General features: G+C 36.8%; 2 protein-coding genes across 2 annotated transcripts; both read right to left on the reverse strand.

The window, feature by feature from the left end:
* Nucleotides 1–5,601: 5,601 nt before the first annotated feature.
* ADAMTS19 (ADAM metallopeptidase with thrombospondin type 1 motif 19) lies at nt 5,602–130,504 on the reverse strand. The gene is made up of 23 exons (XM_041401130.1): nt 130,398–130,504; nt 128,813–129,426; nt 105,461–105,626; nt 98,627–98,799; nt 97,606–97,689; nt 96,612–96,769; nt 86,420–86,463; nt 65,438–65,543; nt 53,398–53,538; nt 52,658–52,808; nt 45,712–45,813; nt 42,827–42,957; nt 41,123–41,292; nt 38,009–38,136; nt 37,179–37,299; nt 35,064–35,144; nt 32,116–32,273; nt 31,246–31,399; nt 28,369–28,504; nt 25,888–26,092; nt 23,831–23,983; nt 8,235–8,412; nt 5,602–5,753 (listed from the first exon to the last, which is right to left on the reverse strand). Exons 1-23 carry the CDS (start codon nt 130,480–130,482, stop codon nt 5,602–5,604), a joined length of 3,591 nt encoding a protein of 1,196 aa, XP_041257064.1. The 5' UTR covers nt 130,483–130,504.
* A 112,664-nt stretch (nt 130,505–243,168) lies between these two features.
* On the reverse strand, nt 243,169–259,375 carry ISOC1 (isochorismatase domain containing 1). The gene is made up of 5 exons (XM_041401134.1): nt 258,946–259,375; nt 249,395–249,514; nt 249,011–249,214; nt 248,513–248,629; nt 243,169–244,645 (listed from the first exon to the last, which is right to left on the reverse strand). Exons 1-5 carry the CDS (start codon nt 259,243–259,245, stop codon nt 244,499–244,501), a joined length of 888 nt encoding a protein of 295 aa, XP_041257068.1. The 5' UTR covers nt 259,246–259,375; the 3' UTR covers nt 243,169–244,498.
* Between the last annotated feature and the right edge of the window lie 18,350 nt (nt 259,376–277,725).

Below are 277,725 nucleotides of genomic sequence, written 5' to 3' on the forward strand. Positions count from 1 at the left end.
CATGTAATTATTGGAGATTATTTTAAACCATATCTGTTTAAAATTATTAATACGCCACATTTCAAGTAGATGCTCAAAAAAGTATCTGTGAGCAGCCACAAAGACAGTAGTGACTGTGCTTCTGAGCAAATGTGCATGCTTCTGGGGAACCTGGTGCTACATTTACAACTATGTCTCCCCAGTTTAATGAGGCCCTGAAACACTAATACACCTTTCCAGTGTACCCTAGGGATTACCATGAAGCTGCTGGTTTGGATTTACCATGACATATAGTTCTCACTTTTTCCCTGTGCAGTAATAACTCAGAGAGTAATAATTGTGTTCTGAAATGCATGGGTATATGAAACCATGACTTCTAAAACATAGGCTTTCCAGTATCTCTAGAAACACAGGGCTTTTCTGTGCTACTGTAGCATAAGATGTTGTGTGTGCCTGTGTGAGTTTACATACCAACATTACTCCATTGGATATAAGAACATAAAAGGTATCTTATTAAGTCAGACGTCTCCCAATCCCAGGATCTATCACTTTGTTTGAAAAGGACAGGAACGAGATGCTGTTTAGTGTACACCCTGCTACTTTCTGCAGTTCATTCTTCTACTCTTTCAGAAGCCACAAAACTTTTTCTTTTTGTGCTGACGTATCTCTTTTACAGGCCTTTTATTATCTATTTATAAATTGTCAATAAAGTTGTCTAACTGCTTTTCAATTCTTCTGATAGTACCTCCTCCAGAAGCAAGATTCAGAACCTCATGACCATCTGGATAAACTGGACATAAAATTATTTTTATGTCTTTTAAATTAATTTCCGTATTAACCATAACAAAGATACCGTCTTTGTAGTACTGCAGGGTTTTAAGTAGAGCTCCCCATGCAGCTTATCCAACACCTTCAGGATTTTTTAAACTATAGTTAATTCAGTCTCTTTCTTTTCAATCTGAATTATCAACATTTTAAATCTCATCTTGTAAGCCACCTAGTCTATCTCCTTGCTAATTTATTTTCCATTTTCAATGTGTTGCACTGTAATTCCACTACATTGTTCATAAGAATACAGCAACCATAAATGAATACAATGCTCATGTTGTGGTTACACCAGTTCCAAAAATGGGAAAAAATATATCTTTCCTTCTGAAAACATCCATCAGTTTTTGGTGCATTTTTCTCTGCTATTCCCTGCTATGAAGCAGTAGTGACTCTCACAGGGCTAGTAACTTCACTTCTGTGACTGCCAGTTGCAAATTCAGTGTCTCATAGGAATGGTTCAGGCTGTTTTTATAGCTATAATACTTGACATATACCTACATCGAAGTTTTTGTTAATGTCTTGTCTAATCTCTAATGTCTGTCTAACTCAGTTTTGTGTTTCTTGCCAACTGAGGCAAGAGTTAACCAGAAGACCTTTACGGCACCTGCGTAGATGGTGAACTCAGTTTTTGCTCTTCCTCATGCCACGGTTGAAAATACCAAAAAACCTAACTCCTTAGGGAACCATACTGCTGACTTCTCTCCATCCTGAAAGATGACCATTTTGCTTCCAATACTTCAATCACCTTACAAGATTGTTCCTTACAAGACTGTTCCTGTAGTCCTGTGTGAATGCAGTTTCTTGAATATCCTGTAGAACTGAACTTTGTCAGAGATTTGTGTGTCCAGCAGATCCTCTTTGCTCCATTCACAACTGAAGCCATGCTGACTCTCACCCAAGAGCACATGCTTATCCAGGTGCTCAGGGATCTTACTTTTTTTTATTGGCTATTACGGCAATCTGTAGCTCATGGGGTTGCCTTTTCCACAGGCAGGAATTATACTGCAGTCTGCCAGTCTGGCAGACTGACTCTGCAACGACAGCTTAGGTCCATGGCAAGAGGCTCTGATACCACTTTCCCAGTTGTGTTCTTCCAATATTCTCAGGTGGCTGCAACCCTAGATACTATTTGCGTTGAACACACTTATTTGGTCTTACTTTCCTGTACATGTCCTTCACCTTGATCCAACTTCTATGACATCTCTGCTATAAGGAACCCTGCAACATTTCATCTGGAAAAGCCAACACAAGTAATTCACTGAACTTCACTTAACTTTCACTGCTTTACCACTCCTGAGTGTCCCTTTCACACTTGTGCTATCAGACGGCCCCACTGTCTCCCCTTTCGGCTTCCTGGTTTGGATGTATTTCAAGTTCCCTTTCTATTAGTTTGCACATCTTTTTTTTCAGACGTCTTTAAATTGTTTCTGAGTACTTATAATTTTCTTTTTATAATTTATCTGTTAGGTTTTAGGGCCTCCATTGGTCTCTTGTCGGCCAGCATTCTATTTTTAGTGTATTTTTTGAATATGCAAATGTCACTGAAGAAGATAATGAAAACTGAATGGAAAAAGCCTGAAACAACCCAAAATGTAACCCACTTCCTCTAGAACTAAGCAGCAATTTCCCTTCAGAATAAATGACAATGCTATTAAAATTCAGGTATTTCTTTAACAGAGTTATGAGAAGTGGTAGCTGTTGTAACTTTTGATCACTACTCTAGTTGGCCAGCACATATGCAGGAGGAGGAAGTAAACCTGCTGTGCACCAGCCTAGCACAATCCCTGTGTACCACTTAAATCCCACTTAATCCAACAAAATAGGGTCTAAGTGGTATTTAATTAGCAGAAAGGCCTACTCTAGCCCTTAGGAGTCAAGAATGAATTTCACCTTTACATGCCAGCTGAACTTGATTGATTTGACACTCATTTGTTGAAAAAAAAAAGAAAAGTAAAACTCTGGACTGTTTATGCCTGCATAAGGCTGTGGCTTGCCTGAGCTGGAAAGGGCTGCCTGCTGCCACCCAGGTCTATGGAAAACTCTGCAGGGCTGGCACATGCCTGCCTTCCCTGCAGCATGCTGTGGCTCAAGCCATAGTGTGGGCACATTTTCAGAATGTTCTTATAATCTTCTGACCAAAAGGGTATTTCAGTCTGTACTGCTCCTCTGAATGATGACAGGATATACTGAAGCAGTAAAATGAACTTGCTTTCAAATTCAGAGGTATATTTGCTATTTAGACACAAAACTGCTTCAAAATGATTCACACACATTTAACTAGTACTTTTGTACTACAGATGCTAAAGAAATCAGAACCAGACTTATCAGCACTGTAACATCCTGATTTCACTATAACGTCCTGATCAGACTGTAACATCCTGATTTCACTCATTACATTTAAAAAAAAAAAGTCATTTTAGACCACAATTTTCCATCACTGTCTCCCAATAAAAAGTACTTCCTTTTTATGATCTGATAGAGGTGATGGGAGGATGATTTCAGCAGCAGTCACTGATTTGTTTTTGACAGATATAGCCAGAGTTAAAACACACTTCTTAAATTTTGTGATTAAGATGACATTCTTGTTAGTAAATATTCAAAATCAGCAGAGCATAAACATTTAGAACTGTGAGGATGATATCACTGGCTGATAAAAATTTTCCTCTGGCCCCTGGCCTGGAGCCATCTTTTCTTTTGCTTGATTTTCAATTGTGATTCAAGTGAGTGCAGGAGTATTACCAAGATCTGGTGGTAAGTATGAAGAAAATTTAAAATAATACTTGCTTCTTTTGCCTGCCAAGTACAGTAATTCTATTAGACTTTCAAATGTGCTTCTGTGACTTTAAGGAATTATGCCCCAAGGCAACTGAATTTTCTATGCACTGAAACTTTTTAATTATACAAAACATAACATTCTATGATGTCAACATTATTTTTCTTTTTTTTTACTTTTCAAAACCAGAAGTTATTTTATTTAAAAACATACACAAGCACCTCATTAAAGTTGCAGTTTTCAAATGCAGAGCAGTAAGATGCCAAACTGAAGATTTTGATAGTACAGCTATTTGAAACACAGATGTTGATTTCAATGGTAGTTAAGACTGCATCTAAGTATTCTTCCTGGACAGAATCACAGTCCTGACTGGGGGCCACAGTTTATTGTCTGTGGGTATCTGTGGTTATCTGTCTGTGGAAAGTGTGTATTACATCTATACACTAGACTCTTTGAAGAGAAGGAAAAGCAAGAATCACTTAAATAAAGCTGCATTCGCTTTCTGTTTTGAGTAGAAAATATGCCTTTCTGGTTTATTTCTCCAGCTGTCTTGCCTTCAGGATTTGCTCTCCCACATATTTTAAGAACATACTTAAAGACTTGCATCACAAAATGAGAGCAGAAGACCCGCTGCTATCCAATTGCCAAGTTCAGCAGTTACAGGACTCACCTGAGATAAATTCTCCACAGAATGTTACCTTGCTATTCTCAACTTTCCATATATATATATATATATATATACACATATATATATATATATATATATATACACACATCTCAAGGCTCACAGAGTGACATGTCTGTCTGCAGCTGCAGAATGGTGCCTAAGTCAAGAGGCAGAACGCACTCATACTGTAGCTGTACCTGCTGCAATGCAGGGCTCGATGGATTAATCCACCAGACCCAGACACACAAAAAAAAAGAAAAATTCAAACAGCAAAACGAGCTTTACTTTTTATTGAAAACGTAAAAATCATGTGAATCATGTACAGTATTTTCTCATAAGGAAAATCTTAGCTGTTTCACAATGTTTCACAAAACTGTAAAACATTTAATTTTTATAAAGACTTTTTCATTAGTTAAAGATAAAACTAAAGTAGTATTACAAAGCTATTTTCTAAATTAGTAACAGAGAACTGAGAATGTTTAACAGATTAATCCATACAAGTGGCAGGAGAAAGGACTCTTCCATTTGTAAATCTGCAAAAGGACACACAAAGGTATAGAGGGGCATGGGTTTTTTGTTTCAAAACTTTAAAAAATTAAGTGACATGTTAAAACACTACAGACGTGGATTCATAGGATGGTACAAGTTCTAGGACTGCATTTCTCTACACTACCTCAAACAGTGCAACAGTGATTCAGTGTAAATCTCTACAGTGTTTCATTGATTTAATACTTGTGTTCAAGTATGTGTCCATGAGAATGATCAAAATCTCTACTTAGCTATTTTAATTTTCTTGTTTATAATATAAGTTACAGTAGAATATCCCCTTCAGTATGTTTCTAAATCAAATGAACTAATTTCACAATACATTCTGTAATAACCTGTTTAATAATGTTAGCTTGTTCACTTTGACATCGGTTGCAAAAAACACAAGCTCATTCTGACTCCAAATGCCAAAAATATAATAAAATTAAAAAGAACTTTATTTCCATATACAACAAAACTATTCAGCTAAATTAAAATAAATTCAAGATAACATGACTTTTTTTTTTTTGCAACAGATGATGTTACTGAAAATAAACATGTAAAATACTAGTTACTATTTTTTTAAAAATTCTGATAAATGTATCCAAAATTGTTCATATAAAAATTAATTATGAAAATGTCAGAAGATAAAACATATTGGCTGTTTAACCAAAACCATTAAGGATGTCTGGCAGGCAAAAATAAATTAATTTGTTTAAATTATATGTCATCTGATAATATTTGGTCTGAAAAAGCCTGTGTGGGTGTGTGTGTGTGTTTATAAATAATAAGATTGCAAAGAACTGAGAGCCAGCCAGCCTGACAGAGGTCAGCTCTTTTGTTGCATTTTTTGCGCATAAAAGTCCCTGCACGTCTCACAGCATCGCTGATACCACCTCATGTCTTGACAGAGGTTCTTCTCCCTTATAACTCTGCAGTACACAGGCCACTGGTCTCCTAGGCACTTGAATGTCAAAGCAGCTGTGAAACAACAACAGAAAAATCAAATATACATTACTGTTGCCTTTACTAGTGAAGAATCATGTACCAAAAGAGACAAGGACATAAGAAGTGTATCTGGGGAAGAGAAAGGGTTATAGATGTAGATATTTAACAAAAGAATGAATTCCCCTTGTCCTCCTGTTGTCAATATATTCAACATAAAAAATTTTAAGGCCAGCTTTATTTACAAATTGGGTTAAGTTGCATCAAACTTAATTAGTTTAATGTCATGTGACTGTCTTCTCATGAGTAAGTGGAGCTCACAGCTTATCACAGAAGGATTGTGTCACTGAAGTTGGAACTCTTCACGTTTAGTTATACGTATCAAGTATAACTAAGTACTGGCATATGTAGTACATACATGGAATTAAAATGGGAACCCAGTGAAAAACAGGACACAGGAACAAGATATTGTCCAAAACCCATCACAAACACTGAAAAATAAGTCAATCTCAGACTTGAATTAATCTCCTATGGTAACAGAAGAGAAATTTGTAAAAGAGCTGGTGGCACAATCCCCATCAGCTTTCAGTAGCCCTATCCCCAATTCAAAAAATCTCTACTGCAAGATATGAATGGAACTGGAGGCCAAAATTATTAGTATATTGAAGAGAAGCATTCCATTATGTATTTCAGAGATTTTACGGTTTCTACTGGATTGGATTCTGACTCCATGCTGGATGACATTGATTTGTAGATTACTAATATCAGTCCTAAACAATCCATGCCATGAGGACAGTGTGGCCAGCAGGCCCAGGGAGGTCATCCTTCCCCTGTGCTCGGCACTGGTGAGGTCACACCTTGAGAGCTGTGTCCAGTTCTGAGCCCTCACTTTGGGAAGGACATTGAGACGCTTGAGCGTGTCTGGAAGAGGCAACGAGGCTGGTGAGGGGCTTGGAACACAAGGCCTGTGAGGAAAAACTGAGAGAGCTGGGGGTGTTTAGCCTGGAGGAAAGGAGACACAGAGGTGACCTTATCGCTCTGTACAACTTACTGAAGGGTGGTTGTAGTCAGGTGGGGTTGGTCTCTTTCTCCAGGCAACAAATGTCAGAATGAGAGAAAACAGTCTTAAGCTGTGACATGGGAAATACAGGTTGGATATTAGAAAGAAGTTTTTCACAGAAAGAGTGATAAAATGTTGGAATGGGGTGCCTGGGAAGGTGGTGGAATCACCATCCCTGGATGCGTTTAAAAAAAGACTGGGTATGGCACTCGGTGCCACGGTTCTAGTTAAGGTGTTTAGGGAATGGGTTGGACTTGATGATCTTGAAGGTCTCTTCCAACCTAGTTATTCTGTGATTCTGTGTGACAATATACCCCCGTCTTTTTTTTTTTTTGCACTTCACATTAAGTCAAATTTTTATTGACACTGTATTTTTTGTGTGACTTTCTGATTCACTTGACTCTGTGACGCAAAGCTGCTTATATAACCTCACCAGAGGAAAATCATCAATGATGGGGAGATAGCATCTTGCTTCTGAGAGGCCAGCTGAACAATGAAAGATAAAGTACAAAGGGGAGGAACATTCAAGCAGTGAAATGCAAGGAGAGGACCATAAGCAACAGCAAATTGCAACAATGACTACTGTGCAGAAATGTTCAAAGGTTAAAAACCTCAAAGAGAAATAAGCTTCACTGTCTTAAAAGAACTATTGCACACAGTCTGAAATGCCTGTGTTGTTTTCCACATGGGAGTAATCTATTGGACAGAAGGATTTATCTTAACAAGGGCTCTGGAAAATCAGCCAGAGCAGGTGTGCTGTCTTAGAAGAAGCCTTTGAATACTCTTGTCATGCTCAAGATGCAGATGAATTATTAGGGGAACTAATGGTAATCATCATGAACAAGGCACTAGGAAACAAAAACTACCAGAATTAACAGTTCTGTAGTTATATAATGACATAATTTCTTTAAGAATAGAATAGACCTGAATTCTGGCAGGTACAGCAAATCTCTTCATTCAAAGTAATTTTCTTTCACACATCCTAATACATCAGGCACAGATGTAGATTTGAACTAAAGACGTGGAAAAAGCTGTTTGTTTTTAAAGAACAAATAAGGGCCTCCTTGATCTCACAAATATCAAGAGAACACAGTTTGCAACATTTTTGAACAGAAAAGAAGGTATTTTCTTACTTTAGAAAGATTTGATAAAATTGGGTGAATACATACAAAAGCATATATGTTTATAGTGTCTCTAATATAAATACATTTTCATACGGGACATTTTGTTCCCTTAATATCATACAGTCTTTTAATAAGGTCCTTCCTTGGATAACAAAACCCTTCACCACTCTTAGTTACAGTCTCTGATTACAGTACATACTGAGGCAGGAAGATCAGTCTCTGCACAGAATTTAAATCTCCTGAATACCTCCTGACTTCTGTTTCTAAACTGGGATCATCATTGCTGTATGGAGAGAAAGCTCTGAAAAGAGATTTTCATCTTTGACTGCTTACCTAACCTGGGTGATGTTATTGTATTAACATTAATTTTCTCATTGCAGGGATGGAGATGACAGGGTCTGTAGGCTGCAGGCTTTTCTGAAGAAAAGCATTCATTGCCATGCCTTCCCGTGATCTTGTGCATGCACTGGATGACTCGAGACTGCATTCCTTTGCCACAGGTGACAGAGCACTGGAACACACAGTAGAACATTCATTGTAAAGGTATTTTTGCCGGTAATCATGAACATGAATTACCAGTCCACGTGAAGTGAGTGGCTGCTTCTTCAGATGCCAGCATTCCAATATTTTTGAATTATATTCCATTAGTTAAATGAAAATCAATTTTAAAAGCACAAATTAATTAACAGTACTAATTGAAGGACTCACACATTCACACAGTAGAACATTCATTGTAAAGGTATTTTTGCCGGTAATCATGAACATGAATTACCAGTCCACGTGAAGTGAGTGGCTGCTTCTTCAGATGCCAGCATTCCAATATTTTTGAATTATATTCCATTAGTTAAATGAAAATCAATTTTAAAAGCACAAATTAATTAACAGTACTAATTGAAGGACTCACTCCAGCATCCTATTGCTATCCAAGTCCATTTTGCAGAGCCTGTGATGAAACTCAAATACAGCAATGTGAAGCAAACATTACTCTCTCATATCTATATACAAATTTACTCTTATTAGAGGTTACAGTGATGGTAAAAACAGTCACAGATAGTGCAGAGAGAAGAATTTTTAATAAAGTCATTAGTTAACCACAGCAAAAGTGCTCTTTCTGCTGAGCATAATTAATGCCTCCTGTCTTTGCATCACATCTTCATGTTTTCACATGTGTCTCACAAATAAAACAGAGTGCGAGACATGATGCCTGGCCTTTAATCAATCTTGACATCTTGTTGCCACAGAGAATGAGGTAAGAAAATAAAACAACTGAGCACTGTAACAATGGTAACATTTTACTTCTATCACAGTAACACAATATATTAGAGTGAAAACTTGGACAGTGATACAAAACCTATTCCAAACAAACAAAACAAAAACCAAACCAAAATATGCTTTTGCCTTTTCTGACTTTTTGTGAACAAAATTTCATAGGACATGAATTACTTTCCTGTCCATTTGACTCACATGCTATTGCTTTAACTACAAATCTATCGACAATTACATATTAGAATTTTATCGCAGCCTCTAGTGATTTTGACTCAAGTACCCAGAAATTTCACCTATTTTTACAGAAATTTTCTGTATAGAACATCTTCAAATACTAATCAGTTTCTTGTAATGAATAATTTAAGACCTCAGGCTGCAATCCCAAAAATGTTTTTCTAAATATTTTTTATTACATAAATATTCAGAATATATTTTCTTGAGAGGCTTCAAGAAGCAGCTGAAAAAAAAACTGAAACAAGAAAGATAAGGAGAAGGTGGTATAACAAAAAATGTTTCCCAGCCATCCTGTCTCAAGATGGAGAAGTATAGTTTTCTTCAAAGGAAGATGGAGAAGTATAGTTTTCTTTAATAAACTTTGACTATGTGGAACGCTAAACAAGTCCTTATCCTTTGGTTTGGTTATCTATGTGCATTTAAGTGACATTTTAAACACTTATGTGGAAGAAAGATTTACACATGCTTTAAGATTTAAACGGGAAATAGAGGACTTGTGCCCCAATATGTGCATCAAGAGAAGGGAGACTCCTGTCTTTTGGACTATAAGACTCCAAGAGATTACAAAAGACTAGGATATACATTTGGATGTTTTCACAAAGGACTGAACTTGTAACCACATGAAATCAAACACTGACATTTTATAGAGGCAGCAAGTGGACTTGATTTTGCTCCTGTTCTCAGTGAGCCAATACAGAACTGTATCTTGCCGAGTTAATCAGATACAGCCTCCATAAGCCAAGGCATGTAAAGATATTAAATTATGAATACACAGTTGTCTATTCAGTATCAACCGCAGTTTAACACATGAACAAATATACGCTTTACAAGAGGGAAATCAGTTAGTACTGAATTATTTTCAAAGTATGCTATCAAATCTAGTATACTGCTGTAAAATTGCATGAGAAAAGTCTCTCAACAGAACTCCCCTTCTTGAATTCTCTGCCTTTTCTCTTTGCAGCTAAAAATAATCTGAGTTGCTATAACAGACAACATTATGCACACGGTCAACATGTAAAATCACACATATATCGACACAAATTTTGTTCCCAATAGCAGATGGAATATAGATTTTAATCTTGCTGAAATTCTGACCACTCCTTAAATTCCTCTCATCCTAGTTTCAGAGATATTTATTTTTGGAATATTTTAATGAAGGTAAAATTGAGACAATGGAAAAGCAAAATTAAAAAAAAAGGTGAAAAAAAAGACAAAACTAAAACTACAACATAAAGAGAAAACAAATGTGAGAGTAAAAGGAAAATGAAGGTGATATGATGAAGCTAATATGTTGAAAATCTCTACTAATGAAAGATAATCTTTAAATGTTATCACAGTGATCTTAATTTAGAGTAATATTGCACGCAGTATTACAATTTTTTTCCTTCAAAGATTTGTATGTTTATCAACCAAAGTCAGACTATGTGCAAGTGTGTGGTACTCCTTTAGTCCACTGCAGAGAAGGAGGATATGGGCAGGTGGACCCGGTACATAAGATCTCAAAAAATAATTTCTTTGTCCTTAGGTCATCCTAAAGTAAGTAGGTGCAATCCAGCCACCGGGAATACTGGAGGGGAAAATGGGATTTGAAAAAGACTAGTCTTTTGCTAACAAAATGGGTTCCAATGGTTTATCTGCTAATTGGTAATGCCAAAAAATTCATGTAGGCAGGTGCCTTTGTGAAGAGCACTCTGGCAGCAGTCACATCTTCTCTACATCAAATGACCTCTGGCTTGAAAGTTTGTTGTGACTGCAACTGACACAACAAGCAACAAACAGACAAATTTCTCAGCTAATCAGTGTTTAGGTATGAATTTCCATTCAGAATCTGGCAAGAATTTGACATTAAAATCTTAACTGGTGAATTAATATCTTTTAAATAACTGAGCCTGCGCTGGCCTTGGTGAGATATTCCAGTTGTTATGAAGCATTACAACGTAGTTTTCCATCCCAACATGTAGAGATCAAGACAATTTGTCTTGCTTGACCTGCCTATTAATATCACAATTTCAGAAACTGACATCAAAAGATGATTAAAGGAAATATGTGGCAAAGCAGGAAATAGAGAAATTTGTGCTCTATGTTCTTTTATTTTCACAGAAATGTACTAATTTTAACAGTGCATGTATTTTTATTAAAAAAAAAAATGGGAACTTACTAGGCCTTGTAAGATGCTTGTGGAACATCAAGAAGAAGCAGGGTTACCCCAGTGATTTGCAATCCAAAACTTTTAAACCCAGCCAAGTCAACATGCAAGTAAAGCAAGATTTCTCCAAACACCTAGGGTTTTAAAATCAATGAGGGATCTGATAAGCATGCTGTGCTCTTCTATGTTCACACAGCAGCAGCAGCACCAGCAGTAGTGTCTGACTTTGAAATTAAGAATTCTACTGACTGGAAGCCAGGAAAAAAAAAAATTAACACAAAAGCTCATATTAGCTATTAGCTATAGCCTATTAGCTATTAGCCTATATTTAAAATAGTACGAAATAGGGAAAGCATCAGGCATTTAGCAGTGCACATGCTAGCTACACAGACAAATAGTGAAGTTTCTGTGTCCATGATGTCCATATCTTAAATGTGAGTTTGTCTTGCAAACACATCAGCCAACTGCTGCTGTAATTTTCTGTGAATTTTGAAGAATAAAAGTAACTTGTATTTTTCTTCTTTATCCTGAAAAGATATGGGCTTGTTCTGGCTTTACTAGGAGATACCTCAACTTCTGCAGACCAGTCAGATGAACCTTCTAAGCAACAGCTCCAACCCTCATTTTGACACTCATTTTACTGTACATGTATGTGTACATTGAAGCTGAAGCACTCTTCCAAAACTGCCTCCCAAACTTAACTTTGGATTTCTCTCACTGCAAATATTCAATCTGATGTAAATACCTTTGACTGGATATGCAGCTGTCACATTTTAGGTAGCGCTCATGGTATGTAGCTGAAGTCATATAGGTTCTGTATACTTCTGGTCTTCACATGTTTAAAACTCTAACAAAGCTTTCAAATTCAAAGAAATAGAAATATTTCCACTTTTACAAATTAATCAGTGAATTCAATCAGAAATAAATTTAACTGTCAAAATTGCTTGTAGTTTTTTTGTGCATATATATACATATATACACACACATATATATCTATATATATATGTGATTTACATATATATATATGTAAAAAAAATAAATATATATATATATGATTTACAGAAAATGCCCACTCCCAACCAATATGTAGCATTTTCATTAATTCAGCAGGTTTCAGGTTAATTCAAACCCACAGCTTTTATTATTAGTGAATGAAAAATACATTTTTATAGTTCTTCTTCCCACCCACTCTATCTCCCCACATGTCAGTCTTGCACATGCAATACTTTATTTTTGTGAAGGTTAATTACATTTTACTTCTCACTATTCAGATGACCTACACTTTAAGGCCATGTAGCTGATTAGCAAAAAATTCCTGTAGGACAACCATATTTGTAGGTTTAGACTAAATGTTCTAGTACACAGCCAGAGGGCTTTTTTATGTGGCTGTTAATCTGTGCATCTTGGACACAGTCCTAAAGGTACTGTAAAACCATTCAAGCAGCAAGACATGTAAAACATTCTTGTTAAAGTTTACAAAAAATTCCTGTGTACAGATAGTTAACAGCTATTTTTTAAAAAAATCTTTTTTTCTTAAAAAAAATATCTTACCAGCCTATTTGAATGTTGTCCAACTTTTGAACTTCTTTTAGATATAATTTCGAGGACAGAAACCTAGGTGTTAAATATAACAATTCTTACACTTGGCATGCACACCCACTACCCAAGATTCCTTCTTTCTGTTCCCTGCCAAAGATATATATTCTGGAGAGAATACATATTCCCAACGCCAACAGCTGAGGAAGTTGCTGTAATGTGTTAGCTGCTTCCAGCTGGCCTTCATGAGAAGTAGGAATTCCTAAATTAAGGGAAAAATTGTCACTGGCAGACAGTAACAGTCAAAATGTGTCTTTCTGCCAAGACAACAGGCAACCACTGAAGAGGCTGATACAATCCACAATGAAAAAGCCAATCTGTGACAGTATTAACAGAATTGACTTGGACAATTTATTTTTGAGAATAAGTGGACTGCTCAATAAAAGGTTTTACAAGTCTAAGTAGCATTCAAAGCAGGCTGGCGTGCCTCTAAGGACACTCAGTGATGAGTTTTACTGGAAATTATTAGCAGAGCATTCCTAATCATTTATGTATAGGTTCATCAGTTCCAGCTTTTAAGCGGTTTCAACCTTTTCATGAAGTGAGTGTGAAACAAGAATAGCAAGCAATCAGACTTTAGCAGCAGGATTCATATTTGCTTACACACTTGCAAAATCTTCTTCTGTTTTGTCTTTTATGAAGCTCGCATTTGAAGGCAGGTAGTAGATAATGTGGTGCATTTTTTTTTTCAGCAAAGGTTTTGTACTGAGTTTGGCAATATTCTTAAAGATTATCTAAATCAAGCAAATAATTTGCAGTTTATAGAAGTTGTGGGTTTTTTTTTTTTTGTTTTTTTGTTTTTTTTTTTTTGTTATAAAGGCATTTTTTAATAGTGTAGCAAAAAGCGGGACTGACAGATACAAGCATAAGATGGAGTCTGAGTTCTCACATGCATCATTTCCAGGAAGGTCTTTCTGCCTCCCTCATTTCTGAGGGAAACACCTCGGTATGCCAAATTTAAAATTCAGAACTAGTGCTAAGTTTAGCTAAAAAAGTATCTGCTGTTGGTTTCTTCTAAGTTTAGCAAGTTTGAGTTGTGCCTATTTATTTTTTCTTATAGTCTTCATTTTTTCCTTATTCTGCCTACTGCCCCTCCATTTTTTTCTTTATAGCTCTTTTTCCCAGGGTAAGAAGATATAAGATTCCAAAAGAGATAAGATTTTAAATTAAGACAGACAGAGCTCCAGTTCCCTTGATAAACTAGAGATAGGGTTCCCATGGAGGAAATCCTCATCACCTTATCTCAAGAATTTGAACCTTTATTTTCTCTCTCTCTCTTTTTCCATCCCCCCCCCCGCATCCTTTTTAAGGCCCCATGCAAAACAATTTGGTTGTTTGGCAGAGGAGGCAAAACTGCCTTTGGTATCAAGACAAGAAGCAATTGAAAGTTTATGAGCTGATTACAAAAGGAAATTTATTTTTTCAAGGTCAGTATATATGTACCTATTCTTCAGAATATCATTGCCTATCTACTCTGAATCAATAGTGGGGTTGGATAGGCTTGAATCTGAATGGGCTCTCTGGACTCAGTTTGAAAGTGGAGAATTCTTTGTCTCCATATGAAACCCAGGTTCCATTGCCCAATTTCTTTCTTGGGTCAATTAATGAAACACAACCATCCACTTAACGGTTTAAAAACTGGGATTATTCCAATGACACAAGTTTGTTCTGTTAGAGACAACCTGGAGTCCAAATCCATAAAAAACCTGAAACTGTAATACAGCCTGCCATTTCCCCCTGATATCAGGGAAGGTATCAACATTTTTCTCTCATCATTAATGACCTATATCAAAGCACGGACAATCCTATAATACCATAACAGAAAGCCAAGTTCCTCTATGTGCTCCACATGTATGTACACACCATTTTAAATTTTGTAGTTATACTTTCTATAAATCTATATTGAATACAAAAACACATTCAAGTTTTAAGGCAATTTAAGTACACCTGAAATAGTTATTTATTATTATTCTGGACTTTAGACACACTGCTAAATAGTATTTGACATCATAACACTGGTGGATTTTAGATTTTAGCCTTGTTTGTGCACCTTTGCCTGGGCACTGCTGCAGGGATCCTCTGTTAGCAAGGAAACAGAAATAAATTTTAGCTGTGGACTTGTGGTTGTCCCAGATGCCTGCCTGTGCTGACTCACATATGGATATATTACTGCCACTAGTGCTTAGCAATGAACAAGACATTATTACATTTCAAACTTTCATATCTGAGATATCATTGCATGCTATTTTGGCAGGAGACAACCATCTGTTTATTAGGACTATCACACATCCAAACAAGAATCTGCAAACAGATTTCATTACATAATTACCTTTATCTTTCTGATTAAATTAGTTGAGTATGCTATTCTAGAATGATGAAAACAAATTCTTAAAATTAATTTGAAATATTAGCCTTTGACTATATAATTATATTACCATACACGACAACGCTAGCCTGATGCTCAGTAGAAAAGCTGGCATGGAAAATCACGGCTCAACAGCACAAAGAAGTAATTAAAGGATTACAGTATTTTAATGAAAAGACAGGTCACAGAACCCACTAAGGACACAAAGGAAATTTCAAATGAGGGAAAATGAAACCTCCAAGAAAACCCTTTTTTTTTTAAATTTCTATTTTATCTATTTACTTTTCAGAAATCAAAGAAACATATGTCAAAAAGCTCTTCTGTTCAACATAGAATGAAGCACTGTCCTTTAAATATCATCACTTTATGTAGCACTTTCAAGTTTTTCCAGTAGGTTGAATAATGAAAGAGTTCTTTTCTGATAATGACTTTACTTCCAATCACTCTATCTACCAAATTTTAAATAATGAAGATCTGAAATAGCAGGTGACTCACCTAAATGGCTATGAAAGATATTAAAAAAACAAAACATAAAAATTTACAAGGAAACTGAACTCATTATTTAGCTGAAATACAAGAATAAAATAATAGAATCAGTTAACCTGGAAAAGACCTTTAAGATTATTGACAAGCCACTAACTCAGCACTGCCAAGTCCATTATTAAACCATGTCCCTAAGTAACTCAACTACATGGCAACTCCACTATTTGCCTGGGCAGTCTGTTCTAATGCTTGATAACCCTTTTGGTGAGGATCTTTTCCCTAATATTCAATCTGAGCCTCTGCTGGCTCATCTTGAGGCCATTTCCTCTCGTTCCCTTGTTAGCCGGGAGAGGAGACCAAACCCACCTCACTACAAACTCGGAGTGAGTTGTACAGAGAGAGAAAAGGTCTACCCTGTGCCTCCTTTCCTCCAGGCTAAACAGCCCCAGCTCCCTCAGCCACCCTTCACAGGACTTCTACTCCAAACTTTTCACCTCTGTTGCCCTTCTCTAGACACGCTCCAACACTTCAATATCTTTTTTACAGCGAAGGGCTCAAACCCCAACAGCCTCACCAGTGCCAAGCACAGGAGGATGATCCCTGCCCTGGCCCTGCTGGCCACACTATTGCTGCCACAGACCAGGAAGCCATCGGCCTTCTTGGCCTTCTTGGCCACCTGGGCACAGCTGGCTCATGTCCAGTCACTGTTGACCAGCACCCCCAGGTCCTTTTCGGCCAGACAGCTTTCCTGACACTCCGCCCCAGCCTGGAGCACTGCCTGGGGTTGCTGTGATCTAAGTACACAATCCACCACTTGGCCTTGTGGAAGCTCATACCACTGGCCTCAGCCCACAAATTCAGCATGTCTGATCCCTTTGCACAGCTTTTCTACCTTCAGCAAGTCAACATTCCCATGCAAACTGGTGTTGTCTGTGAACTTACTGAGGGTACACTTGATCCCCCTGTCCAGATCATCGGTAAAGACGTCAAATAGGACTGGCCCTACACTGAGCTCCAGGGAGCACCTCTTACTCCTCTCTGGGTCCAGCCACACAGATAGCTCTTAACTCCGCAAAGAGAGCATCTGTCCAAGCCATGGGCTGCCAGCTTTTCCAGGAGAATGCTATGGGAGACAGTGTCAAAGGCTTAGGTCCAGGTAAACAACATCCACAGCTTTTTTTTCATCCACTAGGGGGATAACCCTGTCTAGAAGGAGATCAGGTTAGTCAAAAACTGCCTTTAATAAACCCATACACTGAGTGGGCCTGATCATGCAGATTCAGCACATGCTATATGATGTCACTCAGGATGATCATCTCCTGACCTTCCCCAGCACTGAGGTAAAGCTGACAGGCCTGTAGCTCCCTGGATCCTTCTTCCAGCTTCCTCACTATCTTCATGTGGATCCCTCACAGAGTTGTCTAAGTGATGGAGCAGGTCACTGACTATTTATCCTTTCCATTATAAGGGTTTGGTTCTATTTCCCATCCCTGTCTTTCAGCTCAGGGGGCTGGGCACCTGCAGAACAACTGGTCTTAATACTAAAGACTGAGGTAAAGAACATAAAAAACACCTCAACCTTTTATTCATCCTTTGTCACTATGTTTTCCTTTGCATCCAATGAAGGATGGAGATTCTCCTTAGCCCTCCTTTTTTATCAGACATACATTTATAGATGCATTTTTTGTTGTCTTTTATGGCAGTAGGATGATTAAACTCTAGGTGGGCCTTGACCCTTCTAATTTTCTTCCTGCATAATCTCACAGCATCCTTGTAGAGCTTCTGAATATACCTGCCCCTTCTTCCAAAGGTCATAAACTCTTTTTTCCACCCAAGTTACAGTCAAAGCTCTCTGTTCAAACAAGGCAGTCAGCTCATCTTTCAGCACAAGGGGACAGACAACTCTTGCACCTTTAAGATTTCTTTCTTGAAGAATGACTAGCCTTCCTGGATTCCTGTGCCATTCAGGATTGCATCTGAAGGGACTCAGTCAATCAGTCTTCTAAACAAGCCAAAATCTGCCCTCTGGAAGTACAAGGTGGCAGTTCTGTTGTCCCCTCTCCTTACTGCTTTGAAGACTGAAAATTCTATTGTTTCATGGTTGCTCTGCTCAAGACAGCCTCTGAAACAACTATTTCAAAATAATTTTTCAAGATTCAGTTATTTCTTACATTTTTAAAGTATTTTCATCTTTTGCCTTGTCATAAATGATCAGAAAACAGCAAAAAGTGACAAACCCATAGATTAAAACAAAATAATGAAAACCAAACAATAAATATTTTGAAATAAAACAAGAATTTCATAGAATATCAAGTTTACCCACAAAAATGAGGCAGTATGTTCTTTAGCTGCATGAAATACAGGATAACAGAAACATGAAATAATAATAATAAAAAAAAAAACAACAAAAATCAGCTAGGTCCCACAAGAAAAAATGGATTACATAAATTTTAACAGAACCCAAGTTAATCAGCTGTAAGAGTTATGCATTGGAAGATGACAGAGTCAGAGATACTGAGGAAAATTTAGAAAAAGCGAGATGACCTTAGATATGGAGATACACCAGGGAAAAGAATGCCTAATTCACCAAGTCTGAGCACCAGACCATTTATCTAACTGCTGAAAATACACATCAGCCTTCCAGAAGATCGACTGTTCAAAGACCCCAGTGTCCTCAACAAAAACTGGCAGGCACTTCTGGGAAAGCACATAGCATATAAAGGACATTACTTCTCTTCAGCAATTCCCAAGAATGGCTTCCTTCACTTATTATCTATTTTATATGTATATGTGTGCATATGTAAATGCACTGCCCTGCAGCAGTAATGCACGGCCTAGCACTGCAAAACCCCAAAGCAGAAAAGTTTGGAAATTTGCATCTTCTGGGGTATACACTATAACACAACAACTTGGAAGATATTAGCATCACCTCCTTGGTGACGGAAAGCTGCAAATGCTACTCTCTGTAACTTCATCATTAGTGGAATATGACATGTGGTGCATGACACAGAATTTCTCCTTCATCTGGCCTTCCCAGGGATCACTACACCCAGTCAATCATTCTTATCAATTTCAAAGAGTGCCAACATCTGGTACAAGAAATAGCAGCTCCACTGCTTTGTTTACAGCAAAGGTTTCAGTCTGTTGGTAAAACCACGGAATATTTGGTGGGAATCAGCATGCAGAAAGTTTATAGAGCTGCCTAAAGATTCAAAGTCAATGGCTGCATTCTAATAGCAACAATGTTTCATTCTGAAATATTGCTGGGAAATTAAAAATTAAAATAAAACAAATCTTATTTATAATGTTATCAATAATCTATTTTAGCAGTATTTTTATCATTTTATTTCTGCTACCAGGGAGTAAAAAACCCTAGCTTGTTCAAGGATATTTCAGATCTCATTTCTTTTGCAATTCCTAGACTTCCTCTAACTGCTTAGGTTTATGAAGGTGATTTAGAAGTCAATCTTTTCACTACAGATTTGTATCTCTACAGAAGACATCTCAACCTGCTTTCCTGGAAACCACTTGTTAAAATCATCAGAGTCCAAAACAATTTCATTCAATTGCTGAATAATGCATCAGCGCTACCCTTTTCTTTCTCCGTCAGTGTCAGAGACACAGGAGTGGTTGTGTAAGTGAACCTCCTTCTTCCCCACACTGCTCCTTCAGGTGGCACTGTGCAGCACGCTGTACATTGTGTGGCACATGCTGCCACCTTCCAGGCTATGAGGGTTGGTTTTCTGCACATGCACCCTTCTTTCTGCACTATACCATCTCGTACTCATTGTTAAGGTCATTTTGCGAACTAACTTGTCCACTCTTGATGGAAACATAAAAGATAATGTAAAATGGTGGTAACTTCTGCTTAAGACCCTCTCCTAGGACACAGAGGGAAAATCAGAGTATGTATTATGAGGTGGATTTAAATTTTTTTCTTTTTCTTTTCATTATTTATTTGATGATATAGTTCTCCCACTACCATGGGAGAACTATTGACTTGATTATATTATTATTTTAACTTCTATTATTTCACATTGCATAATTGCTTTGTCCATACATCTACTGATAGTGTTATATTTTGACCCATGGCCAGCACTATTCCATTCCAAGAATCTAAAAGAGATTAATAAGTTTGGATGGGGATCCAAGAAAAAAAAACAAGGCTAATTCCCTTGTCGGTAAAATCGTAACATTAATATAATACTTTTTTTTTTTTTTTAATTGGAGGAGATCAGTTGAATTTGTTTGCTGTGGAAATTTAGAATCTGTTTAAATATTTAAGCACACAAAATGAAGGTTGAACGTCCCGTGCTCTTGAATAGTTAGTAAAAAAAGTTTGTGGGCATTTACCTCTCTCCATTTACACATGATCTTTGACTGGGGCAGAAGGCACAAAATCCTTATCACTGAGATCTGCATTGTGTACCCCTCAGTAGATCTCTCTGTGAATCTGTCTCCTCCTACCAGCTGGAGCCTTGACTTCCTCCAACTACACACACACACACACCTTCTAGGGAGCACTGCATGTACTGTCTGAAATAAATAATTTGAAATATGCCATGAATCCCAGCCCATTCTGGGATTCATTGGTGCAAAAACTAAGCAGTTGCCTCACATGGAAAAAAAAAGGAGATTAACTTTTGCGTCATGTTTTTGCTTCTTCAGGCTATAGACAATGTGAACTGTATGCCAACCATTGGGACCACTATCCCAGATGTCATATTTGACTCCTCAGGATCTCTGGTATAACACATAAATACTATTCTGAAATTCTGCTGCTACTCCATCTTTAGTTTCTTTTTCCAATCTTTATTACAACTTACACCACATTATCTTCTCCAATCCCCTGTAGACACATACTGTGTATCTCTTCATCTTACAAATTGCTGCTTCTAGCTTGTTGTCTGGACTTTTGATCCTATTTTTCCTTGCTGAATGATATAATATTATATCAAAGTTTCAAATTACCATTTTCAATGCCCACTTTCCAAATTATTCTGCTCCAAAATTCATCCTGCTTCTCATGCTTCATTTATTCTGAAAATGGTCTGAAAAGTGTGATAGTAGCAGAAAAAAATTAAACACGTTTTCCTACATAAAGTACTGTAGACACGCCCTCTGAGCACCCTATGCTGCTGAAATTTAAGCGTTTTTTTTGAGAATGACTTCTACAATGATGTGTTCTTTTGTAAGCTGTGCAGACGTGTAAACATGCAGTTCACATTAATTTAATTTCACCTCTCCTCAGCCTATCTGTTTATACTCAGGCGATGAATGCCTCTGAGCATGATCCTGTCCTTGTATGGCTTTGAAATGGGTAGCCAGTGGGCAGCTTAGCAAGGGACACTGTTGCTAACAACACCTTGCCCTAGCTGGTGCTAGAACAGCTGTGGTCTGTAAGCATTCCTCATTTGAAGGTACCTCACACATTGTTAATTAGGATATGCCATGGATGGCATTTGCTGGGAAAATATAATGTCATTGGTAAAGTTGCTAGGTACTGCCTCCAGAAGCTCAGTTTGAGCTTTTATTCTTTCCTTTCTCATCATACCTATACTCCTCACAAAGGCAGGCACAGAACCTGAGTAATGTTACAAACAACAATTTTTAGCATATTGACCCAGTGTACTGACTTAAACACCATTACAGAGTTAAATGTTGCACACAGGCCAAGTTGTACTGACTTCTTTTAGACTGAGTTTTAGAAGGATTACTAGCTCCACAATTGATCTGTTGGATCTTGGAATTTTGGTCACATTTTCTTTGATCTCGGTATTGTTAAAACATAGAGCTCAAAAACTGTTTTATTTGATTTTTATGTGACTATAGCAATAAAACAAATTAACTTTATTACAGCACTCCATAATTATTAATCATGTTGTCTTTTCAGTAATAGTGCAATGTAAGCTTAGTTTAAAATTATGTCTTAGGAGTTCAAAGGAAACAGAGAAGGGAGTAAAGATATTAGGCCTCTTGTTTCAATGTGTGAGATGTGAGAAGTGTCATCTAAATTTTTCAAGTTAAGTCTTGGCATTAGCTAGAGAGAATTTGGCTCGGCTCAAAGGAACAGACTTCTGTCAATGTCAAGAACAAGCCTAAAGAGTAAAAACTGCAAACACAGAAGGCTGCATTGCAAACACAGAAGGCTGCATTGAACCTCTGGGTTAGAAACAACAGAGCAAAGATTAACATTTATCTGAGTTTTTCATTTGTTTTCACCATTGTAGACATATTAACATGTATGCCATGACCTCATATTGCTATGTACTGCTTCAATGGAACAGAAGAGTAACAGAGAAAAGAAATCAACATCCAAATATATTTTAAATTGAATTTGCATCTCTGTAGAGGAATCACGGTATCTATTTTTTAGTATAAATCTTGGAAAATCTCTGCTGCACAAGTCACAGTCAGAGTATATGTTAACTGTTCAAAAGATTTTGCCAATTCCATAATTCCTTGTATCCTAATTTTTGAAGTTCAAAGTGCAGTTTAGGTGACAGTGTTACAGCTTTGACTCTGTAGGAGGAGAGCAGGAAATACAAAATTGCCAGTAAATTTCAAACAAGAAGATATAAGTTTTTGTACACTCATCTATGACATGGTTGTTTGTGAAAAGTACTGAGAGGATGAAGTTCTTCACTCCAGAGGGCACTGGGAACACAGTGTAACTGTCTCAGCATACCCACACAGCCTCAGCAACCCTAATTTGAATGACTGCTTCAATTAAGAAAGCAGATGGTCATTTCTCCATGGTTTACTTCCTACTGGTGCTAATGCTAAATGAGGCAGGTTTTAACCGTAGTTATGTGGTAGAGAAATGGAAATACTAAACGTTATTGCCAAACATATCTTCTTGTAAAAGTAATATGGCTACTGAAAGTTAGTTGCTTCTGTTGTTTAAAAAAATTAATGGTTATACTATGTGCTTTTGAAGTAGCTAGTTACTCACAGAGTACTTGCAGCTAATTCTTGGAAGGCTGGCTAGCCATACACTGCTGGCTTTAGTCCTTGTTTCCAGCTCCTACATCACATGAAAGACAACTAAAAATACATTAAATACTTCTCCATACAAGCAAGTTAAAAAAATGCTGCAATAATGTTAGGTGCTGAAAGTAAAAGTGTTGTGTGCAAAGTTATGAAGAGAAACAAAGGAAATAAAAAAATATTACAATCTTTCTGCTAAAGCGTGGCCTGTGATACAGCAAGAGAAAACCTTGACAAGGTTCAGAATTTTAGCATGTTTTGGGTTTTACAAAACTCTATCGGACATTGAAGGCCAATCACAGATCTAACCAATATTGTTTGTTACTGTTTGGCCTATGCTTATCCACCTCTCAGAACACATATGCCAAGGAAATAATGTAATGACAGTTATGTTGTGTCCATAATAATAAAAAAATAATAAAAGAAAACAGTAATAGATGCTTCCCAGATGCTAAAATGTTTATGTGGAAATTTAAGAGGCTAAAGGTGCTACTGTATAAGGCTGGAGGGTGTACTTTACTGGAACCACAAATAAAGTGTGCAAACACAAAGGCACGAAATATGTGAATGGTAAGTTTGGAGCTGGCTGCAGTTTATGAAGCTGCTTGCCTGCCTACTGACACAGTAAGATAATACAAATTTGGATTATACTGAAGATTTATCTCACATTTACTTCATATTCCTGATTTTTATTTATACTGTAGGCCCACTGTGACTACCAGTTTAGGGTTTGTTTTTTTTTTTTATAGCCTTCTTGTTCCCTCAGCTGGGACATCTGTGCATTTTTGATAAGAACTCAACTTGCAAAATGTGTGATGCTGGGAGCCACTAGTATCAAGGATTACTCACCTTAGACCAGTCTCCCATTCTCCAGACATAGCATTTGGAATAGTCCTCACAGTCCTCTGCTTCTTTAGGTCTTGTGGACAAAACACATTTCTTGCGTGGATTGGTGCACCTCACAGTCCGATGCCGTACTCCCTTACCACACTTTACAGAGCACTGTTGGAAAAATGTTTTTTCAGATTTCTACAAAATTCACTTACCCCATTTCATCCCCTTCTATACGACTTCTGCCAGGTCAGCATAAATATTTCACAGCTTCAGTGATCTCTTAACTTCCAGCCTTCAATAGCATCAAAACTAGATTTATTAAAAAATAAAAACTGAACAAAAATTCCTCAGGGGACAGAATGATAATTGATTTTACAAAAATTAGATAAAAAATTACTTCCTTAAGGACAGAACAGGCTTTTGAATAAGAAAACATGCAAGAAGTTATGATTAAGTGAATGCAAAATGTTACACCAAAAATATTAGGCAATCTTTCTTCTTCCAATGAAAGGAAACACAGTGAAAGAAAATCAAAATAATGTTCATAGGAATAAGATATGAAGCAATTAAGAAAAGCTCTGTTAGTGTCCAACAGCTTTTTTTGGGAGGAGGAAAAAAATGTACAATGGAAAAGTAAATACTGTAAAACTATGCAAGAATCCAGACTGAACTTCAAAATTCAAAGTCACTATATTGTCAGCATGTGAAAGCTCTTTTCAAGTTGCTCAGAAGGTTCTAATCTATGGGGTTTTTTTACCATTCCCACTTACAGAGCCAAAAATGATGCCATTTCCTTCTCAAAACATTATCACTGCTTTTGATCATCCCACTGCTTGAAGTTCAAAACTCTCCTCTGCCAAGCTGATTATAACCACAGGAAGCAGTAATGGTCACTTCCTACATAACGGTGATAGTAGGAATGGCCACGGGAAATAACTCGCTCTTCAAAAAATATTTATTACTTCCAACAACAACATGCTCTCTCTTTTCTCATCTCTGAAGTAAAATAAACTGACAAAACAATCTGTGTACTTCTTTACTCATCTCTGTAAATGGATGCCTTTCTTCTCACAACCAGCTTTCGCATCATAAACTGTGCACCATGCCAGAAACTGCTGGTATTTACATCTCCTATCTCTACCTTAGCATGTGCTTTTCATATTTGAAAACATTCCCTATTTGTTAGCTCTTTCTTGCTTGGGGATCAAAGAGTTCTGCTGAGTAGAGCAATTCAAAGAACGGACTGCACCCACATTCAGAAGCTGCTATCTGTATTTTGATCACAGAGGAATCCATAGCACAGCTTCTAGTATGGGAAGCAATCAGAATTGCCTTTACTCTTTCAATAAAATGAGAAGTTCCAAATCAAGCCTTTCGTCTTGTCCAGATGGCAGTGAGAACAATACTTTTCTTCCTCCATGGTCAGTCAATTTCAGAAAAAATCAAAGATGAAGAACGCCAATTGGATGAGCACATTTAAAGACCTTAAATTAATAAAGCTTTTTGAACAATGATTACATTTTGTAGCAATACTTCAGGATGCAACACATGTGAAATTGTGTTACTTACAAGCCCATTTGCCTATTGCTGTTTCTTTGGAAAAAGATCAGAGAAGAAAGAAGAAGGGAAGAAGATGTCTTTTTTTTGCCAAAGGCTCCCCTCAAAGCCTCTCTGAAGCAGGATGGCATCATCCATCTGCTGATCAATATCCCTTGGTACAAAAGCACATCCCAGATGTTTCCACTCTGAACCCAAGGTCTTGTAGCTGGTAAGTGGTGCTTTAATTCCATTTCCCCCTAGTTATCCAGTACTACAGACAGGACATACTTGATTATACGTGCTTTTGAACTGGCCAGAAGAGACTGTTGCACAACATTAACTAGATAAAATGTAGTAGCTCTACACAGCAGGTTTTCCTAGCCCCTGAACCCTTTGCCAAAACATTGCATGAGGACCATGAAAATCATTAGGCTAAACTGTGCCACTTGATGGTGAAAAAAACCTTATTTCCAAAAAATACTAAGGCACAAACAATGACAACGGAGTATTTGGAGTATAAACAAATGCAGCACCTCAGACCAGACTCCGGCCTCCCACACAGTCATGCAGTCCTGGCCTTCACAGCGCTGTGCAGATGCAGGCTTTGGTCCCAGACAATCCCTCTCCCTAGCTCTGATCAGGGTCCCATTTCTGAGCTGCTGTGTGCAGGCTACTTGTCTGTTCTGGGTTCCTTTTCCACATGTCCTTGAACATGGTGTCCATTCTGTCATCATCCATCTGCAAAGAAACACAGGCAATGTAGTAATACAAAATCAGGAGGGGAAAAATACCGTCACATCTTATTCACTTATTCTAAGTGTATACACCCAAGATACACTTGCATATTTTCAGCCTCCTTTTACTGTCATTTTGCTAATGGAGTATTTATGAATCTAACATATATTACATTTCATATGATATTAATGTACATATAAATTCCTCCCCCAGTCCACTAACCATATGTTTTCAAACTACTTTCCTCTAATTATAATCCCAATTAGAAAATTTCCAAAATGCATGTATAAAGATGACAGGTCCCTGATCAGCCTGCCTGTTATTCTCTGCGTGTCTATCAATGTCAAGTGTATGTCAAGCATATACAGTCCAGCATTCCTTGAAAATATTGTGTTGCAAGAAAGAATCACTCAAGTGTGAAAGACTCATTGCCCTGGAAAAGCACAAAAGCCCAAAATTCTTCACGTCCTTCAGAGTAAGGCCTAACAGGGTGCATGGCTTAAATCACAAGCAAGGAAGGCTGATGCAGCTTGGCACAGACCACATACCTAGAGAACAATCGTTCTAGAACATAATTTTCCCCAGGTGTTCTATAAATCCAGATTATGGCCATGTGCCCTTAAAAAATCAAACAGTTCTGCCCCTGATGTTCTGTCTCCTGAAAACACAACAGTTTTCAAGGAGGACTTAGTTTGCAAGGAGAGTTTTTAGGAAACTGAGATTTATTAAAATTTTTTCAACCTTCTGTCATGCATTTGCAGCAAAAAAAAATAAAACCCTTAACTAAGGATTTTTTTGTTATCTGTCCAGATATTTAATTTACAAATCATGACCTGTTAAGACAATGAAATAGACTTTAAGATATTTCTTCATAGGCCAATAGCAAGCAAGTACTTATGCAAGTGCATGCTTTAGTAACATTTCTGTTGAAAGCTAGTAATATTTTGTAATCATCACTTTCAGTGCTTAAAAATTGGATCATTAAATCTTTCTACATTTCTCAGCACAGCATCTCTGAGTATCAATTAGCAAAGTTTTAAAAATTTCACTTAATAAGCTGGAAAAAACACAGAATACTGAAAATTTATGGTAGACAATGCCTCAGAAAAAGATCAGGTTATTCCATTTCTATTCATTAAGTAAAGAGTGGTGCTAATAAAACAAAATAAAGGTCTTCTCAAATATGGATATAATGAAGTTTAAATAATCCGTCCAAAGGGTAATGCCCTCTTTTGGGAAGACCAAATGTCAGTAGTTTTGTCTTAAAATGTATCATACTTCACATTTTATCAATTTCAGTATTCATCCTTTACAAGAAAGCTATGTTTTTTCATTCTTTCTTCAACAGTATTTGCATTTAATTTATTTTGCATTATTTTGTTTAAAAATGCCATCTACCTGTCTTCCAGATGACTGCAGCAGACTGATCCTAGTGCTCACTCCCGGGGATGATAGCCAGCTCTTGCTAGCTGCTTTGCCCTCCCTTGAAAGGTGTGGACTTGCTCTAACTTGCTTTCAAAAAGTAAATGCAATTCTTGAGGACCTCCTTAACACATAATTTTTAGCTGCCAAGTGGCATGACTCTGAAATGGGCCACCGTGCTGACCTGGTCAGCCAGTGCAAGGAGCAGGCTGCCAGTTCAGCTGCAGGAACACCAGTGGATGTTGGGTGGGCTTTGCTTGGTACAGGCTGCACATGGACCTCCTCCTGCATGCTGCAATATTCAACCACTAGAGACTAGCTCAGCTTATTTGTTGAGCCACATACAAGGACTTTACTCTCATGGGGTGAGAGGAAAGAGCGGAGCGAGGGGCTGGCTTGCTATACTTCAAGTTGCATTAACGTAAAAAGAATGATTAACAGGGATTGATTTATTTACTATTTAGGGTACCCAGAGTTTATCAAGAGCTTTAAAGACACGAAGCCTTGCTTCAAAAAAAACACCACTAAAACATAATTAATTAAGAATATGGAATTAAATCCCATCTATGTCTTTATATAAACAGCATTTGAATTTCACTTTTGTGGCACAGATCAATCTGTAAGAATACTTCCTGAGGAAATGAAAGAACTGTTTTACTGGATAAGAATTTATTCAGGCATGGTGCTTACGGACTCTCTTTCATTAAAACTGGAGAAATAATTTCCAGCATTTCTGTTTTCCCTTCATTTTGCATTATAATGTTTTGAATGGCCATTCATTGTGAGAAGCAGTCCACTGCTTTTACATGGCTTTTACATCTAGATATTATAGTTTAATTTAACCAAATCATTGTTACCTTGTCTGGCAGGGCTGTTCGTTGCACTTGCGGATCTGTGGTTCAGGTTTTGTTAAATATTTGCACTTCTTGTTGTCCACAAGACTGATATTCTTGTTCATAATCTTCGTGCAAGAGACTGTTGTCTTTCTTTCACCTAAAAAAAAAAAAAAAAGAAGCAGGTTTGTGAGGAAACCAAGAATATGCAAATTATTAAGGACACAGATACAGCTATTTCATACACAGTTTGGCTAAAAGAACTGAAAGAAATTCAAAGCTAGCAGAGAGTCTGAAAGAAATCCTACAATTTGTAGGGAACTTTGTGAGTTTCTTACCTAGTCTTTGCACACCACTATCAAGAGTTTTTCTCTTACTCCTGCAACTAGTTATAGGCCAAACCCACACTCTCACTGGAATAATTTTCTTTCTCAACAACTGCAACTCCATCACTGAGGAATGCTTGCAGAAAATTACAAATATGGTTGTTAATTACTACATAAAATGAGGAAAGAAATGACAAACTGTGGCTGGCATTCAGATAAAGGGAATCAGCACACGTATCCTTCAACAGAGAGCCTGCACTATTTCCCACGAACTAAAGAGGCCAGATGACCTGATCTGCAAGGTCAGAAAACCATTTAGGAAGCTGGGTACTGCTGCAGAGATCAAGTGCATGCTCTGCACAGAGCCTTCTCCTGATGGTGGCCTGGAGCCTGATGTCTCTTAAACATGGAAGCATTAGAAATTAGAATTTCATGTAATACTGACCACAAGCAGTAACTTGCAATTAGCCTGGAGCCTTAATTTTAGAAAACTAGCAATCCTTGAATTCTGGATTTCAGTTTGAACTATTTGTTCTTAGAGCTACTTTTACTCTGCCTGAAAGTTTACTGGCAAAGGGGCTGTGTGCAGGCGCAGAGCAGGCTTAAGCACGAACATTCACCAGAGGTGAAAAATGAGCCTGTGGATGGAGCAGTTATGTTATAAATGCGTATTATGTGCATGACCACTGCTGACATTTTTACACAGCTTGTGTACGTGAGAGCACATGCAACTAATCTATTATATCACAGCATTTGAAATGTTTGACAATTCTTTCTGCACTTATATATACATCTATGTATTCATATTCTCTCCCATGCAAAGAAAGCTTTTCTGCAACACAGGAGGTCACAGACCAGTTACATATACAAACATGCATAAAAACACATGACTTCATCGATAGTTTTGTCCTGACACATGCTTTGTGCATTTAAGCAAAACTATTGATAACTGTACTATTATTTATTGAGATTAATCAAAATATTGATGTTAAATTTTAATCATAAATAGTTGGACAGGGTAAAAGCTGCAGTATTTTGATTTCATTACTGCTTGATACTTAAGCCAGAAAGTAAAAGAAAAGTAAAAATAGTTTTGTCTAAAGTAAGAAAAATCTTTCAGTAGTATTTCAAAATATTTACCTTCTAGGGAACTTTGTAATAACTCAGCTATTTTAGACAATAACATAAAACGAAGACCAGTTACAACAGGAAAAAAAAATGATAAGCATTAGAGTAAAACATTTAAATATTTATTTAAGCATTAATATAGAATAAATTACTGACATACTGCATTTCAAGATTTCTGCAGATGATAGAAATATTTAGAAATATCTGGGACAGTAATGACAGATTGTAATAGCATTAAAATTATTCTAAAAATACATCAGGAAACTGTAAAAAGTGTGAATTCACAAGTAAACTGGGATGCACTATTCAGAATCAGAGGATGCTACTTGCACCATGAACAAAATACCTTCTAGGGAAGAAGCTTTCCTACCAAACCACAAAAAGCATGTTTATGGAAACTACAGCAATCTTTCATGACACCAAGATTGTTCACACAGTCAGAGGAGCTAGAACACTGTGTTCTTTATGCTGATGTTACAAGAAGGAAAAGCATTTCCAGGCTTTCCTATTCAATCACAAGGTGCACGGCAGTTTTCAGAACTGTTGATCAGAGCAACCATGACTGTCAAGGTTGTCAGCATGAAAGACAGGTATCAAAAGTCAATACATTGTTCACACACTGACTAACTGCACAAAGTATGAACACATTACTGTACACAGCATTTCTTTTTAAAAAAATCCCTATCTGAAGTGTTTTTTAAGTGTAAATATAATTTTAAATAACATTGTCTAGAAAACAGTTTGAAAGACTTTTGTTACATCAATACTGTTCATATTCCAATATTTGTTTTCAGAATCATATTTTGTTCTTCCAAAATCACTTTTTTATGCTTAATAGACTCAGGAAAAATATCACATCAGCATACTAATATCTGCTGTTGTAATATTTGTTCCATATGTTTCTGGATCATCCTCAACTCATGTTACTAACTGTACTTATTTGATCTGAGACTGGGATTCAGCTTTTCTGTGGTTTGAAATGTCTCTTACAGATCATTTATCTTCAGTAGATCCAAATGCAGAGTGGAATGCACTTTCTATTCTTGTTCTAGCTCTTGTACTTGTATTTCTTCTTGGAAAATGTGTCCTGAATTTCATTGTTAGTCTAGATTTTGTTCCTTCATTACTATCTTTTGCTACTTTTTATATTTAGTTTGAATCTTTTTCTAGAGCTATCACAGTGTTTTTAATGCAATCAGAAAGCATAAGACTGACTTACATCTACATTGTATGGAAACATACAAACCACAATGAGGATGTTAGTATTAAATATAGAACACTGACCATCAGAATCGTAATTATATGTAAACACACAGTCTTTATACATATAAGTGCATATTGCATACACACATTTGCACTGCGTATGTACATGCATATTGTATACACATATTAATTTTTCTTATATGTGTGTGTGTGTGTGTGTTTGAACATTTTTATTTTATTTTACCTCCTCCACATACAGCATCACAGTCTTCCCAGGTAGAATGTGTCCACATGAAAAGTGGCTCTGGTACTTTAGAGCTCTGATTTTCAGGGAGAGGATCCAATGGGATTGTGTATTCATAGTGTAAACCATAGCTCTGGTCATGGAAGAGGAGCACCTGCAAGATAAAAAGAAGAAAAACCTTCCTACATACACAGACACTATGGAAGAAAACTCCAAGCTTCAAGGAGATCATCTTGAAAAGCACAACAGCTCTACTGATGCTGTATTGCGTTTCAGCCATCCTAATGGATTTGCTAGAAGAAATTAATTAGAGTATCCAAATCAAGCCAATGGAAGAAAATACTTTGCTTTATTAAGAAAATTCCTTTCATTTAAAGCATTTGAATTGTGAAATCCTTTGCCATCATCTCTCCCTTTTTCTTTATGGTGGCTATTAACTTTTCCTCTGAAACAGTTCAAATTGAAATGCATCAAAATTTGACATTTTCACAGAGAACTTGGTGACTGGAATTCTGAAATGGTGATGCTGTGCTATAGTCAGCCAGAAATTTCAGAAAACCACCTGAAATTAATTTGAATTTCTCTCCTTAGTTGGCACATTGGCTTTTTATGACATTTGTAGGAATGCTGAGACCTTCAATCTAGCCCCAACAACATGAAGACTGCTCTTGGATTTAAATGCATTTTTTTTTACAAGCAGGCTGACAGACCTCTCCTCACCCCCTCCTTCCCACTTTTGTAGATATATATGTAAACAAAAAACCAGGTATATCTTACATATAGATCTCACTCTCTTGAAGAGTCTGGAAAAAATATTAGTTACTATGCTATATCATAGAAATCAAGTAAAAAAAACCTGAATTGTCATACCAGTAAATGTAAGGGTGATGTTGTGGGACCTTTGGCTGATATTTTCTCCCAGAGACCTCTCCGAACATAATGGACTGTGGTCCCGGCAATATTGAATGTTCCAGAATGTTCTATCTTCCAATCACTATTGATTGACTGTTTTCCAGCATCCCTAAGAGCTGCAAAATACATGAAAAAAGCCCAATATAAAAGGTGCCTGTTCAGTAGTGATTTTCTCCTCTCACTTCCTGGTCCGATAATTTAAAAAGTAGGTGAAATTCCCCTAACTCTGATTGCAAAGATATTTATGGACCCTACTTTACATAAACTTCAGTTGGTATGTGCTTCAGAAACACCTTCTGGAGGGAATGCCTGGCAAAATCATATGTATTTAACATTACTTGAAGTTAATATAAGCATTTTAATGCCTGAGAAGACTGACAGACTCTAGCATAACTCATAACCCGAAAACTGAATTACTTTAAGGCAAAGGGAACTATATTCTCTGTTCCCAGGGTGGCCATTTCTATAATCCATAAAAGCATGGGAAACACAATTTTCACAAGGGACTCTTCAAGATTTGTGAAACTAAGCGAAAACTTTTCTGAAAAAAAAAATCTAGTTCAAAATTATTTCTTCTCTAATAATTACACTTGCCTTTTCTGCACCTTAGAATTTGATAAGACTTTATACAATTTCACCACATAATTGCACACTTCTAATAAATAGGAAAAGCTTGTTCTTTTTGGCTGAATTATTTCTCATGCTGATCAAATTTATATTTAAAAATATAATCAAGTCAGGTAAGATATAGTCCATACACTAAGAACAAAGAATTCTACATTAGCAAAATTTACATTTTCTATAGTAAATGGAATGGATTCTTCAGTAAATGATTTGTTATTTTATTTTGTTCCAATTTGTTTTGAATAATCATGTGAAGAAGACTTGAAGACACCTTCTGTACAAGAAGTTTTACACGTTTGACTTCACTGAAATTGCATGTTTGGCATCAGCTTGTTGTAAGAGAACCTCCACATGTTCCAAGATTTCCCTTTTTAAAGTTGTAAGTTAATGTGAGTCACTCCTGTAATCATGTCCTGTCTATTCATATTTATACTGTTATGTTTTGTTTCTATGGGAAACAATGGCAACAGGCCTATGGACTGGCAGGAATCCAATTGAAAAAGACATCACTGATGTGTACAACTGCAGCACTGTGTAATAGATGTTAAGACTATAAAATCCATTAACACTGTATAACAGTCTTGTACTAAAAAGAGCCAGTCATTCTACAAGATTTAAAAACCGGCATTTTAAGTTTAAGCATTCAATTGTTAATGGTATTTAAGTTCTATTTAGTGTCAAAACTGTTGGGGCTAATCCTCTTCTCAGTGGAGAAATTAAAAAAAATACACTCGAACATGCCAAGCAAGGTCCAGCCGGGTCATGCTGCTCAGATGGAGCAGCACCCTCTCCCCAGAGAGGAACAGAAATCATTCTGTCTGGTCTTTAAAATGAATGCGTGTGCCACAGCATGCAGACATGTGCAGGAAACTGGAATCCCAGCTCAGAATACAGAAATATGTCAGATCTTGCATTTTCTGCTTTCAGATTCCTCATATGAGTCACCGGTCTTAGACCACTGTGTCCTCAAGCCTTAAGTGTGGACTTGGATTCAGGCAGTGCAGCTTCTGTTCTCGACTCTGTCACACCCCATTTTGTAAGCAAGTCCACTGAGTTTTATTCCATACTGCACATATATTCCTATTCTTCTTAACTTTTGACAGAGGAGTTTCCTCTGTACAAGGTAACCAAAAACAGGAAGAACATTCAGGTAATTCAAGCAACACCTACACCTGAAAAGACAACCAAAGAAAACTTGGGCTGGGAAAGCCTACCACAACTGAAAGCACAACCACAGTTTCAGTGCTAAACCAAGGGGACTAATTACAACTGTATCACTGTAGAGCAAAAAACAGCCATCATAACAATGGCATTTAAGTAACGGCGATGAGTGTAATGTATTTTTTCATTACTGTGCAAGCACTATACACCCGTTTAATTTTAATGAGGTGTGAGAGGCTACACAGCCAGACAGATACAACAAATCACAATTCAGCTATTGAATCTCCCATTTCTCAGTGGGGAGCAGCAGTGCCCTGGTTCTGGTCCTCCACTTGGTAAATCAGTACCTACTAATTGTTTTTTTTTTAATACGGACAAATCACTCTACTGTATTAACTTCAGGAATTTTGTTTTCTCCTTTGTCCAAAATACAGTCATATTTCCAGAAAAGTATCAAAGTAATGTTATTTTGACTACCCTTACTTTTTTTCAGAAAATGTAAAAGACATCTGAAATTCAATTCTAAATGAAAGTACATTCACTGATATATTTTGTCAAGGAAGTAATTTCTTCACTTCCATTCAGGTAGTCAGGTGTCCCTTCAATCCATATTAAGAACACTAAGACTTGAAATTTAAGTAATTTTAGAAAACAGTAGGGCTAAGACTGACTGAATGCTAGTTGCCAATGTCTTCTTTATTATTTTATCCTCTTCAAAAATGGTGCAATAGTCCTTGTTCTTCAGTCACTAGGCACTTCAGCTGGCTGCCATGATTTTTCAAATATACTTGAAAGTGGCTTGATAACTAGCAATTAGCAATTTCAATAGTTTTAATGCACTTTCCATATGAAAAACTGAACATTTGCAAGTATACACAGACTTTTTTTATATCATCTAAATACAGTGTTGGTAATATTCTGTAAAAAAGATGAGACAAAAGCCCAAAAGAAAATCTATATGAAAAATGGTTCTGTAATAATTTGTTCAGCTCCTTTGACAAGTTCCTCACAAATCTATTTTTCTACTCAGAGCTTTGTTCAATGACAAAGGCATGTTTAGCTTGCACTTTTCAGTGTTGAGCAAAACAGGACACTAACATTAGAACACATATAATATTTACCTAAATAACTGTGAGCTGGTTTTTCTTCCACAACTTTGATTCTTCTTGCTCCTGCAGGTATCACCAAAGCTTCCACATAACCTAAACATGAGACCAGATGTCCCAAGTTAAGCAGAAAAACAGAAAAGCATAGAAAAGTACATCTTGTATGCTTTCTCATTTCTTCTCCCTTATTTCACTTTTTAAGTGTAGAAAGATATAATTTATACAGCAATATTTTGAAGATTCTTGCAAAATTGAAGAAAAGCTATGAAACTGTGTATTACATGTAATATATATACAATGCTACATAATTAAAAGAGTATGGCACAGTAAAACATAACAAGAACTAGTTAGGCTTGGAGACTGGGGATGGAGCAGGTGAAGTTATTTCCAGCTTCAGTTCAGTGTCATCATGACCACCAGATGACTGTAAAATATGTAAAGAAAACTGCTAAAGACACTAAAATCAAAGCATCCTCCCGCTGCTTGGTTTTTAGTTTGTTTTGTGTATCTTTTGCTCCTCTCTTTCTTGATTGAATATATTAAAACCCTGTTATGATAGGCTTTGGTTTTGAAATCTACTTATTTGCTTTAAATTGAGATTGTCTCTTGCTAGTGTGGGACTAAGAAAAGGACATTTTCCTTTGAACAATTGAACGCTGAACAATTTGCTTTAAGTAAAACGTAGTGAAAAGGCAACAAAGGTGGAAACCACTGTACAGGCAGGAATACCATTAATAAAAAAATCCCATATTTTAGATTATCCAGGTAAACTTCACAAAGGGAAAAAAATATACCCGTCTTTGATTATGTGTAGCTATGTGATATTCTACAACAAAATACTTAGCACTTACAATACTTTTTCAATAATCCTGAAACATGAAAATTAAAGCAGCATCTTTCATTTCTGTAAGAGTTAATAACACTTCCTAAAAATTGCTTACAGCTTCTTGAGAAGCTTGCTTGAGAAGTACCACAATTCTCAATATTGTGGTACTGCCATCTTAACACACAAATGTAAGATGGCAGTACCACAATATTGAGGATTGAAACAGGCCCCCAAAAACCTTGGAAGTGTGTGGATATTCACACAAGGAATTGAAGAGAACTGACATCATGTGATTTTATTAGCAGGAACTGTCTTTGCTGGTTTTTATATCTTGTAGTCCTCCATACTCATCAGGGTTTTGGGATCCTTGATTTGCCTTACACTCTGCTTGAGAGGGCCAGACATAAACATTTGAAGACTATGCCTAACTTTCCCCTCTTGCCTAAAGTACTATACTTCAGTCTAAAATCCACTGAAGTCCTTTATTTTCCAATGATATGCTGCTTGCTTATAATTACACTATTTTTGATGTGATTTACTTTCCACCTCTAAATTCTACACATTTTCTACTCAGAAAACTGGAAGTGTAATGGTAAATAAATGGTAATAGCTGGTCAAATGCTGTTTCAAAGAAAAAACTTGTATACATGGTGCAAGATGCACATTATTAGTATTTCAATTCTCTATTCTGTCAACATTATTGTTCTGGAGCCAGTAAGCTATTTCCATTTGCAGGACAGATCACAGCAGCATATGGATAGCATATGGATGTTCATTTTCCATTAAAAAATGTATTGGCATGTTAGGATATATTATTATTAGAATAAAATAATGAGTAATGAAGAGGTATTAGAACGCTTCATTCTTTTGGCCTTATGATTTTGCACCGCCTGGCTTAGTTTGGTAACATTGCTCTAGATAAGAAATCATAATTTGGATTTTTATTTTGAGGAACACTAAATGAAGCTAAACACTAAAATAATTTACAATCTATTTGCTAAAAATATAAACCTAATTTCTCATACCCCTTAAAAATCAGTCTCTTCTATGAAATAGAGTGTATCTTATTGTAAGATATTTCCTTCATTTTGCCATTGAAATAATGTGAAATAACTTTGTAACAAATTTGAAAATACGTATGCATTCTTATCCTCAATGTCTTATCATCTTTAAAAGCTAGATCTAAAGTCCTTATAAAGATCGGCATAATTTTAAGAAATATAGCTTTAATAATTTCCCAATGCTCCAAGCAATCAAAAAGCCACTTTTTTCTTTATTATTTGAAACAAGCAAACAGACATTACCTGCTCCTCTGGTATGGTTAAAATCACCTTTAATAACTTTGCATGACTTTCCATTACCATTGCATATACCACAATGATCTTCACGAGCCAGAGATCCTAATATACCATCACAGCCAAATTTCTGTGGGAGAAGAAAATAAAAGCTATTGCGACACAGGCCACGTTTTTCATAAAGTTGCTTTTAGTATGAGGTACCTCAACCTTCTTCAAGACGCCTAGCCAGCATGACCCAACCCTGCTGAGAATGAGGGTTGCACTAGCTCACGGCAGAGATCCGTCCCGTAGAAAACTCCCCCGTGACTTTATGTAGAGTGCTGCATTCACTCTTCCTATGTTGTTGGCTAACTCTACCAGCTGCTCTCCAAGAGAAACACAACTGCAGTCTTATCTCCTGGTGGGGACCTGTGGCACATCAGACCCACTGTGTAACACACACCCACAGGGCCTTCCCACTAAGAGAACACAATGTGCCTCTCCTGCTTTCTACTCAAAATACGGATGGCTCTTTGCTATGCTTTAATGGTAAAGTGCCATTAATGTCAGCTTAAGGACTTATTCTGAATAGGCATAAGCAGGTCTAGAACATGTAAATATAAATTATACCCATGTTTTGCTAAAAAGCATTCAGTTTAACACAACTTAAGTTTACTTGAGCATCTCCACATTACTGCTAGACACATTTCTATGAATTAATATCAGAGGTAGCTTGACAACAGCAACAAAGTTAATATATCTGGGCCTGATATGAAATAAAAATGTTCTAAAGTCTGAACATATATGTATGCTTGGTGGGTGACTGTATATCCAGGTTCAAAACAAGTAACTCATACCTGGCATCTACCATCTGCACAGACATCTAGCCCATGCTGGCCACAGGACGTCCCATCCATCACCTTTTCTGTTAGAAGAACAGGTTGATCCTTTCCAGCCGGTGAACAGAATAAAGCACACGGCTTTTCTGTAGCACATGGACAGAAAACCATGCATTATTAGAAAAAGGGAACTTTAGAAACAAAGAATTATCATCAACACTCTTGTTAAAACTTATATTTGCTTATGCATGGTATGCAGCTATATTAGCATAAGAAGTTATCTTAGACACAGGGAAAACAAGAAAGATTTTGATCCATTTCTTAGCTGTTTGAAAAACTTGAGGTTTTTTCTTCCTAGAGCATGCTGTAGCTATAAACTTGGTCTACACAGTACTCATGTCATGCTCATTGTTGCAATTAAGAATATACACATTACAGCTGTTGGAATATTTTGGTTGTAATCTATACTTTCATTCTCCTATATTTTTTGCAGATCATAAATATTGGTTAAAAAAAGAAAGGTAACACTTTCCAGACTTCCTAACTGTGCAGGTCAAGGAGTAAAAAAATGAAATAACTGACACACCCTGGGAAGAAAAATATATGAATTTACAAAATTCACATTAAAAAAAACAATGAAAAAAACCTCACAAAACCCCTGGAAACATCATCCCTAACATTTTTACCAAGTAGTTTTCTAATAAATGTATAAAACATTCTGCAAATAATTTCTAATTATGAAAGTGCATCAAAATGTAGTGCTATCCTATGTATCCATGTATTCCTAATGGCCACATCATAAACAATGAAGTTTGTTTCACCACTGTTAAAGTAACAGTGAATAAAAGAAACTAAGTGTCTTCTCAGTGGTCAACTGAGTACAAAATGACAGGATTTTTTCATATCTTTGTTAGCAAATGTACTTATTCAGAACTTCTACCTAAATCTGTTGCAGATTTTTAAAAAGACAAAAGTCAATCCTGAACCTGAAACTGATTTTACTTGGACACAATCTATGCCACTCTGTCTTCATACTGACTTCTAGATTCCTGGAGTATATTTTTATTAGTAAATTAAACAGTTCCAGGAAACATTCAGGGGCACTGGAATTCTACTGTCTATACAGCTGAACTGTAAAACAGTCTATGCCACATTTTTTCACATGTGCTAATTAGCACCAGCTCAGTCTAGACTGGAAATTGCCATCTGCAAAGGACTGTTTTCAAAAAAGTAGTTTTAGCATGCAAAGGAGCAGAAAAGTACAGACAGGAGTTTTGTGCCAGCTGACTTACACAACACAGAGTGGTCTGGGCACATTTAAATTACTAAAATTGACAGAGCCTCAGGGTATCACTAGAGAACCGGTACAAACAGATGTGATCTCTTCTGCCAACATGTGAAGCTGGTCAGACAAAAGCCATCTCCAGCTAAAAAGCACCTTGTGTTTGTGCCCTCTGCATTCCTATTATTTTCCTTAAAGTAACCTCAAAGTTCCCAAGGGGCTTTAAGCAGGTATCAGCATTTTTTAAAGGAATACAAGATTGATGACCTAAACATTATTTTGAAGACACTGGACTCAAAGACACAGCAACTAAACAACACCAGACAACTTCAACAGACTACAGGAGATCACATACAGCAACTATTTTGGACATGCTGCACAGTTCCAGTTAACTAAGAGAGCAAACAATTAAGGATTTGGGAATAATGTATACTGTGATACAGGCATTCTCTGTCTGGTCCACTTTTGTTTCTCCTAAGGGCACCTCAAGATACAGGATCACTCAGAAAACAATTAGATGTGTACTCATTAAAATGGCACACAACAGTGTCAAGATTTTTTCATTTGAATGAAATCGTATTATTCAAAACCAGATAAACATTTAAATCCTTTAGGATATAAATCATGTGCTCCTGTGCTAAAATGAAATTTAGTAAAACAAACCAAAACTAATTGACTTGAAAAGCACCTTTGTGACAGCTGGAGAGAGTTTGTTTTACAATTAAATGAGCTAACATACAAGCCTAATGAAAGTAGTATCAAAGTTTTCCTTTGGCACCTTGAGCAAAGGCTTAGAAGAAAAGAAAACCACTTCCTGAGACATTCTTAGTCATATATTATAATATGTGGATAGCAAAAATAGTCTTCGATGCTTTCTAATGTTTTCTGATAAATTGTTTCAAGAGTAAAAACAATTTACAGTAATGAACTCCTTAAAATTTGGTAGCACACGCTTACTCCTGTGTCATTCTCGGGCTTTCTTTATTACAGCTTGCAATGACTTCGTGAAGTTCTCAAGTCAACTGTTTTCACAACTGATGTGTTTTTATTGTGCTTTTTTCTTTGTTTGCTTCTAATTTCAATAAATTAAAACACAAGGATTTACAGAAAATTCAATGGGGTGGAAATTACTGTTCACTTTTCTAGCAAGAAGGAATTTGTTTTCTTAGTAACTGATGTTTTACACCACCATTATTGTTGTAGATAATGTAAGTCTGATCTTACTATACTCCCACACCAACATTTTCCTAAGTATGCAAGCAAGTTTGTTGCATGGAAGCATGAATACAGTATGCCAGGACTTCATATGCAATAGGTATTAGGATTTATAGAAATCTTACAGAAGTTTATAGCATACATTATCTACACACTGCTGCTAAATGAAACACTGATATGTGAAATACTCCCAATTTTAAGCGAGAAGTTTACTGCTTCCTCAAAAACAAAGTCTCACAACAACTGCATTGTCTCTTTGGCTTTGTAGGTAAAAAATATAACTGATATAGGTATGTTTAATGATGGAGCATTACTCCAGAAAGCAGTATTTCTGAATCACTTCATACTACAATTCTGATTAAAAAGGAAAAAGCTGACTGGAGTCAGCTTTTAATAAATGTAGTTATTACCTATTAAGATGGACAAATTCCACAGGAATAAAAGACAAAATATTCTAGAGCATATAAAAATACCGCTAGATCTTGTCTATGAAATCAAAATAACTCACCAAAAATACTGGGTTTGAGGTTTGTTTGTTTTAGTTCTAACTACATCTTTCTACATTAACAACAATATCCACAAGAAATAAGCTATAGAAATAGATTATAAGAACAAGGGAGATGGTTTATACTTACCATCATCAATGACAGCTTGCCACTGGTGCACATGTTTCTGATATGAAGATCTGACACTGAAAGCTTGGCACTGCCAGTCCCTAAAGGCAGGCACACCAGCAGGACAGGAAGGATTTTCACATACCCTATACTGCATTGTGGGCCCATGACATTGTCCTTCAAGGCCTGATCTAGAAAAGATGGCATAAATACAACCCTTTACTGTTGGCAATATTTTGTCAAACTTACAGTATAGTTTACTTATGCTAGACACAAATTAAAAATAGCAGGTTTTTTTGTTGACACTTAGCATTCAGAAGTCACCCATGAAAAACTGGCCACAGAACAAAACATATTTGCCTTGTCTTTGTACTGGTTACATTATACATAAGGAGTGATGGGTGCTAAGCCATAATTTACACTTAGACCCAAGAAAGTACCAGGACTAGCAGGAGTTCAGTCAGGGGAGCCTCAGGAGCAGTTTTGATAAAATTGAGATTTTTCTCTTTCTGGACTCAGCCAAAGGGCCTACTGAAAGGAAGCAACACCTGCAGACTTGCTACCTCTCCTTTTTCTAGAAGTGTGGTGTTACAAGGTTCAGACAAATGCTTTGTTTCTCTTTGGTCAGTCCAGTTGTGCTTGCAGGTGCTAATGAACAAATGCAAAAGAAGACAGAACTGCAGAAACTGGAGCTCATTATTTGGAACGTTGCCTGGAAAAATGAATTAATGAGCATGAAATTAAGACATACATAAGTTCTAGAAATAGCTTTAAGGTATACAGCTGAAAGTGGTGTTTAGATGGCATGAACTACGAAAGAGTTCTGCATATCAAAATTTCTGCTAAATCCCAATGTTTTTGTATAGCCATATACAAAAATTTCCTCAAAAATTTTTATGCAAATGTATCTTTTTTAAACCCCCTATGTATTTTACACCAAAATCTGCTATATAGTCTTCCATAATTCATCATTTCCCCCCTTGTATTATTATTTTTTTAAAACCACTGACTCTAGTCTTGTCCACTCTGGATTAGTTTTCCCTATACTTGCCTTCATTACTCCACTCTTTTCCCACTCCTATGCCTGTATTTTTTTTTATTTTTCACTTGGTGTATAAATGACAGAAAAAAATCAAATTGGTATTGAGTAATTAAAATGAAAACACTTTTTAGCTGGTCACTGAGATATAGTGAAACAAATTTCATTCAAGTGAAAAGTAAAAGCCTTTATCTCCAAAGGCAGAAGGTTTTCATTTTCACAAGATAGGGAATCTAAATTCTGTTTCCAGATAGTCTGTCTAAATGTCTGAGAAACTGGTAGGAAAATCTCTTTGTCAAACTTTCAGTTCCTTGATTGTCTAGAAGAGAAGCAGAAGTCAATCTCCTCTAGTTGAAAAATTTAAAGACTAGAACTACACACTATCAATCTGCAAGTCAGAAATTTTAAAGTTAAGTTTATGTTGTTTCTTCAGGTGAAGCTTAAGAAGAAAGTTTTATTCTTCTATTAATATTATCTAGGGTCTTGACAGAAGCAGAAAAGATGAAAAATAGTGCTGCCATGCAATAAAATACCTGAAATACCTATTCTTCTAAGAGTTTTTCAGTATTCATGAAGTATTAATTGCTTAGATAAAGGCCAACTGTATCCTCATGTGGTCCTGTGCTGATGTAAATTTTGTTCAGAAATTGTGACAAACAGCAATGGAAACCTGAACTCGTTTTTACCCAGGGCATTTGCGTTGTCGACTGCTGATTCCGGTGTTGCAAGTACGGCTACAAGTGCTCCATGCGCTCCACTCCCCCTCCATATGCTCCGTGAAAGAGGTCCGATTGATACAGTCTCCAGCCTTACACCACTAGGTAAAAATTCAGCTCTTAGGCAAATAAATCAAGGCATACGCAAAACAATTCACTTCTCCACAAGCACACAGGAAGCACAACATAAACATTTGGTTCATTACATTGTTTTCTTATCAGTCAGATATATTTTTGCCTAGCACTCTTCAAAGCTTTTTATCTGTCCTAGTAAATGCAACAGCCAGAGACCTTTCTCTGTACAGCGGCCAAGGAGCAGGTTCACTTCTTGTCCACACCCTCAAAAGTAAGTCCATTTCCAATGGAGGTATCCATACTATGCTGTCTCCCTTCATTTTAGATCGGGCATTGCCTAAGAAAGCATTTTAAGGTCCAGCCCAAACCTTCTGCAGGGATCATTGTCCAGCTGAACCGTGCAGATGATCACAGCACAGTGTCCAGGGCTGTTCTCAGGACTTGCCTGGCTCAGCATGACAGTTCCCACCAGCAGGAACTTCATTGTCCCTCATTATCCAGAGACAATTTCGATAGAAAGATATATTACAAGTAATAGAGAAAATGAGATTTCATTCACCGCTTGTATTCGAAGATAAAATGGGAGCTTCAAAAAGCTGTTGTTGAGAAAGTCCAGAGAATTTCTGGCATTTATTAAAATAGTAATAATAAATTCAATGATCTTGTATGAATATATCATTTACCAGGAAAACTGAATTTCTCACTCAAAAATTATCCAATCACTACTGTTATGCTTTGTAACCTATGTCCATATCTCGTACAAATCATCATAAACTCTGAAGAAATTAATGCTTTATCAAATTATACCAATTTAATATCTGTCCCATGTATTACGAATTTTCCTAATATATAGTTATTTTCCAGCCTTAGAAATTTCATTATTCATTGATTCAGGAGTTACAAAGCAGACAATGATCAATCACTTAATGCCATTAACATCAGTAATTAAACTCATTTCTTTTTACCTTCTGAACTGTTGGTGAATCACTGAATCACTGTTACCAATGGATAACAGACTTTGCAAACAAATCTTGTAATTATAGCAAAAGAAAAGCTGTCACTAATGCAGTCAGTAGAGACTTCTGGTTTTTTTAGAACACACTTCTGTAACTTTTAATGTCTGTGCTGAATCCTTATCTGGCAACCTTTTCACCTACAGTTTGAAACTGGTCTTTACTGATTAGCTAATGTTAATTTTCTCTCTTTAATCATCACATTACAATGAAGGCATTATTATTCCACTTCTTAAAAGTCATCATGTAGAGTGTCTCCATCTTTATATTAGACTTACCATAAAATATAAACCATAAAATATCAATTTTGTAATGCACTTGGATGTTTCAAACCAGAAATGCTCATATACATATAAAGTTATTGCTTCAGATAAATATGGATTTTTCTACTGAGATAGCATCTACTCTCCACACAGCCTAAGGGATTTTCTAAAATTCTTGACTTAAACCCCAAGCAAGAAGGACAAGGTATGCAAATGACATTTCCATCACTTCCCAAGATCCTAAGAGGAGCACAAGACAAAAATACTTAACTCCACAATACCAATAAAAAACCCCCAAAGCCAGTGATTTGTGTAACCTAAACCTCATCCTGGACAGATAATAAAGCAAACAAGAACAATAATTCTTTTTTATCCCCTGTGATGTTTTGGTGATGTATGCTTAGTTTTCTACTGCTATACATAAATAAGTTATCTCTGTAGCCGGGCTCAATCAGCCATTTTAATTACAATCAGTAATTGTGTGTAATTGTCATAAGAGGTTCTGCTTTCTTATTCCATAGCATGGACAGTCTCAATGTAAAAATTGTGGTATCAAACAAAACTCATGTCTCTTACTTTCCAAATATTGACTTCAGACAGTATCAACTATGAACTTTATCAGAATTAAAACAGTGAAGCAGTTGTCATTATTTTAAAGATAAGAACAGAAATAAAACCTGGTTTTCCTTTAGCATGTTATTAGCGTATTATCTGAACATTTTATATTAACTGATTGATTTGATTTTAGGAGAATGATGAGAATCCTGGTGAACGTAATATAACTCTAAGAGTAAATCACTCCTGTGGGAGATGGCTGTCAGCACAGTATCTTGAAAATCCCAAGACATATGTATGCTCTTCCTCTGTTTTCTGTTTGAGGTTATTTGTATTCATTTACAGATAAATACAAAGATTACAAATAATTTTAACTGGAAAGCTCTTGAAGGACAATTTATCTAAGTCTGATTAGGTGATCATTTAATGTGTTTGTGATGACATGCTTTTAATGGCATTTGTCACTCTTTTACATGCATGGGATTAAACTCTTTTACACCATATTTCTTGATAAAACTTATCCTGAAAGGTTTTAACAACAATCTCTATCAATTCCTTCAAAGAGACTATTTCTAAATCTTAAATCATAGCTGAAAACCCTGTACCTTTGAAAGCTTAAGTTTCTATTTACTGTTTGAAGAGCAACAATTGCATTCTGTTCATAAATATGACAAAAAAATGTGAAAGAATTTGAAATAAAACAGTATAAATATTAAAACATGTCTCTTTGGTTAACCTTTTTTTAATTCACTGGTTTTAGGGAAATGTTCTTTTTTCATATCTATATTATAAAATATATCAAATATAATACATCCAACTTTACATAGCTTATTTTTATGACAATTGAGGAAAGTAGGAACTTTACAGAACAGCAAAGACCTATTCAGCTTGTTTCCTTAAATGTTAGATGTCCGATATAATTGACATTGCTTTTCCACCAGAGGCATACCTTTCCAGTGTCACAGTCTGTTCCATCCATTGGTGGATCCAGTTTAGTTTTGCATTCCTTCTCACTTTCCACCTTACACCACAACCCAGTGCAAATGACATGCTGAAAACCAAACAAACAGTAAGCACAAAATCTATCCTATGCAAAATTACTTTCTGCATGCAGTCCACTAATGTTGTCTAAATTTACTAGTTTGATGGTACTGAAATACACTTAAAGACATATTAAACATTTTTAAAAACCCACATGTGCTTTGACTTTTGTTAATTGTGCTTCTCTAGGACTTCCCTCTTGTTTGTGCTACCCCAATGACTGCTACTGTCATACTCTTCAATAATTTGTAATTCATCTAGAATTCACTTATTACTCTAGAAAAAAAATTCCAAAAGCTATCAAACCTGATCTCCACAAAGAAGACACAAAATTACCTGACAAATGAAATATTTTTGCTGGAAAGAAGAGAAGGGAGATGACAGGATGCAAGTCAGCAATGAATTTTAGAGATGGAAAGAAAAGCCCTCCGAAGTATCAGGACAAAAGAGTTTTTACTTTACTCAAAAGAAAGCCAAGCCTTGCAGGATGCTGGCTCACATTTCCCCAATTTCCCTGGCAGCTTTGCCTATTTTTTCTCTGAAAAGTCCTCCTTCTCCCATGGTTTTCAGTCAGGACTGCATTCTCCCTGCTGTCTGTTCCCCCTTAACAATAAACCATGTGGAAGTGAAGAGAGGCCACGTGGGGGTGAACTGTGGCCTGAGTATTACTGCATATGCACAGTGATCCTCCACAGTGTATACTGCCCAAAGACGGGCAAGAAGGATCAGGAGAGGGGGAGGTGATGCAAGCAGGATAAAAGATAAAGAACAGCTGGGTTTTTTAAACCAGGGCTGCGAGAAGACCTACTTTTTCTGAGCAAAATGATTTGTTATATTGGTACACCCAGTAAGAGTCTCTGTGCCTCTTACACTATGTATGAAAAACTTGTCATAAATCTTATGCTACCTTGAAAAAAGACTAAAAGCAGACAAAGCACAATTCAACAAAAGATTGTGTTTGAACCAAGGAACAGGGCAGTTCCATTGGGAGTCTTATATGTAAAAATGTCTGTAACAACAGTTATCAAGAAAAGAAAAAAAGTCAAAGATTGTAGAGGTCTGAAGCACTGTACAGAAACAAGAGACGGCAGCAGTGAGACTCTTGATTCATCCTGTAACAGCTTTTTGCTGAAACTGAGCTAACAACACAACAGCTAGCTTATGTATGTCTCAAAAAAACAGCTACAGAAGTTCTATCCTGTTCCTGGGTAATTTTAGCAAGCATTTTTCAAGTAACAAACTCTCATTTCTGTTCTTCTTCGTTTTTTAAACAACGTAGATGATGACAATAGTAGATGAGATAGAGTATCAGATGTTCATGACAAAGTAGGAAATGAAAGTCATACTGTTGGTAGCACTCCACAAAAATATATGTTAATTTATTTGTCCTAAATAATTTTTTTTCATATCCTTAAATCCTCATTTATGAGTAAATACAACGGTTTTTCTACCATCCAGATTTATCCAAGCTTTCAAAAAATACAGGCAAATTTTCTCTTGTGACATGACATTTTTAAGTATATTACGCTTATTTTTTCTCCCTAAACACTTTGAGCCTACATTTAATTTCACTTGTATATGATTGCAGAATGGCTTACAACAAACAGTTCTTTACAAATCTAGAAACAATTCTTCTAAATATAGAGAGGCATTAAGTCAGATTTACTGGGTTTTGGGTATTTTGGGTACCTAAACACAGAGACATACTTGAACCAGGTAAACTAAATTTTAAAAATCAAATCAACACCCTTTGCTTGCTAATGTAAGCAAGATGTATTTTATACATCTCCATATTTCTACAATACTTGTATACCACCTGCCTTCGAACCATGATCCGACTTCAAAAATAGAAACTACTTTGGGCTTTAAGTGAACTGTATTCTAAAAACACTCACTTCACTAACTGCTAAAATAAGCACTCAATATTAAACTTGATTATTCCCCAAACCCAAGAAAAAGGGAGGTATGGAATTACTAAAATTGGTGGTTTACTTGTAAGTTTGTTTTTTTCCTGGGCTTTTCATTTCAGTCAAATCACAAACAGACTCTTTAGATATTGTTCAGACTCTATTTCTGTTGCAGAGGTATGAGGTAAGGCGATTACTGTCAGCATCTATATTTTGACATTTAATGATTTCTCTAAAAGACCAGGGAAAGACCACAACATACAATATGGGTTTTTCATTAGCAACCTGCAATGAAGCAGATCCAGACTGATTTGAGAGCAAACAGAAATCTGGAGAAGAGTGTGAATTTTACAGTTACTTCAAAATCAGGGCACAGACTTCTATGCCAGGATTTTACCCCTCTTAAAAGAACCTTTCTTCAGTCAAAATATGGATAGCTAAGCTAATATTCACAAAGGTTTAACAGTTGTCTATGATAAGTATAGTTCAACAGTCATCACAGCTTTCTAGATGAGAAAAGGGAAGAAATAGACATTGGAGAATAAAAATTTATAATTGTAACATTAGCCTATTCACAATCGGTAAAATATTTCTTAGTGTGTACATTGGAAAACAAAATATTGCCAAGCACACACAAAGGACTTTTTTTTGAAAGAATGTGCTAGTCATGAGTTTTTAACAGTGAAAGTTTGTAAAACAGAACACGGAAGCCACAATGCATTACAGAGGTCACTTCAGCATTGGAGTTTTGTGGGGGTTTTATGTCTGTTTCTGTCTATTTAATTAAATTAGGAGACAGGTCTATGTGAATCAGAAGAATACATTTCCAAGCATGTAAGCATACAGAAAGAAAGTTCGGTTGAAAGGAATGACCAGAGACAAAAAGGGAATTTTGGAACAGTATTTGTGCAAAGTCAAGATTGTTTAAAATGTGGTGGTTGAGATGAGGACAGATATTTCTCCCTGACTATAGTATTTCCATTACTTTTCTCCTTTTAATTGTGATCTTTCCCTGAAATACCTTAAAAATCACCATGACATATAACCAGTCTCCTACTTTGCAAAGATCACAGCTGTGTTATGACAAGAACTGTTTTAGTGGAACTGACCAGATAGCATTCACATCCTGGACTTTAATCTTAAAAGCCAGTATTTAATAGTTCAACAATTGCATTAAATTGTCAAGTTTTACAATCCTGTTTAATCACCAATAACTACTTCTGGGCCATGATCTCACTATCTGTTTCGTGAAATAATGTTAGGATCTAATTGATTCTTGCATGAGACATCATGGGTATAAAAGCAAACTTGGCTCCCTTACAAGGTAAGCATGGAGACACAGTATAAATCTTGGACCTGGAGATCCACTCATTCTTTTGTAGGGTCTAGAAATTTTACCTAGGATATGAAAAAAAATGTCTTTGAAATGAAGATGAAAAAGAAAAAATAAAAATAAAGTCACCATCTGTGAAAGGGGAGTAGGAGAACCTCACTTAGGAAAATATAGGAGTAGGACCGCAGTAGCTCCTTCAGTTCTTTGCTTCATTCATTAAATTCAATCATAAAGAGGGATTCTTGATAGCAAGGGAACATAATTTGCATCAGTAGCATTTCTCAGAGGTTGTCATGTAATGCAACTGTGAAGTGCAGTCCTAAAGTCCTCCTTTGCAATAACAATTGTAGAAAATTGTATCTCAGTAAAAATGCACTATTGATTGTACCACTGATATTTGTAGAATTAAGATGATTTTTCATCATTACTCAATTGTTTTTTTTAGTTAAATAGCTGTTATATATGAAACACAGTTCCTTAATGTATAAGAATGTATAGAACTCTATTCATTAAATAATCTTCCAGTCTCAAAAAACATAAGATTGTTATATAGTTCATAATTTATCTTTTACACAGTTTTAATAAAGTGCATGAACTGTTCAGCAAGTAGAACATGCCCAAAAAATCCTGGGCTATAAATTTTTGGATTTACTGACATTTAAATGAACCTTCAAGGAGTGTGTTTCTCTCATTTCCTGGCTTGCAGACAACAATTATAACCATAATAAACTTCCAGTTACTGGCAGAGTAGGACAGACTATACAGAGATTAAAGGAAGTAGTCTGGATATCATGGAATATTCCATGATTACCCATGCATAATTAAATAATTATTGTAATAAATTAATACAGTAACTATGTAATATGTAATAAAATACTGCATTCAACTTAGAAAGGTATTCTAAATATTGATTTCTCCAGTGGCAGCCACAATAATTTGTAGAATCAACACAGCGAAATTTGAGTCATCTTCGTGTTAAATAAAATGCAATTATTTGCAAGGTTAGATTCAACATATTTGTTACTTGTATCTAACATGTTTTTATTTCTGAAGAAGATGATAAAATTAGCTACTGAGTAACTGTGCTTTACCAATAGATGATGTTGGTGTTGCACAGTCCATGTGCTAGAACTCATGAAAGATTTCTGGAAAGTTTAAATGGTTTGTTTCTACCTGAATTGCAATGGTAACTTCTTTTTTTCCTTTCTTTTCATACATACCAAAAAAACTTGTAAAAGGACAACTTACTTATCCTCTGGGCTGCACTCTGCCCATTGCTTTGAGTTTCCCCTTCACCATAGAAATGCTATTTCTATTATTTAGAAATTCTATATCTAACTGGACTTGCAGTAAACTTCCCTAACAGAAGAGATAAATTCAAGATCCACAACAGGGACCAAAAGAAGATTTGAATATAGTGCCTAAGCTTTGTGTAAGTAGCTCTTCATGTCTAGAAACTCAGGATTAAGTTTCTTGGATTTTTTTTTTCTTTGCTGGTAGGAAGTTAAGAGTGTAAATTTTGCTTCCAGACAGAAGAACACAGAGAAAAACCAACAAGGTGACTTTACTGAGGTCAGGAAGGAAGCTTTGGAAAAATCTTCTACTCTCACCATGTTTTCTCAAATTTGTTCTTAGTGTCATTCACTCATTTCTAATAGATCCAAGGTTCTTAAAAATTTGTTACAGTAATTTCTTGGTTCAATATTTCATTATACAATTTTCAGGTTAGGGTTACCAGTTTTGCAGAGGCTTTTGGGAAAACTGCAGAAGGTTCTTCCCATTGCTGTCTTCTCAGCAATTGTTACTGGGCTGTCTTTTTCTAACTGTTAGACATAAGGTCATCAGGTAACTCATTTGGTTTTATGATGAGAGCTAAAATTAAATTGCAGTTTATCAGGAAAAAAGCATAGTTGAAAATATATAGGCCTTTTGTATTGTCTTACATCATTACTATATTCTTTCTTCACAGCAAACTTGGATTATACTTGTATTTAAATTACAATGTTTCATTTAATACTAATATTTAATAATATGTAATGGTATATTAATACTAATATTTAATATTACAGTAAAATAGCCAGAAACTTCTGTTGATTTTACTGTTAATATAAATATTTAATATAAATATAAAGCAATGATCCCATAGGTAGGAAAAAGCAGACATATTTATTTAGCTGAAAATAATTGGTTTAGATGAAAGGTGTCTTACATGCAGAATGTCAGAAGAGGGGAATACGATTGAAGATGACTAGAAATGGACAATTAGCTATGAGCACCTAGAACCTAAATAATCTCTGTGCAAACAGTTGAACACTACCCTGGTAATATTCACTGAATTTAATTTCCTAATATTTCTAAAATAATGTAAATCAAAAGAGTTAGGATCGTGAAGGAGAATATTTACTGAATCTATGACAAACACAACAGGCATAGGACAACTTGACTATCTGAATTTAAATATACGAATAAGAACAAAACACAAAGGTAAAAGGAAGGGAATTTATCCAGACAAATGAAAAGCATATAAAGATATTATGCAACAGAAAATCTTGATGTTTCTCTCTTTCTTCAATTACTTTTGAGAATCTTTAATCCTTTCTTCCCTTTTCTCTTCAACTATACCACTCTCAGCATGCCTTAGTAGCACATGTACTGCAATGTTTCCTTTGAGAATCTTTTTGAGAATCTTTAGTTTAAGTGAAACTCTCTGAAGAAATAGTACTATGTCCAAATGAAAACAGGAAGAGAACTGAAGAATTAAAGGAGAAAGGAATTATGTTTTCCTGTTTAGTACTCCTAACCTTTTCAGGCTATCTGCCCACTGACTCTGATGAAATTTTATTTCACAGTTCCTCTAGTGCCTGCTCTGTCAATCCATGCTCCATGCTCTTTACATATATGCATACTGTCATCCCATCTTTACCTTCCTTAGTGTCTTAAGGGCATCAAATATGTTTAGTCTCTCGTGCTCAAGCTAAAAAAGTTTGACTGTTCTCTGCAAAAATAATTTTTAAACTGCTTTTTCAATCAGATGTCTACTAGCATTAGCTCATAAAATTATGAAGGCCTGTTCATAATTTTTTTAAGGCTCATATAGTGACACTGCTTCACACTGGCACAAAGCAAAGTCAGCAAACTGACTTAAGTACTGGAACTCCTCTTGTCGTGGCACTGTACAGCTCTGTGTGGGCTCAGAGGTGCCGAGAGCCCAGTTAACAGCACTATTACTCCTCTCAATTTGCACAGACACAGCATAATCTTCTGAAGGCCAGAAATGGATGTTCAAGCCATAATAAAATGGAACCTAAATAATAAATTGCAAATATTCCACTTGCTGCAACAAGGTGTCTCAACACTATGACATCATAAGCTTCTAAAGTACAAAGGAACTATCAATAAAACACGCTTCAAGATATTCAGAAACCTAAAGCAAGACTTACAAGATAAACCAATGAATATGTGCATAATGAATATGTGCAATTTTTCGAAAGCAAGTGTAAAATTCTTACTTCAAAGATACTATATTCTCTTTCTATCAAACATATGTACAAAAGCTACTTTCACACAAAAATTAGATGGTAGATGCATTTTCTGAAGTACAGACATAGCCTTACCTGCATTTCTTGGCAAAAGGAAGCAGTTGGTCCAAAAAGAATCTGACACTGCTCATCTGCAGTGTACGTCATTCCTGGGAGCTTGGAGGGAATAATCACAGAATTGAGGCTCTGAGGATTCGTCTGTACCAGACAGTTACTGGCCTTTGACCTGGTGATATGCAGAGATTCGTTCATACTGAGAAATCCAAGGGTCCGATCGCTATGCCAACTTAAACTTGCACACAACATTCAAAGTACATGGACAATTACAATTTGCTTATTCATCAGCATTGGGCTACTGCTCATGTTTAAAATCATATGGCCTGCTTGCTATAAGTTAATGTGCTCTGTTATTGTACATTTGCAGAAAGACTATATAATTGATCAGCATTTCAGAAATGTGCTGGACAACACTTTGGAATAAAACTTATTTAATGGATAAAGGTTTTGGTGGCCAAATATTTCAGTACACAGAGCATTAATATACAGTAAATATAGCGACATATACAAAATTTCCATATAAGTATATAAAAGTATAATCATATTGATTAAGACATGAAAATATAAAAATCCATGCAATTGCCGAAAACATTTTAATAAATCTTAGATTGTGATGACTTAAAATATTTCAATGGATTTTGCAAAAAAAAAAATCTCCAACTGGAGTAAAAAAAAGTTAAAAACTTATTATTTCAGTATATTAATTGGATCTATTTCTAAATGACATACAGTAAGATTTCTTTTCTTGAATTATATACCTGAGAAATCTTTCCAGATCTTCTCTGCTGCACTGAGACCATGAAACATCCCCAAGATTCTGTCCTTTAATCCATTCCCCAGACATGATGTGGACACCATCTGCACAGGATGGGTGGTCATTGTCGTGGTTTATCCCCATACTGAATTTTGAAGTTATTAAAAATAAAACAAAGTGAAACAAAGTAACAGGTTGTTTTCAGAATTTTTGTAAGTTAAAACTCTTGCAAAGGGCTGAAAATAGCTCATATATATTGCATGTAGGAAACCTCTTTTGATTATTTTTTCCATGGTATCTTTCACATGGTACCAATGTATGGACAACAACTTTATAATTTAAGATGGATGTGGAGCTGCATTTATTTGATGAGAAATATTGCATTCCAATCAGCTCAATACATATTTTGGACAACTTTCTGAATTTCCAAAACTGCACAATTGTAAGTTTAATGAATACTATTTCTCTTGTAAATGGGCAACACACTCTTTATTTTTTAAGATCAGTGAATATTTTGGCAGTGATTCCATCTTCATTCTACATGGAATTGACAGGTTGAAATTTTATAGAATACTAAAATAATCACTATTTTGATGGGCAATTATTCTGTCTAAAGAAAAACAACACCTAAATGAGTTTTCAATCTCTTGTAAAAAATAACACTGATGAAGAAATTAAATTGATTTTGATTATAAAGACTTGGCATCCTTATGCATCCCAGTAAGTTCTCACATTCAGTCACTGCCATGAAAAATTCTACTGAATATCTGCTTGAAGCTGCTGTTTAACTGAAGACTCACTCTCACTCTCATTCAGAATTAGCAAACAGAGAGGAAGAAGAAGCACCTAAATAAAACCAAGATTTTCAGAATTAGCTAAGTAGATCATGCTTGACTGATATTACAAGAAATAAATATGCTCAGCTGTCTTTGGAGATTTACAAATGGGTGTGAGTCTACTTTCCAGAGCATTGGATTTAAAGTAGAGTTGGAAATTTGCAGCATTACTCTGCCCTGCAGAAAAGCAAAACTTCAGGTTTAATAAAACTCTATTCCTTGTATTGATTCTTTCACTTACAGACTGCAAAGACAGAGTAAGTTTGCTGTGTCTACAAAAACTGGAGTACATTGTGGTTCTCCTTATTTCACCACTCCACAGTGGCAAATGGCAAAAAGGCCTGTCTCCCAACACTTTTGCTCTCCACTCTATCCCAGAATCCATTCATGACTCAAATTATACATAAATTTGCAATCTGCTTTACCTTGCATTTACCAATGAAATTAATGGAAATATCAGGCAGGGCTTTACCTTGCCTATAGTAGTGCTCTGTCTCTTACACTGATGTGTACACCTCACGCTCTGGAGCCCTGGAACAGTGCCTTCTGCATAAACTGGATAATTTTGCTATCTGTAAACCATATAACTGAGGCAAGCAAATGCGTTTGACTCTGATCTTAGCCTCTGTCTTTTCCTGACCTGCCTGAATGGCATGAAACAGCTACACAGAAGTGCCTCTGCACTTGCCTTACATGCAGAATTCGAGACGTCTCTATCTCCAGAGTTATTTATACCCATAGGAACTGTGGAGGAAGACACAGGAAAGCTGTGGATATTTAACCTAATGGACTACATAAGAAAAAATTCTGCTCATAGGTCTTTGAGTTAAATGCTTCCTTAGTGCAAAAGTAGTAATTTAAAAATACTCATTTGTCAGTATCATATAGACTGTAGGATTTTAACTAAAACATTTACAACCCAAAAATCTTGACAAAATTTATTATATAATTCATGTCTTACATTTATGCAGAGTGGAATTAACACATTTATATGTTATTTTAAATAGTTAATAAATTTTAATAAATTTTAAGACAAAAATTTAAAACCCCCTGTAATTTCTAATTATGATTATTTCCCTTCACTCTGAAAAACAATTCCTGAAGCTAGACTTTGCCACAAAATATTCTTTAAAGTCAGTCAGCGAAATGTGTGCTTAGCTAAACCATGATCTTGACTGTTTCAAAAAACACTAGCCACCACTGCATATATATCAGTGTACCCCCCCTTTTTCCAATCTATTACCACGGAAGCATTTTATAATGTTTATTAGCACACAAATTCTGAGGAAAACATTGTCTTTTAAAGCATGAAGTCGTTAAAACTGTTGTAATTATAACAGCTGTGGAAATTAAGTACATTAAGCACTAATAAAAAACCTAATTCCAATAATCTTCCAGTACTTTATCTGTCCATACTTTTGTAACACTTCTTCTATCCTGTTTTGACATTCAACAGTAGTTCAAAATATCTGTACTAATCCAATGGAATTCATTCCTCAATTCTCTTCCACCTCCAAATTAAGTACATGTTAAAAAATCCAGGAAACAGTAAATGCAAATATTGATCCTTTGCCTACCTGAATGAATAGGCATTCAAAAATGCCTACTCAAAAGGCAAATACACATTGTAAGTTAACAACAATTAACTAAATTTCAGGATAATATCTGAGAAGCAAGCTAAAGAAGCAACAGAACCTGCTCTTAAACATTCTCAGGAATGTTTTCTTCAGTGAGTGTTTTTGATTTCTTCTGTAATGCATATTTTTATCTGACCTAGTATCAATTACAAGACCACATAAAAGTCAGTGTGCAGCAGAACTGACTTCTGATTTCATTCCTCACATCACATTGTGTGTGGTGAGAAAAAGAAGCTGAACAGTCATTGCTACCTTCTTATTCAGCACAAGACTAACTAGTGTAAGCATGTATACCTACTTCTCCATTAACAATCAAGGATGTAACATTACTCAGTGCTTGCAGTGGTGGTCATGGTATTTTCAGCCCTCTCTTGCTGCACGTGAAAGACATAACCATATCCTTTCACTGATACAAAGGTACCACAGAAACTGTGCCTGTGTAAGGTGCTGTTCTGTCTCTTCCTACAGAATGAAAGTATTATGACAGCACTCAGCACAGTGCTCCCTCTCCCCTCTACCATAGCTGTGATCATTCAACCTCACACAAGAGTAAAGCAACACCATGTGCATGTGGGAGGAAGACAAAGAAGTTTGGGATTATAAGATAACTTTGTAATAGCCTGAAAAAACAGAATTAACAAAGAAAGTGCTGTACTTTAACGAGTAGTACTTCATGTCTATATATAGAAATAAATTGTATTTTTAAGAAAAGAAATGGTATTTCTTCAGTGTTGCATAAAAATGCTCTACCCATTCTGGTTAAAGGCTATATAGAGCAGACAAAATATGCAAGTAGGAAGTATTCTATAGAATGCTTTCCCTAAATAAAATATTAGCAACATTTAAGTTCACTCTATGCAATTAAATAATTATATATTTAATAAAATATATAGATATGTTATTAATCTCAGTTTTAAAATATTTTGTCAGACTTGGTCCAATAAGCTCCACTAACAATATAAATCAAGTCCACTGAAAAAAAATGTTTTTATCTAAAAACCCTCTAAAACTTTTTTAAAGGATTTTTATGTTATACCATGTATAAAACCAGAAAAATTTCTGCTAAATCTTTAATATGCAAGTAGAAATAATACAAAGAAACAACATCATTAAATTCTCTGCATTTGGAATTAATAATTCGGGCCACTGAAAGTAGAAGAAAAATATTCGTTCAATATGTCAGTTAAAATGCAATTATTTTACAATTAACTACTGCTGCATTATGTGTGTACAGCTGGAATCAAAAAGGCAATAACACCTCTCCTGTCACTTATGAAAACAGCTTATATTCTTGCATTCAAAATGCATTCCAGTGTCAAAATACTGAACTAGTACCAAGTACTACAATTTAACTTGATCTAATTATAGTGGAGTATTACAAAACAAAGCTCTTTTAAGCCTCAAAAGAGGATCCTCAGTCATTATTCTATATTTAAATAAGCTAAAAAAGGTTCTGCACACACCTTCTTCAAACAATTAGGTCTGCATTGCTATTTTACATTTCTTCTTACCATAGGATATCAAAATTCTTTGACATGTGCTACTTTCATGACAATATGCATTTGCTCAGTGACCCCACATGCTTCCAGGCAAAAGCTTTTCATTATTTATTCGTTATTTTGTTTGTGCTTTGCAAATGGGAGATGATGGTTATCACCATCCTATAACACTTAAAATGCAAATAGTGCACCTGAACAAGAATGATGTTGTTAAACCAGAAACAAGCAAAGAAGGGACAAAGATTAAATAGTATCAAAAGCCTATTATATGAGCAATTGATCAGGTTAGTTCAGATAGATGTGGAGAATTACTTTAGGCTTATCTGTAAACAAAACCGGAAAGAATCAAAAACATTAAAGAGAACAACTAAAACTCAGATTTTGATAGTCACAGTGAGACAGATTGGGAATAAGAGGGAGATCAAAGAAAAGTGGAAGAGCAAGTGCTGCGTTAAGGAACCAGCAGTGCTCAGTATAATAAATAAAATGTTCAGTATAATAAATAGATTCCCAAATACTAAAGGATCTATTTATTCCAAGTCATATATAGAACAAGAGAATGATGAGTGTGAACTGCAGACTATTAGTGTGAGCTCAGGAAAGACTGAAAATTACTAGAGAACTTTACCCTTGAGAAGGAAAAAGTAAACCTCTGAATGCACTTGCCAGTTTATACCGATGATGTGTGATGGGATCACATTCCATTTGATTTGTTAAAAATTCATATTGGTATAAGTGATTACTACACAGTATTTGTACATTCTCTGCAACCATTATCCTAGATACTTTTCCACTTTTGAAAGAAATCACTAACATAATAAATTCTATTACCTTAAAAATAAAACTAACTTTAAAAAGTATTATTAATAATGAAGTGTTATCTTCCTTATTATTTCCAGTGCTTTTTTTTTTTTTTATAATTTTGTGCAATAGTACAAAATGACAGAATGATCAAAACTTTTTAAACTAAAATTACAAGGTTTAAAAGCTTATATGCAGTTTTATAGTACAATGATTTTCACATCAGTTTGTCTGGTCTGTAATTCTGCAGTATCATGAGGATGTATTTGGTAAGTGAAAATAACACCCCTTATGTGATTATCACAGACAGAGAGACAGAAGCTACACTATTTTCTTAGTACTTTTATTGCACTTTTTCAACAAAATGTTTTACCACACTGCTATCTTTAGAGACAAAAATATATAAAAAGACCAGACTAGTAGAAGGATTTTATAAGCTGCTATATTTTGACTTGTTGTTTTTTTTAAAATTCTGGTTAGTGGAGTATTAAGTGTTGTATGATTTTTATACGTCCTTTCAACCATATGAGGGCTTCACAGATGATTGAATAAATGGGATAAGACACATTTCAACTGGTAAATTAATTATTTAGCTAAAAGTGAAAGGCAATTGACCAGCTACAGAAAAATTATGATGGTAAAAGGTAAAACATGATTTCTTTTGGAAAGAATTTATCTTCAAAGGAAAATCTACCAAACATGGAAATCTCAATCTTCTTGTTAAAAATTATAAGATCAGAAAAAGTAAAAATAAATAACTTTATGCAACTGTTATTTCCCTTTGTGAATCATTGCTCATTCTCCACAATGCTAGAAATTCAGATTACATTTTCAGTCTTAAAACAACTGGGTAAAAGTACAACATGCATATTAGTACAGGGATATTAACATACGCTGGACACTGCTGTCCAGCTGACTTAGCAGCTTTTGCAGAACAGCTTTCTTCTCTGTAACTCCAATAGTTCTACCACCATGCTTCATGGTGCTGGATCTAGACAAACTACTGAGCCACAGCCCTTTGACTGAAGTATATAAATAATTCAAAGATTTGCAGTGACAGGTATATTTAGCATCATAACATGAAAATATACACTGCCACTTCCTGAAGGTTTTTTACAGAGATTATATAATACAGAAGAAGTATTGGCTTCTGGAAAATATAACACCCATGCAACGTCATTGAGCTATCATAAACTCAGTGAAGAGCTATAAATTACCAGCTTTTGTATTAACAAAAACATTGACATTGTTACAACCTTTTGCCAATTTTTTCACAGATATTTTAAATGTATCAGACTATCAATTAATCTTTTGCATCTTGTAGGATGTCTTTCAGTTACTAATTGTTTAGTTTACAAATGTTATCCTAAGAAAAATTTAACATAAACCCATCTTGGAACTGTATAGGCTGGCAGAAACGCAACCCTTAATACCTTGCCAGAGAAAGAGTTGACTAATCTAAATTTCATTTAAAAAAAAAAAAAAAAACATATCTTTTTACATTACTAAAATGCTGATGCAGTGCTTCTTCCCTATCTCAGTGTTTCACTTCTTCCTGAGCTGTTTCTTCAGCTGTCTTGCTACCAGCAAAAGGTTGGTGATGCTTTATTTCTGCCTGGCATTGCAGTGATGTGATGCACAAATGTGATTAGAACTGGACCAACAAAACTAATTTTTTTTTCATGGTTTTTAACACCAGAAACATTTTGAGTATGAGCAAACATAAATGTGAAGTATGTTAACAGACTTCATTATTTTCTGTCATCTGTAATCTTAAATGTATTTTGTTGTACAATTTTCAGGCCACTGAAGTTTGGAAATATACACCCATGTGCCCAGTAAGATCCTAAACTGATTTAAGTCAGCATAAGTATGTTACTGTGGAACAAAGACATCTACTTTGATATAGATGCAGGCAAAAAAGAGACTACCAATTTTTAAAGAACTTACCCACTAAAGCATGAAAATGAATGTAAGGTAATCTCAAGGACTTGCATGGTTGAGCATCTAATATACATACTTTTGAACTTCATTAAAGTAGTTTAAAAAAATAAATTAAGAAATTCTTTCAAGACCACTCAGCGCACTGTCAGTTTAACTGCAAGAGTTTTAACTGCAACAGTTACCTTATGGATACTTTTCCTGACCTATCAGAAAAAAAAAGATAGTGATGAAACTACGAGGGTGATTTTGTACAAATCATGTTTGAAATAGAGAATAGGTAATGCTGAAATGCAATACAAAGCTAAAGCTTCCTATTAATTTTTGTCAAATAAATAAGCATCAAGGAAAAGGGAAAGCACATTACCTTCCTTCTTAAGAGTATTTTTTTTAAAAATTAGCTTCTTATTAAAGTGCTATGCTTTATAGATAAATATCCCTGTAAAGTTTCTATTTTTTAAACAAGGAGGATAGAAAATGTCACAGACAGTAAAACAATACAAAAATAATACAAAAATAAGAGAACCACAGAATCATAGAATGATTTGGGTTGGAAGGGACATTTAAGATCATCTAGTTCCAAACCCACTGCCAGACAGGGAAACTTCCACTAGACCAGGTTGTGGTCAAAATTCTACCCTACCTGGTCTTGATCAGCTCAACACGGGGAGTGCACAACCACTATGGACAACCTGTTCAATGCCTCACTACCCTCACAGTAAAAAATCCTAATATCTAATCTAAACCTACTCTCATCCAATTTAAAGCCATTCCCCCTTGTCCTGCCACTATGTGCCCTTGTAAAAGGCCCCTCTCCAGGCTCTACTATAGGTCTCCTTTAGGTCTGAAAAGTGACATAGGCTTCCCCCAGAGCCTTCTCTTCTCCAGGCATGTTCACCTTGTATGCAGCTATGCACAAAAAGCAGGGAATTACAACCTTTTCTGTGTAAATCTGTAATGACACAAATATGTGTATGGGAAAGATGATTGCCTATATCTGCTGTGCATGCATTTTAAAAATCACTACAAAGCTCAGTTTTTCAAACAGTAGCTGTACTTTTCAAATGGTTTTACTGGAAGTTAGGCTTCTGTCTCTACACTTCAGTTGACTTTGATTTGAACGGAAAATTCAGTGGTGATGAAAACCAGCCAAAACAGTCAAAGTTCAACATCTCTGAGAGTACCTACAGATAGATTAATATCTGTATCTCTGCATCTTGGACTGAGAAACCCAGCCTTAAACCATTAGCCAAAAGAACAGAAAAAATTAAGAAAGAAACAATTGGAGGGAAATGAGAGACTCTGCAGCTGGAATAAAGCCACAATTACAAGAATTTTCCCTGCACCTTCTACAACTTTTTAATATCTTCATAAAGAATATACGCTTTTTGCTTATTAACTACTAAATAGGTGATTCAGAAGTTCCACAGACTCCCTGTTCATCACTACAAAATATGTGTCAGAACATCCTGAATTTTAGTAACAGTTACCTCTCATATTTAAAAAAATGCTCGTCAGAAAAAGAATGCAGATGTGTATAAAATTAATTCTGAAGAATTACACCAGTTTCTCATTTAAGTGGCTAAGACAACTTCTAAACTACTTTTAGAGCACTTAATAATTGTAAATTAATGCATTTAGAGAGGCATAAACTTACATATGTTCTTTATTTCTCCATCCTTCAAAAGGAATCATAGCCCATAGAGGGCTATCATTTAAGTAAAATCACATGTAGCTCGTTAACCTCAATATCAGCAATTGTCACTCTTAGCTCTTTTCTCCACAGAGACAATGTCTTATGATTAACTATGTAATGTGACCTCATTATGTAATTACCTTATTGCTTAGTAAATTAATTTTAATACTTAGAATATGTTTAATAAAATCCAAATCCATTAATGTGATACAATTTTTAATGACTGATTACACAGATAGAGTTCAAAAATCAACTGTTGACTTTCATTAATTCTCAATGTCATTAAAATATCATCTACATTCAGATACACAAGGCTAGAACAAAGATGTTTCACATTGCAAAGTGAGGTTTAGTCTGTCATTGTATTTCATTGAGAATATTTCTCTTTCAATTGGAAAAACAAAAATAAACCAACAACACAACACTTAATAAACATCCATGTATCAGAATGCATTCAATATAAGGGAATCTTCTTCCAGGCAAGTGGCAACAGGACAAGAGGACATCACCTCAAGCTGTGCCAGGGGAGGTTCGGGTTGGATACTAGGAAAAATTTCTTTAGTGAAAGGAATGCATCAGAGCTTTATATTCATTAATACAATGACAACTGGTAATGTCTTTGTTTGTCTTTTTCATGCTCTCAGAAAATGAAAATTAACAGCGTCTACATTACATAACTTTTGAATCTATTTGTGCAGCAACTTATGGGCAAGAATATCTGTTGTACAGAAGGGAAAAAAAATGTTTGTTCTTTATCCTTCAAGAAGCAAAGTCTTTGAGAAAGCTTTTGGTTCTATGCTGCTGAACTAGACTCTTCACAAGAGCAACTAGAATGGCTAAAGATATTACATACAAAAAAACCAAGGTAGTGGTTAGATGACCTCAAGATTCAAAAGAAGTTAGTGAAAATTTTCTAGAAAAGATGATGTATTGAAAGCACTGTTTATGACTGGTCTGTATGGTGAGCATTTAATCTCTGCTTCTGAGGCAGTTAAGAATGAGCAAGACAAATCTCTGTAAGAGATACTCTAGATATATTTGCTCAAGTCCTTTCCAACAGGATCTACATTCAAATGTTTGTCTTCAACATTTTTATATTGTCTCTTCACAAAGGTTCAACTACTTCTAGCATCTTCTTTGCAATTGTCAGGGCCTGACTGGCAAACAGAGACACTCATGCAGAAAAAAACAAATATCTCTAAAATGTCACCCCTACGCTCCTTGGTGCAAGACCACTCTATTTCAGATTGTGACAGCTAAGGACTCTGACTCCATTGTGAAGCAGGGATCTCTGCCTCTATACCTCTGCGTCTTTTGCACTGGAGGGTGCTCTTTTTTTTTTTTTTTTCCCCTATACACTATGTGGTCTATTACAAGCCTTATTACAAGCCTTCATTCGTTTGGATTTCTTGAAGAAATGACTGGTTCAATCAACATTCTGTCTTTTACACTGACACAAGATTTTATTTATTCTTTATTTCCACTTTTTAAAAATGTCTATTATATTACCCACAGAGAATTGTGAGGATGTCTCTAATGACATCCAAATGCCATTACTTCCATCATCAGTGAGAATATGATGGCTGGGATACCATCATAATTTGTTTTTCCAAGTTTATTTGAATTAGTATTAAAGGATTTGAAAGCTCTGAAATTTCATATGTAGCCTTGCAACATTTGTTTGCCCCAGGATTTATATATCAGCAATATAAGTTTTATGTTCCTGTAGGAAAATCATGCAGATTCCTTCTCTTTCACAGTCCAACTGCAATGCTGCCATGAAGATATTCCAAGTTCACAAACAAATGTAACACAGGTTAGAGCCTGACCTGTGCTGCAGTCTTGGAAGAACTGCTAGCAGCAACAGTGAGCTTCTCTGTCTACCTTGTTTCATGTACTGCTTGTCATCTTAGAAGACCTCAGGAAGCCAAAGATAGTCTTCTGCAAGATAAATACCTTACCACTATGTAACCACATAAACTTTTTAAGATCAGTATCCCACATTCGCGAATTGGCTATTGCACAACCAACACACCACCCATAACTTTGCAAGAACATTACGTATCACCATTTTTCAGTGAGCATAAGATGTTGTATTTCTTGTTGATTGAGATGTCTCTTTTTTCAAATACAGTAATTTTGCAGCAAAGGCTTCTATACTGTAGAAACACTGTTACTGTTCTGCTCATACAGCAGTATATATGTTATTATCATACTTGCATCAAACAATTTTCTAATTTACTCTACCAGTGAATCCATCTGCAGGTCATAATCAGGGATTGTTTAATTCCCCTTATTCTTGGTTTGCTGTCACAGGAATAAGTTTACAGAAAATAATTCTTCTTCTACCCATTCCCTCTTCCAATACCAGCAAACACTACAGCAAAAAATAGAAGTAGAATGATGTGTAGCTACAAAACACAAATAAGTATTTCTTTTTAGGTCTTTCCTTTATCACAACTATCATGCAAGCAGGCTGGCTTACATTAACCAGGAGTTTTTTTCTGCAGTTATGAAAATGAAAAAAAAAAAAAAAACAAAAAAAAAAACCCAAAACAAACCAAAAAAAAAAACCCAACAAACCATAAAATATCAATTTAAAGCAGCAACTTATACTTGTGTCAATCTTTAAATAATTGCTCTGTATTTGCTTATTTTGCATCTAGAAAGAAAATCAATACAAATATTTTAATTTCCGGTTTTTCTTATAATTAATTTCATTTTTCAATATTTCATGCTAGGATCTCCAGTCTCAGGAAGTTTTGACCAAATTTAAACCAAGTCACTTTCAACTCAAAGTATTTGTCCTAAGATACCTAACCACACATTTAGCAAAACATCCCTGTCTGTTGTCCCTCTGAAACTGACATTATAATACAAATACATAAATACCTGGCACAGACACTGCAGAAAAAAATGATAAGAGTAATACATATCTCCTTTTTATTTCAGTTAAAAATAAGACATTTTCTATTTATTTTTTTTACAAGTAGTGAGGGAGGGAATGAAGCTGAAATATTATTAACAGATTTTATTATTGAAAAATATTAATTTTTCACCTTGGGCTAAAATATTCAACACTGAATGAGTAAAAACATCCAGCCCAACTGTGAAGGACAGTTAACTTCACCTTCATTTTGCCATCTTTTTCTTCTTCTAAGATGAAAAACATTAATGTTGCAATAAGCAATTACTATTCTACATTATAATGGGATCTATCCTAAGAAAGCCAAATTAAATAAGGGCTCTTCCAACTTATGATCTCACTAAAATGTTTGTTGGCAATAATTGTTAGAGTTGGATCTGTTACACAATACCATAGTCAGCATAGAACAAACATCTTGGGGCACCTGATTTTCCCCAGACAATGGGGAACAGTCTTTCCAGTTAATTTATTTATTTTGTAGCTATAAAGATTTTTGTATTACTAAACATTACATAAACCTTTTCTTAAGCTACATACTATGTATTGATACATATTATTATTATTAACAGATACACTATTTTCTGAATTTTTCATTTAAATCCCCTCCTTATAGAAAGAAAGGAGAAACTGAAGTACACAATCAAATTAGTCAAATCACAGTAGTATTCAATGCAAATGAATAAAAGGCTTTAATATTCACATACTTACTTGTGACCCATTTCATGGGCAATTGTAAAAGCCAGATTCAGACCATTGTCCTCTGCAATTATACATTTTCGTTTTTCACTGCACATTCCACTCAGGTATGCTATACCTACGAAACACAACCACCACATTCAATTATTTTTTGTTATTACTAACTTTATACATTACAGCATAATTAGACGCAAACAAGACTGAAACCTTGTTGTGGTCAGAACTATCCAAGTATATAAACAGATATCTGACAAAGGTTTACTTACTCAATTTCCAGCCAGTGGTAATATTACCTCACAGTAATGATTACATGGACTGCAATGTACAGAAAATGCATTCTTTAAAAGCATTCCTAGGTACCTCAATGAGATGTGATAGAACACAATTATGAATGTCAGTACTGCTGTAAAGGAAAATAAATGTCTACAACAATAGGACTCAAGTTTGAACAGGTATTTCCTGTGACAGAAGAACAGAGTGCAAAGCACAGAGCTGTGCCCCTACATTTATTCATAAAGCATTCAGCATGTTAGTGGTTTTAAAAATGTTTAGAAAAGTCAGATGTCCCAGAAGAGCTCACAGGAGACTGCAGCCTGTCAAACATATTTAGTGTAGAAGCTATAATGCCTTTACTACATAATACCTTAGTTTTCAAAAAACCCAATGAAGCCTTAATGGTAGGGTTTTGAGTTCAAGCTCAGCTTCTTAAAAGTAGAGTGTCTGTAACTGCAAAAGCTTGAGGAACATGAAGCTTAATTTGGGTAATGGTAAATTTTTCAGACCACAAACAAATTTAGCAAGGACGATTGTCGTCGTTCCTCATTTGAAAATCTGGAGTAAGCAATCAAAACACTGTTTCAAGTGTTTGGCCTTCTTCCCAGGAACTTCCTTTCAATGGAATGGTGCCCTCCGGATCAGTGTGTTTGCTGGATTATCTGCATGTAAAGGTCAAGTTTGAAATGTTTGACAACATTTGAAATTTAGTCATAATTATCATTCCAATTTAATAAGATAAGCCATTCTTCTTACAGTCCAAATATCTGTCAGTCTGTGAGCACAACACTTCACCCACAAGCAGTAGTAAGCCCATCACTATTCTGCCAACTTTTGAGTATTGCCCTCAAAAGAACTGGCTAAAAGCTTTTGGACACAGAACCTTTGACAAAAAATGCTGTCCAGGGCTGAACAAAACAATGACAAATTAAATTTGAATAAGACAGAGTATTTCAACTTTTACTATTTGTTTCCAAAATAGGGAATAGCCATCTAGGATATGAAAGAAAAAGCAAAACCTGGTCAAGGAAAAAAAAAAAAATACAGTCCTTCGAATGAGACCTCATGCTAAATACAGGTACCACTTATACTAACTTGAATAAAAAACAGAGAAGAAATGATCTGAAATGTAATGTTTTATTTCAGTAATGTTATGTTGCAATGACTGAACTATAACCAAGAATATTTCTAAATTAATTAGAAATATTTTTGTGCCTTATAGTTCCATAATTATATGCACCCTCTTTTATGATCTGATAAAGATAGAAAGACTTTTAATGCTAGAGCTTGAAGTAGTACAACTGGTAACAATATCAGAAGAAGTGAACAGCAGGGTCCTGACTTCAGCCATCATCAGTGAACTTAAAAATTGGTACAATAAAATAGAAAAATCACTCAATAGAAAAATTTTGCCATAGACAAAACCCAGTATGGCATTTTGAAGCAATGGGAGCGATCCTTTATTATAATACAAAACATTCAGAAATACTTTTCTTGCTGTGCTGGTTTTGGCTGTGATAGAGTTAACTACATAGTTAACTACATGCTGGTGTACACTCCAGTGGCTGGTAAGGAATTATTTTTGGGTTTGTGTGAGAACAGAGAGGGTAACACAGGGAGGCGCTACTTGCTGCTGAGGAGTGGCTACACAGATTCAAGGCCTCTCCTCCTCCTCGCACCATCTCACCACCAAGAGAGCTGGGGCTGGGCAAGACACGGGCAGAGGGCACAGGCAGCACAGATGACCCCAGCTTAGCAGGGTATCCCACACCCTGTAGCGCTGTGCTCTGCAAAAAGAGCAGGCAGGAGGCTGCCAAGGTGGTGATGCTCAGGGACACGCCAGCCTTTGGTTGGTTGGTTGGTGGTAAGCAATTGTTTTCAGCAGCATCATTTCTCCTGCTTGGCATTTACTCATGGAGTAAGGAGCCGCTCTGCTCTCTGGGTAACGGGTAATTCCAGCAGAGGAAGATTGCAACCAGACTCAAGAAACTCACCCACTCAAAGGAATAGAAAGACTGAGCGTGGAACTAATTGGCATGAGAAGTGAGAGGATCATTCAACCAGTAGAAGGTAGATTACTAATTAATAAGAAAACCAGATAACTTTGTAGCTAATGAACCATGATTTCTTTTTTTTTGCTAGAATGTATGGAGCACAAATTAGCATGCTAGCTTTGCAGATTTAGCACCTAGTACCCATCTTTGAACAAATACAAAATAAACAAATACCTGGGCTCTGCATGCAAGACTGGCTGTTATTTTCCTTCTCATTATTGCTATCATTATTACAGTTATTTTTATTTCACTTAGGAAATTTTTTTTATCTGAACCCATTGCTTTTTTCACTCTTACCCTTGCAATTCTCTCCTCCCATTTCACTGTGTGGGGAGAGAGCAAGCAGCTGTGTGGTGTTTAGTTGCCATCTGGAGCTCAGTTATGACAGTGTTGATGGCTGTTCTCAGTTGGATAAAACTTACTTGCTGGGATCTACAGAAAGAGAACTCCCAAACCTCCCTCTTCATGCTGATGCTCAGTATTAACAGAAAACTATATGATAATCTCTAGCTTTCTCAAGGGAAAAGGAATCCCCTTTTCTTCTTCTAATCTCTAAAATGGCAGGTTTTCCATACAACAACATGAGTACTGCCAGTTCCTGTCCACTATTCTGACTGCCCCCACTGTTTACTCCCAAAGAATTATTAATGTTTCAATTTCATACCTATTCTGCAAAAGAAGCAGTCAGCATTATTAGCAATTTTCACTAATACTCATATATTGATCATATAATTCTCATACAATACTCAAGTAATGCTCATATATATCCTCACATATCACCAAAAATGTTTTCATACTTGGAATTCTTTCAAGAAAATTGATTATGTTTGAACTTTATAAGTTTGGCAGACAAAACGTAGGATTTAAATTTCATTGAGACTAAATTAGATTGCCGATTCTAGAAATGTCTGAAAGCATCAAAAGCAATTAATGCTTTATGACTTCTCCCCTATTAACCAAATTCAACCTCCTATGTCCCAGCCACATTCAACAGCAACTACTAGTGTAAATCAGCCAACTACTAGCTGCGAAGTAGTCTCATGTCTTGTTTTTGATTATGAATTTCACATGTAGTGAAAAAGAAACTGACTTCAGTAAGCAGCTGCTCTTGCTTAGTTGTCTGTACATTAGGTAAGAGACAGAATTTCTTCTCTAAATGTATTTATGTTCACTGAAGCTTCCTGTGGTTTATTAACACAGCTGGAACTGCTCCAAGGTTAAATCCCCATTAAAAAAAAAAAAAAAACAAAACAAAAAAAAAAAAAAAAAAACAAAAAAAAAACAAAAAAAAAAAAAAAAAAAAACAACAAAAAAAAAAAAACACAACCCCAAAACAAACAAAAAAATCTATGAACAATTGCTGCATTGTTACGATTAAGATATTCCTAGTGAACCCCATAGCCTGAACACACTGTATCAAATTAAAACACTTAGTATCTGAAAAGTATTAGCTAGAAATCAGTAACCTTATCTCACTGACAATATAAGGAAGAATCTGATTATTTATCTATAAAAAGCTATGGTTTGAAAAGAAAAAAAGAGCTTGATTGAATACATGTCAAATGTAATATATTCAAATTACTTCCTTCTGTGGATAATTTTTCTCAAGCTAATTCAGAAGAAAATACATGCCACATCAATTAGAAGAGTAAAGCTGTAGCTTTGTGCCTGAGAAGAAGCACATAAGGGACTACATTTTTTTTATCAAACATGTACATACACAAATGAAATAACTGCTGCTTCAAAGAAGTGGAACTTTTCCCCCAGTCATAGCAGTAGTTTATAACTCCTGCTATTAGAGCTAGCCTTAGACATGGGTGTTTCATTCTACAAACTATAACAAATTTTCTTGTTTGTTAATGAACATCTTCATTGATCACCAACCTACTTATTCTTTCAAATTAGGTGTGCATCTACACCATTTCTGTTGCAAACTGCTAGTTCATCTGACAGGGATGTTACATTTAACACACCACCAGCTAAAGTATCTGAACAGGTCTGTTAGCTCTACCTACTCTCTCATGGCCAGCTCCCTGTAAGATAAATCCTCTACTGACGTTAAAAGGCAATTGTCAGCATTGCCCCCAGGAACAGAAACTCCACAGTAAATAAACCCCCAACAGAATCACAGTAAGAGACATGCAGTCAAGCTTACTAACATTGGTCTTCCTTACAGTGACCACAAAACACCTAGGTACGACTGTAATACTGCATTCTAAAAGGCTAGAAAATGGTTCTTTTCCTTTTACAGTGAGCACTGTAAAAATAGAGTTAGTATTCTGGAACTCTAACCACCCAAATTACTTACTGATCCCACTTACATTTCTTTTCCTCTGAACTTCCTTGGTTTCACCAGACATTAACAATTTTTTGTCATGGTATTAGCCATGCATTTATTCAGGACTTCCAATAGCATGATTTAATTTGAGTTATCAGTGGTGCACAAAACTCACAACCCACTACAACAGAAGCATAACTTAAAGACCAAGTACATCTGGCTTTTGATTTCACTATAGTACAAAGTATTTTAAAAGTATTTTAAATGAACTGGCAAATCAGTGGGTTTTTCAGCATAAAAACCATTATTTAACTGCACTTGATTACTAATCTAACAAATTATTTTTTTAGCAGACCAGATGCTTTTTTAAAAAGCAGGAGAAAAAAAGTTTTCCACCAGGCGGACACTTCAAAGTCTAATTAGCACAAGCTGTTCTGAATAGAGTCACAGATGACTTCCAGGAAAAGCAAGTAGTCTGTGAATCAGCAGCTCTTAACCACGGCAGTAATCAAAACAAGACAGTTAACAAACAGAAATCTCAAATACAAAATGCAAAGCCCAGGAATATTTATTTTTCTCTTTTTAAGTGAAAGATATAACAGTGAGGGCAAATATGCCTATACATGTGTGTGTCATCACAAACACACACCATTGCAAGACATCAGAAAAAATAACAGGATACAATCAAATCAGCTTCTGTTGCATTATTCCCAAATGTAACTTAAATTTTATTCGTGTCTTTTGTTATTTTATGATTTATCATTAAAAATCTTAGAAAATCCATGGTTTCAGCAGAACATCAATAACTACACTAATGTACTAGTAAGTGTGTGATTCTATGTTTCCGAACAAACTATGAAGCTTACTCTTACACCTTGAAACAAATTGCTGTACTTTAATCCTTAGAGCAGGGAAAAAGACTAAAAACGGAGAGCATATATGCATGCCATAATTGCAAAAATAAATTCTGAATGTGTGTTTACACAGTTCTAGGTTTTTAGTTCTTGCAACATCTGAAGGGTCTACAGGCCTCTAAGATACTGTTAGAGGGATGGGATGGCAAAAGTGCTGGAAGATACTAATTTTCTTCTAAAATGCTGCCCACATGGAAAACATTTTTTCCAAGATGAACACACAGAGGAGACAACAAGTAAATTTGCCCATTCCTGGCCTTTGATGACAAGGGATGTAGGGATGCCCTGAGCTAAAGGCTGGCTGCATCAGCACAGTCAACTTTAACAGCCAGCACAGTACTTATTCTCTGAATTTGGGTATTCCTTCTTACCTGCATCTACCTACGTTCATAACATGTCATGGCAATAACTCCAGAGTGTAGTTGCCTACAACAGTACATATTTCTCCTTTTATGAAGACTGCAGAGAGGGTGTTCTAACTCAAATACAAAGTCCATTCATCTATTCAAAGTCATTTACACCCTCCTAGACCTCTGTCAGCAATTGCAATGATCAACTGAGAAGATCTAGTGAATTTAGCTACCCCTCTGGCAGAGGCCATTTACATGTGTTTGACATCTTATGTCCCACTGTATACCTTATTTACTACAGTCTTTCAGACAAAAGTGGTTATAGTCAAAATTACTATTGTACCATGGGTTAATAGAAGACTAAAATAATGATTTATCTGTGGTTTTCTATTCTTTCCTGCTCGGTCCTAACATTCAGTTTACTCAGCTGTTCATGAGGACCAATAGTATCCTGGGAACATTGGGAAGAGCATTGCCAGCAAGCTGAGTGAGGCAATCCTGCCCCTCTATTCAGCCCTAGTGAGCCACATCTGAGCGCCATGTCCTGCTCTAGGCCCAAGAAAGACAAGGAGCTGCTGCAGAGGGTCCAGCAGAGGCCACAGAGATGATTTGTGATCGGGAGCATTTCTCTTATGAGGAGAGATTGTAGGAGCTGGGCCTGTTTAGTCCAAAGAGAAAACTGAGAGGGGATCTCATTAGTGAATATAAATATCTCAAACGCAGGGGCCAAGAGGATGGTGCCAGACTCTTTTCCATGGTGCCCAGTGACAGGACAAGGAGCAATGGCCATAACCAAAACACAAGAAATGTTTTTCCTCAACATGAGAAAAAACTTTACACAGAGGATGTGAGAGCATGGGAACAGGCTGCCCAGGGAGGTCATGGAGTCTGTCTCTCAGAAGACATTCAAAACCACCTGGATGTTTATTTTTTCACCAGCTCTAGGCGAACCTGCTTTTGAAGGGGGATTGGACTAGATGATCTCCAGAAGTCCCTTCCAACCCTAAAAATTCTGGGATTTTCAGAGAACTGGGCCTTACCATTCTCTGATCCCTTTCCTCAGTGGCAGCAAAGCCCACAACTTCACATATATAGGCTGAAGACTAGTATTTTTCTTAATATACATTACCTTTTCACTTCCTTTTCAGTACCTTGATATCTGTGAACAATTCTTTTTGCCAGTTTTTTTACTAAACTATCCACAATGATTCAAATCATAAGAAAGCATATGCAGGTTACCACTATTCCAAATAGTTTATGAAGCAGGGCAGCTCTGAACTCAAGGATACTTTCTTCTAGTGTAAAAACTGACAAATAATTCCCATGTCTTCTTTTTTTAACTTATAAGCCACACATAAAAATTTCTTTAAAATGTAAAGGAAAATATTTAACACCATAACACACTGTAACATGGTCACTGAGTACAGTCAGTATACTTTTAAAATCTTTTAATTGCCCCCCTTTTTTTTTTAAGGCAACATCATCAAGTGGAAAACTTGTCCATAAAAATATGCATGAACAGGAAAAGACACAGACAGAAAAGAAAACTGCATAGTGTTAAATGAAAAGCAGAAAGTCATAAATTTGAGAAAGTCACAACTTCCTTTTCTCCTCATTTAACCTTCTTTCTGTAATCTAGAAAGAGGAAAAAAAACAACTTGAACAGTATATATAATTAGTGTTAAAGAAGTCCTAAACTATTCTACTCAGCAGAAAACATGAAAAATTGGATATGAAATTTTATGCAATAAAAATTGTGCTTCATATTTTGTCATACTACAAACATGAAAGAAAAACCAAATGTAACCTTTCTAAGAAGTAACTCAATCTTCTAAGAAATTGAAACAGTTTACTTTAACTTCCTCATGGCATAATTTTCATGAGCAATTTTCCTAGATGTTTGTTTTACATGGCATAGAAAATTAATAAGAATCTTGATCTAAATTTATAAATTAAACATTTGGACAGAAGTAGCAATGTCTATTTTTAGGACTTACACAAGAAAGACTTTCAGTTCATCTAGTACCTGGGTAAATTATAAGACTGCCTTATGAAACCTTCATGGAACTGCCGTATACAATCAAATAAGATGTGACTTTGAAGACACCTCACCTAATTTGGCAACAAAACTGAATGAGGCTCACCTAGTAAAGGGAAAGTTTGTTACTTAAAGAGATAGCAACAGGTTTTAAGCTTAGCATGAGAACAGCTCTTACCAAATACATGCATAAATAAGTTAATCTGGAGGATATGCTTTTCACTGATGCATTGGATAGACGGGACAGACAGGCAGCTTCCTTTGAATGATTATCACATGCCCCAGATAATGAGTTTGGGCCGCTTCCTACCATAAAACTGTTTATGTACACCAACAAAAGCCTTTGCTACTCTACGAAATGGTGAGATGGATGACAGTGAGCACCGCAGTACACCACAGGAAGCAATTTTAACAATTCAAACTTGCTTTCTTGCTTTACAATTACATCTTCTTTACAGGTGGGCAATGTGACAATGTTGCTTGGCAGTCTTTCAGGCTTTCCCACACAGACCCTAAGGAAAGACTGCTATGAATGGATCGCCACAATGACTGGGAAATACATAAACCAAAGAATACACTTCCCTTTTACTTCTTTACCTTTGTGACTGCATGCACCACTACTCCAGACTGACACCTACACTTGTGTAGTGCTGCAAAGTGTACATGCTATGAAGGCTATATCTTATTCATTTGACTGTCTCTACACTTCTGAGTACATACATATATTCACTTTTCTTTTTCTTCTCTTTTGGTCTTTATTTAGTTCATCTTCTATTTTTCTTTTTGAAACTCACTTTTCATAAATAAATCTGGTTATTAAAAAAAAAAAATTACCTTTTGATTTCTGGTCAAGAAACCTCTAAAAGAGGTGTGGTAGGCAAGGGTGATGTACCTTTGAAACTGAGCAAAGAATGTAGGGAATGACTAACCACAGCTGCTGCAAAGAAGACTGAAAAGAGGGACTACTGGAAAGCTAGTTTTAGATAAATGCCAATATCAGTTCAGTGGATTAACTGCTTGTGGAAATGTTTATGCCTGAGTTAATCAAAAGAGTGTGAACAGCTGCTTGAGTTAGCCAGTCCAGCAAGGCATAAGTGCATATGTAGCTCAGCTCAAAAGAGAGTACAAAAACAGAATAACTGACAAAATGAACTTTGAATAGAGCAATAGGCTTAAGCAGGCTTTAAGACACATACTCCTTCCCAGCACCGGGGGATGCTCAGCATCATGACAGCGAGCATATGAGGGCCAATAGTGAGAATGAGATTTGAACTGTGATCACACAGAATATTGCAATGGCTGCACAATGGTCTGCACTGATTTCAGTGCCACATCATTCTGCTAAATCAAAATCCCACATAATATCAAATGTCTTCAGGTAAGTACATTTTGTTTTAAACATAAGTGTGGGATGATTTTTATCTGTTATTTGTCCATTCAAAAATCTGTAAGAAACAGAAGGCACAGATTTACTAGGACAAGTATTTAAAAAGAGTTAACTTAAACAAAAAGAGAGAACAAGTTCATTTTCTAGCCCAGTATAACTGTACAAAATGTTTTGGAGGCTTGTAAACTGAAGTTTCTCCTAGGGTATGACTGTAAAAGGAAAGTAGGAACAAAAGTTTCTAGTCTGAATTCAAAGGGACATACCTTTGCCAAAAAGGCAAGTGAAATTTTAGTTTGCCAAGAATATCACAGTATAAGAACTCACAGTATGAATACCTGCTACTACTAAGAAAGAGAAACTGACCTCATTTGATGAAGACAACTCTTTCTAATAATTTGTTATAGATTTTCTTCAGATGCTTTCTTGCTGCTGCCAGTTTTTAAATTACCTTTTTTTTTTTTCAAAATTCAATCACTATGTAAACAACTTTTTATAAAAATAACATACAGAAAGACTTGGTCAATTAAAAAATATATTAAATGTCTGGAATACATGAAAACACCCCAACATTTTCTTTTAAAATATTGTTTTAAAAGTCTTATCATTTGACGTCATGGGTTGTGGCTTAAGGAAATAGGAAGCACAGTGCACAGAAACAGCATGCTGATTAAATGCTGACGTAAGTGTAAGTTTTAGACTTCCAGGGAACTATGCAGGGGCTTTAAAAGTTACCCTAGTTTCCAAGATCAATTCTGAGGCAGCCTTTATTTCCCAGATGGACATTTGACACCATTTCTGTAACCTTAAAAAAATTGTGCTGACCTTAAAACTTGAGTGCCTATGTCATGTCAAGATTTAATGTACTTTGTTATTTGTAAATAGAAAAAACCAAAAAAGCAGAAAATACTTATTGCACTCCTATTTTAGTGAAAATGCTGTATGTTTACAACTCTCTCTTGTCTCTGATTCTGCCTCTGAAAAAATTTGACTCTCCCCGTAAAAAACATGATGACTAAATATAGTCCTGGAACACAAGATGGTACAATTACTTTTCAGAACTGCTTCCACTGCTGTGCAGTGTGAGTTCACTTAATATATTTTAGACTACTACGAGCCTACAACTCTGCACACTTGTGTCAAAATATATCAGCACCACAGAGTAAAATACATACTGGAATTAATTAAGAATTATGTTACTCCATCTAACTAGTGAAAATATTCACCCAGGTGATTATCTCTCTTCTTGCCTTCCTGATACCCGGATTTCAGTTCTGACATTCATAAAGTGTGCAGCTGCTACAGCTGTCTCCATGTTCTGTACATCTACACACATTGCAATGCCTTTGAATTCACCTCCTGTCTCATTCCATCAAATAACTTTTTTTCCTGAATATGTTCCCCAGGCTTGTGTAACATCAATTCCCCATACCAGCTTGATCTACTCATAATATATCACTGATGTTTTTCCTGGTCTTAAAAGAATTACAGCCTTGATACCCTATATTAAGCTGATTCTCCTGTAACTTATTTTCTGATGCCTTCTTCCTAGAAGCTGACTGGTACCATCCCATATGCAACAAACCACTGTGAAATTGCTCAGATAATTTTCACCCTATATTATTTAGACTTATTATTGTTCCTGCAACAAACTATGAGGAAAATAAGACTGTCTTTCTTTCTTTCACAACTTATTTTATAATACCAATGTTATGGAAATGACCTCTGTTAAAGAAATACAAAATTGCTGCTTGACACAGAGGGCTTCAGCACAGTAAAATATTTCCTCATCTTCTGAAACCAGAGTGATTCCTGTAAAACACTTCTCATGTTTTCATGATACACTCAAAAGTGATACAAAAGTGATTATTTTACTGTTGCTGAGATCCCTCTTAAAGAAAATATTCAAGATTTTTGTTCCTTTTTTTAATGGGGTGCTCTCTTTTATGAGAGACAAGGAGCAGCTAATGGGATTGAAAGAGGTATTAGTCTGGTTTTTCTTTGACTTTTAGCATAATGTACTATTCTATGGCAAAAGCTTTTGCAGTTTGTGCTATTTAAGATTTTTACATGAAACTGTATTTTGTTTCACTGAGAGATGCACTATAATAAATTGACTGCTCTAGGGGCTGTTTTTAGCATAAAGTACTAGCACATCTTTTAGGAAATGTGAATTGAATAGCCAATTGTTCCTTTATAAAGAAAACAAGGACCAGATATGGATGCATAGCTTAGCTAGTATCTTTGATAAGTGAAAACAAAGGAAAAAGTTACCTTGAGAAGGGTCTTCCACCAGACCTCTTTTTAGCTAAAATAATTTGACTTAAAATTACTATTGTTATCTGCAGATATTCATCCAGTATTTTGTCTACACTGGTATAACTAAAGTTATGTTGTTTCATGCTGTATTATCACATGTGATGAAAGCATTTATGCTGCCCCAGTAAGAGTCAGTATAACTGACTGACAGCACGATCTGATGGGTTTCTTCAAGTCCATATCTCAAGGGTCTTGCAAACTGTTTTCAGTTCATAAATTCCTGGAGTTTGTTGGGATAATTCTCAGGAAGTTTGATTTCAATGAAAGCAAGCTGAATAGACTGAGAGTATCAGGTCTTTCTTCTTCCAGGGTACCCATTATAACCCAAAATAACCTTTGTTCAGTGTGCAAGATGCAAGATAACCGAGAACTAGAATGCAGCACTAGCCCCTGCTTGAGCAATCAGAGTAAAAGGAAGACTTAATGGCTTACTCAGTGTAGGGTATTACCATCCTGAGAATGTAAAAACTTCAGTATAGGCTCAAACCAAAGTACAAAAAACCCACCCTTGTAGCCATTTAAATGCCATAAATAGGAGTTATGAAACAGATTCAAACTGAAAGTCTTCTCAAAGGCATTCAAATGAAGAGTGAGACTTGGCCCTATCCCTCTGTTCTATTCTGCTGACATTTGTGGAGCACTTTTCCTTGTGGTTTGGCAGGTTAGATGCAGATGAATAGATCATCTGCAGTGCTCTCCACAAATATGGAGCTCTTTTTGTCTCCTCCTCAGTTAAAGGATTCATGTGCCACTGACTTCCAATCCCACTCTTCAAATAAATGTGGTTTTTACAATCTAATTCCATTACACTGCTTTTCCCCCCACCATTATATAGTTACATGATGCAGAAACTGATGCAGTAGTTGCAAGGAGCTACCTGCCTCTCTGAAAACACTGTTCTGAAAACATTTCCACTAAAAACCACCAGGATTCCCTAGTGCACAACACAATATCAAGCTGACTACTCATGCATAACTTTGCAAATGTTTCTTTTAAGGGAACAAAGATACTATACACAAGCATAGCTATGAAGAGCTGAACACAAGCCTAATATTAGCAAAATGGGTGCTAGCTAGAAAACAAGTATTTTACAGCCATATATTTTGAATGCTTTTAATTTGTAATGTGTGACAGCACATTTCATTTTTTATTTTTTAAATTTAATTGCATGCATGATACGTTACATTAATAACTATTCTTTATACAACAAATCCAGAGTATATACTGGTATTATAGCATATAGAGTAACTTATTATAGATGCATGATTGTTTACAGCTCCAACACACATGATTTTATATTTTTCATATTAAAAAAGAAAACCATAAAAGATGAGTAGTGAAGTTGTAAAATCCAGGAGACAATGAAAGATATTTTTAAGTGCTCGCAGCTGCTTGGACCTGATTCAGTTTTTCAACAATTTCAATGATCAGAGTGACACAAAACATAATTCACTGTTTAATGCATTGAGAGGGTATCTAAACCACTCATATTTCTATCTTTTGCAATATGATTAGCAAAAATGGTACATTTTCTCCTGGTGAAAAAATTTTGCGTAATCCTAAGTAAACCATGCCCACTTCTGTCCTCTACTTTGTGTCTCACTGCCCTGGGCCATCCTTGGCATGAGCATCTCTTGGGTACCATGGCAGTACTGCCAGAGGCTTCACTCATTTTTCACTTCTGCATCTGGCATGCTTAAGTGAAGGATCCCCACAGGAAATTACAAAGTACACACTATTCACAAGACAGACACAAATTACTGTGGTAATTACCTTGCAATTTCCTTTTTTTTTCCTTTAACACGTAGTAAATATGCACCACATAATACATGGGATTCCTTTGTCCTTACTTTGGAGTGCCTTTTTCTGATGGACATGGGAATTTTGTCTATGGACAAAATTCTGAACTGAAGTTCCAGGTTGAAACATAAATATTTTAAATGCTATTCAATGTAATGTCAAAATTCTTACATATAGTGTAAGAATTTCAAATTCTCTATATTTCAAATTCCTTTAAAAAAGGATTTTAAATACCTCAGATAAGTTGAAACTAAACTCAGAAAACAAAATAAAATTAAAGACATACCTACAGATGAGCCAGCATAATCTGTAGAGAATGAAAAAGTTTTACTGCATTTTCACAGAAAGAATATGAAATTACGAGAGCCAGCGGATAGTACTGAGGCATATCACACCACCCCTTACTCAAGTCAAGAGCCAAATTCAGAGCTTGATCTTGTAGCTGAATCCACTCAGATTTAAACATATGCTAAGAACAATGATCCCATGTTAACTAAATAGGAAAGAGCACAACTAAATCTGAACTGGAATGTGCAACAGGAGTTAGATATAGGTCTAACCTAATAATTATTATTTCAATATAGGAAAAAATCATGTCTAACCTCAGAGATATTTCAAGACAGACACTATCTGAAAAAGTTTATTTCTTTAAAAACTGAGGAATGATTGCACCTTTAATACTATCTTAACAATAGTGCATTTATTTTTTATTTAGAACTATTACAGGAATAAACAGCTATTATACAAATAAATAGTACCAAAGACAACTATCCATACCAACATTATCAACAAATGCACAAAATTATCCTATACATCAAATGAGCAACATGTTTCAGCCTCAAATATACCATTAAATAGAACATCCAGAGGCTAATGGAAGTTTAATACAGAATGTCATAGATTTTCTCAGCTTTATCTAACATTTACATAGACTTCATTGCAAAGATCTGAAACTATATGTAGACATGAAAATTAACCTTCCCATCCTCCTAAACACACTCAAAGGCCCTACTGCTTCCTAAGACAGACTGTTAACACACACTTAGCAAGAAAACAGTGACCTCTGTATTATAATCTGAAAAACAAAACAGAAAATACCTTTTTTCCATTATTTTCAGCTCTCTAAATACATTGGTTAACTACTTCGAAGTAAAATAACATAAAATAAAGAAAACAAAGGAGTTGCCTGCATCAAGGCCTTGATCAATCATTTAATGAAGAAAAGACTTGTTTTTTAAGTATGGAAAGGGCCACTAATTAAAACCTCAGTGATTATGAAATTGCCATCAAGAGTCCATTCAGACAGATTCATTCTCTGTCACCCTTCTGCTGTTGAGATTAATTAAGCTTTAAACATTCTAAACAAAGCACTGGAAAATTAAACAATCTGATGTGTTGTAACCCAGTTATTTTGTGTCTGAAGTTACAACATCGTTTGAAAACAAAGGTTGGCATATCTTGATGTAAATACTTATCTCTCCAGTCTCACTGGAGTCTTGTCATATTCCAACTCAGTAAGACAAGAGACAAGGTAAGACAGGACTGCATCTTAAGAGTTTTGCTGGAAACATGAAGCTTAATAATTTTTAGAACTGAATTGAATATAAAAAGAATAAAGTTGAGGAAGTAACTGCAAAGTCTGGATGTAATGACTGAGCACATGTAGTCAGCATTCTGCATTGCCAAGAAAATGCACCAAACATGCATAATTCATTTGATGTTTTATGACATATGAGGTAAATTCTATTTACTTATTTTGCTTTGGTTTTTCACATTTATTGGAATTCATAATTAATTAGGATCTGTTTTGCTGTACTTACAGACATGTAACTCACTGACAAAGCTGGATTTTATTCTGTAGGCTGTAGAAGTCAAAATTTTCCAATTGTTTTTTTAAAATCTTGTGTATTACAGGTACCTGCATACTAGATACACTGGACCATCTTATGGATATCCCTTCCTAGGGAACTTTTGTATTTCTACAGAAGAAAATCAATGTTCAGAAGTCACATGTGAATAATGGAGGTACTGAGGCATTTGCAGGTATTGGATACACATCTGACTTATAGTGCTTTTGTTTTACAAAAAACAAAAATCCAGGAATTAAAATTGAGTGAGATCTCTTTGGCTAGCTTTTCCATAAAAGCACTTAAAAGACGGTCCTGCTCTCACTGTATGAGGTGCTCCCCTCTGTATAGGTCTGTGAGCTGTTATTATCATGACTTTGCTGGAAAAGAGAAAGTTGCATGAATGCAAAATTGTATGCATTGTAAAGGTTATGTGAATGATTTAAGATTAGATTAGGCATTGGAAATCTTCTGCAGTTTAAATTGTGAGCCCAGTTCTCTCAATGTCAGCTGTCTTACAGAAGAAAAAAAAAATCTTTCCTTTACATAGGATACATTCTTAGAGTATCTCTTGTTCAGTGGGACAAATCAATTCAAACAGCAAAACTCAGAGCTTAAAATGCTTTTGCTGGTTTTGCAAATTTTGTCTAGCATCAAGCTTGGAGATACGTCAGAGAACATTTAAGACCTAGGAAATTTAACAGACTGTAGTTATGCCTTTGCTGGGAGAAACTTGCTGTAATTGTTTCTCATCATCCAATCTGTCATTCAACTGCCCTCCTCCCAATCTGAATTCCCCATGGCACCAAGAACAGTAGCATTCACCACAAAACCAAGCAAATTAATTACACTAGTGATGCATATCTGAAAAATGTGCTAGTGTACATCTCTATGTACAGGTAACCTTAGTCAACAGAGACTTAAATGATACATACTCACATAATATTCAGTTACTTAAAACGTAACACTTTTCACCAATATCCAACTAGACTGTGAGCAATGCTGAAATGTTAAAAAACCTAGATGTTACAAAAATATTACAAGACTCGTTTTTCTAACCTTAACTGATTTCATCCTCTAAGCATTCTTCCTGCACTTCTATCTGCAAGACTGACTTTACTCTGCTATGTACAGAGCAGTACCTATGCATAGTTTCCATGTTCCATCCTACATGGTAGTAATCCTGGCCCACACCCCAGTCTCAGCTTTACCTGTCTTGTGGAAACACCTGTTTCCAAAAATGCACATCAACATTAGGACATACCATAAATGACAGGCTCTGGGATTTTTGGATTCCTGTTTGCCTTGACTGTTCAGAAACCTTCCTATACCCTGCAAGTGACAAGCATCATTTTAGAATATTTCCATGCCTGTAACACTGCACTCTAAGAACTCTCTAGTACAGTGCTTCCACAGAAGACACTAGCTAGCAGCAAAAAACAAATCTAATCTAAAAGAAATACGCCTTAGAGTCTCACAATCTTCATTGCTGAAGTGGAAACGTAGACAAGAGGAAGGGAAATTAAAATGTGCATACACTTGCTTCAAGAAATAGTCTTTCTGTGTTTACTTGTAAGCCTACTTGTTGAGAAAATATCTGTTGATTTCAGCAAGAAAATATCTGTTTATTTTCCCCTCTTTAAGGTTTTTGCAATATCCCAATAACAGTTTTCCCTATAAATCATTGCTCATCTCAGTTACTTCAATATGATAATACCAGAAGAGTTACACACAAGAACATGCATGTATAGCATGTGCAATCTCCAGCTTGCATTTTGTGCTGATTCTATTGCAATGGACTTCTCTGGAAACCAACAATTGAAGTACTTCTTAATTTTTTTTAGAAACTCACTGGGATGTCTACACTCATAATTTCACCAGTCATCAGCCCAAGAAAAAGAACAACAATCCAAATCGCCAAAAATTCAAAAGGCAGCTTCCTCCAACTAAGTTAACAAAACTTGCTTGTGGGAGAAAAATGCTATGATCCCAAAACCCAACTGTCTTCTGGGGTAAAGGAACCTTGGACAATTACATATTGAATATAATCTTTTCATTATATAAATTGAATTTAATTTTTATAAAAACATCTTGATATTTTTCTACCCTCAGAGAAATCCTCTGTTGTAATCGTAGGATGTCCCTGATGATCATACTGAAAAATAAGGTCTGAAACCTCTCTTTAAACTATAGACAAACTGAGAGAATCAAGGGAGCAGTATGATATGAGCACTTCTGTGCAGGAATAAGGGAGAGAAAGCATACAAATGAGCAGAACAGGAGGGGCAAAAAGAATAAAGAATGCTGCAGCCAACCAACCAACCAAGCAGAGGAAACCCAAGAACACTTGGATCTGGTCAATTTTCAGCCTAAAACAATTGCTTTGTAGATCTCCACCCAGAATGAATTTGACAGTGGCTGCAACCACTGAAAATGCTGAAATCAGAATAGCTTTGCAGAAATCAATTGACCTGGGCTGACTGATACCACACAAGAGTCTAGCTTAATGTTACACAGAAACATGGGATTAGATAAGGAAGGCAATTATCTGAGTTACTCTGGATTTACACTATGAAATAAGAAAGTAGACCGTCATCTTCCTGGGTACAGCAAAGATTTCCAAACATTTCTAGCAATAGAGAAATACTTAATATTGAAAGGCATAAAATAAATACATTCTACTTCCTAAATTTCAAGACACTTTGGGGAAATCAAATAAAATGCCTGAAATCATTCCTCTGTTTCTGTCTACTTTGCAAAATTATAAAATATGAAGTATTAATATGAAGTACTGAGATAGTTGGATGGGATCTTAAAGATCATCAAGTTCCACCCCCCCTGCTGTGAGCAGGGACATCTTTCACTAGATCAAGTTGCTCAGGGGCCCATCCTACCTGGCCTTGAGCTCCCACAACTTCTCTGGGTAACCAGTTCCAGCGCTTCACCACCCTCTGAGTAAAGAATGTCTTACCTACACCTAATCTACACCTGACCTCTTTCAGTTTAAAAACATTTCCCCTTGTGCTGACAGTATCTGGCTCCATAAAAAAACCCTTCTTCCTTCTTTTTGCAAGTCCCCTTCAGGTACTGGAGGGCCACAATGAGGTCTCCCCAAAGCCTTCTCTTCTCCATGATGCTTGGTCTACAAGATAGACATTTTTTTTTCCCTAAGAATGAAACTTTTTGACAACCAATGCAAATAATGTTTTTTATCACTATAGAAAAAAAATCTTGCATTTTTCCACCTCAATTGCGTTTATCAAGGAATATTTAGAAGATTATCAACACATATTTTGTTCAAAATCATTAATGAAATATATTTCAGTGCATTTCTAGGGAGTTTTGTCATATGGCTTTGATTTTGAGTAAACATTTTTTTCTGTTTAACAGAGCTCTTGATTAATTATACCAATGGTTAGTTTAAACCATTAAATCTTCATATAAATCACTGCTATTTTAAGAGACAATGAAAAAGAACTTTTTGAAGAGTACATAAATTCTTTACTTTCTGTAGAACAAGACTGGAAGTACAGAAAAGAGTGTTATTGCCACGTAAATACATGAGAACTTTTTCTACATAACTGAATACTGGTGCTTTCTCTCTCTGGCTTGATAGCATACTCATGTCCAGTCCAAAAACTGAGAGTCTTGGCATGTAATGACTAAACAATAAATCCAGTATTTGTCTGCTTAGTATCCATCACTGCAAAGAACTATTATTCAACATGACAACCCTTTCCAATAATGAAGTCTGTCCTATACATGCTCCCTTCTCATAACTTTCATTTCTGGATTGCCCAGGTGCTACAAAGATCACCTTGACTGCCTCACATTCCTACACAGTTATATTAATATTTCAGAGAGAATTGCTTTATTCCTCTCTTTATGGAAGAGAAAAGTCTGTACTGTGCATTCTTCTGGACTTTTTGAGAGGGGGGAAGGTGAAGCAAGGTCTGGACACTGTATACGACATTAGCGTTTCTCATTTACCATCTTTAGCAAATTCTGTCATTTACAGCATGTGATACATCCCTGGAATGTACTGTCTCTTTTTGCCTATAAATTTGTTGCATGAATATAGGAAGATCAAACTGCCCTTCAATTCCTTTCAACAAACTTTTACTCATGATCTAATCTAAAATCTTTTGGTTTTCCTAGGGTGAAAAACAAAGTCAGAGTACATACCAAAATGAAACAACTTTCTACGTGTACTTTCAAAAATTTGGCATTATAGACCTGTTAGCCTTAAAATAATTGACATAATATATCCCTGACAGTAAGGTAACTTTAAAAATTCTCTTCAAGAGCAATGTGCAATGTTTTTCAACACTTCCTTAGATGAGTTCCAGAATGATGGTAGACAAGACCCTCAAAAAATTATCTTCTAAACAGTGAGCATGAACCCACAGTAGTCTAACTATTTATGGAAGAAATGATGCCCTACATTTATGGAAAGGCACTATATTCACCTGGGGAAATAATGACTGACATTTAAAAATAAATGATGAAACACAGGGAAAACAATGACTTTTGCTTTTGCTGCACCTATATGGAAAGAACTGTACATACAAACTGTGGCTCAGTTCCTCCAAACAATAATGGGAAATTCCACAACACCCAATCCACAACATACCAGATCATTCAGTCAAGGTCTCTACTTAATGTTGCCTATAATATTAAGACAATTTTAAGTTAAAATTCTTTACTTCCTGTGCTCTTGACAATTAATAGACTGCCACATTTTCGAGCTTCATCCTAGCTTGTTCACCACAGAACTATTACTGATACTTGAGTAAGTTTAATCTTATTCAATTCAAAATTCTGTGGATGAATTCAGAGACAAATAGCTCTCCTACTACCTACAAGCTTTGGCAAAAGAAAAAACATTGTTCAGGAAAAATCCTTTAATATATTCACTTCAATTATGAAATTCAGGAAGAAGCCCATCCTGATTTAGATACATTGGAAGTACTCCAGATTTAAATTTCAGTTTAGGTCAACATAAAATGATGAATAAAATGTGACTTCTTGTCACATTGCTTCCTCTTTCAGCTGTAAGTAAACATTTTTGCACCTGTAAGTCAAAAATAAATGCCTCCAAACAAGTAACACTCATACAGAATTCACCTAAGACCAATATATCAATTAGTGAAAGAACACTATGAACTCTTAATTATTTACTGCTGTGAAACACATTACATTCTTATTTATAAGGTTTTTCTATTGGTAGCCATCCCACAGATAAACTCACATACACTTGGGATACATCAGTAAAAGAAAAAAGAATAGCAAGTGGTGAGATAATACATTTTACATTAGAATTCTCCTCAAACCTTTGCAACTGAAAGGAAAAAAAATCATAAATACAAAAAAAAAAATTATACATATATTCACACCAAAGATAAATCCATTCCATAAAAAAAGAATCATAAACACAATTTCTTACCTTCATCTTCAAAATTAAAAATAGTAAAATAATTTTCTATTAGTCAGTGAGACTAAAAAGAAGTTTTAAAGTTTGATTATCAAAGAGATAGAAATATTGTACTAAAACACAGTATTTTACTAGGAGCACCAATCTAACAGCATTATTAGCATTTAATATATATTTTGAATTTTAGCTAGTTACTTATTTCCATCGCTGATTTTGCTGTCATCTTTTAGCTTCACATTTCTATTACACAAAACTAATTTTATTATGTAGTTTATACACAGTCTCTTATGTTTATTTACTTACCAACAGTATCACATGGTTCATCCTTATGTACACAGAAATCCTTCCTAGAATCGGGGGTGAAAGAAAAAATGTTAAGCAAGTCAAGCTGTTAGTCGTTAACAACTGTGTAACCTATTTAGAAACAATTTTTACGGCTCAGTGAATAAATACAGAACACCATTATCTCAACAAAGAGCAAGAGGAAGCAAAGGCAGGGATTACACAGATCACTTAAACTCCTGCTTATTCTCAGAGCAAATTTAAGAGAAGTCAGGTGACAAAACAGGTACAGTATATACAAATTGCATTGCACCTCATTTCCAAGTTCTTTTGGGTTTGTGGGGTTTTTTTTCCTTTTTCTGTAAGTATCTTGAAAAGTAACAAGTCTAAATCTAGCCTTCCTACCATTCAAAATGAAGACGTTTCAGTGATTTACATAAGATTCAAACGCAGAGTTTAGATCAGTAATAGAATCAGAAAGCTTTTATTCTAGCAAATCAATGGTTAAAATCACTAATAGGAATATTACAAGAAGAATTTCTGCTAGGGCATCCCCTTATAGTAGTGGAAGACTTATAAAAATTAACTACCTTATCTCCAACACCCATTTTAGTCCAGTCATAGGTCTCCAAATGAGACTCCTCTATTGCATAAAGGAGTTAAATATTTCAACTGTGTCTCAAACATCTGCTTGGGATTCATTTTGATTTCACACATATTTTACTTCTTCTCAGTGATACAGTACAAGTTATTAAAAGAGCAAAAGGAAAACTGCTTTTTACTGGAGTATTTATAAGTAATGTTAATTTGTTATTTTACTATTTTAAAAAAAACCTGCTGAGGTATGCATGAATTGGGGAGGTTGGGAGGGAACCAATGGGGAAAAAAACAACAAAAGAACCTCAGATATAGCAATCCCACAAACAAAGAAGTTCTGGTTTTCTGCTGTGCCACAGCATAAGGGTCTCTGTTTTTAGGGAGAGACCATATGAATCAGAGAAATTTAGCTCTTACATTCTGCCTATGATGGTTCACATATAAGACACATAGATTGATAATGATAAAGATATACATACAGAGAAACACCCATTTTCCAGGAACAAAATGGGAATTGTTTGGTGCTTGAAATGAAACATACTGACACTTATTTTTTTACAAAGTGTATCTACTCCAAGAGCTGTTTCTTTGTTTCGCACAGAGTATTTCTACATAGGGATTTAGACCCAAAAGCAATTTCTAGAGTTTGGCAAATTTCTGACAGTTGTTAAGGGCCACACAGATAGATAAATAGGGGTTAAATAGCTTTTAATTAACCAGTCACCACTACCAGATAATTCCATAGAAGAGAAGAAGAAAGTCTGGGAACACACTCAAAAGGGCCCTGGAAACTGAGCAAAAGGTGATGACCAAGAAACTATAATCAGACACAGAAGAAAGTTATTTTATTTTTTCAAACCTGCAAGAAACTGCATTAATGCACTGGGATGTAACACAGTTCTTTGTTTTGTGCTATGTGACACAAGGGACTTATTGTCTTATTGTCTGTTAAGCAACATGACAGAATGATTAGAAATATGGGATTTGAGGTGAAGCAAGAGAACATGCGTAAAGACAATCTAAGGACATTGATTGCCTTCCACACACACCCACCCAACCACCATAAAATTGATTTATGTAATAATAAGTGTAAAAAAAAATTAAAACAAAGAAAAGAGAAAATAAATAGGTCATACTTTCAACAGTAAAAGAATGCCACGTTACATTTTAAAACTGCCAATATCCAAGAGATTTCTGCTCATGTAATAGCTTTCTTCTCATATACTTACTGAGCTGTTTTTCTTTTGTTTTCATTTCTTGGCTGAATCTGACTATGATTATGTTGTGCATTCAGGGTTTCATTATGGGACTTGGGGGAAATGGTACTGCTATGATTTGGCAAGAGGGAAATACAGTAAACCATTCCTAGTTCCCGACTTACATTGAAGGAATGTAATGCCTCCTTTAATTTCCAGGAATACGAATGCATTACATACATAGGTTCCTTAGTAAAGATTTACAGTTCTAGCTAAACCCGCCAGTGACTCTCACAAAAATAAAGCACACCACTAAGCCCTCAGACAGATTATTTGCCTTCCTCCTTCTCATCTTTTCTCTCAGAACCAAGATATTAAAATTACTGCTGCAGCATATAGAAGCTGTCATGGCACCAGCTGGTAACTGAGTCTATCAATGAAAGCAATAAGTGGTTAAAGCCCACCTACTCCAAGCAGTAAGCAGCACATAATGTCCATTACTCTAAATGGTTACTTTCATACACATGGAAGAGAAAACAGGTCCTTACTCAAGCGAAGGAAAGGAGGAGCTTTCACACTATTTATGCCGAATTCTGCACTTGAATGAATTGGCTAACTCCAGAAAAGGATTCTAAGCAAGGACAGATAACCGCTACTGCATTGTTTCAGAAAATGTTTAGTTAGTAGATTTTAGTTCATTACATATAGCATTAGGAAAGACCTTCACAGCATACAAAGGCAACTTAATTTCTAAATACAAAGTATCTCAGTACATTGTCTTCATTAAAATAAATCCTGATGTGTAGGTGGTAAGCACAACATAAGACAAAAGAACAATAAAGGAAGACTAAATTAAAATCCAGACTTATTTTTTGTGAATTATTTCCAGTAATTTATCATTTTAGAAAAATTTAATACTTGTTTTTGGCAAGCCAAAATATTCAAAAGATCTATTTTTTACTCAGGTTGGTGTATCATTTCTTTCTATGTGCTAGATTGGAGAAAAGAAGAAAAAGGAGAGGTAACAGATTATACCAGTCTACCAGATCTTCATTCTGGTTTCACTCTACTCCAATTTCTCTAATGTTTGTATTTCTGAAACATGTAGGTAGCTTGAATGACAGCAGAAGTTAGACTGCCGTTTCAAGCAGTCTAACTTCTGCTGTTATTGATTCCAGGGTTTACAACATTTTTGAAGCTTATTGTTTAAGTAGTAAGTTTCATCAAATCATAAGATTTTCATATGGAATAGTTGCAATTAATGGTACTTGTGGCAAGTGGCATTATCATCAAATTGCAAATGCCTTCACCTCCATTGTGCAAAGTGAATAACTACAACGATGAAGATGTTCTTGTCTCTTCACGTAAAAGGACATTCTGAAATAATTCTCACATATAAACCAAGCACACATGTACTAATTAATAAATGTACTTTTAAGGACAGTAATTAAATTTAAAATTATTTTATGTTATTGAACCACAAGAAAAATTACTTATTTACTATTAATTTGGGAATTTAAATAAATGGAAAATGGTACTAGTGTAAATGGTATTTCAGAAACTGTTTATTATTTTGAGCACAAATCTGAAAGGCACCAATATGTACTGGTCAGTGTATTTTAGGAAAAACAGGAAATAATATATTTAATTATTTCAAATGGTTAACACATCACTTAGGCTCTGTAAAGCTGAATTGAGATAAAAAGGGTGATATAAATAATCATATTATTATTATTGTATTATAAAGCTCACATTTCAGCCAGACTGAAAATGAACAGTTTGGAAGTGTGATAAGTAAACAAAGAGCTGAATTGAATGTATCATTAACATATTGAAAAAGAGACAGTGTAGTTAGGAACCCAAGGAAGGTGCTTTTGAGGGGAGTCTAACGAGACTTAGCATTAGCATTAAACAACAATGCAGAAGAAAACACAAAAGCATTCCGGGTAAAGTTTAAAAATTAAATGAGTTCTGATAGATACACATAGGAATCAAGACAGATCAAATTTTATAGACAACTCATTTGAGTAAATTTTCTTCTAGTGTAGCCTTAAGTGGCCTCCCAACCTGATCACATGAAACAACAAAAATGAGTATTTGGAAACAAGCAGTAGAAAGAAACAGCATCCCTGGATAAAGATATAGGAAAATATCAAAATGACACCACTACCTCTGTTCACACAATATAGTGGTCAGTTTTGGTGCTTATGCTTGAAAAAAAGTGGGAAAGGTCTGGAAAGAAATGAGAGAACAATTACATAGAGTAACCTCTGTAAATTACTCTGAGACAAAGAGCTGTGACTTCAGCAGAGCCTACCAGTGTTTTCATAGGGAGGAGTTTTCCAACAGATTTCAGCAACAAAGGGTAGAAAGTGTATGGTTGAAAGCTGAAGTATGAAAAATTAGAAATAAGTCCAACTGTCCATTCAGTAAGTAAATAACTGTGCCAATAATCAACTGCTAAACAGTTAATCTTCCTTTCTTTCAAATTTTGTCTAAGACTTGCCTACCTTTCTTAATCACCAGGAAATTAAAATGTAAAAATAACTGTCTAAATTTTATGCTTGGGCCTTGCACTAGATATTCGGAGATTTAAAATTCAGTTTAAGTCCATGCATTCCTACGGAACAGACCCGTACTAGTGAATGGAACATACGTAGCCTAATTATTAGAGCTTGAAAGAGTAAACCTGCAGCAAAAGGTAAATTCATGCATATTTTTCCCACACCCATTATTACAAGCATTATCACTTCACAGACACAAACATCTTAAAAATGAAAAAACCAAAAGTGCATAAGATGACAAAATCAGTGGGATTTTTCAAAATACACAAAGTAAAAATACAGGACTTCAATTTTACAGGAGATTCTGGCTCAAAAAAAAAAAAAAGTACAAAACTTTTTAGTTAAATATGCTCTTTTCAGGTTTCCCTACTTTCTTCTGCATCTGCAATCCTATTACTAAATAATTAGCAGAAGGGCCACATGAGATTCTCATGAACTTCCTTGATGCCTGCTGGTAGTGTCAAATAAACCAAATTAGCAAGAGAGTTGATAAATTGAGTACCAAATGATAAAGAGAGTTGGCAGTCACAGTGATGAAGACAAAATTAAGAATAATCTTGTCTCTCACCGTGCATTTGCAAGAATTCACTTTTCTAAAGCTGAAATCCACTAGGAGTTTAAGGACAGCAGTAGCAGTTTAATAACCCAATCTCTATCTTTATATGCTTCAGCAATTTTGACTGCCAAACACACCAGGCTTTTGGGGTGACCCTGTAATATCACTTTCATTTATGCAGGGATCTTTCACAGTCCTCCTCCTCTGACTTTCTTGAGGATTTATTTTTGGTTCAGAAAGGTAATAAAAATCAAAGTCAGAAAAATAACTGCATTTCTTCTGTTCATTGGAAGGTAATAGGAGCATTTTAAAAAATCATGTCCAAGCTTTGGAAAGAGTTCTGGATGGTTGAAACTATTGGAAGTGAAACAATATTTACGAAATCTAAGTGCTGTTTATGCCATTAGATACTTTTTAGAACAAGGCACTTTCTTACAGTGAAAGTCCCTAACAGCACTGTTTCAATTATGAAACACCCAGGTCAAGGAGATCTCAGATACTGAAGATCAGTAGGAATAAATGGCTGATGCACACTATCAACATGGAGTATCACTACCTGATGAACATGAGGAATCAGAGGTCTACTTTCTGTCATAAAGACACGAGAAAACATCAGTTCTGAGAAGGAGAATAAAGAACTTGGTATTTTTCTGTATTATTTTTCCCACACTTTTTCTACAAACCACTGTGACACAACAGATTGACCAATGCACTGGAAAAGCAGCAAAATACATAATTTTGTGAAGTGAAGGTAAATTCTGCCTCATTCTTGTAACCACACGTTTGTACACTTCAAGGCTTTCATTACCTAATTTGTAATAGAGTCTATATAAGAGCTTAAGCTCCATCACAGAACAACTGGGAATTCCACAGGCCTTTTCCTGCATTATTTTCAGTTACCTCATTCAGGTCAAGCAACCTGTGCAGATAGGAATTGGTAATGTCATCTCAGGGGCCACCAAAATCAGGGCTTGTCTCTGCACATTCAGACCCTGTAACTTAAAAGGCAAGGAGGATGTTGATGCAACATGCTGCACTTTTTCCTCAGAGAAAAGTCCTGATACTATCTAAAAAGTAACTGTGCCAATTTATAACTGTGAATACAGTAAAACTTACCTGATAAAACAGGTAGTTTTATCAAGACAGTCCTTAAAATACTTTTTACCTTATCACATATATCCAACCTCCATAGAAATCTTTTCTAAATAGATTACAAACTCTTTCTCCCTTTCTTCTACTTCATGGCAGCATACTTTAAACAGGATTTCATTTCATCAAAATAAGCCAATTTAAAGAGAAACTAAACAAAAACTGAGATCATTAAATAGGGCCAAAGTAAATTGAAATGAATTGGTAGCAGATACGCATCATTACAGTCTAGCTGGGCAGCAGAGAAACTGTGGGGAGAAGCTGGTTTTGCTTTCCTCTTTACAGTACAAATGCAAAAATAAGTTTTGAAAAAGTATTTTTTTTCCTGAAAAGTCTATGATGGCCCTTTGGCTGCTGAACACCAATCTCTACAACATCCACACTGCACTCTTTGTACTTAGGCATTAAAAATTAGCTCTGCAGAACACTCAATACTTCATTTCTAACTCTTTTGGTTACTACACAAAACTGGCATGTGAAAGCACACAGGAAACCTTTTACAAAGAACTCTTGCTGTTCTATTATCATGTGAGACAAAAGAGGAGATGTGGCAACTTTTAGGAGGGTGGCCACAGAATGTGTTGGATACCCAAAACTTTACACATTTACTCAAAAAATACCAAGCAGTTGCTGTTCATCTGTATAAACAAAATAATTTCTCTCAATAAGCAGACCTGCTGTCCAAATGGAAGTTGTGACAAAGGAGCTTGTTCCCTGTTTGCAAAACAGAATGAAACTCTGAATTAACAAAACACATGTGTAGAGCCACACATGGTGTTAGCTATACCATAAACCTGATGATGTGTAGAGGTAGCCTGGATTAGCAAAACATTCCCAGTCAGAAAATTGCCCTGGTATGATTTATTAGCAGCTAAAGCAACTCTCAGGTGGAAGGCAGTACAGTCTAGAGAATAATACCACTGAAAAATAAAAACGTCAGAAGAAGAGATCTTTCATTTCTGGCTCCAGCCATAACCTACTATCTGACATCTAACCAAACACTCTCTACTTCAAATTCCTTAAAATTGATCACAGACTTAAGCAAAAAAATTGTATTTAAACTGACAGATAAAAAATGGTAGACAATTCTGGAGCAAATCCAAACAAGAAACATGAAAACAATCAGAAGGTTGGAGCATCTCTCTTATGAAGACATGCTAAGACAGTTTGGGTTGATCAGCCTGGAAAAGAGTGGAGCTCTTTTTACAGCCTTCCAGCACCTAAAGCAGACCTACAAGAAGACTGGAGAGGAACTTTTTACAGGTGCACGTAGTGACAGGACAAAAGGAATGGCATTAAACTGAAATTGGCAAGATTTATATCAGATGCAGGCAAGAAATTCTTTACTGTAAAGGTGTGAGACGCTGGCCCAGGTTACCCAGAGAAGCTATGAATGCCCCATTCCCGGAAATTCTAAAGGCCAGATTGGATGGGGCTTTGATCAATCTGCTCTAATACAAAATATCCCTGCCCATGTGGTAGGGGGTTTGGAACTAGATCATCTTTAAGGTCCATTCCAACCCAAACAATTCTACAAATCTATGAAAACAGAATATCATCATTGCAAAGCAGAAAAGCATCCTAACATATGATCAGACCTTTACAAAGCTTTTTTACCATTAGAATCAGAGAATCCCAGAATTTTTAGGGTTGGAAGGGCCTTCTGGAGATCATCCAGTCCAATCCTCCTGTCAAGGCACCTGGAGCAAGTGACACAGGAACATTTCCCAGTGGGGTGTAAATGTCTCCAGAGAGGAAGATTCCATGACCTCCCTGTGCAGCCTGTTCCCATGCTCTGAACAAAGAAGTTTTTCCTCATGTTGAGGCGGAATTTCTTGTGTCTTGGTTATGGCCATTGCTCCTTGAACTGTCGCTGGGCACCACTGAAGAGTGTGGCACCATTCTCTTGGCCCCTGCCTTTGAGATATTTATATTCACTAATGAGATCCCCTCTAAGTCTTCTTTGGACTAAACAGGCCCAGCTCCTGCAGTCTCTCCTCATAAGAGAGATGCTTCAGATCACAAATCACCTCTGTGGCCTCTGCTGGACCCCCTGCAGTAGCTCCTTGTCTTTCTTATACTGAGGAGCCCAGAACTGAACACAATAGCACAGATGTGGACAAAGAGAGGGGCAGGATCACCTTCCCCAACCTGCTGGCCAGATTCTTCCCAATGCACCCCAGAATCCCATTGGTCCTCCTGGCCACAATGGTACACTACCAGCTCACGGTCAATTTGTCATGAACCAAGACTTCCAGAAACGCTGCATTAAATCCAAAAAGCTGTGTGGCCAAAAGCACTGACAGTTGAAGACATTTCCAGACCACTGACTCTCGTCAACTTAACTAATGCCTCGCTTGCATCAGTTCATAATGCCTCTGCCTCTTCCTATAAGGGCTCATTAAGCTGAAGATGAAACAATAACAGGAAAAAGGTGACACACGCTTTATTTATTTTATAGCAATTTACTACTCATGAGATGCACCTTATAATCTAAAGAATGCAGCCCTATGTTCACTGTCTTGACCCACACAGGCTTGAAGCATTTGATACTTGCTCTAACTCTTGCTGCTATTGTAGGCACTGCTGGCTGCCTCACCTGTCTCAAAATAAGAGAGCCCAAGGTTTCTAGCAAACAAGCAGAATGCTGTTGCTCATTATCCTTGAACAGTCACAAGGAACATCTAGGTGTAAGGAAGTCTATTCCCCTTTAGCCATCCTGATAAACCCAATGCCTTCTATGATACTCAGGCATCCTTTATGCCTTGGCCCAATTTTACTCTTTCCTACTGCTTGCTTCTTTTCTTCCCCCTTCCTTCTTTCCAGACCTTCTCCCCCACCCCCACCCCCGTACTCTGCCCCAGCCTCACAATGCACTCATTAGTATGAAAATCAGTTTGGGGTCTAAATCTACAAAATTTACTTCTAGTCTATCACTCAAACTATGTTTCCTGATGAGCTCATGAGAAGTTGCTGCAGAGAACGTTATTTCTTTTGTCTTCCACCAGACTTGAAAGGAACTTGTGAGAAGAACTACAGCTTAACAGTCATGCATAAATGTGTAACAAAGAGTATACTGCCCCCTCAAAGCCCCAACAATCCATAAAACCAATATACACATCAAATAGAGGAGGACGACACAGAGTAAGAAGTGTGGGCTTTTCTCAGAAAAGAAAAGGGATTGAACAGCAAAGTAGCAACAAAGCTCTCACCACAGACAGTTTGGACTTCTAAATTTCCTGCTTCCTGTAAGTGACTGGCTCTCCAGAACAGAAAAATTTAAGGAAGCATTTTTCTGCTTCAAAAGATTGAAATACACTACAGATATTGGAGTAATCAGAATGAAACTAATTTCAAGAAGAATGCATTATTTTTATTTTATATAGGTTCCCAGTGAGAGTGCTGTGAATAAATGGCAAAAGATGGCATGTAGATCCAATCCTAGGCTGGCTGAATCATCATTCTGTCCTTTCCTCTGGATCATGCCTGTGTGCTGGCTGAACACCAACCAGCATCCCCCCCTGCACCACTTACAGAAAAAACCATGACAAAACCATGTACCTGCTTGGAAGGGAAGAGGTGAACTGGAGGCCTATTTCCTTCTCAATGTGTGAAATGCCTGACACTTAAGAGCTACAAGGAACTGCAGATCTGGAATCACAACCTTGTGGCTGCAGGACACATACTGAAGATGAACATGATGTACCTCACACATGTCATACCAGTTCTAGATCAGTTAAGGGGGAAGCATAACTCAGTAATGTGCCTAATGCTGGTCTAGCTTTAAACGGTTTAAATATGCTTTTGTGTTTTGACTGAAAGTATCCACAGGCCTGTGGTGCTGCCTCTTTTAAATGAAGGCACATGGATGAAGGATTCCAACCTTTGCTATAAAGATAAGGCCTTAGATATATAGACAAAGATGAAACAAAAGAGTAACCTGTTCATCCCTTAAAATATTTACCATCTGGGAAATACTGCTTTCTGCACCACCTCTACCAACACTTTACCACCAACTTCGAGATCCAGATGTCTCAAAATGCTCCCTTCCTCACTGCAAACTAAATTCTTACTATGCTGGCCATCTACTTTGATCCATGCTCACACTAGCCTTCTACCTATTTTTTAATGCTCATCTTTCACTACTTTACCTTGTTATCAGTATGGCTGCATCAACTGAAGTCATGTCTTCTCCCCAGCTTGTCGACATTTCTAAATGTATATCATTCTTCTTGCCAAATTCTTCATGTTGCCATTTACAAAAGCTTTCCAGCATTTTTTCACCATGATGTCCAATATACATATCTGCCTGGGAATGAAAAACAATTAATGTTATTAAAATTAGAATTCTATACATAGAATTTGGACCCTTTTTTGACTGAGCTAGCAAAAATATTCTGCTTTTTATGGCATAATATGTTCATGGCAGAACAACTCAAACTTCAGGTGCCAAGACCACCTTCCTTACATGTTAAAGATACAAATGAAGACAGTGCATTGAGAGTGTAAATGTACATGTATACTAGAGTTCACCCAAACTCTGGTCTTATTTATTTCCTGATTTCTCATTATCCATGGTGAGGAAAAGCATAATAATGTTAAGATGCAGAATGTGAGCAGGAAATGAGATTACTCCAACTGCTGAGAGGAGGCTGGAGAAAGAAATTACTTATTCACTGGAAAATTATAACATTTTAGATTAGACCTATTGGTGAGGGAATCCCACTTCCTTATGAACTAAGTGCTATATCAGCTTTTGTTTGTCTAGGGATTAGACAACAAAGAACATCAGTCCCCCTTCTGCAATCCAATGGAGTTAAAGGAGATTATTTTTCCATTGAGATATATGAATGCACAAAAAGCAGAGCAGAAGCAGATTTTGCTAAGATCTACCTGATTTCCACATGGAAACTTTGACTGACTTTTAATTGCAAGAACAGATAAGTCCCAATACATACAGCACACAAATTAGAAGATTAATCTTTACTGGGGCTGCTTGTCAGTGGAACTCACTACACAATATACGAAAGCTAACCAAGGAAATTTTTTAGCTATTAAAGTCCATAAATATTGTAAGCTTTTGCAGAGCAACAAGCTAAGTAGCATTACCCTCTACAGGCTAAGACAAATGTCATAAATACCTACAGGAGTCTCATGAAGAAGGACAAGCTTAGTCACCCGAAGATTTACTTGTAATCCTAGACTCTTGTGTTGGAAAAGATTAAAAACCTAAGAGAGAAAAAAAATTCAGCAAATAAGAATATGAATTTGTATTGCACGTACACTAAAAACAACAGAACCCCAAAAAAACCTCAAAAGCTCTCATATTCTACTGTGACTTCTTTTACTTTCTGTAATCTGAACGGAATATTAAGATAATGTACTGTGTTGGTCTTCTGAAGTGAAAACAGCACTCAGGCAATATTCATTCTGGGAACATAAAAAAAGACCTTTTCCTCTCAATGGCCACAATCACTTTATAAACTGTGGCCTTTTTCTCCAAATATTTGCACACACATTTAATACTGTTCACATGAAAATTTCTATTCATTTAAATCCATGATCTTGGACCAAGTGGTCTCAGCCAACATCTAACTCTCTAATTCTTCCTGTCATTCACAATAGTTAAAGCTTATATTAATTTTTCAGCTTATGCTCCTTCTTTACAACAATCTTTCCTTGTATATTACACATGCTATTTTTCACTGCTTTATGCATCAAATGAGTACACTACAGTTCCAGAAAGAACTGGAAGGGACTGTAATTGTCCAAATTCATTATTCTTTCTTTTTTTTTCCACTACCACTGACCACACAATGCCTTCCCATAACAATGTCATGCCTTCATATCAAGCACAGGTCACCAGAAACTATCCCATATCCCAACCTTTCCAACAACAGCATGGGCTTCTAACCACAAAGTCATCTTGTTCTCTCATTTCCAGGCTTCCCTGAGATGTATGACCAGAGAGTACAGACAAGCCTGCAGCACTACAGTTTTCTGCTGCAAAACATATGGACTAAGTCTTTACAGCCTGCTGCTGATGGTCCTGTTTTTTGACTGTGCCTTACAGGTGTTTAGTCAGAATCACTAGAAGGAGCAATGAAATCGGCCTGCGGTGCATGCATGGCTGGCAAGAGATCAAAATTAGTTTTAAATTTCCTACCATGTTTAAGATGGTTAGAATAAATCTTCTGGCAGCATCTGTTCCATGATACGAAACCATAGCTGGATCTGCCACCACAACAGTTTCTATGTTGTACTCTTGAGGCAACTTGTAAGAGTATCGCTTTCCTCTTCCACTTTCAGACACTTTTTGAGTCTTGGATTTTCCTTTATCTGTAAACCAAAACAGTGCTTGAGAAACTCATCCTTCAAATTACCCCTGCAGTACTTTTCAGGATTTGTTACCCTTGGTTATATTTTAACTCTCATGATGTGGAAACTAATAGCTACGGACTTTAATACATTATGCTTATTTGCTACTGCCAATGCTAAGACTGATACTGAAGGTCTCTACTATGTATAAATATTAGCTCATACCAAGAAAACAGAAATTTTAACCATCTTTTCAAATAAAGTCAGAAAGATTATTTGCAGCCTTTCAACTAACATATTTTAAAAAGAATATGTGTCTCTTACTTTGGCTTGTGGGAGAAAACCCAACTCATGCTGGGTCTGAAGGAAAAACAGTCTCACTGACATTGCATAATTTTTGTCTGACCATCTTCATAAATCACAGAGAAAATATCTGGCTGTCTCGATATCTCAGCATACAAGACAACAAATACAGATTCGCCACAAAATCATGTATTCTGTAAATACATGCAACAATTCAGTGATTTGTGAAGAGGAAATAATATTTCAGATGAATGACAGAGAATGACATCAGTTTGTCAGAAATAAAAGAAAGAATTTTTACTGACATGACTTCAAAACCTGTACTCCCGTCATTATAAGCAGCTGAAGAAAAGTAACAAAACTAAACCCTGGAAACAGGCCTCCAAATCTACAGAAAGCTACAAATTGAAAACATGTTATGTTTATTGTAAGGTTGAGGTTATTAATGGCATTATTTTTCAGTTTCCCCTCCAAAAACCCAACAAAATCCCCCTTACTACTACAATACATATGAAACCCCCTTGCCTAATTACACAGAAACAGTTCAAGCCAGAAGATGGTCAGATTTACACACAGGAGTTAGCAATGCCATTTTAAACAATCTAATTTAAAACAAAATGAAAAATTAAACTCCTTGTTGCAATAGCCAAATTTTGTTAGATCCTCTTGAGAGGAAGTAAAATTTCTGGGACTGATCTCATTGAAATCAAGTGGAGTTTCTTGCAGCATCTACAATGGAATATCAGACTCTCTGTGATGAAAAAATGTGATGTTTGAGATGACAATTGTGTTCTGGAAAAAATAAAATATTCAAAAATTTTGAGACAATCAATCTCATCTCTAATAGGAAAGTTCCTGCAGTGTATTTTATAATACATGACCACTCTCCAAAAAATAAGTCACTCTTCAGGACAGTGCTACAAATGAACTCACAAAGTCAATTAACTCACAAATTAAATTTAAAATACAAAATACCAGTGGAAGAGGGGTCTGCGATTTCAATATACATGCAATAAAGATTTTATGTAAATATAATGTAGATATATATTTTTCAATGTAACATGTATAAATTATGTACACTTTTAAAAAGTTTTCTATCCTTTTCTGAATCATTCATAAAAGATTACTCATTTGAATGATTTAGTCCATCCCACTGCATCTGAGAAGGTCTTACTGATCCCTCTACAAATGGTGGCAGTGTAAGACTTACTAACACATTTAATAAAAGAAATAACTACGTATTCTCCAGAAATAAATGTTTGGTGTTTGATGACCTAGAAGTAGAAGCAGCTTATAAATTCTGGCTATCTAAAATGAAAGTATCTTTATTTTGATCATTCAGGCACTTGCTTAGCCTTATAACTTCTGCTACATTCTAGCCTAACTCATGTTTGCTAACTGTGGATCTACAGCCTAGTTAATAAAATATTATGTGTGTTTTCATTGCTCTTTTGAGAATAATTTCTAATGAAACCTCAGTGTTAATATTTGTGCCAAAAAAAGCTCCTCCTATAAGCCATGCAACTACGGCTTAACATAGAAACATCTAATGCTGCAAAGGTAAGCTATAGGTATAAGTTTAAAAAGTAAACTCATGTGGGTTAAAAAACATCTCTTATGACCCACCTGGTCAACTTGCCTTCCTCTTAGGCACAGTGCAGTTTCCAGCAACAGTTTATTCACTATTCATTCATTTCTTTGTAAAAGACAGCAGCTAGTGATTGAAAACTTTAAATTGAATCTTAGCATGTACAGAGAATTCTCTTAGCACATCTCTCTAAAAGTTATAGCTAGTAGTGCATTTCTATTGAGAACTGACAGTCCACAATAATACATCATTGTGCTAAACACTAAGAACACTGTGGTCCCATAAGCTGTTGAAACCTCTGTCTTTTGGGATTGTAATGAATGAGAAGACTACACAGGCTACACAGCTCTCTAGACAAGCTGTCTGCTCATCATTTGTCTGCCTTAGATATCTCTCCCATTAACAAACCAATGGACAATCTGTTCTTGGCCAGCCAACCTTTTCCAAATTGCTGGCAGAAATTCCTATCACGAGATCTCATTTATCTGGAAATTGTAGCCCTTTACTAAGAACTTTAAATAAATTGAATTAGTAATTTTGGTACTACTGGTATTCAAATAACTGCCACAACTGCTGCCAGACAACAAGCAAAACAGACTTAGAGCGAAAACTCCTGTTTCTTTACATATTCATAAATCAGTAAAAATTACAGAGAACTGGTCATTATTGAAGGCAAAGTATGTAGAGATAACTGCTGCAAAAAACCCAGCTACATCAATAATTCATTTACTAACAAGATAAAAGACAGATGAAAGATGAATTAATTCATCTTAAAAATTTAATTACATTGCCAAAATAAAATATAAATTCTACAGAAGAGTTCTGTGCAATAAGACTTCTGTTTGTGCAACTATGTAGAATAAGAAGGTTCCATATGCATACACTACTTAAACTCAGTTGACTGAAAGGAAAGCTAGGAACACTGCATTACTTCAGCAAGAAGGCTAAAAATATTGCAGCAAATAAATTTGACATAAAATAGGCAATTAAGAGAAAACAAGCAGAGATGTTACTAAAACAAGAACCCTATCCTAAAAAAAATTAGAGCCATCTACTATAATCACAGGTTACATAAAGTATCTAAGCCAACATTAAGAAGCGGCTGTGACTACAGGACTCCTGGACACCTTCAAGTCCTCAGGCACAAAAACATTTCCTGAGTATATGCACATGCAGCCCAGACTACAGAGGAATCACCATCACTCCCCAGGGGGTAATGTAGTCACACGGAAATTGCAGTATTCTGCCTACACAGGGAATATTCTGGAGCTTAAGAAGCCATGAGCTATACCTCTACTATAATTTGAATAGGGATTTAAATACTTTCCTACAGAGTGACAACTTTTTTCTGACCCAAGGAGTAGAAATTAATATCTCAAGTACCATCAGTCTCCATCTTATGCAATCTCACAGATCCATGACCAAGATTGTTTGCACATTTTATTGTATATTTTACCATGCATAAACAGGTTGTAGAGCAGGAACCAACACAGCTCTCTCAGCTGACTGCCCCATCTACATGCCATCAAGTAGGACTTCTGCTTTTGATTCAGTAAACTTAGCAGGCTTTTCCTGAAATGTTCCATCATTCTAAGAGGAAAAGCACACTGGTATCTCAGGACAGTATATTGCTTATTGCCAGAACTAAGAAGTAGAAGAGGAGTCTTCCAAATTCAGAAGGGATTCAAAATTCGTATTTACTGTATCCTGGGTAAGAGATTTCTTTTTTTTCCAACATGCCCCATGCCTTCACCATGAGTTCAGTTTTCTATACAAACAACTTCAGTTTGGAACAAGTGCTTCAGAGCAGGTAGAAAAAAAAAAAAAACACCTTAGCTTCCCAATGTGGACCTTTGCCCTAATTACAGCTGTTTCTCTCACATTTTTTCTGTAACACAGTCCTGTACTGGTTTCTTTTAAAGATTTCATGGGCCATGTGCTAAAGAAAGGTGTGGAGTGTGAGATCTGTGTATGTGGAACTGGCTCACATATGTAAATAAATCATACGCACTTTCAACAAAAGGATATATGTGCACACTGTCAACAATCAAGAAAGCAACTGCTTCTGTCAGTATGATTCTCTCCCTTGCCTAATTAATAAGAAAACCACCCTATTCACAAAAACAAGCTCTTTGTTCTCTCCAAACAAGTTTGGCTGTGTAGCAACTTTCAGTCCAGCCCTCAATGGTAACGGACAACAAACAATACCTTCTTTGATTGCCTCTGCTAGTTCTCCATGAAAAGCTATTATTCCCAATAGTAATCCTTCAACACCTCCAGCACAGACATTCATTCCTTCCGATAATTACAATTCATCACTGGCTGAATTTCACGATAGGCTGGCTACCTATCAAGCAATACACATTTGCTTGATAGGAAGCCAGCCTTTGAGATCAATTTGGATCAAATCCAGCAACAGAATACCTGCTTCTATCCTAACACACAAGCACTGTAGAAGCAAGAGATAAGGTTGTAAGATAAGACCATATTGCTGAGAAGCTGCTGCGTTACCAAGGTTGTGGCTGCTCTATGTCACAAAGTTTCACCTCTACCATAAAGGCAGATGAAAATAACTGTCTCAGAGCCCCACATACTCTCTTGTGCTTTATTTTTGTTTAATTGGTTTACTTAGCTAATTATTTGACTTAGAATTCTGAAATACTTATGTAAAGGCTTATTTTTGATGGTTTTATTCACCTTTAAGGCTGTACCATATGTGCAAACATGCATGTGTCTGTAGCATGAGTATTTTGGTGATATCAACTAAATTCATGTCACACCAACAAATTGCTCTCAGCATAGACAGAGTTTTTAAGCATATAACTTACTGCAGTCACTTTTAGTAAAATAACCTGTGGCAGTGGAATGAGGGACCGGTCTTGCTAGAATAACAGCATTGGTTAGAAAGTTCAGCTATTTATACTCGCTTGCAATAACGCTGTGTCAGAATATGCTACTCACTTATGCACAGCTTGCACTGTTTTGAAATTTTAAACCTGGTGGTCAATATAATGAAACTTCCTTCAAGCAGATATTTGATTCTCTGTTGACATATTATTTAGAACAAATCAGAGCTTGGAGTGTAAAATTATTACAAAAGAATAATCCCATTTTAGAGTGTAAGAGAAAGTGAAAGGATATTTGATAATAAACATCACAAAAGAATTATGTCCTCATGGAGAAGTTTGCATCTTTACTCATTTTCATACCCATCATGGTTTGCTACTGTCAGATACTCCTCCCCGCTTTTTGCAGTGCATACACCATGCATACTTCTCATTTTTTATTTCTCATTCCCATACACATGCAGGCGGGCATACTCTAACTCACTTTTCTCTAATAGGGAGGAATAAACAGCTTTACTTAATATGAAAAACTTGTGATAATACAGAAAGTTTAACTTTCAGATAAGCAGTGTCAATGTAATACAAAGCTTAGAATAGTAATACAGAGCCAACTGGAGGAAGTTAAATGTTATTTATCTGATCCCACTGCAAAAAGAGCCTTACTTTGCTAATTTATCTTTGATTTGAAACTCTGGATGGATGCCTAACTATAAAAACAATACTTCCAAAATGGAAAAAAAAAAACCAAAACACAATAAAAACTGCCACATTTATTCTGTAACTATATAAAATGGACAGAGCAGTACAAATGTCCAGAAAAGATCAGACAGCCATGGAAAAGTTTAGGCTGAAAATTATCTCCAGAGGGCAGCTAGTCCAACCTCCTGCTCAAGTCAGGCCACGTGTCAGAGTATGATCAGCTCTATTAGAGCCACTTTTAGACATGCTTTATAAATACCTGAGGATGTGGACTTCACAGCCTCTCTAGGCAACCTGTTCCAGTGCTAAGCATTCTTGTAGGGATTTTATTTTCCTTATGGAAATTGAAATTTCCTTGAACACAAGTTACAACTGTTGTCTGTCACAGCATTCCTCTAAGGAATGTCTGGCTTCATCTTCTCTCTGCAGACCCTTAGGCAACAGATAACTGCAGCTGCATCCTTCCTTTATTTTTCCTTACCTGCTTGAAATAACTTAGTTCCTTCCGCCTCATCCCAAATGTCATATAATCCAGCCTCTAAACCATTTCAGTGCACTTCTGCCATTTTCTTTGCATTTTGCCAGGATTTCACTTACACATGAAAAACAAGCCTAAAAATGTGCACTCATTCTGGTTTATTTCCTAGGAGAAAAATAACTTCTCACAACATTAGAAACACCCTCAGCTCATGTTGAGGTCAAAGGACTGAGATGTCCTCCATCCTTTGAAGAATGACAGCTGATGATGAAGTAGAAAAAACAAAACACCATCTTTCACAAAAGCCATTTTTCCCTTGAACCCTTCTACTTCAACAACTTGTTCTACCTGTCATTGAGTAAGATGCATTAGGATTGTTTCATACACATCTGAGTGTCATTCTTAGAATAAGAACACTCATAAAAATCACAGAAAACAGAAAATTAAGTACAATCATTGCACATGGTGAGTGATTAAGCAGCTCTGATGACAGAGAGACAAGAAATAGATTTTAATGATTAAGCTGAAATTTAAAAATGCCCTGAAGATTCCTACTTTCAAATACAAATGCATATTAAGAAGCAGAGTCTATTCCTAATGGACAACTCCCTCCCCCAATGAGTGACATGCCATCTCAGAGTCCACTGTAGGGTACTGCTACATGAATAATCAGTTCTGCTTCTGTCAAGGTTCTGTTGAAACTACTATCTACTTTTCTTGAAAATACATTTGCTACATTACAGCTTTGCAGTGCGATTTTTATATTACCTGTAACAACACCACAGTAATGATTCTGAGAAGGTGGCTTTTCAGAAATTTTCTCCTCTATGGACCTTTTCCGTCTGTACACCCTGTGTGCATGTCCTGTCACAGCCAAAGTGCGATTGAGTGGCTCAATAAATATGAAGTCCTCATTAATCTGTATAAACCCCATCTGCAAAGGAAAACAAAAGGAACATGTAAGGTAAGAATTTATTAAGTTGTGCACAGTCCTGCAGGCGAAAAAAACCCCACAACACTCCATTTAAGGAAACACTTTGTTTTAGTAACCTTCTGAGCAAAGTGAGTACCTTTGTATTTTACAAGATTTCTACTTAAATGAACTAGAATAAATTTCATTTATTTCAGCTAAATCTGGGTGGGTGGGTGGCTACATGCCAGTAGCATAAGCACAGTAAAAGATACGGAATGTTAAAAGTTTACTTTAGGAGACCCAGGAGGTCATTTATGTATGTACAGTATGTACAGAAAAGTCTATGCACTGGTTTTATTTTTTATTATTGTCACATTTTTAGATAACTATATTTAGTGAAATAACAGGAACAATGTAAGGCATATGAATACACCCTGAACAAATGTGGCACTCTTTTTTCTCTTTTTCAAACTAAAAGAACCCAAAACTATTTTTAAAAAGCAGAAAACCCTTCTTGGTTTCCAGCAGTTACACCAGAAAAATATTTGAATACAGCCATTTAGTTGGTTAACTCTTCCTCTGTCCCAATATATTTATACACACAAACACACATGAAAAGTTAATACACCAGATGCACATCTAATATTACAAGGGCATAGCCAAAGCTGAAAAAAAATACTATAAAACATACTGATATAAATACCACACAAATAAAACTCAGCACAAACTGTTAAGCTGCCAATACACACAAGTTCGTATCAAAAGTAAAGCTGGAGACAGCAAGGTTTGTGGGGTTTTTCCCCCCACATCAGCAAGACTCACAGTTAATTTCCTCATTCTCTAAACTCAAAAGATGTATGATACTGTTTTGCTACAGAAACAAAACAAATAGATATATCTGGCTAAGAGAAGCAGAGAGCTCTTCTGTATATTTTTATGTAGCACCAATGGGGAGAAAGAGAAAACAATTTTGTTTCTTTAGGAATCATGCAGGTGCCATTATCACATTGGCTATCCTGTCTGACAGCTGAATAAACCACCCAAAAATATTCTGACCCAAGGAAGAACAGAAAATAAAAATTTTTGAGTTTGAATTTAATTCAAACACAACACCTCAAAAAGAAAAAAATCCAACAATCTTTCTGCACAATCATATGAAATAAATGTGAATATACACACTAAATTTTTCAATCAGTTACAATAGCTAAGGAATGCTGAACAGACGTAAAAAGGTCATCATTAACATTGCACTCAAACACAAATGTATTTGTGGGGTTGGCTGTTCCTTTTCCTTTTTTCACTTACTTTTTAGGTTCAGCTCAGCAGGAGCTTTAAATGTCACATACTAGAAGTTAGCTACATACTTTCTGTACACCTACAAGATAACACTTCTTGAAAAGTGCATCTTTAAAATGCTACTTTTACACAACAATTAGATTGCGTTACAAAAACTTCAAATTACATGAAAGGAATTATTTAAAAGCATAGTTCTCAAATACTAGTAAAATGCATAAATTACTTTTCATTTTATTTTTATGTCGAATGTTGAACTTCATTCAGGCATACATTATTTTACTTTTTTAAAGACTTATTTAGTATAATGAAGATGTTGATAAACTGAATATAGAACATGAATAGCAGCCCACTACTGGTGCTGTAAGTATCCCCTGTCCACCAACAAAAAGCAAGGCCTTAGTCCCTCCTGAACAGAGTCAATCATAGAACATTTGTCACATTTCTTCCATCTCCATTCTCTTTGCTGCAAAATGAAACCAGGGCTTTAAGATGATGCTCTTCAGATTGCTACCATTTATCAGAAATTCTGAAAAGTTGTGCTAGGACCGACATTTAATGTTTTCTTCCAGCTCCTTAGAGAAACTGAAGTTTAATTCATTGGTAGAGAAATTGGTAGAAAATTTATTCCCTATTTCCTGGGTAAGAAGTTAAAGAACTGAACAGTGATGTAAAGTTATAGATATGCAAATGGTTGATTCTCAGACAAATCTGGATAGCCAAATTATCTTTGATGCCATTTTGACTGCTTTTGGGGGGAAAAAAACCAAACCCAAACATTATTTCTCCAACTTTTGGATAATTTCACAGATAGAAAGTGGTAGGTGAAACTGTAGCTTTGTCAACCATGCTCTTATATTTTCATAATCATTACAAATGGAGTTAAGAAGACCTTTTCATGAAGTAAACACAGAAAGCAGAGAAGTCAAAGCATGCATTAAAGCGTTTCAGTTTTAACACATTTTCAGATATTGAATGCCAGAGCCAATTACAACCTTCAGACAGTTCAAATGGCAAAACTTCCATGTTATGAAAATGCACAGCAAAACAAAGATTAAGAAGACAGAAAAGCAAAACCCTAATATCCATCTGGGATAGAACTGTGAGCTCTGACTAACTGAGACATCTTCCACCAATTCTGGTGAGAAAAAAATACTACTGCTCACAGCTGCAATTGAAAAGCCTACCAGGATGCTGGACATATCTCATGCAAAGGTAACATAGCATGCCATTCTTTCCCCACTTTATCAAGTTTCTTACATAAAAAAAAAAAAAAAAAAAAAAAAAAAAAACCAAGAAAAACTTAAATGTAGCACACATATCTCAGTAGATCTCAAGCCCAGCCCAATCTCATTTGGCAAAAAAATCCTCAAATTTTGAAACTATTGATGAACTCAGTACTGGCTCTGTATTTTATTTTTTATGAAGTAAAGAGAAACCTTAAGTATAGGACAAATTTCAGCTGATGGGCAAATAAAAAACTTTACTTACAGAAAATTAACTTTTTGCCTAATTTGGCTAGTGGGAAACCAAGACAAATGAAAACAACACCATTCTCCAGCACCTTGAGTGGCACAAATCAGGTGGAGAACAGCCATTGTGGTCATCATGTTACAGTTTCTCCCTGCTGCAGCCAACTCTCCACTGTCTTGTGAAGCAAATGCACACAGCGAGTAAGGACAGGCTCTACAAGACTCTACTTCTTCCTGCTCCCAACATACTGCCCAAGGCAAGTATCAATGGGAAAAATGCACTCCTATCAGTTGCAGAAAATGCGTATGCTACTTACAACACGTCATGTCCATCAGCACCACAATATTAATGTCACATTTGCAGTATAAAAATGAAGGGTTCCCTTCACTGTACCATGCAAAAAAACAAGTCATCTTTATAAGTTCATTATTTACTTGTTTTGAAACATAATTTCATAACTGGCTTTGTGCTATTTGTCAAATGTCCCAAAACAGAGCATTAATTTCTAAGTAAACAGGCAAAATCTTTTATTTGTATATCAGTATCCCACTCAGTCAATCCTTCTTCATGATTTTAACAATCCAGATTTAATTTAGTGTCTTGATTCTAACAATTCTATGAGAACCTGACCTGAGCTGAAATACAACAAAAAGTCTCCAGCTCTTACTAATGCAAATAATAAACCAAGCTCAAGTATCTTTTCAAACTGTGTAAACAACAGTGTAAGAACTTTGTAAAAGCTGTTATTCAAACACACTACCACTTTCCATCTACAAGAACCTTCATTGCTGAAGGCTGAAGAAACATAAAAGTGCCAGCAACTTCTGCCTTCAATTAACTGTGTTTCATGGCCATGCACATCATACACATGGGCCATTTCTTGGAGGTTTTCTCTACCTGTCTGCTCACTCCACTCTGCTGCACAGAGTTAGGAGACATCACAGAGCGAAGAGTCAGTATTATCACTGTGGACTGGCTTTCAGCTGCTGACGTAGTGAACAAACCAATCCCTTCTAGGATCTTTTTTAATCACAGGGCTGTGCCTTCCTCAAGTACACAAACATGCACAATGCTATATCTTACAGCCCCAACAGTGGAAAAAACATTTAGACTGTTACACAGAGCTCACTAAGTTCAAAGCATGTATTCAGGTACTAGTCCCCAAATTTGAGGTCTGTGGAAACAATTTTTGCATGGCTTTTAAATCCTTCCAAATCCCCTATACTCCTATACAGTCTGGTTTAAGATACACACTGCTCTGAATTCTTAAGAAAATCATTCTCTATAGGATGCTGCTCTCATGTTTAAGACTATGACTACTTTTTTCAAAACAACCTCATGTTGCACAAAGATGCAGGAAAATATTTATGTTACCACTCTACAGCACTCCCTATGCTACTAAAAATTAAACAGGTATTCACAACATTAAGCCATAAGCTGGAGTTGATGATATCAAAAGTCTTTTCCAACATAATTGATTCTATGATAGGCACAAAATGTAACTGCAAACAAAACACATAAAATTTATCAATTCTAAATGCTCTAATTTTTTAAAGTGTCTTTTCTAGTAAAAGCACAAATGTGCTTCCTAAACTCATGATGGTGTTTTAAAGTCAGATATTCAGTCCCTGGTATCAGCAGTGAAACTCATGAACCAGACAGGAGTCCCTCCAAGTGCCAGAACTATCTGCGCAATGCAACCAGCTGGTCATCATGTTCAAGGGACCACTACACCTCCATGCCAGCTTCTCTCCGTTCTTCTTGTTACAACTGCCAGCCTCCTGAAAACTGTAGACTCCTGGAACTTACACTGTCACAAAGTTCGCTGGTTCAGCTTGTATCACTATTTTCAGAAATGTCAGCCCAGTCTGAACTACTGCATACTTACTTGCTTTTGACCAGCAGAAGAATTTAGTAGAGCCAGCAAACCAATCATAAAACGCTAAAATTATGTGCTCCATCCCCCTATCTCTTCCCTTGCCCAGGAAGCTCTTGCCCACCTTCTGGTTGACTAATCTGCAGCTTAAAAAGATCAAAAACACCTGAACTTAAGAAACACCTGTGACGAAGGAAGGCAGAGCCCAACACATTAAAAGACTGAAAGACCTATGGAAAGAATAAAAACCTAGCAGAAGAGACCACTTGCTACCAGTCATCTGGAGTTCTCCAATACTGATTGCAGCACCCAGTATTAACACAGCCCATGCATATTATTCAGAAAAAAGGACACTGTCTTGAAGAAGCACCAGCTGAGAGACCAATTGGCTGATTCCTCCAGCAACTTACCTAGCACAATGGAATTTCAGCTTTCCCTCAAAGTCATAAAAAACCATATAATCTTCTTATTCTAGCCAGAAAATCAAACACATTAAAATATATTTATACATCATTCATGAGTTGCAGGTTTGCTTATAGATTTCACTTTTGACTATTGAAACAAACTCAGCTACATTTAACACACTAAGTCAAACCAAATTTTCTTTTTACATCATACACATCATGCATTATTTCAGTATTTTCATTATACAACCTTAACTGTCACTGCTTAGGTCCTGTAGTACTGGAAAAATAATGAAAATTACCTCTGTATTATAATGTCTTAGATCCACACATTAAGTCCAGTCTTCTATGCATTTGAGATTTTGTAAAATAGAGACTATCTTACAGTTATAACACAAATCCTTTGTCAGACTACAGTTCTTTTAACATTTCCTTGCTGCTACTGTTAAACAAAATAGTTTCAATAGAACTGCTGCTCTATTATTTCACTACCCTTATTTGAAGTGTTTCATATTTTTGTCTCTTAACATTTGGAAATCTTTCCAGTATTACAGCTTACAATCTTTCCAATATTACAACGGATTCATGGCCATGATTTTAGATCCATCTGATCCAGGGTTGACATTGCTTTCCTTCTGGGCCAGCTCTCCAGGCTGGCTTTCCAAGGTCGCTTGATACTCACTCCGAAGTTTATATAAAAGGTAATCAAAGTGTATTGCAGTTTCTACTGTGTGATGACAAATAGACCAGCCTTTGACTATTGCTTGATGAAAGAGGCTTACTATAACTCTGAGATTAGCTTTGTGGGTTCAATCCCTGTATGAAGAGGGATTAAGTTCAACACTTAGGAGTTGAACTTGATCCTTGTGGGTCCTTTCCAACTTGGAATACTCTGATTATGTCGCTATCCTTGTAATCACAAATTAACCTCTCTCTGAACATTAGCAAACAGAACTACAAGTCAACTGCAGCCACGTTTCAGCTATCATTACACTGCAAATTTGTGAAATGAGAATAAAGTTTCTATATCTTCACTTAATGTCCTCCACCCATTTCACACACTTGATGGCTCATAACAATCCTGTGATCAGCAAATACACATATCTTTTTTCCTCCTGTCACTGTCAGCTAATTCACTATGCTACAAAGTAAACCTATAAATGTATAAACTAGTAAGTCACAAATAGAAGCAACTTACCTTTGCTCTGTTCAATTCTTCTGTGCCTCCCAGCTCTGACTGTGCTATTAACAGAGAGCCAAGTCCCCAGGGAATGTTACTGACCTCACCTCCAGATCATATAAAGCATCCAAACAAGGTTTTTCATGACTACATCTCAAAGGGACCAACCCTTTCAGCCATAGAGGGGTTTACTTCCTTTGAAAATACTTCATCATCTAAAACACTGCCTTCTGTCCACATTAATGCGAACAAAAGTCACACTGAAAACAAAGCAAAGTTTACTGGAATGCTTTCTCTCACTCTGCCAGTTAAACTTGTGAGAGTTGCACTTCAGAGCAATCATAGGAAGTTACACCAGAGGTACCTCTTCCACGGAAAGCCGGGCACCTTCACGTGAAGAATGAAGTCTTTAAGAAGTGGGAAAGCACATAACAACAGACAAAAATAGAATAGGATGACTACAGGTAACACAACTCCTACACTTTCCTATTCCCAATTTATTATTTATTGTTATGGTTACACCTGACATTCAGTTTCTATAAAAATACCTTTTTGCATCTCAATTTTCTAGCTCTACCTAGTTTTATCTGTTAGTCTTTGGAGCTACTTACTTTTCCTAAGGCATAAGGCGAGTAACATGATACAGTTGTGAAAATTGTTTCACCTAAATAACGTGCCCACAAGTTCATTATAACATCATGTATGCTTTCACAGGTTTTCCTTAACAGAAAAAAGGGCAAATTTTAAGAAGCTTACTGAAACTAAGCATATGTTGCTGTTTTCACAGATTTATTGCCTCAATAGCACACTGTAAATGAACTCCACTGTACACTATTATTTTGGCAGCAGTTATCCTGAAGTGTAGTTTAGCTAGTTTGTTTCAGTCAAATTTATTGTGTAAAAACATTGGAATGGCCTCAATGTTTTAAAACGCAGAACTCATCTCAAACCCTTTAGAATCTTGCAATGAGAAGGCACAGAATAGCTTAAACATACATAAAAATTTTCAAAATCACTAAGGCACCATAACTCAAATTTCACAAAACTAAATGAAGATAAATAGACACTGATGTTGAGTGAAACCCTATAGTCCTTATGCTGACTCCTTTTGGAACAACTATAGAAATCTTATAAACAATTACTACCCTACACAGAGTGTCCCATGAACTGTATTTGAGTGTGCTGTTCTTTCACTCCTTAGATACAAGACTAATCTTTTCCAGTTTGAGGTAACTGAAATATCTTTAGTAACACTTCACTGAAAACTACTTCCACAAGGCAATTCTATTTTCAAATGCTTAAAACAGAAGAGTAACAAATATGCAACACAAAGTCCTAAAGCTAAATATACTATTCTGTTCTAAAAAAATGCATGGCAACCAAACCAACTGCATCTAGCTGCAGGTAACTTTATCACAAGGTGTCACAGGAATATAATACTGTTATGCATGATAGGCACATACATGACATGTAATAGTAACCTCCATAAAATTTAAATTTTGGGGCTTGAACAGGTATGACCAGACAAAGAAACCTATGAGCCAGGTAAAAGCACAGAGAACAGCAAAAGCCAGCAAGAATCCCAGTATCTTCATTAAAGCTATAGAATGACAGAAATGTGGGTCTCACAGAGATACCAATAACTCATGTAACCTCACTTTAGTGCCACCAAAAAAAATATATATATATATGTATAAGTATGTATATATGGAGAGTTATCAGAAGGAACATCATGAAATTCATCTAGGATGAATGCCAAGCCTAGCTCCAGTCCCTGGGACAGATCCACACCTGGCACTAGCACGGACTTTACATTACATGGGTGGCTGGATAGTGAGAAGACATTCTAAAATGGTGCTGGTGGTCCTTGAGGGCAATAGACATACAACATGGAATCATACTTGTCTGTGATATTTTACTCAGCTGTTGATCAGTTGTCCTGATCTCTAAATTCCAGTCCAATTCTATTATTTAGATTCTTTCTGTCTTTGCTTTAAGTTTGAATTCTCATCCTGTTCTATCATTGACTTGCAATCTAAATTTTGCCAAGACACTTATGTATTCTTAACTAGCATTCAGTTTGGGGATTATATATGTATATGCTGTATACTGAAAATCTGAGACATTCAGAACCAGTGGCTGTATTTTAAAAATTTGAGATAAATCACCTTTTAAAGCTTACTTTTCAATTGTAACATCTACAAAACAAAAGAACTGCAGTCACATGGTAACATGCAAAAATATTTGAAAAATATTTGACAGAAGCACTCTGAATGCATTTTTCCTGTTACCATGTTCCACATCTAAAATTACTGTGTAAACAAATATATTTTTTTACCAAGTTGCAGATATCAAGATTCTCGATACACAGCTATAGAATAGCTTTACATCTACCCATCTACCAGGTGTTTACGTTCTACAGCCTTTCAAAGAGGAGGAAAAAGGAAAGGGGAGAGAGACTACAGAATATAGAGATGGTCTGGAAATTTGAGTTTGCAGTACATGAACTTCCATTCTCCTTCACCTACACAGTCTCACATTCACTCAAGAAAAGTATTCCACAATTACACCTTTAAAATCACAAATCCAAAATGATTAATATCTGAAGATTTACACTTTGCAACTACAAACTAGGAAGTGCTGTTGTTATTTCTTGGCATGTTGTTATTTCTTGGTTTTTTTACACAGCGTTCTGGAAGTTTATGAGGTAGAGAAAGCCTTCTACTCCCGGCACAGGTAACTTAGAAAGAATAGCACACACAAAAATTTTAAAACCAAATTAGCATTTTTGATCCAAGTGCTACAAGGTATCATTTAAATGAAATTCAATCAATGTGACAGTCAATTTAAAAACTGTTTTCAAGACACTTAGGATTAATGACACACTGAAAATACCCTTGATTTTTAAACTAACTTAAATTGAAAAACTCATTCATTTGCTACAGGCAACCATACAAGGATTGACTAATACCATTAAGAAAAGAGACAGCTATTGGCAAGTCAGACTTCCTCAGCAGTGCAGCTATTTAATGTTAAGAATATCCATACTTGCACACAAGGCACACTGTAATCCTTAAGAAAATAAATACAATACTTTCATCCTTAGATACCTAAAACAATGTAGATTTTATGGCAACCATGACTTTTGTCACAAAAGACAACAATATGTAACGTGCCAGCCCCCTATATTATAAATTAATGGTCTCTTTCTGATCATTTCTCCCTTCACTCAGTAGCTTCTATTCTTCATCTTAGCAGGCTGAACTGATCTGTAAAATTAACTAGATCTTGGAATTATTCCTGTCTCTCATGTAGTTTTGGTTTCTATTACAGAAGAAGCAGAAACTACAAATAAGGGCTAGAAAGCCTTAAAGGTGGACTTAGTTCAGTAACATAAGATGAATTATTAAAATCGTTGAATGATTTGGGTTGGGAAGAACCTTAAAGACCATCTCATTCCAACCCCCATGTCATGGGCAGCGACACCTTGCACTAGACTAGATTGCTCAAAGCCCACCCCAACCGGCCTTGAACATTGCCAGGTATGGGGCATCCACAGCTTCTCTGAGAAATCTGTTTCAGCACCTTCCCAGGAAAGAATTTAGTTGCAATCTAATCTAAACACTTAATCAGTTTTTAAGGCACTTCCCCTACCCTATCACCCCAAGACCTTGCAAGAAGTCCCTCTCCAGCTCTCTTCTAGGCCTACAATCAGATCTGAAGAGACTTTCTCAATTATAGAAAGTTAAAAGGCAAGACAAATTAGGCTGTTGTTCTGGGCATGATGATAACTCTCAATTAGCTCTGGGCAATATATGCTTAATAAAACAAGATACAGTATTCCATCCTAGCTGTCTAAACACTAAGATTTAGATCTGATTTCATACTTATTTAGATCAATGGTAGTATTTTGATGAGAAAGTTATTTTACATAATTAAGATTCTGATTTTATACTATGTAGCAAAATCCATTTCCCATAGCTTTATGTTAATTTATTTAAAAATAATATTTAATGCATGGAGCTAGAGCTACTACAGAGAAGACAACTAGAAGGCAATGTCTGTGCAAAAATAAAAAAAATTGGCCACCTTATTCCTCTTCACTTGCATTAAAAAATCAATATTACTGACTTAGAAATAATTAAAATTCTATTAAAAGAACATAGAAAATTTCTATACTCACAGCTCTAAATGATGATCTATGGACAGAAACTTTTTTATTTTTTTAAGCAAGTTCTTTCAGTGGTCTCCTGGCATCTTGGTTTTCAGGTTTAAAATTCTGATCCGTCCTTATGAGGGCTACAGAATTAGTTTTTCATTTTTCTTAGTTCTCATTTTCATGTAGGCATATGTTCCAAGAAGCTGGAAGTAATAAAAGGGCCATGTCTTCAGTTTGGTTCATTAAAAACACAATGATCAGAGCTGACTGTGGTTCAAGTACAGTTTCCACATGAATAAAAAAAACCTAACCACCATCACAAAAGGAAGCATTAACCAAGTACCAAGGCTGCTAAACCTAAAGGGAAAAAAAAAATTAAATGCTTGCACACTAAGGACAAAGATATTCATTCTTCCCTCCATACAATCCTGTATTAAATATACATTTTATGTGGTTGCATGACTTCAGCTCCGTTGTTGGTGCATGCATCAACTGACAAATGAATAAAAATGCTTCCGATCTGTTGCCTGAAATGTTCCGAAAAGCCTTACTTTATTTTGCTTCAGGAAGTATGCTGGGGCATTATGTTCAACCAACCACAGATGACTAATATAGGCCAATAAAATAGACTACAATCAAAATGAAAAGCAAAGTACTATTATATTTGAACAAGCCTGACACAGCCCTTTACTTGCAGAATTTAAAGAAGAACTAACATAAAAATCCATTTTTAAACCAGCCACCTAACCTGTAAATTGTGTCTATCATGTTGTCCTAAGACATGACATTAGCAATCAATTGGTTTTGTTCACCAAGTATATGCTATATAAAATGGAACACAACCACTCACTTACTGTTAAAAAAATAAAACTCAGAAACCCAGCCATAATTCCTTTCCAGAATAAATACAAGAATTTCTATAAAGCGAGTCAAGACTTTTAAAAAAATTAGTCCATAAAACTTAAGCTAAAAACTCTTTACAATGGGCTGGTTTAGTGATATTTAAGATCACTTATTTCACAACAACGTTTGAGTAGTTATTAATACTGTCCAAGAAAGACTGTTTGCACAGCTAAACATGACTAGTTATAAAAAAAGCAACACCTACAGAAACATATCACCTAAGGAAAAAATCCTTGCAATTAAAGACTCAGTGCTCATAAAGATGTTCCTTTAGAACATTTTGGTGTAATATGAGTAACTTCAGCAATTCTTGTGGTAAGACTAAAAACCACTCTTTTGGAGTATGAATCAAAGTGCTGTACCTTTAGCTAATGAAACAGTATTAAATCCATTTCTTTAGAGCAAGCCTGGATTTTATTCCGTCAGAATCTGAAATGGTATTTTATGGAGGAAAAATATAATACACAAAGGATGAGCACTAAGCATTCTACACCTAGTCCCATGCAGGAGGCTAAAAAGGAAATGCCAACAACTGTAATGTGCACCAGATAAAACACCTGGACTAGTACCAAGATGACCAACACAAGAGATCCAAGTTGAAATTGATTCATCCATGTAAAACACTTAAATAGTGCATACCAATGAGCTGCCATTGCTCAAACCCATGTGCTTTCATGGTAGCCACAGAAGGATGTGGCACAGTTCCAAAACCCACCCATGATTGTCCACAGAGAAATTTAATCTCTGCTAATCCTTACTAAAATATCCATCCACAACTCCATTATCTTGGGTTTTTTTCTGACAGAGAGGCTGAACTGCTCCTATTATTCCTATTATTAAACATTATTTAATTCAAGGCAACACTCCAAGAAACTCAGTTTCGTTCAAATCTGCAATTTGCCAAAATTACTAACTGTGGAAAACAGTAATTCAAGAAAGGAAAATGAAATATATTTATAGGTATAGAACTACAATTCAACAAATAAAGTTAGTCCTTCTATAAAATAAAGTTATGCTTAGGGGTTTTATATCTCTATCTAGAATTACATTAATCCAAACCAGACAGCTTTAAGAGAAATAAACAAGACTCCCACAACATTGTTTCAAAAAGTTGAAAATATACAGAAGTAATATTCTTCTATGACTCTTAACTGAAATTGTTTGGGTTTTTTTTTTTTTCTAAACTATGCAGTTTCTTGCTTTTAACTTCTAAACCCAGACCCTACTTTCCCTTTTTAAGGGGAAAAAAAATCCATTTACCTTTTCTTGCGCTAAGAAACTAAAACTGTGCTACCCTTAGGGAAGAAGGTACAGTATCTAATTATTCTTCAATAATTATTATTTAAACTAAAAGAAGAAATATAAATTTGGATTAAGGTTTTTCTTTTCTTTTAAATTAAAGAACTTAATTTTATGTGCGTAAGAACACAAATGGTGATCAGAATGGAGTTTTGATATTAGCATCTTGAAGTACCATCAGTGGGACTGGTCACTTCCAAACAAAGTTGCTTACATGAAAAAAGCAAGTTATTTATTACTCAACACAAAATACAAAGGAAAAGAATTACTTCCTTCCATTATTTCTCATGCAAATGATTTAGTATGGGAAGGAAAACAAAAAAAAAAAACCACCAAAAAAACAAAAACAAAACCAAAAAAACCCCAAAAACGAACAAAACAAACAAAAAAAAAAAAGCCGAAAAAAAAAAAACACCCAAACCAACCAACCAAACAAAAAAACCAACCAACCAAAACCACAAAAAAACCCAGAAAACAAACCTAAAGAGACATCCAAGAAATGTGTTGTTATTATTATGCTTCCTTAGATAGCTTACTACAGAAGAAACAGGTAATCAGAAAGAAAAAGGTAAACATGCTAGGACTATCAGCCAGAAACTGGAAAACAAAGCTTTTATATGCCCAATTGCATCCATTTTACCCAATAAATCCTCTTCTACTTTAAACTTCCTACTCTCATGTATTTCTAAATAAATACCTGAGGTGAGGTCCATTGAGGTCACAAAGAGACAAGCAATCTCTTATTTAGATACAAAATCACCTAAGCAACTTCCTGTCTCCTAACTTACAAGATTGTAAATTCTCAGATTTCAAAAGTTGTGCAAATTAGAAGAGTTTCACATACAGCTTACAACAGAAACACATACAGACAGCTTCATGTTTAAGCGTATTTTTCAAAAGAAAATTAAGTAAGACCACAATTATATATTAAGATAATATGAGTCTCTCATGATGTCCCTTTTATCTCCTGTGTTCCAGTTCCAGAAGAAAACCAAAGTACATCATACATGCCTTGAATCAGAGTTACATCTGAGTTTTCAGGGTTATAATCCAAATGTCAGGCTAATCAGACAAAAACAAAAAACCAACCAACCAACCAACAACAACAACAACAAAAAAAACCAAAAAAACAAAAAAAAAAAAAAAAAAAACCCAAACAAAGAAAAAAAAAAAAAAAAAAAGAAAGAGCACTCCAAATTGTAAGCATATCTGAAGCACAGTTTAACATTTTATATAAAAGATGGCATAAATAAAATGGCTGTAGCTATCACTTTGGCACTTCTTCCATCCAGCATCCCCCGAAGCCCAGAGGGACAGAGCAGAGCATTTACTTTGCACTGAAGCTTAGAAAGTAGTCCCCAAATGAATTAACATCATGTGCAGGAATATCTTTATTTTCCTTAACTTGCTGCTGTCTAAATAAGCTTGCCCTGACTTGACCCAGTTAAACTTCTGACATCTAATGAGAACTTAAAGTAGCACAGCTGAGATCATAAAACAAGCATATGCAATTGTTGGAAGATAATCACACAGAAACTAAATCACTTCACAAATCAGTTTTGGGCACATTTCTACATTTTTGGATGCAAAACTCATTCAGAAAATAATTCTGACTGAAGTACTGGTAGACCCAAGAAAAACATTCAACAGCACAGGCTTCCAAAAAAATTTTACTTCTATTCACTTACATGCAGATGTATGTACTATTAGCAGCTAATGTTAGGCGATTGATTTCTCATTCTAAATCAACTGCTCTAAAATTAACACTAGTAATATTCTTTATTCTTTCACTTCCAAATAATACTCATTGCTCACTTATGATGGCATATGAGAAGCAATTTAAAAAAAAAAAAAAAAAAAAAAAGCAAGACGACCAGATTGTCCAGGCAATGACATGTGTAATAACAAAAGGTTAACTGAACTGCTAATGCACTGCAGATGCACATCTGATCTTAAAACTAATATAGGTGTTTTGGGCTATTGGTTTATAAAACTTTGACCATCTACTGTCTGGATCTGCAATATAAGACAGATGCTCATGCTTGGTGTATTTCACGCTATCTCCACAACTTCTCTGCATGGAGAAACCAACCAGCCCTCCTGCTATATCCCTGAGTCAGAGATCTGAGTAAACAGTAAAGACACACACTCCACAGAAAAACGTCTGCAAACATCCCATTCTGCCACAAATCCAAATCGCTGTGACTCACTGCTTTCCACTGAGGTAGTTCTCCTCATCACATAGCAAAAATTGTTCACCATTTGAATACTACTTCTACATGACCATTGGTTTTCACAAGACTCCTCCTGAATATTCTCACCTTTTATCAATCCCAAAGCTCACACACCTGATGCTTTCTCTTTTTTCTTTTTTTTTTTTTTTTTTTTTCCCAATTTACCAGCTCCCCCTATTTTTATCTTATTTAGCATGGAGATCACGAATGCTGCTCTTTTTCCCAGTGTCACAACCCATCATTAACAACCAAAATAATCTCCACTCCTGCAAGAAAACATTTTGAAAAGAAAGACAAAGAACAGTCCTTTTAACAGAGTATTACAAGGGTTGCAACAGGGAGAACATTTGGTTCTTTTAAAAATCCTGGTTCATTTGCTAGCAAAGAAACAATTGGCAGATACGTGAGATATATAAGCCAGGGATACATGTCCTGAAAAAAATGTTGGTTTCACTAACGTTAGCATTTGTAGCTGGAAGACACTCAGTGCTCTGCCTTTTCTTTTTAAAGCAGTTAACATCAAATTAGGAGGCCAAAATGTCACTAATTTACTAATTTAATTAATGGAATTACCCAGAGTTTCTGTTTTACCATCACACTTCCCTACCTTGAAAAATAACCTTGATAATTTTATACATTAATTACAATAGGTAGAGATCTCAGGTGATGCACAGCAACTTCGTTTGGTTTTTTTTTTCCTTAAATGAAGCCACTCTGGAGATCGTGTATTTCTAATTTCTAATTATCACTCAGAAATATGTTGTGAAGGAAGTATTTGTACTGAAACTAGGCACTTTAGGTAGAAAGCAGGCTGTTATACGCAGGATTGGAATCACAAATCAAACCCGTCTAAGGACAGACCACCTGCATCATTGCAGGATAGCTCTTAGAAGCAAGGAATCATTACCACAGGGTCTGAGGCATGGTGGCCCAAAATCTCACATACCATGTGACAGTGTTTAATATTAAAGAACAGAGATTGTTACAGTTAAGAGGTAGTCTTGGCCTAAGTCAAACCTGATTTTCTAAATCTTTCAGCTTTACATTAACAATACTGTTCCTATGTTTAGAAGACTTATCCTTCTTATGAATTAGGATGAGTCTCAGATACACAAAACAAAAATCTAACCAAAAGATGTTTCATCCAGAAAGATAAAGAATAGCAACAGTCTGCAGCATCAGAACCCAGGAGGAAAAAACAGAAACAAAGAGGGCTTATTCCTTTATCTTTAAGCAGATCTTTGTTGGTTTATGGCACTTAATGACAGTAATAAAATTTTAAAGGGATACTATCTATCTCCAGTATTCTTTTCAAAAGAAAGAAAGAAAGTAAGAAAGCAAGAAAGAAAGAAAGAAAGAAAGAAAGAAAGAAAGAAAGAAAGAAAGAAAGAAAGAAAGAAAAGAAAACAAACTCCCTCACACAACCTAGATTTAATAGTTCTATTTGTAATTAACTTCCTGTTCAGCAAGTTTGTTAATAGTGGTAATAGTGTTTTTCTTGTGCATATATGTGAGCTATTTCAGCTGGCCACAATCACTTACTCCATTTTAATTTTCTTCGGCTTCTCTACTGTGTGCCGAGCTCTGCTTCATTAGATTTTCAAGGTGATATTTTAATAAAGGGATTTAAACAGAGAGATTAGAAACACAGCAGCTAAACTTTAGCTGGAGGCAATAATGAGGCAGATGTGCCTCTGCCTAACCATGCCCTGGTAACCTCATGTAAACAACTTGTTTTGTCCTGTTGGAAACCAGACTTCCTACAGGGCTGGCTGCCCTCCTCTTTCACACCTTCCACTGTCATGTAAATCCAGGAGGAGCAACCCAGATGAGTTTCAGCCCAGACACTGAAAGGCTTCATTCATCCAGGAGCACTACCACATCTCACTGGTTCTCCAACCTCATGCAGAGGTAGAAAGCACTAATTTTTTGTACAATGCTTGATTTTCCCAGGGATATTTGTTTTGGGTTTTTTTTGTTCTGAGGGAAAAAAAGACTCAAAACACCTTCATAACAGAGCAAAGCTGCTTTCAGTTCTAACATTTCCACTCATGCCCTACCTTGCTCACCAATTTATAGCGATCACAAATTTTATATTGCCCATTTGAGCAGGTTCAAAACACAAATAAGGCATATTTTAAAGTCAACAAAGTAAATCTTGTTGAAGCTGTGAATTCTCAGTATGGGATACTCATAGAGTACCCTCATTCACGTATGTATTTCTGTCCTTCTCAGTAAAATTTCCTTTCTCTAACAAACTCATAATGACACAGTAGGCAGACTGCTTCTGTTTGTTCTCCCTTCATTTAAGGATCCCAGCAAGCTGGATGAATAGGAAAGCGTTTGTACTTCATTTCATCCTGGCAGCCTGTAAGGATAATCCTATTGAATTTTATAATCCTCCTCCTGCAATGTCAAACTTTAGTATGTATGTATCATATGGACCAAAAAGACTGCTGACATTCTCTTTTCTTTACCCTTTTATGAAAAATTGTTGGTGATCTCTGTTTTCTAATGCTTACCACCAGCATAAAAGAAGCTGCAATTGTCTCAAATTTATTTTGGAAAGCATCTGGTGTGGAAGTTACTCAATACGGATGTGTAACTGCAAGGGTCACTGAGGTGGGGAGGAAGGGGCACTACATATGGTTGACAAAAGGCTGGGTATTTAACCCATTTCAGCTTCCATGTGGGTACTGTATGATTCAGGATGTGCAATGGGGTAGTTGCATTCCAGCCTGATCGAAGCAAGAGGTCTGTTTAGGTCTCAAAGCCTTAGAGCTCACATCCTGTAATAGCACAGCTTCCCAGGGCAATGTATGAAGCCCAAATGTATGAGTTGTCCTCACCACCTGCTCCCAGAGGTGGACAAAAGCAGGGATACTTCAAGCAAGACTTTAGCTTGTATGTCCACCACACAGCAAACAGACTCATTACTCACACCATTTGCAAACAGCCTATTCATCCTCAACCCATCAGGTCCTACGCCAAGAAAGGAGTTCCAGCAGGTTAAATCTTGCACTGCCACTGAAAGCTGTGCAACCAAAAGGAAGAAGTACAGTACAGCTTTCCAAAACTGTTTGAACTGTCCAAATATTCAAGAATATTTGCCGTATCAGGCACTACTCTCATTGCAGGAATCATAAGGAAGTGCAAGAATATATTCACTGGGATTTTTCCCATATAAAAATGTTGAAACACTATGGTTAAAATCCCTGTCTAGGAAGAAAGATGTCAAAACACAGATTCAGCCTTTTCTTAGGCTGAATCCTATCCCCAAAAGTGATTGTGTGCAGAATTGTAGGAAAACATAAACTTCTTACTGGATTTTATTACTATTGTTCATTCCAATTTCATTCTGCTTCTTCTGAGACCAGCTACAAAGTTAGACTGTCTTCAGTGGAGAGGTACAAAATAATAATTCCAAGTCTTCTAGAAGCTCTAATGTCCTGAATGTAAGAGACATGTGGAATTAAAATATCCTAAGAAGTCTAAATATTTTTAATCCATCAAGTGTCATTCAATTACTAGTAGATAATAAAACTAATCTTCAAAACTAATCGTCACAAACTTTGTGTCAGAAGTAAAAAAAGACATGCATTTCCTGTAGAGCTGCTTCAGGTTTTTTTCAAATCTTACTGAAGCACTACACAACCCTTCCATTGGCCAGTAAAGGCACATACATTTTTCACATCCTTATTTACTTCTTTTATTGTAAAAGTAGAACATTACAATTAGAAATATTCATTGAAGTGCTGTCCTCCAATGATACTTGGCACATTTCTGCATGGCACAGAACAACTGTCATCCATTCTTTTGATGATGCTGGCAGGGTTGCTTTGGATAGGGCTATTTAAGTGAAGTACTTGTCTATAAACTATCGATCAGACATTTAAAATCCTGCTTGTCACTGGCAATGAGGCCTAGTAAAAGCACCACACACTTCTGTAGAGAGCTCTTCCCTGGACTGGAGATATGCTAAGACTTGTTCCAACTTAAGTCGCTGTAAAACTGCACATTCCTTTTAATTGTAAATTGTATTTTACACAGATTCATCAGAACTATAAATATGCTATTGCCTGATTCACTTTCTTATGATCCATTGAAAGTCAGATGAACTTCAAAATTTCTCTCCAGTAAATTAACCCAAATGTCAATGTTGTCTTCTTAGGCAGAGCTCCAGAGATGTTCTGTTAGACAACGCGCAAGAAGCTGAGATGAACAGCACAGCAGCAAGAAGCTGCATTGTTCTGTCCGTTCTCTGTGTCTACATTTGCTCCTGTTTGCCCTTCCTTAAAGTCTAAATATGCTCCATTGCTTTAGAAATAAAAAGCCATTCAGATCCTTTCTTGGCCTAAACAGAAATAGCTGTTCTCTATTTATTGCAGACTGCTTCAGTCAAAAAAAGAAGAAACTTTGGTGAAATCCCTGACTGTCAGTACACAGCCATAGAATACTACCTAAGGAATTAATTACTGAGAAAAATTGTAGTCATACCTCTCTTTTTGAAATGAAAGGAATAGGGGATAAAGCACATATTTGCCACGTTTACAGCACTCTGTGGTAAAAGCAGTGAGACTACTTCAATTTTCATTCTAGCAGTAGATAAAGAACCAGCAGTCTGATTTCTTAATTCTAGGTTCACTGTAAATTTCTCCTACAGCATGCTATATAAAATTACCATATATATATATATATATATGTATACCAATAACCTTTGACGCAATTTTTTTCTTATTTCAAATATTATGTCAGAACACAAGCAAACAAAAGAAACAACCATTTAAATAATTAATGGTCCAGCTGTTCAAGTCATTGCTTTCAGAAGAACAGTCTCAGCGGCATCAGCAGGAATGTTTACATCCTGGTATTTGGCTAGCCATGAACAAGAACTAGGCAGTCAGCATGCAGATGGAAGAATCCTCAGAAACTTCTCCTTATTCATCTTCCCAGAGCACCAGTGCAGAATCCCAAAATGTACCCAGAGTAAATCCCACTGAGCTTCAAAGAGATGTAAGCATCCTCAAGTGTTTTACAAAGGAGTTGGAGAGGACTGTCACCATTGATCATGTGAGTTGTGAGATCGCACCAAGGTCACCACGATGAAGTTTCTAGATAGTATCTAGATGAGTAGATAGTTTCTAGATGACTATCTCCAATCTTCAGATTCATTAGAAAATAACCACTGAGTTATGTTTTGTTTGTCAAGATTAAGTGGCTGAATTGAGACACTTCTGAATGCTTGCAGTCAGAATTTGCTTATTAATTATCTAGGAGTACAGCTTTCATTTCTCACTTGTATTTTGGCATGACTTTCATGATGCATTAGGAGCCCCATTATTATTACCCCTCCATACTGGCTCTTGATGAACAGCTTAAGAAAAAAACCACTACTGAAGCTCTCAAGAACTGTGAAATAATATAGGAAAGCTTTAATGTTGTCCTCTATGTTACATGCTTTACATAAATGCAACCAGTGAAATATTTAAAAAGCATCTAAATTTCAGCTTCAGAGGGTAACGTCCTTGCCATCTGCAGCAATATTCTTCTTTCTGTGTACGTAAGTGGATTACTACACAGGCCTTTTTTTCCCCCTATTTCCTGAATATCACTGGCGTGTGAGGTCTCTGTGCCTTGAGAAACTGGAACTGATAACAGCATCCTATGTGGATAGTACAACAATTTCACCTAAGGCCTCTTTTAAATTTATTGAAGATGCAGTATCTTTGGACAAAACTAGTCCTGCAGGAACAGCTGTACATCTGTACTGCCAGGTATGACCTTTCCCTACATATGATGGCCAAACCACACACTCCTTCACCCTTTCTCCTGCACGGCATAATCACTGTTGTCTGTCAGACTACAGCTGATTTCTTTGGTCAGTAAAAAGACTCACTAAAAGGCTATTTCTGAAGAGCAGAATGCTGTAATCTAAGCTGCATATTAGCCCACATTTGACTTTACAAAGTGCGTGCAGCCTGCTAAACCTAACGCAAGGTCTGCAAGGCTTTGAAATGAGAGTGTATGTAAGACATTTGTATTTTCTCTGAAATTTCTTTATATTTAAAATGAAAATAAAAACTCTATTTCCAGTAACTACAATAAAATATTTCTGGGGACAAGTTTCTATGTTATTTTACATGTTAAAAAAAATGTAGTTTGAAATATGGCTTGGCTCTATTTGCTAGGCCTAGATGAAACATGGCGGAATATCCAACACAAGCTAGGATGTTTTTTCAATACTCTTGGAAACTCAGCAACTTACATATGTAGTAGAGCCCAAGCAATGACTGAATAAAGAATGACAAATAGCTTAGGATTTGTTATGACAACTTTGACATAATAGAACTGTGCAATTTTTTTTAACTATGCCTGACACAGCAACACTCTCAGGAAGAACAGCTGCTTAACTATTTCACCACAAACAGGACAGTGCAGTTGAGGATCATGACAACACCAATCAACATCAACAACAGTTGACAATTTTATTTGAGATACATGCAATACTTTATGTTTCAGCTGCAGTTTTCTAGATAGAAAACATGATCTAGGCACATGCACGCTTAGATGGCTAAAGGCTTTGGAGTAAGCTGGTTCCTAGTAAAGTCTAACAGAATCAAAAATTACAATGAGGCTCTCTAGAAACTGGGATCTATCCAAAAAGTGAATCAATTTATATAATAAATCAGAGGTGTTACAGACATGCAATGATGTACATGGCTTTTGAGTAGACATAATAAAAAGGTGATAATTATTTCCATCAATTTCTTTACAAAGATTTTCTAATCTACTTTTACTCAAACACAATGTAGAAGGAAGAAAAAGTCTCAAAATAAGAAGGAGCACAGAAGTCAAATGCTTTTCATGAACATAAAACTCTTTTACCCAATTGTTTTCAAACCACCATCGACTGACTTTCAATATTTTTCTCCACAATTAATTCTACTACCTTGCTTCGGAAAATCTGACAAAATATCAGTAATTAAATGCCAGCCACTTAGAGTTGTGTGAAACTTGGCGGTTTCACTTTGCAGGAGTGCAGGCAAATATTTTATTTGGTGTCAATCCACCATTTTCAGTTTGTGTTGATTTTTGAATAAATTCAAACAGACAAATGAATAAGCAGTCAAAATTTCCACATTTTACCTGGTTTCACTTCATGGCAGTCAAAATTTCCACATTTTACCTGGTTTCACTTCATGGCCATACAAATAAAAAGGCATACCTTCATGAATCAGCAATGGAGTCAGATGTTCAAATTCAGAAAGAAATACAAGAAAAAAAAATCTATCACGCAGTTATGGTGATTCAGACCCAAACCCCAGGATTACAGAGGATATTAACCATCTCCAGAGCACCATTACTCTTTCTAGTCTAAATTCTGTTAAGTGCTGCAAGAACATAAAGGCTCCAAATGAGAATAATAGTAGCAATAATTTGGGTTTTTTAAGATCCTGTCAGCATTCTATATCATCACAGGTAAACTTTTTTCCTTTCTACACTTTCCACCTACCTGCAAGTGCCTTAGGATTGCAGCTCTTTGGATCATCGCTGCTGTTGTCAGTGTACCCAATTCTGCTCTTTATCTAGCAAAAATCATGATTGATGCAACAGAAATAATAGCAGGGGGAGCTTGTTTTAAATTAGAGAAGTATGCCACAGAAGTAATAACAATTGAAAAGGTATTAAGGTTTCTGCTGGGAACACACTCACTGCATTCTTCTATGGAGGAGTTAAAAGGAAAGAAGTCCCAAATTCAAGTAACTACAGGTACCACACGTGAGAAGCTGTGAGGTAGAGAAAAAAGGCCAAAGAGGTGAAAGCAAAGGAATAACTAAAAGGAGACATTGGTAAAATACTGCTAGAAATAGAAAAGACAGAGCAGTTTGAAAACTGAACAGCAGAAGGAAGATAATTCAAATGAGGGAAATAACTTTAGAATACAGGACAAAAATGAAGAACAAATGGATTACAGATGGACTGCAGGAGAGATGATGAGACAGAGAAAATAAAGGAGAGAGAGCATGGAAGTATCTAATTACAAAACTCATTGAAGGCAAGATAAAATTACAGACAGAGATGGGAAAAGTTTAAGAAAGGATGGTGTAAGAACTGGAAATCCACAACCAGAAAGGTATGTATCTGGAAACAGGCTAAATAATATCACCATTGTACAGGCTAAAGGTAGAATCAGCATTTGAGAAAAGTTATGAGAAGAGTACAAATAGGAAAATTGTTAAAAAATGAGGTTAGGTACAGAGGTAGGACCCAAGATGCCATCAAGAAAGAAATAAGACCTTAGGAAAGGAATGGGAATGAAAAGCAATAGATGAAGACTTCGATGGAGACCTGGGTGCTAGGCCAGGTGCATGCAAGGTCATCTTACCAGTCCACCACAGGTACTGAAGGAGGCAAAGGAGCCCGGGTAGCGGAGGACAGCACCACTGTAGTAACAAGCTCTCTCAGGTTGCGACTGTGTAGCACTGGGTGGACTTTTGCCTTCACCCCCAAGCCGCTCTTCCACAGCAAAGCCAGGAGCCAGGAAGCGGCTGTCCCTCTTGAGCAGCAGGTAGAGTTCCCGAGCAAAAGCTGGGATCCTCAGCAGCACTTCATCTCCATCCTCTGCTGGAGGTGGTGGCGGTGGGGATGGTGGTGTTGGCAACTGAGAGGCAGCACCAGTTCCCTGGGGTAGGGGGGACCAGTGGTAAAACTCCTGAGACTCATACTCATCCTCAGTGTCCTCTTCCTCTGTTGCCTCCCCTACAGCCTGTGCCTGCCCATCCACCGAGGAGGAGACTGAACGCACCTCTCGGGAGCTGCCAGCCACTGGGCTAGGTGTGACTGGGGCACTGAAAGTGCTGCTTCGGTTCCCACTACTGGGGTCAACGTTGCAACCCCCACCACCACCACCACTGCCACCCGCTGGCTCCTGCTGGCCCGGGCTCCACAGTGCAGGGAAGACAATCTCCCACTCCTCAGTCTCTTCTGAAGCATGGAGACCTGTGGGAAATGCAGAAGATACTTTAAATGAGTGGAGCACCAAACAGCATCCAGTGCCTGCTAAAAACCTTCCCCTTTGCCCACCACAAGATGGTCCTTCTGACTCCTAGACCAACAAGCATGCCACACAAAATACAGTGGGGTTCATTTGTCCCTTTCATCTTGTCCTTACGCAGAGCAGGGGGGTCAGCTGCTAGATGGGTTTGTTCTGTTGATGCGTCTGGAACATACCAAGGTTCTGCAGAACGCAGAGAAAGCTGGACCCCAAGCTGGGCAGAAACTGTGTTTGTACCAGTTGCTGGGAATGTCCTTCCTTTTGATCACCACCTCCATGCAAAGGAAGTTGCATAAACTTTCATTCATTTAGACAAAGCAACTACTTTTTCATATAGCTTAAAAAAAATTGCTGGGGAAAACCTGAACAAATTTGAAAATTTCACCCTTCTTCTCAGCATGCTGGGCAAGACCCATTATGCCTCACAAAGTCTGGCCAAATATACACACACACACACCATGGCTGCACATACAAGTAGCAGTTGCATGCACATGCTGTATCATGATCATTCTTATAATGAAACTGAATTAGAATCACTAGCTACTGATGTCTGCATATCCCACACACTCTACATCAAAATACAACCAAAGTCCGTCATGTCGGCATTATGTTTACAAGAATCTGAGTACACACAACCTACACTAGCCTGAGACAGGAAATAGTTTTATTTACACATTCATCGCACACTCTAGGAACAGCACAGCCAGGAGAGATGACAGGGCTGCTTGTGGAAATCAGGTCTCGTACAGAGCAGCGCTGCGCAGTGCACTCTCACAGCCAAGGCGCGCATTATCTGATCACCCATCGCTTACGGGGGGCGGGCGCGGTTAACAATGGCCAGGTACCGCCACCGGCAGCCGGCGGGGAGCGGAGGCCGCCCCGGGCTCGGCCCATCCCGAGAAAGGCGCGCACTTACCTGCGCCGAGCCCGCTTGACAGCACGCACAGCTGGTAGAAGACGCAGCAGACGCGGCTCAGGCGCATCCTTCCTCCCAGCGCCATCGGCTCCGCGCCCGCGGGACGCCGGCTGACAAGACACGCAGGGCCGTGCCAAGTCGTGCCGGGCCGAGCGGGGAGTGCCGTGGGGCGCAGCCACCTGGGCGCCCGCGGAGAAACTCGGGAGAGCGCGGGTAGCGCGTCCCGGCGGGAAGGGCAGGCAGCACCGGCGGCGCGGGATGCGCAGCGCACGGCGGCCGGGCGTGTGTGTGTGTGCGTGCGTGTCTCTGTCTGTCTGTCCGTCTGTCTGTGCGTGTCCGTGTGTGTGCGTGTGTCTGTGTGCGCGTGGGCGCGGGCAGGCAGGAGCGCGGCCCGTGCGCGCACACAGCGCCCGGCGGCGGGCGGGCAGCTGCGCCCCGGCGGCAGCGCGGCCCCCCTTCCTTCGGCCCGCCACAACCCCGCCGCCGGGCCACGGGCAGGCGCCCGGGCGGGTCCACGAGCGGCCGAACCCCGGCCGCGGTCCCGGGAGACGGCGCTTCGCACCCCGCCCGGCCCTGCCGCCCGTGAGGGGCGCGCACCGCGTGCGCCCCGGCTGCGGGAAGGGTTCCCCCGTCCCGATCGCCAGCAAGGCGCTCAGCGGAGCCTTTGCCGAAATTCAGGGAGCAGCAGACACTGACTGCTTTTGCCTAGTTTTGTGTAATTTGATTCTAAACTCCTTTTGCCCCACCACGCAGCTCTCCATGGAAACCCATCACTTTCCACCCTGGCCCTTGTCAGCAGAGGAACGAGTAAATGAGGAGCTGAGCAAAAAGCTTTAGCTGCGCATCTAGCATCAGCATGAACTGCAAAAGCAACAGGTAAACACGTCCCTCTAAAAGTCGGATTTTGCCGTAACTTCTGCTGCTTTACCTACTGTTGTTGGTGTCAAAGGTGATTGCTGTGCCTTAGGGCAAGGCAGAGCAATCCAGTGCGGTGAGGAAAGCCATCTGTGCCGTTAATGGGAAGCTAAGAGGTTGCAAGAATTCTTTCTAGAAGTTAGTTGTGTAAAATGAAAAGCAAAACATACAAACAAACAAAAATCACGTGTTACAGCTCCAAATAAAAAACACGTTTAGACTCCACAGAAGCCAAATGCAGCTGGTTATTGGTCTCTGCTCTGCTCGATAGCTGCTTGAAACGTATGCTGCATGGATAGGTATTCTCAGCTGACTCCAAATAGTATTTTTTATTAGTAGTTTCATTTTATAGAGGAAAAAGGTTATCATACGGGGGTCTTTTTTTTTTTTTTTTTTTTTTTTGGCATTTGAGCCAACTAACACTAGGCAAAATCAGAGGGACTCAGTGAAAACAAGATTAATTGATTAGGAAGAGGGGAGTTTTTCAGGGCTGCAAACTGATATTTGTCTGATAATTAGGTGACCTTAAAATGCATTTCAAGGAAAGCTTTGTTTTCCAAATAAATAAAACATATGTACTAATTTACAGTGGAATTAGTTAATAGGCCAAATCCTGCAGCCTTTTCATAACTACAACTATCCTTACAAGTGTTCAGGAAGTGCTGCAAAATGTGGTTTATAAGCTCCTGTGAAAATACTGGATACAAATTCTGGTTTTATTTTTGTTCTAACAAATAAGAATATATAGGCAAGATGCAAAAATGCACAGAGAGGACCTTTACTCTGCATACAGTTACATCACAAAAAATACATTAATGGATAACAAGGGGGAATAAGGTAAAAAAAGATATGGCATGTGAATGTGCTTACTTTAAAACTGTGAATTGCTGTGACTGTTTCCAATCTGCTGAAGTTGTTGGTCCCTTTGGACAAGACTGCTTCTCTTGTTCACATGTATAATCTTACTAAAAAGACACAACACTGATTTTGACAGTAAGATAAGGAGAATTTGGCCTTTTCAACACCAACTGCAAATGATAAAGACATTTTTAAAAATGCCAATTGAGAAAGACTGTAATATGTTTGACTGCATAACCAGCCAAAGAAAAAAGAACATTTCTAATAATTCTCCACATATGAATACAGGGCAAGCTAAAATCAACATGGAGCTGCAACAAATTTCTTTAGTTCATTTTATGTTTTGTTTTTATCATTTCAATAGTTAAAGTAAAAAGATACAGGGAAGTTCTCTATGTTTAAGTTTGGCAAAAGTGCACTACAAAATAGAGCCCCTACTGGTGTTCATTAGCTTTAACAGAGAGTCTGGTCATAGGTTAATGCTGGTAAATGAAATTGTAGCCCACCACATGCTAACTGTAGTCACTGTGAGACCAGTGCACAGAAACCTATGTCTAAGAGAATAAGAATTAAAGGGACAAAACAATTATTTCATACCACAGTTAGTTTGCAGAGAGAATAATATTGTATCCGTGTGTACTCTACAAAATACTATTTTCTTAGTCACAAAGCCATTCCAACTCTGCAAAATAGTTTTTACTTTACCAAAGATGTGGTACAGGAGGCGTTATTAACTATGCATTTGTAAAATTGGAAGAAATAGTATCTTCAAACTTCATACAAAGAAAAATTGTTTGATCCAGTAAATTCCTAAAACTGCATCACCCATCTGAAAGGTTGAAGCCTTTTGGCATTTCATAGGATTTGTGCAGAATCACAAATGTAAAGCATGTGTTAATTTTTAAAATACAGCAATGATTCAGACCATCTCACTGACATGAGAAAAAAAATCACAGAAAATGTCCTTGTCAGTCCTTCCTGACTGGGATAAATCAACTCGATTTTTCTGAAATCAATTTCAATTTGGCAATTTCCTTTTGTTTAGTCCTCCCTGGTGTTAAATTTACAAAGCTGTGCCATCACTCCCTTAAGGACTGTCAGGGCAAGGATTCTCCCAGTCACCACCACAGGCTGACTTCCCATTTCTTCAGTAGGCCAAGGTCATTCATGATCACTGATAACAAAACATAGATATCTCAAGCCATCTTTTGAAGGCTTCAGTATGATTCTTTAACTTTCACTCCACTCCTCCCATGGTTTTATCTAAATCTGTGCTGCCGTTGCTGTCTTACCTTACAAAAGCAAGGGCCGAATCCCTGTTTCCCCCAGACCCTCATTTCATTTACTGTCTGTTAGGAGTGATTTATTTCTGAGCATTAAGGTAAGTGGGGACAGATCATTCTATAGAATTCAAAATATCAGCTTCTAGCAATATAAACACTGCCATCAGTCAGAGACTTTCCTTGGTTTGTTTTTTCTCCTTACTTAATCATTTAACTGTTAAAGCTCATACAATTTTATGCATTAAAAAGGGGCTTAAGATTACCTCAGCTTTGCATTACATACAAGATTTCCTCCAGTAATTGTTACCAAAAAAACCACAAACCTTTAATCCTCTTCACAAGGATATAGTTATTAATTATTTTTGCATATGCTTTATATCTAACTATTGAACTATGATACAATTGATTTTTTAAAAATCCTTAAGTATATTTTTTCAGATTTTTACAACTTAAGAAAATATTCTGGATGGATGGAAGAAATCAATTCTCTTTTGAATGGTGCTTACTACATTAAGGCCACATATCATATGTCCACTGAGATTAGAAACAGAAACTCACATCTTCCTGTTTCTGGGGTGCTTTGTAAATGTTATCTCAGTCTAAATAAACTTGTTTCAAAGAAGACTGAACAAAATGTCTTCTGATTTGAAAGATACATGTGAACCAATGCTGCAAATTTTCTCCACCTAAGCATGAATGAAAAGAAGTTTTTTCCCTTTTATAAAATGTTATATTCCCTATCTCTTCAACTGAACATTGACTTTCCACTGTCCGCTAGCTCACAAACTCTGAACATTTAGTCTGTAATTCTATACTGTTTACAAGCTCAACATGAAGTTTTATTTAAAAGGTATGTATTTAAGATCACTTAAAAAAAACCTTGTCTTTTGCAGCTCTTACTGCGGAGCAAATCTTACGTTTACATCTGAACTCAGTAGTACAATCAAATGACCTGCTGAGCAAGATATGTGTCAAACTGTTGTGAGTGTAATACCTCTACTTGCTTAAAGTGCATCGATTTGAAAGGGCAAAGTAAACCCACAGCAGCTCAATATCATTATGCCACACCACTACTTCATATGATTCAGCTGAATTTAGTAAATTCAATTGAAGAAAAGTTTACTCCCAAGTTGGTGCCTTGTGAGTTACTTCTCAAAGTCATATGGATCAATTTGTGGATAGCATTAGCTAAAAATATGCTGTCAACACTTACCCTATTTATTTAGAATGCTTCACCAAGTCACCACTTAATTAGAATAGGCTTTCACAGCTCTTTTATTATAGCCTTTTAATTTAGTTATTTCTTTAAAAAAAAAAAAAAAAAAAAAAAAAAGCTTGGCAATTGTTTACATTTTTATAGAAAAATCAGCCTGTACAATGGAAGGTAGTAAAGTACTCAAGCTGAAACCACTTTAAAGACAGCAAGGCACTCTGTGAACCTGAGTTCCACACAACTTCCCAAGCTAAAGTTTTCCCTCAAAGTGGAGGTTCTTCAGATTTCTTAACTGAATCATCTAACAAGCAAATATGTCACCTGATCACTTATGGCAAACAGGGTACTTCAGAATGATCAACAACTAGTTCCCATTTTTGGAACATCTTAAAGGGGCAAGGCTTCAAATTTGAAAACTGCAAGTCATCTCTTGAAGAAAAAATATCATTAATTTCTAAGAATCACAGAATCATTTAGGTTGAAAAAGACCTCTGAGATCATCAAACCTTTGCCTTTGGAGATAATAGAAAAGATGCTATAACAGAGGCTACTTATGGAGAATAATTCACATTGTTGATTAACATTGTATGGTTCTTCATGACAATTACATTTTAAAATAATACAATAATCCTGTTTTAGAATGCATCTATGAAATAAAAATAGTTTAGAACTGTAGCATAATTTATAAATGTATATGAGCACATGGAAAAATTAACTACTGAAAAAAAAGTAATTATTGAAAATGCCCTTAAAAAGGGCTTAATGGACACAAATTTTTAGAGTGGAGGGAAGTCTTTCCCCAAAATAAAGATAATAAAACTTAAACTCCTCTTCCAAACTGTCAGAATAGGTTAGAAGAGAAAAGAAATTTTTCATCACCAAAAATGGTGAAAATGCTTCCTGTAGGAAAATTATCTCATTTGTACCATTGTTATTAAAATAAAAAATTTCTTAAAATTTAAAAAAAAAATTAAAAGAACACCAAAACCACATAAAACCTCTTCTCATTCATATCAGAAACAAAATCAGGAAATTTGACAAGGTGACTTCATTATCTCTTTGCCCACACATCCCCCTACATTTAAAGGAGGTGGGGACAGCAGGCAGAAATACAAACCTTATAAGTAAAGAAAATTTTTGGTAGGAACTGCAAACCTCTGGGACTGAGTACAAAACTGAGCATTTATAATAAAACCAGAATTATTTGCAACTACATTAATTTATTAAGGAGTGTTAGGTCTGCTATGTTTAAGTTAGTAAGTTTAAAATATTCAATAAGCCAGTTATCCCAACCCTACTAATCAGCCAGTCTGTTTCAGAATTTATTCAGGTTTTATGCAGAAAAGTGGACCAATCATTTCAAGTGAATTAAAAATACTTTCCATTGCTTCCATAAACAGTTTAGATGCTAAGTGGTATTACCATCATAATCTATTTATTTTCTCTTCTGAAATGAAAGAACAAACACCCTACTTTTTCAGTCAAGGAATCAGTATAACACAGAAGCCTATAAACTTGAAAAATGAATGAAGAATATAGGACTGGGAATGATAATATAAAGGGCAATGCAGGCAAATATGGTATCACATGAAATGTGACTCCAAAAGATGCTTAAAAAACTGAGTAATTTCTAGAGTTTCAGACAGTTAAACTGCAGTTTATCAGTATAGATACATTATAATTTTTATTATGTAACAATATCTTTATTATGCTACTAACTCACACTGAGAAAAAGAAGACATCAGGGAGGAGAATGGATCCAGGATCAGGAGAAGCAGGTGTAGAGGTGATTGAAAACTGATTAAGGAAATGAAATCAAGTAAAACAAGAGAGAATACAGAGAAGATCATGGGATTCCACTTCAAAAGCTGTAAGTAATCAAAGGAAGCAGTCCATGCAGCAAGGTAATTTCCTTGCTGTTTTGTAAGGTGAGGCATACAAATAGTCTTGCTTTCTGAAGCACATCTTTCTTTCTGTGTAGGTTTAAAGAAAGCGTTCAATAACAGCTAAACAAAGAGAGTCACTGATTTCTAGGTATCAGCCTTCAGCTTCTTACCTATCTGCAAGCACTGAAGATGTCATAAAACCTTATAAATGAAGTTAACTAGTCTTCCAGTCATTATTCATTTAGATGACAGTGTGAATATCCTATTTGCACTTTCCCTTGCCACAGAAGAGAAAGACTTCATTATAGCTACCAGATAAAAAGCAAACATTGTAGAACTGATTTATTTTCTCCTATCTAAAGGATTTATTCATAAGAACTGCTGTGTGGTAGCCTGCAGAACAGGCTGCCTTGCTCTTTTAGCCTCTGTAACTGGGAAACCCATTAAGACCACATGAGTTGTCAAAGTATACGGTATGTTACATACCGTATGAGTACTGTCCACAGGCACTCGCTTTGAAGGCAGGCCAATGGCAAACAGTGGCACCAGGAGACCAGCTAAAATACAGAGAAATGACGGTGACAGCACATAAAACACAAGTTGTGCAAGACCTCTGTTAAACAGGCAAAAAGCCAAGAACACACGGCTAAAGGGTTTCCAAGCTACTCTCTAGAAGTCTTTTGCTTGAACAGAGGTGGAAAAAATAATACTGGCATCATATGAGATGTTCTAAGTCTTGCTTAATAATTCTTAATCTCTGCTTCACTCTCTCTCTCCCATTAGCTGAGACAGATAATAATCAAAGTGCAAAAATTGGTGTATTTAAGCAAGGTCAGGCAGTAGAAATAAACAAATTGACAAGCCACACAATGGTGATCGTGCCCCTAGCCAAAAGCAGTAAGTGTCAGTCAACAGAGAGCTCAAAAATCTCCATTGTAGAAGAGACATCAGTTTCTGTTTCCAGAGCTCCCTGAAGATTAAATGTGCTATATATCACTACTATCTAAAAATTTCAATTATCCAGTAAAATGCTATGTAGTGTCAGAAGACTTTGGGGTTACTTATAAATACTTTCTCTGAAACAGCTGATGTAAATCTGGCCCATGATTGCTCCTGAATTTTCTTCCAGTGTAAAAGCTTGTAGACCAAGGATTTTACCTCCATGTCTAAACAGCCATGTAAACCTAACTCATGTCCAATATGAAGGAAACAATTTTCCACGTATTCAAACTAAATACTACTGTATGACACCTGAGACTGGTACTAGATCACTGAAAAAACCAGAAGGAATGGTTATCCTGCCAAAAAAGACTAACAGGTGTTCTGATAATAAGAAATACATGAAATAGTTTTCTTATGTGTAGAAATATTTCTGATAGAACATCGAAGTAGTTGTTTATTGCTAATCCACTTATGTTGCACATCACTCTACTTTTAAAGGTCCTACTATCATAGCCTTTTACAGTTTTAATGTACTTACGTGACTGAAAGATAAAAAAGCATATTTTCATGTTAATATTTGGTAAAAGAAGCACATAGACACAAGCTAGTGATCTGTTGAGAGTTATGTAAGTTGAGTTTAAAATTACATTCATGATTCTATGATCTCTCACATCCAAGCTAATGGATAGCAGAAGCAGTTAATTTAATATTTATGCTGGGTAAGATAATATCAACCCAAGATATTATAAATTCAGTAATTTCATAAACAAGTAAGGTCATCTGCACTTTTCCCCTCCCATTTCTTACCTTAATTTTTCATGTGAAGGAAAGGAGAGGAGCAGGCTCTAGAAGCTTATTATTAGGGATGGCTGATTTAACAAGATCAGTGTCAGTGTGACAGTTTTTCAGAGAAAATGAAACTGGCTTAATTTTTTGCACAAGCTTTTTGTACAAATTTTTCATAAATACACTCTCAGAAGATGGGCTTAAAGGGAAAACAGCATATTTTAAACAAAGCTTATTTGGCTTTTGCTGCCAAAAGAAAAAAAAAATATAATTTAACACATAGCAGTTACCCAGAAAAGGTAAATGCTTGCAGAATACAGATCAGAGAATGTTGATGGGTTGTTTTTTGCTTCAGGAAATCTGTGTTTGGTATTTGCACATTGGTGCCAAAGCAGCACCTCCTGTTTCATTCTAAATGTAGCAGGATTTCTTTGTACTTTACTTATCCCCTCATTCATCAGTCTGCACATATTAGAAGAAAGTCTTCCTTTGATCTTTGGAAATAAAGACATCTCTTCTGGAAAACTATTTCAAATGCCAAAAGGAGCCAAAGAAGTAATTTTTGCAAAGCAGGGAAGAAACCTGGATGTGGGCAGAGAGATGGAGGCTTTAAAATAAAATCTGCGAGGTGCCAGAATCAAAGAGTGGGGTCCCTTGCCTGGTTACATAGCTACCTGCTTTGTAACTAGGTGCTCTAGCACAGAAGGCCTCTTGCTAATTCAGGCTGGGGGCTGTGAAGGTCAAAACTTACACAGGTAAAACTCTTCCCATTGAAATTAAAATCCTAAATTTAGCTTTAAACCATTGGTTGCTCAGAGGAAAACTGAGCATTCAGATTTAGCTTAGTTCTGACAAGGAAGATAAATATAGTTGTTTATACTGCATTTACCCCCTGATAGCTACTGCTTGTGTTTCACAGTCTATATAAAAGCATCGTTATTGGCTATTTTCCAGTTGATACTTATAAAAAGGTAGATCCATTTTGATTTCTTTGTGACTTGAGGTGATGAAGGTTAGAGTGCCTTAAGGACTCATATGTAGTTTCACAAGCTAGGAGGACCATATAACCTATATTCTCTTTTAATATGACTTCTAGAGAACAAGAGATGAAGGCACAGCAAAACCAAATAAGGATATAGTTTGATTGGAAGAAATTACGTGGAGATTGGCCAAATAACAAGCTCTGCCTGTAACTGTCCCTCCTGACCTATGAAATGGCTATCCACTATCAGTAGTGGAAATGCCCTAAATGAACAAGTTGCTCCCCCTCTTCTCCATTTTGGCCAAAAAACTAGTGAAAAGGTCCACTGCTTCATTCAGAAAAGGGAATTACTTAGAGGCCAAAATCTTCCCCTACTTTTAGGTACTGCAGAATTGCACTAAACTGTTAAGTACTTAGTCCACAGAGGGTCAACTGCACTTGTTGAACAAGCAAAGCACAAATTTGCAGTTCAGATGTGGCTGGCAGTGGAGTGTCATCTTGCACATCAATTTTTCCCAGCTTACTGTTCTTCTTTTTTAAAATACTTTCCACTATACAAAATCAAGTGGCTATGCTGATAAGAAGTGGGACTCACAAATACAAGCAAAAGTGATAAATTAACAAGGAGACAAAATAAAAGGAAAGGGGGAAAAAATTAAGGAAAAAAAGGAAAAAAGTGAGTCACATAATTTTCCCTTTAATAATTATGAATACTGCAAGGTTTCTGTGTATGACTGTCTAGCATACCAGTTTTCAGCTTGAGGGCTGCTGAAGTTTTGCTCCTGCTTTAGTAAACTACAGAGCTTTGCAAAAGGCATACTATTTTAAGGCATTGTGGACATTATGTCAAATTTCTGCAGGTTCTTTTCTGAAGTAAAGTTTCTCTTTAGAGAAATTATTCTCAATTCCAACTTTCAAATTATTAATTTAAAATTCCTAGCATAAATCAGTAGGTTGCATTGTTTATATTCCTAATAGCCATTAGTAGTCTGTCTAATTTAAGAATAATAATTGCTGTCATTATTTCTAGGCAAATACATATGCCTATCATAGAAGATCAGCAGTAGATAATAAAGTTCTAGATGTCTTGGGGCTTGACCTTGAAAAAAATTATATCCTTTTGTGTTACTGAGTTTTCAGATATAAGTTGTGTGTTTTAATAGGTCAGTGGAGACAGTCATATATTAAAAAGATTGCTCATTTTCTGTTCCTCAAAGCTTCAGGGTGACATTTGTTGAAAGTCATCTTGATATCTTTTATTATCCTGTTAATTTTTTCTTGATCTTTTCTATGTCTTCAAGAAAAGATTTCATTAGATATTTATGTAATTTTTTTGATTAAGAAAAATAAGTAAAGTAGCAAGCAAATGGTGATTGTAAGAAAATATGCTGCATCATATAAAATGTATGTTAATCAACAAAAATCATGAAGGGGATATGTATAATGAAGATTAAATAAAAACCCCCTTTAAGAAAGCAAATGCCATCAGTTAAGGAGTGTTACAGTCAAGTTTCCCAGTGAAATAAATACATTTTCAATTTAGTAAAAAGAGAAAGTTCAATTAAGTCTATTTTGTATAAAAATAACTTTGATAGAAATACTGCACTCAGTTATCTTTAGTTGAGATACCTTATGCCAATTTATCAATTACAAAATTCTTAAGAAGCATTTCCGATTTTATATACAGTGAAAAAGAATGATCTGTCTTTTTTGGTGTAACATAGTTATCTCTTTTAAGCACACCTGACATGTTTATAGAAGGGTACAAGTAACTTTATATTTCAAAGTTCTTTTCAGGTATCTTTTCAAGATAAGAGTGTTTTTTCTTAACCTTTTTGTCTGGAAGGAAAATAATGTTCCTGTATTGTATAAATCTCTTTCAAAATATTTCCAGACTTCTGAAAAAACATGTATGTGAAGCAATGTGTTTTAAGAAAACAGGGAGAAAAGCACTCACAGAACCACTTCAGAGGACAAGCTGGATAAAATGACTGAGAATAACTGAACTCTGCTAGAGGGAGCTCTGCAGCTACATATTTACTCAAGTGAACTTTAAAAGAATTTGCAGTCTACCTGCTGTTGTAGACAAAGTTAGTCGGAACTTGGAGCTAGCAGCTTAAACAGTAGTAATAGCTAGAGCAGACAGAGCCTGTAGAATGTGGCATACGATCACAGGAACCAGATTTCAACATGCCAAACAGATAACCACAGGAGCAGCCGAAGCTGACTTTACAGGAGGTGGTATCTTATAAGAAGGTGACCACTTAACAACCTCTTAGTAAAAAAATCCAAACAACAACACAACAACAACAACAGAACAATAATAACAAATCAAACCAGTAGAAAACCAACGAAATCCTAATATTACTATGGGTCCAACCTGTCCCTTGAGGATGGGACAGGGAGCTTGGATGCTAAGAGCATAATTGCCCAGCAATTTCTTTGTTTGAAGCCTGTCATCAGAAGCACCCAGGTCGAGCTTCAACAACTCAACTTATTAATAAAAACAACTTTCAGCTTATTGATTCAGTGAAAACCTGATGTTGAACCTTGTTATGGTAGCTGGCATGTGTAATTCCTATACCACTACACAGAATTATGATAAGTTAACTTGAACTTGAAATACCATCATATGTTGCGTGTTGTCCTGACCACAATGTCAAGGTTGTTAATGATCTGTAAAACATTAGGTTTTGCTTTGAAAATTATTTTTTCAATCAAACTAGAGTCTGCTCTTAACAGTTGTATCTTAAAATGGTAGTTCTGTTACAGACTCAAGAACACAGATAATGTTTTATAAGAAGATACAAACTTTCTTTTGTATTTTCAAGCCTACATGATGGAGAAGGAAGACTTGCACACCAGATGATGAACAACAAGCCTCAAAAGTTTATTGGATAGGCACACACATTTATAGCAGTGTTAATAAGGCTAATGCATATTGCAAAAATTGAGCTCATCATTGGTTAGTCATTTATCAGTCAACTACGTCTACGTTTACATTCTTGTGTTCACCTTGTTATGGTTTCTACTATCGTTCCTTCATTCTTGCTAGCTAACGAGCTTCTCCCACAACCTCAAGTTTCGGCAAGGGCACAGTGACCTTGCCGCTTTTATCCTCGTCTCCTTCTTGCTTCCAGCATGATCTTTGTTAGCTAGCTAACTATCTACAAAATCCTCTACATTTCTCCTGTTTGTATCTCAGGCAGATTAATCTGGCCGTGGCCTTTATCCAGGAGCCAGCTTGTTACAAAGCTCTCAACACCTACATATAAACAGAGAACATGTTTTTGCATCAGAAATGCAGTGAAAAGCCTGATATTGTGTCAGGCAAAACAGTCATTGCTTTTAGGGTAGAACCAGACAAAGTATATGACCTCTGATAAAGTTACGATTTTTACTCATGTGCTTTAAGCTCATCAAGAATTCAACTCCTTCTCTCATTTAGGCCCACAGAGTCAAACTGTCTTGGTGCATTTCTTCTGTTCATTCCTTGGAAAGTCTACTTCTAATCCACTGTGCAGTTTGCTGCCTCCATACATCTGTACTGCCACAACTTCTCAGCGTCTGCTTTGCATTAGCAGACCCTGGCTTTGCTAGCAGTCAAGGCAGCATTAAATTCTCTTGTGTGAAGCAGCCTCACTGCAAAACCTGTGTGAGGCAAGAAAATGTTCTGACATTTTACCATGCTGCATGTTCTAGCCACTAAACTGTCCTGCTAGCAGAGCCAGATAGGTTGTTTCAGGGGACTGTGTGCTGCACTGCAGTGCTATGCACAGGTGTGGCTCCTAAATGAAAGAATGTAAAAACTAAATAAGTGTCTTCTCACAGACGGGAAAAAAAGTTTTCTTGTTAGTGCTTTTGCTTTTAGTTTATCTCATTACTGACTACTGCCTGAATCTCCCTCCCATATACATACTACTGAGCAGAAGATAGAACTAAGTGTTAAAAATCAGAGGAAAAAACCTGACTATTACAATATATTAGTGATAGGCTTCAACTTCCTACACTGTACTTACAAGTAAACTTTACTGTAAAACTTCACTGAATACAACATATCAAATGGTTCCAGGAAGAGCTTATTCCAATGAATAAGAGCGCATATAAGCAGTTAAAGGTAAATTAAAGGATAGCATGATCGAATTTTTCCACCCTTGAAAATGGGAAAATACAGACATTCTAATTTAGAAATTATTTAAATAGAGTATTTTTGCAAAGAATTTGTTGTTAAAAATATCACAGAAAAAGATCAAAATAACCAGCTGAAACAATGGCCTCTTGAGTCTAAGCGTCTTAACAGATGGTTTCTATTAAACTTCTATTGCTTCTTCAAGAAGAACGGCTTTAATGTCTACTACAGTTTTATTATTATTATTATTATTTTGAGAACATACCTACAGTATTTTAGACATATAATATAAGGGCAAAACTATGCCAAAAATCTGACAGAAGCATTTCTTACAGCCTTAAAGTCTACGCTTTTTTGTGCTTCTGATTTAGGTCACGTTTTCATTTACTTTCTACTACTATTGGACTTGATGAACAATTTTGTTAAACAGGAGTTGAACAACCACAGTTCAGTTTCTTGTCAGTGTTTTCTCATGCTTTTCTTCAACAGCACATTCGAAGGAAAATTGTTCTAAAATATTTTGTTTCCTTGGATTTTAAAAAGCACAAGTATTTAGGATGTACAAGAAGGCATCCAGCAACCCTTATGGAAACTTGTTGACGTAGAGTTTGGTCCTGATCCCAGACAAGAAACTCTCATGACTTTAAATCCTTTGTAAGCATAAGAAATAGCTATGTAATGTACTTATCTTGTATTATTTCATAGGAAATGTGTTCCAAAATGACTAAGTGATGTAAGTCAGTATTGGTACATTGTATTCCAGGACAATATACCATTTCTTCTTCTAGAATAAACACTATACAAAAGCAAAGATACACAGAAATATGGTAGATTTTAATATGTTCAAAAGACCAGTGGAAACAAGGCAGTGAGGAGAAGAAATGTAGCACACAGAGAGCTCTTTGATTTCCCCTATTTTGCTACTGCAGTCAAATCAAGAACCATAATTAGGGCTTTGTAGTGTCTCTGAGTAATTCTAGTATTAGCTGGAATTAATTGTACATAAACTTCCATAATTTGTATTTGAGAGTGTTCTCTGCCTCCTGTGGTTTTCAGGTTCAGCATTAGGAAACATTATGGTGAATCTTCTCAGCAGATTCTGTAGCCATAAGCTAGAGTGATGGCTATCCACATGGGCCTTCTATTAACCTGTGACATCATGAAGCCCTGATTGTTCCAAAGGGCCTTCAGTTTCAGTTGCTCACAGAAATGGTAGGTACTATATCTTTAGTAAATCTCTCTCTGTTTAATAGGCAACAAATAAACAGAATTAATTTCAAGGAAGATGAGACTATACACTAAAACTTTTAAATAAAAATAGTGTAATAGTTCCACAGAGATAACACAAAATTTAATACCAAAAAAATTATTCACCTGTTTCTCTAATGATTTCACCTTATCTAGTCTAACTGCAGGCAAGTGTAATGATCTCACCAAATATCCACCTGCAAAAATATCATAGTTGCTACTAGCATTACATTTTTAGCAATAGTTAATGACACTTGTGTGAAGGAACTCAAACTGAATTTCATTGGCATCTATTATTCTGGTTTTCCAAGCCTCAGGATTATGCAATCAAGAATAGAAAATAAATGTAGCAGCAGAGTGCCGGCATATTTTCATGAGCCACAGTCTGGAGTGAAGTGAAATATTTGCTGGAGAGTTCAGGTTCTCAGGGTCTCTAGGGGTGGTTATAAAACTTATCATCATCACCATCCTTTTGTTCTCTTACACATTTATATTTTCCTCTATGTCCTTCTAACTTACTGTCTCTTCCCCTCATGGTGAAAGGAACTGGTCTCAGCCATGGCTTAGTTAGGCAACTGAGCAGTTTAATTTCTCCTTTGCACTTCTCAGAAAAACCTTCATGCTCTCCATTGCAGCATCCATCACCAAAGGGATTAAAGTAAGCATTTAAGACAGAATTAGGTATTGCTGTCCTTTAATCTCTTTGGTTCATGGGTAGAGCTACAGCCTCCACAACACAGGGATACATTGTGGGTGTGTATTCTATAGCAAAAATAAATTGTGGAGTTTCAAACTTACAGCTGTATATGAAAGTAAAAGTGTGGGAGCAGGTGACAAAAACAACTCACTGTTTTTATTGTAGATCTATTTCTGAATTAATTGAATGGGAACATGGCATCAAATGATAACAGAGTAAGATCACAGTAACTCTCTCTTACGCTCCAAAATATGGACAAGTACAATAGCCTGCATGAAAGAAAAAATACAAGAGAAAGAATAAATATAATAATAAAAGAAAAAATACAGAAAACGCCACAATATGATATCAAAACTACTAATTAGAGTCACTCAGCTCCACATGGGAGTTTCTTAAAAACACGGAGAGAGAATGCATAAGGTTAAGCATAGAAACAAAATAGCCTAAGGGTACTTTAAGAAACTATGGAAAATCAATGTATCAGAAAAAACAATAGAATATTAGTTCTTTTGGGGACAATGCAACTTATGGAAATTTTGGAAGCTGTCAAGTCTAGTGGAATTTGTAAAGATTAAACCACAGCAAAAAGAGGAAGGCAAAACCAAACTCAAAACAAATTTAAGAGTCTGGAAGCCATAGAACTAAAATAGAAAATTAGATTCTTAGTAATAGCTAGAAATAAAATAGCAGGTAGAATGAAAACTGTTGCTAGCCCTCTAGTATTAAAGACTACTTATTAGCCGTGCAAATGGTAGACTTTTTCATTAGCTTCAGTAGCTGTGGAGCTGTGGGATCAAGCACTGATTTTCACTATCCAAAAGCCCAGGCAATTCATGGGACAAAAATTAGGAAAGTGGTTCTGAATGAAGGAGCGGGGGGAAAAAGTTTGATTAAACAATCAAAAAACCAAAGAGGTCTGAGACTGAGTCTCTGAACAAGACTGGTTTTGTGCCCATATTGCAGTTCCAAACTTTTATGTACTTGGACATCTAGGAAGACTACTGCTGTCTTCTGAGTGATTTATTAATTTATTTGCTTTTCTATATACAGCGGGTCAACAATCGTCTAACCTGGTCTAGTCCCTTTCTGTTGTGGCAGGCAGTGTTCAGAGTGCCACATCCTCCCTGAAGAAGCATCTTGAAAAAGACACCTCGGGGTGCAGGCACCGGTGATTCCAGCTCTTCTGTGAGCCAGGCGATGCAGAAGGAGAGACAGGGTCTTCCTGTGGGGTTCCACGGAGAGCTTTATTGAGCTCCTTCCTCAAAGCAGTCCAGACCAAAGAGCCCCTCAGGCAAGGAAAGCAGGAATTTATATCTGGATTTTGAGGGGTGGGGCAGAACACCTGGGCCAGTGGGATGAGGGCACAGGGGTGGAGCAAGGGGGAAGGGCCAATGGGATACATTAAATCTGCATGCCACAGCAAGGCATGCTGGGAGAAGCCTTTTTCCTTACCCTAAGGAGGTGCTTATCCCATAAGAAGTTTTCCAAATTCCAGGTTGTGAATTCTTCCCCTGTTGACCCACCAACATCCACACCTTTCCATGGCAGGGAGTTGAAAATAGATGATTGAAAGGTCCCTTCCAACCCATCCCATTCTGTGGTTTTATGACCATGATTCTATGTCACTATGATTTATGAAACAGACTTTATATGTTGTCTTAGTGACCAATTAATTCATTCTTTTCATTCACTGCTATCATCTGGAAACTAATATTGCATCATATTTCCCAACAGTTTCCTGAAGTTAAAAGTTTAGTTGTCACAATAACAAGTGACAAGAATGGCTTGCGCCTAGATCAGCCATTTTCATTTACCAATATGTACCATATACCTGAATTCTGTGACTTGTTGGTATCTTTACAAAACTGATTCATGTAGGAGAAAGTTGGATTTGAAATTATTTTTTCTTGAGATCTATAATCTTTATTTTCCATACCAAAGTTGTTTTGCTTCATGACATGGTTTTGCTTTCTGTTTGATGACATTGAAAACTTATGTTTTTCAACCTCAGGTGACAAGAAGGTGTGTTTAGAAAGATTGAGTTTTCATCCAATCAACAATACCGAATCTGTAGTAAGTATAATGTGTTTGTTATTAGTCTGAGAGGAGGAGTACAAAAACCTTTGGTTTTTTCTCAGCACAAACAGAGGTTTCCAGCTCTGAGGTCCCAGGAACAATCTAGAGGCATGGCTTAATTGCACAGAAAGATAATTGCCTGGATTGCCATTTTTTCCTTTCAATCATAACAAGTTGAATTTGGTCACAAAAGACTACACAATAGCCCCATCTGGGATCTTAAACTTTGGAGAACCTTTCATTAAAAAGGGCTTTGGTTCCCATTTCTCATTAATAAACAGTCAATTCTAACTGGAATGCTGAAGATACTCTTACCTACCATGGTAGATCTCTTCACAGGGTAACTGTCTCTGAGCCACATGGGACCCAATGCAGTTAAGGAGACAAAACCAAAATAACAAAATTAAAATGGAAACAGAACCTTTGTATTACATAGGGAAGTTAAATGAAAGCTGAACATCACAGATGTTCCTTTCTGAGAAACTTTTCCTAAAAATCCATATAATCCTCTCAGTTGAAAGCTCTGGGTTAGAATCCCCAGTTACAACTCCTTAACAGAATAGAAGATAGGACAAAGCCATAAGCTCTTCTGATGAGTTTTGCAAGGATAATTATTCTTATTTTTATTCCCACAAACTTGTTTGCAGACATGCCCTTACCAAAAGAGACAAGCTGACTATTTTTGTCATACCTAGTCAATTACAATATAAAGCTGAGTAATAGATACAGACACCACTATTTTATTGCCATCACAGACTGTCTTGAAAACAGAACCCAGGAGATTGTCCGTGGTCTGTAAATAATTAAAATAAATTAGTCCAAGTTAGATTTATCTTTGCCTGTTAAACTATGATCATAATCCCTTTTGTTCAATTAGAATCAATGGCTAGAGTTTGCATTCTATTCCCATTGATTGCAAGGTAGCAGGAAATCATTGGCATAGGCACAGTATTTTGCCACAAAGCATTAAATAGGAGAAAAAAAATTCTACTTTTTTTTCTGTTCTGAGTTTTGTTCTATATATTGTCATAGAATGTTTGATAGCAAGTTGGTAAATAAAAAAATTGTCAGTGCATACAGAATTGAGAACAAATGAAGTGATATCTTGCTTTCTCCCTGTAATCTCATTGATCAAAAGCAACTTGTGTCTTTGGCTTATTTATCAGTTGAAACTCCCCTAGTGCTTCTAGAGTCTCACCAAGGGATACTGTTGACCAAAACTCAAGCCAAAAAAGCATTTGTCCTTTCTGAAGCCAGCTTTTAGTTCGCAAGCCAAAAGTCAGTTCTGAGTTTTAGTGTGTTTATCCAAGTATAACAAAAACCCCTCATCATGAAACACTCAAACAGCCTCAAGAGTAGACAATTACTTGGAACTAGTCAGTGACTGAGATGTTACAGATGTCATGGAAAAGAAAACTAATATAAATGAGCAGTCATGGCATTGGGCAGTCTTTACTAGCATCTTTGTCACTGACACTAGTTATCTCTTGTGATACTTCAGGACATTGCTATGGCTATGCTAAGTCTTGGAAAGAATTATTAGGTAGTATTGCACCTACAACTGTGATAACAGTGGCTTATTAGTCTCTTAATAAGCAGCAAAATAATTTTTTTTTCAGAGCTTTTTATAGGCAGTCTGGATCAGGAAGTGTTCCAGACAATAATGAGAAAATTCTTAATCATTATGTATTTTGGTGATTTCTAGTTGGAGTTTATATATAATATGGATTCTATATACTACACTGTTGTTATCTCCAGTCGTGTATGAAAAACAAGATCCAGAAAAGGGCATGATAAAAAGCATGGTCCATAACAACCATAATTATTACCTTCATTGCTACTTACAGAAAATACTATATTTTTAAGCTGCTCAGAAGATTTGGTGTTCATATAGGTGCTACAATTTCCCAGGGCAATAAGTTTATTCACATTTGATCTGTTCAAGTGGAAGCATTTTACCCAAGTGAATGAAATTATTTAGGTATTTAATTTAAAATGAAATTTGGATATTTGGTTAAGTTGAAATGCAAAAGTTCTAAAATAAATATGTCCAGTAACTTGCTGGAGTGAGGGAAGTCCATCTGTCATTTCATTTCACTGGGATTCCACCCATGGTATATACTGTGCGTGGAGGTAAATTGAATCATAAATCAACAGCAGAATGCTATAAAGATCCTCAGAAAGGCAGAGGATATCTAATGGTTAATAATTTAGTTAAGGTCTCTAATTCACTAGTGAGGTTAGTGCACTTATAATGTACCACTTGTTAACAAGCAGTGTCTGTGTCTAATATTAAAGTAAATGTTAATGGTCGTAAGTGTACCAGAAAATATATTACATTACACCACAACTTCCAGCTAATCCAACACCCTGATGGCCAATAAGTTTGTGCAGAGTGAAACCGGATTTAATAGATGCTGTTGGGCCTAGCAGTTCAGGCTTGGCACCAGAAATGCCAGAAGCCCAGCAGATAGAGAAGCCACAGAAGCAGCAGCTGCTGAAAAGGTGGTAGAGATTGTAATGCAACCTATGTTTAATAAAACCTGATGCAGCCTGATAAGCAGGAGAAGGTGACCCAGCTGGACATTAATGAGTTCTAATTTTAATTTTGTTTTTTGTAAGAGTACAACTGAGGTACATCTGGCATGTCTAGGCAAAAAATATGCCTAGACATAACCTCGTTTTTTCTGGGGTAGAGTTAATTTTCTTCATGGTGTCTGGTATGGAGCTTGTTTTGGATTTGTGTGAGCACAGGGTTGATAATGGAGAGATGTTTTTGTAACTGCTGAGCGGGGTTTACACAGAGCCAAAGCCTTTTCTGCTTTTTGCACTGCCACGATGGCAAGGACATTGGGGGTGTGTGGAAGGTTGTGAGGAGCTAGGACAGGTGATCCCCAAGTGACCAAAGGGATATTCCAGACCGTATGGCATCATGCTCTGTTATAAAATGGGGAGAAAGGAGAAAGTGGGGGGGGTCGTTTGGAGTGATGGTGTTTGTCTTTCCAAGTTACTTGCATGTGATGGGGCCCTGCTCTCCTGGGGAAGGCTGAACACCTGTCTGCCCATGGGAAGGGGTGAGTAATTCCTTGTTTTGCTTTGTTTTTGTGCATGGCTTTTGCTTTCCTTATTAAACTGTCTTTATCTCAACCCACGGGCTTTCTTCTTTTTACCCTTCCAATTCTATCCCTGATCCCGCTTGTGGGGGAGTGGGCAAGTGGCTGTGAGAATCTTGCTTGATGGATGAGGATAAACAGTGACAATGTCATAGTGCAATAATCACAGGACCTACAGAATACCTACAGAATGTACAACCTTCTCTTGGATTTTGTTGTCAAGCTTACATAAACTAAATGAAATTACACAAGAAATTGCATTGCATATAGAAGGTGAGAATTTCTTACCATGCTGTAAACATTGATTAGGCTTGCATATAAATAATTCACTCATGGATTATAAAAGTACTTTAGACTTCAAGAGAAATTGCTTGTGGGTTCTGCCTGCAGGGTTGGAGTCTCAGAATTTCACAGACAAATGCTGATGCATCTGCTGTTTTTATTTAGTTTGATGGTTTTTAAAGCTGGAAAACATCCCAAAATATGTTTCAATACAGAAAATGTCATCACCTATATTAACTTACGCTTTTATCATTATGTCTTAAAAGAAAATTATTTTTCATTAAAACTGCAAGTTTGAGAGAATCTGTGAATAGACTCAGCTGGCTGAGGCTATAGTGGAGTTAATTTTCTTTATACAGTTTGTTTGGTGCTGTTTTGGATTTGTGATGAAAACAGCATTGATAATACTCAGATTCTTTAGTTATTGCTGAACAGTGCCCATTCAGTGTAAAGGTAATTTTTGCCCCTCATACTGCCCTTCCAGCAAGTAGGCTGGGGTACACAAGAGTTTTGAGGGGTACTCAATTGGGAAAACTGACTCCAAATGATCAAAGGGGTGTCCTCTGCTGCCAATAGGTTAAACCACAACACAGGACCAGGAAAGATGCAAGCACCTGAAGATGTCCCTAAATATTCAGTTTTTAGGGATATGCTAGTACAAGTGCCCTGTTCAAGATTGCTGTGCCTCCAGGAAAAAATATCAGCACCAGAAAAAAATATAGTTCAAACATGGTAGGTAGTTCCTCCTTCATGTTTTTTCTCTACCGTTGATGAAAGCATTCCTTTTGTGTCCACTACTGACATCCATTAAATAACAACCAATTACGTTAGGCATCACATTAAAAAAAAAAAAAAAAAAAAAAAAAAAAAAAAAAAAAAAAAAAAAAACAAAAAAAAAAAAAAAAAAAACACCAAAAAAACCCACAGTTGAAAACATAATGCCAGTTACAAGTCATTTCACAGTGAGAATGAGACTTTTTGTAAGAAACATCCAATGCTTGTGCTAGGAGAATGGCTGGACATGAAATTCACACAGTCATGAATAGTTGTTGAAGTGAAAGACCATATTATCTTCAGTAACTGAAGTTTAATAACAGTTATTTTGTAGCAGGCACTCAAGTGTAAGACAGCCACAAAACAAAAGACGTAGAGATGATAGTGATGGAAATCTAAATGCTGAGTTTTCTGTGGCTTCGTTCTTGAGGCAGTAATAGTCATGCTTCCTATGGGCATCTCATATCTCAAGAATACCTGATGCTATATCCACTGATCAGTTCTAACAATATACAAAAAAATCCTCTAAAAAATTGAAGAGCTTACATGACTTGTTATTAATATCTTGGTACTCTTCTCTTACATCAAATAAATACTTCGTGTGAACTGTGAACAACTAGAGCATTGTAATTACTGCTTAGCCTACATTTTAACAGTTGAAGTTACATTGAAATACATTTTCAATCACTTCTGATATATTTTTAAATCTATTTGAAAATATTATATATAGATTTAGCAGAACAAATACATTTATTTATTCAATTTTACAAATTTATTCATTAATTCCTCCCTAGAGATCTGAAAACCATAACTAATTTGCCAGTTTTTCCAAGTTCTCATGTGTGCATTTCGTATGAAAATTATTTAATTTAATTGTAACAACTTGATTGTGTTTAACCCTCAGTATAAAGCAATTACTTTAAGATGGTATGGAACAAGTAAAATTGATCCCAAATAAAAAATAATTCTAGCACCCTTTTTTATGTACTCTTTAGTCACAGATTCCTTTTCCACTTTATAATTTTTTTTTTTTTTGTGAAGTACCTATGATTGAAACTGATTCTTCATAATTCCCTCTAGAGACTCAGCCTGGAGATAAGACCACCAGTAGGATGAAAGTGCCTTCTGGGTAAACAAAACCAGTAGACAATCTGGTACTTTCTTGAACAGTCATCCTTTCAATGTTGATAGCAATTTAAATCAAGTAAGAATCATAGCATTTGGCCCAGTAGATCTTGCTAGTTTCCTATATGTATGTTTTTAATAGAAACAGAGAGTGAGAGTGGTAGCTGGGGATTCACACATGCTGCATACACTGCACTTTTATACAGGTATAGGATTTTGAAGGAGTATTGATGGGTTCTGTACACTGTCCAGCAAAGATCATACTCCCTTGGCCAACGTTGAAGAAAAGGTAAGTATTCAAACATTAGGGAAAAGCTGGCAATAGGATGATTTAATAGAAGAGTTCATCGGGGTAGCTCACGCAGTTGTTTTCTCAACCAACACCCTTTTTCAGCTTGGACACAAGCAGTAATGGATATCTGCTAAGTTAACAGTGAGCATCTAAAGCTGTGTGGACTAAAGTACAGCTTACAAGGTTTGTCAAAGCCATGGTCAGCAGATGCTCCCAAAAAAACTAAATGGAGTTTTGCGTTTGGTTCCCAATGAATTTACACGGTTAGAAAGGGAGTTTTGTAATGCCCTTTTTTTCCCCCTTAGAAGCTAATGAACTCTTCAAAGACAAAAAATCTGTTTATTCCCATTGGCAACCAATAACCCAAATGAAACAGATACGTGTGTTCCACTGGGATTTATACCATTTGCTCTAGCATTTCTATTACTGGCTTGTACAAAAGAAAGAAATAGTAGTTTGAGCTCATAATATGTTGGGCAAAATATCAAGAAGATTAGGCCACATGGTAGAGCAAACCTGATGAAAAACATACATTTACTGCAAAGAAATTTTTGTGCCAAAATCTAAGAAATCCTACTGCAAAACCGTGTCTGCCTTGTATCATAGTCTTTTACCCCCTCTCTCTCCATAACATTTTCTTAGGAAGAAACTGGACCTTAGCAAAAAGGATCCAAGTAGCAGATTATTTCAAAAAGATTAGGAGAATTAATGCAGGCATAGAGAAAAGAAAAGATAGAAACTGAGAAAATCTAGACCTTTTTTTATTAGCAAAAATATTAATCTTTTCCTATTCCACAAAGTGATGGCTGCCACAAATGCTACAGATGTTGAAACTACAGATGTTGAAGACCATCAAATGCACTTTGAGATGTTTATGTTATTTATTATATGACCTCATTTGAGATTCATTCTAATATTAATTATGCACTGCAGGTGGTAGTCCACCATTTCCCTGGGGAATAAGGAAAATGCTTCCAGTGCATCACATCCATGAAAAACAAGCTACATGTTAGAAACTGTTCCTTCACACATTTCAAGGCTGCAGCCTTTCTCTCCACTGCTCAGAAAGGAGTTATAATCCAAAACACAGCTGCTCTCTACAAAAATGAACAGCCCCTTATCTGGCTCCTTCTGACTAGCCAGAACAATGTTGATGGCACCCCTTTTTCACAGGTGTCACCCCAGGCAGCACACTGCCAAGAAGGCTGAATAGATGTCAGGGCACAGCCTTTACTTTCAAACATTTCTAAGCTGAGCTCAGTACTTCTGTGCTGCAGAACTCACCCTCACCAGAGCTGCTTTATCCAATGCACTCTTTTCTTCTCAAATACATTTTGGCACACTGAGTAATATTCTGTTTCCTACTGACACAGAAGAAGCACACTGGGGACAGTTAATTCTGGCAAATCTATGTGACTTGAACATTCACTTTGATTCTTACTAGTTCAAATCCTTCAACTGTAATAGTAGCATTAGGTTGATTCTTTTACTCACTTGCTTTCCATTTTTGTTCCAAGATATAGACAGAAGTACCAGCACTATATTGATGGTACAACTTTTTTCACAGTTGGTTGCATCTCATAAGAGAGCCACACAGAGGGGAAAAAACTGTTAAGAGGGAAGTAAAATAAGTTTTCCTAATAACGTAGTTCACATTCCAGGAATAGCCATGTCTCATGAGGAAAAAACATAAGGACATTTCCCCAGCTGTCAGGGAAGATGAACACAGAACCAGAACAAACTATTTCAGTCTAGCTATCACAAGAAAGAGCATATCAAACCCCTGTTGCAGCACAATGGGATTTTCAAAATCATATTTTTATGAGGCACAACACTGCTGTTGTGGGAAAGCTACAAGGGAGAAACTGCATTTGCCTGCAGTTTATGAGGATTATTATGGACACAGCTCTGTTGGTGATACTGCATTACTGTGCTGCATTAGTAGAGTTTTAGGCTCTGCTAAGCACTAATAATATGACATATTAGGTGTAGTTAAGGCAAGTACTCTGTGTGAAATCTGAGTGCTCCATAAAATGTACCAGATACTTTTGACGTATATGTAATGTCCCAGTGAACTGGATCTATGTATTCCCCCTCAGGCACAGACATCACTTTTGCTAAAGATGTTTATAAGATATCTGCTTTGATAGGGGCGCTAGTTCTAATGTTATCACTTTAGGCATTCTTGTACAAATTGGCAGGTTCATATCACCCCTTCTCTTCATTTTTGCAGGACGCTAGGATGAAACTTGGAAGAAGGAATTGGGTCTTTCTGTCCAGTTCCAAACTTCCCTCTGTTTGTGTCCACCAAATTTTCAGGACTGCAATATAAGATGTTACTGTTGTTTTCCTCTGCTAGATATATACTATATTTTTTCTGAATGGGAAAACACTTCAGAAACTGTATCATATAAATTCTTCTATTTGTCATTGTTTGCTTTTTTGTATTTCTGCAATGCCTTTTTTCCACTGGAATCAGTTTTAAATATTATAGGCTCACTGCATCCAGGTTTCTATTAATATGGCAGCTTGGTTCTTGGCTGATGCCAAAATATAATTTGGTTGAGCAAAGTATAAAAGATACCACATGATTTCTCTAATGATGTTTTGCTACTGAGGAAGTTTTCCTTTTGAACTGGGGTGAGTGATTTTATATCTCACCCCAGACTTCAGTACCTGAAGTCACTGTCATTTGTCTGTGAATTATATATAGCTGCTATGTCAGATATATAATGTCTTGAAAAATAGAGTTTCAATTCATCTGTTTTCAAGCAAACTAACATTTGGAAAATCAGGTTTTGGGGCTCTTGGAGAAGTTGTGGGGTCTGTTGATGGGGTCTCTGAGGTCAAGATGACATCAAGGTGTTGTCTCCTTTTCCCAGCCCAGCGATCAAAGAAGGAGTTATAATTCCTTGGCTCTGGTTTTCAGCGTTGTTTATTTTCTCTTATCTAATACATTCTTTTCCTGACCTGCAGAGGCCTGTCTAACAGGTTGGTTCATGGCACACTGACCACCCTTGGGGTGGTGTCAACATTTCCTACTAAGAACTACATGTACTTTATTTACAATAATTTTCCAATACCTATCATCTATGTTAGACAGTCTGTATCTACTCTAAACCAATCCAAAAGTGCCACCATCACACAGAAGATGGAGGACAAGAAGAAGGAGAAGGAAGGACAGAACATGCCCAAATTTTTCCATCTTGCCTCTTGAACTCCCATTCTAAAACTCCAAAATTCTACTTTTTCACCCTGTGATAAATTAACTGTCATAATGCTTAAACTCTTGTGGCTTTTACATCTTCATATTTAGTTGGTAATTTTTTCCATGGGTTAAAAATTGAAGGCACAGTTGTCTTTGATTCTGTGCCAGGGTCTCTGTGCCCCTTGCCAGGCACTCAAGCCATCCAGGACAGCCAGAGGAATGTCCTGGGTTCCAACGTCTGTAGCTGTGTTGTGGGTGTTGACTGTCAAATTGCTCACGGTATGATCCCGGTTATCCTCAGTCAATATACCAGTTTTTGCCTGCTTAGCTTTGGAGATTGAAAACTTTTTTTCAGACTACAAAACATTATTATTTTGGGGGGCAAAGGGTGGTGTCCCTTTATTTATGGCATATGCGGAAAAATATGACAGGGATTTCTAAATATTTTCCAAATATTATTTGTGGTTCTAGAACTCTTTCTCTGCTCCTCTTTTTGACAGCCTTACAAAGGTCCAGGACAGACCAAAATTACAGTCTGAATTGAAAGTGAATAATCAGATTCCTCCAAAATTTTACTTGCCTTGTACTTTCAAACACTTTTTTCCTTTCCTTTAGAAAGCAGTGCTAGCTCATCATGTGCATGCCAACCTATTACTTTCTGTTTCATTTACTAAACACAATAAATGTTTTAGTCCAAGACACTTTTTAAAATAAAGCCACTGTCTGAAAATCTTAGTTTGTACTAGTACCCATTTATTTCTTAAGTACAGAATGAGGGACTCCCCATGGAACCTGATTTTGCAGTTCTGCATCCTCCAGCATCTCAGTTCCTGTCACCTTGCATCTACATGTGAGATGGCTCCACAGCAAGACTTTCATCCTCCAAGGTGTCTTGGTTTGAAAAACAGGTGTCTACTAAGGAAGGCAGGAACATCTCTTGAAATGGAAAATGTAAACCCCCTCCCTCTGAATTGTTATTATTTTGAAATTAAGGGGCTCTCAGGCAAAGATATGGGAGTAGGAATAATAGTTCTTTACTAGGGAAAAATAAAAATGCAACAACACTGACAGAGTCAAAACATAACCTGACACCCTGTGGGTCAGGATGTTGGTAGCAGTCTGATTAAAAGGTGGCTGCAGTCCTCCTGCAGTGACAGGTGTGGAGCAGTGATCCTGTGGGTGCAGTTTTCCTCTGAAGGACTAGTAGTGGTGTAGAAGAGCCTATCTTCCTCTCTGAATCCAGTGAAGAAGAAAGCTGCTCCTCTGGGAATCTAGTGGGAAAAAGCTGCCCGTTGTGTTCCATATCTGAGATTATATCCGGGTAGGAATGCTTGGCTCCTCCCCCGGGGTGGAGCATCTCCCAATGGGATGATGTCATTTTATCAGTCATGCAGTGACAGTCAATGGCCAATTAACAGAAGATATCACCTGGAGGCAGGATTGGTTATGGAAGAGATAAAGAAAACTGCCCCACCTCTAACAGATGGCAATAGAATACACACCCCCGGCCACATCTTGCATGTGCAACCTAAGACAGTGAGAAGTCTTTTAACAGTCATAATAATGTCTCTGACAATAGGATGTCTTTTCTAAGAATATGTAGATATGGAGTACTGTGTCCAGTAGAAGAGAGACATGGAGCTCCTGGAAGAGGCCCAGCAGAGGATAACATAGATGATTAAAGGACTGGAGTATCTCATGAAGAAAGGCTGAGGAAGCTGAGCCTTTTCAGGCTTCAGAAGAGACAGGTGAGAGGGGACCTCTGCAACATGTATAAATATCTAAAGGGACAGTGTCAGAGGGTGGAGCCAGGTTCTTCTTGGTATAAGCAATAAGACAAGAGGCAATGGGCAGAAACTGATGCTCATGAAGTTCCACCTGAATATTTTCCAGAGAGGTGGTGCAGTCTCCCTCACTGGAGATATTCAAGAACCATCTGGACTCAATCCTGTGCTGTGTATGCTAGGATACTCCTGCTTGATTGAGCAGGGAGGTTGAACCAGATGACACACTCTGGTCCCTTCAAACCTGACTTGTTCCATGATTCTATATTACCCATTAATAGCATCCATCTTAAAACATGTAATTCTAGCAAAGTAGCTTTGGGTTTTTTTGCAATTTTGTGGGGATCTCAACTATTTCCAAAGAGAGAGAAAGAGCAGTTAAACCTCTTTGCAATGTCATTTCTCCCTCGTTCCCAACATTATGTTTAATGGCAATTAAAAAGCAATGAAAGTGGGATGTCATATTATTAATTATTAATTGTTACATAACAGATATCATAACTTCTGTATGAAAACACAGTAACTCATTGTTCTTAGCTGGGGCTCTGGCTTTTCTTGTGTAAAGTATTCAATTTAGAAATGCACAACTCAACTGCTGGAGCAACCTAATCTCTGTGCTGAAATTGTGACAATATCTGTGTAGGTTTTAGCTAGCAAATAATCTTGTTCATTTGCACTGCCAACCAATATAATGCATGCCACTTTACTATGGCATCATTCCTAAAATAATATACCATACTTCAGGCCAAGGCTCATTAGCTTAGGCTCTGTGATATTCTAATTGCAGTTCAATGGCTCTTGTTTGTCTAGGCTCTCAGAAGAGCATGTTCATGCCTGTTGTAGCATACCATTTAGTAATACCTCAGCAAGTAAACATTTTAATTAATAATCCCACTATAACTAATGTGTATTTTTGCAATTGAAATTATTGTCTCTGGAGCTCCTGTTGCTGCCTCTGAGATTGGCTTCCCTGAGGACCCAAGCTGAAATGGTCCAGTCTGTTTAATTCTGTACTGAGGGAGTGTGTATAACATCGATTATGTTATGGTAGGTGGAAAGCCTACAGACAAAGCTCATCAACTGCTTAAGCAGTAATCAATACATTTTCATTAAGATACTGGTTCTTAAGCCTTCTTGAGTTGTACTGCTATCAAATTTGTAAGTTTCTTTCAAACTGATTTTTAGGACTATCAGAAAATCTTATGCTTCTGTTCATCAGTGTTCAATTTTATCTCTTTTTTCAGTCTTCAGTATTATAAAAAATAAATCTTTGCTGTGGTATGTTTGGCTTTGCCTTTTCACATCACATGTTATTATTCAGAAATTGTGGTAGTCTATACCAAAAAGGAGTGAAAAAAGAACAATTTTTCATGTTATGTTTTTATATGGAAAAAAAGACTGTTTCCCCATTAATAATTCTAAAATTATGAAATGGTAACTATAGATTAAATTCACCTGCATCCAAAGAACCTTATCCTTTTTTACTCTAACAGATGAGCTTAAGTGATGCAAAGTGTGGTACCCAGGTCTCTGCACTAGCATTTGATGGAAATGTATACAGCAATTATGTAACAACCTCCAGAGAAAATACAAATATCTAATACCTTTTTTTAAGATACATTGTGCCTAGTTTTCTGACTTCTATTTGGAATAACAAAAGAAGCCATGAATAGCCAGCTACTGACAGTATGCCAAATGTTGATTTGAATGTAAGAAGTTGCAGTGACCTACCATTATATTGAAAGAAAACACGAAGTTATTTAATCTGTCAGCCTAACTGGGGTTGAAGATTGTCCTCCAGATAGATACTCAGGACTCATATTCTAACTATAAAGTATGTTTCCAGGAATCTATTCCTCCATGCCTCTATCACACTCATCTGTCATTTGTTCAGTCTCTGAAATATTCCAGACTTGACCTTGTCCCTGTTTTCTGTTTCTGTTTCTCTCTACTACTCTTCTACTGGCAGCTTTCATACACCATGTGATGTTTTATACCTCATTGAAATGTCAGGGTGTTTCATAAGTACAGTTTTCTGGATTGTAGCATCCTTCATGTTTTAAATTAGATCTTACAGATCAGTTCTTCAAATATAAACAACAACAAAAAAAATCCTTCAATTAGCCTGGTAAAAGGAAGGATTCTCCTGTAGTGCAATTACCTCCTACTTCAGTTTGCAAATCAACATTTTTGAAAAAGAAAGAAAACAGAGCTCACATGCTATAGATTGGCCTGATTGTGACAGAATGATAATTTATTTTTTTAAAAAACCAACAAACTGTACTTGAATTTTCGTTTGTTTTTTTTTTTTTTTTTTTTTTATTGTATCAAAGGAAGCTCCCCAGTATACATTTGCCTAAAAGTTGGTGCTGGGATAAATTTAAGGCTTCCTGTCTGAGGAGCAGTATGAGGTGGTTTTGACTTTCATATATCTGTCTTGTCAGACAGCAAATGCAACATCCCCATGTTGCCTTAAAAATGTTAGATGCTCTTATGAACAGCAAAATTGTCTTTACTCAGCTTGGAAGGAACTTAGTCACAAAATCCATTCTACTAGAAAAATCTAACATGGATTTTATTTGATTTCTTTATTTTTTTTTTCACATTCTATAAAGCATTTCTCACAACTTTTATAATGCTTCATGCCAGTGCCTTTTCATCAATTTCATTTCATATCTTGATTTAAAGTTTTTTTAAAATAATTTTAAAAAATCAAGTATTACTTTGCCTAAATCTTTGGTTAAGCAGAATGGTTTATAAAATTAAAAACTTTCAAATTCTTCATGTAGCTATAGATTTTATCTTTTTACATAAGTGTATTTAATGTACACCCCCATTTTAATTTAGGAGATTAAAAAGAACAAATATTGTGAAATAACTCATGTAAAAAAAAGATGCATTGATGTCACATGTCAGTTTAAGTCATCCAGTATAAAATGAAAAAGACTTTAAAGTCATTGAGTATTAAAAGGGAAAAACCTACAGAATTACATGGCATTATCTTCCTGTTTTATTCTGCAGGACTTTATTGGAAAATTCAGAAACACAGTTCTGTATAAAACAATATCATACATGGATTTATACAAAATCAATCAACTTCCCTTAAAATAGAGAGATTTAACTGTGAGATTTAAATTTGCTTTGTCACAGAGATACCACAAAGACAGTGAATTTCATTTGGCTCAAATGAGGCATTCATAATCTGCTCAAATGGTGGTGCAGACACAGAGAAGGTATCAAGAGGAAATAATAAAGTTAGATATAGCTGGATAACAAGTTAATGTAATGAATTAGAATAATTTGTCAACATTTTGGAAAACACCACTATGAAGCTGATTAGAAGATCAGTTTAAATAGAAAGCTAGGGTAGAGTCTGATGTAGTGATATTTACTGGGTAGGAAGGACTCTATGGCTATGATACTTCAGTTTTGCTGAAGCTGAGATAATAAGGATTTATAAGGACTGGGAAGAGGAAAAATAGTTCAGATAATAAGTGATTAATGACTGATTGACTTTCTTTTAGCAAAAGAAAAGTCATCGTAAGACAATGCAGACAATTGTTCTGCATTCAATTTATTCCTAAGAGGAGGAAAACTTAGAGGTAAAAAAGATTATTAAAGACAAAGGGAAAAATGTTTCTTGACAGACCAAAATGATTTGCAAGGCTTTCTAAATATGAAAACTAAGAAGAATAAAAAGTGTCAGGTATCTTTGGACTAAGTCGTTTAAGCAGGACAGTTTAAAAGAAGGTCTTTATGGAATATTCAGGTTTATCCTGAATCACAGAGCAACTTTTCTCTGCTTTTACAGTCCTACCTCATAACAAACATTTATTAAGTTTTCCTTAATGAGTGGCATGATATCAGATTGTTCATGCATAAAAGCTCCAACACGAGAAAATAGTTCCTTTTACACTACTATTCTCTTGAGGTGTTTGAAGGACATAACATGCAGTACTCTGTAATTGTGATAGACAAGATAATATGACATGCAGAAACCTTAACCATTAACCTGAAAATCAATGTTCAAAAAAAAATTTAAGGTTTGACTGTTTTACCAATTTCAGATTTTCTTTAAAAAATGCAAGCAAATATTTTGTCAGCCTCATATGTACCTATGTAACAGACTACTAAAGAAGAAATAGCCTTAGTCAGATCAAATTCCATTTACAGAATTACCTGGACTTCTTTGAAATTGTATGAAAATGAGAGGAGTGATTAAAAATGCTGAAAGGCTATATTTTTTTCTCATGAATAAATATATTTTATGCAGGCCTAATTAGCCAACAGGGAAAAATTAAAACAAAAAAAAACCCCACCCCCAAGTAAATAACAATCAAAACTGTGTAATCTTCAGAGTTTTTGGTAATAAGATAAAGATGACAACAATGGCTCACAACTGATTAGTTATACAGCTGATCCTTTGCTTTAATAGGGCTTTAGAAGGAAAATTATCCAGTGCAGGGAGGTGACATTAGAAAAAAAAAAAGTAAAAAACATGTAACAAGACTTAAATAGAGAATGTTAACAAATCAGCAAAACCAAGTGATTTAGCGGAAAAAAAAAACCTACCAAAAAGCAACCACAAAAACCCCATCCATTATCTGAATAGTTGAAATAAGTAGTTGTAGGAGAACTTTAAAATTTTTATTTTATCAGACAGTTGTCCAAACCTACAATTTGATGTAGGTTAATATTCTTGCCAGTCAGTTTGTATGGATTTTTTAAATAAATACTAGTACTAGTTAATACTCACAGACTGCATGCCTTAATTATTTTTTCAGAATTTGATTTGATATGGATGGAAGCTTTTCTTGAATAAACTGCAATTTTCCAGCATCCTAGTCAATGGGCAAACAGAAAATATAGTCAATGCTGGTACATATATACCTTGTACAGTCACATACAGCAGTAAGCAAGAACAGGTCTGTATGACTGTAAGTCCTTTGGGCATATAACTTCTTTCCCTGTGCTTGTTGGCAGCATATAACCAGTAACAACACCATTAACAACAAAAGGAATTGAGAGGGTAGATTATAGCTTCCTCATGTAATTTCATTATTTTTCTCTTTAATCTCCCATGTGGTATTTCATTACAATTATCATGATTATAGTTAGGAGTAATATGATTTCTGACTAGTGGATCTTTCTAAAAATGAAGATGCAGGATCTAAAGTCCTGCTGGTGGGACCCCATGCAATCCACACTGGGTGAGCTTTGGGTGAGCTACTGCTGAAGGGAAGCTAGACAGAGTTTTCTGAATGTAGTCCTTAACAGAAGACCCTCGAGCACTCAGAGTTGTATAGCACGTTTTAAATCCTAACTAATAAATTTTATTTTATTTTTTTTTCTCTCTCTCCTCTCTTTTATATTTAATGAAATAATTGTGTGGTGAAAAAGAAACAAAATTCAAAATGTAAGCTGGTGGCAAGTTATAACTACTGCTGCTGTAATTCCATCCAGCCATTTTTGGCATCATTTTTGAAATACCAATATTAACCCTGAATATCAGTTCTTGTATAAACCAGCATGTGGACTCTGAAAATATATGGTTTATCTTTACTTGGTATTTCAATAGGCAGTACCATTCAGCTATCATGTTCAATGAGGTAAAATTTGTCTTTGATACTAAATCCTAAACACAGGATATATATATATATATATATATATATATATATATATATATATACTTATTTGAAAACAAGAGAAAAAAATCCTAAAGTTATCATATTACATGAAACCCTTTGTTTGCTGTAACATGATTGTCCTTCAATCAGATGAATTAACTGACACTGTTCAGGGAGAGATATATCCCAGAAACCTCAGTTCAAGGCATGATATCCTACCATATTATGGTGAAAGATAGAATGACTGCAGTATTTAATAGCCTTTATGTAAGGATTATACCAATGGTAGAAACAAATCAGATTGAGACATTCTTATCATTGTACTTAAATCAAGCAAACCTTAAAACAAATATTCATTCATCACGTGAATTCAGAATAACTCTCACTGGGCTATGAGTGAAGACTACAGCAAGAGGTGTTTTCAGCATCCTCAAGAGTCCCAGACCAATCATGGGGCCTCTGTCAGTTCCTGTGACCCTGGCTGCATGTGGAAGAATGGACTGCACGCCCCCTGATTGATACCAATCAATCAGTACAACTTCACCTGCGAGTGAATTCAGTGAGGCTGTTCAGCTGTGGGGTCCTTGCAGAGTATGATCCCATGTCTGTTTAAAGCAACATGGTTTCAATCAAAACACTTGATGACAACTGTCCAGGGAGTTTTTGCTTCAACAAGCTGACTGGCTACTTAGAGCAGAAGTTTCCAGTACAAAACATACTACATTTTAGTTCATGAACAAAAAATGGGGGAACAGCCAATTTTTAAAGAAGTACAGGTGAAGTTCCCTCTCCCCTTTCCTCTCCTTTCTGTCATCCTTTCAATGTCACTGTCATTAGTCTAGCGTACGCCCAGCTGTTTTTAATGGCATGTGATAAACATGAAAACAAGTTTGGGCTCTACCCAGTCCTTTTTGGCTCATGATCACACAAAACCTCCATGAAGGGGGAAAAAATTACTTCCAAAGATTAGTATTACCATTTTACAGACACTCTGAGCAAAACCATGCGCCAGGACCACAGGCCAGTGAAAGGCATTGCAAAGTCAAAATCTGGGTGATTGTCTTGTGAGTGATTTTAAGTAAAACACTCATTTCCTCTGACATGTTGCTGAGCTGAGTTTTGTTTGCATAAGGTTCTTTGAAATGCTCCCTGCTACCCTCTTTATTTTTTAATCTTAGTCTAGTTTCAGCTTTGTTCATTAAAAACCCATCACTGAGGTATTACGTTTGAATTCTGACTTAAACAGGCCACTTGGGGGTACTGTGTTGTAAAGCCAAGAGAGCAAGCAACATAAAAAGGCAGACATAATCTCATTCACAGCCTAAATTTGAAGAAGAACAACTGGAATATAAATGTGTCTGGATAGTACCGGGGTTTTTGTGATTAATTGCCAGCTGTTGTCCACAGAAAAGTGAACTGTGCTGTGAAACCAAGCTAAAGTGTTCCTTGGGGCTTCTACTGCTTTCCTTGAGATGTATGGGGTGGGAAGGAGCATAGTGAAAGTCACAAGAAGAAATAGATCTTTCCAGAGTTAAAAAGAGCCAAATATTGATACACTATTTATTTGTTGCATTGTTAAGGCTATAGCAAATTAAAGTTTTATGCAAGGTTGCAACCTGCTTAATTACATGTGTTTTCTCTTAGTCTCCTCTTAGAAAGCATACCTTGCCTAACCACTAATTAAATTAAGAATCAAGATGTGCTATTTAAGCATATAAATATGGCAAATGTCTGCTGAGCTGCAACTTGTGGAATATTGTTGGAAAAAAAAAATGTTAAAATTTCCCTTCAAAATTAGCCTAAAAAATAACAGTTAAAGCAGTAACAAATTTTGATATGTTGATTTGATTAATTGAAGAAATACAGAAATGGCAAATTTGCTCAGTATTTCAGAGATTTGTAGTGCTCTTCATTCAAATATAGCAGTTTTATACAGTGGCAAAATAGATTACTGATGTTTCAGAATTTTCCAATTTAATTAGACATATTAAAATAAGCTGAAACATTGTATCAAGTCATATGCTGAATAATAAAACCCAGAATGTCTTTATAATTTCCTACTATTCTTTAGTAATTTTTCTTTTAAATTTGTTTCTCTGATCATGCACTTAGAGAAGCTAATGAGTACAGATTTCTAAAGCAGACAGATGTTTTAAGAAAATAAATTCCATTTCTAGTAACATCTTACTTATCTAAGAGAATGCAATGTAAGCTGCTAAATAGCAATTTCTTGAAAGTTGACATTTAACTTTGATACTTCTGAGTATTCTAGACACTAGCTTCAACTATGTAATGTACTGAATACTATTCCTCTAAAAATCCAACTCAGACTCCCTTGGGTTAAGGATTTAACACTTGTTCTTGTGTGGATCTTCAGCAACTGCCTAATAAAAATCATGCATTCCAATAGCTTGCAGTTTTTCTAATGTCACATAACAACATAAAACTAGAAAGACCCTCTTGGAATATTAAGTCTAGACCCTTTTTATTGCAAATAATCTTCTTCTATCTTGTCCTCAATAAGTATGTAAACTTGCACTTTAAAATAACTTGCTTCTTTTTATCCCTGTAGGAAAATTCCTCCAAAATCCTATTCCCTGAATTCTTAGAAGTAAAATTTCCAGTCTGTATTTACTCATAAAAAGTTAGTACTCATTTGTTTTTCCTTCTTGTATAAATGCTCCTCATTGGTCTTTCTGGTATGTTCAAAAATGTTAAAATCTGGAGTTTTTAAAGTCACATTAGATGTGTGAAAAATATTTTACAAACATCTTCAGAATTATGTTAACATTCAGAAAGATATCTAAAGGTCAGCTATTGCAGATTCTGAATCTCTGAAAACTAATTTGGTTTCAGCTGTATGAACCTTACCTGATTAGAATCAATATTAGTGTGCAAGTGCAGGCCAAAAGAATATGAAACTTCTCTGCTCAGTCACTGAATAGATCATTCATTAATCCCTTTAATCTAATAAATTTTAAAGGGCAAGGTTTTTTCAACAGTTTTCAATGAGTAGTCTTCTGTTTAGTTTGACAGTTATTGGTAGATTTTGTGATTTGGAGCAAATCTGTCTTCAATGAATTACTTCTTCTTTAACATGTTGCCTACAAATATATGTGTACTCTGGATTCTACACTATTTTCTCTACACACAGCCAGCATTTCTCACACAGGTCCTTTACTGTTTTCATTTCATCATGAATTTTTACTTTACTTTTACTCTCAGGTCATGAATACATTAAAATCTTACTTTTCTCTTTTTGCAGTATATATTGTATCCTATATCATCTCAAAAATATAATTGTTTTTTGTTTCACTCAGTGATTCCTCAGACCAGTGGCTTCCAACAGTCTCAAGGGGAAAATTCCAGGTCTGCAGGGTATCTCAGAATGGATTGTTCTTATTTTCTAAATCCTGGAACACACAGGTAGACAAAATTTTTAATTGGTTTGTTTGTTTGTTAGATTTTGTAATGGAAGTGTTTCAAGAATCATCACAATAACTTGTGCATCTCACGGTCTCACATAGCCTGGGGGAAAAAAACCAGACCAAGTTGTCCAGAGCAAATTCATCACTGAACTTCTAAAAACTAATTGCAAAAAGAAGGCTTATAACTTAATGATTTCATTGAATGTCATTAATATTTACAGACACTAGATGTTGTGGAAAAGACTCTTACAAAAATACTGCTTATTCAGGTCATGAATCTGAGTGAAAACATGACTTCGTTATGCTTCTTTGGAAATCAATTAATGCACTTTAAAGGAAATAAAAACAACCAACTGTTCCCTTCTCCATCTGCAAAGTTTTGCCTATGGTACAGTATTGTTAAATATTTGCTTTTCTAGGCATTTCACAGGGACAGCTGAAGAAAGTGGGGTTTTTAACAGAAACTGGTATATGTGACTAAATATATATAAAATTGATGGGCTGGAAGACTGGGCAGGGTTGACATACTGGCAGTTTTGCAAAATACTTTACTGAGCAGTTTATGATTATGAAAACACAGAAATATTTTAAGGCTTTTTTCCAAGCAGAAATAAACATTGCATCTTTGCTCTGAGTCACTCTTCTGAAGTCATAGATAGCAGAGTGGACTTGTGTTGTAGAGGAGTTAATAGCGATAAGAGTATTAGACATAAGTATAGTGTTTCAGGGGAAGCTTGTTAATAGCCTCTCTTTTCTCTTTCCTGTCTTTAACAGGAAAGCAAGAAATTATTTTGAAAGCAGACTGATTTATTATTTAGTAATTTTTTTTTTATTGTTTTAATTGTGTCTCATTAAAAGGGGGTGGTGTAGAAAGGAGAAGAGTAGAAGGACTTAAAAGTAGAGAAAGACTGAATTGTGTGAGATTTCTAGGGCACATTTGGTGGGAAAGACAGATATTAAAGAGATTAAAAGTCAGAAATGGGTAAAATATAGGCAAGAAATGGACAAATACACATGCTTTAATTTTTTGTTTTACCTATTGTCATTCTGTGAACATTTTGTACATATAATTTATTTATTATTTTTCCCAAAAAGTAGGTTGCTATACACATACATTATATGCATATTGTCTGAAAAGAGAAAGAAAAATATTTTGATGATTTGACATAGGCTTTCTAAATAAGCAAATTTAACATGCAGGGCCAGAGCTCTGCAATAAAGTCTCCATTTGTAGCTAACATAAATTTTTCTCTTACTTCATGCCTCGCATTTCCCCCTACTCAACAAAGCGGAATGTTTGCAAGATTGTACATAACTAACATTAGAGATGATGGAGACCTTTTGTGGCTCAAAAGATCCCTCTTAGAACCCAAATGCCAGCTCTCCTGAGGGCTGGGAGGTTAATTAGGAGCCTAAGTCTGTGCTCTCTTCTGCACTTTTCAATGTGTTTTCACTCTTGAGCCAAACACAATATAACACAGACACAGAGTTTGTTCCTCAAACCCATTTTTAGGGTGCAGAGAGGGAAGGTATTTGAGTAAATTGTGCCACATAGGTCTTTTATTTTACAGACTGTGTTTCACAGTTGTCTACATAGGAAACATTGCATTTCCATAAGTTTCTGGTAGACTACACAGAATGTAATGTTGATTTGCTTGCACTCATTGTTTTTCAGAGTCTATGTGATGTTCTGAGTAGTAAATATACTCTTTCTATATCTTTACAGTAAACTTATACAACTTCATGCCACCTTGCCCAAAGGCAGTTCCCTAGGAACAATTTCTCTAAATCTTTCATATTTTCTACTGTATTGCACCAGGAATACAGATAGCAGTGACCAGGGATACAAAACAAACTTTGAAAAATTCTGAGCAGCAGCTGTTACATTTGCATCTTTGTTACGTATAGACACTTCTCTAATTAATACCACATGTCCTGGATTGAACCCCAACACAACTGAAATATTCTTTACTCTAACGGAGAGAATGTGTTAAATCATCTTTTCTTTCTCAGTTTCTAGTTCTGTTTCCTCCTTTAAGAGTTTGGTCAGTTCTCAGGCAGTTTGAAGACTTATATCAATTTACATCTATTATTTTACTCTTCCTATCTCCATATATAGTATTTGATTCAAAAACAAAGAAACACGTCCAATTTCCATACCATAGAACCAGCAAAAATATATTCAGAGTGTTTGCAATCATACAGAGACTTCTACAATGCTGAAGTCGCCACAGTTTAGGCAGGCCATTTAAGGTAATTTTCTTCACTCATATTCTTCAGAAATTTTCAAATGTTTGCTAAAAATTGATTTAAACGTTGAAACTAAGACATGGAAAATGCATTGTAGCCTTCTCCCTCCCACCCCTAAAAAGACCTTGTGATCTCTGATGTCAGTTTGATCATTAGGTAATAAGTACTGTTTGATAATTAGGTAATGTAAACTGAATCTGCAGTAGATCTATTTTGAATTAATTATGCGGAGGATATAACTAGGTGCTTACATAGCATTTGCCACAAAATTTTCACTTATGGCCCTCGTTGCTTGTGTTCATTCTCTTCTAGAATGGTGGTGGTGAGGACTTTTACACTGTATTTGTCTGTGATGCTGAGTCTGTCACGATCAGTATGGTCACCTCCTGACTTGTTGATTTGTCATGGTTTTCACTGGCTGATCTGGTAACAGATTTTGTTTTTAACAGATTTTGTTTGCTGTCAGTAAAAGCTTAAATAAAATTACAAATTGCTATACCAAGATGGGTAGCAGAGGACAGTGCCACAAATACCAGTTTGAGGAAAATGTCAGGTTAAAGAAACTTTTTTCCATGGACATCAGTGTTTAAGTTCTACCTTGGTAGATGAACTAGTCAACAGGATATTCAGCTAGGAAAGGAAACGGCAGGATTATTTGAAAGCATTCAGTCACTGTCATGTTGTGCTGCTTCTAGCATCTCACTATAATTCAGAGGGCAATTTCTGTCATTCAGAAGGCCTTGTCATCCTACTAATTGTAGATGGTGCACCCACAGAAGAGCACAACAAGGTTTTATGGACATGGCTTTCCTTACCCATATCAGAACAACCAGTTTGATGTATTATGATGTATGCTTATGTCACCTTTTCTGGCCACTCCTGGTTTTTGTGTAAACACAGGAAAATGTAATTCTCCATTGCATTTTGACTGAATCATTGTGTTACAGTGAACACTTTACCACCATGTCTGTACATTGCAATGTCAGTAGGTACAAACCCCAGGCAGAGAGCTGCTTCTAGTGCAAACAGCAAGAAGCCAGAATGTCCCTGATGCTGAATCTCTCACTACCACCATAGTTATGCTTGCTAATTTACAACTTTTTCAAGTTTACCTTTTGCACTTCAAACAGAAGTTAATTTAATTTATTTGCAATGCTGTCCCACAGAGAGTTGGAGAGGTACAAAGACTTGGTATACTGGGGCAAAGAATCAGAAGCACCATTTGGAGGTCAGGGAAGGAGAAGGCTTCGCCTTGTTCAACTTTATTCCCTGAAGAAAGTCACAATGGATTTGTGTGCCAAGTGCTTCCAGAAAGTTGCAAACAAAATAAATTCTGACAAAAAAAAATTTTAACTCTCCATCTTAATAGTGAAGTTTGAGTATGAGAAACATAATGATCTAATTTGCAGCATGTAATTTAAATTACTGATCTCAATGACAGAAGTTTAGTCTGAATATCAGATTAATGCTACTACTGTACAATCAAGCCTGTAGAGTATTGGGAATTAGTCTCTTAATTAATATTAATAATTAAATATTAGTGGAAGTTATTTTTACTTTACTCTTTAGCCATGCTAAGGAACATGAAGGATAGGGATATGAGACGGCCAGCACGGCTTTGCCAAGGTCAAGTCCTGCCTGACCACCCCAGCGGCCTTGAATGATGGAGTGACTCCATCAGTGGCAAGGGAAGGGCTACAGACTGTGTCCCTCTGCTCTGCTCTGGTGAAACCTCAGCTGCAGTGCTGCATCCAGCTCTGGGGTCCTCAGCGCAGGAAGGACATGGACCTCTTTGAATTGGTTCAGAGGAGGGACACAGAGCTGATCAGAGGGTTGGAGAACCACTCCTATGAGGAAAGGCTGAGAGAATTTGGTTTGTTCAGCCTGGAAAACTAAAGTCTTCAGGTTGTCCCAGCTGTTTTTAAATTCCATTTTGAAAATATGAGAACTGTGAGAAGAAATCTTGAATCTGATTGTAATAAGAGTAACAGCAACTTCTAGTTTTTCCCTTCTTTTAATCTTTTTTGTTTATGATTAAGGTAGTTTAAGTTTCATGTATGACATCTGTTTTCTTTTCTTTGCACTTGAAATAACAAGATTGAATCTCCACGGACTTGATGTTTATATAGCCTTTTACAATTTTAAAATCTATGTAACGTATATGTTATTTGGTTTAGGCATACTATTTTAGTAAAGATTATACAACACTAAGCTGAATGGGGACAAAGATCCTAGGAAAGTGGCAAAGCTATTAGAGATAATTCTAAATGTCAAACAGTAGGATTTAACTAGATGACAAATAAGACATGAAACAGAGCAGTGTTTGCAGAGATCTTGACATTACTTTGTAATGGAAGGAGGATTGCAGACATGAATTGAGTTCAAACTCTTCTAATGGATACAGGGTGGGGTAGACTCCATAGTCAATGTCTGTGTGGTTTCTGATTTAACCCTTGAATGCAAAAATCTGCATAAATAAAATAAAATAAAATAAAATATTTTAGAACCCCAAAACACCAATAACAAAAACTTTATAACCCCCCCCCAAAAAAAAAAAGCTATAAAAAACCCCAGAAACTAAAAAAAAGAAATAACGAAACAAACAAAACCAAAACCCTAAACAAACAGAAAAACATACGGAACTGCACATTTGGCTTCTTTTTAATGATGGTTTATCCAGCTCCATTGCCTAAAATATTTATACCAGTATCTTTCCACAATGTGATGCTCTTCATAAGCTAAATACAAACACTCAAACTCACAGCTTGAAACAATAATCTTTAGAAGAGGAGATTACATGCTGTTTGGATCAGAACAACCAAGAAAAAATCAAATGTTAGGAACCAAAATACACCCACTACCTAGTGCAATTGAGTATGAAGTTCAATTTTATTTATTGTATGGTCTCTATATTGAATTTGTAACCCCCAGTACTTTAATTCCTATGAAACCAGCTGCACTGGGTTCAAAATGAGATAATTATTAAAAAGCCAGAATGACTTCAATTGTGTTTTTCTCCCAGAGAAAACACAGCTATAAAATTTCATGTCTCAGGAGCCTTTTGTGTTGATATTTTAGTACTGACTCTTCAAGGATGAAAAGAGTTATCATTTTTCATCTCTTATTTCTAGATTGTCAAGAATTTAAGTACAACTCCCAGTGGCTCAAGGGCAAGTATTTCTTATTATGGAAAACAAATAATCTAATTCTGCTACTGAACTCTGTATGTAGAAGCATGGCAATATAGAGAAGCTATTTGAATTACAAATAATGATATTATCATTCTACTGACAGGAAATAAATTACACTAAAATGGTAAAAAGGAAAAAAAATAAAGCATTTTAACTTTCTGGGAGAAGAGTAAATTCTAATTTGTTTTCTTCTTGACTCAGAACTATAAAAAGTGGAAAAAAGCTGGAGTTTAACCAGTTTTGATTTGCTCACTCTTGCAAGCATCTTGATTGAGATTAATTAGCAGTTGGAATAGGGCTGAGAAAGGAAATACACCCAGTTTAACTGGATTTTGCACATTATCACATAGATGTTATTATGGAGGATCACAGGGTGGTTGAGGCTGGAAGGGACCTGTGGAGATCCAACACCCCTGCTCCAAACAGGGGTAACTGGAAGAAATTTTTCAAGGCTGTGTTCAAACAGGCTTTGGATATCTCTAAGCTGGAGATATTACTAAATCCTTTAATAGGTGCCCATTTACATAACAGACCCCCCCCGGGCTCAGCGATTCATCTCAGCTGATTCAAGAGCCTGTTAGGCTGACATTATGAATTGTCTTTCACCTATATCCTTTTATGCACAGTGAGCCACATCACAAGGACTCCTGTTACTGAATACCTGGTTTCCAGCTGAGCAGACAGCTGCCGCTCTTTGGCATCTATAATAGCTTTGTAATCTTCACTTTTAAAAAGTCATGCTTTTGTGAATATAGTATAAAACTCTTCTAACTTTGACTAAAGAGACACATGAACATTCCAGACAAATTTCTGAATCCAACACCTATGGATGGCAAGAAACACGCATACCTTTGGGGTGTTTTCTGTTAATGACAGTAAGCTTCCAAAATAAATAGTTACTTCAAAGAAATACTACTACATTGCAAGCATACTGACAGCTCATGCAGTCCTGCCTTGCCACAGAGTGCTATAAGCAAAGTATTATTGCTAAACTCTCTGTAGGCATTAGCTAGAGTTCCATTTGGCAGCTTCAAGTTTGAAATATTCGAATGAGACAATTAAGTGTTGGAGGGAGCTCCCAGTGAGAGTGTCCTCTTGTGAGACTTTTGCTAAAATCTTGCAGAGCAATCTCCACCTGAAGATGCACTCAGATGATCCATGCCAGAGATAATGAATCCACTTCAGAGAACATTTTCCACTTACGGAAAAGTAAAGACAATAGGAGGTGTGAAGGAGGTTTTCTTATAATCTCCACAGTGAGTATGTGGGTATACCAGAGGAAACCCAAGACCTTTAGCTCTTCCCCTTTATCTCAGCCACTTCTTTCTTGCTTGGTGTCAGAAGAATTGTAACATATGCATAGCTCTGGACTGCAAGGCTGCAAGGGCAAAATGGAAATGTCACATCTATTCAAATGAAGTACATGTCACCCCCACAAGGAACTACTCTTCTGAGTCATATGGAGAATAAAACAGGATTATGATCTTTATTCCCATCTGTTTCTCACTCCTCTTTTGTGTAGGCTGGTGCACTGTTGTCAGCAACCTTCCACTCCAAGAGGTGGAAGTGTGATGACTTCTTCCATCTTCTTCCCTGAGTACTTTCAGGTTAAAACCTGAACTCATACTTTCAAATTTAAGCCACAATAGAAAAAGAAAACATAAAGTGTGAAAAACAAGATTTCTTCTATAAAAAGTGGCAGTAGAAGTTCACCATGTTTACTTTATGCAGGAAGAAGTTTCTTAAAGGAACTCTTAATCTTCTTTCTAAATTTTAGACCTGAATACCTTGTGATAGTAATAAATAATTTTTATTGACATTAAATAAAATAATTTGAATTGAGAAAAGAAAGTTTGGAAAAATCTGCAACTTCAAATTAGAGTCTCCACCCTATTAAAAAGAAAATCTGGACTTCAGATCTTTAAAACTTTTTATTACCCATGGTATTATCTAAACCTCTTTACATTATCTAAACCTCTTTACATTATCTAAACCTCTTCTTCTGCAAAAGAAGACATTCTTATGAGAAAAGTGACAGATTACTTCATGGGTAACAGGTGGTGTCAAAGGTCCAGTCATCACAGTTATGTAGTCCTTCTGAGTTGTCCTTTCAATTTAACAAAACTTAAAAAGAGAGAGGGGATGGGGGAGACATTAAAGCTCTGATATTAAGACAATGAGTGTTGTAGTATTGACCTCAGTGGAAGAAATTTCTAAGAAGGTTTTTAATCATCATTGTCATGACCACCATTATTATCTTGTATCCTTAGTATTTATTAAACAGCATTATGATTCTGATTTGGGATTTTATTGAATACTTATTGGCATTTACATTTGCTATCCTAAACCCTCTTTAATGATAATTTAAGTGGTGTTATTAATTTCATCAGACACTGTCATAATTGTGAGGTAGTAATTTCATTTACCTTAACAATAGATATAAACATGAATGAAAAGAAAATTCCTTACATCTGAGAAAGCAAGAAGTGTCTAAACTCTGTAATATCTTCTGAGGTGAAAGTTCCCCTTAGCAAAAACTTTTAAACTTGACCTAGCTGCTTTGCATTTTGCCAAAGAAAACCAAACAACCCCACACTGAATTAGACCAGAACATTTCAGATATTTTGAAGATAGACTGTTATAGGATCAATAAGCTTTGCAGAATGTATAATGATGCCCTACTACGATTAATCTTTGTGACCACTTATTAAATCCCTCCCCCTTCAGCAAGCTGTGTCAGGCAACCTTACTTATTTCAAGGTAGGTATCTGGTAGTGAAATACATGCATATAAAGCCCAAAGCACTAAAATCTGGAGAAAATGAGTAAAGAAAAAAATGGTGGGAAATCTTCAAATTATACAGATATATTGCTGACATTTAATACACAGGTAACAGACTTACATAGAAGTGTCTAGTTTATCCCAAACCGGACAAAAAAAATCTCCTCCACCTCCATTTCCACAATTTTACTGAACAGGTCAGAGTTTGTCACACTTGAAGTTTTAAATATCCCTGTCAAATGCCAAACAGAAACCAATGACACTTGGGAAATCTAGTTCTTTGTGTATTTTCATCACTTGGAGAGATTTTGCTCTGATCATGAGGTTTTGATTAAAACCTTTTATACTTTTGTGCTAAAAACATTTGTACTTATAGCCCAAAGTTCCATCTTACCTGTTATGAAATACTTAGGAAATAAACCATAAATATAAGTCCTGTTACAAGAAACACACTGGGAGTTAAAAGTCTGCTATTGCTTGACTATAGAGTCAGGCTCTCACAGGTCAACTGGGTTTACACCTATAACTAAAGAAATCCAGAAACAAAAATGCTTGTGGTACAATGTAGTAAGGATTTGAAGAATAGGTAATGGAAAGAATGAACAATAATATAAAAGCTTAAAAACAAAAGACAGTAAAATTCACTGATCTTTTCTTCTCTAGTTCACAAAAAATAAGTATGGTTCAAATATTCATTTCAAAATCAATTTTGTCTGGAAAAATAGTTACAAATTACCCAAATGGCTTTTGTATGGGGAAATACTTATAACTTCCAGTAATTAACATTGGTGCTCTTGCCCTGTTGTTAGGTGTACCAGTTTTAATTAAAAATCCATTTTCCCATGGATAGAAGCCCTGAAAACAATGATTTGCCATGGCAATATTGACACAATGCAAAACACAAATAGGACCAGTTCTGCCTCTAGACACAAGTGATTCATACTACACTGAATCTCTGTTCCACACAGGCAGCTTGATTTCCTGGCTCTATCACTCCTCCCTTTATATGCTAAAACATTATGCTAGAATGTTGGCCATAATATTAACTTACACAACCACTTTATTAATAAAGACTACTGAATTATCTACAGAGCTACACAAATTGTTCTTCTGTGTCATGGAATTAGATAGCAATGCCATGCTTCATCTAAAGCCTCCCATTCTGTACCTTTGAAGGTTAGGTCAGTATGCCATATGGTTAACCTCAAGTTCCCTCAAGGAAAACACTTCTTTATAGTCAACATATCTAAGCTGTAATTACTTGGCCTTAATTCTTTGGGATTATTTCAACTGTACTCTCATGTGCTTATTTGTTATTTCTTATGGTTTATTGAGAGCTAGTTGTTTGCTTGATGCTGTGCAGGCATTGAATAATGCAATAATGCACTTTTTATTTCTAATGGGGTTTTTTCCTTCTTTTTTTTTTTTTTTTTTTTTTTGTTTTGGTTTGGTTTGGTTTGGTTTGGTTTTTTTTTGTTTTTTTGTTTTTTTGTTAAGTAGAGTATTGTCATTTTGAGGTTTCACATAACACTTCTATCTCAAATCTGAACTGGGAATTTATATGCAATTTTCCAGGATGAATGCATCATATACTTGCAGATATACAAAAGACATTTATTTCAAGTAGAGAAATAGTTTGTACTCTCATTAACTAAAAAACATATAAACAAAATACAAAACATTTAAATTCCACAATCCCATGTTGTCCTGTTGTTGCAAAGAAGGATAGCTTGTAACAAAACTTCACTTCCAATTTAGAGGCTTTCAAAAATTTTGATTCATGTTTTGAGACTATGATCCTTTCCTAGCCTATTATCCAAATCCTGCCTGATTTTAAGCCAAAATTCAACAGAATTAAATGAAGGTGAAATCTGGCCAGATAATTTTTGGTGTAAAATGAATCTTGTAAAGTTGGACTAGCACAATCCTAACCAGTGCTTTATGTGATCAGACTAAATATCTGTTTGTTTGCTGATATATTGCTGTCTTTGGTTCAGGGTTTTCTAGGTGCAACAGAAAGAAGTTAGCATTTCTTCAAGCTCATGACTGGGCATCTTTCTGAAAAAGGAAAACCACAAACATGTGATGGAAAGACAGCCATGTCTCACTAAGTAATATGAAGCATGGCAGTCATAGCTGTTCAGTTCTTCCTGCTCAGCAGCAGTAGGAAAAACGTGATGAGGAGAGAAGTTGCCACGTGGTGAATTATCTGTTCCATGAAATCCTGAAATAAATGAATTATACTTTTCCTAGCAGTTAGACTATTCCTTAAGAAAAGAAAAAAAACAAAAAAAATTAAAAAAAATAAAAAAAATAAATAAAAAAAAAAGTATCAGACACAGCCAAATGCGTCAGGCAGATGTGGCTGGAGAAGCTACCTGAGGTGCCAGCTGGATTTATACTAGCATTCTTGGAGAGACTGAAGACACGAATGGCTGCTTTGAATTTAATCTATGTTATTTCCTGCCTGCTGGCATTACTTACAGGACATTTGCTGTCCACTCTGTTATGCCCTTCATATGTTGTTTTTGAGTTTTTTCCTTCAATTTTCCTTCAATTTTATTCATTTTAATACACATTTTTCATTAAGCAATACAAAAATATTAAATTGTTGCCTTAATCATTTGGCTCCAATCACTTTGTTCTTAACCAAAGACGGACAGCAATTCATTGTAAAGAGCAAAGGCAAATGTTTAACACATTTTGAAATAGATTTTTGGCAATCAAATAAATTTGTGAAATAGTTTCTGACTTTTTTCTGAAACAAAGCTGCTTTCTAGAACTACTAGAAGGTTTCTGTGATACCATTGCCCTTGTGAAGATTATTTGCAGCTCACATTGTAATTATGTAATATGAGCACTGCTAGTGACAAATGACATAGTTTATCCAAAATTTTTATTTTCAAAAACTAAACCAGTAAACTTGATTAAAGTTTGTAGAGTTGACCCTAATCTTACTGGCCAAATACTGTGCTCCACCATTTAGTAGTGTAGCAACTATGTGTCATGAGGCCAAAATGTACTGGAAATACCAGAATTTAAAGGTTTTTTTAAGGACTATGTCCATCAGCTTATGAAGATGCAAGGATTAGTGCATTCATATGCAAGTATGCATAGATATAGCTACATGCAGATGCATTTTCACATGCATTCTGGATGTGCATCTCTGTTTCTGTAGCTTTCAGACACTGAGTGCCTCTTAACAGATGTGTCAAATACATATTTGGGTGGTAGTGAGTCCTGAACCCTATGTCTTGTTTCATCACTTCAGTAGTTTTGTGACAAATAAAATTCTAGAGGGTTTTTTTGTGTGTTTCTTTGTGGTTTTGGGCTTCTTTCTTAGTATTTCTTTTATAGAAAGGTTAAAATCCCAGTGCTTTGCAGTTCTGGGCAGCTGTGTCCATATTTCTGCATGAGTCTGCCCACAACCTGTCAGGTCCCTATCAATTTTTTCTTACCAAAAATCAGCAAGAAGTATCACGCACTGTGGCTTTGTGAAAGTGCCAACTGACCAGCAGATCTCTGTGAGCTTACTGCCCAGCTAGTTGCTATTTCTTGGCTGCTGGCTGAGCCTAAACAGAACAACTCAACTCTGATGGATCAAACAAACAGCTCTGGAGCCTAAATGAGGCCCCAGGGCAATATTTTGTACAGGCTGGTTGAAAGAGCTTAATATCTTTGAAAACTCCATGTCTGTCAAATTTTGTTGAAATTGTCCAAGGCACTCCAGGGCACCAGTGAGACAAACACAGACACACAGACAGCATGACTGCCTAAGCCTTGTTTCCTCAGGAAACCAGGCTAAAAATGTGCCTACAGATATTTTTAATGTCGCAAACTGTTAAGCAGTCCTCAAGACAAGGAAAAGAAATACCTACACTACATAATATTTGGAGGAGGATTTCAAATGAGTGTGCAAAATGAGAAGAGTAAAAATTCATTCAGTGTTGTATAAACCGATGATTTTGGGGTGAAAAGGAGTGCCTTTGCTTTCCACAATATATACAATTTATATGAATTTATACAATTTAAATGAAATCAGCACCAATAACTACAACAATAGTAAACACTTTTTCTTTATATATGCTCACAAAAGAGGTCATGGGTATAGCATGTCTCTTGTTGAAGCAAGGTTAATTTTATTAGACCTGCTCAGAATGTTGTCCCGTATAAATTCTCTGTTGCATGTTGTGGTTTTGTTCTCTTCCATAAATCTTTACAGATACCTTCTCTTTCTACAAAAATGTCTTTACAGCACTCACTGCTTATCTGGTCTAATATTTTGTGAGTCTTGCTCCTGGCTTTCAGATCACATCCTATGTTCCTAATCAAAGAGAAGGATCATGTATCTTGAATATGGAATGCAAATTAACAAGCCTGGATGAAAGAATATTCTTTTTCTTTTTATGGGATTGACTCTCCAGACATACACTGTCAAGAACCTATAAAGCAAATATGGACCTGTCCTGGGTACAGAGACAGGGGGATGGAGCTTTTAGTGCTGTCTCTTTGGTATCTCACATGTCACTGCTGGGGAAGCAAGATTTCCATGGGGAAAAAAAACAGGCCTGGAAATGGAAAGTTGGCCATTTTGCCTGGCTTTCTGCAGGAAAAGGCACTGGGTCACCCTGGCAGGCCTAACCCGTCTCTGCCACTGGCGGTTCCTTTTCCTCTGAACCACGGCCTTTATGTATTAGTGTTGAAAGACAGCAACGGTGAGTCCTGGTGGCCAAGAAGGCCAACGGCATCCTGGCCTGGATCAGGAATAGTGGGGCCAGCAGGCCTTGTGCCAGGCACTGGTGAGGTCCAGTCGACACCTTGAGAGCTGTGTCCAGTTCTGGCCCCTCAGTTTGGAAATGACATTGAGACACTTGAGCGTGTCTGGAGGAGGCAACAAGGCTGGTGAGGGGCTTGGAACACAAGGCCTGTGAGGAGCGACTGAGGGAGTTGGGGGTGTTTAGCCTGGAGAAAAGGAGACTCAGAGGTGACCTTATCACTCTCTGTAACTTACTGAAGGGTGGCTGTAGCCAGGTGGGGTTGGTCTCTTTCTCCAGGCAGCAACTGACAGAACCAGAGGTCACAGTCTCAAGCTGCACCAAGAGAAGTATAGGTTGGATAATAAGGAAAAGGTTTTTATAGAAAGGGTGATAAAGTTCTGGAATGGTGTGCCTGGGCAGGTGGAGTCACCATGCCTGGATGTGTTTAAAAAAAGACTGGATGTGGCACTCGGTGCCATGGTTTAGTTGGGGTGTTAGGGCATGAGTTGGACTCGATGATCTTTAAGGTCTCTTCCAACCAAGTGATTCTGTGAATTCTGTGAGATGCCACTTGAGAAAAAGAAGAGAGAGTGGCAGTAGCACAGGACCAAGCTGTGTGGAGCCCAAGGCCCAGCAGAGCCGAGTGTAGTGGTGCCGGTGCTGGAAGCAGCTGCGCAGAATTAAACCAATGGAGCGGATTCATCTGAGGACAGCAGGTGGGGCAACAGGGATGATTAGCTTCTGGGGTGGGGGAGTTGTTTGATGCAGCTCCTCATTGTTTTCTTGGGCTGAAAGGGTGTGAAGGGGGATGGGTGCAGGTGTTAAAAAAAAACGGTCATTTATTCAGTGGTGAATACCCTTTGGTGAATAAAACACCCTCTATCTTTTGCATGCTCTTTGTTATTAAAATTGTTGTGATTATTGTGATTTTCAGTAAACTGTGATTCCAGTTTATAATATCTCCTAGTCCTCCTCCTTTATTGAAAGAGGGAGGGGGGAAAGGGAGCATCCTGAGTGGGTTTAGTTTTCCAGCTCTGTTTACAAAAGCACAGCACCTGCTACCAAAGTACAAGTGATAATGTTAAAAGCTGCTGAGAGCAGAGAGAAGTATATACTGAACCTGTATCAGTAGTATCTTCATAACTTTGAAAATGCTAATAGTCCCATTAATGCTAATGAAATTTTCTACGAATTTGAAGTTACAGACCTGCTAAAGAAATAGAATTGAGGCCTATTTTATCAGATTTACCCAGGAAAATATTCCTAACACAAACTGGTGACTAGATAACTCTTTCTAGAATTGACATATAAGGTTTAGAAATTTATTCAAACCTGCTTTACCACTGGAAAATATTTTGCTCTCTTTCATTATATATATGCATTTCTGTAGGCACAAATTAGTTTTCTTTCTAACAAGATAATAATTCAGATTATGGTCCAAACAACTCTTAATCAACGCATTACAAACTCACAGATCCTGCCCTTTCCACAAGGACCAGCCTGAGTGAGTCCTGTACCAGGACCTCACAGTCTTTCAAGGATCCCAAAGGCAAGAAGAAGGGTGTGAGTGCTAACACAGAGAGAGTGTGCATTTTCCCCATTGCTTGCCTGCATGGACTGCTTTGTCATTACGACTTTCCCTGGCACTGTTTTGTCTGAGACCAGCTTTGTCTCCGTCTCTCTGCGTGCCTCCCAGTGAACCCCGGCCAGCCCCGGGTCGGCAAACAGCGGGGGGGCAGCCCCGAAGTGACCGACAGCGGGGGGACACTCTCTGGTGCCCCGAGGGTACTGAGGGCAGCTAGGCTAGTCGCCTTTGCAGCAGAAGAGACGCTAGAGACATCGGTGGAGGGTAAAAGGCCGACTCTGAACAGGGGGCCAGTCCAAGGTTTATTCGGAGCTCCCCAGGGAGCCCCTCTCCTCAGGGTGCGCCGTGCTCAGAGCAAGACAAAGGAGTCTCGAGGTTACATTTAAAGGGGGGGAGGAAACCGAGGGTAGATACATTTGCTGACCAATAAAGACCCTCCAGGGATACAGCCTTAGGGGATGGACATTTGGGATAGCGTATAACATCATCCTTGGGGGGCTGACCCCTGGCTTCGGGCTAATCACTCGACAGCTTTGACCGAAAGATCTAGATAGAAGGGATGGGATGCTGAGTGACTGACAGAGAGCCAGGGCGGGGATTTGGGGGATGATCTCAACACAGGAGAATGGTTACATAGGTAGAGGAAGGGGGTACAAAAACGGGTACATCATCTGGGGAGAATAAGGGAGTACTAAACCCAACTATTACAAAGTATTACAAAGTATAAGAACGCGCTGCAACACAGCTTGTGCTTTCCCAAATTTTATTTGGGGCACAGCAAACTCCAGAAACTACTCCAATTGGGAAGGCTCTAGTGAGACTGTCCTGTTTCAGGGGATCTACCTACAGAAAAGAAAAGCTGAGATGTGTGTACTCAACCCAAACTTTGGTACTTGGCTTTGAAGCCAGGATGTGGGTCCTGGTATCTCTTATTTAGCAATCCAGATTGGGCCTCAGTGTCTACACCTGGGTACTTAATTGTGATGTAGCAAAAACCACTATTTCTTCAGAGACAGAGAATTCCAAATATTGCGGGATTTACAGGAACAAATAAGAGTGTGCAGAACAACTCAGTAAATTACCTGAGACCCAAAAGTGTTTCACCCTTGTCTACACACCCCATGGACAGATCACAACAGTGTGCTGCAGGCACTGAATCTGTAAATAAAGAGTACAGGGTAAAATCTGGACACCTTATTTTGGAGCTGGTAGCTATGCCTTTGGCAGTTTCACTACTCTGCTTGGCAAAAGAGACAGGAGTTCACTCAAATTTGCAGGGAAAACTGTATTAACTTACATGACTAGGAGAGGTGGTAGAAATGGAAATTTTGACCCATCCCTTGGTCATAAAGGCCAGTTGCTTGTAAGGAAATTAATGAAATTTTTCTTTCCTTTAATATGTTACAGTTCTGACATTTGATGAGATGACTCACTTTCACAAATTATTTCATTTTACTTCAAAATGCATTTACTTAGATATAAGTTCTCTGATATGATTTCTCATGCACATTCATAAGGATGCGTAAGTAAAGAGGTGAAAATATGAAATTATTTAGTTAGCTTGTCTGTCAGGGTATAGAATCACACATTTCTCTGAGACTCCACTGTGCCTTTTTTGCATACACTTGAGCTATATTTAAGCTTTCTCCTAGAAAGTATTTTTTATCTACTGCTTTATGTTAGATATTCATAGTCCTATTCCCATGCGATTTAACATACTCATTTCCTCTGGATTACTAGGACACTACATATATAATGCACCATTTGGCATAAAATTATTTTAGATTGATCCTATACAGAAAAATAACCCCAGGAGTTTTTTTTTCTTTTTTTTTACCACAAGTATGCCTATTTTCATACAGCTGAAATCTTAGTTATTTGAAAATACACAGATGCAGAAATATGCAATTCTAAGGAATTCAGAAAACATTGGCTGGCAATGCTTCCCTACCAAGTCCAAATTAACTTAATTTGTATCTGCAGGTCTAGAAAAGTGTGAATAAAAACAAAAAATAAAAAAGAATAGCTATTTTCCACACAGAAGTTATCTATAAACTTTTTACTGTGATTTTTATCTTGCATAAAGCACTGTTGAATTTTTTTTCCATTTGACAACATAAATAGACCACAATTAGTAAATTCATAAGTTTAAAAATGTTTGAACTATATGATCCGCAGGATCACAAAAACAACTGGGTTTTAAAAGATCCCTGAGATCATCCAGTCCATCCTATGACCTAACACTGCTGTGTCAACCAGATCATGGCACTGACTGCTGTATCCAGTCTTTTCTTAAACACCTCCAGGGACAGTGATTCCACCACCTCCCTGAGTAGCCCGTTCCAATCTCCAGTCACCCTTCCTGTGAAGAAATTCTTAAAGTCCAGACTAAACTTCCCCTGGCACAGAAGGCTAGTGGGAAGGTAGTGGGAAGTCTGTGTCCTCTTGTCCTGTCACTGGTTACCTGGAAGAAGAGGTAGATAAACCCAGATAAACCTTCTCAGGCACTCGAGGAGAGTGATAAAGGTCACCCCTCAGCCTCCTCTTCTCCAGGTTAAGTACCCCCAGCTCCCTCAGCCCCTCCTCATAGGACTTGTGTTCTAAACCCTTCACCAGCCTTGTTGTCTTTCTCTGGACATGCCCCAGCATTTCAACCTCCTTCCTGAATTAGGGGGCCCAGAACTGGACACAGAACTTGAGGTGCAGTCTCACCAGTGCCAAGTACAATCCCTGCCCTGGGCCTGCTGGCCACACTATTGCTGACACAGGCCAGGATGTCACTGGCCTTCTGAGCACATTCCTGGCTCATGTTCAGCTGCTGTCATTCTGCACCTCCAAGTCCCTTTCTGCCTGGCTGCTGTTCAGCACCAGTGCCCAAAGCCCAATGTTCTTATGTCCTGTTTATTTGTTATTTCAGTTTGAATAATTGAAATGAAAAAGAAATATGTTAATTTCTTGGGTACTCAGTAATTACACCTGCAGAGAATATGCTTGTAAGACCAGTCCTTTGAAGTAGCACTCTGCCTATTTAGCGAATCAATAATTCCCACACTGAATACTTCCCAGGTACTTCTCTTTCAGAACTCTCTTGTACGTAAAATGAGCAAAAGTAAAAGCAGCCCTGTTTTCCAATGGTTTTGTAACTTGAAAAAATAAACAGTGTTTTATAGCTGATCAATGGTGTCTGCCACTTCTTCTTTTCTTCTCTTCCTCTTGCTGTGACTGGCATCTCTTTCTCATCCCTATCTGTTTATTTAGAGATATGGTGCAGCTGCAGAAGAAAGAGCATTAATAAATTGAACTGGGCCCATGTGCCTCTGGCCCAGGTGCCTGGGGTTTTTTCTGTACTGGGCTCCTGCTGTAGGGAATGTACAACAGGAACACTGAAGTTACTTGAAGGCAGGGCATTGCCTGCCTTGAAGTCCCCAACCTACCTTGGTATTGCCAGGGTTAAATGCTGCCATACCTACCTGGAAAGGTGCATAAAGTTTTATATTTCTTTCAAAGTATTTTTTTCTGGTTTTATCTTCAGGCATTGAAGAAATATATGAAATATAATTTCAAAGCAAATTAATTAAATTTTGTTCTAATATGTACAATATCTACAATATATGTATATGTACAATATGTATTTTAGTCAAATACAGAATCACTAATGAATGTTTTTCAATATATTTTTAAACCAAACTGTTTAAAATTATTTCCTTCTTCATTTAAATATCAAAATCTAAAAGGCTGTTTGGTGTTTTTTGTTCTGCTGGTTATTGCTTGATTTTTTGTGGTTTGGTTTTGATGGCATCTCTAACACGCAAAGCAAATACAAAGAGCAAATTTGTACTGCTGCTTTGGTTGTTTGTGGTGTCTTCTGTACACAGAAGATAAAAGAAGATAATTGTTCTGAACTCATTTTGGCAGATAAAAAAGTTGTTTTTTCTTCTTGCTTTAATTGTGCAAAGAAGACATGGCTATTAGAAACGTATTTTTATTTCCATTTTTTTGTTATGACTACCAGTTCAGGGTTTGCCTGGTTACTTACAAACTAATTTTTCCTTGACAAAGGACTATTTCTGAAGATAGTGCATTTCACCTGATTTTTGTATGTGTTAATGATACTGCAATTTACAGTTCCTTTCACAACAAAAGGGGAATTTTTCTCAGTAACTTGTGAGATACTAGCATATTAGGAACCAGGTAATAAGCAGCTGTATTTACATTTAAGATTTTTAATTCATAAAATTATTTGATAATAATAATTCATGGTAGCATAAAACTATAATTAACAGTAATTTCCTGAGGACATTTTCTAAGAGCAATACTGAGTACTTACTGATAGTTTTTGTTGTATTTCAATGATACTGGAACTTACCCAAGTCACAATGAATCTAGTTAAATGATCTAAGAACTTTTAGTTATAAATCAGCAGTACTATATAATGTACTTTACTGAGTCAGAGATGGAAGACACAGATTTCCTTTGAAATTCCAAGTTGTTAAGTGTACAGTGCCTTTGAAAGTGAGATCTCTTTTTCTTTTTAACATCAACCTATTAAATTCAAGGAGGGCAGTATACAACTGATGAAGTTTTTTTCAGACCTGTTAAAGGCTGATTTAAAAATTACAGTTTGTGTGGGTAAGTAATTTAAGATCGATTAAATGCATCATGAAAGAAACATTGAAAATAGCTTATTGGCTTTTTTTGACTATCCAGTTCATGTGACACTATCCACAAGCAAATAGAATAATAAGATAGGATTGTTGTTATAGCATTACATTTCAGTATCACAAATTTTTAAAATGTGCACATGCACTATTATGTCACTAAGAACATCGTTATAGACACAGTCAAGCACATGCAGAACTTGGACGTCCAAGAGCACATAGACATCTGACAATATAATGAGAGACTTCTTGACTGTAAAGACAATATATAATATAGAAATACATAACAGTGTGAGATTCCTCATTTCGAAATAGTGTTTCAAAAACAGAAGGGTAAGTTGCTAAGTCCCTTCTCCTTCATAAAGAAAAGTAATCTCAGAACCTTTGCAGTCTGTCAGAGTCTCAAGAAGAACTAAAACTGAATAGCTACTGAGAAAAAAATAATCAGAAAAAGGGGAACAGAACTTGAGTGCATTTTAGTCTGGTTCATTGCTAATGTTTCACTCATGAGTACAAAACCGCATGAGTGAGAAGTTTACCAGAATAAAGACTTAAGACAGGGACATAAAAGAGCTGGAATACTAAGGAATGCTATTAGCACAAAATTGATAAACATGTCTGATCTTCTACACTAAAACTCTTATGTAAACTTGATTAATCATTGTCATGAATGTTAGTATGTACATACTTTTAGAACAGTAAATTAATTTGTCTAAAAAAATAACATTTGTATATTCTTTGAAGAACAATTTTACTCCAAATACATGTTCTTCAATTGGTTTTAGAGCCATCTGTTAAAAAACAATTTAACACAATGTTAAAAGAATGTATGCTCAGAATTCCAGATGAAATGGTGTTCAACCAAGAAACTGTTTGTTCCCTCCATTGCTTTATTGAAAGAATAATGAATGATGCATATAAAAATCTGAAAAATGTGGATAATGGAAATATAAGATATGTTTATTGTTAAGAAGGATCCACAAATGTTAATCCAAGTTATGTATTGCTATGTGTTTTACATCATTATAGTCACATACTTGGAATAAATGTGGACCTGGAACAAAAATTATGCTTGTCCTTATGCAAACTTTGTGTCTCAAGTAGAAAAATAGATCATTTCTTTAAAAATAAGAATAACAATCAGGAAAATATAAGCTGGTTTTCTCACAATGTTAAAACTCAAAGACAAATAAACTTGAATTGTTTAATGATGTTTTTAAAATATGAAATAAGTTTAACAAATCAATTTTCTACTCTCTACCTTTGGAAGTTAAAGAACATTAATATTTTAGGTCCATTTTCATTCTACTATATAAGATAGCATATCTATTATTTTATTGTCTATATTTCCAGTAACAGGGATAATTAGAAAGAGGTATGCTTTGGAAAACCAGCTGCTTTTGATATATAAACTTTATCTCAAGAAACCTTTTTATTGGCTATAAGCCTGTCTTGATGGTTTATGTCATTGTATCCAAATGTTTATTAAAAAACTAAGTCATTAGGTCACCAAGTTAATTCACTCTCTATAAATTAAATTGGGGGCAAAGATAGAGACTTTAGGAGATGATGAGGAGTGTCTCAGTCAAGTGTTACACTGAAATGTATGTGCTTAATTCCTTGAGGACATATTCCTCATAGCAGTTTAAATATAAAGGTCATCTTTAAAACTCTTGCCAGGACTTACAACTGAGCTCAACAGAATCAAACAACTCAAAATAGAAGAGATGGAAAATGCTGAAAATTGTTATAGTATGTAAGAGTTTGGCCCCAGTGGACCAAATGAATGAAGTTCAAGAAAAGAGAGAAGATGATTGATGTCTACACAGGAGAAAAGCCTCTTCTTTCCCCTGTGTTGTTGTAATTCTGTGAAAATTTAATCTTGTCTGTACCAGAATTCATGTCAAAACAGTTCATACAGACTTGAACATAGTCCGTGTGAGGTTTTCAAATAAGTATAAATTTTAATTTCATGCAAGCTGATCCTATCAGCTTCTAAATCCCTCTGGAGTAAAACAACACTTTCTTAATAACTGAATGAGAAATTCACTCCTTTCTCCACTGAGAAAATTATTAGAGAAATTAGAGACATTATGGGTTACATTCAAATGAGCTCCTTCAAGCCTACATGTTTTCTTCCACCTGGACAAAACAAAATTATAATACACTTCACTCCCATTCTACCTGCCCTTAAGGCAAAATAAAAAGGAAAAATGTCAAATCCTGATCTTCCTAAATGTGAGAAGTGAAAAAATAAATTATGGAAGTTTCATCTGCTTCCTAAACAAAACCCAAAGTCTCTCTCATTTACAAGTGACCTCTAAAAATAATAACGTCTACTTTGCATATACACAGGAGCATTCACAGACGTATCAAAAAAGTCTGGATAATAAAATTTATTTATTTTCACCTCTTATTTTAGCTAGATAAAATAAGACCACTAGACCTCTTTATTAGTAGCTAGTCCACTTTATTACGTCTCCAGTTTTGAAAGAAAGTGACATCACACATAGTCATTCCTTCAGACTGGATATTTTCTGAAAGAAATTGAAACATTTTCATTTTTTGTGAGTTTCAGTCAGTTACAGTTCAAATCTATAAGAAAAAAAAAACAAGTATAAAAAAATACAAATGAAGTTGCTTAATAATGTAGTTAATTCATCCTACTGCTTCACTTTACCAATCCAATAAGTCATTAAAATAAACGCCAAATTGTGTTGGACAAGAGGGATAGATTTTTAAGGATCTACAAGAAAATCAGAACAGAAAATAGATAAAAATTTCCATGTTTAGCACTATGTATAAAGATTCATATATATATATATATATATATATATATATACACACACACAAAAAACCTCATCAGAAAACGTATCTGAAATATATGTCTATGTAGAATAGTCTGGTATTAGCAAAATAGAACATGTTCTGAAATATGTCAAGCTTGTTTTAAGAAATACAGCCTTTCAAATTACAAGAAAGACTTCTTTTGACCTCTGCAAAGCCCATGGAGAGCAAACCTCCAGCTGCCACATAACAAACAAAACAAGATCACAATGATAAACTGACATTAGCAGCTGCATAGTGTGTATGGATTAACAACTATTTAATAAAACAAATCTCTTTATTGTTATAAATGACAGAACATGTATTTCATGCTGATATGACCTGGTGGAAAAAGTGCATTATTACCATTTGTTTCAGCCATATGTTCTCATTCACAGTATTGCTTACAGAATTAAAAAATATTTATCTTATGGATTAGAATGCAGGTTTCTAGAAGATTCCACAGCTTTACATGATGCTAATGAGAGAAATTCATAACACCAAATATCAGAACCTCTTTACTAAAACATTATTCAACCCTAGAACTAAAATATTTTTTTTACTATTTACCTAAAATTTTCTGACCGCAGTAATACATTTCTTGCTTTTGAAAAGGGGTCAGAGAGAGAGAGAGAGAGAGTAAAAGGACAACACACAAAGAAAGAGAAGAATAAAAAGAAAAGGAATTGGGTGAGTTCTTTCTCTCTCTCATAGCTTTTTACTGTTTTCATTTTCCCTAGCCTCACAATTAACCAGTTGTGGGGATTAGCAGAGCCCTGTTCTGAAGCCTACAGGATCATGTAAGAAATGGCAGCTGATTTTTGTCCTTTTCTAGGAACTGACCACTCACTTCACAGGGATTTTAAGGTTATTACTAAATTGCACTCAGCTGAAGAGCTGAAAGGAAATAGCAAACTTGTTAGCAGCATTGTAATACTTTGGATAGGTGAAGAAGTTCATTGTTCTCTTCCAAAATATTTTTCTTATTAGATATAAGGAGAGAAAGAAATTTATCAAGAGGAATTCTGCTGGGAAAAAAAAAAAAAAGAAAGAAAAGGAAAAAAATTCAGCCAACAAATGCAACAAACTTTGAACTAACAACCCATAAGAGTGAAAATTTTCTAATAAACATTCAAGAGTCATTCTAGGATGTGACAAGACAATTCCTACAATAATTTGGCATTCAACATTTAAATTCAAGCAATTGTTCCAAAGCTGAAAAAACACCTTCATCCCTTCCTTCCCTCTCCCCAAAGAAAATATACAGAAACAAAATTAAACATTACATTTTCCAGTTTATTACCACTTCCAAAACTTGATCAGCAAACACCAGGTACATAGTCTGTAAATCCTAGAGATCAAAGAGCTTCTCTTTTCTGATAAAAATATGTAAAGAAACTGTCCACAAATTAAGAGAGAATAAGAAGAAAGAAAAGAAAACAAACTACATCTATTAAAAATAATTCCTTTGAAATCTGAAGTCCAGATGCATACCAAGGCATTTCTAAATTATCAAAGGTGGCATTCGTGTTCTAGAGTGTACTCTACATTTTTCTGCAGATTTACTGTCTGCAGATTTACACCCTTTGAAGTTCTGAAGTTCTGCACCTGCAGCTGCAATAGTGAAGGAACTAGGAGACTGACAGGAAAAACTTCCTCTAAAGCCTGTGATTTTAGTGGAAGTAGCTGTGGAGTGAAGCACTGTATGGAGTACAGATATGCAAACTCTGAGTCTGAAGGAACTCCAATTGATTTCCTAGTCTATATCAAATCAATGTTTATGAAAATATTTAAAATATTTATTAAACTTTAAAAATTAAATTGAATAAAATTGCAGTTGTTAAAATTATCAGCCTTCTTGGTTCATCATACAAAATGTCATTATGATGACTTGTTGTTCACCTAGTCTTCTACCAGTGTTAAAATGTTGAACTGATAATACTGATGGAATCATTTACACTCCTCTCTGATTTAAGTCCTTCATCCTTTCATGGAATAACCATCAACTAGAGTAAATACCCATGTGCAATGTGCACATATTTTTTCAGTGCTATAATATATTTAAAATCTAAGATTATAAAAATGTTCATGAAAAAGGTCTAAATATACGAACTAAAATAAATAATATTTTGCAGTCAGCTAATGCAAAGTTTTGAAAAATTGCTCCTCAATTACTATTTTCTTATCATGCTCTGCAGAGTTTCAAATTTTGGAGTGAATTCTAAGAGGCTGGGGAGAAAATATAGATGGGTAATGGTAAAATGGAGGTTAGAAATTTGTTTTCTGAGTTGAAATTTTCATTCAATCATAGGTATTCAGTAATTAGGAATTCAGGAAACATGAACAAATGCTGCAATGTAAGGATTATGTGAGCTGGTATCTCTGTCAGATCATCAAGATTTGTTTTTTAATTTGTTACAGATGCAGAGTGTTCACTATATATCTTAAATCCTATCCTGAAGGCTGTTGCCACCATATGAAGTGTCAGGAGCAGCTGTCACCTCTTTCTGCCATGTCAAGCCCCTCCTTAGGGCCCTACTCAACAAGCCGGTTGAGAAAGTGCTCAGCAGTGTAAAATAAAAATTAAAATTATATCAAAAAAGACCAGTGGAAAACCAATAAAAAACATGAACAAACTCAACTCCTATAAAGCTCAGCCGTGAGACTAGCACTGTCTGTCTTACATTGGATTAAATTTTAATTACTTTTTAACAGTAATTTTTGGAGCGAATTTCTTCTTCAAATAAATACATTCTACAGAATTCTAATGATTTAATACTTATGACAGTTTTCACACTTGCAGTGTCAGTATGTAGAAGAAAGGATAAGATGAAGAGTGTCTTTCTTTCTTATTACATAAAGAATCAGCTGCCAGCCCTCAGCATAGTGCCATATGCCATATACTGTATATGCACCATATGTGTCCATCCATTACAGAGGAAATATCAACATCATGCAAAAGTTGTAAAATAAATGCATGACATTAAAAATTAGATCCTTATATACATTATAAATAAATAGAGTAATACTGTACAAAGTATATGCAGTACTTTCTTGCAATGACTGTACCAAGAAGTAAAAATAAGCGAGTTTTCAGCTATTATGTCACAACTAACTTTTTCTTCAAACGTGGATGTTATAAACATAAAGATCGGCTAGCAGGAAGGAAAGAAGGGAGGAACACAGAAAGCAATTTGACCAAAATACCTAAATGTAATGTATCACCCATTAGGAGGCTATGACATGCTCTGAGCTTTGTCCTGCAAAAACAGTACTAACTGTACATCAATAAAACTGCCTGCATGAATACTCACAGCTGGGTGACAAAAAGGGAAGATAAGAAGAGCTGGAGAGCAGTTCAGCCTTTCTTTAGTTCTTTATGAACTTCATGCAGCAGCTGGGGGCCACTGATCTGGTACGTTCCGTACTGGTGCGGGATGTCAGACTGCTCTCCCTGCAAGGAGCACTGCACCCCAAACTGCTGGCTTTGCTATCAAGCTCACGGGTTTCATTGACCCCATGTCTGTGTCTCCCTCCCACAGAGCTCAGTATTTGGGGGATGGAAGATATGATCACAATCCTTGTACAAGGTAGTTAATAAATGAGTATGTAGTTGTTAAACCACAGCTGGTTTTTCACATGTGGTATTCTGAGAGTCTTTCACAACATGACAGGCATCACAACATCACTGCTTTTCTCCAGGTTTTTCCAGAAAAGCAAAAGAACTAATCAAATAATTTTTGAAGAATCTTAGCAAGGACAGCACTAGCTAGAATGAAAGTAAAAGCTTAACCTAAGAATCCTTGCAGGCACTAAATATGTTTAAGCAGTATTAATTCAAGATTGTTTTCTTTACTAAATAGAAAATATTTTCACTTCACTTAGTACCACAGAACTTTCTCATAGCCTTACACATGCTTTGTCCTCTACCAGAGTGCATAGGTGATCCCCCTTTTAAAACACTCAGTATATTTCTTCTCTCAGTACACAGCATGGGTACACTTTTACAGATATTTAGGTGCACCCTGTCTAACCAGGAGACAGAAAACTGGTTGCACTACACCAATCAAAAGACAAAGGCTTTGCCTTTTGGGTTCAGCCATGAGGAATACTGCAAAAAGGAACCAGGAAGAGTTAAACAGAGAGAAAATGGTGTACCACTTACAGAAGCAGAGGAATATGATCAGTTAAAAGGACTGTGCATGCATGTACCAATATGCAGAATGGACAGGAGGGTCAAATCTAGACACAGCAAGTCAAGAACTAAAACTTACAAGAGGTTCTCTGTTGTCAAGGGAATCAGAGGTTTTCTGAGTTTCAGTCTGTATCTGTACTGGCCTAGAAGCCCACTTTCAGGCATTGGGCATCTTTTTTGAAATCTAGCTATGTCAGTGAAGGAAATTAGAGTCTTCTGCTCTCCTCCCTGAGTCCTCACCTCAGGCAGCACACCCTTTTTCAACCAGTGGTAAGGATGTTCATCTGGTATGCCTTATCCTTTTTATCTGTTAAAATAAGTGAATTCAGGGCACATGCAGTACTTAGTAAGTTTAAAGTTGCAGAGTAGATTTCATCTGAAGTGGATTAAATTGTTGTTATGCAAGGAACTTGGATCACAGCTTTAAGAAAATGGTACCCTCTAGTATGAATGCAGTGATTAACATGTTTCCCTTTTTCACAATAAGACAACAAGAGAAGGGGGATGTGAACATATTGTTTTGTAATTCCTCCAGGAATAAGAGTGATTTAAAAATCTTTACAGTAAAATTGTTTAAATTACAGCAGGAGTAATTAAAAAGAAATATTAAAAATCCAAATTAAAGCAAACACATACAAAAAAAAAGAAGAAAATAAGAAACCATAATCTCCTTGAGATTATGGTTTCCAGAATTTAAGTGGGCACAAGCTGCAAAAGCAGGCTTCATGATTCTACAGTGACATAAGAAGTAAAAGTTGGAAAGAGAACAGTCTTAATCTAATCATAAGCAGCTACAGAAATGCTGTGTCCCAGCTGTGATCTCTGGAGAACCATATTAACATAGGGGTGTTGCTAAATGTATGTGTCCCAAATAGTTGCAAGCCATGGAGACCAGCTTTAGATAATGAGCAAAAAGAAGGTTAGCAGTTGCTGAATACAAGCAGAAAGTAGCAGAGCTCTACATGTGTCTATCCCCATACCACCTATAAAACTTGAAGTGCATTGAGCATAACATTTAACTTTGGCTGAACTTGATAAACAACTTGAACAGGGTAAGAAATGCATTAGTAACCCCTCCTGCTTTCTCTGCTAACCCACTAATAATTCAAACATATTTAGGCAGCTTCAACTACAAGACATTCCTAGTATATCCTTAACCATTCTGGTGCTAAATACTACATCTCAGCTCCACAAACTGTATTTATGCACACAAATCCTGCTGGAGTCGGTACTGTTCTTCTCTGAGTGTCTAGCTGTCTAGATGCTTGTGTCAACTTTTGGAAAATATTTTCTTTTTAGAATAGGCTTTTGCACAAAAGAGGAAGTGAGTATAATACCATGGTAAAATCACAAAAATGTCACTGTAGTTTGCTTTTTGGTTAATGACACATATAAATATATATTTTTAAAAAATTTATATATATGTAAATTATATATATATCTCTATATATATAAAGGCTGATTAATCTTTGACTTTAGCTCTTCACTCGTCCATCTACCATTTTCTCTGATCCTTCACATCTGCATATTTTACCATGGGGAAGTTCATTATCTTCTTGAAAAGAAAGAATGTAAGGCAATAGTTATAATCTTTACAATGAATGAGGGGAACATGGAAGGCAGCAGAGCCTATGCAGAGCTCTGTCTCAGATCTAAGGAGATTTATGCACTGCTGAAGTGCTTTCCCAGGAGACAGAGCAATACAGGTATGCCTCCAAATTTTCAATTTGGATTTGTTAATAAATGTCTTGTTCATATTACTCTGACTTGCTATTATTCTGAATAACATATGCCCAAGCCCATTCACAAAAACACTGTTAGTGTCTGGTATGAAAGAAAGGACAGTAAAAGACAAGCATAGGATAGTTACTCCTCACCCACTTTTTCAAGTATTTCTAACTTTTAATACTTCTGGTTCTTTCTCATCAGGCAGATGAGATTAAGCAGCTTTAAGATACTTTGCTTGTCTTTGTTCTATACAGTGGAAAAGGAGACAAGAGCAGATAGAAAGTCATTTCACTTGGTGCCAGGTGACATCTGCACTAGCTGCAAGCAGGCAATGTGCAGCGAAAATTCATGCCCAAACTCTATTTGTAACAACTGATTAAAGTGAGTGACCTTGACTTTTCCCCCAAAGAAAAGCTGCAAGGGCAGTCTTATCTGTCTTCCCATTCAGTAACGTGGCACATTTTTTTCCCCTAGACCTGAGCTCTCAGTAAGGATTTGAAAATTATTGTAACTTGTAGATACTTCAAAAAATACCCAACAGATCTACCTTGGCCTGAAATCCAAGATGCATTTTTAGTAAACTGAAAAAATGTGAAATTATTTTTAAAACTAGTTACCTTAGTTGCATAATTCTTTAAAATATGAATAAAGTTTGGTCTCACAAAGTAAAAGCAGCTTCTTTCATAGTTGCAGCAGTTCCTGGAATACAGGTGTACATAAATTCAGTGACACAGTGGCATGATGTTTTAGGTTGGTAGTAGATTTTTTTTCTTAGTATCACTGAGAAGAAAAGAGTTTACAAAACAGAATAAGGAGCCCATCTTAATCCCATGACTAGAGCCTTTATGCCAGATCTCTCATGCCAGATCAAACTCTCTTGCAGCGTTAGAAATGCTTGTTTAAGTGTTTTCTTGCCATTATTTCTCATTGTTGCATACTTCTACACTTGTGTAAGGAGACCTTAGTGACAGCTGAAACACAAAAAGCTGTGAATCGCAATAAATATGTATGTCAGAGTTTTCCAGTGGGAAGAAAAGTGCCAACAAATGAGGTAAACTTTAGTGATAAACAAAAAAAAACCTTAAAATACAGCAATACTAGGATACAAAAAATAATATTTTAAGAAAATTATTCTTATAAGAAAATCATGTTAGATGTTTAAAATACATTACAAAAATGCTTCTGTTCACAACACAAGCTCCTAGCTCCTAAGTCATGACTGTTAGAAGAGATTTCTTCAGCATAAACTGAATTTAATGGTTTAATTTGTTTTGATCTAGCAAAAAGACAAGAAGTTAAATCCTTAAGAGGTGTGAATCAGTCTTATGAAATTATTCATTAAATATTGTCATTTTGGTTTTTTCCTCAGAATTCCTTACAGACCACCATAATATTTTTCTCTTTCTTAATTTCTATTTCTTAATATCTAAAAGAATTTATCACTTTTTACCCATGAAAAATGGGTGAAATGATCCACTTACACTTAAAAATTTTAAAGTGAAAGGATGCCCTTCCCCAGTATGAGCCATTTCTTTTCCCCCACTGATTTTATGTGTTATTTTAGATGGGTAAATTTTCTTTTTTTCTGAGCCCAGTTTTCCATAAAGGAGCACACACTGCAGGATGTTATGCACACACTGTATAGAAATATGTTATAGAAATGTTATGTATTACAAATACCCAACACTAGGCTTTCTTTTAAAAAGGTTCAGTTGCATAATTAGCAATAATTAATGAATACAAGTGGCTTTCACAGTTGACCAAAGTCACTTTTTTGCAAGTTTCTTTCAATAATTCAAGACTTTCTTCTACAAACTAAACTTAGCCAGCTCTAATTACTAAAACATTCAAGCTTGACTGCAGATTGGACAACTTGTGAGTCATGGTGATGACAGTAACAGTGCAACAGAAGGCTGAACTGGTGGTTCAAGGACTGGGCAAGGTTGTAGGAAATGCACATTCTGTTCTTTTTCTGCCCCAAACTTCTTCTGTGGTCTTTGGCACGTCATTCTAGCACTTTATACAAGTGACCCCACTTGTGAAATGTAATTTAGCCTTTGGAGCTAAATTCACATGCATTGTGATAGAGAAGTGACTTTCACAAGTAACCGAAATTAAAAAGGAGTACCTGGACCAAGAGGAGTTACTTTTCAGACCATCTGTAAGAACAAAAGCCATATAATTTTTGGATCCCAGTCCTATTATTAGACCCATGTGAATAAAACTCTTATCTTTCATAGAGTTCTACTGTCATCATATTTTGTTACTTATCTTCAGAGTAGCTGCCTACAAGCTTGGGACTCCATTTGTGCTTTTCCAGACGGAGAATCAGGATCATCAATGTACTTTTCTTTTTCTTACAATGCAATGTGAATAAACAACTAAGACATGGACTACACTACATTAACTGAGAAAATAACCTCTGGCAGTGTTACAAGACTATTGCAGAAGGCCCACCAAGAAAACTATTAACAGCAAGACAGAAACAAGAAATACAATGATGGTGATAAAAAGAAGATAGTGGTGAAAAACTTCACCTCAGATAGGAGGATGAGGTCAAGTGTAGTGCTGTAAGATTAATGCAGAAATACCAGTGAACTGGACAGAATAACACAGAGAAACCCAGACAGTTATTATCTATGCTCTGGCTCACTGGTTAGATCCAAACTCTGCAGTGGCCGTTCTCCCAAAAAGAACTTTTTTCTGAAATGACAGTCCTTTTTTGTCTGCGTGAAATCTGGATCCAAAGATGGGAAAAATCATGATGTAATAATAAGTTAATTTTACTGAATGAATGTGCATACACACACACACACAGAGCCCTGTATTTTATATAGGTGTAATTACTGTGTTTGCATCTTTTTCCAACATACAGGCCATCTGCTGAAATGAAACACCTAGGGGAAGGATGGCAATTGTTTTCATTGCTTAGTTTTTTTAATATTTTTCTGCATCCATATCTCAATCTGGAGCACACAAATCAGACAGAAGAGATACTTAAACTCTTAAATAATATCTCTTATTCTCTGTTATCTTAAAATTCTTAAATTTCTTGGCAAAATTATCAGGATGTTAGCAAGAGGAGCTCTTGTTTGTGTATTGTACTTGTGTTTATGGTGAAAATATCAGCCTTTAAGTGCAGTGAAACAGGACAACAAATAGGATTCCCATATGCCTAAGCATATCAGGTCTTGTACAGTCAATTCTTTCAACACATTGTATAATTTGTACGTTTCACATTCAAATCGCAGTGTTGCTCATTAAATGCTGGGTCTTACAGGAATTACTGGGTTAGGATGTTCTTATACTTGATTTAAAATTCAACTTTCTAGTGTCTCAGTGACAAAAGTATTATAACCAGTAGGATGTGATAATGCCAGAACAAGGTTTCCTTCCACCCAAGTATTAGAAATCAAATGTTATGTTGCATTTACTTCTATCTTCATGTTCTTTTTCTGCATCTGTGTAGTTCTTCCTAGATATAAACATAGATTCAGATTTTATTATAAAGAGTTTACAAACGAGTACAAGAAATAGCTCAAGAAGTAGAAATACTTCCCTGTTGAAAATATGATCCCTCAGAAGAATTGAGGAAAAAAAAAATCCAAAAATTGAAAATCTGGAAAAACACAGACAGCTTTCTGATGAGACCTGAGGCAATTTTCTCAAAAGCCAATATTTTCTCATACCTTTGCCTAGATTTTAATCAGTATCAGAACAGAGGGATCTGAAAAAATATTAACTGTACTACTGACTTAAAATTGTGTTTACTTCTGGAAAGCTAAAAATTTTTAAATAGTATGTTTGTATCTAGGAAAAAAAATTCTTGAACTAACTTTTAGATTCACACTCAAAATTCACTGGTCATTCTAATTTTTTAGGATTTACCTGAGAGAGGTTACGTAGTACCTCAAAATTAATAGTGAAAGAAAATTTTCTTTCATCTTCAAGAAGAGTAACTCATGGAGTCCAAAATGTTCTGCTTTATTATTGAAAGATTTATTTATGTCACAGTGCACATCATAACTGTGAAGCCAAACAGCTGGAAGCCAGACAAGTGTATATGTTACACTCCCTACACTATTACTAACACCTCTGTTGACAAAGTGCACTCTTTAACTAAATCCGTCATGTCAGAGTGATATTTCTTTAGTCTTTGACACAATGTGATTAATGTTCTGCCACAAAAAAAAAAAAAAAAAAAAAAAAAAAAAAAAAAAAAAAAAAAAAAAAAAAAAAACAAAAACCGAAGGAAAAAAAATCCAAATGCTGAATGCTGAAGGTTTGGGAGATAGTGGATAGAGAGTAATTTTTCAAAAAGTATTGATCCAATTGATCCAAGTGTCATGGTTTGACTTGGAAGTAAGGTTTTGGGAAGTTATGGTTAAACTAATCAGTGGCCAAATTTCAGATTGGCACTTGGTGTGGCTACTGGGGACTTGGATACGCTTCTGAGAACACACAGGAGTTAAAAGCAGAGCACTTTCAGAGAGACTGTCTTTAGAGTCTGGCAGGTGAGCAGATCGGATTCTCTCCCCCGCCCCAGCTGTGTCTGGGTGGGGAAGGGGAGAAGGCCTGCTGCCTGAGGAAGGGAAGCTGGAGCCGCTGCAAGATGCAGAAGTGGAAGAGTTCTTGGGATGGTTTGGGCAGCTTTTTTGGAGAGAAGGATAAGCAGTTGGGAGGGGAAGGGGTGGGCAAGGTGTCTAGCCGCTGCTAGGACAGGTTGTGCTTTTAACTTTTTTAGTGTTGAAACAATAGAAGCTGTAAAAACACTGATTTTCTTCAGCTGGAAATTGAGAAGGGATGGAGGAGGGGAAAGATGAAGAAGGTTTGAGTAAGTGAAAGAATGCTAGCAGATAGAGCACTTGAGATGGAGAAGATGATTGGAGTGGCTTTGAGCCGGACTTTTCTTCTTATATAGCTACGGGTGAAGCTAGTTTTTTCTGTTAATGCAGAGACTGCATCTTGGGAGAGGTGGTTGGCTAGGCACTAAGAATGATAAGGCCGCAAGGAGAAGCCGAAAGAACAGAGACTGAGGGATTTGGAGAATACACCTTTCACAGGGGGCACTGGCACTGTGCCAGAGTCAATCCATGACATCAAGTTATCTACTTTATAGTTGATCTTTCTATCATTTTATCTTAGAAAATCTTCACAGGTAATTTGCAGTAACAATAGAATAACACAATATATGTTTAAAACAGCCCTGCAGAGTACGCCAGGAAATAAATTGTATACAATGTTTTCCTTTAATTTTCTAATTACATCATTGTAGGCAGGTTGAGGATGAGAATACACATTGTTTCAACTAGTTGTATAGTAAGGAACTAATACTACTTTTAGGTGAAGAAAACAGTAACAAATCCCTATAAAAAAGTCAGATGTTTACATTGAATTTGGATACCTACCTAGAAAGCAAAAACCTGTAGAAAGTCAACCAATATAACGTGCCTCTAGAGTCTGTAAGGACTTCTCATTTCTGGATGGGGCAAAAGCTGCTGGTCTGTTTTTTGGGGAAATTTAGATATGGCAAGGGTGCAGGGCAATGAAAAGAGATGTCCAAGATGACTGACCCACTTCTAATTTTGGGTGCCTTGTTACTGTCAACATTAAGGAAATAACATTTCAATGAGAAATTATTCTTACTGGGTTACATATTCACAGAATTCACAGAATCACTAGGTTGGAAGAGACCTTTAAGTTCATCGAGTCCAACCCATGCCCTCACACCTCAACTAAACCATGGCACCGAGTGCTACATCCAGTCGTTTTTTAAATACATCCAGGCATGGTGACTCCACCACCTCCCCAGAACTTTATCACCCTTTCTGTAAAAAACTTGTTCCTAATATCCAACCTATATTTCCCTTGGCACCGGCACTTGTACTTACTAAACATCATCTTACTGGACTCTGTCTATCCATCCAACCATTCCAGGTCTCTCTGCAGAGTTCTCCTACCTTCCAACAGATTGACACAAGCTCCCAGATTACTGTCATCTGCAGATTTACCATGAAAGACTCAATAGCTTCATCCATGTCATCAATGAAGATATTGAACAGAACTGGCCCCAGCACAGAGCCCTGAGGGACACCACTGGTGCCTGGCTGCCAGCTGGATGCAGCACCACTCACCACCACTCTGGGTCCAGCCATCCAGCCAGTTGCTAACCCGGCAAAGTGTGTTCCTGTCCAAGCCGTGGGCTGCCAGTTTTCCAGGAGTGTGCTGTGGTATTTTGAGGTTTGGGATGGTTTTTTTCAATTATATAGATATTTATTTATATACACTATATTATAATATATTATAATCTGTTGTGATATATTATCATATATTAAAATATATTATAATATTATTATGTATAATTATATATTATATATCTTTGTATATTTGTATATCATAATTTATATTTTATATGTTTATATGTTTTATATCTGCCTCTAATATAGATATAAAATTTTTAAATTGTGATTGCTTATTTCTCTAATCCTACTGACTCAATGCTATTAAAATGCCACAATAAAAGGGAAGAGGACTGGAGATGTTTCCAGTTCCTTGATCCTTTTATTTCAATTCAGCTTGCATTATTTGCAGGTTTTATATGTGTGTGTTTCAATGCATGCTACTAAATTTTACAGCCTTGTCAGTCAGTGTCAGCCTTTTTTTTCTGAAAGAGTAATTCCTGACCTACTGACCTAAATCTCCAGCCACAGCATGTTTGCTTGAAAGCTGCTAGTCTGGTATGAACACAGCTGATTAGAAGACTACCATATTCATGCTTTCTTCCTCACTTCATCAGTAACAGAATAACACAGCACAGTTCATGAAATAAATGTGAAGAAATAGTTGAACTGCTTGTATTGTGATCTAAGACTTACACTATTTTACATGGTTCACATCCAGGTAAATTACAAGATAAATTTTGAACACAGTAAATACAAAAAATTGCAGCTGTTTCCATGTTGTCTGGCTACACCTGTCTGGCAGAGGAACCCAATTAATAGCCATAGAGAGAAAATGGAGCTAGAAAGTGCATTTAACTTCAAATTCCAGATACCAAGATCAAAGTAGAAGTCCACTTTAGATGATTGTCCTTACAGGAGTAGTTTAGATTATAACCTGGTATAGGTTTAATTTTTTTAAAAATTGGGGAAAAAAAAAGTTTACTATTTTCAGTACCTAAGGATGTTGTAAATATTATTTTCAGATTCTGTGGCAAAAGGTTTTTTTTCTCTTTTGAATTTCAGTGTTGCTGTGTTTGCAATTCCTTATCTTTGAAGAGGGGATTATGTCTCTGCTTAAGGATTTCTGCATAAAAATAGGAGCTGAACAGTATTCATATGTTGAGTCATAATTTATTTAACAAGTTTGAATTAGTTTGTAAGCTCCCACATTCTCAGTGCAGTTCAGTTACAGCATTTTCCTATTTTCACCTCACTACATGATCAAGGGTGTTGTAGGGAAGATCTGTGTATGGGATTGATATGGTTATATTAAAAAAATGCTTAATTCAACATTGACAACTTCACCACATGAGGTCAAGAAGTGCTGACATAATATCCCCACAGGGTTTTTGGAAATAATTTAGGTGAAGACAAGAGAATGGAAACAGTATGTAAGACAGATAGACTGAACAAAAAGAACAAGAGACTATTTTGTAGAAATTATTTCCAGGGTTCAAAAAATTACTGCACATTTAACTAAAATTCAATTGTTCTCATCCATGGTCTTTAGAGCATTTCTGCTTCTCACCAAAAGTTACACAGAATATTTTTGTTTTCTGTTTTATAATATTTTAAATCAAAAACATATGAATGAGGTTTATGCAATAACATATGGAAGTCATTAAAGTTGGTTTCATTCTCAGCTAAGTACTCAGTTCTGTACTCCTTAAGTAAGAAAAACTCTTACTGAAGTCACTGTGAGTTTTTCTTGCATAAAAGGGAAAAAAAATTGAGTAATAAATGTAATGATCTGTAGGCTACTAAAATTGCTCAGTGACCCCTATGTCAGTCCCTTTTAATAATGTATGCTTTTGTGCAGGACAAATTCTCACTATACAGTGCGTGATTGTTTTCTATTCAACTGGGGACCAACTTGGTTTCCACAAAATCAAATGCAAAACTCCAACCGACCTCTACAGGAAGAAGGATTAAGACTTTTACATAGTTTCTTTATAAGAAATCTTCTGTTTCAACAGGCAGCCACCTTCTCAGTTAACTACAGGTATGTGTGGGCTGCTGTATCAGTGTCAGTCACACATTTCTTGACAAAGAGGGTGCAGAAAATCTAATCTGAATATTGCAAGCTGAAAATTGCAAAAATCAGACACACTCAAACCTCTATATGTTCTCTAAAGAAATATTCCTATTAGCCATTTAAATAGATGAGTAAAGAAAAAAAAATCAGATCGTTTGTTTTTCAACTAACAAATGCTTTGAAATACTGTTCATCTTGATCTCAGCTCAAGCTCATGGCAGCCAATAGCAAAAGAAACCTCTCACAGCAGTAAATGGAGTAGATTCAGAAATACTTTTGCCTTTGTGAAGTAAAATGCATAGATAAGAATTTTCATTAGTATTCCAAAATAAAGATAGAAATTTTGTTGTGTGAAGTCTCAGAATTTAATTCTGCTCACATTCCTTGTTCTTCTGACTTTTTATACTTGTGCATTATTCTTCCATAAATTGTTCACACTGGTCATTTCTTCAATCTGTAACATCTTTGTCACTGATGAAAACTGAAGAAAAGATGAAAACTGAAGATGGCAAATAATTTTCAGTAAAAATATATTAAACAGAAATATAAAATTGCTTGACCTTTATGTAATCCCTGATCTGTTGAATAAGTGTGTGTATGTATCTCTGATATCACACTATATTTCTGAAAATATATGTTTAAAGGACAAATTCATATAGACTTACATAGTCTCCATGGTACATTAGAGTAAAATCTGTTCTTAGAAATTCGAAAGGGGAATTCAGATAACACTGCAAAACAATGATTACTTGTTCCAATGTTTTTCTTGGAACTGGCTGATTATTCAAATCTCTGTACATTCATTATCAGCTCTCTTGTTCCTCAGAAATTCATTGCAAGGTTTGATATAAAGCAAGAGAGAGAAAAGAAGAGGAGAGGAGAGGAGAGGAAAGCAAGAGAGAGAAAAGAAGAGGAGAGGAGAGTGCCTACTAGGTGTCTTTTATAATGTCTAAGAGGAATTCAATCTGGTGTCATACTGTGTATCACTCACACTGTAAGTGTTGCCAAAAGCAAGTTTATAAAAATGATTTCTCTAGAACTTAAAATATAATCTGACTGGCAGTGAAAGAAAACTGTTGAGGTTGGTGCAAAGTTTTATTCTATGTGGAAAGTTAATGAATCATCACCAAAGCTGAAATGTCTTTTGACTTAATGGAATGCAATTTTGTAAGTTGCTTCACAATATGCTGCTTTGATTCTTAGTAAAATAATTGTGAAATGTCAGAATATCATGGACAACAGAATTTTCTGTATTTACTGATACAGACGTACTCCACAAATTAGAGGAATTCCAATGTGCATTTCCCTTGAAATTTTCTTCTACTGTATTCCTCATAGTTATTTCTCTGACATGTCATTCAGTGCAGTGCTCTTCGACTTGTACTTGTTTTATGAGAATCAGATTTCATCCAGACAATATTTTTAAGAGTTCTGAGAACTGGAATGGATTGTCTTCTCTTTTTTGCCCCCTCAAATAACTCTCAACTGTAAAAAGGCAAGGCTATCAAAGTGTCAAAATACTTCAGTATTCTAAAGTCAGATTTTAACATAATTCTATGCTGTTGTGATTACATGTTTACTTAGATATGGATTACACAAAAATCACTGGACGGGAAAAGGCCAACTCAAACAATTTTCCAGCAACCTTTCCAAGTTAAATCAAAGGAAATGTTCAGGAAACAAAGAGTTCTTTACTTTAGCAACCAATGCTTAACTACCTTAGGGACTACTGACTTAGATTCCTGGTTCCTGGTAGGTTTCTCATAGAAGTTGGAAAGATGTTTCTGGAAGGTCAGGAGGATAACCATTAATGTGTATGTAGCTTTTTCACATGAAATGTCTGTTAGTCCTACCCTCTTTCTACTTCAGTGAAAGGTTTGGTTGTGTTTGTTTTAGAACATGACTAATTAGAAACTTAGTTACCAATTAACTTATTAATTGTCAGCAGCATCTAAGCATCTTATCTGCAACTAAAAGTGACAGGAGAAAAATCTGTCTTTTCTGACAATGACATTGCAAAAGTCATAAAGATAACATTTCTTTAATTTCATTTTACTAGATGGTGAAAAACAGAAGAGGGTATCCTGTCTCAGTGGATAGAACAGGCAACCTCAGCTGATTGAAGTGGTGCCAGAATTTTACCCATGAGGTTCAATCAAAAGGACAAGGATTGCTCCATGTATGCACTCCCTACAACATTTCTTAAGAAAATGCTACTTCTCAAAGTTTATTTTTGCTTTACTGAAGACTTTCTAATACATTGGAATATTAAGCTATGCTGAAAGTAAATAGAAGGTACAAAAATCATGATTTGTATGCCACTAAATGATTACCTCACATTTAAAACTGCTTCATGAAAAGTAGGCAAGAGTAAACATTGAAAGAGAAAGTCTGGAGGTATCAGAGTGGATGTCCTGCTGTAGCTTAGGAAAAGAAGCAGAATTACTTCTTAAAACAGGATGAGGTTTATCACATCATTCATTCTCTTGTACCTCTAAAACTGTTGCAGATGAACCTTATTACCCCATCGTGGAAAGAAAATTAAGTCCCATGGTTGTTTTCCAGGTGTAGCTGGAGAATCCCTATGTGATGCAACTAAAAGTCAAAACACCTCAGAGGGAGGTGGCCCTCTGCTTCAGCCCATAGCTATCTTTGTATTTATTTACATATATTTGTATAAAAATATACGCTCATATATATTATATATTTATATATATATGAGTGTATATTTTTAACATATATATGTAAATATATATATGCATATATGTACACACACACACTCCCTGAAGCCCTAAGAACCTAAATTGCTCCTTTTAGTAATCTGGCACTTTTTTCCACACTTCAAGGACAAAGAAGATAATTGTGGTTTGTTCTCCTAGAAACTAGAGTGCTGAGATCAGGTTTCACATTGCCCACTTAAGAAGAGGATTAAAACAATTTAGTACCCAGAAGTGTATAACTATCATTGTATCCTATGCTTCGTGTCTCTTCCTTCAACTTTTTCAGTTAGCTTGTCCAGTGTCATTCATCAGATTTCTTTTTCCCAGAAAAAGGATCACAGTCATAGTGATACTAGCTTGTACTACAAACATGAGAAAACTCCTACTTCTCACAATTAAAGAATTTTTAATGAGCTTTATAGATTAAAAATTATAACAGCTAAAGACAGCATGTCATATATTCTAGCAAGGACACAAGATGAATATTTGAACATGCAATCAGAGAAAGTCATTATATTTTATGACACATTCTGCTGAATTACTGTGGACAGGTGTCATAGGAATACATATATATATTATATACACAGGACTACAGATAATTTGTCTATTGGGATGCATGACACACTCGTGAAGGGATGGATTAATCAATAGATAAATGCTGTTTCCAGTTCCCATAGGGTGAGCTGAGTTTATTTGTCCAACTCAACTAGAGATGTGTCAGTGTGGTAGCTTATCCCAGGACAAGTCAGTTCTATGTGATACACCGAAGTAAAGAGCTGACAGAAACTTTCTTTGACTTTCATTAAATACAAAAATATGCTTAAAACCATTCTTTAGTATCCTGAACATAAGCATCTGTGCTGTAGCAAAGAACCTACATAGATTATGGCAGACAGTTTATGAGACATATGTTTTAAATTGCTTTCAATTATTACTGTAAATGACTGGAATTATTCTGTATGAAATAAATATAATATAATGCAGATGTTGGATGCGTTAAAATTACTGTTTTAGGGACAGCAGTTTCTGAACACATTCTGCCGATGAACCTAATTCACACTCAAGAGTTTCTACTGCTTTTCAAAAGTAATGGCATCAAATGTAACATATCTAACCATCAAGAGATAATTTAATGTGTAACTGGTCAACATTTTACACCTGATCAGTCCTTTATGAAAAGTTTAGGCTTAAAATTAGGATATAGTTTAGGCTTAACATTCTTCTTTGTCAATAACACTGATATAAAATATGTTGTCCATCAGATTTTTTTTGTTTGTTGAATTAATCAGTTCAACATTTTCTTTACCTATAATTAATACAAGCTACTATACTTATTTCTGAGCCTTAGATCCACTGAATATTTCCTCTACAGCATTGCAGTGCACCCTTCCTTTCTATCAAGCCTTATTATGGGCCTTATCTGGGAGGTATTACCTGCCAGATACCTGCAGAATTGAGCAATAATCCTCCATTAAATCTCTATAAAGGAGGAAAGGCAGTAAAACAAGCTGAACAAAAAGATTTACACTCTTACATTTAAATAGGAAGTCAATTAGGAAATGTATGCTTCTTTAATAGACTGAAAGCTCCTGATGCTATTTCTGGGATTAGCATTCTGAAAATTTAATTTTTTTAACTTTGCTTAGCATAAAACCATAGTACTATGAAAAGAAACTCACGTTTTACACCAGTTCTAGGTTTGGGGAAGCCAGAAAGAATACATATTTTACTAAGTCTTGAATAGTAATCACACAGTAAAAATTCTCTAAGCCTAAAGAAATCCACTTCTTCATATTATGTCTAATATTTAAAGAAGCAAAGACAAAGTTTATTAAATTCTCTCCATTAAACTAACCTCCAGAAAGGCAAATAGCCCAATTATGAACTTAATTTCCACTCGCCTTAGCCCTGTGTCACGTCAACCTATTTTTAATTTGGAGTTTGTTTGCTTTATCATAGGAGTATTCATTCACAGTTTTCTGCCCTACTGAATGATCCTATTAAAGATAATCCCATTTATTTAATCTCTTTTCTGAACTATTTTATCCATAGCTCTCCTTGCTCTGGTCCTGGAAGTCTTAGCCTAGCAGGGCTTGCAGTGTAGGTCAGAGCTTTCCATGTGTGCTACTGCTAGGAAAAATGAGATTAGCTGTTCTTTCCTCTTTTCCTCTGTTCTTTCCTGAGGGAGCCCATTGGTAGAAAATAAAAATTTTCCTGGGCATAGAAGAAAAGAGTATTTTATTTTCATAGACCTAGTTACTTTTGCCATTATTTTGGTATTGTCATGGGAAAAAAACTAAACCATGAAGCATTTTAAATTAGTCTAATAATTGAAAAGTACAAGATCAATGCTGCATTTGCCAATTCAAAAATTACATCGTCAAAGTAAAAGATCATCTGCTCTCAAGGTCATATCTTGTTAAAATCTCCGATCCACTTAAATTTGTGGATATATGTTCAGCAGTCTAAAGGTATATCCCAACATTGATAAGTACTGGCAAAAGAAACCGTTAGAATTCTTACAAATTATTCTGTGAAATCCTACACCCTTGTACTGTAGTAGAGAAAATTTCTGAAATAATTGATGTCTGCTGGCAAGTACAGCCAGATGCCTCCCCACCACGAAACAGGAAGCCTGTGTTCCTGATGGTGGGAGCTCTTGGTAGGTTATTACAGTACCCTGGCCTGCTGGCTCTCTCCTTTTCTGGGAGCTGTGATCTATGAGCTGTGAAACTAATAGCCTTGCTATTCATTGTGTTTCCCCCAAAGCTGTGAAAAATTAATGGGCCGTACAACAAAATTCACATGTTCTCCATGTAAGATTCTAATCCTTACAAATAAATCTTGGCTGCGTGGTTGGCTGTGTGCCTCCCTGAGCTCTCATGGTATCAACGGGATTCTGCATGAGTCCAACACAGCAAGTGCACAAACAGGACTGAGCCTGAAGCAGCTTCTCTAACGTAAGTCTCTCTGTGACACCATAAGAAGTCCCCATACTCAGAAAGATGTCTTGCAAGTGTAACTCTTGGGCTGAGGACTTTTTTTGAACTAATACTTATGTTCCTTAGGCTGAAACAAATATTTCTAGAAGACTTTGATTATCTTCCAAAATAAAGGCTTTTAGGTAGTATTTTAGTTTGCTTTGAGATTTTTATGGCAGAAAGTAATGAACATAAATCATTCCTATATATTTTTCACATTCAAGGAACTTTAGAAGCTAGAGACTCTAGAAGTAATCTAACTCTAGAATTCTTCTAGCCTAGAAGACTATCTAGTGTCTTAATTATATTTAAATACCTATAGATAAAGAATAAAGAATCAAATACACAAAATACAGTGGAAATACAACTGTCAGAGAGACTACATTTTCAGAGATACCACTATCCATTTGTCTGAATTCTCCTATAATTAATAAGCAGTTATTTTTGTATCTATTGTAAAGGCATTGCAAGACTGAGTTTCAGGACATGAATTCAGACATTCTGATAGGAGGTAGGAACATCACAGAGACTATGTACCAGTAAAGAATGCAGCACAGTAATATTTTTCATATCTATCCAATGGACTGAGCTTTCAAATATCTAAAAGCAATTCAATAAAGCATGTTAAATACCTAAATACTTCTAGTGTCATAATTCATTATACCAAGCCAAAGAGCTTTCAGCAAAAACAAGGAAATAAGCAGGAAAGGTGCTACAGGGATTTAACATGTGTTTCATAATGAGCAAAGGGTAGCATAAACTGGCCAAAGATATACAGGAATAATTCCTCTGAAGTCATTGAAGTGTGTCCCTTTTGCACTGAGATTTACTTTAATCCTAAATTCACTTTAACACTTTAACAAGTAGAGCACTTTAACAAGTATGGTCACTCTGAAATGACACAATAGCTCAAATGGTTTTTACTTTGGTATGGGATGCCATTACTAGAACAGAATAGCTCTTACATATCCTTATTTAATTACAGCAAAACAGATTAAATAATCGATTTATGATTAATTAGAAAATTAAATACTGTTCTGTATTTATCATTAAACTATCTTCAGCTGTCACATGAAAGTAATAGGGTAATGCCATACAAGTCAAGCATTTCTGATATCTTAATTAACAAATAATTTGTTAATACAAACCTGACATTACAATATTTTCACCTCTCAAATACCACTAATTAATTATTTTAAAGGAAGTTAATTTGTTCTGCATTTCAGTTAATATTCTAGCCAATAATGATTCTGTTACTGAAAGAGGAATCTTTTAAATCTATACTGAAATTTACAGGTAAGGCAAAAAAAGAACCATTTTACATAGATTGGAGGCCAAATTTTTTTCTCAGCACAGGGCTTTGTCATAGAAATCTTTATGACAGCTTTAGAGTTATGTTTACTATCTCCTATAAAGAAAATACCAGAAATTATTTCTTTAATAGTCCTTTCTTCTAGTTTTAATAATATTTATTTAGCTTTCCCTACATAAACAGCTTCATCTCTTACAAGATCCAGAAACTGTTATAATATCTCCTGCATAGATGAATTTTGAAGTTTTAAAATTAATCACATAAGTTGATCATTCCCTGTAACCTAACTGTGTTTTGCCAAGATTTTCTGGTGGGACCACTCTGATTAATTATCTACTTCTGTTCTCCAATTCTGCCAGACCTTCTTCCTGACTAAAAGCAAAATTTATAAAAATAGAAAAAAAATATATATATAATTCTGAATGCTAGTTTCTGGGTTTTTTCTACATGTCAAATTTGACCAGCTGTGCTTTCTGCACACATCTGGGCGGAAGACACAGAGCACAGGAACTTCCAAGGTGTTAATCTCATCTGAAAAGCAGAAGACTAAAGGATGTTGGGAGTTTAAGATCAAAAGTGCTTCACCTCTGTGTTGATATGAAGATCCCATTTCTGTTCTGGGTCAGGTAAAATAAATCAAATTGCTCCTCGTATATACTGTATTATTTAAATCAAGACTGTTGTCCCAGGCTCATCTTTCAATAGACTGAATGTTTAAGCCTTCATCTTTGCAACACCTGTAATCAAATGTGCCTGTTACTTCAGTGCAGTGGCCACTTTGAGGGGGCCCAACGGCCACGTTGCAATTGCCTTTCTCTCTTCAGACTATTATATTTCAGTAAAATGAAGTCCTCAGGCAGTGCAGAGCAAGCAGGTGTGTGACCTCCAGGGCTGCATTGGAAACTAAATGTTTTTATGATAGCACTTTTAAGACTGATACCACTGAATTCCCTTCTAGGTTGTTCAAAGACAAAGACTGGTAATCTTATTACCTTTGGAAAACCTTAGTTCTGCAAGCAAGAAAGGAATTTTATAGGGCCAGTTATTCTCAGAGTTTTAGCATATTTGATTTGATTAATCTATTAATAGATTTTTTAAAATGGATGTTGACATTATGTCTTTTACACCCTAAGTTACTTAATGATCCTATTTCCATTTTATCTATTATGTCATTTTCTTAATATTTATGCATGTGGTCTTTAATACAAGCTGAATAGAATGTGTCTGTCTGTAACACTATATATGTGAAAGCTAATCCCATAGAAAAAGCAAAACATTATGCTGTATTCCTGCATTTCAAATAATTTAATTAAAGGAGTTACATTCACCTAACACTTCCTGACATAACTGATACATAAACAATGCTCAGTGTTTCCTAATTTTTGCAATCAGCATGATACTGAGCTCCTATAAGTTCAATAAAAGGCAGCCAGTCCAGAGCTAGTGAAAATCAGGGAGGGGTACCCAGCACTCGAAATAGTATGAACATTTTCCAGGTAATATTTTTTTTTAAAGACAACTTTCATTCCTTAATCTTGGAACTACATATTTCCACAAATAAAATTCCATGCTGAAGACAAAGGGAAGTCGTCATCATGGCTAGCTACTCCAAGTAAAGTAACTAATAGCTTCTTTTATTATTGTCCCAGAGTTAAGAAAACATAAGTATACTATATTATTGATAAAGGACAGGTGATTTCAATACAATTGTGTTTGGATTTGCATCTGAACCTTCTCATATCTAGAAAGTAACTTTTAATACTACTTATTCAATGATATCAAATAATTTTACAGGTATCAGTATTATACTCTGAAAAAGCAGTTAAAAATTGTGGCATGAATTTTGAAAAACAAGAAAGTGATTTACCTGGAATAATGCAACAAATACTTTCAAGAGCCAGGGACAAATGTTAACAATCTCAATTGTTAATCATGTAATCTACCCAAGCAAAGATACTTTCAACAGGAAAAAAAAAGGGCTATTTCTACTTATAAAAAGCCCAATAGTTATGTTTTCATGATTAAATAAATCAGCTTACTGAAGTAACCAATGGTCTTCAAGTTTACAGCTGAAAAGGTCTTGTTTGTTGTCTACATACAGTAGGTGAAGAGCTAAGGGGTCACTTTCCAGACAAAAAAATACCATTAGTATTTTTGAAATCTATCCAAGCTCCAAGTGGTTATAGAGTAGTTGGTAGACTGTAATAGTTGGCCTGCTGCTGAACTGAACAGGATACCTGGTCTAGACATTTAGGCACAGCTGACAGAATCCTAAATTACGCTCTTCTTTTATGCACATTGCATATTTCATACACTTAAGCTGCCTAAGTAGACTTCAGTGAGCAAAAATGCTAGGACAATTCATATATTTTTTCAAGGAAATCAGGTTTTATAGCACTTCCTTTTTAAATTTAATTCTAAAATTACTTTATTCCATGTCATTTTTGAAGGAATAAGGTTTAAATGCCGCAGCAATAAACTTCAGAAGGCAAGTTGTTTTTATTTTCTACTAGCATCCTCTGATCTCTACTAAGTCCAGTTCTTCTTTCTCTCAAAATAAAACATCTGATCTTCAGCTGAAGATTTTCACTGAAGTCAGGGAGCCCTAACAACTAATCTGATCTCTCCAGCAGAGACAGAGGAGAAAGAGTAACTTGGGATGTCTTTCCTAACAGGGAATTTCATTTGTGTATTATAGGGGATTATAACAATCTTGCAGTTAATTTGATGATACCAAATATTTTATTAAATATTCAATATAAACAATAGCTGAGTAACAGCTTTAGGGTAGTTGTTGTTCAGGGCATTTATGCATGACTGGATATCCAAAATGATCTAATGAAAATAGAATTAGCCACAAAAAATCCTACTTAGAAACACCCTATGGCTTCATGATCAGAACACCATTCCTGAGGACTTATGGTAAACCTAATCTTCTACATAAAAGGAAGGAAAAGGTGTTGCCCTCCTGGTACTCCACTGTACACTGTAACCACAATTGCAGTTCTTGGCAGCAGATAGATAAAACAGTGGAGTTGCTGGCAGCAGCAGTAGCACCAATTTGGGGATTCTAAATATGATCCTAACATGTTTTCTTCCAGCTAGAATTATGACCTAAAGTTAACTCAGCTTCATTATTTTAACTCAGATTTTCACATCTGTCAAAACTCCAATTGCAAACTAAATCTGGAAAGAAAAAAGAGAACTGAAAAGGAGACAGGTACGCGTGGTATCACATACAGCTTTTGTTTGCCAGGCAAAGAATGAGATCATTCTCATTCACTTTATTTTTGCCAAGTAAATATTTCCCACAACAGGCTTAATAATTGCAAAGGGGATGGGTTTCCTGCGGATGCTGTGGAGTCTCCTTCCTTAGAGATACTAAAAAACCATCAGGATTCCACAGCAACTGACTGTGGCCTCACTGAGCTAGGGAGAGGCCTTGATGAGTTGTTGAGGGTGCCTTGCTGTATTGGGTGAATTAGAAGGCTTGGATCAGATGCCCTCCAGAGATATGTACACAGCCCTGAGTTTAACATCCCTGAGGCCAAAGGGAAGAGTGAGTAAACACGAAGCAAGTAAATGACTGTCAACTCTTCAAATAAAACAAAAGGAGAAGAAGCCAAATTGCAAACTCCATCAAAAACTAAATCATGCCAAGGCAATCTCTTTTCTTCCTCAAACACACTAATAGCCTCCAGAGCAAAGGAAAGCAGTAATCACATGTATTGGGTTTGTCAAAAATAGTAATTTGGTAAAGTTCCACAAAACATTACACACACCTACAGAAGCCAGAAGAAAACAGTACTGGGTAATGCCAAAATGCCAGTAGTCATTACTAGCACACTGTCAACACAGCTGCCTTGAGCACAGTTTCACATATGGTTTTTAAAACTTTACTCCACCATTACTCAGATTTTGAGGGGGAAAAATTGGGGAAAACCCCGTATATGTTTATTAGATATAAACCAAAATGAAAGAGAGAATAAGCATGCTAGAGGACAGTATCTGAAAATAAATTTAGAAATTTCAAGTCAAAGTCTGAATGGTACTACTTAGTTATATGAGTCTATCACCCTTGTAAACTCACAATTTCTTACAGGTAGAACAGTTTCACATGTGTTTAGATATAGATATATTTATTTGTATATATTTTTGTGTATATAGATACCCATATGTGTGTATGTGCACACATGTATATGTATGTAAATACATATTTATATGCTATGTTTGTTTGTGTATGTGTACTTAAACGTCAGCCAAGGCAGGTGAAAAATAACATCATGGACAAGATTCCCCCAGGGAGGAACAGAAATTATTCTGTTCCATAGCATCCTCTGAACAGGAGTCGAATCAAGGCTTTAGGAAGTTTTGACAATCTGCAAGGTTCCTTAATAGAGTTATTAGCAATGACTCATTGGAAGGGGAAAAGCTATGATAGGTCTGGTAGGCATTTGACCTTTCTGCTGAACAGATCATTACTATCAAGTAAGATTAAGAGTGGTTTCCTGTTCTAATCTGACTTGAAGCTTAACCACACTGGGGAAGATCATATGCTGCAAGAATTGATTTACTGTTGGAAACAAAAACATACTGGAAACAGTAATGTAGAACAAAATTGAATCCCCCATCCCTAAACCCAAAAGAAAAGAATAGAAAGAAACACTTGTGAACATGCCTGCAGGATTTTCATAGCCATAAACTAACTAAATAAAAAGCATTTTTAAAAAATATACTGAAATAGTTTGTCATCTACATGCAGATTTATCTATATGCAGACATTTTAAAATAGTTTTTCCTAATTTTCATTTTAATGAAGGTCTTATAAGCCCAGTAATCCTCCCATACCACTGTTTTGCAACAAGTACAAAGACATTCCCTAGACTTAAGCTCTGACAGGAAAAAAACCCAAACAGCATCCAAACAAATTAACAAAATCAGGGAGTCAACCAAAGTATTGCTATGCCAAAATATAGTATGTATTCCTCAACTCTTGTTTCTAGTTTGTAGAATTTTGTTTATCAATATTATCCATTGCTTTGGAATTATCAGTTACATTCTTCAATAGAGAAAAGTGTGTGAGTTTCCAAATGTCAGCAATAAGCAGCAGCAGATGTATGGAAAAACAGGGCAAACTTACTAACAGATTTCTGCTGATTTGTACTTCATGTTACAGTCATTGCAAATAATCTAACCAAGAAAGTGGAGAGATTATCCAGAAAGACAGAGTTAAATTACTGAAAAGGTTTTGCCAATTTACACATGTAAATCTTATTTAGATGGTGATACCAGCTAAAGGAAGTGAAGTAACAGGTCATGATAGCACAGAGCTTGAGGTACAGTGTGGGTGGTTACTGGAGAGGAGATTGATCCTTTTCCAGAGTTCGCTTTACTTTTACTCTGAAAAGTAAATAAGCAGCTTGTGAGATTTACTTTAAAAGTGTTTCAACTGTTTCAGCTTTACTCAGTGATTTGTACTGCCCTCAATTATGAAATCTATTAAATAATTTTTATGCCTGATTCATCTACAAACCAATCCTGTAAAACACAAATGACATGCACAGACTGACTGCACCATCTGCAGCATCTGATAAGCTTCCTTAGGCTGTCTGAAAACATGACATCCATTCCTTAAACAAGTCCAGGTGCTACATCACAGAAACCAGGCACTTGATTATTCACAGCTTGTTTTTCTTGGGATAATCAGTGCCTGGTGAGAAGTCAGGTCAGTTGGACAAAAAAATGCAATGTTTTCTTGTTACTGTATGTCCTTGGATTTCTTTCCTATGGAGCAATACAATAAGCAGGTCATGTTATCTTCCTTGAATCTTAGCATCTTGATATCCCATTCACCCAGGAGGGTAATCATCTGTTATATCCATGAAAATCAGTAAAAAAGAAAGAAAGTAAGATTATTTTTCAATATTCAAAATGACAAGTGAGTCCTAACTTTTACCTTAGTAAGACCGCTATCATATGGACTAAATCGTTTGGCAATACCTGCTATGTTTACTGCACAGAAATTCACCCAGCCTTTCAGGAAGAAGAAGCTATGGCAGGAATGTAAAAGAAAACCTCAAAAAAATGGTCTTATTATGCTCAAGTGGGAATGAGTATGGCCTGGCTAACTTTGCTTAGTCACTGTAGGACATGCTGGTAGGAGAAATCCTCGTAGTGGGGGCTACTGATAGGTCAAAAAATGTAGGGAGGGATTAAGTAGTTTCGCAGAAGTATAGAAATATAGTGAATTAGCCAAACACTTAAGACAGCTGTTGCAAATGTCTGTCCTCTGGGAAGAAGTTTTCTCAACACTACCTAAAGTACAAGACTGTTACACGAGATGAAAACAAGAGTGCTCGGAATTGCTTACCAGCTGGCGGTGCACCATATTTATGAGTCCATATGAGGCACAACTGAAACAGATAATAAACCATCATGTTCAAGTATGGAAGGCTTCCAGTCATTTGTATGATTCTTTCTGCAAATTGAATGTGACAATTAATTGTGTAATTATTACTTGTTATAGAGTTAATATTAGGTAACATTGGCAAGTTAAAGAGTTTCATGAAGCAAGTATTGATATGAAAGACTATAAGTTATGAAAGAATTCTAACTGAAAAAAATGGAAATGAAAAACCACATGTCAAAGCCTACTTCTCATTCCAGAAATTTAAAACCTGAAAACCAGAAAGCATCAAATAACTAAACATTTCAAGTAACTAAACATGAAAAATTTACTTGAGGACTATATTCAGAAACTTAATAATACAGTCTATAAAAAAATTTGTGTTTCTTTTTGCACTTGTGTGGAAAAGCCAATGAAATATATCAGACATGATGTGCTGATGCAACCCTGTAACTTTTAGGCAACTAAATTGCACCCACCTAATGAGGAGAAATCAGCAAAGTTTTTCTTGTCTACTTGCCACTGAATTCTTAACAAGTTAGCACAGGTAACACATGGTAATTTATGAATTACTTAGTTCAGCAACTGCCTACATTTGCAAGTTTAAGGACAGCCTGTGAACTTGTATGTGAAAGCAAATAATAAACTAAATTCTACCCTAATTATAAGGTTTTGTTTTTCTCTTTTCAAACAACTGCATTTTTTCTATTTTTGCTACTAATAATGGAAACAAGACAGTAAAAGAAGTTCTAGTAGCACCTCTCATAACTAAATTCAAGCAAGAAAAAGAAAACATTACTGGCAACATACATCCAGGCAATTTATTGAATCAAAAATAAATTGATTACCAAGCATTTATCGAAGAGATATAGAAAAGAACACAAGCTGAAGAAATAAAACATTTTACATAAATTATCAACAGTAAATGGTAGAGAGGAAGTGGAATTCCCAAAAATGTCCTTAACCCTGCCAAGAGGAGCAGCTCTTAGCAGCTGTATCAGGTTTATAAATTGCGACTACCTCTAAAGCACCAAGGACACAAGGTCTCTGCTTCTTTTCTTAAGAGGTGTAGCACGTCAAGTCACTGAGAGAAGTTACACATCTCTGGATGGGAACTGTAATATGCTGCTGTACCAACAAAGCTTTCTGACAGGTATGATATTAAATGTACATTATGTGTGCATTTTGTTCTGGAATATTTTAAGTATCTCTCTAAAATCAGATTATGAATTTATTTTAATGCCAGAATAACTGCAGATGGTTTATCAGGAAGTACTCTGTATGCAATATCTGTGCAGGGCAGTTGTATCAATGTTGTTGAAACAGGGCCTGTTTGTATAAATATAAGTGATTATGCCACACAGATAGAACTTAGTAACTAATAAAAAAGGTCACTAGGTTCATCACTACAGACCAAACAACCTCAGCCAAATCCTGGAGAGCCAACCCTGTCCCGGGGTGCATCAGGGCCAGCATCATCAGCCAGGCAAGGGAGGGGATTGTCCTGCTCTGCTCTGCTCCGCACCTCCAGTGCTGGGTGCAGCTTTGGTGCTACAATATTAAACAAAGATTAAGTTATAGGGCAGCATCCAAAGAAGGGCCATGAAAAAGGTGAAGGACCTTGAGGGGATGCCATATGAGGAGTAGCTGAGGTCACTTGTTCTGTTCAGGCTGGACAAGAGGAGACTAAGGGAAGACCTCATTGCAATTACAACTTCCTTGTGAGGAGGAGGGGCAGACACTGATCTCTTCTCTCTGCTGACCAGCGACAAGACCTGAGGGAATAGCCTGAACTTGTGTTGGAGGAGGGTTAGGTTGGATATTAGAAAATGGTTTTGAACCCAGAAAAACCACTCTAGACTAGAAGACACACTCTCAGGGAAGTGATCACAACACAATAGAGTTCAAGGCATGTGTGATTCTTGGGGATGGTCCTGTGCAAGGCTGAGAGGTGACCTCTACGAACCTTGACGGTCCTTCCAAGGCACCATATTCTGTGATTCTCTGATTGTTTCAAGGCCCTTTTATCTGCTGACCTATTGCAGTAATCTACCATGGATGTGTTTAGATGGTATGTTATGATTATTTCAAACTTGTGACTCAGATACATATTTTCTTCTTTTTTACTGCTTAACTCTCTGGTTTTTTTCTCCCCTCTAAAATCAGAGGGAGTAAAGAGTACAAAATAGGTTACTGGAACTAACAGTAAAAGTTGCTTTACATTTCTGTCATAATTATATCCTATCAGTCATGTTTTCCCTTCTCATGTTGTGATATTTTGGGTTGCCTATTATGGAGAAGAGCAATGAATATGCCTTAATACAAAAGACAAGACCTGTTATATCATTCATGCCTGGTATATTTTACTTCTTTTTAGTATTTCCATGAATGTGAGCAGCTGCTGAAAGGCCCTTAAGTATAATTTGAATGCATTAATTGTAACCTCCTGAAACTGAGGTCTGGGGGATATGCTTCTCTTCCCTCTACTGATCAGTTGACTATATGCATCAGTAATTTCAACACAACCATGCTGTTCTTAGTGATTTTCTAGTACAGATCAAAAGTTCTTATTTGATTAGGGTCACTTACTCAAGAAGAGGTGCCTTGCTACATTGTTGATATCACAAAATTTTCATTAACAGACAACTACCTCAGGCATTTTTAAGAAAATTTTCAGGCATTGCTAGAGACTGCATGTATCATGACCCAAAATTATCCTATTACAGAAAAGTTCTCTTGTTATAAAAATTGGTTGTGTGTGTTACAACAACCAGAGTTCTCATACTGCTTGAAATTATGTATGTTAAATAACAAAAGGAATTGCAAATACATGGTTGCAGGGGGTGCATTTCTTCCACTCACTTTAATGACTGTAATAATAGAAGCCAAAAAAAATAAAAGGATAAAGCTGAAATGTACCGGAATTGGAGTGAATATGAAACAAAAAATACAACCTCTGATGTGAACACTGTCAAAACATTTCTGTGTTTTACAGATGCAGTGGAAATGGCAGTGAAACGAGTGAAGCTGAAGTACTAGGCTAATACTCCATCTCCTGCCAAAAAACCCAAACCAAACCAGAAAAAAAAAAAAAAAAACCAAAACAAAAAAAAACCCACAAAAACAAAAACCACAGAACCCTCCCCACAACCTGTTAGTTTCATCTATTTCTCTGCATATGAAATAGTCTTTGAAATGTCTTAAAGATGTCAACTAAATGTCATACCTCATCAATAAAGATGGAAGAACCTTGCCATGAACTTGCAGAGGCATTGACTGTGTGGTCTGTACTCTGAAATTTTTTCTATGTACCAGTAACCTGCATGATTTATATACCAGTTCTAGAAATCTTAAACACTGCTACCACCTGCTGGTTAGTTTACATTTGGATCTACTAGCTCATCAGCAAAGAAAGAAGAAAATGAGGTAAAGCATATTCTGAAATGCTTCTAAAAATAATTTTGCTTTTCTATTCCATCAATATTATCTAATTGATCTCTTTCTGTTGTCATAGATGAAAAATTTTAGCGCTATAAGTTGAAAAAACTTGTTATTTACAGAAAGAGTCACTTATAGTAAGAGTGGCCTGTGATATTGCTTTCCTCCATTTCCACTTTTATTTCCTATAATACACCTTGTAACTAGGTCACTGTTGTCTACTGTGTAGTCTTCCATGTTAGACGACAAATATGTCAGTACTCCATATTACTCTTTACCAGCTGAGACAGTGTTGAATTCATTGTTATGGGTGCACGTAGATCAGAAAGAAAAAGAAAAAATGTCTCTTGAAAACCTTGAAATAATTGTCAGCAGCATTTCCTTTGTTTTAAAAAGATAGACACACAGTAGTTATCATGACAACTGAACTTTGCACTGTTATGCCAGAAAAAAGTTCTTATCCCTTAATGTTAATTAAAGTAAATGATAGCAATACAATTCCATGTTTGAAAACTTACTGCATCTGCCTTAACAATTAGGAATTCATACAAAAAAGAAAGCACTACAATCACTGAAAAGTATACTGCTTCACTAGAAAAAAGTTAAAAATCTCACCTGAAGTGATTTCTAATAAAGTTGTGTATCAAGAAGTTCCATTAAATATCCAAATAAAGAGGAATAGGAGTCCCTATTTTAACTATCTGCTTGGAAAAAACCCCAGCCAGTAATGTCCAGCAGTGAAATCCAGAGGCAAAAGAACAATAAGGAGTCTAAGACAAGATACTTGGATTAGGATCTACACTTCTTCACATTTCTTTTATTCTCAAAGCTATGATTATGGTCCAACCCAGATTACAGGTTCAGATCAGAATATCCCTAAATTTCAGGTACTCTTTGCTAAGTACCTGAACCATTTTTAAAGGAGGTATTTGGTCAAAAACTGGGAAAATTATGACCAGGGACGGTGATGCATGTTTGTCTAGTTCTCACTGAAGAACTGTATTTCTGCATATAATAATTTTCTTAACATAATAATTTTAAAAGTTAATAATTAATGACATTAAATTCTTCTGTAACTTTTCCAGAATTCTGTAAAAATGTCAAGATTTTGGTATTTCCCTCAGGTTGGAGTAAGATGTTAGGCTAATTCTAAAGTAGAATTAATTTTTTTTTAGTTTTATTCCCCATGTTTTATAATGTTAGTGTTCAGCACAAAATACCAGAAAGTCTCTGTGCAAGATTCTAAATTGTCTAATGCTTGTGTATGATACAAGTGAAAATGCACTGATTAACACTAGCCAAGTCTTGCAGTGGTATAAATAAGAACAGCATCCAAGCCTTCAGTTTTAGATTAAAGAGAGAATTTTTGCCATTATATTCTTTCTTGATTTATCATCCCATCAAAAAAGCCCAGACCTGAGCTTACAGAAGAAGGTGCATTTAAACCTTACATTTCCAAAGCATTTAAGTGCCTCTTTTATTTTATCCCTTTAAATATTAGTTTGGTGAGAAGTGAATCAATAAGACAACCAAAAAGGAAAGAAAAAACCCACAATTTTTGCTGTCATGCTTCCATCTGGGCTGAAAGCAAGATATGCTAGCAACATCATAAAAGTGTCTCACTAGATTTTTAAGATTTCTAGACCATTTTATATACTAGGTAGCTCTTATCAATCATCCATTTGTTAATGCTTATGTTAACAAAACTTTTGTTGTTAACAAAATTTTTGTTGTATTAGTCACTACTATGCCATGCTTTCGAATACCTTCTGAAATTGAATACATTTGTCTTACATTTCCTAAAATCACCATATCTTTAAAATTATGAAGTAAAAAAAAGTACCTTTAGCCATTGAATATTCCTGGCTAACCAGTCTGAAGAGTAATTGAATTTAAATGGACTACCAAATAGAGAGAAGAAAAGAGGGTTAACAAGGTGTAAGGTATAATAAGAGGTATAAGTTCTGCTGCAAAACATGTTAAGGATAGCGTTACCTGCATTGGCTTATTTCTGCTCTTCTTGGTGTCAGAGGGGCAAAGAAAGGCCACAGCTAGGCACTTCCAAAGATTCTGTCCTAAGGGTTCATAAACACTTATACCGTGGTGACCAGGCCTTTTCTTTCCTCTTTCATCAATGTCAGTTCCAGAGGAACAGAAACAAGAAACTAGTTAGTATATGCAGTTATGATGTTAAAAATATTTTTGCTGTTATTTGATGCTATGTGGCAGTGGCTGAACCTAAAACTGGAAGTTTTGTTATATCCACACATATGTCCTACTGTGGGATCTAGCAACATGTGGTTTACGTGGGAACACCAGTTGCTCTGTCATTTTGTGTGCTGAACAGAACAAGCTCCAAAAACTGAGCCGTTAAAAGTTTGGAAATGTTGTTCCACTGCATCAGTTGTTCCACATTTGACTCTTTCCAAATATTTCCTGAGGTTGCTACTATGCATACTAACTAACCAGCTTCTCAGCTGAGACTGTTCAGGGTGGTTTTCATACTCTATATCTGGAAAAGAACCCAAATCCCAACACTTTAACAAGAGTTGGATTGTTTAGACTTGCGTATCAAAGCGACTTTAGAAATAAACTCAGCATATAAATGGTTCTATTTTATTTCTAACAACATCTCAACATCTGATTCATTTATTCAAATAAATTTCTTTTGGCACAATTTGCACATATCTGAAAACCACCATATAATTTGGCACAAGGCTACACATTTGGCAGCCTCTGCTCAAGAAAGGTCCAGAACAAGAACCATGAGGGATATCACAAGCCAGCACTCAAGTGCATTAGGCAAGTTGCATAGGGAGGATTTCAGAGTGGTTGCTTGCACCATGTGCAATCAAAGCCATTACTATTGTTTTCTTGCTTTCAGAAGCATTAAAGCCATGTAGGAAAAAATGCATGTGTGTATCCAAGCCTTTCTCACTCCATTCAGAGTGCCCCTCCCTACCTCAAGCTCACTTAAGACCTAGAATTTTCCATTTCCCAGATGACATTTTCAGAGTTGCAACCTTCATCATAAGAAGTGTAAAAGTATTTTTATTTACAAGTAGTCAATGCAACCATTTTGAAAATTCAGACATTTGACATTTTGTTTGGGCATCCATCACAGAATATACATACACTGAATAAAGTCCTATTTCACAGTCATTTCAAAGTCATCATGCAAAAGTTTGCATGATGTAAAATAAGTTCCACTTCAAAGGGGAAAAAAGTAATCTCTTCTGTGTATTTATTACCTTAGTTTGCAGAAGTTAAAAGTAAAAAAAAAAAAAAAAAAAAAAAAAACAAAACACAAAACCAAAAACAAATACAAAGAAACTCCCCCAAAATACAATCAACCAAACAAAATAACAACTAAAACCTAAAAACAACTTGCAAGCATTTAAATTCCATAGATGGTTAAAAGTTCTAGAATGACAACTAATTAACTTCATATTCTCATTTGAGGAAGGAGTAACATTGTGATACAGCTGGTTTGCTCTAACCTTCTTATTCCCAGGAAAAGCACAAAAAGAAGTCAGTAGAAGTGACACAACCCCAACACCAGTGCCTGACCACCACGTATGGCCAATGCCTGGTGACACAGAGGCATTAACCCAGCTTTGGCTCACACAGAAAGCAGAACTACAATTGTAGCAAGAAGATTTTTATTCCACTAAGTGTACTCCAAATGATGAATGGAGTTTGCTGAAGTTCAGTTCTCAATAAGATGTTGCTCAACAGCTTTACAATAATTAGGGGGGGGGGGGGGGGGGAGTAAGAGCCTCTTAATTTAAAATTTGGCGGGCGTGGGGAGCGGGGGGGGGGGGGGGGGGGGAAGGATAATATTTCATGTGCTATTTAATACAAATTAATTTTATATTAGTTTGTTGGTATTTTTAAAATTCTCAGGCTCATTGCAATTTGTTTATACTTTTTAATGAGACCCCTGAATCTTCACACTGATACTGTGGCCAGTGGCAACATTACAGAGATTCTGAACACCTTTTAAAAGAGATGAGATTTTGAAAAGGCTAGGCAAAGGACATGGAAATAAAGCCTTTTGTCTGTGGTTCACTGGAAATTCTGGAGGCTGCTGAGGATGTGAGATAAGGAGGGGAGGCGGCCCTCCAAGCACCTGAACATATGACCTGAACATCCCTCTCAAGTGGTAAGTGGTTCAATTTCACCATATAACATCTTAATTTCCTGTTCTGCTTCTGGGACACATCTTTGAAAGAGGACAATTCCCCTGAAGGCCAGTTGGATGAGCTTGAATGTGTATTGTTCATCTGGAAAATTTGCATTAAAATTACTACATTATCTATGTTCTATATTCTCCACTAATATAGTCCGCAACTATTTCAGTGGAGAGACCACAACTTGACCACACTAAGCCATGCAGAATTAGGGATCTGTATCTCTCCTGAACATTTGTAAATTCTATTTCCTTTAGAAAATGTTATGCACAGAAGTATAGATCTGTCAAGATATTTCTGCATTTCCTCCAGAAAATAAACCTTGCCAATTATAAACCTCTGAGGAGGGAATGATACTCAGTGAGAAAGATGAAATGCAGCATGGAGGCCTATTCCTGCACCTTCTGCTTTTTCTTGAGAAGGTACTTGATATTTCATGGGGTTTTTCACAAAGCGGAATTTCTATTCCATTGCCTGCACAGCCTTCATGGGAAAGAATTTCTTACCTTTCTCAATAAATCAGTGTAAAGTGAAAATATGAGCTTCTTAAATCCTCCTAGAGAAGCTGGTTGCCTTTGTTAATTAGTGAGTGGTTCCTTATCAGTGCAGGGAATGGGAAAACAGCTTATCTTAATCCAACTCAATAACTTCAGGGGAACTTTTTTTTTTTTTTTTTTTTAAGATAAAGCAGCCTCTAAAGGAAAAGCACAATAAACAAAAATTGCAATTCCTACACATGCCACCCTTACAAAACTGTTTTGAAAGATTTCTCATCTTTACCTGGTCAAAACAATATTGTTTAATAAAGTATGGTAATTTTTTAATCACTTATGCTCTTAAATAGCAAATCATATCTCATCCTGTTTTTTCTAACTCTAATCCTACCAGCTGCCATCAGAAGAGGGGTTTTTAGACCCCTCTTAGACCATTTAAATTTTGAAACTTTTAATCAGATCCAAAAGCTTTCCGTCCCTACTTCTGGACTTCTCTCCAAAGAGCTATTTTTAAAAATGTGTTCATTTTACTCCTGTCATTACTCCACCATCACCTTCAATGATGTGGGTTTGTTTCTTAATTCTTTGATATTGGGGATATTCTCCATCTTCTGGAATACCACAGGGAAGTTTTTTTCAATCAAATACTTACATCAGAACCTGTCACTGAAGCAGGACTTTATGTGTAAGTTGCTTCATAAGGCACTTTATTTCAAAAAGCCGTCTTCCAGACAGTATTTTCATCTTGGGAACCAGCATATTTGGGGGTGTGTTTTAGTTGAGATTTTTTAAAAACATATGAAATATAAATTCATATTTCAGGAACTATGTCTTTTTCCAAGTCTTAAAAACCATTCAGCTGTGTGTTTTCCATAGTAAGAAGAGCAAATCCGTAAGGGTGTACAACAAAACACGTTGTTTTTTCATGGAATCTTTCTATAGTAAAGAAGATTGCTTTTAAGGAAAAATTATATAATACTATAGTAAATTCATGCAAAAAAGCAAGTAGCATGAAATACATGAAGAAAATTACCTGAAAATATGTGTAAGGTAACAGCTTACTAAATGAACTTTAAAAATCAATCATTACAAGGGCCAAGAGAAGAATGGCAGAAACACCTGACCAAATCCATTGAGTGGACAACAAAACACAGGGTGAATGAAAGACAGTGTCAGTAAATACAAGGTGATGTGTACTGGCAGGAAGCATCTCAACTCTACTTACAAAAAGGGAGGTGAAGGCAAGTGTCTATTACCACTTCTGAAGCAGGATTTTGGGGTGCAAATCTAATAAAAGCATTATCTTCCTTTTTAAAGCCTTTTTATAGTCCTAGAAGGCCACAGTGAAGAAAAGGCTCCCTCAAACATTTTCCTCTCCAGGCTGAACAACACCAGCTCTCTCAGCCTCCCTTCAGGAGAGGGGCTCTAGCCCTCTGATCACCTTCAATGGTGTCCTCTGGAACTGCTCTAACAGGTCTACATCTTTCTTGTGCTGAGGACCCCAAAGACAGATGCAGAACTCCAGGTGAGGTCTCAGAAGGTAGAGTAGTAGGAGAGAATAACCTCCCTCAGCCTGATGATCACTTCTCTTTTGATGTAGCCCAGGATATCATTAGCATTCTGGGATAGAAGTGCACACTGCCAACTCATGTCCAGCTTTTCACCCATGACAACCCAGAAGTCTTCCACAGGGCTGTTTCTGTGATTTCTTCTCTCCATCTCTACTTATATCTGGGATTGGGCCAACTCATGTGCAGCACCTGGCACGTGGATTTCTTGAATTTCATTAAGTTCTCTTGGGCCCAATTCTCAAGTTTATCCAGGCCCCTCTGGAACACATCCCATCCTTGTGTCAGCTGCACTGCTCAGGTTTGTGTCATCCACCTGCTAGGGATGCATCAATCCCACTGTCTGTGCCATCGACGAGGACACTGAGGAGCAGTAGTACCAGCAGAGAGCTCTGACGGACATGGCTTGTCACCAGCTTCCACCTGGGCATGGAGCACAACCCTCTGGTGGCATCCATCCTGCCAATTCCTTATCTACTGGATCAAATACATGATCAAGTCCATCTATTAAGTCTGTGTCTCTCCAATTTGGAGATGAGAATGTGATGTGGGACCATATCAAAACCCTTACAGAATTCTAGACAGATGACATTTGTTGTCCTTTCCATATTGATTGTTGTCATCACTCCATCATAGAAGGTCACCAGATTTGTCAGGCACAATTTGCCCTTAGTGAAGCCATGCTGGCTGCCTCAGAACACTTCCTTGTCCTTTATGTGCCATAGTGTATCTTCTAGGATGGTCTGCTCCATGATCTTCCCAGACACAGAGAGGCTCACTGGTCTGTAGTTCCACAGATCTTCCCTTCTCTTTTCAAAAAGTGGGTGATATTTCCCTTTTCCAGTCACCAAGGACTTCACTTGACCACCATGACTTTTCAAATATGATGGAGAGTGGCTTGGAAACAATAGCCATCAGCTCCCTCAGGACCTTGGGATATATCTAATCAGGTGTCATCAACAGGTGGCTCTTCAGGTTCAAGTGGTCCTGAACCTGCTCTTTGCTTATAGTGGGAAGGACTTCACTTTCCCACAAACTCTCTCTATAGACAGAAAATTTGTGCTCAACTGGAGTTGAAGACGGCCAGAACTTTGGGGGACAATAAATAGAGCCTTTTCCAAAAGTATTAATGGCAAAAGGCAGTATAGAAATTACATCAGCCACTTACAGGATGTGGATGGTCATCTCACAAACAGGGACATGGACAAGGCAGAGGTGTTTAATGCATTCTTTGTCTCTGTTTTCAACAGAGGTGAGAGACCAAGGGGGTCTCAGTGCCCTGAGCTGGAGGACCATGGCTGTGAGAAAAATCAATTTCCTGTTGATCCTGAACTTGTGGAGGATCTGCTGGCAAATGTTGTCCCAGTTTTTAAGAAGGGCAAGAAGGAGGTCCTACAAACCTGTAAGTCCCACTTCAGTGCCCAGTAAAATAATGGAAGAATATTATTCTGGGAAGTACTGAAAATTGTCTAGAGGACAATGCAGTCATTGCACCCAGCACTACTTCATGAGAGGAAAGTCTTGCTTGTCAAGTATAATTTCCTTCCTGGACAGGGAAACCCATCCAGTTGATGTGATGTTTTTGGATTACAGCAAAGCTTTCAATAGTGTCTCTCACAGGACCCTTCTGGAGAAAATGTCCAGCCCACAGCTGGAAAAACACATCATGTGGTGGGTGAGCAGCTGGCTCATGGGTCAGGGACAAAGGGCTACAGTGAATGGGGTGGCATCAGACTGATGTGACCTGTCACTAGTCGGGTTCACTGGGCTCCGCACGGTTCTGTCCTTGGCCCACTTCTCTTGAATATTTTCATAAATGACCTGGATGTGGGACTGGAAGGAATACTAAGCCAGTTTGCAGATGACACTAAATTGGGAGTAGCTGTCAATTTCCATGAGCGCAGAGAGGCCCTGCAGAGAGACCTGGATAAATTACAGGACTGGGAAATCACCGGGTTTAAAGAGGTTTAAGTGGGATGTCAAGAAAAGGACACACAGAGAGCTGTTGGGCAATGGAACAGGCTCCTCAAAGAAGCGGCCACAGCACCAAGCCTGACAGATTTCATTAAGCATTTGGACAATGCTCTCAGGCACATGGTGTGATTCTTGGGGTGTCCTGTGCAGGGCCAGGAGTGGGACTTTATGATCCTGATGGATTCCTTCAAACTCGGGTTATTCTATAATTCTACAATTTTAATCTGAAAAGTAGCAGAACTCAAGCTAATTTTCTGATATAACCTTAAGACCTCCCACTCCTTTTACTGTATTCATTAGAGGATGCTTAAAACCTTCCTGAAACATGCCATTCTTATTTCAGTGTAAATACAGCCTGTTACTGAATACTAAAAAATAACCACCTGCTAGATATATTTCTCCTGAAACAAAAGAAGTATCTGACCTTTATTGGAATAGTATGTGTCAAGTTTACTAGAAATTGTTAAAATAACTAAGTCATGGGAGTTTTGTAAAGTTTCTGCCAAGTAGTCCTTAATAGTAACCATTAGAAAACTATTAATAATACAAAGCAACAACAATTGATGCCTAAATATTTCTGTGTTCAGTTACCTCACATTAGCAAAACCTCACTTCTAATTTAGAGATTCCATTCTTTAGCCATGGAAGACTATGCGACCTGTACCCATCCCTCACAACACCACCTATTTGTCACATATGTCTTTGGTTTAAGCAGATCACCAGAACTGTCTTGCTGAAAACATTCAGATGTTTGACTGATACTGCATCAAGGAGTTATCTCAGATAAGGGGCAAGACAAAGCTCTTACTTAATGTAGTGAGATATTTCTGAGTGAAAGAGCTTCTCAGCAAAAAAGGTCTGCAAATGCAAGACTCAAGAGTATTCATTGTCCCCACATAAAACAGGGGAATAACTTAAGCCAGTTTAATTTTTCTTTTTTTTCAGTGAGGTTTGCAGCCAAAATTATACCTCAAATCACCTTTTAATCACAGCTGTTAGATGGAGGCTTAGAACATTCACTTCTGAGCAACTTTCAGAGACAACATACCCCAGGCTCCTTCTTGCATAATTTCTTTCTCTGATAAAAAATCCTTCTTGGGTTCCCGTATATTTCATCCATGTCACCATGAAAGTAAGGATAAAGTTTTAGCTCATTTCTTCTAGACAAAATTAAAGGAGGTATTGTTATTGCAATGTGGATGGCCTGACCCTTGTCAGTGATTACAAAGGAAATAGGTGCTCTGGGACCTGACATCCAAAAGTCAGATCTGTGGCAGACAGGTGGCTGGTAGTACAAGGTACTCAGTCAGGTCCCTCATTCAGCAGAGACCAGATACATAAATGCACACACACATAAATGTACAACTCACAATGAACGTGTCATGCCTTGAGGGATCTGTCCTGATTTTTTCCCTGCACACCTTTATTGTTCTCTTAAGAAACCAAGCATAGTTGCCATCAACGTATCAATTCAGTCATTATTCAAATGGAAAAGCTTTCCGTTAGACACCTTTGACACACATTCTTAAAACAGGGACGAAGTAAACACCAGAACAGTTTTTAAGCCTTGCTCATTTTCATATGTAGCTTTTTCTTCAGAAAATGTCTCCATAGGGTTATAAGTCATGCTACACAAGTAGATCTTTAAATCATTTTGTGGCCGCTGAAATGCATAAATTAAGGTGCTTCACATTTCTCCAGCCTGTGTTTACTGACTGCATCTTGGCAATGAATACATTGCCATTGTTTCCATTGTTTCCATTGATATTTCTTTGGTAGCTCATAAGTTAAAAGCTTGATGGCTATATATTCTTGTAAAAAATTTTCCAGAGAGAATCTCATCAATGTTCTAGTGAAGGCCAAGCATGGTGATTACAAAAACTAGATTTTTCCTAGATTTAAAATCAAAAAAAAAAAAAAAAAAAAAAAAAAAAAAAACCAAACCAAACCAAACACACAGAAAGCCAAATCCGCACAAGATAACAGACAGAGCTTGTAAGGAACTTAAAAGTAAAATTTTCTCCAAAGGTTAATAACATCCTATTTCTTTGAACTACTATGTACTATCAGATTCTACATCTTTTCTCAGGAAAAGAAAAACTGCAAAAATAAACTAATATTAGGGGAGAATTTAAGTACTGCTCTTCTCTATGTGAAGTTTGCTGTTTTCAGATATGAATCTGGCCCTTTTGGCAGGTTCAGCTATAAAGATGCCCAAAATAAGGTCCCGAATGAAAACACCTACAAATCACACTAGTTCATCTGTAAATATGTTTACAGATGAATGGATGTTTTGTAAGCCTGGGCTGGTTATACCTCCAAGGGTTAAATATATCTTGTAAAAGCATTGTCCTCTGAATAGAAGTTAACCTGTGAAGCATTGCCCAATTGTACTTTGCTCCATCTCTTCACTTTTTCAGCATTTAATGCTTTCCCAAGTACTGCATGTGCCTTTTTCCAGAGTATCCTGCTCACATGGTTACTGATTACTATGAACACACTTAAAAGATTATCCTGAGACCACACACCTCCAAGGCCTTTGTGGCTTTTATTAACAGAATGTGGTTTGCCCTTGAATATCACAATCCAGATGTGGTTGATTATGCAGCTTTGAGCACATTGTTTTCAATTTCTGGAAGTGTGTGAAAAATAGCTAATTGTCCATTATATAAAGATTTCATGTATTACAGCAACAATTGATTGATGTAACTTGTGTTATCTTATCTTTAAGCAAAAAAAAAAAAAAAAAAAAAAAAAAAAAAAAAAAAAAAAAAAAAAAAAAAACAACCCACCAAACTGCTTTTTAGATGTGTGGGCAGCCTAAATCTCCATTACAAAAAGAACACCAAATGGTCATTAAATTTTAAGATCAAAATCTGTGCATTACAGACAGAGCATGTACAATCCTTTACTTTTAAAAATGTTCTTTAAATTGTTGTTTGTGTCCACTCAGCCTGATTTGAAAGCATAACATTGTTTTGCATCTTGCTGTGTATCTATTAATTAGTGGTTTTAAAATCCCCAAAAGCACTATCAAATATATTGACAAAAAGAAATACCACTCTTAAATTCAAGAAATTACAGTGACTTGCCAAAGTAAGTGGAAGAACAACATAGCTGTTTGATAAGTAGATAAGTTCGTTGCTTACAAAGCAACAAGTAGAATAACAGCACTGTGATCATAAGTCCCCTCTCCATTATCATATTTGTTCATATTTTGTGACGTGGTAACCCCATGGCTACTGGTCTGCTAAACTTCAATTTGAACACAACGTCTGCCTCTCCCATATTAACTCCTCACACTGTGCCTCTGGCTGGCTGCTGAGTTTCCATTATAGTGTGGTGGGGAAACTGGCAATGGAGGCAACTGTGCACTCCTTGGTTTGCTTCTGCTATTTAATACCCTTCCCGATCATGTTTTCTTCAGGGTCAGCCTCAAAGCAGACCTCACAGAGCCTGATGTGTAGCTATCTGTGCCTTCCAGGTGCTAGGCACCCGACTCGTGTCTCCTCTGTATGGCTTCTTAGTGAACAGAGTCAGAATGAACTATTGTCCACAATCAGACTACGTGGACTCACGTTTCCTGTGCTGCTACCTTTTCCAATCAGCTATGCAACTGATTGTAAAGGCAGCAGAAAATACTGCTATCATCTGCAAGATGCTAGAAGAGGTATGAACATGGGGCCTGCACACTGAAGTGCCCTAGTGTTACGTGTGTAATGCCACATTACAGTGGAACCAATACATCACAATGTGGAAAGCAGAATTTGTATTTAATGATTTATAATAAGCATTAAATTTTTTTAAAGTACTTAAGGCCTTATCACTATGTTAAGCTGCTGAGAAATAATTGTTATCACTGTCAAGACACTGTCATTGAAAGTTAATGGGATTGTCAATCATGCAAGTTAAGAGTGAACTGTAGATTTGTAGCATTGAGGTTTTTGTGCAAAAAGCTATGAAGGTAAATGAATAATCATAGAATTAGAGGGCAGGTTAGACTGCAAAGTACTTTCAAAGATCATCTAGTCCAACTCCTTGCCATGGATGTATGATCCATAATCTGTAGGGAGAGACACTGTCTTCTGAAGCTGAGACATTCTAGATGTACAAAAATGCTACGCAATGTCACAAAAAAACCCCTGTTAAGACATGTGAGTGTGTTTATGTGTGCTTGGGTGCATGCTGGGGGGATTTAAAAAGAGAAAACATAGCAACTTTAGCCTTGAACATTCAGAGTTCTCAATTCAGGACTCCTACAGTGAATATGTCAAGTATCCAAGCAAGTTACAAATGAACATAAAGAATAAATTAAATTTACACTTCTCTATGGGATAAACTACAGTTGCAATGAGATGTCCCAATGAAATACTAGTACTTACTTGAAATGTTCAGGAGTACATGTAATTTTGAAAGATGAAAAAAAAAAAAAGAAAAAGGCAGGCTATAAAGTAGTATATATGAAGTTTAATTGGCTTACTTTAATACAACTGAAGTCAATTCTGCTTAAAATTAATTTTTTAATCTAAGATCTCAAAATGTGATACCTTCTTTTAATGATGACATATAAGATGTTTCCATTTATGTATGAAAAATGTAAATATTAAAAATCCTGCATAATACCCTTGAAGCAGAATTATTGTAATGCCATGGAAAAGAACATATTCAGCATAAGTAATTGTTACTCTTATGGAAATACATGTTTGATTTCAGAGATAGTACTGCTTAGCGTAGTTTAAAAAATAATAATTTAAGTATTAATTTAAAACCTTCATTACAAAGCCAGCACAAAATAAGCAAGCAATCTCTATCTTCCTTTTATCTCAGGTACTTAGAAAACAAAAGAAAAATTGAAGGGAACAGAACTGATTTCTGTTTCCCTTCACAGACTAGAGGTACCAATGGGACTGATTTTGTCAAATGTCGTCTTGTTTTAATGGGTTTTAAGTCTTTTATAAACTTTGCCTGCTCAACCCAGATTTTCCAGTTTATAAATCATGCAGATAATTTTTCCCCAGGTTGAATATTTATTAACTACCATTCTCTTCTTCTCAAACAATGCCAAGAGAGTCATTTCTTAAAAAGCAGCAACGAGACAGTATGGAGGAACTAATGGCAGACTTACCAGAGCTGGTAACCCTGGAAAAAATGATAGCATTGCCTCCTTCTTTTGTCACCCTTACTTACTTTCTTGCAAGCAAAGATGAAAGCAACGCAACAAGTCACTTCCCTGTACTGCTATGTGGGTGGCCACAGGCATGTGAGTTGAAAGACAAAAGACAATTTGCCATCAAATTTTTGTTGGTACTTGCTTTCTTTATGTATGGAATGTTGCAAAGATCCGATTACTGAACTGATTTTGTTAGGCTATGCGACTAAGCTCGGAAGCACACACCCCCCCCCCCCCAAAAGGGCACAGGGTGACAACTGCAGGAAGGGTACCCCCCCAGATAATAATCCTGTCCTGGCTGCACCTGCCCATCAGAGGCCCACAGCACAAGCCCAGTGAGGAGCCCAGTGGCAGGATGGCAGGCAGGAACTCAAAACAAGGCTTCCTGAGAAACAAACCACCTTGCCATGGCTCTCCCAGGACCAGTCACACTCTTGTCTGCATCCAGCAGGAAACCCATTACTAGCCGTCAGGAACACCTGCAGGCCATGCTTCTCACTCTCTCTTACAGACTGTTGTCACTGAGGGAATTTTGGCTGTTTTGATCATGGGATAGTTCCTATGGCACCAGACCTGATGCAGACGGATGGGATTCACCTGTTCAAAAGGGGGAAAAGTATTCTAGCCCATGAGCTGTCAGCACTGACTGAGCAGCTTTAAAGGGGGAAAGGGACTAGATCAAGCTAGCTAGAGATGAGCCTGGGGTGACACGCCTGTCAGTGCCAGGGTGGCACGGACAGCCCAGCTGAAGTGCATCTGCACCAATGCACCCAGGATGGGTAACACGCCATGGAAGCCAGTGGCAGCAGGAAGCTGTGATGTGGTTGTCACCATGGGAATGTGGTGGGATGACTGGAGCGCTGCAGTGGACGACAGAGTTTTGATTCTTGTAGAAGTAAGGAAGAGAATCAGCAAAATACTTGGACCTTGGACTTCCAGAGGGTGGACCTTGGCCAGGCCTGTTCAGGGCACGGGTTCAGAGTCCCCTGGGGTTTGTCCCCTGGGGACAGAGGAGTCCCAGCAAGCTCTGGGTCAGTGCATGCTGAAACCTCAGGCTGTGTTAGCAGCTGATGTTAGCAGCTCGGGAGACTGGCATCAAAGGATGGTGGCCGGTCAGACTCAGGGTCTAAGAGACCTGCCAGAGAGACACATGTCATCCACAAATGTGTATTGTCACTCATTGACCCCCATCCTAGTCCCCTGGAGAGGGCAGTGGAATGACACCCTCAGTGTAGTCTGTGTCTCTGTGAGGACTCCAGGATGTCTGGATGTCTGTATTGGCAGGTATGTGGTGTGTACACACTCTATGTGCTTCTACCTTCTGGAAACCCAGCTCCAGCCATACTGGTGGTTGGACACAGGGACAGCAGCCTTGCCTCTCACAAGCTTTTGGATCTGGCAGGTTAAACTGTCCTGCAAAATAAATACAAATTTTTTATAGAGTGATAAAATAATTAAGTATTTTTAAACAAGTAAAGACTTATCTATCCATACAAAAACAAAAATAAATTTATAACTTTAACATTTACTGAGCCTATTAGGGAATTTGGATTCAGCTCCTGGATTTTTTTTTTTTTCTCATAAAAGTCTTCTAGTTTGTTGGGGGTTTTGTCTCAAACAATGCCAGTTGAGTACTCTAGTCTTGACCCACTGATGATCTCAATGCACATGTGAGGAAGCCTATCACCCTCAGCTGGTCTGTGTAGATGCAAAGTGCTTGTCTCCATAAAGTGGCAAATATTCAGAGTTTGGGTCCTCACTTAAACTTTAACCAGCTACTGAGTTTTGGAAGCAAGTATATATTATATTCCTGCTTATTAGCAGGATTTGATATGCAGGAAACACATGCATATTTTATTTTAAAATAGTCAGAATTTGTGCTGCAATTCCCACTGGAGGAATATTTTAAAAACACATTCTTCTGATGATTTGAAATTGTCTTTAACTTCCTGTTTGAAGCCACTCCTGGCTGATGTCTTTGTCTTTTGTGATTATAACTCTTAAAGTTCTGACAGCTTTCTTTTTTTGCTGGGATTTATCCCCATATGCTCTTCTAGAGAGCAAGTATTGCCTTTCACCCCACTAGTTTAAAAATGTCAACCATTTAAAAATTATGTTCACACTGAATATTTGGCTAGTGCCTGGGACTACTAAATTTTTACAACATTCAAAATAAGACACAGCCAGACACCAGCCTTTCATTTTGTAAATAATGGCTAACAAATGGAAAACAGTGAGGAACAGCTATCCAAGCCATCTGTCAACTGTGGCCAACTGAGGTCTCCATTTTAATACAGCTAGGTCTAGCCAGACTGGACCTTTTACTATATTGCTGAATATAGGAAGCAAATAATGCCTGCCTAGCAACTTTCTGGGCTCCCTTTTCACTGATCCTTGAATACTATTGATTTTTTTTTTCAAGGATGCAATGTGGTAATGCAGATGTGACCTTTCTGTCTTACAGAACAGCAATAGGTAACACTCTGTACAGAAGAGTCTACTCCATCAGGTTTTAAAAAGAGTAGAAGAATAATTGAACCTTTGCAAGGTTGCACATAACAATTAAAATAATGTAACTAGAATTTTCAGAAAAAAAAGCTTTGGGTATTAATAACAATTACTAAATAATAATCATTATTCTGAGATAATGTAATTACTTCTGTTTATTCCACACATTATTCAGGAAAGTAAAGACTACTTTCCCTAGGAAAAAATTACTTTATTCCACAGTCAATAAAGACTGTGGAAACAGTGAAAGATCTTGAGGATTTGTGATGACCAGTAATAAAGAGTTATTTTAGCTTCTCTAAAGGAACACATGGTGAAACTTGCCTTTTATGAAATTGCTAATCTCCTTGCAATCAAAGGGATTAGTTATGAGTTAATCAAATCATTAACCCAAATAAACTGGTATTATAATCTGAATTCCAGAATAAAAACCTTAACCCAAATAAACTGGTGTCATAATCTGGATCCCAGAATGAAATCCTCAGAAAAACAGGAGTATCAGGAGAGTGATGTCCAGCAATTTCAATGGAAGATGAGTGGCCAGCGGGGAGATATCTCATGTGCCTCTTGGCTACAGAACAAAAGATGACATGAAAAAAAGTCCACTTGAATAACAGAAACATACACTTGTGAAAGGGCAAAGATTTTCATTAACATTTACTGGTGCATATGAAGGTAATAGACTTAAAATACTGACTACCTAGAAGGATTAGTCTCACATTGCAGCTGACCTGAAGATGCCGCCCAAACTCAACCGTCCTAGAAGTAAAAACAATTCCCTGGGTGAACAAGGATACATTGGACTCAAATCTACACAGGGATCCTCAGCCAATGTCATTCAGCCCTAAATGCAGATGTATCACTGGCCAGAGAGCTGGACAGTGCTAAGAACTCAACCAATCATATGTGTAAGGGAGGGAAACTTGAAGCTCCTATAAAAGGAGCTGTGAGAATAAACTCAAGGCTGTTTGTCACAAGGACCTTCAAGAGTTGTGTCATTTGTATATCTCTGAAGAACAACCCCACCATAACAGATCAGTCCAAAACTGAGTAGTTTGAAATATCCCACATTTTTAAAACAACTAAAATTTCTGAAGAATCTAAAAAAAGTGATTTCCCTTGTCTGCAAAGTGAAGGTTTTCAATACATTCTAGTTTGTAGAATTCTAGTTTGTATTCGAATCCAAGTTACATTTGAAAATACTAGTCTAATTGTTTTCTACTGCATTTTTTCTATTGCTGTTCAGAAACAGGTAGTGGTGTGAGACAAGCAATAGAATACTGCCCCATACTTTACCTGAATACCTGCAAAAACCCTGCTAGGAAGAATTAGTCCCTGCACATACGTGTTTTCTTTCCGCTTTTTATGCACTCAGAAATTTTTCTTTGTTGACTTTTATTCCAGTAAGGAATGATCTCTTATTGTTCCCTACAGATGCAAGGAAAAGAGAAGACATATTCATTGAAAGTACTTATGGGAGCAGAGGGTTGTATCAGGCATCAACGATAGTGGGGTTTCTCTAAGAACGTTATTTTTGTAATGTCACTATAAAGTCACATTTACTTCCTATTTTTTCTGCACTTCACATCAATTTCTTTCTGTAGACAAATTAGATGTGTAAGTACTGCATTCCAGTGCTAAAGACTGTAAGACACCACTGGCACTTGGATTTGAATTCTGTTATTCTTGTCTGTTTAATGCATACTTGCATATCCTGGTTTTCTGACATTCAATGACAAAATTCCCTACAAGATTTAAAATATTATACAAGTCTATGACAGCAGAAATTCTCACTATTCCTACGCCAACATTAAGGTTTGGCTACAGCAATTTCCTCTTCTATATATCATAGAAGTTTTGAAGGATCATCTTAAATCAGCATATTACAAAAAGAGTATGGTGCTGTGCCCAAATTTGTGCACAAATTCCACTTTGCCACCAGATTCTTTTTGGGAATTAATGAGTGTTCTTCAAATCTATAATGTCAGGAGGTAAGCAATGTGTTGAGCAGTCATCTCCTATGTATTAGCTTGGGAGAACAGACAGCAAGAACTTTCAGAACTACAAGAGGCAGGAATTCAGCCCTTAACAACCTTTTTCCAAAGGCATGTAATTCAGAAGGCTTGATGCTGTCTCTGCTCAGTCATCAGAATAACAGGTGTGGCAAAAGCTATTCGGGTGTCATATCTTGGTCCACTTTATGTGGCATTGTGTGTCACAGACACACTTTTGCACCAGCAGCAGGACTACAGCTGCCTCAGTTTCCTGGTGCAGCTGTGCAGCACTAGTGCAGGATCACCAAGGAATGGCGATCTATCTGAACCTATCTCAAATCAGGCTGGCCTCTGTGACTCTTATTTGTATGTCAGTGTAAAGGCATAATGAAGGCACACATTGAGAAAATTTGAAGTTTCTGTTCTATACTGGTGATGTTTAAAAACTTGCTCTAAACTCTATTTGGAGCACAAGTTAAAAATTATGAAGAAATTATTTCCCATGTCATGAAAACTACTGATAATGAGCAGTAGGAATATAGACTACCTGCATTAACTAACCTATCTAGCCAAAAAAGAGTCACATTCAAACAACTTTAACCACTTTTACATTACTGCCCTTCAATGCTATACTGCATATCCCTGCCAAGTGGTGTTTTGTTACACATCCTAATCTTCTACCACAATGCATTACAAGAAATGTTTTCAGTTATTACTCTTTGCAAGCTCAGAACAGGTTTTTCACAGAGGAAATTACTTCAGCACAGCACTTCAGCATTTATTAGTCAGTTTTTCATTGAGAATACATAGATTTTAGGCAATTAATAACATGGAATGCAGATATTGCTGCTCTTCTTTCCATATGCAGAATATGAAATACAGATTTTTTTTAACATGAAAACATGTTTCTTTAAGAAGATCACATTAGCTGTTCCCATCAGAAAATACAATATGTAAACTTGCTATATGCTACCCAGTTGTTTTAAACTAATGATAATATGAGCATAATTTTTAGTATTAGTAAAATATACTACAATATGCCATCTGGAATGAACTTATGGCACTTTTTAAGGGAGAAACCATGTTTCACAGATACATGATTAGAGGGAAGCATTTAATATAGTACAGTGACATCCATAAATCATGACTTCTCAGGAAAATTTTCTAACCCCACCTCACTTTACAGACAGGAGATTGGTAGATCTTCAGTATTTGGAGGTCTTTGGACTGTCATTCGGTGCTGGGCTCAACTCCTGCAGAGTATCCTCCTGAGTACTTATTAAAATAAAATAACTGTCTAAAACAATAAAATTTTTGTTCTTCAGTTTTTCAGTTTCAGTCTTCTGCTGACCTTTAGATAATCATGAGATGTTTATCACCGAGGAGGGAAGAGTGGTTCCAAAGTAGACTTTAGCCTCTCCTCCCTTTAATGTGACCCCAGGAGAGAGATGAAAGCATTCAACTATTTCTGTTTCCTAGGAAGAAACTTGCTATTTTGCCCTCACAGGCTTCCTGCAATGTTTCTTTGGGGTGACTGATACTATGCATTACCAAGGTCTGTCTCCTGGAGATGGCAAAGGCTGCTCTGAGCCTTTGGACAGTCCTGGCACTGATGCTTCTTGTCACCTCCAGTCCCTGTCAGTCATGGATCAAGTATCTCACTGTTACCTGCACCAACAGAGCTGACTGTTGCTAGCAAACAACACAGTAATCAATACATTCCTTGGAAATAAGAATTTTTACTAGGAACATCCAGTGGGATTATTCAACGTGACAAACCCCCAAGATCTTCAGTGCCTGAGTAGAAACACAAGAAAACTGAACAATGCCACCATGCACATACACACAGAAACAGAAGATAGATAATGGCTGAAATTACTCTAAGTTTGTGGGTTTTAAGCTATCGAGAGACCTAAAGTGGAAACACATTGCTGAACAGTTAGCTTATTCCCATTAGCAAAGATTCCTATTTTAGAAGTCTTCCCTGTCTGCAATACCTTGATTCATGTCCCCTTGAAATTATTGACATACCAAATGAAATCCTTACATTCTGAATCAAAATCTGAAGGTTGGAATGCCATAGCACAGGTAATATCTGCCTTGGGAACACCAGTGCCAAGTATGTGGTGATCTTCAGTTTTCCTCCAACACCTTCTCCTTCTTTTTTATTTGGCAGCAGTGAGATCGAGGCAATGACTCCTATGACCTGCTCAGTTTTTGAAAATTAAGGTATGTAACTCTGTATTAACAATGTTCCAGCTTCCTAACACCCCCATCCAAAAAAAAAGAAGCAAACCAGTAATAATTAGGAAACTTTTTCTTTTCCATTTTACCTTTGCACTTCACCATCTATTCTCTATTAACTGCTCTCTTCATTTGTTTGCTCAATCTTCTCTCTTGAGCAGATAAAAAGGTTTCATTAAAGTAAAGCCTAATGCTGTCAGTGGCAGGAGAGCTGCCAACCCTGGTGGTTTTCATAAGTCTATTAAGCTGACCTAAGCATGCTAATACTTAATAAATTCCCTCCATTCACAGCAGTCCTTTGCAAATACCCTTTTATCTCATAAGGAAAACTAGGTTATGCAATTCAAATGAGTAATAAAGGACCAGACCCCACACTTTGGGGTATATTTATGTATACACACAGTTGCATCGAAGAGGAGCAGCACATAGCATCAACTGCAATCTCTCCTCAACCGGAAGTACTAGTTGAGATTACAGAAAGGGCTAACAACTTGATGAAAGCATTCCAATTACTAAGATGAAACTGGCACTGGACAAACAAAACAGATCTTTTTTTCATGGATTTCCTTCAATAGTTCATTTGCTGAGCAGATTTGAGCAGATTTTCTAAACCTATTTGAAGGATATCTGCTATACCTATTCAGTAAATTTTCTCTCTAGTTTATCCAGCAAGCAAAAAAACCCCAAACCCCAGATTCTAGAAATCACTGCCATCTTCTTTACCAGTTAAAGTGGTAAAAAACCACTCTGAAGAACAAGTGGACTACAAAGCACTACTAGTCAGCATCACCCCTAACTAAAGGAAAAGCCTTTAACGTTATTTGTCACTATTCAGTTCCTCCAGAGATCCAGGATTTACTTTTAAATTCAAAAAAAGCTTTTAAAGCAACAAAGTATCTAGCCTTCATCGCTTCCCTAAGAGAAAAACAGTCTGTAGCAGTAGAAAATTACTGGTTGGAATTCCCTCCAGAAAGGCTAATGTAATTGTTCGGACAAAGTAATAAATATGGGGGCAGGGCACGGAGTTGAGAAAGGGTTTCCTACGTCTAATAGGAAATGTACTCAATAAGCAGCAGGATTTAAGTGAATATGTCCCTGATAGCTACCAACAGGCAACTGCAAAAATGATGGCAGAACAGTCTCACAGTATAATTTCTTCAGCCATAATAGAAAACATTGGCTTACAATATCTGATCTTTTATTCATTCTCTGTTTTCAGGGAATGCAAAGGTTACTGGAAACCCTACTCAGTTTGGTTCATACAAAATTATCATGCATGTGGAAATATAATAAAAGGACCATGGTTCTGTGAATAAACAGGATCACATTTTAAATTCTAAACCAAAACTGTCTTAATAAGAAAAAATACTCATTTTTGTAAGGATTTAGCAGATTAAAACTAATCACATGTGTATCTTGCTATACTTAATGCAGCATTTATATACCAGCTACTGCAGTGAGGTAAACAATGTATTAGCAACCTTGCACAGAACTAGAACTCCTACCAGGGAAAATAAACCACCCTTCTCCATAAGAAGTGTCTTTCTGCTTCCCCAAGAAAAGAAATTATCTAGGGGGCTGAAGCCACCTACAGCAGGTGACAATTGTATAGCTTAGCCATAGCTGTGGTGAAGTTTTCAAAGAAAGAAAAGCTTGACAGAAAGATTCTTCACAATCAGCTGAGAATACCCTTAAGCAATCCTCCTCCATTTTATTTCATTAATTTATTTCCTGTCCTTGCAGAACAAAACAGTACTTACTCTACACAGTGCAAAAGACCACACACCTCTTCTCTAACGACTCATTTCTGCTGTTCTGCTGCATTGGAACACCCACTTGTCAGAGAACAGAGAATATGGAAAAGTTGAGAGCAATGAAGAAGCAAAGGAAATTATGTCCTCTGAATAAACTTACTTTACATAAGAGAAATATGGCAACATTTTTTTCTCTTCTTTTTAAATAAACACTCTTACAATCTCATCTGAATGACCCATGTGATGCTGAATAATGCATCCATCTAACAAAAGAGGAATGTATTTCACCCCTAAATTCACATCTAGGAGCTGTTTTATAAGATAATACTGAATATTTCTGAACTCTTATAATTTAAGCTTATGGGAAAAACCCCACAAATTAGGGGTCTTGACAAAAATCTAGTGTGCCACAGAAGGCAATGCAAATTAAAGGAAAGTAAAAGTAAAATGATCATGGAGACTATCAATGTATTTTATGTCTTCTTCTTTAGTGCCATCTTGGTACCCAATGATTCCCCTTGTGGCTAAAGAGTAATGTAAAGGAAGATGTGACATCTGTCCTTCAACTTACTTTTCTATGAAAGTAGTAAAACTTTAGTAACAATACCATTACCTCTTAGAAATCCATGCATTTGTTTTTGAGGCAACTGATGTGGTTTCAGAAATAAACATCAGAAAAAATGCTACAGTTTTTCCTTCAATTACTGTCTCTTGATACCATCAACACATAATGGTAAGGATGGCAATAAACCCATTATTTCAAAATAAATTTGCAGTCTTTTTGTGCACAGCTGTTGATTTATATAAGTGAACTTTGTACTGCTAAGAAACACAATTCACATACCAGGAAAGAATGTTAAAAGTAAGTCAGTGATATAGTAAGCTTTCTTAACCCAATTTGCATTCCAGCCTCCAGCTTGAAACATAATGTTTATTCCTCATATTCTACAGTGTTAAATAACACTGTAACTAGATGCTGAAGACAAGAATCATTCAACATTACCCACCCTTGATCTTTACACAAAATTCCCATGACATCCATAGAACTTCCACAGCTGTACAAACTCGAATAAGGTCCGTGGCAAACACAGCTTTCAGGATTTGCTCTACAATAAATATCACAAGTGAAAGAGAGACCGCAAATGTTAACTTTTTATTTCTTTTGAACAGATAAAGGTTATATGAAACAATTGAAATTATTTCTATTTATGAAACAATTCATTTAGAGCCATCTTGTGGGGAAAATAAGCAAATTAAAACAATACATGTATTTTAATATCTTTTCTACCAAAAAGATCAGTGGTTAGTATGACATCTTCTAGTACTCTTTAAAAAAAATAAATGTCTCAGGCACACTGTAAACTTTATACAACATTGTTTAATCCCCTAGAACATGAAGGAAGTGCCTTTATGAATAATCACATGTTAAAAGATTAGTTCTAGATAGAAAAAATATATATCATTGTGTTAAAGATGCTATTTTTCTGAAGAATATTTTTAGACCAGATTCTATTCAAATTCCACCCAACTATAGGCCATAAAAAAAGCACAAAAACTGAGAGAAGCTAAACCTTCTTTCAGAGCCCTCTTGAGTAAATTGGCTAGAATTATTCAATCTAACTAAACTGGGTGTAAAACACAGCAAAATATATCTAAACATATTAGCAGATTTAACACATGAACCTGAAAAGTTTTCATTGTTAAACATCCTCAGCATTTCTAATTTAAAGCTTTGATAATATTCGCAAGTTCTGAAGGAGTTTACACCAGCTGTTAAAAAGAACTCATTACACAACAGTCTGCTGTTTGTATACACTTAAGGAAAGTACAGCTTAGGGCAGTCCATTTCAGTATAATCAAAAGTCATGATGCAGACTTCAGCTACCTAGGGCAATCAAACATCAGCTCTGCTTGATTTATGTGTCTTATCTATGAAGCAAAGTGCTTAAATTTTATCCTAGAGAAGAAAAGCGCACATATAGGTCATATATCTTACTCAGTTTTAATTTATGCCCTAATAAAATACTTCATTTATATAGAACATTAAAGCGTATCACATCACATTTATCCAATAAGTAATTATCTTCTATTAATACAAAAGTAAAACAGGACATCACAGAACAATTGAAAGCACACAATCAAGGGTGTCACAGAAATATGCATTTTTTTGAGCTGTTACAATCAGTGTATAGTATGGACTAGCAGGCACCTCTGTTAATTTATTTTTTAAATGAAGAAATTTGACAACAAAAGGGTCCTATGATACCCAAAACTTCTGACAGCTGTAACTAAACAGAACACACTGGCATCGAGACATATAACTAGACAATTTTGCTAAGGCAAGCACAAGCATGCCAATTTCTATTTTGACACTCCTACCAAATTTTGAGCGAAAGAACATGTACATGTGCGCTTATAGCTTTCCTTCCTCTGAAAGGGGACTGTGAGATCTGCTTCCTCCATGCCTGCTTTAAACTTTGGAAAGGAGCCCTGACTCAGGGGCACTTGCCTTAATGAGATTTTGAATTTCTTTGAATTTCGGATGTTCTTTATCAGCTACCAGCTGCAGCAATATCGCTTCACTAGTAGTAACTATAATTCCAGTACGTGCAAGACGCTGAAAAATAAAAGAGCAGAAAGAAAATCATATAAGATATTTGCAAATGCGAATGAGTGAATTTTGAAAGAACAGAAATTTTTTTAAAAACATCTCCTATTAACAAAAGTACTGCCAATTCCATTCCAGCATTTCTTAGTGATATAATTTATAAAGCTAGGATGAAAAACTGACAGGGTTTAGACTTTGCTATGGCAAAAGGCTGCCCTGGATTACAAATAAGGCTTTCTACTTGAACTAGATTCCTTCCCCAAGTCAGATTCAATAGGCAGCAGCCCCACACATCTTAATAACAACCCTTTCCCCTTGCATAACCCAGCTTTCTTCACTCTCATGCAGATGAAAGGCCTGGGGATAAAAATAAAATAGCAAGGTCCAACCTAACAGCATTAAGCAAGATATTATAACAATTTCTTTCTCAGTCCTTGTTGTGTATGACTACTTCATCTTTCGGACTACAGAGTGCATTAGTAGCAATAATCTCTGGAGAAAGAGGGGAAATATCTTCCACAGACATTATAAATCATATTGGCACAACAGAAGCTCTTTTTAAATGATGTTTCATTACAGACAGTAACTCCAGAGTCAGCTCTCACAGGCTGCGGGATAAAATGTATCGCTGCAGAGAAAGCAAAACCAAAAGAGGTCTGCTAGATCTTGTAAGGGTGCAACTCAACAGGGCTTGGGCTTCATGTAGCCCAAGGCACAGGACTTATTGTAAAGTTATTGGGCTTTTAAAACTGTGGTTGTTGCTTACATAACAAAGCTGCCTCCATCAAAGGCTGATCAACCCATGTCACCCACCATCTTCCCAGCCATCATATAAATGATTTGGCAGTAAAGCTCTTCATAGAGTCAGCTTCCCCTCCCTCATCCACTACTCAGCTGCATGCTCCACCAAATCTAATGGGATTCTGAATGAGCTAAAGGAGGGCAAGTGGCAGAGAATAGACATATGTACATACAGGGTTCAGCTGTAATCATTAAAGCAAAGAGAAGCTCTAAACTTTCTAGCTCTTCAATTACAAAGCAACTGATGGGTGAAAGTTGCTAACTTTAAAGGACCAACCAACAAAGTATATGTAACTACAACCTACATAACAACAAACTAACAACACTGGATTAACTGAATTCAATAGTTCCCACTTGACATTACAGCAACAAGCCTCGCAATATTCTTACACTGAAACACAGTAACTATCTTCCTCAGCACTCCTACTCCATACAACCATATTTGCTAAATTTCACACGCATACAAAAAAGAAGAAAAATAGAAAAATTAATATGAAATTATGGCAATGTTTTCAACATGAGCCTCTCCAAGAATACAAAGGTTTTGGTTTTAACTATCGTGGATGCCAAAAAAAAAAAAATCTAGACCCTTAAAAAATCATTTCTGTCTGTGAATTGTTGATTGAAAAGAGAAAACATATTCTCTTTAAATCAAAACACACCATAACATGTCAAAAGAAGCTGGCACTGCCTTATACCTTTTCTAGGACTAGATATTGTTTTTATAGATTTTAGATTAGTAGAAAATAAGATATGCATTTGCTAAGTATATTGGATGATTTCCAAGGAAATCACAAGTTTTCTTAGAAGAGTCTTTGAGAAGGAAGATATTGACAGTATGTTGCATCCACACTGCAGAAACATGTAGAAAAGACAACAGCAAAGAAAACCAGCAGGAGCAGACTAAGCTGTCTCAATCTGAGACCAAGCACTGGCATAAGACATCTTCATCAGGCAGGGGAGAAATGCAGAATAGTCACAGCCTTAAACTTTTGGGCAGAGTTATTTCATCAATGAAAATTTCGAGATTTTTTTTGTTTCTGAGCATTTTTTTAACTAGAAGTTGTTGCCTGCTGTCATTTTTAAGCACACAACAGAAGTGGAGACAACCTGTTATCCAAGCAGACATGAAAGCTTTCGTTATCAATTAAGTCAAATTGCACTTCCTAGTACACCCACTCAAGTATTTTATATTAATCACCAGCACAATCAAAACACATGCTATGTGATGGGAAATGTGGAGAACTGAAGGGGCAGGTGGGACCAGATGGGAGTTATTTGGGGCTGCTGAGGTTATCACTGCAAGGTCACTCTTCATTATTCTTGAAAGGTCACTGTGAATAGAGAAGGGCTGTGTTATTGTGAAAAGGCAGACGTTACATTCATCTTCCCAGAAAGGTAAGCAAAAGGGTCCAGGAAGCCTGGTCAATAAAACTCACCTCAGCTCACCAGCTTGCATAAGTTTGCACAAGAGACAATGTTAGACTCATTCATTAAAAGAATGTGACTAGGAACTGTGAGCTGTATGGTGAAACTAAAGCAGGATTACCCAAGACTTTGCCCACTTTCCCCATAGTGTCACAGTCAACCAGGATTAAGGACATGTCCATTTCTCCTGGTCTCCTCCTCCCAAGCATGCCCATGTATTGCTTGCTCTAGCCCACACCCCTCAGTAGCACTTTGAAGTGAGGCTCTGTAACACAAGAAGCAGACAATGTTGGTATGTGCTGCCATGTGCAGAGAAGGTGTTACTGCTGGCTCAACTCCGCACGGCAAGTGTTGGCTCAGTCATATTGTAATGACTGACAACATAAAGGACCACCGAAAAACTCTCTTTTGCTTACTGAGAAAGCATTGCAAAGGTATACCAAAAAGTTACCTAACATTGAAAATGTTTCAGCTTTTGCTAGCAATCACACTTCTAAAATCAATACCTTTTTGCCTAGAAAGTAAAGCAAAGCTAGCTAGTAACTGTTTTAACCTTTTTTACATTGGCCCAACTTCTATGCTTAAAGACACATTGTAAGTAATAAATGTACAAAAACATACACAGGAAGGCCAACAGATTTCAGGTTTTCTGCATCTGTTTTGTCTCCTGCTGCTGCTGCACCACATTGATTTGGGAAGTCCATGACTTCAGTCACTCCTGTACTCTGTGTGTGTCCCTATGCTCTATGTGACAGTTGACATTAGGTTTCCACTTAATCAAAGTCACGGGTTTCATCAATCACTGCATGCTGGGGATTTCTCTTTAGCCTTTAAGAAATTAAGTCTTCTCAAAATCTATGAAAAAGTATAACATGCTGTGGTTATCATTGGTTTCTACTTCAAATAACTGTTAGAGCCTGAGGCAAAAAATTGCAACACTTAATGTATGTATCGGGTTTTGACTTTCAACATGATGCCTGTAGGCAAGTTAGGAGTACACCATCAAAAAATCATTTACATGAATTTGCTATGACATAGTCGTACACGCTTTTAAATCTTCTTGTTACATTTATCTCCACTTTCTCAACATTTAGTTTGCCTAAGCTCCTAAAAGCAGGGGGGAGGGGAATCTTTACTATAATCAGGGTCTTGCGATTAAGCTTTAATTTGCACTGATGAGGATAAGCAGGAGGAGGGACAGAGGTACAAGGAGATTTGAACAGGATCACATACTACTGTATTTCATTCCACTTCAAGAATTTCAACACCTGAATAAATACTCTTTGGGACAACAAAGCCGAAAGCTTTATAGCACTTTTACTCTGCTGTAGAGATAACACTGCATAAAGGGATATGCTAAAATACTAATGTTTATACAGAGTAATTTATATTGTATGGAACAGTCACTTTTAAATTACAAACATTCCAAACTGGGTTATGCATATTAAATCACAATTTAAGGAGGTTTAAAAAAAGCCAGTATTTCTTCTCCATTTTCAATGCTATTTTAAGAATCACAGTACCCAACTCTTCTCAAATCTACTTTTATCCACTGCTTTGTCCATAGAAATTCCTTGTTAGCTTACAGTAAGCAGAGAACTTAACATACCAACCCAACGTGAAGAAAGCCCTGACTAAGAAACTTACTTCAAGAGCAAACATTCTGTCCATCATACTTCTTGACGATGTGGCATCAGCTACAATATGAACTTCCAGACCTCTGCCAATTAATTCCAATGCTGTTTGCTGGATACAGACATGAGTCTACAGGGGAGAAATTAAAGGCAGAAAAGACACCAACAAACCATTATTATGAAATGAAAGTAACACAACCACAAATTAGAGTTCATAATTAATTAGAGGTCAAATACGTATTTTTCTACCCCTGGCAGTACAAGGGAATTCAATATGCATTTTAAATGCCAGTTAAGATTTAGACAAGTGCCTGTAGTTTACAAGTATCTCATCGGAAATTCTTTTATGAGATAATATTAAAGACAAGACAAAAATAATTTATTCTGTAGAGGATATCTAAGCTCCAAGTAATATAAACTGAGTCGATTTTTTTAATTACACAAAGTGATGTCCCCTTTGAGGGCCAATAGACATTATCATAAACCAGTATCAGAATGGCAAGGCACCTACTTCTACTCCAAAGAGGACAATACTCCGGACGCCAGGGATCTCTGCTAATGCTGCTTCAACTTCTGGCAACACCATTGAAAATTTTGTCTTGGAAAGCACAAGTTTAGCTCCTGTTAAATCAATTTCTTGCACAGTGCTGCCAAGACCTTTGGGATATTGTTCAGTGACAATAACTGGAATTCCCAAGAGCCGTGCACCTTGGAGCTGTAAGATGTCAGAGAGGAAAACATTAAAAAAAAAAAAAAAGAAAAAATAAAAAGAAAAGAACAATAATAACAAAGACACAGTTATTACCTAATACTAAGTAATTGTTAGACTGTATGTAAAATAACAGTTTACAATCAGTGATCAAAACTCACTACAAGAAAAAAAAAGCAAACATACCAGCCTTTGGCCTACACTGATGATATCACCAAAGTATTTGATGGCAGGCCGGAATCTCTCTTGCATGTCACAACAGAAAAAAACAGTGCTTGAGGGTGTCAGGTTGCCCAAAGTAGTAATCTGAGAAAAAGAAATAAAGGTAATGTTTTCCATGGCAATGGACATCCTTTCAGAATGCAGCAGAATGAGGAAGAGTTTGCAACACATCTGCTAGATTATGGATTTATGTTACTTTAGGTCAAAATAGGAGATAAGTTTTTCAAGCCTGATTTTGGTATGTTTCTGAATTAAAACAAATAGCTGATACTGAACAGTACAGTATAATCATCAATATGTAATCAAGATTTTATTAGGTGGGAAGCCCAAGGCAACATAAATGTACAGGGATATTTCTCTACTCTAAAGGGGACAGAGGAACACGCCACCTAAACCACAGCAAAAAAAAAAAAAAAAAAAAAAAATACCAAAAGCAAAATTGCATTCTTCAAATTCATTTTTAAGTCCACAATTATTGGAGCTGAAATAAACTCAAGATAAATTAAACTTTAAAAAAAATATCAGACTTACACTTGCTTTCAGATATTTTATGTACATATATTTTCAATACTTCCATTGTGTAGTCAATTTGACTTGTCTACGACTCTTTTATCACAAGTCTACTTTCATTCTAGCCTTTGGACTTTTATTAGAGAAGACTGTAAATATTAGAAACCAAACTGAATACATCTAAATGACAAAAGTAATCTCCTAGAGTTTCCCTCATGCAAGGTACCAAGTGGGGTAGAAGGGAGGGGTTAAGAAAAATAAACCAAATGCTTAATTTTCTTCGACACTTTGAAGGAGTGCTTCGTATTTGTAAAAATAAATTACTTGCACTACATGTAGAACCGAAGTATAGGGCTTCAGATGGAAGCTACAGGGAAAGAAAAGAGCTACACACTATCATTTAGTTGTAAGGCAACTCAAGAGAAATTACATCTATTCAGGAGCTTTTCAGCAGACAGATAAATCGAATTGAATAAAGAACTTCTGGGAAGTACCCATTAATTTTATACACCTCATTTTCTGCAATCTGAGGTTGTAATGTTAAAATTACAAAATCTGTAAAAGAATGTACTTCAGAAGAGTGCAGATGTATTGGGTTAACGTGACAAGGTTTTGGTAGTGAGGGGAGGTTGTAGGGGTGGCTTTTGTGAGATGCCAGAAAAAGCCTCATGTCAAGAGACTGTTAATGCCAGCTGAATCCAAGACAGATCTGCTATATCAGTGATGCTGGTGACAACTCTATGCTAACATATTTAAGAAAGGGTAAAAAACCCACTCTGCAACAGCAGCTGTGAGAAGAGGGTGAGAATATGTGGGAGAAACAGCCCTGCAGACACCAAGGTCAGTGCAGAAGGAAGGGCAGGAGGTGGCCCAAGTGCTGGAGCTGAGATTCCCCTGCAGCCCCTGGCGCAGACCATGGTGAGGCAGCTGTGCCCCTGCAGCCCATGGGCTTCCACAGTGGAACAGAAATCCACCTGCAGTCCATGCAGAGCCTTGAAGGAGCCCTGCAATATGCCTTAACAAAGGCTGTGACTCTGAAGGGCCACGCTGAAGCAGGCTCCTAGCAGGACCTGTTACTCTCTAGAGAAGAGCCCATGCTGGAGAACATTTGGGAAGGAATGCAGTCTGTGGGAAGGATGCACATTTGGGAAGTTCATGACATACTATCTCCCACAGGATGGACCCCACTCTGGAGCAGGGGAAGAGTGTGAAAAGAAAGAGTGGGAGAGCTGAAGTTTTTATGATCTGACCACAAACCCCATCCGCCATCCCTCTGTGCTGCTTGAAGGGAGGAGGCAGAGAAGTTGGAAGTAGAGCTAAAGTTGGGAAGAAGGGCGGGTTAGGGAAGAAGTGTTTTTACATTTGCTCTTATTTATGATTATTCTACGTGGTTATTGATTAGCACTATATCAAACAGATTTCCCCAAGTCTGTTTTGTTTTTGATGGTAATTGACAAGTGATTCCTCCCTGTCTTTATCTTGATACACAAGCTTCTTTCTCATGTTTTCTCCCCTCTGTCCTACTGAGGACAAGTGATGGAGCAGTTTGGTGGGCACCTGGTGTCCAGCCAAGGTCAACTCACCACAAAGGAATTGGGAATCGATAAATATTGGTTCCAAAACTTTCACAGATTCACCACAAGTCTCCAGAGTAAAATGCTGCTGATCTCAATTCCCAAGACCATGCTTAATAATGGCAGTGCTTAAACATATGCAATGGCCTGTTCAAACTGTTGGGAAAATTACTTGTATGCTAACAATTGCATATGCTAAATTCCCTCTATTCTCAGATTCATTACACCACTACTGCCAAAGCAGCAACCATTCATAAACATGGTTCCTCCAGTCCTTGTGAGCCAAACAGCAACACTATTAATACAAGCAGTCACAGAGGCAAACGCAGTAACAACCATAGTGCAGATTATGTAACACTGGGCTCACTGATACCCCAGGAAGACAGAAGAGCATCACAACAGGCATTAGGGAAACATTTTTCACAGGGAAGATACAGCTGCACTGAAAAAAATTTACCACAGATGTGAGATCTTCAATCCTAGGAGATTTTCAGTATTCAGCAGCGAGGCAGGTGATTTGATCAAGGGGTTAGGGAAGGCAGCCTCTAGATACTTTCCCCAAGTAACACTTCTGCAACTCTACACCAGATAATGACCAAGAAAGATTGGACATGAAATTAAATAACCACCTTGTTCTTGAACATCATCCATCATACCATACCATTTGCCTGAACAATGAAAAAAGCAATTGGCAGGCAGTATTAATGTACAATTCAACACCATAGGGAACACGTAATGTGACCCATTCCAGCTCTGGCACTTACTACCATCACAGAAGTCAATCATGACATTTAACTTTCCCACCGCTCGGCAGTAAAAATAGAATAACTGGAATAAACAATATCTGTAAGTGTGGTTCCTACTCATAAAATGTGCCATTTTGTCTTCGTGTTTATATGACAAGCAAAGACTATTATTTTCTCCTTTAAATCTTTCCATCACTTTAACAGCTGCACCAGAGGAGGTTTAGGTTGGACATTAGGAAGGATTTCTTCACAGGAAGGGAGATTAGATACTAGAATGGGCTGCCCCAGAAGGTGGTGGAGTCGCTATCATTGAAGGTGTTGAAGGAAAGACTGGAGGTAGCACTCGGTGCCATAACCTAATTGACAAGGCAGGGTTCAGTCATAGGCTGGACTTGATCTCAGAGGTCTTTTACAGTCTAACTGATTCTGTGAATTTTTAAGATCTGTCTGAACCACAAACCATCATGGACTATAGAGTGACTGATGTGAAGTTGATCTACTGCCTCAATATGCACCTTCCTCTGCCAGTGCAGCAAATGGCACTACCACCCCTAGCAGAGGAACAAATGTGAATAGCATTGGAAAGTCTTCAAGAAGCTGCATAATCTGCCCCTAGAGAAGGATCAAACAAACACCAATATTCTTCAAAGATAACCACATGGCCTGACTCATCAGAGACAGAGCTCCTATAAAACCCATCCCACAGCTCTGTTACCTTTACCTTTCAGTGTTTTCTCATCCCTAGCTCCTTTGCTCAAATTTATGTGTTCCTTCCAGTTAGGTCCACAGTGAATTTGAAACACAAGAGTGTTACCATCCTGCTTCACATGGATAATCATGCACAAAACTTATTACCAGACCTCAAGAATCAGACATTTAGGTCTCCCTTTAGGCCTTCCTCTCCCCCTCCTTATTTTAAAATGTATCTAATGCTTTTAGTATTTCTTCCTACAAATTGTTTTCATGGTCCTCCCTGGGGTAGTTTTTAAACTGCAGTCTGGAATGAGAGGCACTCAATACTACTATCACAACAGTGTTTCTCTGCCTATACTACTTCACTGCTCTAGCAAGGCCTCAAATATCAGCCAATTCACAGCCCTTCCAGGACCTGTTTATTTTGTACTTTCCAGTACAGTATTTGCTCTTTTCATAATGGATGATACTTAGACTCCTGAGGTGCATTTTAGAGTTATAAATCATCCCCTGAACTCTCCCTCATCTTCTGTTCATGCCATGTGATTATTTCTACATTGCTAATTCCATTTTGAAATGCATCTTATTGCACCCTGTTTTTCCAGCTTGTCCTGAAATACCTGAAGTCTGCTTTTTCAGATGCTTGCAGCTCCTTCCAGCCTAGGATCTTCTGCAAAAACAGTATTTGCCCTAAGCTTCATCAAGGAGAAGGACAATGGAATAATTCAAAAGAGTGGATCTGGAAGCCATTTTATAGAGCACAATTCAATTTTATTCTGATTTGAAAGTGAAGTGCAGAAGAAAACTGACTGTCCTTCCAGCCAGAGAGTATCCTTATTATAGACTTCCAATGAATCTCATATGTTTATGTCAAAAAGCACAGGGAGCTGGAGCAAAAGCACTATATTTGCTTTTCTTTATTGTCAAGTTGGTTTCATATGATTTAATTTATGCCTTCAGATTCATGCCAGCAGCTCTCTAAAATAAAGTTTTGTCAACTGTATATTTGCTAAATAAAAGCTTTTACAAAGTCTAACACAAATAATTCATATATTGATTTTGTTATTTATTTCTGATTAACTTGCAGTCTGAATTGTGGCAGAAGAAGGGGAACTGGAAGAAAGAGATGCCTGAGATCAAAGAGTCAACACTTGCTGGTGTTACATGGAAGACCAGATGTGGGAAGGGCGGAGTGCAGCAGAAAGCAGTTTAAAATTAAGTTTCATAAATAGTAACTAAGACAGTTCATAAATAAATTCACGTAAGTATTTGCTATGTATAAAGGAAAGGTTTAGTTTACTAATTCTTTAGTACACCATGTAAAACCCACTACTCACTTGCTTTCTATGCCATCCTCCCCTTCTACAAGAATGCTGTGACACGTCCACTTCACATCTCCTGGCAGTGAAAATCACCCAGACCACCCCAGTGCAACATCCCAAAGAGCTGGGGTGAGGGCAAAACTACACCTAAACATCAAATCTGTGCTGGCACATCAACACCTGTTGGATTTCACCGCAGAAAGAGGCAGGCTAGGCAAGGATTGTGAGCCACTGCAGCCACACAGTATCTGCCTGAATCCACCCGGCATATAACTCAGCCACAATAACATTAAACAACTTGAACTCAAAATAAAAGTAAAAAAAAACCATCAAAACCCAAATGACCTGAAGTTCCCCTCAACAGTACATAAGCATTTCCACTTGCTGCACTTCATTTCTCTTAGGATTTTCTGTGCTCCAGCTGAAGGTTACCCACAGCACAACCAGAATAGGTACACCAAATGGTCAAGTAACCTGATGCAGCTCTTCTACCCAGCTAAAGAAGTCATCTCTAGGACCTTGTCCAGACCAGGATTTAAAGGTATGCTGTCACAAGTTACATACAGCTTTAAATCCTACTCTAGAAAAGACCTAGGTGGAAAAGGAGAGGTGATTTTTCACAACTATATACCATCTCTGCTGATTATTATTATTAATCAGACAAAATGTGATTGCAATGAAGTACTATAATTATAGGTTCAGCTTTACAAAAATATTCACATACACTGGCTTTTTATCTGTCCTTTACCTGTCCAAAGTCCAGGAAATCATGAGACATACAAAATGAAATTTCCTCACAGTATTTGTAATGAACAGGAAACTGGGAGCAGAGAAATAACCCCATTTAACATCACTAGTGATGTCATAAATCTCATGCCAAGGTTACATACCAAAAGGGCAGACTGGGGGATGTTGCAACCTTGGTATTTCAAGAATGGCATAAAAGACACAACAACAAAAAGAAGCTACCACCTTTTCTTCTGTATTTCTTAAAGGAAATTGGTAAGATTCAGTTGTACTTTGCTGCCTATATTTCAAATGTAAAAAAATTGAATAAATTCACTTTGATGAATTTCAAGAGAAAAATAGGTTACAAGTGTTTCAATTTAAAAACATAAATATTTATCTTATGCTAAGCCAATGTGCAGCCTTTTACATGTAATTCAGCATTTAAAAATGACAGATTTAGTTAAAAAAAATGTACATATAACTAATGTAGTACAAACGTCTTCAGTAAAATTTAAAATTACTAAAATGCTTGTTGCAAAGTAAAGATAAACAAACAAGGAGTCTGTATTTGAGGAAAAAAATCCTCTTTCAGTGTTTTCAGCTGTTTTTCCTCCCACATGCTGCTTTTCAAAAAACGTATTTATTTAGGAATGTACTAATTTATCAATATTTATAATTTCACCCTAAAATCCCCAAATAATATCCCTACAATTTATGCTTTGGTTTTTCCTGGTCTTCAGAAAATGAACTTGGGTTCCTGAGTAAGTTAGTTCTAGTTCCAGACTATCTCAGCAATATTAGGTATGTGCAATAAGAACAAAAATCTGTGTATTAATTGTTATGTTTTATTTACCTTATCATTCAGCAAAAATTGAATATCATTCTGCAAGCAGTTTTTTTCAAGACAGATATGCCTCAGACACCAATCTGTCTCAAAAAACTATCCTGAAATAGATGTGCCTTATGCAATGGTTTCAGCAAAAATTTTACCCTTTTAGCTTCAGCATCTTAAGGTTTACCAGTTTGTAAATACAGAGCACAAGTCCTCCTGACGAGAAGTCACCTTGAAGTTATGACAGTAACTATGAAATAGTCTCTCTTGGCTATGTATTTGAAAGCTGCCTGAACTCCTCTATTACACAGTTGCAATGTGCATATAGCTGTCTTTTCTTCGGATATCACCAAAGTCTTTTTCCTGACTTTTCTTCTCCAAAGGCAGCTACAACACTACAGGAAAATATAATAACTTTTGTAGCACTATTTAACTATATGCAGAGGCAATTAAAGGGGTCCTGCATTCCTCACCCAAACTACAAATATTATAGTCTCCTCTTAAAATACTTTTATAAGACTTAAAATTTATGAAAAGCAGGTGCAGTCCCTGCATTTGAGAGAGGACTGAGGAAACACTGGTCTTCACTGCATGTCTGTGGTTGAGGAGATTCAAGTTGAGGAGCAGCAGCCAGGCAGAACATCACAGTGCAGTGCACCCCACCAGCCCACCTAACACCGCATGGCCATCAAAAGCTTAAGCAACTGTTTCGTGCCAGAATGCCCGGACCAAACAAATGTACATATATGAGGATGGTACAAAGGCATGAAACAACGAAAGAGCAAATGTCCCTGTAAAGATCAAGCTTTGAACTGAGTTCATGGAGTGGCTTTCCAATGCCAGCATATGGTAATTCCACCACGAGATTACTGCCACCCTAAGCTGCAGGGACAAGAAATTGAAACAGCCCAGTCAAACATCATTTGATGCTGACATTTTGTGAGCTATTATACCAAAAGGCATCCTTCTATGACAGGCCTGCACAGGAATCAAATGGAAGGATAACATACCAGAGATTACAGGCACTAGCTGCCTTAAAGGTTAAAATCCTACCTCCAACTAAATGCATACACAAATGTCATAAACATGCATATAAAAACACTGAAATTATCGTCTAGCGATACAGCTGCTAGCATCTCTGAATTTTAATTTTAAACCAGAAATGTCTTACTAAATATGAAAGTCTAATCACATCAACGAGCAAAAGTTATCCCTCTTGAAACATACATCCAAAATAGTGATTCCACTGACTATGCCACACACAGAGTTGACAAATCAATGTTGTGTGTAACTGCAGATAAAACATCACAGAGGGAGGGAAGAAAAAAGGGCATATAACAGTGGCAATGCCTGAATGAATACACAGAAAGTATAATATTCCCATCACTAAGTCCTAAAGGTCTTAAAAAGCTCAGCTGTGTCTGTATCATACCAAATGTTTCTCAAACAAGTGATCTCTGAGCACCTGTCTCTGGCTTAAGGCAAGCTGACTGACATCATTGTGATGTCTCATTTGAGACATCTTCAGCTCACTCACAGCTGCTGAAACATATCAAGGAATAACCCACAAATACTATCCTTTTCATATCAACAGCTGCAACAGAACTGCAATAGTATTGGTGTAAGTAGGCAATCAAATAGGCAATAATGCATAAAATATTGGTTCATCCTGAATCCCTGCAGTCAAAGCTGTCTAGCGCATTTGCACCCTGGGAGTGATGTACCCTTGTCTCGATACTGACCTTTATTCCAAGACGTATGTCCTGCTACAAATGCTTGAGCTGCATTTACAGTTTCAGTGCAGAAGGCATCTGCAAGGGAGTCTTTGCAGAGTAGTGATCTGCATGCACAAATGAGAACCAAATTTTGACCTGAAACGCTGTTATATGCCCAGAATACCCAAATTCTGTTTTTAACATCCTTGCTTTAATTATCACCTATACCAACTCTTTTTGCAAGCTGGAAAGACTGTTCCTTTCCAGTTTTTCTGATTGGGCCCCCATAAATTCTGTTTACAACACAGAAACAGAAAAGTTTTAAACTGAATATGATGAGAGTACATGATGAGTTTTCATAATTGATTAAACTAGCTTGCTCTTCTTAACCATTCTTTCCATACATAAAGTTAAGAATAAAACAAAAGACACCAAAGGCATCCTTAATCGGCAGTGTAAGCCAACAGACCACCTCGAGAATTTATGCATGCAAGACACTATGATTAAGGAGAGTTTACAAACAGGATTAATTAGACATTTCTGAAAACATTAAGGGGAAGACAAGCAATGTTTCAGCTCTTATGATAACACTTTTCCAATGTCTGAGAAATGTCAGCTAGGCAAACTAAAATTTCCTAATTATAATTTTTTTTAAATGTTCTGAATGAAAACAGCAATGATGTGGGGTTTAATCCTGGGGTCTCTTTTGGTTTGTGGGGTTAAGTTGAATCCTTAGACACTGGAGAAAGGAAGAAGCAATGTGTTTTGAGTGGAAGTATTACAGCACAATTTGCACCAATCTCTAGTGGGCATAAAAGTATCTTCATAGGAAAGCACCTGTAACTGCATCTATCTGGCAGTCTGGCTTCCTAGTTTGTGGATACAAAACTACCAACCTATAAACCTGCATATCAGAAAAAGCTTTTTGAGGCAAAGAGAGATACAGAGGTCCTGATGAACTACAAGTCAAGATACCTAGCTCTGGCAGAGCCCACTTTACTGGGCACTCTTTCAGTTTCCATCTCGCAGCATTACCTCCGCCTAAGGCCGAGTAGCACCAGCCGCCCGATTTAACGGAGAGCACTGATTACTTCAGCGACCTGACTTGCCTTCCCATTCATGACGCCAAGTAAGTTCTGGCTAGCCGAAGGCAAAGCCCGGTTACCACACGCGCGTGGCGCAAAGCGCACCTGCCTCCCCGGCTTAGAAAACCAAAAGTTTCCACGGAGAGACAAGTGAGCGCGGGCTGCGGAGCTGCGCCCACGGTCCCAGCCAACTCCAGGATCCCTCACTTCTCCCGGAAGGGGCCGGGGCTTGCCGCGGCAGGACGGGACGGGCTGCCCGCCCTCACACGCACCTGTGGCGGCCGGCACTGCCGCGCCTCCGGCTCTCACCTGGATCTGCAGCGGGACCAGGCGCACCTTGCAGCGCTCGTTGACCAGGAAGCCCTTCGGCAGGTCGATGTACTGGCTCCACTCCTCGGCGAAGAGCTGCACCACGAACTTACGGTGCATGTCTATCTGGTCCCCGTACAGGCTGAGGAACTTCTGGATCAGCAGCTCGTAGCCGGCTCCGTGGGGCAGGCTGGAGGGCCGCGCGAAAACCGAGAAGCAGAAAAGGACGGGCACGGAGCCGCCGCCCGCCGGCGCGCAGCTCCCGCTGCCCGGAGCAGTGCCGGGCTCCGCCGCCGCCATCTTCAGGGACCGCCGCGCCGAGCCCCGCCAGTTCGCTGCGGTCCGCCCTGCCGCTCCTCCTCCCGCCGCCTCCTCCCCCACGACCGGCCGGGCGGTGCCGGCGGGCCCCAATCCCAGCTGCGGCTGCTCCTGCTCCTCCTCCCCGCCATGGGGCTCGGCCCTGCCCCGCACCCCTACGGGGCTGAGAGGGCTGCCGGGGTGCCTTCGTCGGGCGGACTCGGGGTGTCTTGGGCGGGGGCACGGTGCCTTGCCTGCTTAGGCGGACGGTGAGAAGAGCAGCCCCACAGGGGCGCACTCGCGCTCCTCCGGGCGGAGAGAGGCTGTGTCTCCCGGAGAGGGGCAAAGGGACACCGCCGCTGTGCGGCCCCGGCGGGGCCCTGGCCGGGTGGCGGCCCGGGGCAGAGCCCGCCGCGGGTGCGCAGGGCAGGGCGGGCTCGCAGCCCGGGCGGACACCGGGCCCAGCCACGGCGGGGACGGGCACGGCCGCGTCCCGTGGAAGCTGGGAAGGAAACCTGTTGGTAGAGCCTGAAACATGCACTGTTGCTTTGGAGGGTGATGCAGCCCAGATCTGTGTGGGGCACTGGTAGCTGAGTTCTCTACGAGTCTTCCTTCGGAATTGCCCGTTTTTCAGGAGCGGGCGGTGCCCGAGCCGCGGCTCCGAGCTTCCAGCTCCATCCACGGATGAGGGGAAATGAGCAGGATAGAACGCATATTTTTTCCTTCGTAGCTTCATGCTCTGTACCATATTTATTTTTTTCTACAGGAATGACTGACAGCTGAAATTGTTGCCCCTATTTTTGCCATAATTACCAGAGCTTCTGTTATATTAAAGTGTGCTTGGGGGAAAGATCTGAGTAGTGTAATACTCGCATAGAAAGAAAATATTCTCTGTTAAAAACAAGTGGATGTTTACATGCACTGTGCCAATGCACCATTAAGGTTAATGCATGTTTGTGTGGCACAGAGTTGATTAGGAGGATGGAGCACCTCTCCTATGGGGAAAGACGAAGAGATTTGGGATTGTTCATCCTGGAGAAGACTTCAGGGTGACCCAATTGCAGTCCTCCAGTACCTGAAGGGAGCCTACAAGAAAGATGGAGAGGGACTTTTTTACAAGGGCATGTCGTAACAGGGCAAAGGGGAGTGACTTCAAACTGAAAGAGAGTAGGTTTAGATTAGGTATGAGGAAGCAATTCTTTACGGAGGCACTGGAACAGGATGCCCAGAGAAACTATGGATACCCGATCCCTGGAAGTGTTCAAGGCCAGGCTGCATGGAGCTCTGAGCAACCTGGTCGAGTGAAAGGTGTCCCTCTGTTCAAAGCAGGGGGATTGGAGCAAGGTTATCTTCCGACACACACATTCTATGATTCTATGCAAATTGTTCTCAGGCTTTACTGATACCAGAAATTTAGAGCTGTTATGTTAAATGACAGTATTATGTTTTTACTAGTTGGTTGGTTTGTTGGGTTTTTTTTCACTGGAAAATACACTGTTGATATGATTTGATTTTAAAAGTGCAAGAATAAGTAGTGTTTTGCAGTTATTTACTTACTCACTCATGTACTCACTAGGCACCAAAGCAGCATGAAGTGATTATTTTACACACTACCCGAGAAACAAATGTGCAATAGCACCTGCACATTAGAGGAAAAACACTGAAGTGATACTGTGTTTAGGCAGAAATTACATATAATTTATATATAGATATTTATAAGATACTAAGTTTTTAGAAGGATTCAATCATAAGTCTAAAATACTCCCTTTTTTTGCCATCTCTAACTGCCATTGAATTCAGTGGTTTCATACAGAATTTCTACCTCCTTTCCACAGTAGATAGTGTCAAACTGACGTATTCAGTCTGACTGAACACATCTCTGTGGTTAAGATATACTTTGAAAAGAGTGGAGAGCCTGTCCATCTGGTTTTGGTTTAAACACTTCATCGTATCCTGCAGAGGACAATATGTAGCTGGGAAAAAAATAAATTTTCACCTCTAAAAAATAAGGTGAATACTTGGGAGTGTTTGGTGAATTATGTACAACTCTGTTCCACCTGCCAGCTGTAAAAAATGTCCAGTAGCCTGGATTCAGGGCTTACTTTAATTATTTGTCCATGCTTACTGTTCTGCTGATTTAATTTATTGATACAGACAGTCATTAATGCTGTTACAGTGGAGGAATACAGGGTGAATAATTTTATGGCCTAGTCATTAGCTGACTTGAATCAGTTCTCGTTTTCCAAAAGAAAAGGTGACAAATTGAACATCCAGTGAATTATCTTTATTTTCTGTGACTTAAACTGGTTCCCATTTCTTAATTTGTACTTTATTTTCATTGAGTGCAGTTCTAAAATTAAATATACTTCTCAAACATAGCATGGGTAGTGGCTTTGTGGATTAATAGTGCCTTTTAAATGGATTTCCTTTTTCCATTATAGCAAGATAGATACATCTGTATTAACAAAATAAGCCATAGCAGGTTCTTACCTTTCTAAACTGCTGTCTATAATAAATACATTTGAATAAAAATCAGTTATTATGCAGAACACATAACATATTTTAGAATGTTCACCAGACTCAAGCTCACTTAAATAACAGAAAAAGTTTTGCTAACAGGATAAAATGGGTGCAATGACCAGGAATTGTCAAGGCAGTAACCACATCCATCCAAAACCTGGATGATGAGGGGCTTTTCTGCTGCAGCTGACCATTGCTTCCCCTGTTTCCCCTCAGGTCAAGGACCCAGAGCAGGGGCTGCTCCTCCCTGCACAGGAGGTCTTGCAGGCAGAGGAGCACAGCGACTAGGCTCCCTGCACACACATAAAGGCAATGCCATAGCTGCTTTCTTTTCCACACAACCTGTCTGTCTTTACTAAGTGACAGCTAATCTTGGCCTTGGTCTGTCTTATTTGTGCTGGTATCATATTGTGCAGCCTTGGATCTTTTCACTTTTCAAATTCCGTCTCTTACACTATAACTTCACAGTCAGTCTTTTCACAGGTAGCTTAATCTATCTATCTTTCTTTCTTTCTTTCTCTTTCTTTCTTTCTTTCTCTTTCTTTCTTTCTTTCTCTTTCTTTCTTTCTTTCTCTTTCTTTCTTTCTTTCTCTTTCTTTCTTTCTTTCTCTTTCTTTCTTTCTTTCTCTTTCTTTCTTTCTTTCTCTTTCTTTCTTTCTTTCTCTTTCTTTCTTTCTTTCTCTTTCTTTCTTTCTTTCTCTTTCTTTCTTTCTTTCTCTTTCTTTCTTTCTTTCTCTTTCTTTCTTTCTTTCTCTTTCTTTCTTTCTTTCTCTTTCTTTCTTTCTTTCTCTTTCTTTCTTTCTTTCTCTTTCTTTCTTTCTTTCCTTCCTTCCTTCCTTTTTCTTTTCTTTTTTTTCTGTTCTTTTCTTTTTTCTTTGTAGCTGCCTGTGCTTGGAAAGTATTGTCCCATAGAGGAAATCACTTCTCTTTTAAGCACAAATCACTTCTGGTTCAAGCACAAAATTTTTTCCATGCCAGCTTTGGTCATCTTCAGTTGTCAAGGTATCACCCTGAGATCCAGCCTTGAGAAGGGACACTTTCCAAGCATCACCAACTGAATGTAAGTTGGATTCAGTAATGTTTTTTGTGTCTCATCATACAGCTCCTGTGGCAGTTACAAATACAGGACTTAGCCCACCTATAAATCCAGCATAGCATTTTTTGCTTCATGTAAAGAGAAGAGTATGAGTACACAGGAAAAGTGCCCAATGATCCCCATTACACTGGCGTAAAACATGGTACTGTTAATCAGTTTGAATAACACAAGTGTGTAACAGCATTTGTAACACATCTCTGTGGCATCTCACATTGCAAGTAATGTGTCGTTGGTTCTGGTACACAATTAAGAAAAATACTGCTTTTACTAGAAATTCAATGTTAGCCACTTCATGTCATGTAGGCTGTATTTTGGTATCTTTTGATATCATTTCCTATATAACAGCACTCGGAACAGGATAGGAGAATGTGACACAAATGGTGACCACAGAATCAGAGAGTCATAGAATTGTTTAGGTCTGAAGATAACATCGAGTCTAACTGTAATATAGTGCTGTGAGGCAGAGCCAAAACATAGACAAGACCCTACTTCTATGTTACTAGGACTAAAAATGTGAAAATTCAAGTTCTCATGGAAAAAAAAATAGCGGTGCCAAAGCAGTCTGCTGAATTTTAACTGTTTTTTTCTTTCTTTTGCTAAAGCAAATTTTATTAAAATGATGATGCCACAATGGAAGCTTAATTACAAAACTCAGCTGTTTTTTTCTGTAGGAATGTAAAGAATTTAAGTTGGGAACAATTACAGTATTATAAGGCAATCATGTATAAAGCCATATATAAAGAGCTTACTCTCTGGATAGTCATATAACTGTTTTCACAGTGGTATGTTACAATAAAATTTCTTAGACCTATTTTCAGATATGGTAGCCCCACATTTTTATGGTTATAAATAATTACATGTCTTCATTAGAAGCATTAAACATGGTATGGTAATTCTATTAAAGAACAGTCTTAATGAGTATGTTTTCCTTTAAATCACAAAGCACGGCAGACAAAGTTGTAAAAATTTGTCAATTATTTCTTCAAGATTAGTGTTGCAACTATATATTTTCAGGGCACAGAATAACTTGGAATTACAGCAGATGTCGGTCAAAAAATTCAGTTAAGTTTACTTTTGCGATTTATTACCAAAGGATTTTCAACATTGTTGATGTAAATATAAAAACATGCTTTTCCAGGCAGAGACTAAAGAGAAGAGGGCCTTTTTCATCTTCTGTCAAGCTGGCTAATGACAGTGGCAGAGATCTTAGAATCCATTTTGTTGTCTGAAGGTTGATAAGCCTGAAAACTTCCAGCATTTCTTTTATGATATAATTGGTCTATATCTCTTGCAGTCACTCTTCCACTCTTTATATACATTAGGTTTTGGGGGTTATTTAGTTTCTGTTTAATTTTTCCTTTGAATCAATAATGTTTGGTCACATGGAACAGCAGTTTCCATAGTGAAGAGTATTTTGAGTGTTGTCTGTACTGTGCCTGTTGCTTGATCCGTAGTTTATTTTTATGTCTTTGATGACTTGTACATGTTTAGATCAAATAAGCTTTAGTCACAAGCCACTCTTGAAAGAATTTTCTATGCAAGTCCTTCTTTGGGTTGTGTTGTTTGTCTCCAGTTCAACATAACTCTTCTAGACTTGTAATCCTGTTAAATACTCAGATGTCACTTTGTTTTATTGTTGTTGTGATTTCTTATTATTTTGTTTATAAACTGGAAATGTTCCATTTAGGGCATTTGTAGAGTTTTCACAATCTCAACAAATCTTTTGCATTGCTGCTTAGGAGAATCCATGAGGGAAGATCTTTTCATCTAGCTGCATCTTAGCAGTTATGGACCTTTCCAGTTTTTCTAGTTGATTGGACAAAGATCTAGAAAGCTATGAGACAAGCTCCCCAAGGAACCAGTTTGTGAAACTTTGAAGATTTTCTCCTGCAAATCTGGTGTTTCTTCATGAATGAGTGGCTGCCAGGTCAGCTTCCTTTCCAGTTTTGTTGCCACCTCTGCTGTTGTCTTTGTGCTTTGGCACCTGATTTCTGTACCCAGCTGTCATGGCTTTTGCTTTTTTGAACAATAGCTGTAATACGTGTATACATGTGTGTTCATATAACTAATATCTAATAGAACAAACCTGATGTAGTTTTATATATTTGTAGCCTTTCCCACACTGGAAGGTATACACTGTGCTCAAGAACATTTGTGTAATGGGATAGTTCTTCCACAAATGGGAGTAGTTCAATTTATTGAATTGTACTGTCTTTGTAAGTGTTACATGGAATCACAAATGCTATTAATTTTCTCAAATAATCACTATTTTATTAATTTAACACCTACTTTGCGTACTTTGTAAACTGTATGACTTTTTTGTAATAATTCAAGCAGTAGTTTACTGATTAGAGAAAGGAAGTAATTTGATACATTTTAATAATCAGAACATTTGAGCTCTTCTTCAGCTATCAAAGATGAGTTGAAATTGCCCCTGTTGCCACACTCTGAGGGCAGAAACAAGTTTGAAATAACTGGCCTTTTCCTTTCTGGTTTTACTTAGTTCTTAGTCAGCTCCTTGAAGACATTAAATTCAGCCAATGACAGTATTTAAATTAAAAGAAGCCACTAGGAATAGTTACTAATGGCATTTTTCATAATATACCTCTTTTTATGGCCTGCAAAAACTTCTGAACTGTCTGTTTTGGGATTCTAGAAATAGCTGACTCTATGTGAAGAGTTTGCTCTGTACACGTAGGCTGTTCCACCAGGAAAATATTGCTCAGGCACTGGGGATGGGAGCAAGCCAGTTTGAGGCAATGCTTTGACCATCAAGGACACAGTCTGGCAGCACTCAGAATGGAAAAGCAAAACCGTTTAAGAACAGTCCAGTCTCTAGCTATGAAGGCAGATCCCAGCTCGAGCCAAGAAAGTCAGGACAGCAGGTCAGGGTTAGAATCAAAGAATCACAGAATCATAGAATGGACCTTAAAGGCCATCTAGCCCCATACCCTCTACTTTGGTTAGGGACACCTTTCACTAGATCACATTGCCCCATCCAACCTGGCCTTGAACCCCTTGTGGGTGGGACTCCCACAACTTCCTGGCAACCTGTTCCAGTGTCTCACGACCCTCACAGCAAAGAATTTATTCCTAGTATTGTTGCAATCTGGTCTGGGCCCAGATAGCTTTAGACCAGTGGTAACTATGTCAGAAATCCTATTAGGCAACTTTGGGAAGAGAGACACATTTCCAGACTAATGGAACTAAATGCTTCAATAACTGGTAAATAACAAACTGGAAGGCAAACAAGCTACATGGGAGCACAGTTGAAGAGACAAACTGAAGCTTGGGGTCCAGGGTAAATCAGGGGTACATACAGATTAGGGTTTAGGGCAGAGTCAAGGTCAGATCTGAGGGCGAGGTCCAATAGGAAAGGATGTGAAAAACAATGCAGGGGTACATTCACCAATTGATGGTAATGAGATAACCAGGATCAAGTTAACTGTGGGAGAACAGAGAACTTTCTAGCACAAATCTGCATATAACAACTGGGGGAATTCTCAGACTAGCCTTTTGACTTGCTGTGAGTCTGAAGGGTTTTCAGATAATGGCCTTATTCCCAGCTCATCTTCTTCATCTTGGGCCAAGTAACATAATATCTAATCTAAACATACTCTCAGTTTGAAGCCATTCTCCCTTTTTTCTGTCACTACATGTCCTTGTAAAAAATTTCTCTCCAGACTTCTTGTAGACCCCCTTTATGTCCTGGAAGGTTACAATTAGGTCACCCTGAAGCCTTCTCTTTTCAAGGCTGAACAATCACCATTCTCTCAGCCTTTCCTCATAAGAGAAATGCTCCATCCTTCCAGTTACTTTGGTGCCCCCACTCTGGACCCATTCCAGAAGTTCTTTGTCCTTCCCCATGCTGGCACCCCAGAGCTGGATGCAGGGTTCCAGGTGGGCTCTCAGCAGAGCAGAGCAGAGGGGCAGAATCCCCTCCCTCCCCTGCTGCCCACGCCGCTTTGGATGCAGCCCAGGATGCGTTTGGCTTTCTGGGCTGGGAGTGCTCATGGCTGGGGCATGTCCAGCCTCTCAGCCACCAGCACCGCCAAGTCCTTCTCCCCAGGGCTGCTCTCCATCTGCTCATCCTCAGCCTGTGTTGATACTAGAGGTTGCCGTACACCAGGTGCAATACTTTGCACTTGGTCTTGTTAGAAATCAGGAGATTTCTATGGGAATTCTGTCTTGCCCAGGTCCCTCTAGATGACATTCCATCCTTCTGGTGTCTCAGCTGCATCACTCAGCTTGGTGTCATCTGCCAGTTTACTTAGAGTGCACTCGATCCTTTTGTCTGTGTCATTATTGAAGATATTAAATATCACTAGTCTCTGTACAGACCCCTGAGGGACTTGTCACCAGTGTCTGTCAGGATTCTTTGCTGTTGACCACCACTCTGTGGATGTGATCGTCCAACTAATTACTTATCCATTGAACAGTCCACCAGTCAAATCCATCTCTCTGCAATTTAGAGATAGGGAAGTGGTGGGGGACCATGTCAAAGGCTTTACAGAAGTTCAGATAAATGACATCTCAACTCTTCCCTTGTCCACTAACATGGTCACTCCATCATTCAAGGCCACTGGGTTGGTCAGGCAGGACTTGCCCTTGGTGAAGCTGTGCTGGCTGCCTTGAATCATCTCCCTGTTCTCCATGTGCCAGAGCACAGCTCCTAGGAGTATCTGCTCCATGTTATTCCCAGGTAGGTGGTGAGGCTGGGAAAACTCTGGTTGCCAGGGTTTTCCTTTCTACCCCTTTAAAAGACGGATACAATGTTTTCCCTTTTCCAGTCACTGGGGACTTCCCCTGACTGCCAGGACCTTACAAAAACCATGGAGAGTGGCTTGACAACAGTATCAGCCAATTCCCTCAGGACTCAAATGCACCTCATTGGGTCCCACAGACTTATGTACTTTCAGATTCCTCAAGGGGTCATGAGCCAGATATTTATTGACTGTGGGAGTAACTTTGATCACCCAGTCCCCATCCTGCTGTCCATCCACTCAAGAGATGTGAAAACCAAGGTTGCTATTGAAAACGGAGGCAAAAAATTGTTGAGTACCTTATCCTTCCCCTCATCCATTGCTAGCAGTTTGTTTATCAGGGGATGTGAAGGTACTTTGACCTTCCTTTTCTGATTAATATACCCATAGAAGCCCCTCCTATTTTTCTTTGTATTCCTTGCTAGGTTCAGTTCCAGCTGTGCTTTGGTCTTCCTCACCTTCATTACCCAATCCTATAAAACCAAACTTCATGCCTATACTTTTCCCAGGTTACCTGTCCTTGTTTCTACAGCCTATGCATTTGCTTCTTTCCCTTTATTTTGACCAGCTTCCCATGTTCAGGCAGGTGTTCAGCTGTTTCCAAGAGAGCACAGCCCCATTACATGTGACGGTTACTTGGGAAAGCAAATGCCATCACTCCAAACCTTCACTTCCTCCTTCTACCCCACACTTTACATACTGTTAGAGCATGATGTTTTGTGGTGTATATACATGGGATATGATATGAAATACCTCTTTGGGTCAGTTGGGGTCAACTGTCGTGGCTCTGTCTCTTCCCACCTTCCCATGCCAAATTCCTTGCCATTGTGGTAGTATGGAAAGCAAAAAAAAAAAAGCCTAGGCTCTGTGTAAGCCCTGCCCAACAATAACAAAAACCTCTCTGTATTATCAACCCTGTGCTCAGCACAAATAAAAAACACAGCCCCATATTACACTGTGAGGACAATGAATTATATCCCAGCCAAAATCAGCACAATTAATTACAGCTAAACTCTGTAATGTGAATTTTTATCTAACAGAATTCTTGCCCTCTGCTTCTTTCTCAGAGTGAATAGCGACCCAAATCAACAGGGTGCTTCTATCACATTGTGCCTTTGCATTTTCTTTCGGAATACTTTCTCTTCAGCAGGCTTTGACCTACATTGGAAAGTGTAGTTCCACTCATATGAAGTATATCAGCCAATTGTAAGAGAGAGGAAACTGTCAGAGATTTTTAAGGAGAAAAGAAATATTTTGTCTGTTCTTTCAGTGTCGGCATTTATCTCCATTTTATCTATTTTTAAATCCACCACTCCAGTCTTCAGTTTCCCCGTTCTAAATATTTTATCTTGAGGATGTAATTTACTAACTCAAGAGCTCTTTGAAAAGCTTTCTAACTTGATTACTGTCATTGGGAACATCTGCCTAACAAACTTCTGCATTAGCAGAATCTGATTTTCATTTCTCAGGAGATTCATAGATTTAATTCCAGGACTCCTTAATCTGTGAGTGATTTTGCATTAACAAAAAATTACCCTTTGTCTCCTGTTGCCTTAAAAGTTACATTTTTTAAAAAGTGGAATAACAGAACATAGGAGAAAGAAGAGGTCCAGAGCACAGATATTTTTAGCTAGTATCTATTGTACGTATCTCTGAGAGATCAGGATGAATAGCCTCATCGTCACTCCAGGTCTGCTGCCACCTGCACAATTAATAGATCATATTCATATGAGCAAAGCTGCCTGACAGCTGACCCATTTTGCAAACACATACATAATGAGTATGAGACCTTTATTTATTGCAACACTGTTTCTGGAGTCAGGCTTTATTGCTGTAGCACTCAAATAACAGCTGAAGCAAGAATTAAAAAAAAAAAAAAGGGTTCTACTGAATGGCATCCTCAGTGTTACTTAGAGTTTCAATAGCTGAAATCCTTTCCATTTTTCTTAATAACCTTTTGGGGGTTTATATAAAATGGAACAATTATATGGGTGGTATGGGGTTCAGAAAAGGAAAAGAAGGCAGAACTCTAGTGCCAAATGCAACACCATGGTTTTGAGCTGTCTGAGTTGCTTGGTGTAATGTGAGAATTTGCAGTGACAGCCTCTGCAATGACCACCACCTGCCAGATATGTGAATCAGCAGTTATAACCCAAATCCTGTTTGTTCAAAAAACTTGCAGTAAGGTTTCTAAAACCTGTAGTTTTGGAAATGACAGTATGTTTTCAAATAACTGCTTCTTAGTGACTCCAATCTTAATGTGATAGCAAATACCTAATTCTCTTGCAAAGTAAGAAACATATATGTCAAACTGTTTTTACAACAGATTGTCATCAGAATGAGTAATACATTTTTGTTTTAATATATTATTGAATGCAACAAGCCTTTTATTAAATGCAACAATGCTATCTAGTGTATTGCTTCAGTTGATTTCACTGTGCAGTTTTAATGTACTGCTGGCTTCTATATTCAGACTATTTCTTTTTTAAACAGAGACAGGATGGTGGTGACAGAAAGCAAAATACTGTGATTTATGGGTTCCAGAAAGACTTATTTCCACTTAAATTCTGAATATGCCTGAATATACAGGTTCTGAACATGACTGTGGAAATTGCCAACAAAACATGTACAGTGCAGCTACCATGACGGTAATTGCACTTCATCCACTGGTTGTGTAAATAAAAAGCTATTGGAAATTCTCTGACTGTCCTCAATCAGTCCTGGAAACTGTTTTTTAGGATGTATTTTTCTGACACTATTTTTTATGTACAAAAGTAAAGCAGAGATTATCTTAACTAGGTCAAAAGTTTTCTAGGAGGAACTTGTACTGAACATCACATAGTGAGGTTCAAGAAAAATACAGACTATAGGATCAACATTTTAATTAGGTAGTGTTTCATATTATGAACTAGATTAACAAAGTGAATTATCTCAAAAATATTTTGCAAAAATTTGCTTTCTGTATACATAATTTTTCTAAAGAAATGTAGTTTTAATATAGCAAAAGAGGAGGGTCTTTAAAAATAGTCTGTACCTCTGGAGAAAACTCACTACCTCAAGCTAGTTCCAAATATACCTGAAAAATGGCATAGGGACTACTCATTGTAGCAGAGATCTGTCAAAGCCAGACTGATGCAACGGTGAATCATACTTATTGTTTTGATCTGCAAATTTCCCAATGAAACCTCTTTGTTAATGGCAGATTACAGGCATTTGGGTGGATGTAAGCTTCTCTTCACAAAAATTGGATTTTTGTGACTAGCAAAATGGAAATGGAGTTATATTTTTTTATACTCCAAAAGAGGTTCTCCTTATCCTGTGACAGAATATGGCTTTGTTGCTGCAGAGATATATAACTGATTGCAGGGTTTTCATGTGTTATCAATAAATCATTTTCTCTTTTTAATGTATGATTCTAATTGAATGCTTGGATAGAAACTGAGCTGAAAGTATGTGGCTGCATTTTTCATGGTAATTTGTAGAATTTTTTTGCATTTGCAAAAAAAATGGTTTTGTGTAATTCTAGGTGAGAGCTCAATTATCTCTGTGCTCCCAGCAAATGAGAATTAGATACCTACGTGCTGACAGGAGATGGATTTAAGACATAATCTTCTTCTCACTGTTCTCTACTAGTCAATTTAGGCATTTCTTTGAACTGACTTCTGCAGATCTTATTTGCAGGCATATAACTCTTCCCTCACATTTTTTAAGGCTCTGTCATGGTGTCCTGTGAATTTCACTCGGCATTTGAACTCTTGAGCTTGGCACTGAAACAATGCCTGCAGCAACTCCCATTTCCTTCAGCTACTCAGCTGTGAAATGAGCAACTCTGCTCCTGAAGCATGATAGCTGCAAATGGAGCAGGAACTTAGATCTCTCTTGTTTAGTATCACAGAATCACTGAATGGTTTCCATTGGAAGGAACCTTAAACACCACCTCGTTCAAGCCCCTGCCATGGGCAGAGACATATTTCACTAGACCAGGCTGCTCAGAGCTTCATCCAACCTGCCCATAAACACTTCCAGGCATGGGGCAGCCACAGTTTCTCTGGGCAACCTGTTCCAGTGTCTCACCACCTTCACAATAAAAAAATTCTTCCTAATATCCAATTTAAATCCTTGCTACTCCAGTTTAAAGCCATTCTCCCCTGTCCTATCACTCCATGCCCTTGTAAAAAGTCCCTCTACATACTTTCTTGTAGCCTGCTTCAGCTACTGGAAGGCTTCTGTAAACATCTTCCCAGAGGCTGTTCTTCTCCAAACTGATATACATATATATAAGTGTACATATATATATACACACATATATTTATAGTGGAACAGCTCTGAGTATTAGGACTTCAAAAGGTGCCGCATCTTTGGAATTTTAATCCAAACTTTTCCAAAATGATACTCTCTTAGTCTCTTTGCATGCAAGATTTTAATTTAGATTATTACAGAAATAAGGATCTACTCACAAATCTCAAGTACAGTCCACATTTTCATAGCTAGTGTTTTGTTTCTTGTTAAAAAAAAAAAAAAAAAAAAAATCCAGGACTTTATCCCACTTTGTTATGAAAATTTACATAGCCAGGGAAAATTACATGTCTCTACCAGATGATTGTAAGGTGTTTGAAACCTAATCTTTTCTCCCTGTATCTCACTCATCTGATTGGTTTAATCCACTCCAAATCCCTAAATTGTAGTGTCTCATTTGCGATATACAGTGCTTACTGTCAATTTGGGATTTCTTTAAAACCTTTATTTTTAAAAACTGAGGAAAAATTTTCCAAAGTTTGCACCATGAAATGCAGCTGATTGAGATATTTAAGAGATGTGTTTTTCAGCCACACACATGGTATTCATTTAATTCCACAACAGAATTGTACTCTAGAAGTATTGAATTTCATTGTAATGTTAGTGAAGTGAAAGGTAAACTACATGCTGGTTGTAGAAGCTGACAAATAAATAAATGCCTTTTAATTTTGACATTTGAATGAATGACATCATTAGCTCTTTATACACCCACTAAAGCTGATAGCTGGTAGTCTTCCTGGATAACAGAAGTTAAATATCGGAAAACAACTTTGATGTTCATGTCCATTTTTCTGTCTATGAATTTTCTTAAGTTACTGAGAAGTCTTATCATTGAAATGTAACTAGAGCAAGATCTGAGGTAGCATTCTATTCCCACATACCTTCAGGACAAGAAGCTGTCAGAGTGAGCTAATGCTCAGGCATGCCTCCCCAGAGATCCACCTTCGTGCTTTTCCGTACCAAAAAAATTGAATCCTTATACATGAGGATAAGGATTATACAGTTTGGCACAAATTAAACTGTCTTCACAGTTTCTTATGACCCGAGACTAGTATAGCAGACGTATTTCTGCCTAAACTGCAAAAGTGGTGAAAAAGCATGTCTGGTAAAAAAGTTAAATAAAAGGAGTACTATTGATCAAGTGGATTAGTATTGAAGTGCAGCCCACCCAGTGGAGAAAATTATTAGCATTTAGTAGAAGACACATGTATTTAGAAAATTACTGTAAGCTGCCTAGTAGAAATTACTTTGGGGAAAAAAAAAAAAAGTTTGGAAATGATTGGATAGCTAGGCAAGTGTCTAAGTACCTCATAGTTAGCTAGATTTTAAAATTACTGTGATTATATCCTGTGTTTGGAGAAAAATTTAAGTAATTTTCAGATTTTCAAAAGTTGCTGCCTGGTAAAGCCTGCATGTTTAATTTCTATGCTTTCAAAGACACTGAGAACATAGTAAGTACAATGTTGTTTTAAATCCCCCTGAGTAACATTTCACATACACTGTATAAAACTGTGCTGAAATTACTAAAGTAAGTGCAGTACACATTGTTGATTCAGCAGAATTCTAATGTGACATGACTGGTTTCAGCATCAGTGACTTCACTTCCTCACTTACTATTACCAATTTAAAAAATTACAAATGCAAGTGTGCTTTGTTATTAGCAAAGAGAAAAGAATAATCAAGAAAGGCAGAATAAATAGAAAAAATGAATGGAAATTGTGGCAATCACTATAACATGGGGGGTTTTTTGGAATCACAGATAACACTCTTGTTTCATTACTCTCAAAACCATCAGTTAGTTTTCCTGTCATCTACCATCCCATAGGGACACCCGTTCCTACATATTTTGTCCACACATATAGTCAACAATGATGCATGAAAGCCTGGCAAAAATAGACTAATAGTGAATTCTGTCAGGTAAATAACTATATACTGAAATAAGTTGTGCGGTTTTGGATCAAATCCACAAGTATACAAAGTATTTTAAAACCAAATATGTGCCCTTCCATAGCATAAGCACCGTAAGAGAACTGACATTTCTGTTTATCTGCACTTAGCAGTTTGCACTGAATGAGCAGACTCTTTTCATATTAGAATTCCCATTAAGGCATTGACTCCCTTCTTGCAAGATATATTTCAAATAATGAAATACTCTTTTCTCTATTTGCTATAATGTGAATTTGGGGGTTTGGGGTTTTATTTGGTTGGTTGGTTGATTTGTTGGTTTTTAAATGAATGGAGATACTTAGTTGAGTTCTAAACCCAGAAAAAACACCACAAAAAGCATCTTACCAGACTGGGACTGTCCTATATGGGCAACACTGTCCATACATACTTGTAGGAAACATTCTTTTCATAAGCGTAGCAGTACCAGTTACATGAAGAAAAGGAGACACAATAACAAGTGGTTTTCTGCCAGTGTAAGTCCCCTTTTTATTTATAAATATGCCTGTGTGGTCCAGCTGATGTAATGCAAAACCTCTCAGTTGTCATGTAGGACTATGGAATAACAGGAAGTATGCAAAACTCATGGTGCCAGAACAGCTCCAAATGGGAATAGGTCAATGTACCTCCCACTGCAAGGCAGCAACAAGGACTGCTTTGTTGTATTGCAAAAGCAATTCCTCACCATTTGATTTGGGCTGTGCTTATTGAAGTATTTGGAGAAACTCAATGAAGTCTACTTCAGTAAAAGATTCTTAGACTTGTGGATTTTTTAGTGGCATAGGAATTGCATTTCACTCTGCTAATGACCCAGTTTATTTAAAATTATCACAGCACAAATCACATAATCTCTTTGTCAAAGGGTATAATGTGTAAAGTATTAATTCCTGAGTATCAGGACACGATCAGATAATCTTCTGATGTCACCTTTATGGCCAAATTAATTGCCACATTATGTGTCACAGTTTGTGTTTATTTCATTAAGTTATTGTTAAATGGTTCATTCTGTTATCCCTCACATTTTCCCCAACTTGTTTTTTCCTGACGTTGTACCCTCCCTTAAAGCTGTCCCTCAGGCTATTCCACTCCCTTTGTTCTAGTCCCTTCCCTGCCTACCAAGGCAACTCTGCCTCTCTTTCCTGAATGTTCCCTGCCACTCATCCCCTGGGCCAATCCCCGATTGCAATACCCATTTGGAAATCCCCTGATCCACCATGTCCCCTTGGCCCATGCGGCCTTTCCCCCTGTCCCAACTGGTCCCGCAGTGTTGATGTAATTGCCTTGCTGCACCCTTGAAATCCCTCCATTGATTGATTTTCTGTATCCACCCTCTGGTTTGTAACTGTATTTAACCCCTTGCACAGGGGTGCTTGGGGCTCTTTTGTCTCGGGGTTCCACGGGCCAAGTTTTTTCCAGGTGAAGCCGTAAGGCAAAAGAGGCTCCTCTTTCATCTGGTCCCTGCTGTGGCTGTAAGAGCGTGCACTGCAGAGCTTGCAGCTCTTCAGGTTCAGCTGTGGGCAAACCCCAGTCCCCGGCTCTTCCCCGCTCCTGTCGTGGCTACCAGAGTGTTCACAGCTAGCCTGGGTTCCTGTGGGCTTCGGCAATTATGCTGTCAGCTATTGACAGTACTGCTAATAATACACATCACCTAAAATTGTTGCTATTCACATGTAACTTTTCTTTGGCTGTCTGCTGAACCTTTGCATCTAATTTTTGCCATAACAGATCTTAAACAGATGTTACTTGCTTGAAATGAGTTGACTAAATAAGTTTTATACATACTGGTACATGTAAATATTTCTGCTGTGACAATGGACATCAAATTTTTCCCTAAAAAAAAAAAAAGTATCAACAGTAGCAGGTGTTTTCTGTATGTCATCTGCAGAAAATTTGTATGTCAATTGAAATACATTCTTTATGGTGGTTCTTACAGGTATATGAATTATCTTTAAAATCTCTATTTATCCTTGGGTGAGGAGAATAAAATTCAGACCATGATCTGCTTGTGTTTTTTTACAGTTTTCTAGGGATCCTGAGAAAGATTTATCTAAATTAATACAGATCATAACTGTACTAACTGTACCAGATTCACCAAGACAAGAGAGTGGATATGTGTTTACCCTTCCCCAGAATTTTTCCTTTTCTAAATGGTAATTCCAACCTCTTGTTTTGTTTTTTAATTACTAAGCATTTTTTGCATTATTGACCTTCCTTTAAATGCAGAGGGAAAAATATATACATTAAATCTCAAAAATAATTACCTTAATTTATTTTAATCTTTCTCTCCCTTCTATTTTTAATATATGAGGTTAGTAGGGAAACTCTCCATCCATACCCCAGCCACGCCTCATCTGCTGCTTTCCACCTACTACATGAAATTAATTTTCCCATATTAATACTGAGACATCATCTTGCAGCAACACTCAGACCTCAGCCAGTCCAAATGTTGATTTGTGTAAAGGTAGGAAATTAACAGGTTGGTCACTATATTTTCTCATTCTGAAAGGAAGACCCTTTGTGGTGTCTGACATAAGCACCATCATTATTCAGCCTAAATGCAGTGCTGGTTCGAGAACTTGGGTATTCATAAGGAATGTGACGTTTTGCTGGAATATGCTTCAGTGCATCTGCTGGAACCCAACTTACTAGCTAAAAGAAGGAAAATTACTGGAGTGAGAGTAATAGACTGTTTTCCCTTTAGGAAATACACAGCCTAGGTATTATTTTGTTGATGTCATGGACGTTGTATTTCTTGGGGTAGTGCATGAAACAGTACTATTTTACTCACCTTTAAAAACAGGCAGATTGCCCAGGCTATCTTAGTTAACACAATGGAAAACACGGGAGAAGCTGGAACTCTGTATTTCATTAGTGCTCACAGCTGGGAAACAAACACTTCAGGCTCCCAAGGCAGCTGTGCCAGAAGAGTCCACCTGCTGCTGGAAATGTACGCAAGAGTTTGGAAACACCAGTTGGCTGATCCTGTAGTGGACAGAGCATGAAAGGTGGCACACAGGCACTGTTCTTCCTCTGGTGCTTTCTCTAACCCAACTACTGTTCACGGAAACAATCTGCTTCATCTTAGATATGCTACAAAAGAAGCGACCAAATACTGACACTCATGAACAAGCCTTTGGGTTTTGTTTCTCTTTTTTTTTTTAATGGAAAAGTATTCTCTTCTTTTTTCATTTCTTTTTTCCCCTCTCATTTCTTGCATTTGTTACATTTATGTGGTTGAACCTTTTCACTAGTCATATATAGGATCATACATTATAAAGCTAAATAAATTTCAGAAGTGCTAAATATGTTACCAAAGCTAAGCAACTGATCTCACTAAATTCTTCTGTGAGATTAAACATGATACTGTGGATGTCAGGGTGCCATATTTTTTTTAAAAAATCAGAAAATAATTATTTTCTATAGAAAGGATATAATTTTTACTGTTGTAACAAAAGGGGTCCTGAAGTATATTCAATATATGCCTGTGTAAGAGTTAAAGTAGTTTTGATTTCAACAACCAATCTTTTGCTCAACATTTCAGCCTAACTTGCAAAGTTTGGTTTAATTTTATAATAAATACCTCATTCTTAAATTTGCAGTTCTTGACTAGGTAATGGCACTTCTGTCTGTCTCAGTAAGTGGCAAACATCCCCTGCCCTAGCTTTCAGCTACAGACAGCCATTTGGGCACTGCTTAAAGAAAAAGAAAAAATGGGACCACTCAGGAAATGCTAGATTCATAGTCACTCCATCCAACTTTATGGAAGTTCTCTTCATTCCCCAATATGTACTTTACATTAACATCTACCACAAGGCATGATATTGGTGTAAGTATTTGTTAACTCTCACTGGTTTGTAAATTGCA

This window comes from Onychostruthus taczanowskii, unplaced genomic scaffold, assembly GCF_017590055.1.
Source record: "Onychostruthus taczanowskii isolate IOZ18803 unplaced genomic scaffold, ASM1759005v1 scaffold186, whole genome shotgun sequence".
Taxonomy (NCBI): domain Eukaryota; kingdom Metazoa; phylum Chordata; class Aves; order Passeriformes; family Passeridae; genus Onychostruthus; species Onychostruthus taczanowskii.

What these genes read in the sequence shown, in the direction of transcription:
- ADAMTS19 (XM_041401130.1), bottom strand. Translation starts at nt 130,482, where the DNA reads ATGGCGCTGGGAGGAAGGATGCGCCTGAGCCGCGTCTGCTGCGTCTTC. An exon ending in TCCTTCTTCATGAGACTCCT is followed by an intron (nt 96,770 to 97,605) that starts GTAGGTATTTAT and finishes TTTCATTCCCAG; the next exon opens with GCAGATATGTATATTGGACA. An exon ending in TGAACCATGTGATACTGTTG is followed by an intron (nt 65,544 to 86,419) that starts GTAAGTAAATAA and finishes TGTGTTTCGTAG; the next exon opens with GTATAGCATACCTGAGTGGA.
- ISOC1 (XM_041401134.1), bottom strand. Translation starts at nt 259,245, where the DNA reads ATGGCGGCGGCGGAGCCCGGCACTGCTCCGGGCAGCGGGAGCTGCGCG. An exon ending in TGGTCCCGCTGCAGATCCAG is followed by an intron (nt 249,515 to 258,945) that starts GTGAGAGCCGGA and finishes TCTTTTTCTCAG; the next exon opens with ATTACTACTTTGGGCAACCT. An exon ending in ACAGAATGTTTGCTCTTGAA is followed by an intron (nt 244,646 to 248,512) that starts GTAAGTTTCTTA and finishes TTTATTTTTCAG; the next exon opens with CGTCTTGCACGTACTGGAAT.